Source organism: Periplaneta americana, chromosome 17 (genome assembly GCF_040183065.1).
Source record: "Periplaneta americana isolate PAMFEO1 chromosome 17, P.americana_PAMFEO1_priV1, whole genome shotgun sequence".
NCBI classification, from domain to species: Eukaryota; Metazoa; Arthropoda; class Insecta; order Blattodea; family Blattidae; genus Periplaneta; species Periplaneta americana.
In genome coordinates this window covers 8,159,610-8,392,421 of record NC_091133.1, presented here as the reverse complement: position 1 = coordinate 8,392,421, position 232,812 = coordinate 8,159,610, and the positions used below count along the sequence as shown (strand labels likewise).

Below are 232,812 nucleotides of genomic sequence, written 5' to 3'. Positions count from 1 at the left end.
TGAGAATAAGGTGCTTAGGAAAATATTTGGAGCTAAGAGGGATGAAATTACAGGAGAATGGAGAAAGCTACACAACACTGAACTGCACGCATTGTATTTTTCACCTGATATAATTAGGAACATTAAATCCAGACATTTGAGATGGGCAGGGCATGTAGCACGAATGGACGAATCCAGGAATGCATATTGAGTGTTAGTTGGGAGGCCGGAGAAAAAAAGATCTTTGGAGAGGACGAGATGTAGATGGGAATATAATATTAAAATGGATTTGAGGGAGGTGGGATATGGTGATAGAGACTGGATTAATCTTGCTCAAGATAGGGACCGATGGTGGGCTTATGTGAGGGCAGCAATGAACCTCCGGGTTCATGAAAATCCAGTAAGTAAGTATGTTGCATATTGCACAATGTATCTCTTAGGGATGGGATTGTATGTGAGAAAATTGATTAATGTTGTTCTGATGATTTCGAAAATGTTCCAGAAAATGGTAATTTGGAACTAGCAGGAGCTGTGCAATTAAGAAACACAATAATGAGTACAGTAGTATGATTTTTTACTAATGTCATATACTGTACAAATGTATTGGGTCTTCTAGTATAGGATTAAACAAAATAATGTGATTAAAAATGTTAAATTAAAAAAATGCCTACATTTATTTTCTACACATTTTTTTACGTAAGTTAATCCTTCCTTCCTGAAATTGATCTTGCCAATTCTAAAATAGCTTCTATTTCTCTCTCTTTCAATCGTAACTTCTGCCTCTCCATTTCTTCCTTCCTTTTCTCTCTTTCTTCATGTAACTGCAGTTTTTTTAAGGAGGTAATCGCTTTACGGTCATTTTCCTTCTATGGATGAGTCCTGATGATGATACTGATGAAGTTGTTGCTAATGATGATGTATCGGTATCATCTTCCATCATACTTCCCCCAAGCAATTCAGTCTGTGGCGAACTGAAAGCTTTGTGCCCTAAAACTTTATCCATTATTATGAAGTACTCCCAGTTAATTGACCCTTCACTAGTTTTTGTTTGTTTCCTTTTATTGGCCAACAAATTCCTGTATTTAATATCACAGGCCTCTCCAGAAATGCAAACAGTGGTACATTTGGAGATTTCTTTTGCAATATCGTTCCACAGTTTCTTCTTTTTGCACATGTGACGATTGAATGACGATTCATTTTCCAACCTTTTGTTAAGTAGTTGTTTGGTTAGGTTGGGCATCCACTTCAAAGCGGAGTCAGACGAATCCGAAACTCTTTCTACGTGAAGATGGCTTACATCGGATTCGAATTCTGTCAAAGACCCAGTTGCCAACGCAGCTTGTATATAACTCCTTGTAAAATCATCATCTGAAATAAGATGTGAATACATGATTATATAAAAATTATAGGTTAGAATGTGAGAGGCTCATTACATAAGCTCGTCTTCAATTAATGTGCCCACAATACGCAATTATCTGATATAAATCAGTTAAATTACCTGTACGAAGAAGGTTGATAATTTTATCTTTATCTTCAAATATTATTTTAACTCCATTTATTAACAATTTTGTTATTTTCCCTTTCACAAGTTTCAAGCGTCTCTATCGTAGATTCAAAACATACCGTTCTGAATTGCAACGATTCATGGTATCTATCGAACATACATCGATGACCCTGATGGAATTCAGCCACTGCCATTGTGATCTAGACCAGGCCGTAATGCAGGATGTGTGACGTCACTCGATGGGGCGGGCTTTTCTATTTGAGTATACGTAGCTGAGTGAAATATATTACTTTAATGCGTGTCGGTGCTCAATTTTATTTAGTGTAATGTGTGTATAAGATACGTTCACTTCTTACTGCATAATATGTTGCAGAAATAATTACAAAACTATGTTATTTTAATGTGAACGGAGTTTTACATGTTAACATAACCTGTTTGCATCAACATTTAAGTTTGGAATGGAAGCTATTTTGAGATTTAATAAAGAAGAATTATTTATATTGTGATTTTAATTTAGCACATCTATCTTCCTTACTTGTAGGTAGAAAATTTACCACAGTCCCCCCTATGAAATAAGTGTAGGTACGTACGGTTGTGTGTTACTTCATCTGGTAGGTTAGATAAATAGAATTCAATACGACCCGGTATAGTAGGGAACAAATAAATAATACAATTAAATTGTTATTCAATGCAATGTGACGAGACTCTACGGACAGCACCGGCTCTTGGCTGGCGCATGCGCACTAAAGTTTGCTTTATAACCGGGCGTTTAAATCATGCAATTTGTTGGTGGAAGAGAGTGAAGAAAGATGTTTCAGAAGTGCAATGCTGTGGGAAGTAGGTGTTTGGTATTAGGTTTGCATATAGCGAAATAAATTTAGTGATATTTAAAGTTAAATCTATTTTGCAATGGCAAATAAAATAATTCTTGGTACTAACAGTATCTAAGTGTGTATGTTTACTGTAATCGAACTTACGTCATATATACTGTAAATGTTAAGATAGGAATCATGGTCATTAAAGGCATAGGGGGAAGTCTTGCAGCGCCGGTCAGCATACAGTACCGGTCAGTGTGTGTATTTAAATACCGACAACAATTAGCAGGACGCGAAATGTAGTGTACGTTACTTCTAACAGTCAATAATCACTGGTAAATAATTCAAACTGAAATCTACATTCATTCGTTATCAAATCCGTTGAAAGACTTTTCTGTTTGCTGTGGCGCGAATCGACTAAATCTAAATTGATTGACACCAAGGAAATTCGGTAAGTATCGTTATAAATCTTGTTTCATTCGATTCAGTCATGATTTATGAATTACTTTTATGCATGATCCATGTTACATAACATAATGGTGCTGTAGAAAAAAATATTATATGTTTCGCTGTGTGTCAGCCAGCTCTTGATCTTGCAGTACCGGTCATATTCTTTCATGTAAGTTATGTTCGTTTAATATTTTTATAGGACGTTCATGATGCCTCCAGTGATAAGTAGACCTTCCAAAGGAAAATGGCATCCAGATTCTATGAAACAAGCTGTAGAGAATGTGTTAACAGGCCAACGTTATATCTGCAAAGCTGCTGAAATATACAATATCCCCAAAAATCCGTTGATTGATCGTGTTTCTGCCATAAAAAGAGGTAAAGAAATTACATCCACTCCTGCACTTGACCGTTTTAAACCCACGTTCAATGCCGAATTCGAAGGAGTTCTATTGAATCATGTGAAAGATCTATCTGATAGATTACTACCACTCACAAGGAAAGCGTTTTTGAATCTAGCTTTTCAACTTGCTGAGGCCTTAAAAATTCCTCATCAATTCAACATGACAAAAAGACTTCTGGTAAGCAATTTTATTATGATTTCATGAAACGGCACCCGAATTTGTCTCTCCGAACTCCTGAATCGACAAGCCTTAATAGATCAATTGGGTTTAACAAGCCACAAGTCAATCGATTCTTTGAGAGTCTTATAAATCTAATGGAAAAATATGAATTCACACCCTATAAAATTTATAACTGTGACGAAACTAGTGTCACTATTGTACAAAAACATTTCAAAGTTATTTCGCTGAAACAGAACTGTCAAGTGGGTAAACTGACTTCGGCTGAAAGGGGAAGAAGTGTTACTGTACTATTCTGTATGAATGCTGGGGGTCAGTACATTCCACCATTTTTCATATTTCCTCGACAACGCATGAATGAATGACTCCTCATTGGTGCTCCCAAAGAGAGCATAGGTGAAGCTCAATCGAACGTGGATCAAACTGAGAGCCCAACAGTTAGGCCTATGCTTCCATTCCCTGACATGACTTCTGCACCTAAGGCAAGTTTACATCATGAGACTAGTCCTAATATGCCCACTCCTACTGATAGGCCTAATGATACCACTGTTGTAAAGGAAACAATTCAGCAGCTCAGCCCAATTCCGGATGCCAGTACGAAGCGAGAAGTTAGTCGACGCCGAAAATCTGAAAGAAGTGAAGTTTGACATCCAGTCCTTACAAGACATATCTGGAAGAAAAAAAATGAAAAGCTGAAGAGAGAAGTCAAGAGCCTAGTGCGTGGGAAACGCCCCTTATCGGAAAAAATTCTTTCCAAAAAGCTCAAGAAAGACAACTAAGAAAAATGATGAAAAGGAGGAAACTACATGCATTTTTTGCGGGGAATCTCATGACGAAGATTGGATCCAATGTTCTTCATGCCAAATGTGGGCTCACGAAGCCTGTGCCAGCATTCCTGTGACATCTGACATGTATGAATGTGATTTTTGTCAAAAGTAATGTGTGACCGGTACTGCCTGCCAATTTTCTGATTGTATCGATTTTATGGACATTTAATTTGTTTATGTTTTGTATTTAACATTAATTTCTGATTTTTTTTTTTGTAATTACCATTGAGTTCAATAATATATGTACTTACATTATATCAAAAGAGTGTGTCAAAAAGTTGAATGTTTTCTTATTTATAACCCAAAAACCTTAAGCGGTCAGTACTGCAAGACTTCCCGCTATTAGAATATGCTTATTTTCTAAAATAACAAAATACAGCACGTACCTTGGAATGACGCCCTAGTTTTCAAAGCTGGATTTAAAATGTTCATGTAAAAGAACTAATCATTCACAACGCGATTTCTTAGTCTTTAGTTTTGTGGTGATATGGTACGGTGCGTGATAAAATACAATAGCCCTATTAAGCCTATACAACACGTGCCTCCATACAGAAGCTTATTTCTTTCCACACGCATATCTATATAATTTTTTAAATTGTAATTATGTTCAATGCAAGGGATAATAAAAATTCACTAGTCTAGAGCCTATTACCTATAGGCCCTAATACATAATATGTAATATAAACTCATAAAGTTAACTGCACAAACACCAAAATCAAATCACGATGTTACGAAACGAAACATAAAATATGTAGGCCTAATGTCAATAATTTATACTATATTATATAAACAAAAACTGCGTGGAACCATAACAATACGTGAAATAAAACAAATCTCAATTACGCAAAATTTTCACCACAAACGCAAGCATAGTAAGCAAACGTAGTAAACAAAAAACAGGTAATAAAACTTTCTATTATTTAAATTACTGTACCGCACCCAAAGTTTTCACCACAAACGCAAGCATATATAATAAAACTAACAAACATAAAAATACTAAAACTTTCTATTATAACAGAAACACAGCAAAACAAGCACAAAAATACCACTTAGAATCCGCGCGAAAACACATTTGACTCTTCCCTCCCACCCATCAACAAAGCAGAGCGCATGCGCAAAGAGGGGAGCCGGTGCTGTCTGTAGAGTCTCGTTGCAATGTGTGCATAAGTTCCGGCTAGTTCCATTTATTTGTTGCATAATGTGACAGGAATAATTATAAAACTGTTATTTTTATGTGAAGAGAATTCACCATGTTAACATAACCTATTTGCGCCAACATTTTAAGTTGAGAACGAAAGCTATTTTGAAATTTAATAAAGAAGAATATATTTAGGATAAACTTTAGAACACGGTTATCTTCCTTACTTATAGGTAGAAAATTCACCACAGTCCCTCCTATGAAATCTACATACGGTTATATTACTTAACTAGGGTTAAACGGGCGCTGAGGTATAATTGAATTGGTCATTGCAAAAAGGTCATCAGTCAACATTTTTACGAAAATGAGTTATGCATTGTACATTGTGATGTAGGGGTAGCCCGACCAGTCTATGTAAGAAGATCATGAATATACTTTCAAACAGTCCTGAAATCGAAGCTTGAAATTTCCACTTCTTGCAGAAAGGTCATGTCATGAGTCTTTGACTCGTGACCTTTTTGCAATGACTGATTTTAAATCTGTAGTCTATATTCAAAATGTTCATTCGCGGGAATTAATAGTGTTTCCTGTATCCTTTTCATTTCAACTTCAATACCCATATTTGAAGGTAAGACTTGGTTGTGGAAAGATATCAGTATCCGATTCTTCAAGTTTTACCAGCTAAAATACGCAGTTCCCATCTTGCAGTGTCAAGCGAGCTGCAATAGCAGAAGTAATGGCTCAATGTAGAAGGTCAAAAAATTGTATGCCAATATTAATAAAATTTCTGAACTTAGTCTAAAAAGGAATAATGTTTGTGGATTGACCTTTGATTTTATGCAAAATTTGCCGCTGCCAAATATTCCTGTATAGAACATTTTTTATTTGAGACAGTTATGTGTTTGGCATACATAATCAAAAACTAATCTCTCACATTTTTATGTATATCATGAAGAAGAAGCACACAAAGGTGAAAATGACGTATGTTTATTTCTGTTTCATTACATCAAGAAGCATATTCTACAGAATGTAACTGAGCTGCATCTACTGTCTGACAGGTGCGCTGGTCAAATTAAAAACAACACAATGATCCGCTTTTGTTTATCCATTGTAACAACAGAGTGATTCCAAATTATATAACGTTACTATTTCCAATAAAAGGTCACAGCTTCCTACCAAACAACAGGGATTCTGGGACTGTAAAGAAACTGATAAAAAGCTATGATAGGATCTATCTACCTAAAGAATATGTTATGATTAAAAAGGTGTCAGTTCTCAGTAGAAACCATTGATGCTGTGTCTGTACTGGACTTTAAGCTATGTTGGTCTATTTATTACAAGAAGACCTTTCTCTCTGAATCAAGTATGGGAAAAATTCCTAAGGTACATAAAATGTCTTTTTCTCCTTCTAAGTGGATGATGTTTGAATACAACTCAAGCTACCCTGGTCAAATAAAAACTTAACAGTTCATCGATAGTGCCGGCAAAGAGAAATTCAATCTCCTTCACAGTTACAACAAGAATCCTGTACTTCCTACAGAGTTGACTTATCCTTCAAAACAGATGCCTATCAATGAAAATAAAAGGGAACATTCTTAAGGTGAAGAAGTACATATATTCCAGCTGAGTATACTGAGTTTTACGATCAACTTCAGGAAAGGCCAAGACAAGGAGGAAAAGAAGTTGAAAATGATCAGGAGGACTAAAAACAAGCAAACAAACAAAAAACTACTTTCTCAATCTATCTTCTATCCAAAGTGTGTAGATTTTCATTAGAGTTCATTCTTGTTCTAAATAAAATATAGCTATACAGGTTGATTCACGAGGATTTACCGTCCTTTATGGAGCTTATTTCCGAAGACATTCTGAGCAAAAAATATCATATAAACATGGGTCCTATTCTCAACATTAACAGAGTTACGTTTCGTTATTGGAACGCATTTCTGTGAAGGCGTGATTTTGGTCAGCGTGCAGTCAGCAGCCAGCGCGAGTGCTGCGGAAATCAAAGATAGCTGTATGCAGTTACGTAGCATGACGAGTGCCGTTTACAAGCGTGCGGCGACATTTTTAAAAATATGTTGCAAACTCTCCAAGACTGTAAATTAGGATGCAAAATTGAACTGCAAATAATTAAGTCGGTGGATATGGTGTGATTTATAATGACTGTTGTGATAAGTGCGTTAGAATAATGTAAATTTTTAGTTAAAAATAGAAAAAGATGTCTGTACGAAGCAACTAAGGACTTCACAGAACATTTTAAGCGTCATAAAACTTTCTAATTAAAGAACTGCTACTTCTGAATGGTTCATTCTCTATTTGTATTATTCTTTTACCTTCAAACTAAAGAAAAACGTATTTTACAAACAACTTTAAATTAGCTGAAAATATTGAGAATAGGAACACTATGATTATATGACATATTTTTGTTCAAAATGTCTTCAGAAATAACCTCCGTAAAGGACGGTAAATCCTTGTGAATCACCCTGTATAATATGAAAATAGTACGCATAAGTGTTCTCATTCATTGTATATTGGTGCATTAAACAATTTATATAATTATAACATTATTTCCTAAAAATATATTTTATTAGTTGGTAAAATGTGGACGTTCATTGCTAAAAGGTCATGAGTCATTGATTTTGAAAATGTGTTTTATGCCAAACAAAAAATGTTAAATGAAAAATATATAATGTAATATTTTCCTCGATAACGCTTTAATCATTGACAGTCGTATGAGAATTAAAAATTAGGTAGTTTATGCTATAGGTAGTTTTTTCTTTCTCCTGTAAAATTTCAGTTTCTTGACTCATGACCTTTTTGAAATGACCGATTCAATTCTGGTAACTTCTGAACTGAAAACAGTTGAATTTATTTTTTGTGGAGATGCATTTCATCCTCTAAGCAAGGCATAATAAAAGCTTGAACTAACCGAATTAATTAGTATATGCAAGGTGTATGAATACGAAGGGAACTACCTCAGCGCTAGTTTAGCCCTGGTAACATATTAAACTAATTAAACTGAGGTACCGTATGAAACGAATAAATGCAATTGAAATGTAGACAAATTGCATTTACAAGTAGCGTTATGCTTAATTATGATGCATAATTGCGAATATAGGAATAAGGCGAGTACTGATAGAGTAAACATAACCTATAATGTCAACACATCAAAATATGCGTGCGATGCAACTAAAAATTGTTGAAACGTGCTTAAATGAATGTGCAAGAATTTCGTAATGAAGCGAGCGTGCTTCATTTCAATTAATTACAATACTAGATACTGTAACAGTAATGAAAACTATAAGGTAAGTATAATTTTTCATAATATACTATATGTATCTCGTTTTTAGTTCAAATTGTGTATATTATCAAACGTCGTATTATTTATAATGTAGATTATTCACACATAATAAGGGGTAAATAATTTAAATTTAATAAAACAAATACGGTAAACTAACAATAATGGATTAGACAAGAGTAACATCAGTAACGCTGATCTTAGGCCTAATCATAATTTACTTTACATCCCAGTCAGTGTTTGACTTTCACGTGTATATTACTACACATATTTACTGTTTATAACACCTAAAATTCACTTAACCACATAAGGGCGCAATATTTAATCGAAATAAAGGCAGGTATTACACATACGAACTTTGCCTGCAACAACGTAATTTTCACACCAAAAATAATATTATACCTTACGCTGCAAGTGAATTGTGTCTCAAGTGTCTCACAATCACTGTTTAAAATTTTACTGACGCGATTACACTGCATTTCAGAGAAATATATGTTATTTTTCATGTACTCCAATTAATTGATATGGTTGAAAGACCGCCCTTCGCGATCATCTGTTAAGCGAGTCACGTGGTCTGCCTTACGGCCTGTATTAGATCACGATGGCAGTGAATTCAGCGCACTATTTGCAATGCTTTTAAGAACACTTCTGTGCTCATTGCTTAAATCATTGTATATTTATAAATGGTATCTGAATCTCAACACGTTCTAGTTATTTCAGTCTCATATCCGATCCGCCTTTTTTATGAACACTGAAATGCGCACGTATGTGCATGGACAAAGTATCTCGTGTGATCTGTGGCTATCTTATTCTGCGACCGCGTACTGCGAGATAGATTTGGTTCTTCTTTTGCAGCTTTCGATATGATATCGTTCACATTTATTACCGCAGAGTTCGCATACGCACGAATCGTCTGGGTCGTGGAATTCTTTTTGTTCTGCACAAGGTATGGTGGAAGCCGTGTACCGCTAGTCTCGTTATTATGTGCCTTTCCTTCCTGTTTGGTCCTGTCCATTCTCGGTTTCTCATGGCTTCGCTGCAGTAAAAGTCTCTCCAGATTTCCGACTTCTTTCCATATAGCAAGTTCGTTAGTTTCTCAGTCTCAGCAGTGGATGGCAGAAGGAAGTTGGTCCTTAGTTCTTCAATGAGGAATGGTTCTCTTGTTAATTCATACGTGAGTCGGGATGGTGTTGTCGTTGCCACTCCTAGTGCCTTCTTTAGAAATCTTGCCTTCACTTTTTCCAGCGTGACCAGGTTTGCTACATTAAGGCTTGGCCATATGATTTCGATTCCGTAACACAGCATGGGCACTATTTTTGCGTGGAAGAGCTTTATTGTCGTTTCTAGTGAGAGCAGTCTGATGTGCAATATTTCGTTTATTCCTCTTGTTGCCAGCGCTGCTCTTTCTGTGACGTGTCTTGTGAAACTTTTCCCCTCGGTTGAAGTATGACTCCTAGGTACTTCACTTCCCGAGGTCTTATACTTTCGTTGTTAATCCTGATGTCCAGGTCGTTTGTAATTCTGCCGCCCTTTCTGAATACGATGAGCTCTGATTTGTTAGGGTTAATTTGAAATCCATGCCTTTCGCACCATGTTGCCATTTTGTCAAGGGTTTATTGCAGTGTCTTGATGTCATGTGCTGCAATTGCGATGTCATCTGCATACGCGAAGATTGATATGTCTTCGTTTTCTTTCGCTTCTTTAATGAGGTCTCCTGCTGCTAAGTTGAATAGCAGGGGTCCACACCTGTGGGGGCAAGTTACCTGGTTGAGGTTTTTTCCGGGGTTTTCCCTCAACCCAATACGAGCAAATGCTGGGTAATTTTCGGTGCTGGACCCCGGACTCATTTCACCGGCATTATCACCTTCATTTCATTCAGACGCTAAATAACCTAGATGTTGATACAGCGTCGTAAAATAACCCAATAAAATATAAAAAAATTGAATAGCAGGGGACTCATGGAGTCACCCTGGAGGACTCCGTTCATTTGTCTCACTGGGTGGGAGTGATTTAAATTGTCCGATATCGTGACGTTGTTGTATCTCAATATGTTGTTTAGGAACTGTACCAGACACTGTTGTTCCCGAGGGTGAGTCGAAGTTTTTCTTTTAGCCAACTTCTGTCGAGGATGTCGAAGGCTTTCGTGAAGTCCAGGAAAGCGACAAACAACTTTCCTTTTCTTTGCTTTAGTGCGTCATTTATTTCCCTCAACAGGAGGTCCAGCTCTGAAGCCGAACTGTTCGTCCGGTATATATTTTTTTCTATTTCGTCCCGTATCCTGTTGTAGACTAGCTTTGACAAGGCCTTGAAGGGGTTACATTCCAGTGCGATGCCTCTATAGTTATTGGTGTTGGTTGGCTCTCCTTTGCCTTTGTAAATTACTTTTATTGTGGATTCTTTCCATTTTTCTGGGATATCACCTATTTCTATTTGTTGAACAACTGTGTCCATGTAGCATTTAATAAATGACTAGCTTGTTTGAGGTGTTCGGTGAATAGGAGGTCGGGGCCAGCAGCTTTCTTGTTTTTGAGTGCGTTTAAGCACTCTGGTACTTCTTGGGTTGAGAAGGGGATCCATGGCTCGGGGGTTTCCGTTATCTCTGCGAACGCTTCTTCTTTTCCTTTTCTGTTTAATATGTTTTTGAAGTGGTTTTCCCATTCTTCCATAGGTATGTAATGTGTGGCGTGAGTTTTCTTCTTCCGGAGTGCTATGTAGGGGTTTTGAATTGCGTCCTGAACCATTTGTTTTCCTTCTTCCTCCCAGAATGGTGTTTTCTTTTTCCTTAGCAGTGCTTTGTAATTTCGCCTTGCTTCAGCGTATCTCTTCAGGTCTTCAGTGCTGTTGTTTTTGTTTGTTTTGATACGGTGTAGGGCAGTGATCACTTCTCTTCTCTCCCGGTAGCACTCGGTGTCGAACCATTTTTCTGCTATCTTGGTGTAAGATCTGTTTCCTGAATTGCGCCTTGGATTGTAGATTCTAGTTGTTTCAGTGCTTCGATTATTGCTTCTTTCTGTATTGCTTCCATTATTTTCTCGATGTTTGTTTGGTGTTCTAGGAGTTTCTCAGTGTCGATGTTTCGGGATATCTTCTCTGTTATTTCTTCTTTAGGTGTATAATTTGGTAACGTTATGTATGCTCGAATAGGGAGATGCTTCCTTATGGGAGTTATGCTCGATGTCCAGATTGGGGCTGTGTTGTTTCCGAGCGCTCCTCTTGCGATCCGCCTTTTTCACGGCCCTTTAGATCGTAGAGCTTGGCGGTTGTCTAGGGCCGAGTAGGGTAATAAAGGTTTGCTTCATGGCCTGGTAGAAGTTTCGTTTGGTGGAAATATTATTTTGTTGGACAGGCAAGGTTCCAATTTTTTACATATAAAATTATACATCATTAGATTATAGTAGTGAAAAAAATATATCGACATATTGAACGATTATCGATATATCGCTATTGCCTAAGCAAATTGCATTTTCAGGTGTAGATTTACTACATGATAACAGTATTACTTAAATTTTAATACCGGTATTCCTTTTTACCATTGAAATTAACATCATAATAGTCAAACGCATAAATGTAAAATTGTGAAAATAAACGACACATTTTCGATACCATATTATGTAATAGGTCCTAACCTAAGTCAAAATTACGGTGGAGGTAAGGTGAACTCAAATGATATAGTGTGAAAGAGTTAAGTGAACTCACATGGTTCAGTATTTAATATTGGAACACGATTCAAGTATTCTAATTTTATATAGGATTCAATCCAGGACACAGATATAATGTTCTTTTTTACTTAACAACGTTAATCGTTTTTAAATATAAGTAAAGAACTTGTGTAATACTATTTTTAAATGTAAGTAAAGCGTACTTAGAATGTTACAAGTTTTAACAAACTTCACGGTTGATTTGATACAATCCTTTTATAGTTCCCATTGCAAGTTATTGTTACACGCCAACATTCTAAAGAACAATGGTGATGAATAATTTCAAGAGAAAAATTGTTCCGGGGCCGGGTATCGATCCCTGGACCTCTGGTTGAACGTACCAGCGCTCTTTCCAACTGAGCTACCCGGGAACTCCACCCGACACCGTCTCAACTTTTCCCTTTATATCCACACAACTCGCGTGGGCTGACGAAACGCCAGAGACCCACATCGAGTACACACAAACTCTGTGTGACTTGGAATTGTGAATTTCTGTTAACGTACACAGTGACGTATATATTATGCAAATCTAGTCTTTCAGGTAAGGCTCCCTGTAAAGCAGATTTGAATCATTTCAAGGGACAAATTATTCCGGGGCCGGGTGTCGATCCCGGGACCTCTGGTTGAACGTACCAGCGCTGTTTCCAACTGAGCACAGCTGGTGTGATGTCAGCGCCAACTCTAGGGAGAAAGCAGAATCTCATAATGGTGATGATGATAGGGATTTATTTTTATGCACTAAAAATATATAACAAGAAAACAGAATGTCAGTACTAGGTTGTGCTTAGAAATCATAGTCGTAAACAAATGTCACATAAATCCTTGTTTCTCTTTCCATTTCAGAATATAGAAATAAAAGTTTTGATATCCGTTTTGAGGTCAGACAGTTCCCTTTCAGGGTTGGAGCTGCTCCTGTCTTGAAGAACATTAATAACAATATTAAAACAGAGTAGATAAATCCCCCGTGTGTATCACGTTCGCACACGGTGCATTTTGAATTTGGTGCTGTACATTAAGCAGTCTGAATTCGAATTCCAGTCCAGCCAATTAGAACAAGGTTCCACAATTATGTAACTATCCACCTTCATTGGCGCTATCTCTCGGGGAATTAACGGAGTTGTCTAGTGTGAATTTTGTTATTGTTGATAATGATAATAATTCCACAAAAAAATATAAATTTATGAAAAAATCGATATATTATACGATATATTGAATAAAAATTTAGATATCGCTATATCGAAACGATAATATCGGTATTTTATAAAAACCGATATATCGTTCCCATCTCTACATTATTTATAGCCATCGATCGTCGGAATCAAAGAAGCCTTATTCCTGACCACACCAGCGAATAGGGATTATAAAGAATGGACACTGAGCGAATTTTCCTGTGTTTTGTTTCTCTGTACGCCAGCGTTTAGATCCACTTTCAAGCGCTAGAGGTTTGTGTAATCGAGCATATGCTAAGATAATAATTGAGAATATAGTTGAGACACAGGATCCAAGCATCGCCTACCTTATTGCATAATCCAGTAACGCTTTGCTTCAAATAAATTCAAGTTAACAGCTTTTCCTTATTTCTCAGTGACAAACTAATTGTAATAATAATATTTTATATATCAGATATAATAAATTATATTATAAAATAATGTAATACTGTACATTATAAAATTAGGTATCGAATTCGTTTAATATTTGTATATAATATAATATAGGTTTTACTTCTCGTAAGAGTTTTGTTTTTCCATTTTCAGCGCTATCAAATCATTACATACTTTAATTGTTGTTATGGTCAACGTCTCAACTCTCATTATAAAGGAACTCTAGAGTCTAGATATTACAGTTAATGACCAATTTATTATTTTATGGATCCAATTTATTTTATTTGAGTACATAATGTACCTAGATGTATTAATTATTTATGTTATATTTCCACTGTGTCGACTGCTACTAGTGTGATGTCAGCGCCAACTCTAGGGAGAAAGCAGAATCTCACGCTTTAGCTGGCTTGAAGGTCTTTTTTTTTTATTTAATATTGATCGACAAGCAAACTTGCTATACAGACCACTGTTAAATTATGGAATATCATATGCAGAATATCATGTTGAGGTTGGCTCTAAGGGCACCTCTAATTAATTTAAATTAATTAATTAAACATTTTTGTGAATTATGTGAATAAAAATATGATGATTTTCTGTGTTAAATATATGAAGAGTCGTCAGTATCACTAAGAAGGATGTCTTGAGGTAGTTTCCTTTTAAGTCTAGATGGCTGACAAGATCTTGCTCCAATGTTGTATGTCACGGCTCCAGGAACACCAGGAAGTTTGTTGAAGAAAGATTTTGATATTGAATGGATGTACTGTTCTAGTGGAAGAATTCCCAATTCTTGATACAGTTGTTGATTTCTTACAAACCAGGGGGCATTTGTTGCTGTTCGCAGGAACTTGTTCTGGAGAACTTGTAGGCGATGTAAGTGAGTCTTATTTGCTGTCCCCCACACTGGCGCTGCATAAGTTAAAAGAGGTCGTACAAGCGAGGTGTAGAGTAGCATTGAACAGTCCAATCCAATTTGTGAACGTCTGTTAACCAAAGGGTATAATTTTCGAATTCTGGAAGAGGTTAGTGTAACAATGCGAGTTATATGGGCATTCCATGTAAATTTCGTGTCTAATAATATTCCCAAATAATTGTCAGCTTCTTGACTAGAGAGCCATATAACTTGTTCATTTAGAAGAACCAAAGGAGGTGGATTTTGAATAGGCCTTAAAGAGAAGATTTTAGCTTCTGTCTTGGTAATGTTGAGTAGTAATCTCCAGTCAGAGAACCATTTAGACAGCTGCTGTAAGGATGTCTGAAGAGTGCTGATTGCAGTATTTAGGTTACTATGAGAATAAAAGAGAATTGTATCGTCAGCATACATAGCTATGCATGACGGTTGTAAACATGGAATGTCATATGTGAAGATGTTAAAGAGAAGTGGTGACAGTATAGATCCTTGTGGTACTCCGGCTAAAACTGGACGAAGCGTTGATTTAATGCCATCTATACGTACTGAGAACTGACTCTCAGATAAAAAACTTTTCACGATGCGTGTGAGATAGTCAGGAAAACCAATTCTATATAATTTTAGCATTAAACCATCATGCCAAACAGTATCAAATGCTTGGGCAATATCCAGAAACACAGTGGCAGTGTACTGTTTTTCTTCAAAGCCTTTTATAATGGATTTAGTGACTCTTTGCAATTGGTGTGTTGTAGAATATTTTGGGCGAAAGCCAAACTGAAAATCTGGAATTATCTTGTTTTGGAACGTAAATTTACAAATGCGATGATGAATAACCTTCTCAAACAATTTTGATAGCGTGGGCAGTAAGCTGATAGGTCGATAACTTGATGGCAAGTGCTTAGGTTTGTTAGGCTTATGAAAAACAATGATTGAAGGTCATTGAAATCAGTCCGGCTACATCAAAGGTACCGACGCGTTGTCCATTCTTTATAATCCCTATTCGCTGACCACACTGTCCGTTTCGAGAGGAATGATCAACAAGCCAATAACGTTAACGACGAAAAGAACTCTATTTGTAATCCAAGTAAGCTATTCCTCACTTACCTGAGATATGTAAAATGAATATTATTACATGGGAAGTGAAAGGACTTCTTTTCGGTGCTAGAGGAACTTCATTTAAGTTAACCAAAATCATTCTCCTTTCTCTTAAATTTTCTAATGAAGACATTAACAAAATTTGTGTAATGGTGTTGAGAGATTCATTTTCCATTTTACACAATCACTTGCATAACACTGCATAATATTTACTTCATTTCAATTATTCTTCATTGTATACTTTTATTTCATACCTAACCTAACCTGTCACTAAAATCCTAAACTAACTTAACCTAATCTGTCATAAATCCTAAACAAACTAACCTGTCACAGATAATTACGTTGTACTTTATCTTTAATTTGATCATTGTTTTGTATTACCTCCGCAAATCAAATTGTATTTTATTTTTGTGCCATATTTGCTTTGTATTCTGGATTCTAGTGATCAGCCGTATATGTCAGCCAGATGTCCCAAATTGTAGAATTAGTAGTAAGGATAGAAGCAAAGTCCTCGTTAGATTATCATTTTAGATTGATTACAGTGTATGTAGGCTACGTAGGGATATTACAGTACATCAATATCGGTATTTTGCTATTATTGGTTTCTCGTAAGACCTTTCAGCTTGAGCAATTATGTAACAACGAGATTTGAAGTTATTTACTACGTTTATTTTATTCCGACAACTCATTCGCTATATTTGATCCCAATTCATTTGTGGGAGTTGCGTTTTCCAAAGAGTCATAAACTGGTACAGTATTTCAGTATTCTACTTACTGTATTGAATAATAACTTTAAGTAGTAACGAACAACGATTACAAAATGCTAGTTAAAATACTGTTTGCTATATAATAACATAATGGTAGGAGATGGAATACTGGTCAGATCAAAGATAACTATGTTGTAAAATAGAATATAAGATAAAGTATAAAATTGAACAAGAAAAAGGGAGATACATAAGATGGTAATAGGGAGACAAAGATAGATTGAAAAAATTAAGAAAACTTTATTTTCTACCGATAAAAATGATTTATGACAGTTCGAAATCCCCAATTTCGTATTATGTGTAGAAGAACGAAAGGTTAGGAATTTTCAATAAAATATGTAGTATCGATGCTAAAATCTTCTGTATACTTTTGTGGCAAATTATTGGTTTCAGACATGTGTAGAAATTTAAGCTAATGTGTTCAGTAGTCATCTCTTTAACCTGATACGGATAAGGTCACTAGACTTTCTTTTCCTCTGTACCAGGCATTATAACTACAATTTCACGAATACAATAATCAAAATTACAATTACAATAGAATCTAAGTACTAATAATTATCTCATTAATAAACACTAGATATTTTTTGTAGAAGTTAAAAACAAACGAGGAATAAGTTACTGAATTAGAAACTAAACCCAGAATAACTGCGGTATATAGGGATTAAAATACGGGAGATTGAATTATTATTATTATTATTATTATTATTATTATTATTATTATTATTATTATTATTATTATTATTATTGAATTATTTTGTGTTAGAATAAGAAAATTCTTTACGAGAAGCCATGTTTAAACGAGTATCAATTACTGGCCAAGTGTCTAGTGAATAAGTTTCCGTTTGAATTGAATATTATTTTGACATCCCAGATACTAGGAGGTAGCGAATCCCAGGGCCTTGGCAGGATATTGTCAAAGTAGATTGAGTATAAGGTAATGCGATGTGAATTAGATCGTAGCAACTTGTAATAACTGTTTCTCAACAACACAGTTTCCGTAATCATTGTCAGTTACATAACATTTTCTTTCAGTTGTGATGGATGCAATCAAAATGGAATCTGGACTAGATCTGTTGGGCTCACAACTACATGATAACCCATACGAAATGGAAGGAAATAAGGCTTTATCACAGGTAAACTGGAAAGTCTATTTAATTTGTATGTATGACTAACAGTGCCAGAAAACGGCACATTTCAATATTACACAGTTTATATTCAGTAGACTAGATTAGATTCCTTCGCTGTTGCTGTGTGCTACATAGTGTCATGAGAAACATTATTGCTAGAATTTTTACCACTATCACTGGTACTCTTTAATAATATTGCACAGTACAGATATGGATCTGTAAGTGTATTCGAGTTTGTTGTAGAAGATACTACTTTTCTATTGTAAATATTTGTATAACGGGAGATATTATTTCATTGATATTCTTCACTAAAATGACTTCGTAATGGCGAATTTTGAGGGAGAATGAGATTCCAATGTTAAATTTGAGATAAATCGCAAAATTGTAATGAGCTTTCTGAAATCCAAAACAATTGTACACTGTATCATGGACATCCATGGTATTGGATATTTTTAATGTTTTGTTCTATTAATGTGTTGTATAATCTTAATTTGGTATCGTCCTGAATAATAAAATATCGCATTGGAAAATAATAGATATCTAAAATATAAATCAGGTTTTTATTACCCACTAGATAAATTATTTTCGGAAGTACTACCTATCCAATTATTAGTCATTTCCAGTGTCGTTTAAGGTCTTGTTCCCATTCTGCCTTCAAGTTTCTTCTATCATTTGTCGTCTGTGTTGAAAGTTAGGCAATAACTGCAATGTAGAACAGATTAACATTACACATAACCTCAACTTTTAAATACTAAACAAAATGATTCATGATATCTTTATGTTCTGTAGAAATGGAATTCATCGCATCTGGAAGTCACGGGTATGAAGACAGAATGTGTGGACCACAGTTATGATATCAAATCAGAGATAAAGGTCGAAGACACCACACCTGTGCCTGTTAGCTTTCCTATGGTGAAATCTGAAGTTGAAGTAAGTGAGTCTCTGTCAGTATACACATACACCAGTAGTGCATTTTTAAGTATGTCAGACCTATCAACAGTCTCGAAATGCATTCACTTTTTTTTCTCTTTTTCTTTCATGACGTTCACAACTAGACGGTTTTCACTTTAGTTTTGAAATAAAGTAATATAATAATTCGCAAATATATATTTCTTGTAAGAAACAGAGATTTATCTCGAATACAAGGAGAAAGTTTTGAATAGGGCAGATTTCATTTTAAGTTTATGAACTTTGTTATTTTGTTATAAACTCACAAAAGATTTGGAAGTCCCCTAACTTTATTGAGACGTAAGTTTATAGAATAATAATAATAATAATAATAATAATAATAATAATAATAATAATAATAAATTTTTTTATTTATTTACTAATATTTATTGTGGTTGTCCAACAGCTGGGGCCAATAACAGTTCAGCACAAAATAAAAGTTAACACGAGATTTACAGTCAACAAGGAATTACAAAAATAGTGCATACAAAAAATTATTAAAATTAGAGACAACAAACAAACAATGACAAAATGAATAGATAACTGCAAAATACATTATACATAACAGCTCAAAAACAACACAAACAGATGAACTTGGAACGATTGTGATTATGATGAGTATGCTTAATATAAGAATAACCAAACAACAAACTATACATTAAACGGATCAGAATTAATACACTGTAAATGGGCAGCTTTCATGCATCTTACAACTGGAGAGAGATATTTCGGCTGGTGGGTATAAAAATTTTTTTGAAATCTTAAACCATTCGAAGGGGCCTGAAGGTAGATATTGCTTGTGAAAGTTTCACAGTCAATATTACCCTTGAAGGCTTACAAAAGAATAAGTAGTCAAGTTCAAGACGTCTAGCATAAAGGCTAGAAAAGTTAAAATACTTACAAGTACGTTCACAATTGAAAACAGATTAATTTGGTAAAAACGTAAAAGCACCTAGGGACATAAATTGTTTTTTAATTATTTCCAATTTAATCGAATCAGTATAATAATAATAATAATAATAATAATAATAATAATAATAATAATAATAATAATAATAATAGTAGTAGTAGTAGTAGTAGTAGTAGTAGTAGTAGTAGTAGTAGTAGTAGTAGTAGTAGTAGTAGTGGTAGTGGTAGTGGTGTAGGTGTTTTTTTTATTATGTTCTGGACTTACAGTTATAAAATCGGCATTAACACCGTGTCCTACAGATGTCGATCTGCCATTACTTTATGTACCTGTCACGAAAGCAATCTTTCAATTGTTTTACAAGCTTCCACAATAACGACAAATTCCAGGTTCCATACCTCAATTCATTTGGGGTTATGAATCTTCTGATTCAGCAGCAAATAAGCTGCATTATAAATAAATTAGCAAGTGTGATAGTAAAACCTTCATTTTCTGCTATATTATATTAGAGAGTCTGCATTTTGAGGTAATAAAACTTTCAACAGTGAAATATATTGTTTCAATATTTTAACTTTCTACTGTTTAGTTACTTCAAATATTCTTTCAAATTTTTGGTCCGTAATTTATAGGCCATTTATAGATGACATGCACATATTTTCAAGGTTGAAACTTGATTCCAATCCGTTACAATACGAAGGAAATAGCTTGAATTTAAGAAAGGATGTGTGAAGGACGTAAACCTATACAATTCGGAGGATTTTGTGTAAATCATCACAACCTTACCGAATAGTTAGATTGAATTTACTAGATTTGTATAGTGGTGTGTTTGACATTGAAAACGGATGACATATATGATCAGTTAAAGCACCCTTCATTATTTACTCTCTTTTCCAGGAAGATTTGTTTCAGCAAGAACAGAAAGTGGAATTATCTTCAGAAGAGGATGAAGTGTTGTCTGAGAGGTGAGTGTATTGTGCTGGTTTTGCTTCTATTCTTTGAGAACTTCATTCAGTGACGACGTATGGAATAAATGTTATAATGTATGATAGTATTTCTTATATATTTTATATGGATATTCTTATTAACGTCTCAATATATCATGGTACTAAAAAGACATAAGATTTGCTAAAATTAACATTAACATGACAAGTAAGAGACTACAACTCCTAGTATATCTGCTACTTTATTCTGCTGCTGCCCTTCGAGAACCATGATCTCTTTTGGGGTAGGATCACGTCACTACTTTGATTGGCAACATTTCTACTGCGGGTGCAATCCCTGTGTGTTGTGCAAGTTCGCTATTTTTTCTGTTGCACAATTCGTGTGCTGCGAAAGTTGCGACAAGTTTTGCTGGTTTGTACTTAAATACTTGAGGTCGCTTTACTTTTGCAGCATCAGGCAGCTGGAGCTTTCAGTCATTCTATTCTTACTTCACTCCAATATCATGTTGCGTCGGAATTTCAGGCATACATTACCAGTCAAATTTTTCTATCACCTATCACAACTATGGATATCTTGTTAAAACAGTCATTTTATAAATACTCCAGACAATTTATTTCTGATGGCATTTGTTTTATTGTTTTGTTGCTTCTTTTTAAATACTAGTTAGGGTCTGAGAACTTCTCACTTTTATGATTTTTATGCTTCACCTTGTTGAAACTGCATTTGTTTGCCTCGTTTTAACCGTGACAACGCTTTTTAGTTCTTTTAAGCATTCTGGTTATTGTATTGTGTTCGTGTTTAGTAAATGATCTTAGAGAAGGGCGCAAATGGCCGTAGTAGCTGACGCGCCATTTTTAAACCCCACTAACTAACTGTTAAAACAGGGATTTCGTTTTGAATATTCTATCATATCATAATGCTAGAGAGAGAAAATATTTATTTGGTGGTCTATTTAGTTTTTCCGATGTGTACATTGAAATAAAGTATATAGTTGTTTTCATACCTGATCGAAAAATTTTGATCGGTAGTGCGTGTTTCTTAAATAGCTGTTTTTTTTTTTTCATTATGAAAGACAACTATAAATAAAGGAAGGGCCTAGGTCAAGGACTGAATGAAAGAGAGAACAGCATAAAGTTCTAATCGCCTTTCTGGACTGTTTTGAAGTTAGTTACTTACTTAAAAATGGCTTTCAAGGAATCGGAGGTTCATTGCTGCCCTCGCATAAGCTGGCCATCGCTCCCTATCCTGAGCAACAATCCTGTACTTACCATCATATTCCGCCTCTCTCATATTTATTTTAATATTATCCTCCCATCTACGTCTTGGTCTCCCCAAAGGTCTCTTACCCTAGGTATTCCAACACTATGCATTTCAAGATTCACCCATACATGCTACATGCCCTGCCCATCTCAGATGTCTGAATTTAATGCTCATAGTTATGTTAGGTGAAAAAAACAATGCGTGAAGTTCTGCGTTGTGTAACTTTTTCCATTCTCCTGTACTTCATCCCTATTAACCCTTTCCTCTCTCAAATTGAGAGTCCAAGTTTCACAACCATACACAACAGCCGCTACTATAACTGCTTTATAAATTCTAACTTTCAGGTTTTTCAAGAGTAGATTTTTTGATAAAGCTTTCAACCGAGTAATAGCAGGCATTCCTCATATTTATTCTGCTTTTAATTTCCTCTCGTGTGTCATTTATATTTGCTACTGTTGCTGCAAGGTACGTGAATTTTTCCTCCATTTCAAAGGATAAATTTCCAATTTTCATATTTTCATTTCGTACTGTATTCTGGTCACGAGACATGATCATATACTTTGTTTTGAAGTAACAAGATCTATTTCATAGAAACTGATTTAGGTTGTCAGGAAGATTAGTTTTTTTTTTTATTTTTGTAGTCCTTCATTCTATTGAGTGTGTGTGAAATTTATGTTTAAAAATATAATTTGATATTTTCATTGCGTTACAGATTTCTATTGCTTTTTATTTTTACCGTGCTAGTCAGCTGTAATTTGTTTAATTTATTATATATTTCATTTTTTTAGTAAATTAAAATTTCGAATGTAGAGCATTTAGGTACTAGTAACTTTCACATAGGAAATATTGACACAAAGGTAATTCAAAAGCTAGTCAATTGACATGTAGGAAGATACACACAACGCATCTCACCCAAATACAATTCGCATAAGGAATATTTAGACAATAGGACTTTTTATTCGAGAGTGATGCATCATGTCATAGAAGTGAGTCTAAACAACTGCATTACACATGTTATTTGCACATGCCCGTAAATATTCTCCAAGGCTTCCGTCCTCTTTGAACTTGCTGTTTCTGGTTGCAATGTTTTGCAGTCTTAAATTTGAATTCTTATACTTCCTTTTCTGTACTTGTTTTACAGTTCGGCTGATATCCAGTTCTTGGATCATTGTTCCTATATCTGATTCTTCCTTCTACAGGCTCTGTATTAACCTACACAAGGAAGGTTGATTCCTTGATACAAGTGTCTGGAATCTGTTCTGTGATGCTTCCATGCCGTTGTCGGTATGAGATTCGTTACTTCTGGTGGCATGAAACTGGTTCCATAAATTTGAAGGGTATCGAACTTCACTGGCAGGACGTCTTCCTCTCGCACGAACCGTAATATAGGTTTTGTCTGAGAAATAGGAAATACATGCATTTCCCTTGGAATTGTGACTAACATATCACAAAAGGCGTTTGCAACGTCCTCAACAGGGACAAATGTAAGACTTAAAATCTTTTCAAATGCTTCTGTAATTGCACCATCGTTAGGATTATTATAATCGTCTTGGGAACCCTAATTCTTGCATTTTTCGCCAGGCATTTTGTTCGAGATGAAAAAAGCATAGCTTCGATGTAGCCTGTCGGAACATATTTTTAACAGCATTAATTATGCTCATCTCGAAGTCCAATACTGCCATGGCGCAGTTGTGTTCGAAGCATTTCTGTATGGTTGCTTGGAGTATTACTTCGTAGGGCGTTTTTTATTTGTTTGGCAGCAGCGCATAAACGAAAGACAATGTTAGCCAGCATACTTTGTATTAGAGATGGGATAAAGTGTTCTTTACAAGAAACAGTATTACTTAGTATCAACTTATCTGCTTTGAGAACATGTTTCAAAGCCCTTGAATCGTCTTAAAATCAGCTGTTGAGTGTATTATGACAACGAAAGTCATTTTTCGTAGGTTACTGTTAAGGGTACAGTAAATAACTACAATTCAAAATGAATCGATTTTAGTAAAAATAGTAAAATAGTTTAATAACGATGACATTAGCCGATGATATTTTTCGTGGTATATTAATAATTAACACTGTGTTAGGGCAGCATGAACATATTCTCCATCAATGGACAGCTAATAATTAATATCAGATTTATTAGGGAATTTGATTCGTACAATAAAATTGCGTGATCCTATATAGGCTACTGTTGCACGAAGGCCATGTGGAACATGGATAATATTATATCTACTTTCGATTGGAGGTCAATGATAGCGCGCTGATAGCGCTGCATGTTCCCTTTGCAAACAGCAAAAAAGAGGAAAACTGTTTAGAAATTGAACTGTTTATCTCTTGGAACCATGTGGAACGTTGGAGCAGTGTAACGCTTTGGAACAGTTGGAACAAGTTATTTCACGAAACTGTTTCGTATCGAAACAGTTTCAATTGTGAAACAGTTTGAAATAAACTGTTCCAGCTTTTTTTACCCATCTCTACTTTCTATACACTGTGACTATCTGTGTGAAGATGTCAGGAGCTGTCTTATAAGTTCCATCGATATACCACGTTGTGGATTGTGTTAATTTTCTCAAATGATTTTTCGAGGCAAAGACATCATAGTAATCTTCATCAAAGATGTCATAAAAGCATTCTCCTTTTTTCGTAATACGAAACTTTTTCAAAGATTCTCTTAGGGGAAGATGCGGCAGAACTTCTGCTGGAATCTTTCCAATTCGCACTGAACTATTTGCGTGGGTGCAACAGTAGGTTCATTGTTCGCGGTGCGTTTAAGCTGTACACATCTGCAAAGAGCTTCTACTTCTGCTTGGGATAGTGGGTGATCATGATTGTTTGACTTAAGAACCTGTACATTACTACCATGTGGGACTTGTTGTTTTGTTCACTTTCTGCAAGTAGATCTCTGTTGTTTTTGTCCACTTTCTGCAAGTAGGTCTCCTCCTACTTATCGAATATACTCTTGTCCGTGGAATATTTTCGATTGTATCTTTCAATAGAAATTATTTCCCCTCCTCTTCCATATCCTAATAAGTCATGAAGAAAAACACCATGAACTTTAAATTTAATATCAGTCCAAAATAACCATGCCTACATTACTTTTTTTTTTGTAAATATTGTACGAAATTGAACGTATTGGTTGAATTTTAAATTTCAAATTAGTCTCAAATAACCATGGTTACGCTACTTTTGTTATGTGAGTATTGTACGAGATTGAATGTATAGGTTGAATTTAAAATTTAAAATCGGTCACAAATAACCATTGTTAATCTACTTTTGTTGTGTGAGTATTCTATGAGATTGAATGTATTGGTTGAATTTTAAGTTTGAAATCAGTCTCAAATAACCATGGGTATTGTACTTTTGTTGTGTGAGTATTGTATGAGATTGAATGTATTGGTTGAATTTTAAATTTGAAATCGGTTTCAAATAACCATGGTTACTCTACTTTTGTTGTGTGAGTATTGTATGAGATTGAATGTATTGGTTGAATTTTAAATTTGAAATCAGTTTCAAATAACCATGGTTACTCTACTTTTGTTGTGTGAGTATTGCATGAGATTGAATGTATTGATTGATTTTCAAATTTGAAATCAGTTTCAAATAACCATGGTTATTCTACTTTTGTTGTGTGGGTATTGTATGAGATTGAATGTATTGGTAGCATTTTAAATTTCAAATCAGTCTCAAATAACCATGGTTACTCTACTTTTGTTGTTGTGTGTATTGTATGAGATTGATTGTATTGGTTGAATTTTAAATTTGAAATCAGTCTCAAATAGCCATGGTTACTCTACTTTTGTTGTGAGTATAGTATGAGATTGAATGTATTGGTTGAATTTTAAATTTGAAATCAGTTTCAAATAACCATGGTTACCCTACTTTTGTTGTGAGTATTGTATGAGATTGAATGCATTGATTGATTTTCAAATTTGAAATCAGTTTCAAATAACCATGGTTACTCTACTTTTGTTGTATGAGTATTGTATGAGATTGAATGTATTGGTTCATTTTTAAATTTGAAATCAGTTTCAAATAACCATGGTTACTCTACTTTTGTTGTGTGAGTATTGTAGGAGATTGAATGTACTGGTTGAATTTAAAATTTAAAATTAGTCTTACATAACCATGGTTACTCTACTTTTGTTGTGTGAGTATTGTACCAGATTGAATATTCTGGTAAAATTGTCTTTGTATGAACAATCCTGTCCCAAAGTCTTGTGTGAATTATACCAGTTTGCGAATATTTCCTATGTGATAGATTAATAATGTATCATAAAATGGGTATATTATGATCACTCACTGGTTCTGATCGAAGAATTCACTATGGGAAGTGTGAAAATCACTGTCGCTGTCCACACTTTCTTTACCTTGTGCTATTATCAGGAATAAAAAATTTCATTTACTGGGAAATGTTGTACTGCATGGAAGGATGGAATAGGTATGAGATGTGAGTGTGGCACATGTCTCATAGCTGAGGTTTGATCAAGATATAAGCACTTATCACGATTATTTCGATTGATGCCTATGATATTAAAAATACAAAATAAGCATTGTATATCTCTTTCCGTTTCTCTACTGGTGCAAATGTTCCCCACATATTTTGCATATAATATGAGAACCCCATAGCTGATCTAGAACTCTAAGCTTGAAATTAGAATAGTATATATGTGCTGTCCTCACAAACTCGGATATAGGTTAGTTAGGTTATTTTACGACGATTTATCAACATCTTAGATTTTTCAGCGTCTGAATGAGATGGTGATAATGCCGGTCAAATGAGTCTGGGATCCAGCACCGATAGTTACCTAGTATTTGCTCATATTGGGATGAGGGAAAACTCCGGAAAAACCTCTACCAGGTAACTTGCCCCAACGGGAATCGAACCTGGGCCACTTGGTTTTGCGTCCAGACGCACTAACCGTTACTCCACAGGTGTGGACTCGGATATAGGTTTCCTACATGCTTTCAGTAATGGTTTGGAGACCGCTGCTCTATCCAATATCATTATCTGAATCAGCTACCCAAATATAACATCAACAATTTCAACAATAGTCCAAAGACCGAGACACCAAGAAAAAAGTTATCCGCCTCTCTTATTATCTCGTATGTGTTTGTATATAATTTAATAAAGCCACCGGCGTGGCTCAGTCGGTTAAGGCGCTTGCCTACCGGTCTGAAGTTGCGTTCGGGCGCGGGTTCGATCCCCGCTTGGGCTGATTACCTGGTTGGGTTTTTCCGAGGTTTTCCCCAATCGTAATGTGAATACAAGGTAATCTCTGGCGAATCCTCGGCCTCATCTCGCCAAATATCATCTCGCTATCACCAATCCCATCGACGCTAAATAATCTAGTAGTTGATACAGCGTCGTTAAATAACCAACTAAAATAAAAAAATAAAATAATTTAATAATGATTAATATATTTTGATCTCACCAGATTGATTATAGTGTAAACTGATAAATGTTTATATTCATTTCAGCGTTGTGGATAATGTTGACAAGAATGTGCCACAAGAACGTGCCGGCATTGATCGTGAAGAAGACAAATTAATACCCTGTGCCAGCAACACACCAGACGGTTCAAACATCAGCCACGTAAGCGATAATTCTATCAGGTGTAATATATGCAACGAGGTTTTGCTAACACTGCAGTCTCTGAAACATCATTTTCATATACACAGAATGAAAAAGTCATTCAAATGTGATGTGTGTGGAAAGTGTTTCTTGAAATTGAGCGATTTAAAGAGACATACACTCCTCCACACAGGTGAGATGCCATTTCACTGCGATGTGTGTTGGAAGTCTTTCAGAAGATCAGGGGATTTGAAGAGACATTCAAACAAACACCCAAGGGAGAGGCCATTGAAATGTGAGGTGTGTGGAAAGTGTTTCTCACAAATGGGACACTTAAATCGACATTTACGCATTCACATTGGTGAAAGACCATTCAAGTGTGAGGTATGCGGAAAGTCCTTCTCACAATTGGGACATTTAAATTATCATGTACGCATTCACACAGACGAAAGGCCATTCAAATGCGAGGCCTGTGGAAAGTGTTTCTCAGATTCGGCAAATTTGAACAACCACACTCTCATTCACACTGGCCAAAGGAGGTTTAAATGCGACATTTGTGGAAAGTGTTTCTTACGACTGTCTGTTTTAAACACACATGCTCGGACTCACTCAGGCGAAAGGCCATTCCATTGCACCGTGTGTGGAAAGAGTTTCTCAGTATCGGCTACTTTAAGCAGACATGCACGCATACACACAGGCGAAAGGCCATTCAAATGCAATGTGTGTGGAAAGTGTTTCTCAGTATCGGAAAATTTAAGAGGACATGCACGCATACACACTGGTGAAAAACCATTCATATGCGAGGTGTGTGGAAAGTGTTACTCAGTGTTGGGAAATTTAAAGACACATGCACGCGTACACTCTGGTGAAAGGCCATTTAAATGCAAGGTTTGTGGTAAGTGTTTCTTTTCATCGGCAAATTTATGGGGGCATGCACACATTCACACGGCCGAAAAACCATTCAAATGCGACGTTTGTGGAAAATGCTTTTCTCTGTTAGGAAACTTAAAGAAACATGAGCGCATACACACAGGTGAAAGGCCATTCAAATGTGGGACGTGTGGAAAATGTTTCTCAGCATCGTCAGATTTAAGCAGACATAGACGCATACATACAGGCGAAAGGCCATTCAAGTGCGATATTTGTGGAAAGTGTTTCTCAGAATTGGGGCAGTTGAACAAACATATTATACGCATTCACACAAGCTGAAAGCGTTCAATTGCCTTGTCTGTGGAACCTGTTTTTCAGAACCAGTAGATCTGTACAATCTCGTGTGCTAAACGACTAGCGGGAGATCTTTCAAATATGTTCTCTGCGATGAGTGTTTCTCAGATTAACGTTAGCTCACGATTCACGCCTACTTACACCGAGGCATGAGGCCATTTAAATGTGATGTGTAGAGAAACGATTATCCGAGAAAGGAAAGTGCAAAGAAACATAAGCGCCTTCACACAAGCAAGATGCATTTCAAACCTGATATCTGTGGTTTATGTTTCACAAATAAAGTGAAAAGGCATCTGTGTTTACACGTAGACCAGCTTTAATATAGCATGTAAATAATAATAATAATAATAATAATTATTATTATTATTATTATTATTATTATTATTATTATTATTATTATTATTATTTCAGTGTACCGCAGTACATATGATATTTCCATGCAGGTATTCTGCGTCATCATACGATGAAAGAATAACGGAACGGAGAAAAATTCTCTCCGGCGCCGGGATTTGAACCCGGGTTTTCAGCTCTATGTGCTGATGCTTTATCCACTAAGCCACACCGGATACAACCCCGCCGTCGGACAGAATTGTCTCTGATTGAGTTCCAATTCTTGGGTTCCCTCTAGTGGCCGCCCTCTGCACTACGTCATAGATGTCTGTGAACATAGGACCGAAGTCCACACATGTGCTGAGGTGCACTCGTTATGAGTGACTAGTTGGCCGGGATCCGACGGAATAAGCGCCGTCTTAAATCACTTCGTGATTTACGCATATCATATATTATTATTTCAATGTACCGAAGTACATATGATATTTCCATGCAGATATTCTGCGTCAGGTCGACCTGGTTGGCAAGTTGGTATAGCGCTGGCCTTCTATGCCCAAGGTTGCGGGTTCGATCCCGTGCCAGGTCGATGGCATTTAAGTGTGCCTAAATGCGACAGGCTCATGTCAGTAGATTTACTGGCATGTAAAAGAACTCCTGCGGGACAAAATTCCGGCACATCCGGCGACGCTGATATAACCTCTGCACTTGCGAGCGTCGTTAAATAAAACATATCATTAAAAAAAAAACATTTCTGCGTCATCATATGATGAAAGAGTAATGGAACGGAGAAAAATTCTCTCCGCGCCGGGATTTGAACCCGGGTTGAAAGCTCTACGTGCTGATGCTTTATCCACTAAGCCATACCGGATACAACCCCGGTGTCGGACAGAATTGTCTCTGAGTTCCTATTCTTGGGTTGCCTCTAGTGGCCGCCCTCTGCACTACGTCATAATATATGATATGCGTAAATCACGAAGTGATTTAAGACGGCGCTTATTCCGTCGGATCCCGGCCAACTAGTCACTCGTAACGAGTGCACCTCTGCACATGTGTAGACTTCGGTCCTATGTTCATAGACATCTATGACGTAGTGCAGAGGGCAGCCACTAGAGGGAACCCAAGAATTGGAACTCAATCAGAGACAATTCTCTCCATCGCCGGGGTTGTATCCGGTGTGGCTTAGTGGATAAAGCATCAGCACATAGAGCTGAAAACCTGGGTTCAAATCCCGGCGCCGGAGAGAATTTTTCTCCGTTCCATTACTCTTTCGTCGTATGTAAATAATTGTCGAAATATTCGCACTTTCAGTACATAAATACTGAGAAGATATTTAGCTACGGCTGGACTGGTTGTGACTATTTATTGGGAAACTGCAGCATCTACAATTGGAATTAGGTTCTCTGCTCGCAATGTTAGCATTTTATGTATCTGTTAGCTAGCATGTTATTAGGTGGGGGTTAGTAATTTATTTGTGGTATTTTCTTTTAAAAAAGATCAGTAACTATTATCACACAGAAACGCACAGCCACTTGCTGACAAAGCCTCCCTCAAACTAACTACAAGCGGCTACCTCCACATGCAGTATATGACCTTCACGACTGCATTCTCCCTCTACACAGCCACGCTTGGGCGTCGTGTAACTCAAGCCCAATGTATGTGCCTTTATTCACGAGTGTAAAGTCTGTAAGTGTTTTCTCGCCATGATATATTGGAATGTTTATTACGTCAGAGTATATTGTCATAGAATCGAAAGATAATAAGTTTTCACACCATTGACAATTTTAGGCATTAGGACGGTAACAATCGAAATTCATTTTTTTTTACACCTACAGTCGAGCCGTTATTTCCGGCGGGGTAAGCAATAGCGGTGTTGCTAAATCTCTGTCAAGCCAATACTGAACGAACGCAGTTCTAATAGCAGGTTGTCGAACAATCAGTCGGTAGTGCAGTGTTATTGTTGTTAGTGCGATGTTATCGCTGAGTTTTCAGCATCATAATGCCGCGGAGGAGTCTGAAGACCATCAATTCGCAAAGCAGAGAAATGATTCGTAGCGTTAGAGATTATTTCGAAAATAAACGTGAAAATAAGGGTAGTTTATTGCCTTAAATGCAAGTGGTGCAAAGAACAGCTGATGCGTGTGATGTGAACAAGTGCACGGTTTCTCAAATAACGACAGAGAAGTGCGGACAATCCGGCAAAGAAGGAAATAAACTGAGAACTATGGCGGCGGCAGGTGCTAACGATTATTGTATCGAGTTAGGCATAGCACTTCTAAATTAAACAATACTGGTAGGCAAGGCTCTTGGTGTAATTTTTTTATGTAGCAATAACTTATCCTGACAACATTTCTAATACATATTTTACTTAATTTACAGGTTGTGTGGTTTTAGTTATTCATTCACATAAAAAATGTTTGTTTATTAAATTTTACAGCTTTCTCCCATTTTAGTAATTTCTAATATTGTTTCTGTATTTACGAAAATCGTTACTTCAAATGGTCGGAAAAACCAATTATAGCACAACATGGTAAATCTTCTGTGTCCTGGGATGCTAGGATCAACAATAACAATAATATATAATATTATGTATTCATATATTACTAATTATTTATCGTAGGAAATAATTTTTCGTTCGATGTTTAAGACTAGACATGTGCTAAAACTTCGTTAAGAGTACAAGGGTAGACTTGGCAACACAGTAACATCCACCTTGAGCAGGAAGCGGTATGTCGTCTGCATAACCTTGACGACAACTACTGCCAGTGAAGCAGTGTGTCATGACCAGAAGCTGTCGTGTGATTTGCTGGCGGAAATAAGAACGGCTCGACTGTAAAGTGTTTCTACGGATACCTGTTATTGAAGAAAAATTCTTTCTGACGCCGGAAATCGAACTCAGGATCTCTTAGCTTTGCGCACTGATCCATCTGAGCTATGCCGAGACCCGATTCCTCCTCTCTCTGTTCTCTTCTGTATCATCAATGGTCTGCAACCTGTCTTGTATGCAGGAGCGCATATTTAAATGACTTTATGGCCATTTTCGACAACAGTTTTTTTAATGACTTAACATTGATATACTGTATATTCATATTTGAATAATCAAGACTATATGTAGTAAACATGTAGATACCTATGAGAAGAGCGCTTGGCGCGCAAAGCTGAGAGGTTCTGGGTTCGGTTGTCGGTGCCAGATCGAATTTTTCTCCAATAATAGTTATCTACATATGGATTACATATAGTCTTCATTTTTCATATATATATATATATATATATATATATATATGAATATATAGTGTTTCTACGAAATTGTGTATTAGATTATATTTACATTGATCTTTCTCATAGAATTCTTATATAGGCTTACGAGAAATATTGTTACATACAATTTTGTGCATGATAAAAAAAATGCTGCTGAAGATTTTAGATTGATATGTAATATCTAATACCTACACATGATTCACACACAATATATCAGCCATTTATCCAAATTGCCCGCCTTATTTACACACACAGACACACATACTTGCTAAAATTTGCCAGTCAGCTGTTGTGGTACTGATGTTTTGAATTGGAAATTCTGTCATTTGTCCTTCCAAGAATCGCTTCCGTCTTTCACATTGAAGTGCCTTTAATTGCAGACAATACCCTCAAGCACTGAAGACAATTCAAGTGCAATGTTTTGAAGTCGGGGATGCTATCCTAGAAGGCCTATCGCCATATAGTATGAAATCAGGAACATAGAGTTGAAGCTACTTCTCAGAGCTTTAGTTTCGTTAGTTGGGCGGAAAATTGATGAGAGCTCACTGTTTATTTCCAAGTAAATTATAGTTCAAGTTTTACAAGAGAGGCTCCAACACAGATTCTTGATACACTTCGAATTTGTCTGTTTACACATTTTCAGAAATATACAGCTGAGTTGGGCCAGTGTGACTCACGCCTTGGAAACCATCACTGATGTGGGGTGGTGGCCTTTTTAATTTTTCGAGTTCTCCCACGAGCTTTCTCAGATCTCGACTCATAAAGCTTATCTTCGAAGCTAAAACTCTTCAGTGGTGGAATTTTTAGTCGTTGAAGATAGTTCTGTTATGTCAGTTGTTGCCATAATTCTGCAGAAGACGTCCTGACTTCCTGATGATGTAATTTTTAAGCTGCGGCATCAGAAAGTGCCTAATACTTCGACGATAAGCTCCAAGACCATCACTACGCATTCTGGATGTCGATATTTTTTAGGCATGGAGCTTTCGAGACATTGCAAGCTGGCTTGCGGCAAATACGGGCCGCAGTAACAGTGTGGTTAAATACCCTGAAAAAATGAATCCAGTAAAATTTTTCACCCATGCATATGATCCCTGATTGGAATATTTTGACGACCCAACAAGAGAACTTTTTCTGCGATTGAAAGTAGCTGCTGTCTACTAGTTTCTTTCAATGACTGTTGACTTGGACGGATATATTTTCTGATTTTCCTTTCATTATTTCCTTAAAATTGTTAATTTTAAGAAGAGTCATTTGTAATACTAGAGTGCAGAATGGTGACTGAACTCCTGTTTTGCATTTTTGTAACGATTGGATGGTCCTATTGAGAGTGCCAAGATTTTGGTCACCCCTACATTCATAACTTATACTGAATAATACACAGAATTGACATTATCTTCCATTCTCTTTAGCATTATAAGGCCAAGTAAAATCCTTTATCTATTTGTATTAAAAATTCTGTTATGCCCGTTATTCCGTTGTTTTGAATCTGGTGTGTAAGCGTTACACAATAAGCGATGTTTCGGACTATAAAAATTGGTTCCAGGCTAATTGGTCCGCAGACATGACGTCTACATTTTGTAAAGTCCGTTAGAAACTGTGTTCAATAATACACACATGTCCAGTGTAAATATGTCCACTACCAAAATGTATATCTTGCAGAATGTCTACGTGCTTAGAATGTTCATTTTGTTAAATATAATTTTATGTAATTAAATATAATGTATATCTGTATATATATCTGTGTGTGTGTGTGTGTGTGTGTGCGCGCGCGCGTGCGTGTGGTTTTTTTTTTTTTTTTTTACAGATTGTCTACGTCCTTAGAATGTTCATTTTGTTAAATACCGGTATAATTTTATGTAATTAAATATAATTTTATGTTATTTACCCCTATTAATTGTATGCTGTCATTTTGTATGAAAAAACTGTTATGGAAATGACAATAATATATTGATTATTGTAAATTTCTATGGAAATAACAAACTAGAAATAACTTCACGAAATTTAGCGCGAACATCTAATATGGCTGATACATACCTAATTACTTCCAACAAAGAAAAACAGATTCTAGTCCATGGTTATAAAAGTTACCATTATCATTCTAAACGTAAAAATGCAACCAAAATTTATTGGAGGTGCACGAAAAGAGAAATCTGCAACGCAAGATGCACGGCCAATGTTAATATCCACGAAGGAATTATTTTCATGAAGTTGGAAAACATGAACATGAAGTGTCACGTGCAGAAATGCAAGTACGAAGAGAAGTTCTGTTGCAGGACTCAAAAGAAGAGCACAGAAATATCCGAACGAGCCACCCACTTCGATAATTCGTGAAGATGTTCGTGGTGTTGCAAGTAAGGAAGAACAAGTCATACTTCCAGAAAGACATCTCTACTCCGAATTGTAAATATACATCAAAATACAAATGGACCAGTAATTTCTCGATTTTGCAGGAATGCATAGTTATGGGACCATATGATAAGACTTTATGTGTTGAGTAGTTCCTGCAGTATGATTCAGGCGTAAATGATGAAAACTGAATTTTGATATTCACAACAAATGTGGCACTTCTTCTGCTTGGTATTTCTTGCGGGTGGAACTTTCAAATCTGTTCCCCAGATATTTTTTCAACTCTATACAATTCATGGTACTGTCAATAACCTTTCATTTCCTCTGGTATACTGTTTATTAGTTCGCAAAGATGAAGGAACTTATGGAAGTATGTTTCAAGAAATCTAGAATCTATATGGTGCAGCGAACATCCAACTAATTCCACAATTAATAATAAAAAATTTCGAACTTAGCTGCATGATAGCAGCCAGATTTCATTTTTCACATTCTAACATTAAAGGCTATCTATTTCATTTCTACCAATCCATTTGACAGCATGTTGTAGAAATGGAACTTAAGGAGCCTACAATGATGATCAAGATCCAACCATATGGAATGAAATAAGGAAACTAACGGCTATACCTTTTGTATCAGTGGACAATGTAGTAGAAATATTAAATTTTATGTAATCGCCGAAAGTGTTGCAGAGCCTGTTCTAGACATAACGCTGTACATTGAAAAAACTTATGTCAGAGGAATTCCAGCGAGAGGTAGACGAAAAGCTGTTCCACCTCGCTTTCCTCCAGAGATAGGGAATGTATTTTGTGGACGAGAGGAGACTTTTTTTGCCCAATGCAATACCAACTATATTCAAGTTTCCAACTCATTTGAAAACAAAAGAGACTTCTAGGCCTCCACCAAAGAAGCGAAGTTTCAAAGAAGCTTTCTCTTCTGTCGAAGAGGAAAATTCAATAGAACACCACGAGAATCCAGGTTTGTATAACATACTGACATGAGTACGACTTCAAGCAGTCTATGTCTGTCCGACGAAACTGGAGCTTACGTGTCTCCCACTGAAAGCGTGTAAAAATCAACAGGTATGTGCCATGGGCTCCTTTTCCACCGGGCCCCTCAATTGTAGCTTGCTGTGTATTGCATTTATTTTTTAGTTTACCTCATGGATTTTTTTATGCTTGTAAACTGAATAATAATCTCCTTCATATGTATTATCTATTTTTCTATATCTTAGTTGATTGAATTGTTAATGATTTTAAATTTAATTAATCGGCTTGCTGTGTATTCTATGTTTTTATATAGCTTAACTGATTGAAGTGTTTATGCTTTCAGACTGAATTAATCTACTTGCTGTACATTGTATGTTTTTGTATAGTTGAACTGCTTGCTATGTATTGTATATTTTTGTAGAGCCATCAACATAGCTCAGTCGGCAGACTCACTTTTCTGGTGATCTGGAACTGTGCTTGGGCTGATTATCTGGTTGGGTCATTTCATAGGTTTTCCATAAGCGTATGCAAATATCAGGTAATCTATGGCGAATCCTCGGCCTCATCTCATCTCGCCAAAAAAATTGTGTAACTCTAGTTCCACATCTAAAAGATTTAATGTTAATCTAGCTAACCTAAGATGTATGGAATAAAATGTTTCTGCATGTGTTTACTAGCGAATATTAAAAATAAAGTGTTAGTAAAAATTAGATATACGAGTTATTGCGATATAAAATAAGATTCATAAGGTGCAAGTATCCTGGACTACCCTTTCCGATTCATCCTATAGAAACCAGGCCCACTTCTGTACGTGTTCCACATCTTAAAACTTCAATGTCAATGTGAAATGTGTAGAAGAAAATATTGCGTGGCTTTTCCTTCCCACTGGTAAAAATGGGACATGTGAGTTATTGCAATATAAAATAATATTAACAAGATGCAATATTCTAAACATTCTCTTTCAGCCTCGGTCTGTAGGAACCACGCCCACTTGTATCCACATCTTTAAGCTTCGATGTTAACGTAAGGTGAATGGAATAAACTGTTGCTGCATGAGTTTTCTGACAGCTGTTAAAATAAAGAAGTTTTAGTAAAATGGAATATATAGATTAATGCGATATAAAATAAGATTCGTGAGTTGCAACATGTTCTATACAGTCACTTTCTGTATTATGCTATACGAACCACGCCCACTTCTTGACTAGTTAATACATGGCGGACATAAGTTCAAAAGTTTCAAAGATGGCGGCGCGATCGCCACTCTATATTCTACTTCTAGATCGTTGGATACAACCTTGTATGCCATGGATTCCAGAGAACATCGAATTTTGTTGGGGTTGGCATAGCAATTTTCAAAACGCTCTTGTAACTCCTCACGCGCATTTGGAATTTTTTTTAGTATTTACAAAAAGACGAGCATGATGATAAATTAATTATTAATCAGTTTCTTGGAGGACATGTAGGTCTTCGTCACCCTATAAAAAACGTATACTTTAAACTTACGACACATTGAGCAAAGGGTATGAAACTATTTGCCTTTAGAGAAAGAGGTGAAATTGACAGATATCTGAGAGCCATCTCTGACTGGCTCAAGATTATGCTGAAGAAGTTGTCAATGACAATAATAACTTTGATAATTGTTTCCGTAAATGAAACTAACCTACTATTTTTACTTTGTCCATATTAAAATTAAATCTGCTTATTATTGAATCATTAATGAATATCACTTTCATATTTTCATAAATATACAAATAAATTTCATGGATTTCAATTATTTCAGGCCTCTAGACTTTACGTGATCAATGGCCTCTTCGCGCTCCCCTTCTCCATTAGAGAAAAACATAAGAAACCAAACTTAGGAAAAGACAATGCGACTGGTAGTCATATGACGAATACTGCAATGGACTTGGACCCTGAGAAAGTAATAGTTAAAGTGCAGCCGCAAAAAGTTTATTAGGATCAAATTGGGCGGAACCGACAAAACTATTCTATGACAGTTTACAATCTATTCATTTACAGAACCTTGATATTCCTTTGATCCAACATAGATCTTTATCAGACTAGATCAGATATACATTCCTTCAACACTAGAAATAAAGATAAATTAGATTACACAAGGTGCAGATTGAGTGTGAGCTCAAATACCTGCTCTTTTAATGGCATAAATATATTTAATAAGTTACCATTGGAGGCGAGAAAGTTACCAATAAATAGGTTTAAGTCCTATATACATAGATGGTTGATGAACAGACCTTTTTATTTACTGAATGAATTCATGGAGTGTGATGTAAATATTGTATTTTAGGAATGTAACCCTTTCTTTATATTTTTATTTGTCTCTTTGTATTTTAATTATACCTTTTGTCCTTATATAAATGTGTTAACCTACAGCATACTCTGTTTATCTCTCAGTGTTTGTTTTGTTTATTTCTCAGTGTTCGTTTATTTGACTATGTATGTTTATTTGCTTATAATTATTTGTTTACTTGTCTATATTTATTTGTGCTAAGTTTGTTTGTGCATTTGTGAGTGTATGTGTGCGTGTGTGTGCATTATCGAACCTGACGATGTCATATCCAGGCCTTGTACACTGTTTTCTGACAAATAAATAAATATTACAGAGAATCCTGTTCAAGATGGAAGTGACATGGTCCTAATTTTTTTTCCGTTGTGGACAGGTTTCCGTATTATTCAGGTGTGACATTAAAATGGAATATTTTGTCATTCATATACATGAAAAAATGGCATGTCCCAAACTGCAAGAAGTACAAAATATTCCATTTAACACTCATCACATTAAATCAGTTTTCTGTCGCTTATTACGTTGGTTAATCATTTTGATTAAAATCCCATTTTCTGTATAAATATTATCGTAACTCACTCATTCGTCAATAAACATGACTCATTATATTTAATATATAACACTATACTCTAATACTGTACTGCATATCACTGCACATTATTAATTAATTAGACTAGGAGCCTTCTATTAGAAGCCTTGAATTCTGGTTTATTTCATTTCTTTCCCAGTTCAATAGCTTGCTTTGCAGAACAGATCCAGAAATTGGCTTGTTCTTTGAAAGGTCATGAAGAACCCACTCCCACAACAGTTCATTTATTTTCACATAAACAGTTGCTTTCTGATTCCTTTTGTGTTACCAATATTGACCGCATGCCACTCCCTCATTATGATCTTTATTTTTTAAAGTGTCACACCTGAGTTTTCCACAACTGTACTCCAATATTATTTCACATAGACTTTGTTTCTAATTTTCCTCTATCTCGATAACTTTTACTTCATCACTTAATGTTAATGCCACATTTTATGCAACTTTTTTTTTTTTTACCGAAAATCACTACACTTGCGCTCTGTCTAGCTACGACAGTATACGGGTGTGAAGCATTGAAAATCTTTGAAGGACTCGTCTGCCTAGTCAACAGGGTAATAAAATTTATGACCGACAGGCCAACACACCCTCGTACCCTCTAGAATTTTGCAAAGAAAACTTTTTATCTTAGTGACCTACATATTTCGTATATTCCTTGAAATTACACGCTGTTTCAAAATATAATTACAAAATATAGTGTGTAGAAAATATTGTTTCCGTTTTGAACAGTAGCAGACAGTTTCCGTTTCCGCGTCGGACAGTTTTCGTTTTATTAAGGAAAAATTACACATAATACATACAAATTTCGCCGGGACCAATAAATTGTTCCGAAATAGACAGGATTCCGGATTATTCAGGTTCCGATTTGAACAGGTTTCACTGTATTATTAAATATTATTATGAAAAACATCAGTCCATTCTACGTGAGACGCGCGCTCGATGGACTCGTGGGCAAGATCGACTGCACAACGGCAGTCTCCTCGTGGAGACTGCATATGCAAAACAGAGTGAGAAGCTGTTGAGAGCTAAGTTGCTGGGGTCATATCCCATCAGGGTTGAGCGGCACTCCTCGCTGAACACCACGCGAGGAGTAGTGCATACGGATTTTCTAGATGGTATGTCCGATGAAGAGATCCAACTAGAGCTGGCGGAACAGTCCGTGTCCAAGGCTTACCGTTTACTGCGTAAGAGGGACGGACAGACTGAACCCCCGAGCAAAGTCTTTCTGACCTTTGCAACGTCTCTCTTGCCAGAATATATCTTTGTCGGATACGAGCATGTCCCAGTTCGTGCGTATGTGCCGAACCCAATGCGGTGCTTTAGGTGCCAACGGTTTAGACATACGCAAAAACTTTGGTGTAATTACATGTGAGATTATTTCCTAAAAGGTAATATGGCCATCTGTTCAATGTTAGCATCAGTTAACAAATATCAACAAAGCAGGTAAACTGACAATGCTACGTATTGAAGCAACAGCTATATACATTTTTCGGTGACACTGACAGCGCCTTCTTCAGGAATCTTGCTTTTAGGCTCTCGATGTGCTTCAACTATTTCTGTCCAAGGTACTCTAGGCCTACATAGAAAGCTTGAAGCTCTCATTGGTTACACGACTTTGACGTCACCTGGCATGAAGCTAGCAATGATGCGGTACGCGAGATATGGTTAGAAGTGTTGCTATTCCTAGATTTCTCGCGATTGTGAATTACGTGTACGCATTTTTTCTAGGAGTCAAGTCATTTCAGCTGATTCGATAAATACTTGACAGAGATTCAAAAGTTATGAGAGTATAAATTGCGTTGTATTTGGAAGTATATTTTACGACAAAATAAACTATTGAGTTGCATCCAATATTCGTGCTTTAGGACAAAAAGAATTGTCCTAGAGTATGTACGAGTAGCTATAACGTGCATTCAGTTTGTTTAGCGATGAAGGAAAACACTAATCAAGTAATAGAATATTAGTATTTACTCTAAGGGAAATATAAGAAGTGATGTTAAATTAACATGCTTATGGAGTTATATCAAGAGTACGGCATGAAAATGATGTATCTAGTGATTTGATTACGATGTCTTTGAAGATGAAGCAATCCAAAGCTTACTTCTCTTAGCTGCACATTTTTTAATTAGCCTGTTTGTTGCTTACTCCTTGCACTCAGATTTCTTATTGGTAATAAATGTCCTGGTTTGGGTCTTACATAGAAGGAAATTATTTTGTAATGAACTTCTAGGAACTTTGATTTAATTAATGAATAGACTTTTAATACATACATATATACTGTATATTTTTTTCTTTTTGAAAATGGTCGCTATATGAAACGCACCAACCACTACTGACCGCCTTTGGAAATAATTGAAACCCTGTCACTGATCTCTTCCCGGGGAGTTTCTGTTTCTAAGACATTCATAAGCCCCCTTAATGCAAGGGCATTTGCGATGTCTTCTGAGGACATTTGAATCTTTTATTTTCATTTAAATGAGAACGAATCTGCCCCGACATGAAATATTTCGAAAGGACTTTATCAACTTCTTTCCTAACATCATCTTGATTTATCTTAGGCAGCGACGGTCGTTCCTTTATATACACGACATACCGTGGACCCCTAATTTCTTTTTAAGAGCCGCATTTTTTCTTTCACTGGTGCTAAGGTAACTGCATTTTTCTTTTGTAATACTTTAATTTGATTTTTTCAATTTTATTATTATTTTTTGTTATCTACAATTGAATCCGTGCTAGTTGACTGTACCAGTTTTCTTTTGTTGGGTGGTAACCTAGTCAGAGTAGATATTGCTTATTTTCTCACGTTTCTGGCTTCATGTCTTAGGTACACCTAGTTAAGTAGAGATCTGTAGAACGAACCAGAACGTGAATAGTTTTCTGATATATTCAAATACCTTTAGGTCCTATTTGAATTCTAGAGAATATTAAGTACTTAAAGCGTAATTTATAATTTATCGGACAATTGATATGAAAGTAAGGAATGAATATCTGTGGAGTGCTTTCACTTGTGCTTTTACTAGGATCCTCAGTAAGCATGTATCCGTGTAAGTTCTTAATATCCTGCGAAGACACCGGATTTGGGTGCAGTGTTTTCTTGCTATTCAAACCTAGAAGTTAATTTTTCAAATCCCTTTCATAATCCCCAGAAAGGAAATGCTCGGAACATACACGAGAACTGTCTGGTTCAAACCTATCAGTACGCTTACAACGAGACATCCTTCTGGAAACCTGTGATATATAACATTGGCACTTTTAAACCCATAATTACGGCACTGTGCTACAGCACAATAAATACGCTTTTAACTCCTCATTCTCAACTAGTAAAACATGTTATCATTTGAGAAAATCACAGAAAATTAAAGCTGTATTTCGTCTGGGGCCAAAATCTAATAATGTTTATGCCGATGTCCATTGTTTATATTCTACAAGAATGGACAAAGGTGTGTCAACAGATGGGAGATAAGAAAACAGCGAGTTAGGAAGAGAGAGGAAAGCTAAGCTAGCAAGGGTAGCTTCATGCCACATGATCTCACGCAGCAATCACTCGGACAGAGAAACAAACTAGCGTGATGCGGGAAGAGACCCCTCTGCAAGGTACTCCCAAAATTTGCAGACCAGAGTAGGCTGGTTTAACCCTCCTGTTAATTATTTTTTGTCACGAATAGAGATGGGAACGATATATCGGTTTTTACGAAATACCGATATTTTCGTTTCGATATAACGATATATCGATATCGAAATTTTGATCCAATATATCGTATAATATATCGGTTTTCTCATAAATTTATTGCTTTTTTGTGAAATTTTTATCATTATCGACAACAACAAAATTCACACTAGACAATTCCGATAATTCCCGACAGATTGCGCTACTGAAGGTGGACAGTTACATATTTGTGCAACCTCATTCAATGCCTTGTTCTAATTAGCTGGAATTCAAACTGTTTAATATGCAGCACCAAATTCAAAATGCAGCGTCTGCGAACGTGAGACAGACAGGAGGTTTATCTACTACTGTTTTAATATTGTTATTAATGTTCTCTAAGGCAGGAGCAACTCCCACCCTGAAAGGGAACAGTCTGACCTCAAAACGGGTATCAGAACTTTTATTTTTATATTCTGAAATGGAAAGAGAAACAAGGATTTCATACCGATCTGAAATTTGTTTACATCTATGATTTCTATACACAACTTAGTGCTGACATTCTGTTTTTTTATTATATCTTTCAGTGCATAAAAATCCTATCCCTATAATCATCACCATCGTTGTTTGGAATGTTGCAGTGTAACAATAACTTTCAGTGGGAACTTACTATAGACGGATTGTATCAAAGGAACTGTGAAGTTTATTAAAACATTCTAAGTACGGTTTACTTACATTTAAAAATGATTATGTTATTAGGTAGAAAAGAGCTGTGTCCTGGACTGAATCCTATATCAATTTGGAATAATTGAATTATGTTCCAGTATCAAATACGTAACCATGTAGAATTCACTTCACTCTTTCCCACTATATCATTTAAGCTCCCTTGCCTCCACCATAATCTTCATTTAGGTTAGGACCTACATCATATGGTAGGCCTATTGAAAATGTATTGTTTATTGTTACAATTTTACATTTATGCTTTTGACTGTAATTCAAGTAATTTTATTGTAATACAGTAAACGTACGCCTAAAAATGCAATTTGCTTACGGAATAGCGATATATTGATAATCGTTCGATGTATCGATATATTTTCTGCGATATATATATATATATATATCGTTTATCGAAATTAGGTTTGGAATATATTGCAATATCAATGTATCGGTATTTAATTAGTTCCTCCATCACTAAACTATACGTGTTTTTTTTTTTGAAAGATGGGACATGACAGTTAAGCGGCCGAGCTTGGAACTACAGTGCTATGTTGCCAATATGGACTACCACACTGCCAGCTGATAGAAGTTAGCAATTGACGTTAAGATGGATGACGTTAAAACATTCATTGACAATTGACGCGAAGGTAAAAAAAAAAACAATACAAAAATCGACAGAGAATCAAAGACGAAACGTTCCAATATTAACATTGTGTGCACAATAAATGTTGCCAAGAGAGCTATTAAGCACTCGACACTTAGGAACGGAAGTTTGGCAATTCAACCGTCGTTACCATAGTAACAGACCAAAGAGTTTGTAATACTTATATTTATTACAAACTCTTTGTAACAGACCTACCACGCTATGTGACATTCAGTTGTTTTTCCGATCGCAACGCTCCTGTCATGTCCCATCCATAGACTTACAGGTCCCATCTTTCAAAAAAACAAGTATACTGCCGGCCAGTCTCCGGCTCTGACATTTTTCTTGAAAAGAGAAGAGAGAACGAGAGAGAAAGATAGTGACCAGCATTGCCAACCTGTGGCATTTTGAAGTTGTGAAAAGAATCTTGAAATTCCACTGTGAATGAAACTATTCTGCTAAATTTTAACCTTGAAACACTCTGGTTCGGTTTAAAGTAATGTTTTTAATTCTATTGTGATTTGCTGTTACGAGACTTGAGTTCTGATATGCGAAGATTAATTCAATCGCAGTTTGCAATGCTGGGAGAGAGGCGGGCACTAGAGGTTAAAGTTGTCTGCTAGAACCAACCAGCTATGAATTCTGTATAAAGCATTAATTAGGTCCATATTATTATGTGCTAGTCCTGCTTGGGGACATGCACCTATTACAGTCCTTAAAAAATTACAGATCTTCCAAAACAAACTTTTAAGATTCATTACAGGACTTCCTAAAGTAACTCCTGTTGCATTAATTCACAAAGAACTGGAAATTTGTACAATTCAAGAATATATCTCTAATCAAGCCTTCTGCACGTCAGAGGCGTATTTTGCGGACTACCGGGGCTACCGGCGGTAGCCCAAGGAAATTACAAAAGAAAAAGTTTATAATATAACATAATGTAATAATTTTGTATTACCGTATTACTTTTACCACAGTAATTAAAATTAAAGTAATTGTTAGATTTATATGCGCTCTCTGCTCTCGAAAGAAACAAGTTGTCAAGGCGGCATCACTGGAGAAACCGCTGCTACGAAGGGTAGCCTGTGACCGTTCCGCTCACGCCGCACAACTCCCCGTCCCCCCCACCCTCATGTTTCCATCGTGCACTGTAGGTGGGTGAGTTGCCGCTCTCGTGATCGGTTTCTTGGAAGGCGCGAAGCAACAATATGCTTAGTACGCTAGCTCATTAATGTGATTGTGTTCTTGCAGTGCAGTATTTTAAATTTGTGATTTGTTCGAGTGTCTAAGAGTTATATTAATTGTGAATTATTAAGTTTTTAATTTCCCAATTAAGAGATATTGTGAAAAATATGGCAGAACAAGTTTCTGGAGAGGTTTGTGTTGAAAATGACTGTGTAATAGAAGGTTTATTAAAAGTGCCTTTTAACCATCGTACATACAACGAGAAAGTTGAAATTGTGAAAATGGAAAGACCAACTCCTGAGTTAAATTTGTCCATGGACGTAAAAGAAAAACAGCGTGAGTACACACGCCATTTCACTTCAACATCATATGGTAAGTGGAATTGGTTGTGTGGTACTTCTAAACTGTCTAAACTATTTTGCTGGCCATGTTTGTTATTTAGCCGCGAAACTAATGTGTGGTCAAAAGAGGGGTTTTCTAATATGAACTCCCTTCGAACGGCAGTCCTAAAACACGACAAATCAAAAGCTCATATTTATAGTAGCATGAACTTTGCAAACTTTGGGAAGGCCAGAATTGATTTACAGCTAGATAAGCAAAAAGTTCTACACATCAACCAACACAATGCTCTTGTGAAAAAAAAATCGGGAGATTTTACTGCGTCTTATTAACGCAGTCTGCTTTCTAGGAAAACAAGAATTGGCTTTTCGGGGTCATAATGAGAGTGTGAATCAGACAATAGAGGAAATTATATTGAATATTTAAGTTCCTTAAGTGAATCTGACCATTTACTGGCCAATCATCTTGAGAGTTCAACAGTATTCCGTGGTACTTCTCCCGCAATTCAGAATGACTTAATATTTGCTATAAGTGGGGTTATGATAAAGCACATAAAATCTGAAATAGAAGAAGCACCTTTTGTGGCCATTGTTGTTGATGAAACAAGTGACTGCTCTAATCAGAGTCAATTGTCCACTGTTTTAAGATACGTCGACAGTACTGCCAATGTTCAAGAACGGTTTATAGGATTCACAAATGTCAGTTCGGGCAAAACTGGTGCTGCTTTGTTTCAGCATGTGGAAGGTGTTATAGCAAAATACAATGTCGGCAATAAGTTAATTGCACAGACATACGATGGTGCTTCAGTTATGGCGGGAAATATTAATGGCTTAAAAACAAAAGTTCAAGAAAAGTATCCTCAAGCACTATTTGTCCATTGTTACAGCCATGTTCTCAATTTAGTTTTGCAACAAACTACTTTATCCATTCCAGAATGCCGCATTTTTTTCAAAACACTGTCGGGTTTAGCTGCATTTTTCTCATCATCTCCTAAAAGATCAGAAAAACTCAAGGAATTTATGAAAAAGAAACTCCCAAAAGTAGCACCAACTAGATGCAATTTTACATCTCGGCTTGTAAATACAGTAAAGTAATACAGAGAACAACTGACTGCTTTCTTCGAAAATATCATTTGTAATGACTCTGAAGAAAACTGGGATGATGATGTAATTGTGCAGGCTCAAGGATATTTGTATTTTTTCATGCAGTTTCAGAATATATTTCTTCTTGAAGTCTATGCTAGAGTGTTCGCACATACAGATGTGCTCTACAATATACTTCAGACAAAAAGTCTAGACATAGCATACTGCTTGCAAGAGGTATCAAAGTTAAAACATACTATATCCGAGTTCAGACGTAGTGGGTTTTCGTCCATATGGAGTAATATGGAAAATGAAAATTCTTCAGACAATACAATGGAAGCACCATTAAAGCGAAGAAAAGGAGATGATGAACTGAAATACAGGCAGCTGTACTACAGCATACTAGATCGTATGCACATGGAAATTACTGACAGATTTTCTGATTATGGAAAGCTTCAGTTCACCTATCTTCTAGATTCTCAAAAATTTTCTGCTTATAGAGAAAACTTCCCGAATGAGGCAGTAAACAAATTATTTCAGTCCTATAACAGTCACTTTGATCAAGTACGTTTGAAAAATGAATTAAGTGTAATATATTCAGCAGAAGTCTTTGATTTTTCGAATAAACCTATCCATGAAATATTATCTGCCATATATGAAAACCAGCTGAACCAAGTTATTCCTGAAGTCCTTAAATTGGCAACATTAATTGTGACAATACCAGCTACGTCAGCATCGGTAGAAAGAACATTTTCTGCGTTGAAGAGAATAAAATCCTACTGTAGATCAACTCATACACAAGAACGTTTATCCGGCTTGGCACTGATGTCCATTGAAAAGTCATTTCTACAGAAACTTCGCAAGCGGCCCAATTGTAATTTCAATGACGAAGGCATCAAAGTATTTTCGTCCCAATCAAGACATCTGGAATTCACATATGAATAGGTAAGGAATTTTATTATAGGGTTTTTAAAATATATTTTGTGTAATAATAGGGTCAGTGGTAGCCCAGACCCTTAAATCAGTATACGCCACTGCTGCACGTACACTAAGTCGTACAGCAGCACAAACCCATTAATTTTTTCACTAGGTAACTACAACCCAGCTTTAGATAAACATAAACGCCCTAAAAGTGTACTCCACATTCTAGCTTGGAACGACAACGTACAAGACGTAAACCAAATTGAACATTAAACAACATGACTCGGAAGACTATCACGAGTATACCACTGCACTAATAATGATATTTCTCTGTTTCAGGGACATTACGTCATTGGATGCAAGGAAGATGTTATTGTAACTATTTATCTGGTTGATTACGTATGTGTATTTTAAATTATGATTAAAATTGAACCTTCCTCCTGATTATATGAATATCCCAGTGAGGCCAATTGGCTTGTCGTCAGTACGACACCTCATCCTGCTCAAGGTTTTCCGTGGTTTCCCTTGAGTAACAAGACAAATGTCGGGATGAGCCCTAAAAGAAATGGGCCACAGACCACTTCCCTTCCCCCCACTCTTTCTCTTCTACTATCACAAAGAACTTGCTAATTTCTTAGATAACAACCCTGTATTATGATAAATAGGGGAAAATAATTATAAGTTCACAGGGCTAACGGCTTCGAAGCTGGGTGCCTGGTTCTAATGAAGTGCACTGGTAGCAATTTAAAACGTGGGGCATGAGATAGTTACTCTGCCTGCCATTAAACAATCCACTGCAATTAAATCCCCAAGGTAAAAAAAAAAAAATCAGCTATGAGCGTCTGATGTATTTAACGCGATGTTGCCACTTCTTTTTTTATGCGAAGCACATGGCGAACGAGTCGTTAGTTCTTCGTGTTATAGTACAGGCGAAGTAGTTGTGTTGTTTTGTGCTTGAGCGATTTACCATACCTGTAAACCTTATTATTGATATAGTAATATGGCCAGTGGTTCGCCAGAATCTAAAAAGAAAAAAAATCGGCTCTTTTAAGAGCCAAAGTCATGAATTTATATAATATATGCAAATTGCGTGAATATTTTGAGAAGGAGCGAGACAATGGAGAACCTCTTCCCCCTGTTACGAAAGTGGTAGATAGAGTTTGTGAAGCCTTGATAGTTGGGAAAAGCAACCGTTAAATGTCTGACGTCTTTCCACTTGAGTATTAACAGATTCTAAGGAAAGTAGAGTCTATTTCATTTGATACACTTTCATTATAATGATAATGATATTCCCATAGTCATGTAGTGATATACTGTAGGCCTATGTATAATTTACATACGTGTTCGCATTAGTTTTTATTCTGTTATGATTATTTAGCTGTGTACATTAACGAAAGATGCGATCTATGTTTGTGTAAAATGATTTACATACGCGTTCGCATTAGCTTTTGTTTTGTGATCTACGCTGTGTACATTAATGAAGGATGTGTTCTAAGTTATATGTAAAATGATTTATAGGCAAGCCTACGCATTCGAATTAGTTTTTATTCCGCGTCACAAAATCGGCCGGCGTGCGCGTGACAGTTTTCATTCTGTCTATACGTATCGGCAACACTGTCCTTCTCGGTCACGAGAAACGTCAGGGCCGGAGAACGACCGGCTGTACTGTAGTCACGAAATTCATAAGGACTGCTATCATGGCTTCCTTGATCACTTCTTTCTGAACACGCAGATGAATAAAGTTGCAATATTTATTTATATATTGGACGTGGGTAATCCTTGAGACTGACACCTGAAGCAGATATATAAATCCATTAAATTTTTATTTCTTCCTGTAAGGTAAGTATCTACATTGCATTGTTTATAAGCGTAACTTACGTCACCTCATTTTCACAAACGGACTTTGTCGGAAAACAATATAGGCCTAGAACTTTTGGAATAAACAGTATCTGTAGGTTTTTCGCGCGCATGAACTCTCCTTTGTGATGTTGGTCGGTTCCAAGCCCCTACAGCCGAGGGTGCGCAGAAGTTTAGAGTAGGGACAAATTGAAGCTTGCTTCCGTCGCCATGTTTTGGGAAAGCGCCGGCTAGCAGAAGGCTGTGTTAAGCATTGCATAATGAATGTTGAATGTTTAAGTCATATTTGTGTATCTTATAAATCAATCAATGGATAAACGAAAAAAATCCTATTAACATTTAAAGCAACCACGTTATGGACATAATCAAGCTTACAGTAGTTCCGTTAGTTTCACATGAAACAAAAGAAGACTTGGACAATTTGAACCGTAATCAAAGACGTTATAATTATAGTTATTTGACAACATATAGAGCGAACAGAAATACAAATGTATGTTGTAATAATAGTTCAGATGAAAAGAAAATTATTAGTATTAACTATTATTAACAAAACACTGCCAGCTGTGTAAGGCATTACATTAGATCTATATTGTAAACACAGGTTTGATTTCATATGGGCGAGAAACGCACAGTTATTATTTATCTGTTTTCATTTCACATAATAGACACCTGTAAAATAAAAACAAGTAGGCCTATCTAATGTTTAGCTTGAAATATAAGTAGGCCTACCATGCATTAGCTTATTATCACACCTGTAGTAGGAAATAAACGTCACAGCGAAACCAGGTGGCCCGGGTTCGATTCCCGGTCGGGGCAAGTTACCTGGTTGAAGTTTTTACGGGTTTTTCCCTCAACCCAATATGAGCAAATGCTGGGTAACTTACGATGTTGGACCCCAGACTCATTTCACCGGCATTATCACCTTCATCTCATTCAGACGCTGAATAACCTAAGCTGTTGATAAATCGTCGTAAAATAATCTATTTAAAAAATAAAATAAACGTCACATGCATGAATTAGTCATATAGGCCTAATAGAACTCAGGTGTAGTTTACAGAACATCTTGTCTATTGATTAATAATAATAATAATAATAATAATAATAATTATTATTATTATTATTATTATTAGTAGTAGTAGTAGTAGTAGTAGTAGTAGTAGTATTGTTATTATTGATTTCGTTAAATGTTGTGTTTGAACTTTTTTTATGTAAAGTCGTGTTGTGCCGGTACCTTTAAGCTGTGTGGTGACATCTGCTCTTTATGTAGTACTTTCTTTTAGTTGGTTATTTAACGACGCTATATCAACTAGATTATTTAGAATTAATGGTAATGATGATAGCGAGATAATATTTCGCGAGATGAGGCCAAGGATTGGCCATAGATTACCTGACATTCGCCTTACGGGTGAGGATATCGAAAAAAAACAGTTAATCAGCCCAAGCGGGAATCGAACCCGTGCCCGAGCGCAACTCCGGATCGGCAGGCCTTAGTCGACTGAGCTACGCTGGTAACTCTTTATGTAAGTCTACTTCTATGGTCAGTTTAACAAGTTTTACTGCATAGCGACCTAAGAATAGGACTTGCGTAAAATACTGATTCCTATGAAACTTTTTCTTGTTTTATACTGTTGGATGCATTGTTTAGAAGGTAAATGATCATATCATATTATAATGTTGGCAGTGTTTGAATTCCGCGAGAACATTTGTCCATACCAGCTAATTTTTGACAAGATGTCAGGAAAACTGTATTTTGTGACGCACCGTAGGTAAGAACATTCTTATTTACTAAATAACCTAGTAGTTGATACAGCGTCGTTAAATAACGAACTAAAATAAAAAAAATAAATTCATATATTTATTATTATTATTATTATTATTATTATTATTATTATTATTATTATTATTTTTATTGGGTTATTTTACGAGCTCTATCAACATCGCAGGTTATTTAGCGTCTGAATGAAATAAAGGTGATAATTCCAGTGAGTTGAGGGAAAACCCCGGAAAAAACCTCAACCAGGTAACTTGCCCCGACCGGGATTCGAACCCGGGCCAACTGGCTTCGCGGCCAGAGGCACTGACGGTTACTCCACAGGTGTAGAATATTATTATTATTATTATTATTATTATTATTATTATTATTATTATTATTATTATATTGGTCAGGCCAAAGACTACGTTATGATACAAATCTATGAGTTTATGATTTCATGACAACTGCTTAGTTCCGACACGGAAAATAGGCGGCGCAAAGGGAGCCACACTGCACTACCGCACAAATTCACAACGTCGCTCCCTGCCCGCGTGTACGAGAGAGAACTGTCAATACCTTCCTAGTTTTGTATAGACTGTAAGTCAGTCGTTATCAATCCTCATAAAATGGTCGAACCAACTAAATCTTCTTTTTTCTCATCTTATCTGCCATGCCTAAACATTCTTCTTTCCTATGGCGGTCTATATTCTTCCTATGTCTTAACTCCGGGTTTTCTGTTCGCATTGATCACAATATTTTCGATCCTTGTTCTCTAACTCTTCTGTATCTCCTAATTTCATATAAAATAGACACGGAGTAGCGTAGAGACATTCAGTTTGATTACTGTGTTATAGTGCATAATGTTGTTTTCTGAAGTTTCTTATTCATTTCAATATTTCAGTCGTGATGGATGTCATCAAGATGGAGCCTGATATCGACCCTCTAGCAAAAGAAAGAAGTATTAAGACAGATATAGAAGAGGAGAATTCTTTATCACAGGTAGTCTATATTGAGAGGAATTATGAATTACTATTTAGTTTCTAAATGCATAATTTGTAACAATGAATCATGTGGCGGAAAAAAGAACCTAGAATAACCCTGGACCAGCCAACTGTTGACCTGACGTCCACATACGACAACAGAGCTGCACTGTAGTCCAACCAGTACAGTTTATCTTATGGTTATCATGATCTCCCCTGGCACTATAGCTGGTCAGCAGAACCAGATTTCGCGTTGTATTCTGTTGCTCAAATTCATCAGACTGCCATGTGGACTGAGGTACCATAAATAGTTAAAGTTTCGTGACCAAATTTCTTCCCCCATGTAGACTTCTCGGCTATGGTGCCTGAAAAATTAAATTCTCAATGTTGAAGAATATGTTGTTTGCGATGGCTTGCTATTATGATAGATTCATCAGCGAGGAGATGTTACCGTTTATAACATGGCACTAATTTTTTTCTTAAGTTGGTCATGACTTTGAATTACAGAATAAGTAGCGTCCTTTCTTTCTTGTCTCACTGTAGTAATGTAAGGAGAAATGTCAGAGGTCGTCGTAGGTAATTGCTTTTCGAATCAATATTAAAGAGAGCAACTCTGCAATATTATGCAACCGTTTACTCTCGGAAGAAACATCAATTACAGGGGTTCTCAACCTGGTGCTTGCGAGCACCAATGTGCTCTTTTAATGATATTTGGTGCTCTTGTCATGAGAATAAAAATGTGCTCGTCACCACGAACGCTCCTGAGGTCCTTTCTTCAATGCAAGCTTTGTTGCACGAGTTGGAACAATTAGCGTTGCTATCCATCCGTTATATTACTTCAGCAATCTAACAGACTCCTGTATTTCATATTGTATAATCCCTTTCAATTCTGTATGGACTTAATCAGAAAAATCAAGATTATTCAAGACAATAATATTGCTGAATAACTCTTCTCGGGTTCTCACCCAGGTGAGTTGGAGATTAGCTTCCAAGCTTTCGACGGCTAGCTCTGCCATCTCCTTCAGGGACGAAGTGATGTGGGACCACGTCTAGCCGGTATATATGCAAAATTAGGGCTTCCCACTGCGGGCCAATCAGGAGCTAGTTCCTAGTCCCGACCGCCAGGCGCATTCTGGTTGGTGGCAAACGTCAGCAGCTCCTTCAGGGGAGCAGCGTAACCCGGAGTGAGACTAGTGGCCAACAGGCTTGGAGCTCACATATTTAGTTTTGTACAGACCCCAACCCCTTGCAAGGACGCGTTTTGCGTACCTTTTAAATTTTCCTCCCAATTCTCCTTCGATTTTTCGATTCGCCGTCATCCCACATCACTTCGTCCCTGAAGAAGATGGCAGAGCTAGCCGTCGAAAGCTTGGAAGCTAATCTCCAACTCACCTGGCTGAGAACCCGAGAAGAGTTATTCTACATCAAACTCCGGGAAAGCCTCAAGTCATACAATAATATTGCTACATGTAAGGAACTTCAGTTGATAGAACTTCAGTTATTCTTAGCCCGGAAATATTTTGTTTTAAAAAGAAAAATAAAATTCATAATCTTTGGGAAGATATAAAAAGGTTCCAGTACTACGGATTGTTTCTTGCAAACGTATAGACATGTTCGGGACAACATACCTATGCCAAAGAAAATAAAGAGAAAACTTTCTCACTTATGAAATACCTTCATAACAACGCGAGATTATGATTAGTTTATTGATTATCCTAGGATATCACTGAAATTTTGAATGGCATTGAAGTTCAAAGATCTATTTACCACTGTTATTGTTTTAAAAATGCGTATTTTATTTGTTATTTAATTTAATTATGTCTTCATATATTAAACCTGTTCGACTTCATGGTACTCCCTCATTAGTATTACATGTGAGCAATGCTCACTCTCTTGAAAAAGTTGATAACCCCTTATCTAAAGCAATAACTCAATTTAAAACTTATTTCATACTTCCTGGCCTACATTTTCTGTATTAACTCAAGTCATTCAGAAATGAAATATATTTGTATGAAGAAACAGGAAAAGAACTAAATATGAACTTGTGCGTATCAGTATCATATTGTAGTCTACTATATACAGTAATGAAGCTTGAGTTTTGAGGGTGCTAGAAACAATAGACTGTGACGGTACTATTTTGCATTGCCTGTAATGAGGCGATATTAGCGATCCTAGTGGTGAGCAACTATCTAATGTTTGCATATTTACTACGTATTGAGCTTCGCGACTGTATATACTAGACTGTGATCATATTACGAAACTATCCTTTTACATGCTGCGTTACGACACAGTTCATGCAAATTATTTCACTGTTGTCTCTGGAATGTGTACATATGCGTTTGTTGACATCAAGTTTTAATAATAGTGTGGATAGATATTAAAAATGGCCACTGGTTCTCGTGAACAACTACATTTGTTATATTTCATAAATATCATATGTTGTGTGTTGAAGGAAAAAAATGTATTAGATCTCCATCTGACTGAAATAAAGACGGAATGTATGGACCACTGCTATGATGTGAAAACAGAGGTGACTTTTGATAAAACTCCATTGCAAATTATCTCTCCCATCATGAAGAGTGAACCAGAGGTGAGTCCAGTTTATAAATTGTGTTGGTCGGTAGTTCTTTCTCTGTTATTTACTGGCTGATGTGGCTGCTATATTCAGGTGGCCAGGGGATACGGTTTTTGGTTCCATTCTGTCCATTTCTTCATGCTATATGATATGGGAATATTTTCCACTACAATTTTTTCATGAAAACTGCAATGCAGATGTTCAATAAAACATATACAATTTGACGAATTCATCCCCACTGATAATTTAAACCATGTCTGCTTTTAATTTAATTGACTGTCCAGTATGGAATGGAGGTCATTTTCAGTTAATATCTCGCTAACTGGCTTAACATGTGGTCTGGACCTGATTTAGGAAATACACTTCATTGTGTTTCATTTAATTTTCCTTTTTAAATGTGATTTACTGACAAACTCCACATATTTGATGTCTTTTTCTTGGGGTCAGTTGTTTGTAACTATGCAATGAAATAATAAATCATAAAGACTACTCCAGTGTTTGTTTTCCATCTTCATCTGTTCCACAGCAGCATCATCACACTGACTGTTACCAAATACTCTCTAACATTAATACCAGAAAGCTTTCCTGTTTAGCATTGCAAGCGATGGCGAAAAGTAACAGTGATGCCATCTATAATCTTTTCGCTGTAAGAAAAATCCTAATATAAACAATAGCACGTGACTAAAGTGAGGCTTCATTAGCCGCTGTTTGGCGCCATAGATTGTCAGTACGTGTTCCCGTCTACTGTTGTACTTTCTGTTTCATGTTAAACATTTCCCGTTACTCGTCAAGTAGACCTAACCTCACTAGTATGCATTCATTTGCTTAGGTAACATTTACTTTATAATTACTATAATTAAAATTCACAAAACTTATTATATACATTTACGACTATTTCTTTTTCTCCGCTTTTGAGAGGGTTTCTACTCTTATGTTTAATAACCAAACACACCGAGAATGCAGAAGCCATACTTCAGTACCACGTGCTTACGTGAACAACTACGAGCTTAAGTGACGCCAGCTTGTTACAAGAACAGATTACCTCGGTATTACTGTTTGTATTCATCCGCGTTAATAGTACATAACAAAATATAAAATTAGCTTTTCTTTTACATATCGTTTTACATATGAGTGAAGTTATATGTTTCGTTGTATTTAACAACTAGAATTCAATTTTTTTATTTTCAAATAATACTAGATGATAGTTTGCAAATACGGACTATATTTTCCTACGTTGTGTGAGTGTTTCGACTGCGAGCCAATCACGGGAATGACAGCCAAGTGCTTGTGTTTACATTAGGATTATTCTTACAGCGAAAACAGTATAGTGGCTTGTAATGTTTGCACACACTGTGCGGCATGCTGGGTTACATGAGGTAAAGTGGAGAGGTGTGCTTTTGATCTCAATAAGAAAATGCAAAGCAATAGTTTACTTTACAATCACTTTGTTCACAACATTTTCAATTAATAACAAGTTACAAAGTTATTAGAATAGAAATTGATTGGTATAATTCCCGTATTTTCAAATTTTATAAAGTTTAGTTGTGTATGACTTTAGCAGCTTTCATTCATCGGTTGTTTTATTTTTTTAGCTATATGGGTATCCATTTTACTTTAATGTAACAATTTACTCGCACATTGAAATGTTTATTTATCAGTGAAGACATTGGCACAGTCACTGCAAGCGGACATGTTAACAGAGAGCACTACCATTTTAACTAGTTTTTTTTATACCAATTCCAGTTTTACAAATAACATGATAAATTTCTTTGAAAACATCAGAACAAAATTGGTTGAGCAGGAGAGAAACATTTTGAATATTTACAGTATTTTTTATTTGCGATGTGCGTTGTTACGTCATCGTTCGGGTTTTCTATAGAAGATAAATTCCTTCGACAAATTTCGTGATTGACTGTGCTACACACCTAATCTGCAACATAAGCTCTTACAATTTCTTGCAACACGATTTCTTCATTTGTATGCTGTCATGTGAAAGAATGAGCTATCGAAAGAAAGTTTGTTTCATGATGGTTAATATTATAGAATCTACTGACACGGAAGTTCATCTCAGACCAAAACTTATCTTCTCCCTCCGTATCTCTTGGTGATATAGCCACGACACATGATAAGGTCACAGGACAAGTCTATTTGCTGTCTCCTCTACTGGAATAACAACAATAATAATAACAATAACAATAATAACAATAATAACAACAATAACAATAACAACAATAATAATAATAATAATAATAATAATAATAATAATAATAATAATAATAATAATAATAGCAGAAAAGTAATAGGCTACTCGTGTTTACATGACTATTCACTCACCTATCTATACCTTTTGGAAATCTGAAGAACGATCTAGCATCTTTTTGTCAAGCGCAGTTTTTAGAGAAGAACACAGGACAAACAATTCCACATTTCCCTGACATTGTGTGCAGTAACCATGATAATAATCCTTACGACTTCTACCATGTGTTGAAGTACAAAACTCTTGTTAGCTGTAGTTTACCGCGCTATGTGTCACGTTATCCTGACTGTCTACATTCCCTGCCGCTAGATAGCACTGATGAGTTATTCGCCTCTGTTCTTGTGAACTTTTCAGTATTATTGTTAAAGAGTATTTGCTGCTACTTTGCAACAAAGAATTACTCCTGTTCTCTGGTCCAACTCCTTGAGTAAATCAGCAAAGTGAATTGGGAACAATAAAATCAAACTACATGAGACTTTGCATCCAGATTATTTCACTACTGATACTGGACTGGGTACACTTGAATTAATAATAAAATGGCAGACTTTAAAAAGAGTCGGTTTTTCGTAATATCATTATATTACATAATTATTATGTGGTGTGTTTTGCAGGAAGGAAATTCGTTAGATCTACACTTGACTGAAATAAAGACGGAATATGTGGACCACAGCTATGATCTGAAATCAGAGATGACATTTGATGAAACTCGTGTGCCAATTGACTTTCCCATCGTGAAAAGAGAAAATGAGGTGAGTCCAATTCACGAAGTGTGTTGGTCGGTAGTTATCTCTGTGTTATTTACTGGCTGATGTGGCGGCTACATTCAGGTGACCAGGGGGTACGATTGTTGACTCATGCTGTACATTTCTTCATCCTGTAATCCTTCGTGAATTTTCTCCACCCAATTTATCTGGTAGGGACTGCGATGCTGAACATTCACTAAGTCATATCCAATTTGAATTTTTTAATCACTGCTGATAATTTTTACCAGGTCCACTTCTAATTTAATGGACAGCCCTGTATAGAGGGGCCATCAATCTGAATTACAGAAGTAGTAGTTGAGTAAACTTTTGGTTGAGAAACTAGGTGTAGGAAATATAATTAAGTAGGTTTCTTGTAGTTTTTGTTTAGATATTCCTTTGATAGCCAAAGTTCACGTGATTGATGTCTATCTTTTGCTGGGATCAGTTGCTGGTAAGCTCATATGAATGTCACAATACACAGAAAATCTTCGGAGTTCTGTTTCCATCCTGCTCCACTCTGTAGAAGCAACCTCTCACTGACTGTTAGATAGGGAGGAATATTTAAAAATGTCAAATGTGTCCAAACTCCTTCCGTAAGCCAACAGACTGGATTGGGAAAAATTAAATCAAACTAGTCTCTGGAAACGTAAAAAGTTTAAAGGTCGTAAATGAAGCAACTGAACTTTATACTAGGTGGGAGAGTCGACCTGAATGTTTATATATGAGATAATTTCTTCCATTTTTGTGTGCACTAAGCAATTTATTTACCCTGAATTTTCAAATTCTTTTAGAGTTTGCTAACCTTAGTTTGTTTGGTTTAGTTATATGGTTGCTACAATTCCCGAAATTCTTAAATATTTCCAATATGCATTACCAACCATTTTCCATGACTAATTTTACCGTTCATGTTCGATAAATTTTCAACTTGCTCTCTCTGAATCCTATTCAGAATAAAATTCCAGTGTCATTCGTATTTATTCATCCAATTAATTTATTATTTATACAATTTTTACTTCAACGACTTCTTTCTTTCTTTCTTTCAAAATATGTTATTTTTTCCCCATTGTATGTTTTTAAAGCATATGCATTTTCTAGAGTCAATATTTGACATTTCACTTTCTTTACTAGGATTTGAAATGAAGGGTACATCATATATAAACTGCATTGATTCTTCACCTATTATTTTCGCATACCATCGTTTCACATAATGTTTGACAGGTGGAGGCACGTGAGTTAAATGAAATGAAGGAGGAGGTCAAGCTGGAAGTAACGGCAGAAGACGATGAAGTCTTAACTGAGAGGTGAGTGAAATGTGTGAGGCTTTACTACATTGTTTATTGATGAAGTGGAGAAATAGGTATAGGAGCTTTCAACTGTGTTGCTAAGATACACGAACTAAATACACGATGTCGCCAAAATATGAGCCTGACGTTTACCTGTGGTATAGTTGCCAGAAGAAGTTTGTTTGTAAAACGTTTCTACCTTGTCGCAGTATATAGGCGGAGCACTATGTATGGACCTATCATATTATATTTGTGGTAAATCAAATATTGAATAATTACACTAGGGAACAAATGGAAACTTTTCTTCTGCGGTATAAATATATATATATATATATATATTACTAATTTCGGTGTGCTGAATTCAAAAATGTATTTTGTTTTACCGTATCACGTCAGGTTTTTTGGCAATTTAGCAAAACGTTATTTTGCCACAAAGTAAAAATGATGTTACAGCGTGTTCATTGAAATCATATAATTATTTTGTGTATCTGATTCGTTAACTCGTCCATCTATTTTTTTTCTAAGTTGTATAACAATAAAAGATACAGTTAAGAATTCATAGAAACATTAGGCCTATATACAAGGAAAACATCTTACTAAACGAAATTATAAGAGTAGAAAGCTTAACTTTAGAATGTCTGGTAGACGTCCTCAGTTTCTCTTTTTCTCTTTCCATGGAATCTTAGTGTGTGTGAAGTCCTCGATTATTCTCTGGAAGAGTCATCACATGGAATACTCTAACAGTAATCGGCCATCATATTTATGTCCCAATGTCCCTGGTAGTGTCGCTTTAGATTCTGTGGAACCTTCCACCTTACTCTTCGCCGAGGGCTCCTAAGTTCGCAGGGAAGTAATTTATATGAGCCATTAGAAAGTGAAGCTTTAGGTTCACGTTATAACTGAGCACTTTGAACTTGTCCAACATGTTTCCTACAATTTCTTTGTACCGTCGATTCCTCACGTTACCAGGAAATTTCTTCACAACTTCTTTGAATATGTTCCATCATGCACTTTCTTCTTTTTCGTTCATTGTACTGGTGAAATTGTGGTCCGTCATCAGCTTTCGAATTTATGGGGCATCAAATATACCCTCCCTCATTTTAGCGTGTGACAAAGAAGTAAACTTCGTACATAAGTAATGAAGCAAGGAAGATATTTGTCTAGTGCCTTGACAAACTGCTTCGTAACTCCCAGTTTTTTATGTAACGGAGGAAGTATAATTTTCTTACGAGCAACGGGAGTTAACATTGTTAATATTTTTGTATCCTGGCATTAGTTGCTTTCTTTCAGGCCAATATACAGTATTCCAATGTTTGTCCCTGGTCCTGCTGTCCCACTTGCACAGGAAGCACGAAAATTGTATGCATCCTACCTTTTGTCCTAATAAACTTCAGGTCACTGCATATTTGCCACTCATGTCCATGATATTTAATTTTTTCAAAAACCAATGTTAATGTTTCATATGATTCCGAAAGGGCTGTAGAATGTGCAAGTGCTATGGACGCTAGTTTATTGCTGTTATGAAGCAATACTCCTTTAAAGCTTCCTTTCGAAGAATCAATAAAAAGTCTCTAACTTCTGGGCTCATATACCTCTTCTCCCAACTGTTTTAGTAGATTTCTCAAATCTGTCTTTACAATATACCAGTCTATCTCCCTGTGTATAGTATTTACGGAAAAGCTTTTCACGATTCCTGTACCACGAAAATGTAACTCCAGATGCCAACATGTTCTTCTCATGCAGTCTAGAGCCTAGTAATTCACTTTTCTTTTTGGTGAGTCCTAATTCCCTTACAAATCATTCAGCTCGGGTTGGGCAATTTTTTTTTTTTGGTCAATTGTCAAATTGGTCAGGATCAGAAGACATCTCAGTATCTGCATTCGGAGAAATGCTTTCAGATTCACTGTCACCCAAGTTTGCTGGTGGTGTAGGTACAGATAAGTCGGGTCCATGAGGAACAGACCTCAAAGCTGATTGAAAATTTGGATACTTAATTGATTTCTTGTTTTCCTTATTGTAACCAGTGACATTACACGTACAAAAATAACAGACATCATAGTGATTCCTCTGCTCACTCCATACCATTGGTATAGCAAATGGAATTGCTTTCTGTTTTCCTGCATACCAGTAACGTAGTCCTTCTATACAACTGTTACACGCACTATGAGGTGCAAATGATTTATCCATGTCAACAACTTTTACTTTGAAGTACGCAAAATATAGCTTCTTTACAAACGAATCTATTTTACGTACTTTTCGAACATATAACATCCACAAATATAGCAAAACTTCTGAAGATTTTGTACACACTGTCTCTTACGCAATCCTGATGTACTCGCCATATTCAGTTTTTAAAATCACGCTTTTGCACTACGATTCTAGGGACTCCACTGTAACAAAATTCATATGTGTTCACAGAAGTAAGCCACCTGCTCAACCGAAAGCTTTAAGAATTGTATAATTGTTGGAGTTTTCTGTAAACAACTTCCCGATAAAATGAGAAAGGGTATGGGGTGATAGGGCATGGGATGATGAAACATCATTCTGAGAAATATTAGAACAAGAGTATTTAGTTGTGGATATTTAGTGCCATCAGCCAGGGGGCACCTCGGCTTAATGTATAGTGAATACTGCACGGCGATATGTACCGAAAAAATGAAATTGCGACAAAACTAGACGTGATACATAAAAAACGAAATTATTTTCGAACTCAGGGCATCGGTTTCCATACCAATAACCAAAGTTCTTTTTTACCGCAGAACAGTTGTTCCCTAGTGTTATTAATTATCAGTAATAACTGTATAAGTTTTTTCGTAGTATATTATTTATAACTCCATCTTGCTGTTGATTTGGTACATTCCATTAGACGTTTTTTATAAACGCAGAAAATAAATCCTTATATTTTACGGTGTAAGGAAGACGTCTGTGTTTCTTATCTCTCGCCTTCCATACTAGATAAGACATTCGGTGAGATGACCTTGTACTGTGCTTCGTGTTTCTTGCGAGGTTGTTACGACAGACCGCATCTGACTAGAGGATTGTTCCTTATACAGTAATTATTACACTGTGAACTTCAATTCTAGTAGATTTAAATACGTCGAAATATTTTTCAGCGTTACTTACTAATCACTAACTAATATATTTGTGTTGCATGTATTTTTATTAGGGTAATTTAATCTCATTTAGTTTCCATTGCTCGAACTCAAATCACATTTTCTTCACAGCATTGGAGAGCCAGTCTACCGCAACAGTATTGCAGAAGACAAGTGCTTGCAGACAGAACAGCATAAATTAAAATGTGATGATCATGGAAAGAGGTTTTTCGATTTGGCAAAGCTCAAGTTCAAGAGACCGTTCATTTGCGATGTTTGTGGAAAGAGTTATTTAAACTCGGATCATTTAAAAAGACATATACGTGTACATACAGGTGAAAAGCCATTCGTTTGTGACATGTGTGGAATGAAATTTTCGGTATCTTGTAATCTAAAAAGGCATGCACTTTTACACACAGGGCAAAAGCCATTTAATTGTGACTTATGTGGGAAGAAGTTTTGTAAATCGAGCGATTTGAAGGATCATGCACGCGTACATACTGGTGAGAAGCCATTCAGTTGCGAAATATGTGGACAGAAATTTTCGAAACTTATTCATCGGAAGAGGCATGAAGCCGTACACACTGGCGAAAAGCCATACAGTTGTGATGTGTGTGGAAAAAAATTTTCGCAACCAGGTAATCGGAAAATACATCAACTTATACACACAGGCGAGAAAGCATTCAGTTGTATTGTATGTGGTAAGAAATTTTCGCATTCGAGTGGCTTGAGAAAACATGCACGCGTACACACTGGAGAAAAACCATTCAGTTGTCATATATGCGGAAAGAAATTGTCAAATTCATGTGCTTTGAAAGAGCATGTACGCGTACACACTGGCGAGAAGCCATTCAGTTGTGATACTTGTGGCAAGAAATTTTCGCACTCTCGTAATTTTAAAAGTCATGCTCTCTTACACACAGTCTAGAAGCGACTGGGTTGTGATATATTTATGTTTACATGGATTCCTATTGCAGGTCGTGCATTCAGTCATTTTGAGCATACAAATTGAACTTGAACTGCGCTAAATGTATTTCGCTAATAAGATAAAGGGTCCACAATTTCGGAATTTCCTGAAAGTGATTAGTGAAGATGTTCATAGTAAGTGTAATAAAACTATGGACGCGCCAACGGAGATATGTATGTGTGTATGTATATTTTTTCGCTGATATATACGTGTATTATCAGGCAGTATATTTCACTTGAAGATATGTATCAGAGGAAGAACAAATGTTAGTATACATCTGACGTCTGACTAGTATAATATATAGCAAATCGGTGCAGTGGAAGGGGAAATGAACTGGCCATCATACACCGCTATCTTCTCGCCTAGTTGCCTCATAAGTAGTGTCTTGTCGGTATCAATTGTGAGGTTTAGAAATGTTTTGTGACAGTTAACTAAACTCCTTGCGATCAAGCAGAAGTTTATTAGGATAATTTATATATTTTCGGCTTTGAACTTTCTAAACTCTGGTATTTGAAGATGAATATTGCAAATATCATTAGCCTTTGCCAAATGTTAAAAAAATCTAGTATTTTTTTGGTTCTCATTTTTTTTGCATAAAAACTAGAAGGATTTTAAGATGAGACAGTTTTAAAGATATACAGTTGTCAAACCTTTATTTGGTGGCAGTAGTAGTTGAAGTAGTAATACTTTTAACGCCATGATTGGTTAGATCTGTGTTAATGCAGAGAAAAACACTACTACTGACCGAAGACGTGTGATTATCACAGCTGCGAAAGATTAATTAACATTTTTTTCGTCTGTTTATTACAAGAATATCTTTTGTCCATATTAGCAGGGATATTCTAGTTATGTGAGAAATATGTACAAATGCCAGGGATCTGTCATCTCCTCAAGTTGGAGGCATTTTGTCAATAGAAAAGAAGAAGGGATATGATATGTTCGCTAAAGGTATCATCTGGCCCATCTGCGGTAAGTTTTTACATGCTTCATTACTGTTTGTCAATAAGCCTAATGACATAATTGAGACGAAAAGAATGTAGCAGGTTTTGGTACACAATGTTATGTACATGGAACCAAACTCATTAATAACTTGTTAGCAGGTTATGCTTTCTTACTGAATAGAGTTGGCAACTCTTCTGATTGGTCTTTGCTATGATATTGGTAGTGGATAATGATTAATAGTACTGGACATTAAAGTCAGATACCTGGGCTGGCATGACGTCTGTAAATAAACTGAAGTGAAGTGAATGCATAAAGGTGAGAGCTGACAAGAAATAGGCCTATGTAGATATATTATTGTATTTCACAAAAGCACTTTATTGGATAATTATATTCCTCATCATGACATAAGATATAAGTGTCATATTTTGTAAGGTAATTTTTTAGATCGTATATATTTATAGCTAAGAAGTGGCGTTCAAACAATAAAATATTTGTTCTGTGTATATGTAATTTTACCTCTTTCGTAGTAGATGATGGCTCTCCAGTGACCAGATGTCTGTATGCTACCAAGATTGTGAAGTCACTGGGGTAATATTTTTTTTTTTTTTTTTTTTTGTGATAGTGTATGGATTTCCGGGTAATTCGTGTTCGTAGATGGGAGATAATTGTGTCGTTTGGTTAACAATCATGGAGGCAGGACCCAGCGAAGTATGTGGTTCGTATGGCAGATGTTAGTAAAAGGCGCCATTGTTTAATGTTGTACATATATGGCCTTTTTTTTCTTAAGAGAGGCCATATTACCCGCTAGTTGTCTGTGTACCAATCGTAGAAGTGTTTAGTAAAGGAGTTTTCGTAATGTCGAGTATCAGTGATAGGTGAGGTTTCGTTTATTCAGCCTTTTCGTATTCCTCTCATGTACGTTTTTTGATAGAAAGGGAGTTTTACTAAGGTTGAGGATTGGTGACAGATTACGTTTCATTTGTTCAGGCGTTTGGTAACTTAGCTAATTTTTATAAGATATATGTTAGGTTAGGTTTGTTCGGGCTTTTGGCATAGGCTGCGTTGCATATTCGCTTTTTGGTGCGAAAATTGAAATGGCGTATTTTTTAGGTATATTTGGGAAAAGTCACATATTTCGTTTTCTTCGTACAAGTCATCTGTTGTTATAATTTGTGAAATTTCGAATTTGTAACATTTGAATTGTGTTTATAAATTTAAATTTTGTTGAATAATCTCTAGGGAAAAATTGTTCCGGGGCCGGGTATCGAACCCGAGACCTTTGGTTAAAAGTACCAACGCTCTCCCAACTGAGCTACCCGGGAACTCTACCAAAGGTCCCGGGTTCGATAACCCGGCCCCGGAACAATTTTTCCCTCGAAATTATTCAAATAAACTTTACAGGGAGTTATACCTGAAAGCTTGATTTGCACCCATTTATGCCCAGGTGGGTCGTTTTCGACCCACTGGTTAAAATTATTTTCCACGCGAATTAGTCTAGACAACACTACGTGTCTACTTTTCTTAGATGCACAAAGGTACAATGCACTTGTGGAACACGCGGGAAACCAACAGACCACGTCATTATTGCGCCGGAACTTGCCGAATAAATATGACGCAACTACCGTCTGCCTTGGAGAAGAAAAAGTGAGTAAAAACTCTGTTCAATCCGTGAATTTTATTAACAATCAGTGTTTCCTGCCAAGAAGATTCAGGAGAATATGTATCTTGTATGTTTTTGTCAATATTTACGCTATTTGCTGTACAGTAGGGCTTAGAATTTAGTGTGGGTCGATAACGACCCTCTAAGCACTTATTCGAGGATTACCTTTCACATAGCTTTTCATTATGAAATCATTTTGTTTTCTTATTATTTTCCTTTGAGTGATGTTTTTACGAACAACTATCTCAATAGAAGTTTGTGTAAGGATTAGGAGTGCTTTTGGGGATGATAATTTTGATAGCATTTCTCAGAATATCTCAGGCTTATTACCGCTTTCGTTTACAAAATTGTTTTATTTGTGTAATGATATATCTCACCGCTTGGAATGCACTCTTGATAGTCTTTGACGAACTAAGTAGTTCATAATTCTCGGCACTAGCGGCACCTATGAGAGTCGGGTGTGAATAACAATCAGAATGACCCCGTTTTGTCTTTTCATTATCTTTATGAGAATTCTCTACTGGCCCCATCTGAAAACTGAGATCCTTCATAACAGTTTCCATAAACATAAATATTCCCTCTTTTCAGACTCACTGGTCTGACAGTAATATAAATTCTAGAATAGTTGGAGAGATCTGATTCTCCCGAAACCCCAAAATACGGGGCAGATTTATTCATTGGTCTCCCTGAGGATAACAGATTCAGATTCTGGAGATGAAGATTGCAAGGACTCCGACCGAGCTCAACTACAAGCCGCAGCAGAGTTAGTGACAGAGCTACTAGACATTGTTCAGCCTTATAATGAGGAAGGGGGCACCGATATTAGAAAAGACTCAGATCTTATCAGCAATGAAATTGAGAATTCCTCACCACCGACACGTAAAATAAAGCGAGACAGAAATAAAGGTGAGCATCACGTCTAACGAACATGAAGTAGCCCCTTTACAAGAAGAGGAAATCAAAGTTCGTCTGCCTTATGTTTTCCGTAAATATAATTGCAATATGAGTGGCGTACATACTTCTGATATACGTGCAAAAATGGCACATACCATTACTTTCGTGGATATTAGATGTGTGCATGAACAATGCTTGGCTTCTCATTCAATCGATCATATGGAAAGTCTTTGGATGCACTCGCCTTCGGCCACGAAATAACGCAAGCCTAAAATTTGACACTTCTGTAAAGAGTGGAAGACGAATTCGTTCCTTCGATACCATCAAAGAACACCGGAGGAAGGATCACTGTGGGCACTATAGCCCAACAACAAAGATCGCGATACAAGATTTGTGGCAATGTAAAAGCATGTCAGAGGTGCACCATATCTTGAGTAGAACTAAGGACTTACGTCACGTATTTTTAGTAGGTTATTTTACGACGCTGTACCAACATCTGAGGTTATTTAGTGTCTGAATGAGATGAAAGTGGTAATGCCAGTGAAAAGTGTCTGGGGTCCAGCACCGATAGTTACCCAGCATTTGCTCATATTGGGTCGAGGGAAAAACCCGGGAAAAAACCTCAACCAGGTAATTTGCCCCGACCGGGATTCGAACCCGGCAACCTGGTTTCGTGGCCAGACGCGCTAACCACAGGTGTGGGCCTTATGTCATGTACCTAATTTTTTGTGTGTTTCACATTATTTATTTCTTCCAGTATAAGGTTTCCTTTCAGATGTGTGAATGTAAAATACATGTAAATGTGAATATAGCCCCCAGGAAAATTATTCAGTATTTTTAAAAATCGTATGCGTTTTTAATATGGTAATGATTTGTTTATACATTACTTTTAAATTTGACAAGTTGGATACTACGCAAAAGCATAAATAAAACAAGAAATCATCAAAACATCATAATGAACAAATTCTCGAGGAAGTGCCTAGTGGGTCGTTATCGACCCACCCCATAAATTTTTACCGAAGTAACAAAATCAGTATTTTCATAGTTCTTCATGCTTACAACGTCCCTCTGACTCATTTAACATATTGTGGGAAGCGAAAATAAAAAAAAATAATAATCTGGGCATAAATGGGTTAAATTTTGTTTTCCGCTATATTTTAGGAATTGCCGCCTTGAAAAACCATGTAATATGGTCATGTGTGAAATATTAAAATAAAAGACTACCGTCATGACAGGCTATAGCTAGTTACACTGTATACTATGTAAGTCTAGACTAGACGGCAGTTCAGAAGACGGTTGGCTGCTATATGCGCCGTAGCATTTCTGGCATGTGACGTCACAAGCTAGTACAGCAGAACCAATCGGAATCAGTCTGTTACAAGTACTTCCCAAGTTCGTTTGTTCACGTGTGAGTGTTTCAGTACATTGAATAAGTATAATTACTGTGTGTTTAAGATAAATAAATGGAAGAAGAGACTGTAAAAAAACAAGTATTGCACAGGCAGGTGCAGAAAATATTGATTAAGGTGTATAATTATTTTAAAAACGTTGACGAACACAACGCTGCCGGCCATCTTGATGCTGCAACGTTGCCAACGTGCAAGAAACGACTGCAGAAGCATGTGGTGTGGGATTGAGAACCGTGCAAAGAATATTGCTAGTGAAGGAAACGGGGTTTGTTTGGTGTCATGCTTACAGTAATCAACGGCTAAGGTCATTATTGTCTTTTGATAATTTGAATTCTGTCTTGTGCTGTTTGAATCGCACGTGCGCGTGAAGTATGATGTGGCAATGTTATACATTGCCTTGCCCTCTCTATCTGTCTTTCTCGACGCAAACACTAGCAGACTACCGCCTTCCAAATTGCCGTCGACTGTAACTTATATTCAGTGATGAATTCAAGAGATGGCGCTGGGAGTGGAATTTGTCCTCAGACCATTGGATCTCCTCCAACCCCCGGAATTTTCATAATTTTAATCTAAAGGAATGCAATTTGTAGAATTTTATAGGCTATTGATAATACTAATCAGTAACTAAACAAATTTTGTTATGTATATTTTCTGGTAGTTGTTTGCTTGAATGTTTTTTTGGCTTGCTGGCCGATTTTTGATTGGGTTGACGTAGCATTATTTCCTAAAACCTAATACGGCCATCTTTTGAATGTTGCATTAGTCACCAGATATCAACAAAGCAGGTCACGTGACAAAGCTGTGTACTGAAACAATGGATGAGAATATTGAGAAACCCCACATGTCCACATTTTTACGAAATTGAGTTACATGCCATTTTGTATTCTACATACCAAGACACATCATTCTGAAGAGAGACACTACATCTTCCATCATACTCTATGCCAGAATTCAGTTCAACTTATTTCCAATATGAAGAGAAACCACACAGATATATATTAGAATGTAGGCTTTCACGGGCAGCGTCATTAGGAGAAAAGTTTTCCGGGCTATGAGGCCGTGGTCCATTGGTTGTGTGACCAAACGTTTCGTTCACTGCTGCGTGAACATCTTCAGTGGTGTAGATTGCTGGTGCAGCTAGTTCTACACGTCCTAACCACTACATATTTTCAGTGGGAACACAAGTTTTATGAACAAACCGACGGAGTAGCCATGGGGAGTCCACTAAGTCCTGTGATAGCGAACTTCTACATGGAAGCTTTTGAGGAGGCAACCCTAGAAACGGCAACATTGAAGCCTAGCTGCTGGTACAGATACGTGGACGATACCTTCGTGATCTGGAAACATGGAAGACGGACACTCAAAGACTTCTTATTACACCTAAATAGTCAAAATGAACAAATACAGTTCACCATGGAAATAGAGAAGGATGGCCAGTTACCCTTCTTCGACGTACTGGTTTACAGACAAGAAAATGGCGCCCTCGGCCACAAGGTTTACAGGAAACCCACACACACGGATAGATATCTACACAAAGATTCCAATCATCATCCCCGGCAGAAGCGGGCAATGATTAAAACCCTCTTCAACCGAGCCATACGGGCTTCTCACCCCCAACATATAGACCAAGAAATCCACCACCTACAATCAGCTCTAACCGCTAATGACCACGCCATGGCAGAGATAAAAAGAGCCTTGAAACTGGGAAAGAAGACATCACCGGAGTCAGGCCAAGACCATACGAAGAGAGGCACAGTGTTCTTACCCTATTACAAGCAAGTCACGGACCGGATAAGGAAGATCCTCAACCTGCCCACCAAGCAGATGCGCAACAGCCTACGCTCAGCCAAGGACAAACGTGACAGATTGTCATCTACGGGGGTCTACAGGATCCCGTGTTCATGTGGGTCAGTTTACATAGGGACGACACAGCGGAGTTTCAAGACTCGGATCTCTGAACACAGAAGGAACTGCTGCCTTGGCCACGCAGATAAGTCGGCCGCAGCTGAACATGCTTATCTGGAAGGCGAACATAAAATTAGGTTCGAAGACACTGATACACTCAGCGACACAACACATTTCTACGCGAGACTACACCGAGAGGCGATTGAAATATATAAACACAAGAACAATTTCAATCGCAAAGAGGAAGGCCTCAAGGTTAACAAGGCCTGGTATCCGGCATTAAGAAAAACCAACATCAAACCCGCCCGTGTAGCACAATCAAACAACACAACCCCGGACGCGGATCGCGTAGGCAACAGCAAGCCCGCCCACGAAGCACATTCGAACTCAGACCAAGGCGACAACAGCAAGCCGCCCCTCCCACACTATATATACAACGATGCAGCCAGCGGAGACTGTAATTGGCACGCACAGTAGAACCAGCCGCACCAGCAATATACACCACTGAAGATGTTCACCGCAGCAGTGAACGAAACGTTTGGTCACACAACCAACAGACCACGGCCTCATAGCCCGGAAAACTTTTCTCCAAGAAACCACACATGTTCAGGACTTGTGGGGTTTCTCAATATTTTAGATTCTTAGATTGGAAGCCCATGCATAAGATTTACCATCAGTTAATTTAAAATAACTTTTATTTATAATTTGTAACATTGTATATTAAATACAATTTTCCCTAGCACAGGGGAGGTTTGAAATGACCACAAATTACTTCCCCATGAGGGGTCATTTATTCCTCCCCTGCGACCGTGATTTTGGCGGTATGAAAAGGAAATTGAAAAGGACAATCTAGTTCAAAAATAACTTTAAAGTTACAATTCTAGAAAGAACTGAAATATTGATTTTAAAGAATGTTGGGCTCACCATTATCGCAAGAACACATATTCTCTGGAAGAGAGGAACCCCATCTTCTCAGTAAGAACCATTTTCAATATCTGAATTCCATCAGTTTCATTACTCCAGTGAAAATCCCGGAGTTGTAAAGCAAAAATACACGTAGATGGAAGAATAATGGAACATACTTTTGTATTATCAGAACTTTCACTGATTCCTCGGAGCCCTAAAACCATACCAGAGTGTTTCATAATTCCTATTACAAACTTCTAGGGGTTGTAGAGGGGACTAAGTAGATAAAGTTTTGATTTGGAACCCATGTCCGGAAATGTGTCATTTCGATCCAAAATAAGTTTGAAGATCGATTCGATTTAAAATCTCCTGCTTCACGGACGGAACGCAAACAAAATGGGCTGAGGACGACTTCTGCAGCCCCCTGTTATCTTGTGTCTTCTGTTTACAATCAGTTCTACGGAGTCTGCTTTTACATCAGTTATGATTCAGTCATTGAGCAGTATAGGACGAGACAGACGATGTCAGGGTAGTGCTGTCTCGTCCTGTACTGCTCAATGACTGAATCACAACTGATGTCAAAGCCGACTCCGTAGAACTCATTTTAAACAGAAAAGACACGATAGCAGAGGACTATTGTCTCGTCCTGTAGTCCTCAATGACTGAATCACAACTGATGTGAAAACCGACTCTGTAGAACTGATTGTAAACAGAAAAGACACAATAGCAGAGGACTAGTGTCTCGTCCTGTACTCCTCAATGACTGAATCACAACTGATGTGAAAATCGACTCTGTAGAACTGATTGTAAACAGAGAAGGCACGATATCAGGGGACTGTAGAACTCGCCCTCAGCCCATATTGTTTGCGTACCGTGAAACGGGAGATTTTAAATCGAATCGATCTTCAAACTTATTTTGCATCGAAACGATACATTTCCGGACATGGATTGCTAACCAAAACTTTATCTACTTAGTCCCTTCTACAACCCCTAGAAGTTTGTAAGTTTTGACAGTGTCGTGTACAGTTTCTGGGGTAGCTCAGTTGGTAAAGCATTCGTGTGGTAATCGAAGGGTCCCAGAAGGGGATCGGAACAATTTTTCCTTAAAATTAGGCGTCAGTGTTTTCATAACGGGTACATTTCTTCAAGGACGGTTATACTGTACTAGGAATTAATCTATTTTATGCAGGTGTCACTTCTGTAGTAAAAAATATATTATAGGTCAATGTTTTCATTCAGGGGTATAGCACGTTGTGCATAAAGTTCGCTGGATATTTTCTTTCTGTGAATATCTTATGACTGAACCGAAACGGCAACTATGCATTGACCTCGAAGTGCATATGCAGTTGATGCAGACTATAAAAGCGAATTTGTATTGTTACTGTCTTAAACACTAAAATTCTGTATGTACAAACATTTATAATATATTTATTCGAATTTGTGACACAGCATGGCGACAAAACACTTTCACAAATCTTAAGTCATGAATGTGAGTATGTACAATGACATTGAGGTACGGGCCGACTGCATACTATGAGAATCTGCTCAATAAGGCAGTACACTGCATGTGCAATAGCTGCTTGTAGTTAGTTTGCGAGATCATTTGTTAGCAAGTGCCTTATATTTGTATGATACTAGTTGCGATCATTGTGACTAATTGTTCTTAGTTTAAAAGAAAATCAGATAAGAAATTGCTAGCAATCACACCTCAGAGTTAACAAGAAATTTCCTAAGCATATGATGGGGAAGTAACGACGTCAGAGAGGAATTATTTTTTAAGGTTCTTTCCTGTTATTTTCGCTTTTAGTAAATATGTAAATACTAAAATATAAATGCTGACGCGAACTCGTTTCCTATTTCTGTATTTCCCCAAATAACAGCCATGCTCAAACAGTCCATTAATCCAAAAATTCTCAGCGTACATGTGCAGAAATTTAGACAATAAATATACATTAACATCGGTGTAAGTGCTTTATCAGCTTATCTTTATGTGTGAAACATTTTCCAAATATCACATTTGAGGGGTCGGAAACACAGAGGTTTAAGTGCACTTAAGTTATTTGTGAGAAAAATGCGGTTGAAAGTACTTAAGATTTCGTAAATGCCGTGAATTTTTTAATTTAATTTTAGAATGTGATGTGGTTGAAAGATGTATCCGTTTGCCACAAAATTTTAAATGTTTTAGCGTGCCCTGTTCTTAGAAATATCACTTCTTCTCCTTTGTTTCTGAACCCCTCATGTGACAGTCCTTTCGGCAGTGTGTAGGAGTGTATTTCATTTTTAGACTTTCCGACTCAAACATTTTTACAACATTAATCTCAGTTACATAGTCCCTTACCCGTGTGTAGACGGGAGTGAATCTTTAGGTAACACGAGACTGAAAATATTTTCCAGAGACATCACATTTAAATGGATTTTTGTCTGTGTGTATGATCTTTATTTCTGCCCTCCTTCAGAAACAATTTCCAGTCATCACATTTCAGTGGTGTCTCGCCTGAATCTAGACAAATTGAGTCTTGAGATTTGCGGATACATAGAAACACTTTCCACAGACATCATATTTGAATAGCCCTTTGCCTATGTATGAGTGCATGCCTTCTTAAAATTGGCTTCAATGAGAAAGACTTTCCACATTCATTACATTTAAATGGTCTCTCGCCCGTGTGTAACCACGAATGATTCTTCAGTTTACTCGCTTCGAAGAAACACTTTCCACAAACATTGCATTTGAAGGGCCTCTCACCTGTGTGTATGCGTGCATGTCTCTTTAAAACTGGAGATTGTGAAAAACACATTCCACAGTAATCACACTTGAATGGCTTTTCTCCTGTATGTATGCGTGCATGTCTCTTCAAAACTGTAGCTTCTGAAAAACTAATCCCACAGACATTACATTTGAATGGCCTTTCGCCTGTGTGTATACGTGCATGTCTCTTTAAAACTGAGGATTGTGAGAAACACATTCCACAGTCATCACATTTGAATGGCCTTTCTCCAGTGTGTATGCGTGCATGTCTCTTTAAAACTGAAGATTCTGAGAAACACATTCCACAAACTTCACATTTGAAAGGCCTTTCGCCTGAATGTATTCGTGCATGTCTCTTTAAAATTGAAGATTGTGAGAAACACATTCCACAAACATCACATTTGAATGGCCTCTCTCCAGTGTGTATGCGAACATGAGTTTTTAAACCAGCTCTCCTTGAGAAAGAGTTACCACAAAGGTCACATTTAAATGGCCTTTCGCCAGTGTGTATGCGTGCATGTGTCTTTAAATGCGTAGATTCTGTGAAACACATTCCACAGACATCACATTTGAACGGTCTTTCGCCTGTGTGTATCAGGATATGTCTTTTTAAAACTGTTCTCTTTGAGAAACACTTTCCACATTCATCACATTTTAATTTTCTCTCGTCCGTGTGTAGCCGAGAATGAATTTTGAGATTACCCGATTCGAAGTAACACTTTCCAGAAACATTACATTTAAAGGACCTTTCGCCTCTGTGAATTAGTGAATGCTTTTCTAAACTTGACTTTTTTGAGAAACACTTTTTACACACTTCGCATTTGAATGCCCTTTCGCCTATGTGTATGCGTGTATGTATTTTCAGGTTCCCCAATTTTGAGAAAGATTTTCCAAATAATTCGCAATGAAATGGTACGTCTGCTGTATGTCGGAGTTCATGTTTCTTTTTATCGCTCAATTTCAAGAAACTCTTCCCACAGACTTCGCATTTGTAGGAATTTTTGGTTGTATGTGTATGGAAATGGTGTTCCAAAGATTCCGGTGTTACAAAAACCTTGTTGCATACAATACACTTAACAGACTTACACTGTGGCTCACTGATATCGGAAGCATGGAGTCTGTGGCTACCACACTGCATCAGTTCGTCTTCCTCACAGTCGATGCCAGAGCATTCATGGGACACAATCTTCTCAACACTATTCGCTATGCTGAAATGAATATAAAAATGTATTAGTCTCCACTATAATCAATGTGGTGAGAACAAAATATAAGCATTATATGTATAATTATACATTTATTATTTAATTAATTATGAGGACCAAGAGTTGTATCTTCGATTGTACTGAGACACAAGTGCCAGAGTCGGTTTCGACGCTCGTGTTGAAAACTACAGGAGTGTCTCATTTTATGAGAATTACATACAACTGTTTTTCTATGACCTGTAATAAGGTTAGAAAAATTAATTAATTGAAAATTAAAATAATAAATGTTTAGATACGTACCACTACATATTGTCAATATGGAAGTATGGATATGGTTTGAGACAGTAGCAAACAAAAGAATGCAAATGATACTTAATTGCACTTTCTAAAGGTAACAAAATAAATAAATGAAATTACTGTTCCTTTATGTAAGATTTAACGTCAAATGAAATATAAAAATTATTGAATAATGTCCGATTCAAACAATTTTGTTGTAAGATTTAACGTCAAATGAAATATAAAAATTATTGAATAATGTCCGATTCAAACAATTTTGTTGTAAGATTTAACGTTAAATGAAATATAAAAACTATTGAATAATGTCCGATTCAAACAAGTTTGTTGTAAGATTTAACGTTAAATGAAATATAAAAATTATTGAATAATGCCCGATTCAAACGATTTTGTTGTAAGATTTAACGTTAAATGAAATATAAAAATTATTGAATAATGTCCCATTCAAATAATTTTGAATAAATGGGAATAATGGAGAAAGCTATAAAAGTGAGGAGTATTTTATTACCTCCAAAATCACTTTACATAAAACATTTAACACCTCGAAAACAATAGTATTTAATTAAATAAGAAATCTGTATCGAAATGAATGTCACTTCAATACAGATGATCATTACATAATGACTTCAATTCAGTATGGACGTAAAAAAAATATTTATAAAATTATATTTATGTCTAATTTTACTTGGTTATTAAACGACTCTATCAAATACGTTATTTTGTGTCGATAGTATTAGTGACAGCGAGATGGTATTTGGCGAGATTAGGTCGACGAATCAGCACAGATTACCTGACATTTGCCTTACGGGTGGGAAAACCTCAGAGAAAAATCAACCAAGCAGAAATCGAATCCGTGTCCGAGCGCAACTCTGGGTCGGTAGGCAAGCCCCTCAAGCGACTGAGCCAAGTTTTTGTTGGACATCTACGTTCACCACTAGGATCCAGAATACAAAAGCACAATTCTATTTGAGGAGAGTAAACTAACAAATAAAATATATTTTCATTTGCTGAGAAAAGTGAAAGTGCATTGGAGAATAACTGAATTTAATTACATAATACTATGTGTGTGTTCGATATAGTCTAATAAAATAGGTAAAGAGTATGGGAGAGGAGGCTAGCTAGGATGGCGTAGTATAATATGTAGAAAATTAGTGAGATCGGAAAATGAAAGGTACACATGAAACAGACATAATAACGAACATATTGGACAATGGTGTAATAAGTGTTAGTATCAAGTATTATTAGAAACAGTGTGTGTTCGATATCTAATAAAATAGGTAAGGAGTATGAGGGAGGAGGCTAGCTAGGATGGCGTAATATAATATCTGAGATCGGAAAATGAAAGGTACACATGAAACAGACACAATAACGAGCATATTGGACAATGGTGTAATAAGTGTTAGTATCAAGTATTATTAGAAACAGTGTGTGTTCGATATAGTCTAAGTGATCTGAAAATCAAGAACAGAGTGATAAAAATGTCAATTCTGAATGAATTAGAGAAGTGTAATAGGAAGTTAAGTATAACGAGAGAGATAATGAAAATAGGTGAGGAGTCTGGCAGAGGAGGCTAGCTAGGATAGTAAGTGAGATCTGAAAAAGGAATTGCATACAACAAACAGACATAATAATGAACTTATTGGACAATGGGGTAGTATGTTTTAGTAACACGTATTATCAGAAACAGTATGTGTTCGATATAAGTGTACTGAAAATCAAGAACAAAGTCGTATAAGTGGCAATTTAGGATGATCTAAATCAAGTTGTAAAGTTTTTAAAGGTGAAAATTGGCGAATGATCTAAATCAAGTTCTTAGGTTTTTTAATGGAAATAATGGTCAATTTAAAGAGCGTCTATATAAGGTATATCTGTAATGAACGTAATTGTGGCAGTGGATACAAAAATTGTGAGGTCCACATTACATGGATGCAAATGTTGGCAATCAAATATAATACAATACAATACATAATACTATGTAGTGTTATACAAGTGATTGTGTAAAATGGGCAAAGAATCTCCCAATGCCATTAGGCAAATTTTGTTAATGTCCTCATCAGAAAATTTAAGAGATAGGGGGATGATTTTAGTTAATTAAAATAAAGTTCCCCTAAGGCCAAAAAAAAAAAAAAAAAATAACTTTTCATTGATTAATATTCATTTTGTATCTCGCTACAGTGAGGGATACATGGATTGTAAGTAGACTTCTTTTCGTCATTAACATTATTGCTCTGGTGATCATCATTCTGAAACCAGAGAGTGGGGTCAACAACAAGGCTTCTTTGATTCCGGCAATCGATGGCTATAATGTTACTTCTCCTGGTTGACCCTTTCTTAGCAAAGCAGTGCATTTCTTCGTAAACATCCCGCTTTGCCTTCCGAACAGTGATTGCTATGAAGTTCCACACTTTATAATGGCGATTGATCCTTTGTAATACTTCTTTATAGCAATAACACAAAACATGCTCAAGGGTTTCATATTGATCTTGGAAGAAACGATTTTGCTGCTGCAATGTTTGTGGACATCTTTATGGCAATGATCCACTCTGAGGACCAAGAGTTTTATTTTCGATTTTCACTGTAAGTTGCCAGAGTTTTACGTTTATGTGAAAGGCGAGACCAATTATCAAACGATATCCGCCATTACTCAGATCTTAAACTTCGTTCTGTCACTGAACGTGCTTCTGCGCTGTTGGAAATGTTTAATTGTGAAAGAGCTTCTTGCTTCCCAGTTTCAACATTCCTGGTGAAATGAAGATGTTCGCCATTACTTTTTAGAGGCCTTCTTTGTAGTGTTGGAGGTGTAATTCCCATACAGCATTAAAAAAACCAAGGCCACGAAGATTCGGACATTCATGCATTCCTTAGCTCCTGTCTGGACAATTTTATCAATATCATGTAAGAAAGATTTTGGAATCTTATAGATTGGTGTACATCGGTGCGAATAAATCATCTTAGGCCTTATATACCGATTTATAATATTCATTACAAATAGGTAGTATTCGTGAATATGCTTATCAATGTTACAATATACAATAGTTTGAATATTTACGTTGTTATTTCAGAGTGATAAACGTTTTTTGCAATACATGCCATCTTCAGATCACATAACATTAACAAATATGAATACATTATGTACAGGCTACAGCACTGAATTGTGGTACAAGGAATACAAATAAGTTACACATTGAAATATATACATTATGACAATTGCATAAGTGTACATGAACAAAATAAAGTACAAGTTATGTTCTTGGATAAAATTGTAGACTCAAAGTTGCATTATTTATACACTGTCTTATAGTAGTAGATCACATGGCCTAGGAGTCAGTCGAGCCATTGAGAAACAGTGAAAACGATTAATTTGTGTCAGATAACAGGCTGAAACATTTGGTAAATTAGATAATTAGCTATGGTAGATGTTGAAAACTTACGTGGCTGTGTGCATGGTTCGGCTACACTGACGCTCACTTCGTGTTCACAGAATATTACATTAATGCACGTCATATGACTTGAGGAGGGGTGGGGAAGTGTATATGTTGGTTGCAGTGAGGTGTTTTGTGTTGTAATTAATTTATATAGATTGAATACAGGATTAGAAATATTGCTGATATCTTCATTTAAAAGTTGAGTTCTTTGGTTATACACTTTCGTGAAGCAATATCCTTCAGCAGCCGGTCGACGTGGGTTCCTCCAAGTTGGGGACCGGGGGGTGCAATGTGCAATGGTGGGTCTCGTGCTCTTTTCGCCGAATTTTCGACTTATCACCACACAGCCCTTTTCATTCTCTCGTCTTTTCTCACCACTATATTTCACTTCGCCAGCCAGCGTTGCATGCAGGACGCCCACCACATCATCACAGCCATTTTCACCTTTTCATTCCCACTGTCAGGAATTTGACACGTCCGCCTACATGACGGGATTTGTTACGAATGCCTGGTGAGGCACATACTCCTTCCTCTTCTAGATATTTATATTCATTCTTAGGTTAAGGTTCTTAGGCTTATAACTCCCGTCTCACCAGTGGGGATCTTTCCTATCTCCGTGGTCCTGTCCCACCATTTCGAGTGCGACTTCCGAATTGTGTGGCCCGATAGGGCGCCCTGCAACGAAGCAATAGTGGACCTTTCATACTGCCCCTATATGCAAGTTTAAGTGCCGAGCCAGGACCAGAGCTGAAGTACACTCACGTAGAGCCCCAATGGGGGCCTGGGGCGATTTAGACGTCCCGGTGACCGACTCTGCTCTCCTGGGCGAATATATCGCTCCAACATGTTAAAGCTGAATTATAGGTATCGCAGTGTACTCAACCACAAGTCCCCTGAAGTTGCGCGGTCTCGTACTACTCCGGCTTTGGTGGGTGAAGTCAGAGTTAGCTGAGTAGTCCGGCAGTTGTGTTCAGTGTAGAGTGGGGAGCCACGGGCGTTTATTCCTGTAGTAGGGGCATAAAAATGCGAAACGCCTCCGGTAAGATTTGCCATCAAGAGCGTAATAATCACTTTGAAGGGTAACTTGCGTGAGGTAGGTTGTTTGGGATCGGGCTGTGGGTCCTCATAGCCGGCAGACACCATAAAGAACTTTTTAGCTGTCTTTTTCTTATGCCGTCCCGGTGGCAGGGTAGACGCCCACGGTTCCGTATAGGGGGCCCTTCATTAGAGAAACAACAACACAAGAAACGAAAGTTAGGAAAACACAATGCGACTCTGGTGGTCATATGACGAATACGGCAATCGACTTGAATCTTGAGAAAGTAACAGTTAAAGTGCCGCCTCCAAAGTTTATTAGTATCAACTTGGACGGAACATAAAAAACTATGAAAAACATCTGTAAATTCTACGTGAGACGCGCACTCGATGGACTCGTTGGCAAGGTCACAAATGCAACTCGACTCTGCAATGGCAGTCTCCTCGTTGAGACTGTATTTGCAAAACAGATTGAGACGCTGTTGAAAGCAAAGCTGCTGCGGTCATGAGGGACACTCCTTGATGAACACCACACGAGGAGTTGTGCATACGGATTCTCTAGATCGTATGTCCGATGAAAAGCTCCAACTAGAGCTGGTGGAACAGTCCCTGTCCAAGGCTTATAGTTTACTGTGTAAGAGGGATGGACAGACTGAACCCCTGAGCACAGTCTTTCTCACATTTGAGACGTCTCTCTTGTTGGTTATGAGCGTGTTGGTGTGCGAGCGTATGTGCCGAACCCAATGCGGTGCTCTAGGTGCCAATGGTTCGAACATAGGCAAAAACGTTGCACAAACAATATCATATGTTCAAAGTGCGGCGGTGCTGACCACAAGGATTCTCCATGTGACGGCGCCGAGCACTGTGTGAATTGTTCTGGGGACCACGCATCTAGTTCGAAAAATTACCCAAAGTATATGCTGGAGAAGACGATTCAAAAGCTTCGAGTCCGGGAAAATATTAGCTTCTTGGAGGCACGTAAGCGTATTTTAGATAAAGAAAAGAAGACAATGGAAAGATCCTATGTGTCTGTACTGCAGAAAGCAACAGAGGGAATCGATGCCACCACACAAACGCCACCTCTTACAAATATACTTGGGAAGCGAATTGAGATCGCAACCCAGACGTATGCAGACGCTGCCACTCAGACTACTGAGTAAGACGACTCGTGTAAGCTTGACATCAAGCCTTACGTTCCTAAGAAGATCGCTACTGTGACAGCAGAGGATGCTAGGCCTAGTAGAACACCAGAACGTCGCACTCCTAGTTCGGGCGGAGGATCGAGATCACGCTCTCGATCACATCCTCGATCAAGATAACGATCAGGAGTGCGACGAACTGCAAGTGAGATAGACTGTGTCTATATCATCATCATCATCATCATCCTTCACGAATTAGGCCTCTGTAGACCTGTTTCGGCCCCATCTAGCAGTCTTCTTAACGGTCTTCCTGGTCGACGATGTCCTCTAGGTTTATATTGCATCATAATTTTCGGGATTCTTGAATTTTCCATTCTTCTTACATGATCTAGCCAATTGAATTTGTATCTGGTGATTTTTTCTTCTACTGACTCTACTTCTAATTGTTCTAAAATTTCTTCATTCCTATTTCGGTCTAAAAGAGTATATCCTGCTGTTCTCCTGAAAAATTTCATTTCCGTTGCTTTGATTCTGTTCATGTCTTTTTTCTTTAATGTCCAAATCTCGCTTCCGTATAGAAGGGTGGGTAATGCTAGTGTATTATATATTTTTATTCTTGTAGATTTCTGTACTAATTTAGCTTTTAATGTATTGTTTATTATTCCTAGAATTTGTGTAAATTTGGTAATTTTCTTGTTCACATCTTTTTCATTTTGATAAGATATTTCACAACCCAGATAATTGAAATTTTGCACTTGTTCGAGGCATTGGTTATTGTGTATTATCTTACTTCTCACTGGGTCTTGTCCTAAAAATGCCATTACTTTTGATTTTTGTGCTGAAATTTCCATCCCAAAATCTTTTAATATTTCATTTAATGTATACAATCCTCTTTGTAAATTATCCTCTGAATTGGAAATTATGACTTGATCATCGGCATAGAGTAAGGTATTTAATGTTAGAGCACTGGTTATTTTGATTCCTGATGTGTAGATTTGATTCCATTTTAAAATAAATTCATTTATATAAATATTAAATAAAGTTGGTGATAGTGGACAACCTTGTCGAACTCCATTATTAACTAATTTTCTTTCGGATATACAGTTATTTATTTTGACACTTATTTTGCTGTCCATGTAGATTTCTATTATATTTTGGAATAGCAAATTTGGAATATATTTTTCTTGTAATATGTCGAATAAAAGGTCTCTTCGGACTTTACTGTGTCTATATGCCCCCAGAAACTCCTTTCACAGTGAATGAAATTGAACATTACTGTCACAGGTACCGCCTCCATATCTGTTAGTGGGTGATTTCAATGCATCCCATCAGTCTTGGGGATCAAATTCTGATGATGACAGAGAAAATAAAATAGTAGCGGTCTGTACCCGTCTAAATCTCATTACCCTGAATTCAGGGGAACCAACACACCTATCCTTTGCTTACGGAACATACTCCATTATAGATATCTCCATTTGTAGCGCAGTTTTGTCCACGCATTTCGAATGGCCTGTGATTCACGACCTACAAGGTAGTGACCACTACCCAATTCCAATGCATAAGTCCACCCTACGTCCTGCAGAATCTCGCTCTCCAAACTGGGATATTAAAAAGGCGGACTGGGTCGGATTCGATGATGATGGACATGAAAGTGTGGACACCATAGTAGAGCAGTTTTCAAATGTGATTATTAAGTCCGCGGAATTATCTATCATCCGGTCGTCCTTTCCCTTGGTGGACGGATGCCTGCAGAGATGCAATTCGAGACAACAAACGTGTCTTACGCCAATTTCAGTGCCATCCGACCCAACAAATTTTTGTCCAGTTTAAACGTCTTCATGCCAAAGCTCGTCGCACTGTGTGCGATGCTAACAAGACGTCCTGGACAAACTACGTCAAACCATTGAAAAAGAACGTCCCAGCTAACATCGTATGACACAAAGACCGTCGAATAATGGGGAACCGTAGTTCTGTAATTCTGGGCCTTATGAACAATGACGAAACGAACTCCAGTGCCATAAAATTTGCAGAAATATTCGCTAACTCATTTGCACAGATAAGCAGCTCAAATAATTATGACACGTAATTTCTAAAAATCAAGGATGCTGCGGAAAAACGAACTTTGAACTTTATATCCTCCCCCGGCCCTGATAACTTCCATAACCGCATGCTTCGCCATCTGCCGCCAGCTGGAAAATTCTTTCTTCTGGTAATGTACAACAAGATTGGACTGAGGGTGTATTTCCATGTGCTTGATGTTCCGCCATTGTAATTCCAGTCCAGAAAGCGGGAAGGGATCTTTCTTTACCTGGGAGCTATAGGCCAATTTGTCTCACCAGCTACGAATGCAAGGTTATGAAAAAAATGAGAAGCAAACGCCTGATGTGGTTCTCGATCGGAAAACCAATTATCTAATGTCCAATTTGGTTTTCGTAAACACAGATGAGCTGCAGACCATCCTGTTCGGTTCGAGACTGCCATTAGAGATGCTTTCATCAAGAAAGATAATCTTGTGGCGATCTTTGATCTAGAAAAGGCTTAAGATACCACATGGCTTTATGGAATTCCGGAAAACTCTGCATGATTGGGGACTTTGTGGCAGCTTCCCCACATTTATTGCGAAATTCACGGCATTTCCGATTATTTCCGAGTTCGTGTAAGCACCACACTTTCCAACAAACATCTTCAAGAAAACGGCGTTCCGCAGGGGTCTGTATTAAGCGTTCTTATTTCTTGCATTGACATCAGTGAAATTACCCACTGAGTCGGAGTATTTTCTCTGTTGTACATTGATGATTTCAAATTATATTACAGGTCGCGATATCTTCCATCCATCGGTAGACAGTTGCAACTGGTCATCAACGTGCTATCAAATACACCTAAAAAATTCTTCGCGGTCTGTTGAGGCTATAGGGACCCCACCACAGCCCAATCGCTTCAAAATGGACATTACACATCTAATGACAAATCTTACACCAGAGGCGTGTCGCAGTTTTATGCCCCTACAATGGGAATAACCGCCCGTGGCTCCCCACTCTACACTGAACAATCCCAGGACTATCCAGCAACAGGGGACTTGTGGTTGATTACACTGCGACACCCATAAGTCAGCGGTAACACGTCAGAGCGATATATCCATCCCAGCGAACACAGTCGGTCACCGGGACGTCTAAATCGCCCCGGGCCCCCATTGGGGCTCTACGTGAGTGTACTTGACCTTTGGTCCGGGTTCGACAACTGAACTTGCATAGAGGGGCAGTATGAAGGGTCCACTATTGCTTCGTTGCTGGGCGCCCTGACGGGCTACACAATTAGGAAGTCGTGGTCGAAACCGTGGGACAGGACCATGGCGATAGGAAAGATCCCGCTGGTGAGACGGGAGTTATAAGCCTAAGAACCTTAACCTAAGAATGGACATAATAACTACAAGGGGAAAGAGAATGAAGCCTCATCAGGCATCCTTAACAAATCCCGTCATGGTGGCGGGTGATGGAGAGGTTGAAATGGCTGTGATGATGTGGTGGGCGTTCCGCATGCAATGGTGGCCAGAGGAGACAAATAGATTGATGAAAAAGGCGAGAGATCGAAAAGGGGTGGTTGGTGATAAGACGAAAAATGGCCGAAAAGAAGAGCACCCTCCAGTCACCCTCCACCTCGACTGGTTCCTTGATAAAATGGTGTTCGTTTTGGGAATAAGTAAACACACCATTGAAAGTAGTGATATGTGATTCACAACTAAATGAGATCGTGGATTTCAAAGTAGTAATGTAATTGTCATGGTAAAGATAATTTTAGTGAATCTTATGTCATTTCAGTAGTAAAATATATTCAGGCGTCAATATAAATAACCATATAAATACCCCAGAAACAAAATGATACTATACATTACAAAATTGTTTCCTATTTAATCATTCAATAAAATTGTGAAAGACTGAAAGAAGGAACTCTAGCACACTATGCTCACCTCTCAGTCAACAGTTCATCATCCTCTGAAGATACTTCCACTTTCTGTTTCTGCAGAACTGTGTCCAAATGGAACAAGTTTTCCTAAAAAGTGACAAAATAATGAAGAGAGCTTTAGTTGACCATGTGAGGCATTGGTTTCCTGCATCAGAGACATGGCTTTCAAACCTATGACTCCAATCTAAGACTTTCATTAGAGCTGTAATCACTTTTATACAATATCGAATTGACTCCCACAGACTGCTTTCATTGACATCCTTCATAATATATCCTTCTTTAAATACATGGTATTTGCTTGTATTGAAATGCACAGGATTCAAGTTTCAACTTTGTAGATATGTAAGTCTATATACATGTAGAGATGGTCGATATTTCAAAAACCAATATTTTGTCACAGGTATTTGGTTGTCATTTATAAACCTGTGACTGATGATGCGCGAAATATCTGTGACAAAATATCGATATCGAAATCTGTTCCGTAATAGACAGAGTATTGAATATTCAGTACTCCATGACTGATATTTCTATCACCTGTGATCGAAGACTTATTCAGTACTCTTATCTCTTAGGACAGTGAGACTGTCACGTTCTTGCAACTTTCTCTTCCACTTCGTGAGTTTGCACATGCGCATGATACAATAACAGCAATCGGCGGTGATATTTGATTATTTTTCGTGATATTTTGTTGAATATTATCTTTTGCAAAGTGATGATTTATTGCACAGTTATTAACGGAATTATAATAATAAAATCATGAGTCTGATATTTTGTTTTCATAGTTGGTCTGTATATATTATGTTTTATAAAATGTATTCCCCATGATCTTTACATTTTCATATAACTGTGAATTTATATTAACTTATATATACTTTCCACTTAAATTTTACGTAGTAACAATGTTTTTTACTAAGGAAGAGACTAGTGAAGTGCTTTGTGTGAAGTGTAGCATTGAATAGGGCAGAAACATGGACATTACGACGAAGTTTAGAGAAACGAATAGAAGGATTTGTAATGTGGATATGGAGAAGGATGGAGCATGTGAGATGAACAGATAGAGTAAGAAACGAAGCTGTGTTGGAAAGAGTGCATGAAGAAATAATGATGCTGAAACCGATCAGAAAGAGCAAAAGGAATTGGCTGGGTAACTGGATGAGGAGGAACTGCCTTCTGAAGGATGATGCACCGGAGGAAATGGTGATTGGGAGAGGAGTTCGAGGCAGAAGAAGATATCAGATGATAGACGACATTAAGACATAAGGATCATATGCGGAGACAAAGAGGAATGCAGGAAATAGGAAAAAGACTGGAAAATGTTGGGTTTGCAGTCAAAGATCTGCCCTTGGGCAGAACACTGTCAATGAATGAATATTTTTTTCAGATATATTTTTAATACCAAACTGAAGAGTTAAAGGAGCTTACAACATTACTTGTAGTAACTCACCTGTACTTCTCTCATTTATGTATGATCCAGTTTCAGTGTATAGCGCTAAAGGTGCGTACACACTTAGCGAACGAACAACGAACGAATGATAAAGCAAAATTTTGTTGTTCATTCGCTGTTTGGAGCAACGTACAAATCATCAGCAAAGGTCAGAAAATATTCACGTTCACTGATTATCCGCAATAATGGCAGACAAAAATATATTTATAGCAAGTGCAGCCGTTGTTATTATAGGGAGTTTAATAAAAAAGAAAGTTAAAAAATAAAATGCCATGGTAGCAGACGCCACTCTACGCAAGTCGTAATCAATAAAGAGGCACTGACTTGTTTCCTGATTTACGTCGAATGGAATAGAGACAGTTTCACAACTTCCGTCGCATTTCAGAAACAGACTTCGAAATATTACTGTGCAAAATAGGGCCCAATATTTCCAAGAAAGACACAGGCTGGTGAGAAGCAATACCTATTCAGGAAAAGCTAGCATTAACACTTCGATATCTTGCTACAGAGGATTCGTATACAAGTTTAATGTATTTATTGAAAGTGTCGAAACAGCTGATTACCAGGATTGTTCCAGAAGTATGTACAGCTATAACTGGGGAACTAGAAGATTTTATTAAGGTACGACTGCAAGACAGGGGAAAGTTTCAATATACGGATACCTCACTGCCAATAATTATCTTAAAATACTAAAAAGAGAGATTTGTTTGTGGTTGTCGAATGCGCATCATGCTTACGAAAAGGCACTTTTCAGTGCCAATAATTTATTTTGTGTGTACGAGGTTGGAGCTTTGTTTTCTTGTGGGCATCAATTTGTCCAAAAGGATCGACATATGTTTATGTGCGAACCAAGTTGTATTGTATTGTATTTATTCATTCCCTGTACAATCTATTACAGATTATAGGTTCGTCATTAGATACAAACACAAAATACAAACTGAAAAAAAAAAACACACACGCACGCACGCACACACACACAAAATAAGATTTCTAGTATGAATTTCGTTGATTTCTAGTATGAATTTAATTTTAACACTCTTAAGTTTTCCAAAGAATAGTAAAACTGCCAAAAGATATAATAAATAACAAGATATATAATACATTTTCCGTTTGCAAGACATTAATTATATAAATTAACATAGATTAGGTAAGAACAAGATAGTCCTACATTATTATCAATATTGTTTGGAGAAAAAATTATGTGCAACTCGTACACTTCATCACTCCCAATTCCAGATCGCTTTGTGGACTTCTGTCTTTCTCTCCGGAATGATGTCAGTAGGGACTCAGTTTTCTTTTTGACTTCTGCTCCCTACAATAAACAAAAAATATGTATCCACTGAAAATAAATAAACAAAAATAATTTTCAAATTTTGCACGTGTTTGACTCGCCCACTTTACAGCTGAACATATTTCAAATAGCTTCCCAAAGATCATGTTTGCTTACTTTATTGTGGTAAGTAGGATGCTTGGGATTCCATAAAGTTTCCTGCTCCCTATATGCATTAATAAGATTTATAACAGCGTCTTCCATCCACTCCAGTTTCGACATCCTGTTGGTGAAATTGAACTAAGCGCTGCGTTCTGCTACAAACTACAAGCTAGTGGCAAATCCCGTCCACAAATAATACCAACTTCCTTTGACAAGTGACGGATCACTTCCAAAGGCAAACCAAACTATTGATTTGCCTTTGATGCGACGTACACACATTCTGATTTCAATCAGCGAATGCATTTGTTTGTTGTTCATTCGTTGTTCATTCGCTAAGTGTGTACGCACCTTAACACGAACATACCAATGCATTAATTTAAATAATTAAAATTAAAATGAAATTATTTGTAATAAGTTCATAATGTTTATGGTTATTAACTCTTAGGAAGTCTCACACAGTTCTTCGTAACATTAGTACTTGTGTGCGGTGTTACTACGGCCCAAGTAATAGGTCTAATCATTGTTCTGGACTTGCTATTTACTGATACCGTATTTGTCTAGATATTGTTAAAATCATAAACTTGCAAGTAATTTTCAACTTTTAAATACCATAATATGGGGTAGTTAGCAAAAACTGACAATTTTATAAATTCCAAAAACATCTGACATCTAGCAGACACTGCGCCATCAAATCGTTCTCATTGCCCTTGCGCACTTTTAAAACAGGCCTAAATTTACACATAAACAGGATAATTACATTTGAAAATAAAGGATACCAAACGTAAATCATGTTAATTCACTCTGTGTCACTGAACGTTATGCCTTTCCGAATTTTCGAAGCATTTCTCACAAGCCAGTAACAGTACCTACAGTATTAACACCGAACAAGACAAAACTGGCTATTTCTGTAAAGACAAAGCTTGACATTCCTGAAAGGTAATGAAGATCACAGCGTTTTAAACGAAACAATTTCCGACATATAATATATTCAAAATAGAGGTGGGATTTTTGTATATTCTAAAGAGTTCTTAAGGATTAGGCTACTTAATTACAGTATATGGTTTAATCAGGGCAACATTAATTAGATACCTTTATTTTTAATTGCGTATGCAAGTAAACCTATCTGAATGTGTAAATTTACACATGGGGTACGCATTATTATATCCATTGGTATTACTTTGCAGCTACAATAACTTGCAACATAAAAATGACTCTATACTTACCTCTATATTCTAGCGCACTGTTGTAACCCCGTCTTCCCCCACTTGTTACAAATATACACTCGAGAGATCCGGAGAAACTGATGATTTCTCTAGTAATTCGCCTTGAATCTATCTCATGTCATGTTTGTAATAAGTAACAAGTGGGGAGGGGCAACAATGGCGCATTACGGGTATCAAACGAATTTTTGCCAAAATAATTTGTGGCTGCAAACTGAGACCACATGTTTAGCACTATATATATCGCACAAAACCCAATGAAGGAAAAGAAAACTATAGCGTTTCTGGATAGTTACCGAATCACTTGATAATTTTAGATGTAGTTTGTTATGGAGAAAATGACGTTAAGTGATTATTTTTGTCTTTTTTATTGTATATAACACGGTGAGCAAATTATTTGACCAAACTAGTGTTGAGGTAGTTTCATACTTCGCTTATACACCTTGCATATACAAATCTGTGACAGGTCAGGTTTGGTTAATTTAGGCTTTGTTATTTCTTGCATATACAACTGTATCTACACAAAAAAAAATCCTTATAAATTCAACGTTTTTCACTTCCGAAATTACCGCAAATATCTCAGTGCTAGTTTGATCCAATCAACTGCATTTCCACAAAAAGAAATTCCTTATAAATGCAACGATTTTCACTTCCGAAATCGCCGAAACTACTTCAGCGCCAGTTTCACCATCTCATTATAAATGATGTAGTGATTCAGTGATTTAAATAATAACACCACTGCTTACAAGTACTTATCTTGTGTGTAATCCTGTCTGAACAACTGTTTTGTTTTGTAATTATTTTCCAATGTTTTTCCGAATAACTATGTTCGATTAATTTTTATTCTGTGACTCAATATTATAATGCTAATTCAAGACTACAAATAATGTATCCACTAGCTTATATTAGGCCTATATACAATAAAAAGGATCAATTTTTAAAACGATGAAGATAATCACATAACCTGATTTTTCTCCATACCCAACTACATTACTTAAAGATAAAATTATCAACAGATTCAATACCTACAATATACTCTCTTGGTACATGAGCTTAACTTTTGGTAAGTATTTTATTTGTTAATGGGTTATTGAGTTATTTTACGACGCTGTATCAACATCTAGGTTATTTAGCGTCTGAATGGAATGAAGGTGATAATGCCAGTGAAATGAGTCCAGGGTCCAGCACCGAAAGTTACCCAGCATTTCTTCATATTGGGTTGAGGGAAAACCCCGAAAAAACCTCAACCAGGTAACTTGCCCGCGCGTATGGCCGCGAAACCAGGTGGCCCGGGTTCGATTCCCAGTCGGAACAAGTTACCTGGTTGAGGTTTTTTCTGATGCTTTCCCTCAACCCAATATGAGCAAATGCCAGGCAACTCTCTGTGCTGGACCCCGTACTCATTTCACCAGCATTATCATCTTCATCTCAGTCAGATGCTAAATAACGTTAGATGTTGATATATAACGTCGTAAAATAACTACTAAACAAAAAAAATATCGGTGTGACAAAATATTGGTGTAATTCATGCATATTTAGCTTACTTGTCAATATTATAAAAATATCGGTGTGACAAAACCACCGATAAAAGTCACAGATATTTGTCACAGTCACAGTTGTCACAGATATCAGTACTTGAAAATAATGATTAAGCTCATTCTCTATATGCATGTGATGTATACAGATTCTGCAAAATACATAATCAGTATTGGCTAAAATATATTTGACGTATAAATAAAATAGTAAACAGCTATACGTATATTGATACTGAAATATTTCGTTCTGTATATCATTCGTAAAGGGCTTTATTTCTTCAAAACACAGAATGTCTAATACGAATTGTTTTCAGATAAGAAAGCAGAAAATAAAGGCTTTGCCTCCAAACATGCAAATTGTGTTTAATCATTTTATTATGAAATAATATATAACACAGATTATTCCAGGAAATTGATAAGATTCATATGGATTAAGGCATAATCTGAAATATGTGGAAACTTGTGAAATATTTGAGAAAATTAGTTTCATGGAAGATAAATAATGTTATGGCAGATCATAGTTCATAGTAAATAGTGTAAATGCTCATTTTATAACTGTAAGTCCAGGAAATGATAAGAAAGTTGCAATATGGAACATGTAATGGGAATCAAGATGTGAGGGGACAGTAGATGTGCTACTCAACAGTGTGCGTAGGCTACTTTCAGTGATTTCTGTTATAGTGAAATAAACTCATCTCTTTTAAAAACAAAACTGTATTGTTACTATTATTATTATAATTATTATAATTATTATTATTATTATTATTATTATTATTATTATTATAATTATTATTATTTTTTATAAATTTCCTTCTTAACACTGTTACAGGACTTGCAAATCTTCCATCAGTTCTGAATAAACCTAGATATCAGTTTGAACCATCGTTCAATCAGGAATCAAAATAACCAGTGCTCCAACATTAAATGCCGATGATCAAGTCATAATATCCAATTCAGAGAATAATTTACAAAGAGGATTATATACATTAAATGAAATATTAAAAGATTTTGGGATGGAAATTTCTGCACAAAAATCAAAAGTAATGGCATTTTTAGGACAAGACCCAGTCAGAAGTAAGATAATGCACAATAACCAATGCCTCTAACAAGTACAAAATTTCAATTATCTTGGTTGTGAAATATCTTATCAAAATGAAAAAGCTGTGAACAAGAAAATTACCAAATTTACACAAATTCTAGGAATAATAAACAATACATTAAAAGCTAAATTAGTACAAAAATCTACAAGAATAAAAATATATAATACACTAGCATTACCCTCCCTTTTATACAGAAGTGAGATTTGGACATTAAAGAAAAAAGACATGAACAGAATCAAAGCAACGGAAATGAAATTTTTCAGGAGGACAGCAGGATATACTCTTTTAGACCGAAAAAGGAATGAAGAAATTTTAAAACAATTGGAAGTAGAGTCAGTACAAGAAAAAATCAGCAGATACAAATTAAATTGGCTAGATCATGTAAGAAGAATGGAAAATTCAAGAATCCCAAAAAATATGATACAGTATAAACCTAGAGGACATCGTCGACCAGGAAGACCTTTTAGAAGACTGCTAGATGGGGCCAAAACAGGTCTACAGAGGCCTAATTCGTGAAGGATGATGATGATGATTATTATTATTTTATTTCAAATCAAAACACGAAGGATGTCAGTGTTTAGGTAATAAAATCAAGGAAAAACAGCTAATACTATTCTTGATTGTTAATGCCTCTAATATACGTAAAATGCTCTGCCAGTATATCTATATATTCATAATGAACCACTTACATCAATTCCCGACTTCACCACAGGAAAGCTGATACGCACTGGAGTGTCTTCAACCTTTATCTCTGTTTTTATATCATAGCTTTGGCCAAGGTATTCTGTCTTCATGCCTGTCATTTCCAAATGAGACATATTTCCTTCCTACAGAACAGAAAGACATTATGAACAGGTTTATTAAACTATTTTAAAGCTGACTTTATGTGCAATAGCCATCAATCTACTTCTGAATGGCAGTCACTGGCTAACTCTTAAAAACAGAGGGAAAAAAATTCAGAACAAAGTTTAAGGCGGAATAGCAACGAGATATTAAGGCCAGAGGAAATGAGTGATAATAGACCACATGTCACTTATGAATAAAATTTGGGTACTGTAGTATTTTCTTACTTGCTTAAGACTTTCAAAGAACCTGGAGGTTCATTACTGCCCTCAAAGAAGTCCATCATTGGTTCCCAGTGTGAGCAAGATTAATCCAGTCCATATACCACCTCCCTCATTGTAATATTATCCTCCCATCTACGTCTCGGACTCCCCAAAGTTCTTTCTCCCTTAGGACTTCTGAATAATACTCCACAGGCATATCTGGATTCACCCATATGTTCTACATGCTCTGCCCATCTCAAATGTTCCTAATTATGTTTGGTGAAAAATTCAGTGCACGCAACTCTACATTGTGTAACTTTCTCCATTTTCCTGTAACTTAAGTTGTCTTCTTCTTAATGGTGCAACAGCCCAGAAGAGGCTTAATCTCCTCGATGAACTCCTTCCATCCATCTCTATCCTCCGCACATTGTCTCCAATTCCTTATTCCAAACCTTGACAAGTCTCGGTTTACACCAGGAGTCGTCATCTCAGTGCACTATGGTGCAGGGACAGTTTGCTCGCTAGCTCAGTTCTATCCCTTAGACATCAACGGTGCAGCAAGAGGTGGGGGGAAAGAATCGGGTGAAGACAGTGGCGTCCATTCACTTGTTCAACTCTTTTAATCAGTCTCTTATAATTATAATAAACACGGAAGAAGCATGTGCTTAATTTATTTTAACAGGAACTGTGTAATAAGTAGGCCTACACTACTTTTCAGTTTAAGACAAGAAACAAGTTGTATTTTTCCGTTATGTATTGTGTTGGATTTGAAAGTAAATAATTTTTTTTATACTAAAGTAATTGAGAACTTACAGACCTATAGGCCTCATGCATTTTCCACTATTACGAAATATTAAAAAAATCGAATCCATTAGTAATATTTAAATCATGTCATCCTATTCCTTTGTTCAAGTGTCGTCAATAAAATAAAATTAATTATCCTTTTTTATCTGACACTATATATCACAAAACCAATTATTTCTTATTATGTATAACATATGAAACATATTATCGTTTCTGTTACAAGGCTAAAGTAGGCTTAAATTATTTTATTACAATGTAAGTAATAAATTATAAAATTTATTTTCGCTGTTCATTAACATTGGTTTTCCTGAATTTTTATATCACTTTTTAGTTTAAGACAACAAGCTAGTTGTACTTTTTCGTTACCGGTATGTATTGCAGCAGTTTTGACAGCAAACAGTTTTTTTTTCATATTAAAGTAATTGAGAACTTACAGACCTATTACGCATTTTCACTGTTACAAAATATTAAACAAATCGAATCGATTACTAATATTTAAACCGTGTCATCCTATTCATTTATTTAAGTGTCGTCAATAAAATAAAATTAATTAGCCATTTTTATCTGACACTATATATCACAAAACCGATTATTTGTTATTTTGTATAACATATGAAACATTTGTCGTTTGTGTTACAAGACTCAAGTAGGCCTAAATTATTTTATTACTACGTAAATAACAAATGATAAAAATTATTTTCGCTGATTATTAGCATTGGTTTTCCTGGATTTTTGAATTCGTTTTCCCCTCACTAACAGGTTTATGTTAGGTGTCAATGCTCGTATAGAATACAATCGAAAAAGTCATTGTAAATTACGGTCAGAAAGTTGGCTTCTGTGATGGGATGCGTTGGCTTGGCTCGACACACTGCACACTGCTACCTCCTCAGCCAGCATCTCAGTTCTCCGAACTAGTATGCAGGCCAGTTGACGATGGCTGGTTTACACAATCCACCATCTGGATCGTGGTCCACTTCATCCATCTTATACTCAAATATTTTCATAAACACCTTATCTTCGAACGTCCTTAACATATGTTCATCTCTCAAAGTGACAGTCTATCTTTCACAACCATACAGAACAACCGGTAATACAGTATAACTGTTTTATAAATTCAAAATTTCAGCTTATTTGAAAGCAGGCTGAATGACAAAAGCTTCACAAGCAGGCATTTCCAATATTTATTCTTCTTTTAATTTCCTTTGAAGTGTCATTTACACTTCTTATGTTGCTTCAAGGAATTTCAATTTTTCGACCTATTCAAAGGATAAATTTCTAATTTTTATATTTCCATTTTGTACTATGTTCTGGTCAAGAGATAATTATATACGTACTTTGTTTCTTTCGGGATTTACTTCCAAACGTACCTCTTTACTTCCTTCAAGTAAAATTGCCGAATTTTACTTAATAGTTTGTGAATTTTCTACTAAGACATTCACGTCATCTGCATAAACAAGCAGCTAATGTAACCCATTCTATTCCAAAACTTTTCTATTATCCAGGTCTTTCCTAATGGCATATTCTAAAGCAAAGTCACAAAGTAAAGGTGATAGTGCATGTCCTTGTTTAGCCCGCAGTGAATTGGAAAAGCATCAGACAGAAACTGGCCTCTATGGACTCATTGTACGTTTCACTGAGACACATTTTAATTAAATGAACTAGTTTCTTGGGAATACCAAATTCAATTAGGATATTACATAAAACTTCTCTCTTAAACGAGTCATATCACTTCTTAAAATTCACGAACTAGTGATGTACCAAGACCTCATATGCCCATTTTCTCCAGTATTTGTCGAATACAAAAAAATCTGATCAATAGTCCATCTATTACTCCTAAAACCACACTGATGATCCCTAATAATTTCATCTAAATATGGCGTTAATCTTCTCAAAAGAATATTGGACAAAATATTATATGACGTCAATAAAAGTGATATTCCTCGAACGTTACTACAATTAGTCTTTTTACCCTTCTTAAGATAGGTGCAAATAAGGACTCCTTCTATTGTTCTGTTAAATTTCCTTTTCCCATATAGGAAGTACACACATAAAATTTACTAGGTAATGAGTTTCTATCCGCTTGTATTGATTTTGCTGGAATTTGACCAATACGTGGAGACTTGTACTTTTTCAGCTTTGGCATTCCATTCAAGGGTACATTCTTGAACACAGACACAATAGATTTTCCCACCCAGACCATATCTGAACTTATGGAAATTAAATCCTTTTAATAGCAATTCCATACCTCTTCTCCCAGAAAATACTATCACTGGTTCTTCCATTAACCCTCAAATTGGCAAAACTTCATCTCTCACACTAGTTTATTAAACGATGTCGAACTTTACAGAAAACAACTATCGGAATGTCCATAATTTATACATTTTACAATTATAATATAGTATTGTGAAATTTTGGTTAAATTTAATTTTCCTACAATTTTTTTCTATTGTTCTACTAAAATTATAGCATATAGCCTATTAACCTGTTGTATCCTATAAGATACTTTGTGAATTTAAGGGTTAAGTAGGAGGATACAGAGAAAATTATGAATCTGTAAATAAATTAAATGGTTTACAAATAGAAGCAAGCAACAATTTAATTAATTAATTTTAGTACTACTGGAGAATTAATTCTTTCGAGTATTTACTATTTCGGAATTTTTTATTTTGTGGATGTTCGACTTCGGGATTTCGTCATTTCGTGATTTTGATTTTCGAGATTTTGACCCAGAATGGAGCTATTCACATGCCATATTTCCACAAATTGGTTTATACTAGAATAAACCGACTCTTCTATTAAAAAACAGTATTACTATTTTTCTACACACTTACATCTTGAGAAATTAATAGCTCAGTATACCAGGTCCAAATTCTCAACCTATGCACAGCATTCATGTTGCTCTAAGAGATATATATAAAATACAAAGTTACAATGAAACCCTCTTCCTAGGAAGAATAGGTTCGTCCAGTCTTTCGAGATTAATGCCTGTTCACACACACGCACGCACGCACACACACACACACACACACACACACAAACATTGATTATCTTGATTACCGGTACAAAACTTTTAACACTTTATCACTTCGGAATATGAATTATACAGCTTTCGCGTGTTAAATATTATAGTACCTGGTTGACGACTTTCAACGTGTTATGGGCCATTTCCAGAATTGGGTGGTGCTTGTCTTGGCATCTTTTGTTTGCATTTCCTGTGGCGGTGTGTTGTATAGTGTAATGTGGAGTCAAAGAATGTGTGTGTTCTGAAACTGAGTTGTGTGTTGAGAATTTTATTTGGATGTGTTTTTGTGTGTCTATATATTTCATAATGTTGTACTGTATTTAATTTCTGGCCTTTTGGTTGAATATGTATAATTTCCATGTCTGTCTTTATGTCGCTGTAGGTATTGTTAGTATTTGTGATGTGTTCTGCATATGTGGAAGTGTTTTGTATATTTTGTTATGGCTGTCATGTGTTTGCAATGATCTGCCTGTCTGCCCTATGTAGAAGTTGTTGCAGGTATAGCATGCTAACCACACCTACAGCGACATAAACACAGACATGGACATTCTACATATTCAACCAAAGAGCCAGAAACTAAACACACTAGAACAATACGAAATATACAGAAGCACAAAAACACATTCAAATAAATTCTCAACACACAACACAATTTCAGAACACATACACTCTTTGACTCCACATTACAATACACAAACACAACCCCACAGGAAACGCAAACAAAGGACGCCAAGACCAGCACCAAGCAGTTCTGAAGAAACAGGCTGAAACTAGTCAACCAGGTGATATCTGTAGACTGTTAGTGAACACTTACATCAACTTCAGACTTTAACACAGGAGAGTTGATAGGCATTGGAGAGTCTTCAACTTCAGTTTTCACCAAAGAAAAGCTAAAAGGAACATTTATGTCTGATGTGAGATCACAGCTGTGGTCCGTGCATTCTGTCTTCGTGCCACCCACTTGCAGATTCAGTAAATTTCTTTCCTACAGGACAAAAAGGCATCATAAGAAATAACTTCATTTTGATATTTTAAAGTTGATATTGTATAGTAGCCATCAATCTCGTTCTGCATGGCAGTCATTTGCTACCAATTTCTGAAGAAAATTTAAGGCAGATTGAGAATCGAAGGAAAAATCTAAATTATGGTTTATTTAACGATGCTCGCAACTGCAGAGGTTATATCAGCATTGCCGGTGTGCCAGAATTTTGTCCTGGAGAAGTTCTTTTAGATGCCAATAGATCTACTGACATGAGCCTGTCGCATTTAAACACATTTAAATGCCATCGACCTGGGCCGAGATCGAACACGCAACCTCGAGCATAGAAGGCCAGCGCTATACCAACTACGCTACCGAAGCGAAAGAACTAAACCTTAACGAACACAAGCAACGACTAATAATAAGAGGTCAAGTATTTCTTCTGAAAATAACCCAAATATTATAATAAGTGTAGAAAAGTTCCATTTATATCCTAGACCGAGTGCGATGGTTTTTTCGAGTAGGACATTTTATTATTTAGGACAATACAAAGTGCAATTACAAAACACCTATCAATAGTACCAAAATTTGGAAATAGCAATCCCAATAAAATGTTATTCAGAATACAGACTGCAATCAATAACTCTTACAAACGTCACTACAATATTTCGATTTTTCTCTTATTGAACACTGCACAATTCTACGTCCTTAAACAACCATCATCAGATTGTCGATACTGGTTAAAGAGAAGTGGAGCTACAAAGATTTAAAACACAATAATGACATAAAACAAATAAATCCTGTATCATAACGGGGAATCTTTGCATATATTTAACACTCCTTTTCCAATTACGCCAACAACATTACTGCCACCTATGAAGACTAATTTGATCAATGCCTGCTCAATCTTCAACTTGGTCCTTAATTCGCATCTACGTGGTTTTAATTTTTAAAGATTTGCAAATGGAATTAAGCAATCAACCACAACTCTGCAGTACAATTACATGTTAACGCGTGTGATTACCTGGACTTGAACATTGTCATATCTCTAGGGTTGCCAACCCGCCCATATTTCCCGGGATCTACGGTTTTTCCCCTAATTTTTAACATTCTCATGGCTCCCGTATTTTTGTTCTATTTGAGTACTTTTCTCCCTTATTTTTGCATAAAGTAAAAATGATTATTCTATTTTTGTAGGCTGTGATTTTGTTGTTTAAGAGATGCTTCAAAATGTGCAGCATTTGTACAAAGTAATGGTTGCCAAAAATTGGATTTTAGTGCTTGCCTGTTTAAAATCAAACAATATTAATATTATAAATTTGGAAAATTGTTACACAAAAAGTTTATTATAATCATATCAAGTGGTAATGTTCATACATAGAGGATGTTTCATCTCATGAACAATAATTGGACAGATGTTCGAAATAGGAGCAAAACACATATAATGATATCAGAGCTGCAAACTACAGTAGACTTCAACTGTTACACATGACAAAATCTGTCTCAAAATATACTTCATTTACGCCTAGTTACCGACATGTAGAATAAAGCCGTTTTTAGCAACTGAACGAAATAATTCGCCAATTTCCTATGTAAAATTTTGTCGATTCCTTAGTCTCCCGTATTTCCTCCAAAAAAAAAAGTGTATCTCTATTCAAAGCTTCTAATCTCATCCAGCTGTTTCATTATTGACACTGGTTTACCTGTCAGCAACTGGCACTATACAATGCATCAATATCGATCAACAGAGTAAAATGAGGTTATAATTGTAGGACATCACATAGCACATCGGATAACTACAATTATATCTCAGAAATTATAATTCAAAACAAAATGTTATGTGCTGCTTGAATGAGCAATGTACAGAGCACAATATGAAATCCGATATTTAACTAAATTAAGTACAGAACTGACAAACAGAGCTACAAGAATTTCACCATATTTTACCCATCATCTGTTTAGGTGAAGATTCATTCAATACAGTCCTCAGCTACTGAACTTATAAATTACCCTAGTAAAAGAGCATCATGATTCATAATTCAAAATATTTATGACAAGGTGTCGAATAAGAGGAGCAACTCTCGACTTTTATAGACTTGACAAGTATAATACGGTAATAATGTTAATAATGGTAATAATAATAATAATAATAATAATAATAATACTTACTTACTGGCTTTTAAGGAACCCGGAGGTTCATTGCCGCACTCACATAAGCCCATTGGTCCCTATCCTGAGCAAGATTAATCCAGTCTCAACCATCACATCCCACCTCCCTCAAATCCATATTAATATTATCTTCCCACCTACGTCTCGGCCTCCTCAAAGGTCTTTTTCCCTCCGGCCTCCCAACTAACACTATATGCATTTCTGGATTCGCCCATACGTGCTACATGTCCTGCCCATCTCAAACGTCTGGAATAATAATAATAATAATAATAATAATAATAATAATAATAATGATAATAATAATAATGATCCATAACTTTGTGTGTAGCGTGGCATTGTATGGTGCACGCACAGATATTGACATTACGACGAAGTGAAGAGAATCAATTAGAAGCATTTGAAATATGGATAAGTATGCAGAAGAATGGAACGTGTGAAATGGAGAGACAGAATATGAAATGAAGCTGCGTTGGAAAGAGTGAGTGAAGAAAGAATGATGCTGAAACTGGTCAGAAAGAGAAAATGGAATTGGTTGGGTCACTGGCTTAGAAGAAGCTGCGTACTGAATGAACCATTGAAAGGAACGGTGAATAGGAGAAAAGTTCGCAGCAGAAGAAGATATTAGATGATAGACGACATAAAGATATATGGATCATATGCGGAGACGAGGAGGAAGGCAGAAGGAAAGATACGTATGTATGTATGTATGTATGTATGTATGTATGTATGTATGTATGTATGGGCTATTCCATATGAAATCGATCAGTAAAAAACCTCGCATTTTTTTATATTCTAATTTTTTCCCTACTTAGCCTATACAAGGTGCTGAGGGGAGTGCATTTTCAAAAATATACTATCGAAAGTCAAATGGTTTTCGTATTATTGAGCGACAAATTTAGCGTATTTTATAAAAACAAGACTCTTTCAGCGCTGAGAACTCTGCAACCATTTACTGCAGAACATTTGAACGAGAGCTTATTTTGAAGCTGACATCTGGTAGGTTATGTTAAGAAGTAATCCTTATTTTTTATTGTACACAGAGAGACAGATAATCTGATTTTACTTGCTTTTAGGCTTTTTGGCCATTTGTAAAAATGTAAAAAAATATTGAGAAAAAAACTTTGCATTATTAAGAGGAATTCGGCATTGTATGCTTAGTGCCTTGGCAATAAGTTTCGAGGGTATTAAATAAATTATTTTCACATGCCTAGACTTGAACGGTGCAGTACCGCACCAAGACCGCACGGACTGGCCGAGAGCTGAAGATAAACGAGCATTGGGCGTCATTTTACTCCTGTGTTTATGAAAACTTGTGATAAAGCTAGCCCAGCCATGACTGCTAGACGACACATCACGCGTTTGTCTCCTGGCCTTGCTTGTCTCGACTACCTCCTGTCTCACAGTCAGCTGGTTAGTTCACGCGCGTACTATTTATTTTCTTTATTTCATATTTTCAATACTTTCCTATTAACATAACATCAGTAAAAATTATGTGTTTATTTGTACTTTCAATGCGGAATCTAACCATATCTTTTAAAAATATTTTTTCGTGGCCAAAGGCGTCTTAATGAAGAAAAATCTAAATTTCTCCATTTCCATAAAAAGTAAGAAAACCTGTTTATATGTCCATATAAACTTTAACTTCTCAGCATCAAAATAAATCATGATTTTGATCAATGGGTGAAAGGGTTTCGGAGCCACAACAGTTTAAAGTTGCTAATTTTATAAAAATACGATAAATGTAAATATTATTAATTTAAACACTATTAAGTTCTGATGCCTCAAACTTTGCACAAAGCATTATATCACAGTTGTCTACGGACAGAAAAAGTTTCATTGTATTTAAAAATTGCAAGGTCAATTTTCTCTATATTTCGGTCGATTTGAGATGGAATAGCCCGTATGTATGTAGTATGTATGTATATAGCTATGTATGCATGCATGCATATATTACATAATCTACTCATAACTAATGATGAAGTTGCGTTTACCTTTAGGGTAATGCTAATTGTATGGGTAGATAACTAGAACATTACAAAAAGGGATTTCTAATTGAATATGAAGAAAAAAAGAATACATAAGCGATGGTACTACTGATCAATTGCGGATTAATGACAATAAATGTGAACAGTACAAAGCTTTAGGTACATTAGATCAGTTATTTAAAGAAATAGACAAACTGATTTATATATGGACACAAGGATAATCTTAACAAAGCAAGCTGTCAGTTTACTCAATTCACTTTTATGGAGAGAAAACATTATAAACAGGACTAAAATTTTAACATATAACAGGATGGTAACAATTATTGTATTTCGTGTGCGCCAAAGCTTGGATGCTAACTAGGAAACGTAAAAATAAATTGTTCGTCACTGAGCTGGTATTTTATGATGCTCGACAACAGTATATAATTATATCAAGAGGAGATAAAGTGAGAAATATTACAATAGGAGATAAATTGCAAGTGAAGATCGGTAGTCAAAATTGTATGATCATGTAATACGAAGTGAAGAAAATGAATTAAATAAAGAAGTTTTGAAATGGAACCCATCTGAAAGGAGGCAAGGAAAGCCACAAACTACATGAAGAAACGTGAAGAAGAGAAACTTTGCAGGAGATTTTTGGACCCAGGCATCTGGGCAAAAAAAAAAATGTGTTTAAGGGCTGAGGAAACCTGTATACAGGTTGATTCACGAGGATTGACCGCCACTTATGGAGCTTATTTCCGAAGACATTCTGAACAAAAAATATCAAACATGTGTGCCAATCTCAATAATTTCAGAATTACACTAATTTGAAGTTGTTTGTAAAATACAATTATTTTTTTATTTTAAGGGTAAAAGAACATTACAAATAAAGAATTATCTATTCAGGAGTATCATTTCTTTACTTATTCCGAAGCTAAATGTGTGTTGTGAATTCCACAGTTGCTTCGTACAATTTTTTCTTTTCGATTTTTAACTACAAAATTTAATTTTCTTACGCATTTATCACAACATTTGTTATAAATCACGCCACTCTTGTAATTTCTTCAAGAGTATAGATTAGAATGATGTAATTTTTAGTTAAAAATTGGAAAACAAAATCTGTACAAATCAATTAAAAACACAGTTTTAGCTTCAAAACACTAGCCACTTAAAGAAAGGATACCTGTGAATAGTTCGATCTCTATTTGCATCATTCTTTTACTCTTTAAACAAAAAAGGCATTTTACTAACAACTTGAAATTAATGTAACTCTGAAAATAATGACATTAGGACATTTGTTCATATGACCTTTCTTTCTCAGGATGTCTTCGGAAATAAGCTCTGTAAGTTCCGGTAAATCCTCATGAATCACAGAAATATTCCTGTATATATAAAATAATCCATGGTGCAAAATTTAAAATACGACTAAGGCCAATCAGCTGACAGTTGGCCTAATACCAACCTACCCGCTAGAAGGTCCTCCAATCAGTACTGAGGATAACATGTGGTCTGCACATTGATCCCAAGACTGTTCGAGCTGAATTCTGAGGCCAGATCACATTAGACCTACTCACTGTGGCTTTGTATTCCTGGACCATGATGCAGGGTGAGCATCGGTCACAGAGACTAGCAGAACATTGTGTGAAAATTCCTTCCTATATCCAGACTCGAATCCACGCACAATTCATACCACCAGTCCAAATTATGGTGTGACAATCTAATTTATCTCTTCGATATAAAGTGGAAAATGTGTGCACCACTTCTTCCAGTGTTAGAAAAATAAATAAAAATAGAGAAATAAACAGTAATGTTTTCAGTGTACCTCTGATAAAGCCTTATTCTCTTCTGTTTCATGTGTGTTATCATGTGGTTGTAAGCCCAACGGGTCAACCTCAGGTTCCATCTTGATCATATCCATCAGAACTGAAAAAAGTGTTTTGTAATTGAAAGTCATTTAAACAGAGCAGTTGGGACACACTTATTACAAGCTGCTATGAACTACTACTTCACAGGTTTCTAAACTTGTCGCAAACTAAAGACACCATACACGAAAAATTAGGTACTGTATTTATTTCACTAAAGACAATATACAAATCTCACACGTATATTGAAGGTGGATGGCCATCTTACAGAGACACTCAAGATGAGTGTAAACAGTATTTTAAACAAAAAAGAATAACTCTAAGTAGTAAACAGGGAACCGATTTTCTTGTGCCTACTGCTATAAAATCGTGGCCGGGTAGCTCAGTTGGTAGAGCAGCTGACTACGGACTGGAAGGTCTGGGGTTCGATCCCAGGTGGTGACAGAATTTTTTCTCATTGCCAAACTTTCAGAACGGCCCCAAGGTTCACTCTGGCTGCTATAAAATTGAGTACCGGGTCTTTCCCGGTGGTTAAAGGCGGTCAGAGCGTGATGCCAACCACACCACCTCATCCTAGTGCCGAGGTCATGGAAAGCAAGAGGCTCTACCTCCATGCCCCCCCAAGTGCCTTCATGGCGTGTTACGGGGATACCTTTACCTTTTTACTCCTATAAACTAGGATATGCTTGCCATACTGCACACTGGTCATCCGTGAATTAACACTAACACAATGTTGAGCCAAGTAGGCCTAAGGAAATCTTGCTTTGGTTAGGGCCTAGTTAAAAAGTAAAAAAAAAATTGTTAAAAGTTTAAGACTTGCCTGAAGTTTCAGGACAACAAAGCTAAAATGGTGGTAAAAAATAAATATATACCCCACTTACCATAAATGGATGTTGGTTGTGACATATTAGACCATTATCAATATCATTATATAGTAACGATTGATGCTTTAAGCAATATCTACTTGTTTCTCCAAATCTGAGAAATGCCACAGTCATTAAAAAAATCAAATCTGTGTTTGCCAGGTGTGGCATACCACTTACACTCTACTGATGGACCTCTTTGCTTTGATTCTGAGTTATTAAAAGAATTCTATAAGGAGTGGGCTCTTGTGCATATTATGTCCAGCCCACAGTCTCGCAGATATGCGGTTAAATCAGTAAATAAAATTTTTAAAAGATTTATTGATGCAGGGGAAGAACCTTATTAGAAGACTTAATCAAATTTCGTAACAGACAAGGAGGTATTATTTATTCTTCTAACTCAAATCTTATGGTCAGGAATCTTCGTATTAATATTCCTAGTTAATTCAATTATTTCAAACCCGAACTTACTTATAAAAGGAACCGGGAATTACTTGTTTAAAAAACACAGACAATGAAACAATACTATGATAAACTGGCTCGCCTAAGATCCCCATTCAAAACTGGACAGTCAGTTATGTTTAAAATAAGGCCAAGCTCATCTTGGCTACCAGAGAAGGGGTTCGAGTTACTGAAAATTCCTGTTCTTATGTGGTTAAAGGGGATAACTGTTTGGAGCTTACTAGGAATGAAATACTTTTTTTATCCGAGATTGTTTGATGGACAGATTGTAACTGAAAGTGATCCCAGTGAAGGATTAATTAATAATAGGCCTATTCAAAAACATTCGGTAGAACTATTAGACAGCCAAAGAAAGAAAGAACATTTCCCATAGCTATTCCTTTCATTTGTTTGATATATCGCATTATTGAAAGCAAAATAATTTTGTTTCAATGTTGTACTGAGTAGAAGTTTGACTTTGAAAATTATATTATTATCTGTATTTAATATTGTCAGTCTCTCAATTGTGATACGTATGGTTTCATCTATGGGTACATTTGTGTATATCCATAAATGAAACCAAACATATCATAATTTTCAGACTGAAGTATTTCTACAAGAAAATTGAAAATAATAACATATCTAGAATAAAACACGTAACATTATTCCATACATATGAGACGTATACGATACTTCGATAATATATGAAAATATTAGCATGAGTGCTACAGTTTTGCTTAATACTTTCAACATTTTACATAACTACTTTAAAATTTACCATTGAAAATGCAATAAATAATTCTATAAATTTCTTAGATCTAAACATTACAAATAAAAGATCAAAGATCACATTCAATATATAGGCCTACCACAAACCTATTACTACTATGCACGTGATACATAAATGATATCTGCAAACTTTTTCACAAAAACACTGCAGATTTAATTTTTAATTGACAGATTGCTGAATACAACCCTTTCCAAAAACAATTACAAAAAATAATAGAATTACATCTTAAAACCAGCCACAGAGAATGGCTATTAATAATAAAAAAAACCGAGAAAATGATATATTTTGGCACAATAAATACGAAACTTAACAATTTCTTTTAAGAAAAGATTTACACAGCCTTCAAAACAAACACCAAGTAGGTTATTTTACGGCGCTTTATCAACATCTTAGGTTATTTAGCGTCTGAATGAGGTGAAGGTGATAATGCGGGTGAAGTGAGTCCGAGGTCTAGCACCGAAAGTTACCCAGCATTTTGCTCATATTGGGTTGAGGGAAAACCCCAGAAAAAACCTTGCTCCGACCTGGTTTCGCGGCCAGATTCGCTAACCATTACTCCACAGATGTGGACAACAACAACAACAAGTAATCTAAGGCCTAATAAATTACAAGACATTAACGGATTCTTAAAGGGAAGGATATAGAAGTTTCACTGCAAAAATTGTGAAAATATTTAGTCAAACTAAAAAAAAAAACTGCTGATTCGAGCAACAATCGTAAACAGTCGAAATTCGCTACCCATCTGACAGAAGACATTACATTAATAACAACCTCTGAGTGTTGAAAATAATGAGCGCCAAATAAATTATAAATACTGCAGGGGAATATTACATCGCTAAATATTACAATTAAAAGATCCCTTTACTTAATGAAATTATCCTAAATATAAATAATCCTTTATATCCATTAAATAAATATGATGATTAGCGAGCAGTCCCTCCTAGTAAAAGTCCGTTTCGCTATTGAAATCCATTCTATGTGAAGCATAAAGGATCATTGCGTGATCACCTATTCTACAGCTGCTATGTTCTTCCACTGTAACAAAAGTAAGTATCCTCAGATCTTTCTATCATAAAAGCGAATATCTTCTCAGATTAATTCTTACACACAAAATACTTATGCTTTTCACGTCAATGATTCGTTCATGTTATAGGTCGCGCCTGGGCTTTTGGCAGATAGATTTTCTTAATGCGATCTGGAGAGCGAGTTCTCACCGCTGCAAGATCGGTCGGTTGTTATCTCTGTCGCAGTGGAATGGGTAGGACATAAGAGTAAACATGCACGCCCGAGTATTTGTGCACTCTGGACAAACACCTCCAAAAACTAAACAAATATTAGAGTAGTCTATATGTGTCTTTGGTATTCCCAAGAAACTTGTTCGATTAATTAAAATGTGTCTCAATGAAACTTACAGCAGAGTCCGTATAGGCCAGTTTCTATCTGATGCTTTTCCAGTTCACTGCGGGCTAAAGCAAGGAGATGCACTATCACCTTTACTTTTTAACTTCGCTCTAGAATATGCCATTAGGAAAGTTCAGGATAACAGAGAGGGTTTGGAATTGAACGGGTTACATCAGCTTTTCGTCTATGCAGATGACGTGAATATGTTAGAATAAACTCCACAAACGATTAGGGAAAACACGGAAATTTTACTTGAAGCAAATAAAGCGATAGGTTTGGTGGTAAATCCCGAAAAGACAAAGTATATGATTATGTCTCGTGACCAGAATATTGTACGAAATGGAAATATAATCTGATATATATATATATATATATATATATGTATATACTCGTATATGTATATGGAAATATGTTAATCCTTAGTCAATAGATAAGACTGAGTTTTACGAAATACGAACATTAAGGGATGGAAAATGGGAGGCAGTAATGATCAAAATAATTATACCCATTTATTTTGTTTAACCAGCAGACGTGCAGCCTTTATATTTATTACAAAGATTCACTCATAAAATTGGGTTAGACTATTCATCTCATCTCTCAGAATTGTTTCTAAAATGTATAAGAAAAGTAAAAAAATTCAATTTCATGGAGGCTACTCCCTTGAAATAACTTCATTTTTTTTTTTTTTTTACTTCCGAGCAGAGAGGAGAGAGAAAGAAGTCGACGATTTTAAAAATTCACTAAACTATATTTAACTAGAGACGTAAAATTTAAAGTGAAGGTTACTCTCTACAATATTGGTTAAACATTCTTAGATTTTTTAAATGCCATATCCTAAGGTACTGATGAAAAGGCAGAAGGGAATGAGAAATCTCATGTCATCCGATCTCGATGAAAGTCGATATCTGGGGATCTTTGCGATCACAGAATACGAATAAGGTATTATTTAGTCCGACTTTGTCCCTAAAGTGGTGGAGTGGGACAAAAATGGGTGAAAAATTAAATTAGATATCTTAGGGGTTTTCGAGACGAAAATTACGAATAATACAGTTTGTGCGAATTCAATATGGCAGTTTCAGTACTATGAATTATATTTTTAAAAATTAAACATCGGATATCGCACAGGTAACACATGTACAGTATTTAAGGGGATATGTAACAGCTTTTGAATGTAGGCCTATGCATTTAGTAAAATCCAAAGTGTAATTTCTACATATTCTGAATGAATGTTGTGCTGGAATTTAATATAGTCATCAGCCAATACCTCCAGATTAATAAACTTTCTATAATCCATAAAATACAGTATTTATTGTGAATGGTAATTATATTTTTCAATTGGTGCAATTTGTGCAGGGAAAATTGGGTTTCTCCGATATTTTGTACGATTTCGAATATTTTAAAATGCTTTCTTCCCTGTTCTATTCACAATGTGCGTGTGAAGAAATTATTGCCCTTGTAATATCCATTACAATCCTATTTATTATACTCATATAAATCTAACTTCCGCAGCATGCAATTTTACCCAATTAACCAAATTATATTTTAATTATTAAGAAGAATCGTAATTTTATTAACTTGAATTGTCGCACCACCAGTAGACGATCCCTAGATTATTACTGGACAAATCTTGTATATTGGTCTGGTAAGGGTAGAATTTTCCTTTTAATTAAGAATTAATTTAATTTAGGAAATGTAGGAGACGTATTGTAAAATTATTGCGAACAGAAGTCATTTACATTTATTAAAGGCATTCTTTAAGTAGGACTGTACCGTGGTGTGTTTCATAATAAAGATAATTGATATGAGCTGCTGTTATGAAAATATGAACGACTCAGAATGTTATCGCATCTCATTCTCGCAGCTTAGAGAAACAATATTGGCTCGCCTACTGGAAATGTCGTCGAGGTCATCTGCCAAAATCGGTGCCTCCGACTATACAAGCTCCATTTAATCCATAAGCTGCTGGGTAACTTTCGGTGCTGGACCCCGGACTCATTTCACCGTCATTATCACCTTCATCTCATTCAGACGCTAAATAACCTGAGATGTTGATACAGCGTCGTAAAATAACCTACTAAAAATAATCCATAAGCATAGATGTAGACATATAACCATATAGCATATATTTGACATAAGACAACGGACTTACATTTTAATCTTAATTTCAGTTTTGTACTTTAACATTGTTCATCTACTCATACGGGCCATATAGCAGCTGTAAGCATCACTATAATTTTAATATTTTTTATACTTAACTTCAATTTTATTAATGCTTCAACATATACATGTCTATTAAGCTGCTTATGATACATGCTTTTCATATGCATAAAAAATAAATAACCAACATGCAAAATGTAAAATACTAGCTAGGATATAGCCTGCCTTAACACTGTGTTCTTAAATGATTTTACTCAACCTGAAGATGACTTCTTTATAAGTCTAAAACGTTCGTCCTTACATGACATGTGACAATAGGTCTATTTTGTATTTTAATAAATTAATGTCGGATAAGTAATAGACGGAACTCAAACAGTTTATGTATAGTATTTGTGAGGAAGATGTATAGATTATCGATTATATTTATCGACGTCTATTTTAAATGATTATTGCATTGTTGGAAGACTCTTATCAGTTAGATTATTGAATTCAATTAAAATTTAATGTTTGTGATATTTTCATGGTTCATACTTATTGCTTAAGAATGCAACAAATATATCACACGAATGTTAGGAACATATTTATTACAGGTGATATTACGACGAAAAGTTTAGCTAATAAGCCTACATTTAATTATTTTCACTAAACACAATATATCTGAAGGAAATAAACGGTGAATTTAATAATAGTGGTGGCTAAATATTTTTTTGAAAATAATTACATTATCATATTCATATTTTCTGCTCATTAAAAATTATGTATATAGTGATACAATTATCGTTAAATGGGTTTGGTGAAAGATGCAGGGTCAAGTGGGGTAGCCTATTTATGTGACAATTTTTAAAACTTTTAGTGTAATTTTTTACTTAGTGATCTTAATTTTCTGACACATAGATGAATACAATTCAGTACGCTATAGCTTTCTGATGTTAACACTATTTTCGATAAATACACAAGGAACAATGAATGAAAAATTAAAACAGCTGTCTCATAATTACCCTGGCTAAGGGTCAATAATGATACCTTCATGGGATAACTATAAGACACTTATATATCTCTGTTGATTGGAGAAAGAGAAGTATGGGAGGGCAATGAGACAGAGTGATTCTTATTTGACAAGTAAAAATCTTTCACAAAAGTCAGGTCTGAGTTGGAGCAATTATTTAATGCAACAAACAACATTGCCGTTACATAACTAAAATCAATTAAAATTTCTTCTTAGGAAAAATAAATAGAAAGTGTACTTTAATGCTGTTCAAACATAACAAAAATTTGTAACACACTTCTGAGTCTCCTAATATGTAAGAAAAAAAATTCTGAATATGAACACAACCTAGTTTTACATCTCATAAGTCCATACCTGTAATGGTTAGCGCGTCTGGCCGCAAAACCAGGTGGCCCGGGTTCGATTCCCGGTCGGGGCAAGTTACCTGGTTGAGGTTTTTTCCGGGGTTTTCACTCAACCCAATATGAGCAACTGCTGGGTAACTTTCGGTGCTGGACCCCAGAATCATTTCACCGGCATTATCATCTTCATCTCATTCAGACGCTAAATAACCTAAGCTGTTGATAAAGCGTCGTAAAATAACCTAGTAAAATAAAAAATAAAATACATCTCATAAACATCTACGGGGTTCTCAAATGTGAATTTTAGCCTATCACCACCCTCATAAATTCTTGGAACTGGCACTTTGCCTAAAATATCCTTCACATTAACCATTGACACATCATTTTCTTTAATTGTAAAAGTATCTTTTTGTCCATCAACACTTCTCATTCCCATCACTTCTAAGTCATTATCATCCAAAACATTCTGAATGACACACAAGTACCGATACTTTACAGATTATCTTTTTTCCACCCTTGAAACATACTAGAACATAATCTCCACAGCTATATGAATCTAGGTTTTCCACTTGTATGAAATGATCTTCTTGTCCCACCACAATGTCTACTCTCTATCCCTTCCACTTCCTCCTCCTCCTCATCTTCTTCAAGTTCCAAAGTTTTAGATTTCTTTGAATTTTTGCCTGGCATTTTCTTCTTAGATTTCTCCTTCAAGAGTGTAGCCTTTTCAATTTCGTTTCTATATTCCTCAGATGTTATTACTCTTGCATGCACATCAATATTCCTTCTTCTTGCATTGACCACATTGGTGTGTTTGATTTTCTCAAGAAGTATGGACTCAAAATTATTCCCTACATTTGCATTTGTTTTTTAAGTTGATGGCATTTCAAGGGTAGGGACTTCACCAATTACTTCCTCAGTTACTTCTGACAGTCAGGCCTGAATCATTTTCTGCAAAGTGGGTTGAGTAGGTCTAGCTTCCAAGTAGTTCTGTAATTTAGTTGGGTCCAAGTGATCTGTATGGTCGTAAGGAAATACACCAGTTGCTTTGAACCCAGAAATAATATTTGCTGGGTGCAATCCCTCAAACCAAACAGTAAAATAAAAAGATCTACAAATTCACTTTTTACTAACCGCCTTTGGTTCTCTTGCTGCCATGCTAAGAGAGTTTCATTCCATTTAGCTTTGAGAGGACCAAAGCAACACTTATGTAACGGCTGTAATAAGTCAGGGTGGAAGCTTCAGAATTGTGATCTGATTACTTCTAGCAAATGCAATTGTAACTGGTTCCATACGAGATATGTGTCCATCAAATACCATGAGGATGGGTCTTTCTTTCACTACTTCCGCAAATTCCTCATATACAAACCAAATACAATAGATGTCATATATTTCTCTGTGTTTGCCTAAAATGTACTAGGAATATCATTCTTTCCGTTCCACTATGAGCAGAGATTCCATGAGGAAAATATTATAAGTGGTGGAAACATTCTTCCTCCAGCTGAACAGCATGCTACAACAGTGCTATTTTCTTTACCAGTACCTGTATTGTATTGTGCACTTTTTAGCCAACTTCAGATTCACATCTTACATGCTGAGGATCAGAACTGAAAGAGGTTTCATCTAAATTCCACATATGGTGTGGTTTATCCGAAATACACAGATGATTGTTTCCTTAAGAACATCATAAAAATTGTAGGTATATAATATAGGGATCACTAGTAGTTTTCCATCTACTAGCATCTAGAGCTTCAAGTTTTTTTTTTTTTCAAATTTAATCTGTTTCACTTACAGAAACCTCTAAACCAATCATTTCCCGGAATTCCATTTTTGAAAAGTGTCTCAATATTATTTTCTGTAACAAAATCTGTAACTACAGAAATTACTTCATTTTTTGTTAAAGCAAATCCTCATTTTGCCAAAACCTGTAGGTGCGATGTCAGCTGCATTTCAAAGCAGTCTTCCTTCCTGTTTTCTCAAGTCCTTTGCCTAGTAGTCGTCTTAAAGGTAAGGATTTATCGATCCTATAAGCTTTGGCAGCTTCACGAATTGACTTCTTTCTCGAACGGATATCAGCCAGAGCATGATCTTCTGGTAGGTTTCTCCTTGTCTCAAAATTCCCCCACTTTATGTCTGAAAATTTCCCCACAAGTTTCAGCTGGAATAACTCTAACCCAAAAAGTCACAAAGGATTCTTTACCACGTAATTTCAATCAATCAACCTTCCTGTATTCATCCATAGAGTCACAATTTCTCTGACCACTATAATTCTGGGATAGCACAAAAAGTTTTAAGGAAAGAAAAAAAAGTTTTAGATTAAAAAATGACAGTTGTTTAGGAAATCGATTTTTACTACCCTGCCTTTATATTTATTTTATATAAGGATTTATTGTTATAGGAAGTAGACATATGTAGGCATAACTATTTCATAAAAAACTTATTCTTCTTAATATCTAACAATGAAATTTTATGCTGTCTCTTAATTACTCCATTTTTTTTCCTGTCTCATATTTACCCCACTTGGCCTCAGAAATTACATGGAGATCCATATCAACTAGACTTATTGAATAATGGTGAAACCAATGTTTATTTATTGGAAAACCTACAATTACTATAATCATAAATACAGGCATTGGGATAGTAGGCCACACGGACTTCATAATTTATAATACAACGTAATTAATATCATAATCTCGCTTGCCAACAAACAAATGTAAGAATCACACTGTAATTTGACAGTTATCAGAAATGCTGGGACTTACTCTTTTTGTAGTGGATTTTTGATTCAAGTAATATAATACAGTATATTTCCTTTTGTTTTCAAAATAGGTACACGCTAATCTAATTCTTCCATTGTTTAATTCCCGTGTCATGTTCTTTCTTATAAATGCAAAATCTACGGCATTGTAACACACATATTGTAGTTACTTTGAAGATTCAACCCTCATAAATGAACAGAGATGTGAAATAACGGATAAGTCAAGATTGGCTAGTATAACCACTGTGAAAAAATTCTAACTAGTATATCTGTTGAAACATCGTGTGACAATGTTGTTTGCTGTTGGGTCAACTGTCCGAGGACAGGTTGGAATAGGCTATAATAAATGACAAAAATAAAGCATCATTCCTGAGACAACTAAGCAAGGAGATAATGGGGTAGGGTTTAATACTGTAGTTCTTCAAACTAAACTGTGCCACGAAACAGCGGTAATAGTAAAGCAGATGTAATTAAAACAGAACCATGGTTATATTACAGTCTGAAGTTTATGTTGAGTTACGTTACAGGTAAAAATTGCTACTTACAACTTCCAAAATTGCAATCCTACGAAACAAACATGGAACTACGTACATATTACATCCACCGAAAATGAAAACTTTATTGCCTGTGCCTGGACAGTAAGAGATTCACGCTGCAGTGACGGGGTGACCAAATTGGGCGATAATTTGTCCTCAACATTTAATCCTACACTGTATGTATTTTTCACCAAAATGGAATTTAGTTAAAGATACACCCATGGAAATAATCCTAATAATGAGTAATTTCTATTACTTCTGCTGTTTTATGAAACATTTTACTGATATTATTACATTATTTCTGATATTACGAGAGTTTTGGCAATAATACTGATTTATTAATTTTATGAAGCAGCTCCTGAGGACGCAAAACTAGGGAAACTGATCATTTCCCAAGTAAATTCGTCCTGGACTTCTTGGATGTTACTGGTATGTTGGCAATTAGTAAGAAGTGGGAGTAGACTGCAGGTGTGCAATAGGTTATAATAGGAAAGTATCAAGCTACTTTTATGTTCAAAGCAGACCTTGAGGTGGGGCAAGGTGCGACAGGATGACATCCCGGTTCCTTTTGAAATGGCTTAAAACCATCCTGTTATATCTTAGCACTTCTTAGTATGTAATGCATGTGTGACTATATTTTAATGTATGTTACATAAACTACTGTAACATGTTTGTAGGTCTAGACTGTACATCACACAGTATATTTTCATAACCTATGTCTATGAATAAAAAGAGGGAAACCATCCCGATTCTTTTGTTCATTTCACCTCAAGCACTGGTTCAAAGTATTTGTGGCTACAAACTAAAACAACGTGTTTATCATTATATAAATCTCACAGAAACCAAGGAAGCAAAAGAAAATTGTGTCTGATTTGATGTAGCTTTAATGAGAAAATGCCTACGTAAAGATTAACTTTTGGTCTTACAGAATTTATCTGTTATGGTAACCATTGAAGAAATACCATTTAATTAATTATTGAAATAGGCATATACAATACAAATATAAAAGTAATACATATTTTGCAAATATGTTGAATACCGAAGATAATTCAATAAATAATAACAATAATAATACCAAAAAAGTTATTTCAGTAGAAGGAACTTGAAAAAAATACATACAAAAATAACATAGTGACATAAATTGCAATACAACTGCTAATCTATTATGTGGCTAACGAGAAAGATGGGCTCTGGCACAAATCAAGTCACGTGGTTATCATGGTCTAGTCATGGCTACCGTGACAATCCCCTAATAAAAATACAGGTTCGAAGTTCTAAAAAACAAAGGAATTGCTATATTAAACTCATGTTAAACGTACATTTATATATAAACTTGTTCAATGTTGGCCATGTTATGACTAAGAATGTGATGTCGCACTGTAGCCTGTCTTTCTCTTAGCCACAATTCTATTACTACTATAAACAAGATACACAGATAGTTTTGGTATGTTATATAATTCTCAATGTGAGGTTATTTTTCAAATTGAATGCACTGTATAGGGGAAATCAGGCATATATGGGCACTTTTAAGGGGTTAGGTACAGCTTACAGCAGTAAAATTTTGGAAGTATTCAACATTTTTTTCCTCCATTACTGTATCCTGTACAATAATGAAAATTAGTATGTGTAAAACGCCGAAATTTTTTGTTTATTTGTGCATGTCGTATCTACAATATGATGCAAGATCACTTCTCTATCGTTGATAGATTGTCTGATAAAAAAAATAATTTAAAAAATGGTCAAATATCAGTATTTTCTTCTAACGCAAAATAAAAAAATATATATATATTTATTAAGGATTGTAGTTGAAAGAGCATGATATTGTAAACATGAGTTTCAGCAATAAAATAAAAGAGCGAGAACATGAAAAAGTTAACAAGTTTATGAGTTATGAGGGAAACGCTTGATCACTGCACAGTGAACTACCACCATTACGAATTTTGAAAAAAAATATATATATATATATATATAATTTTTTTTAATCTTAAAAATATTTTTTTCATATAGCAGAAGGACAGTGTTTTACACATACCAATTTTCATTATTGTACAAGATACAATAATGGAGGAAAAATTTTTGAATATTTCCAAAAATTTTACTGCTATAAGCTGTACCTAACCCCTTCAGATAATGCCCATGTCACCCTAATTCTTCGTGAGTTACGAAGCATCAGATAGTATATTTGTATAACAAACGCTTTGACATTCTCTTACGAATACTTTTGCTGCCATGGCACTTCTCCCAATTCTGTCGTGAAATAAGGAGCACACTCATCTCTGATCGACTGACTACTTACTACCGACCTCCTTGGGACCCTCCTAAAGGCCAGGAATGATGTAAGTGCAATATCATTCCTCTGGTTTCTTTCAATGACATTTCCTGCCACTTCAGCATTAAATGCTCCATTGGGAGTGTACAGATTCCTAGAAGAATCACTTCTACGCATAAAATTGTGGAAATACAAGCAACACCGTACATGCTTTTTCTGGCTGAAGTAACATCGGCTTGCGAAGAACCCTAAATACAGCAGAACGGATTCCAAATGCATTTTCTACTACACGACATGCCCTTGATACCTGTAATTGAATATTCGTTCTTTGCTTCCATTTTCTGGTACACTTGGGAAAGGCTTCAACAAACTGTTCTGTAGAGGGAATGCATCATCTCCTATGAATACATATGGGACTTTGTCCATTCTGTCTGGGAGAAAGTCATCGGATGGAATTCCAAGTTCATTATTCTGCAGTTTCCTGTAGAATGAAGTATTCCTTAAGAGGCCACTATGTGAAATTCTTCCTTGGCATCCAGCATCAGCATATATAAAGGAATAGTTAGCATCCACAATTCCCAACAAAACTATAATAAATGTTCTTTTATAATTGAAAAACTCGGTGCCACTATTAATGGGTGAATGTAGAATGCAGTGTTTACCATCTAAGGCTCCCAAACATTGTGGAAAATTCCAGTCTTCATTGTAGCATTTTGATACTTCACGCCATTCCTCAGGACTAGACGGCATCTGAGGGAGAGAAAGGCATCCATAAAGACATGACGTTTTTTGAAATTCTAACTACTATTACTTTTATACATCTTACACAACTTTTAACACTTTATCACTTCGGAATGTATAGTTTATATTACTTTCACGTATTTAAATATTAAGTTACGTTAATCCACAGCCTGAAACTAGTCAACAAGGTAACCTAACCTAGTATTTAACACATAAAAGTAATATAAACTATATATTCCGAAATTATTTTTATGTTTAGGAGTTATTAAAGGCATTTCTAAGGGGGAAAAATTGTAGTTACCTTTTTAAATTTAGCAACTCGTAATTATATATCATTTTTTTTCTTGGGTTTTAGGTCACGAGAACGAGGATGAAGGCCAGAATCACAATGTGCCTGATGAAATATCATGAGATTTTTTTGATGACATGGATTCATCCCCAACTCAAGTGCCTTCCACTGCAATTCCTGTTGCATCTGGGGAATTGACATCATTCTCAACTCCAGGGTGTTCCATTGCAAGTCGTTTTACATCTGGGGAGTTGAGGAAAAAAAAGTCGAAAGAGGACACAAGAATATCAGAGGTCTATGGAATTTTGCAAGCAACAGTAACAAAGCAACAAGCTAAAGATATTTGGAGACTTTGTTGCCACAAAACATCGCTCATACAGTGAAAGAACGCGATGCATTGTGGAACACATGATTGGCAACATTCTGTTCCAAGCAGATATATGACATTTGGAGCTAACTACATAGAAACAAGTTAGTTCCAACGCCCATATTCTGCCGGAATACATTGACAACCAAGTAGAAACTGAATCTGGGAATGCAATATATGTAATAAAATCTCAGTAATGATTAAGGCTAAAATTAATAAAAGCAGACAAAATGAGATAGGTTTATGTTTCCCAGATAATTTACATTATGTACTTATTTAATATTTTTTTTACATTATTGTTAATGTATAGACTGGTATTACATAACTGGCCACACGATTATTTGAAAGATGACTTTATTTTATTGTACAATTTGTATCATAATGTCCTCAGAAATGTCAGTTCTGTGACTCCTGATTAACCTTCCCTATAGTGGAACACAGACTTCTGAAGTGTTCTTCGGCCGCTTACCCACCCTCCTCACGAACTTTTCCCTTTGCAAATTACACTGCAAAAAATAATCTTGTCTGTCTCCTTGTGCTCATCTCGTCAATTCATTCTTGATCGTCTCAGTTCCTTTTAGGCCTATAGGTCGTTTATAATTTACTAGCGAGCATCTCGTCATTCGTGAAAGAAGGCTTATGAAATAGTGCTGTAGTAACGCGAGATAATCAGGAGAATGTAACTGATAAGACGATCAGGAGTGATTAAATGACTGAAACGAAAGTGACAAGAGATGATAAAAAAAGATGTAAGGCAATGGGAAAGGAAAGTAAAATCCGGGACTATTAGGGTAGAAAGACAGACGAGACGGCATGAAATAACAGATTGCTGAGAACATTTTAATAAGGAAATAGCAGAAAGGACAATGAGAACTGAATTAATTTGATCAGAAAAAAATTAATGAAGAAACAACTATAGGTGAAATGAAGGGAAGAAAAGAAAAGATTGACGAGATTAATAATAGGCCTAGTAAAGTGATTGAAGAGACGATCAAGAGGAAAATTAGATGATGGACGAGACTATCCAAAAGTCTCAATAGCTTATCACATACAGGGATAAGACTTTACAACAAACTCCCTGTCGAAACTAAAGCCCTTAACTATGCTAGATTCAAAAAGTCAGTGAAACATATTTTACTTTTCCACATGCCTTTTACTGTCGATGAGTATCTTAGTTTAGCACTCCAAATTTAGCTTACAGTAGTTAGTATCCCCTTTTGTGTTTACTGCTCTTCTTTTCTATCTGATTCATGTCTGGGGTGAGACTGCCCAAGAAGATAAGGAAACCAAGAACCTTGTACAAGTAATGGTCTGAAGAAAACTGTGAAGAATTGACTTCATTACTGAATGTGTTGATTGTATATTATTGTAGACATCTTGTATGTCGGAATAACATGTATGTAACCGCATACTTATTATGTATTCAATCTGACGATGCCATGAAATCATTGTATTTCCTAATGCTAATAAATATCTATCTATCTATCTATGAAACGGAAAATGAATCATGAGACGGTTAGGAGAACGGAAAGGTGGGCGTGGATCATTTTGTAGGGACTCAATCGCGTCAATACAAATATGTCTTAAAATGTTTAAACTAACACCAAAAGCTGTTGCCATAACTCTTTGAGTTTTATGGCACATGGAAGAAACCAGTGACGTATACTGGTTAAAGGGTTTGGGCTACCACTGACCCTATTATTACACAAAATATATTTTAAAATCCCTATAATAAAATTCCTTACATATTTATGTGAATTCCAGACGTCTTGATTGGGACGAAAATACGTTGATGACTTCGTCCTTGAAATTACAGTTGGGCCACTTGCAAAGTTTCTGTAGAAATGACTTTTCAATGGATATTAGTGCCAAGCCGGATAAACGTTCTTGTGTATGAGTTGATCTACAGTAGGATTTTATTCTCTTCAACGCAGAAAATGTTCTTTCTACCGATGCTGACGTAGCTGGTATTGTCACAATTAATGTTGCCAATTTAAGGACTTCAGGAATAACTTGGTTCAGCTGGTTTTCATATATGGCAGATAATATTTCATGGATAGGTTTGTTCGAAAAATCAAAGACTTCTGCTGGATATATTACACTTAATTCATTTTTCAAACGTACTTGATCAAAGTGACTGTTATAGGACTGAAATAATTTGTTTAGTGCCTCATTCGGGAAGTTTTCTCTATAAGCAGAAAATTTTTGAGAATCTAGAAGATGTGTGAACTGAAGCTTTCCATAATCAGAAAATCTGTCAGTAATTTCCATGTGCATACGATCTAGTATGCTGTAGTACAGCTGCCTGTATTTCAATTCATCATCTCCTTTTCTTCGCTTTAATGGTGGTTCCATTGTATTGTCTGAAGAATTTTCATTTTCCATATTACTCCATATGGACGGAAACCCACTACGTCTGAACTCGGATATAGTATTTTTTTTTTAACTTTGATACCTCTTGCAAGTAGTATGCTATGTCTAGACTTTTTGTCTGAAGAATATTGTAGAGCACATCTATATGTGCGAACACTCTAGCATAGACTTCAAGAAGAAATATATTCTGAAACTGTGTGAAAAAATTCAAATATCCTTGAGCCTGCACATTTACAGCATCATCCCAGTTTTCTTCAGAGTCATTACAAATGATATTTTTAAAGAAAGCAGTCAGTTGTTCTCTGTATTCCTTTACTGTATTTACAAGCCGAGATGTAAAAATCAATCTAGTTGGTGCTCCTTTTGGGAGTTTCTTTTTCATAAATTCCTTGAGTTTTCTGATCTTTTAGGAGATGATGAGAAAAATGCAGCTAAACCCGACAGTGTTTGGAAAAAAATGCGGCATTCTGGAATGGATGAAGTAGTTTGTTGCAAAACTAAATTGAGAACATGGCTGTAACAATGGACAAATAGTGCTTGAGGATACTTTTCTTGAACTTTTGTTTTTAAGCCATATCTGAAGCACCATCGTATGTCTGTGCAATCAACTTATTGCCGACATTGTATTCTGCTATAACACCTTCCACATGCTGAAACAAAGCAGCACCAGTTTTGCCCGAACTGACATTTGTGAATCCTATAAACCGTTCTTGAACATTGGCAGTACTGTCGACGTATCTTAAAACAGTGGACAATTGACTCTGATTAGAGCAGTCACTTGTTTCATCAACAACAATGGCCACAAAAGGTTTTATGTTCTTTATCATAACCCCACTTATAGCAAATATTAAGTCATTCTGAATTGCGAGAGAAGTGCTACGAAATACTGTTGAACTCTCAAGATGATTGGCCAGTAAATGGTCAAATTCACTTAAGGAACTTAAATATTCAATATAATTTCCTATATTGTCTGATTCCACACTCTCATTATGACCCCGAAAAGCCAATTCTTGTTTTCCTAGAAAGCAGACTGCGTTAATAAGATGCAGTAAAATCTCCCGATTTTTTTTTTTTCACAAGAGCATTGTGTTGGTTGATGTGTAGAGCTTTTTGCTTATCTAGCTGTAAATCAATTCTTGTCTTCCCAAAGTTTGCAAAGTTCATGCTACTAGAAATATGAGCTTTTGATTTGTCGTATTCTAGGACTGCCGTTCGAAGGGAGTTCATATTAGAAAACCCCTCTTTTGACCACACATTAGTTTCGCGGCTAAATAACAAACATGGCCAGCAAAATAGTTTAGACAGTTTAGAACTACCACACAACCAATTCCACTTACCATATGATGTTGAAGTGAAATGGCGTGTGTACTCTCGCTGTTTTTCTTTTACGTCCATGGACAAATTTAACTCAGGAGTTGGTCTTTCCATTTTCACAATTTCAACTTTCTCGTTGTTATGTACGACGGTTAAAAGGCACTTTTAATAAACCTTCTATTACACAGTCATTTTCAACACAAACCTCTCCAGAAACTTGTTCTGCCATATTTTTCACAATATCACTTAATTGGGAAATTAAAAACTTAATAATTCACAATTAATATAACTCTTAGACACTCGAACAAATCACAGATTTAAAATAATGCCCTGCAAGAACACAATCACATTCAATTGCTAGTGTACTAAGCGTATTGCTGCTTCGCGCCTGTGAAGAAACGGATCACGAGAGCGGCAACTCGCCCGTCCTACATTGCACGATGGAAACAGAAGGGAGCGGGGGGGGGGGGGACGGGCAGTTGTGTTACAGAACAGCGTGCGCGGTACGGTCACAGGCTACCTCACGTAACAAGCGGTTTCTCCAGCGATGCCGCCTTGACAACTTGTTTCTTTTCGAGAGCAGAGAGCGCATATAAATCTAAAATTACTTTAATTTTAATTACTATGGTAAAACTAATAATACAAAATTATTACATTACCGGTATGTTATATTATAAACTTTTTCTTTTGTAATTTCCTTGGGCTACCGCCGGTAGCCCTGGTAGTCCGCAAAATACGCCCCTGGAAGAAAGAGTGGATTACTCACTGCTATAAAGATATTAAAACTATTTGTAAACATAAAAAATAACCTCTTTTGTCTGGCTACGCATATTTACACTGAGAGGCATACTCTAAACATAATAGCATTTATTAAACACAAATTGTACAACTTTCAGACTTTTTAAAATTTGTTCTGGACACCTGGCTTGGGATCTCGCAGAGTGACGGTGATTATGGAACATTGGTGGAATGACAAAGATGAGGGGAAATAGAAGAACTCCGATAAAAATAACCCTCGCGCCCACTTTGTTCACCATCCAGACGAGGATCGAACCCGGGTCGCCACGGTGCAAGGCCGAGAGACTAATCACTCCGGCACAGGTTATTGAATGCTTGAAAAAGTGTCTACATATACAAAACAGAATATCACAACTTAAGTTTAGACAACTCTCAACTATACACATAACACAGAAGAGCACAGCACAAGCTTAGACTCAGCTTTATTTTCGCAGCGTAGGAAGTTCAGATTTTTACAGTAGAACCGGTCCCCAGGCCATTAGGGTGGCAGGAGGGTGAGTAAGTTTGCAGTAAGAAGAAGGGAAAGTGTGTGACCTTGGCAACCATAAATGCTTGTGGACGACTAGAACAACATGAAATATCCTACATTCTTTTATTTCAGTCCTTTACTAGTTTATATGACATAACTCTTTCAATATTAAGTCAATTGGTTGTATCTGTTGATAAATAAATAACGAAATAAGAACTGCAATAAATGTATTAAAATCCCACAGAAAGGACCAGAGTCACAGAATCGACAAAAGACAAATTTGAAAATGGATAGGTCCCCCCTCCCCCGGCACAAGATCTAGTTAACTGCAACATTTGATCAATATTTTGATATCTGTAGTTAATTGATGAACTAGTGGACTTACTCGTGTTAAATATGAAATATTTGTCCGGCTTACAGCTGTTTCAGTGCTTCACGCACCATCATCAGAGCCTATTGATCGCGGCGTCATCTCGAACTTCTCTGCCTGTTAGGAGGGTGTGTTTTATTGTTGGAAGGTGTTGAATTGTGGTGTCAAATAGTGTGTGTGTACTGAAATTGATCTGTGTGTTGAGGATTTGATCGGGGTGTGTTTTAATGTGTTTGTATATTTCATATTGTTCCAGTGTGTTGAGTTTTTGGTTCTTGGGTTGTGTGTGTAGGATTTCCATGTCCGTGTTTATGTTATTGTATGTATGGTTAGTATTGGTTATGTGATCGGCGTATATAGATGTATTGTGTCCTCTGGTTATAGCTTTAATGTGTTCTTTGTGGCGTGTTTGGAATGATCTGCCTGTCTGTCCTATGTAGAAAGCTATAACCAGAGGACACAATATATCTACATACGCCGATCACATAACCAATACTAACCATACATACAATAACATAAATACGGACATGGAAATCCTACACACACAACCCAAGAACCAAAAACTCAACACACTGGAACAATATGAAATATACAAACACACTAAAACACACCCCAATCAAATACTCAACACACAGATCAATTTCAGTACACACACACTATTTGACACCACACTTCAACACCTTCCAACAAGAAAACACACCCTCCTGACAGGCAGAGAAGTTCGAGATGACGCCGCGATCTAGTAGGCTCTGATGATGTTGCGTGAAGCACTGAAACAGCTGTAAGCCGGACAAATATTTCATATTTAACACGAGTAAGTCCACTAGTTCATCAATTAATTATATTCAAGTGTTAAAAGTGGTGTACGCAAGATTCAAAATGGAATATCTGTAGTATAACCTTTCACTGTTCATTCCTCTGTATGAGTTGTCCATTGGAAGTATGTAGTGTCTCCTCGATTGTGTAGATTAATTTATATTACCTTGTCAACTACGAGTACCAGGTGGCCCGGGTTCGAATCCTGGTCGGGGCAAGTTACCTGGTTGAGGTTTTTTCCGGGGTTTTCCCTCAACCTATTACGAGCAAATGCTGGGTAACTTTCGGTGCTGGACCCCGGACTCATTTCACCGGCGTTATCACCTTCATATCATTCAGACGCTAAATAACCTAGATGTTGATACAGCGTCGTAAAATAACCCAAAAAATAAAAAACTACGAGTACTTCCGATTTTTGTCGTTTTATGAACATTTTTTTTTTCATCCTTGTTTTAGCCTGAAAAACCTCTTGTACTTTTATTTTCTACATTTCAGTTTTTTCCAATTCTTCTTGTGAATTTTTCAAATCTCTATAGGCTTTCAGTTCTCTCTGGTTTTCCTATCTGCAATTTTTATAATGTTACAGCCGGAGCCTTAGTATATCTCTTTCTTTTGATGTTTCTTGTTGTTTTGCATTGCAATTTTACTTGTACTTTCCACTATCCTTCATTAGATATTTGTAATGTATCTTGGGTATTTTCTTCACTTTACATCATTTCCTTTAACTTTCTTACATTCCTTTGTTCTTCCTTCTTTAATGAATATTTTACCATAGCTTCCTCCTTATGTTTTTTTTTTTTAACTTTAGCAATTAACCTTTCCTTTTTGACAGAATTCATTGTTTAGATACCTAGAAGTGTGGAAAGTGTCATTGTAATGTAGGCTTATTACAAACAGGTAATTTCTATGATAGAAATGTCTCTTGTGAGACACATGATCATTTCTGTGACACCATGTAATTATGTGGGACGTCTGAGAACTAACGAAAACCATTCTCAATTTATAATTCCTCTAATCTCATGTTGATTACTGGGTTTAAGATTATGCTAATTATGCACACCATCATATCTGACTGTTAACATAAATTTACAAGACACACTTTACATATTTTAGACATCCCAGAACTGACTGGCAATAAAGGTAGGCCTACTCTCAGGAAAACAGTTACATATGTTTTCCTTTCTCTAATGTAAAAACTACAAATCATCCTGTCACTGCAAACTGCCACAATGTGGTCCATACCAAACAACTGAAGAGCTGTTCAGGACTTGTACTACCATCCAGTGGATAGTTTTATCGCTTGTAGTAAGTGTCACAGAACTGACATTATCTATTACGGACTGATTTAAATAATATTTGGAGTATTAAAGATACAATTGAATGATTATTAAGGAGCGGATTTCTATATAATTAAATATTTTTCTTGCGTGTGATAAAACACAATTAACAAAGTTAAAAATTCCAAATGTCAAGTTTCAAGTTTAAAACCCGAATTTTATTTCACATAAAAACACATATTTTCACAAAAAATTTATGTAAATACATATTTTCAGGAAATCTATTATAAACACATAAATCTTGGAGTTTCTTACTTAAATAATTTTTTTACAGGAACTTTTAAATATTTTAAAACCAAATCAATTATATCACTCAGAAATACGTTATCTTTTTAAGAATACTTGGTTGCTTCATGTTTCTATGGGCTGTGTGGTGTATCCATGATCTATTTTTGTAATAATATCACCTCAATTTCTGAGAACTGCTAGGTAGCATATCAATGTTATTATATGAGAATAAATTAACATGGACAAGAAGGAGAGATTTTGCAACACATAATTAGGAATGTTTATTGTTGTCGAAGATGATTTCATTCCGCACTTTGTTTGTGAAACACAACAGATAAGAGCTCGGGTATAAATATTATTTAATTTAAACAAATCTCTCGCCTCTCGTTCATGCCTATGAAGTGAGGAAATACATCTTGTTGTGATTCCCCGTTATCTGACCATACGCATAAGCTGCGTAGTGTAGACATGTGGCGTCACTATAGGAAGCTTTTCTCCGACATTGTCAGTCAGTAGCCAGAAACAATTTTTTACGTTAAGACGTGTGTATATTAGCCTCTTAAGATGCGTAAAATCAAATCGAGTTTAAGATCGCGTCTACAGCAATATGTAGATGAATTTAAAACCATTTTTACTACTGATGGAAAAGTGTTATTTTGCCAAACATGTGGTAAATCAGTAAGTGCAGATCAGAGCTCTCAGGTAACCCAACATTTGTCTGGAAACAAGCACATTGCCGCTGCTTCACGTGTGCATTCACGGCAAAACAGTGGATATAAAAAATGTGTAAAGTTGCTCAAGTATTGGAGGGTGTGCCTGTAGGTGAAATTGACGGTGTAGGTGTTTGTGACATTTCTCTCTTTAAATATGCACGTCTGACGTCCTGTGATGTGGAAAGATCGTTTTCACAGTGTAAGTCATTCAGAGATAATGGGCATGCATTTTTGTGATGGATAATTTTGAAATTACCTTTGTTGTTCGCTGCAATTGTCGAACAACTACTAGCAACTGATACTCAAGTGTGGTTTGTGAGTACCTAGTAACATTTTTTTTCAAGCTAAGTAAGGTATTTTTGTCATATTTAAAAAAAAATATATTTTTTTTTAATTTTTAGCAAATATTTTTGTACTTTTTGGCACATAAAAACAAATATATTTAAATTTTGTAGCACATAAAAATCCGCTCCCTAATGATTATATTTTGCATTAAAATAATAAATGGCAGGGGCATGCTACAATTTTATCCGGTTAAAATATATTTCGTTTTACTTTTTTAATTGCTAAATAACAATAAAATGCTTTTGAAGATGTGGTCAGGAACACGTCACAGAAATGACATCTCTATACTCAGAGTTGCTACTCAGGCATAGTAATGGTTTGATTACAAAATTATTGTCCAAATAACAATTAATTTACAACATGGTTTTAATATTGTAATGTTTTGTAATGTATGTTTTTCTTTGAAAAATAACAGATGTGTTGATTTGTGTAATTAATATGGATCTTTCCTTTGTTCTTACTTTCATGTTTCCCTGTTTGGCTTATTCAATTGAAGAGTACAGGAGAAAAAACCTGATACGTCACGTTTTACTATTTTTACAGGAAAGCAAGTTAGAACTTTCAAGACTCATTAGGCCTACAGTCTGTTTTCTTTGGGTTATAATTCTTCTAATTTCTTTGGACTAATGAGGTTGTTATTCTGTGTAGTTAAACTATAAAAATCTACACTACCTGAGTCCACACCTGTGGAGTAAGGGTTAGCACGTCTAGCCGCGAAACCAGGTTCGATTCCTGGTCGGGGCAAGTTACCTGGTTGAGGTTTATTCCGGGGTTTTCCCTCAAACCAATATGAGCAAATGCTGGGTAACTTACGGTGTTGGACCCAGACTCATTTCACCGGCATTATCACCATCTCATTCAGACGCAAAATAACCTAAGACGTTGATAAAGCGTCGTAAAATAACCTAAAAAAATAAAAGAACATACACTACCTGAGCTATTGCATGACTTCTTGTGCCGTTTTGTTTCGGCACACTTGGTTCATTTCTTTCCTTATCGTTTCTTTCTTTTCTATTCTCATTATTTTCTTTTTAGTATTAGTTTATCTCACCTTTTCATAGATGGCTTTACTTCTTCTCCATTTTTTAGTCTTTCTTTCTTCTTTAGATAGCTTGTTTCTTTTCTTCCATTTTTACTCTATTATTTCCTCACGTATAAGGAGCGAACTTTGTGATCACGTGACTGGAGATTGGTTTCTCATTGGCCATTTTGCTTTTGGCGTCCGTTTTGGGGGAGCATTATTATACTGTTTTGGGGGAGTATTTCGATTTGAGTGGAGTTACGGGAAGACCTTCGTGGAATAAGGTTGGACGACAGTGGTGGAGAGCTGTGAGGGAGTTGTGTGTTGTGGACCCAACGACTAACTGTGATGTGATGGCATAGTAGCCGGGAGTCGAACGGGGATTGTGATTTATTACGGCTAAAAGCGTAGTCAGTCTACGGAGTGGTGTGCTATGTGAGGATGGAAGTTTGAGTGTGGCACAGAGAGGCCATTGTTGTGTTGGACGCGAGATCGGTCCGGCAAGGATCGTAACAGGTTTTTATTATACGATTGAGTTGGTTATGTTGTAATAATTAATAGTAGGAGTTTGATTCCCTATGAAATATGAGATAATAAGTTGGCATTCCTCAAGCAGTGCTACATTAGTTATATTGGGTTTTGTAATAGGGTTTTCTATTATGTCAGACAAGCGAGGACTTGTCGAATTAGCTACTCATGATTTCAACTAGGAAACACAGATGGCATTACTAGTACATGTATTGACGAATGCCAGTTCAGTGAACTGCAATAATAAACGAAGTTAGTTGGAGTGGTGTGGAATTATAAGTGGTTGTACTCTTATGGGAGACCTTGGTTCATATCCATTTTCTTTTCACAGTGTTGTTAACAAATGTAAACAGAGTGAGTTGATTATTTACTTGAAGTGTTTTTTTTTGTACCACCTTACCAAAGAGATAGTCGACCCTATCATAGCTTTCTACGGCAGGGCAATACTTTATTATCGGAGTATGGTTTACTTAATAGGCCTACCTTTTATCTGCTATACAAAGTAACTAGAGTAGAAGCCAACCGTTCCAATCTAAAACAGAAAATCTTTAATTTTGGACTTCTCTCGTTTTTCCTTGTGCTCTTCAATTGCTTTAAACAACTCTCTCAGTTTAAAGGAACCTCTACAATTTAGATGCATTAGTTCTCTCCCAACATCATTATCATACAATCAGCAGTTGTGTAAACACAAATTTGAAAAGTAATGTGAAATTATTAAATAAAATACACGATTGCATAAGCAACATTTTTATTATTATTACTTATACTGTCTTGGGTTAAATTTCAGACCACGGATACCTTCCTTTCCCTCTTACTACAAAGTTCCAACCTTGTGCACACAAACTAAATTATTGGCACTGAAAAGTGACTTTTTGTAAGCATGATGCGCATTCGACAAACACAGACAAATCTCTCTTTTTAGTATTTTAAGATAATAATTATTGTCAGTGAGGTATCCGTATATTGAAACTTTCCCCTGTCTTGCAGTAGTACCTTAATAAAATCTTCCAGTTCCTCAATTATAGCTGCACATACTTCTGGAACAATCCTGGTAATCAGCTGTTTCGACACTTTGAATAAATACATTAAACTTGTATACGAATCTCCAGTAGCGAGATATCGAAGTGTTAATGCTAGCCTTTCCTGAATAGGTATTGCTTCTCGCCAGCTTGTCTCTTTCTTGGACATTTTTGGCCCTATTTTGCACAATAATATTTCGAAGTCTGTTTCTGAAATGCGACAGGCGTTGTGAAACTGTCTCGATTACATTCGACATAAATCATGAAGCAAGTTAGTGCCTCTATATTGATTGCGACTTTCGTAGAGTGGCGTCTGCCACCATCGGCTTTTCTTTTTGTTAAACTGCCTATAACAACGGCTGCACTTGCTATAATTATATCTTCGTCTGCCATTATTGCGGACATGCAACGAACGCGAATATTTTCTGACCATTTGCTGATGATTTGTACATTGCTCCAAACAGCGAACGAAGTTTCGCGTCATCATTCGTTCGAGATAAGTGTGTACGCACCTTAAGGCTACAAACGCTTAGAGCCTTCGGGTGTAAACGTTCGTCGAACTTCGGAACGAGTGAGCGCGAGCAATTTTTCAACATCGGACAGCCTACTGTTCCTACTGGAAGGAAGGCAGAACAGATTCAGATAACAACGCTATGCTGTCTGCTACGACCAGCGGTGGTCAAGGCTCAAGAGAACAGTTTTGCGTAGAAACTTCATTGAGTTATGAACAAATACAGAAGAAAATAGTAAAATTAATAAGTTTTCAATTTTCGTAAAATATTTTGAGTAGGCTAAGCCTTAGAGAATTATAGCAAGCTACGCCCCTGGAAATCAACATAAAGAATGTCACTGCAGTTTCGACATCGATATGAGATTTAGAAAACAAGCGATACGTAGATACTACATGTTTCCACATTAGAGTCAAATCTACGGACCATTTTTTGACCCAAGAAAATAAACATTGACTTACTCGAGTTGCTTATGTACACTTCAATTCTCCAGTTGACTTTGGTATAGGTTAAGTTGGTGCAACATTATGTTAATCGTATCATTGTGGTAAAATAATTCTTTATGTATTCTTAAGTTGACTTTACAATGTATAATATACTCAAAGAGCACGCATCCTCTCAGTCGCTAAGGCGCTTACCTGCCGATCCGGAGTTGCGTTCGGGCGCGGGTTCGATTCCCGACTGGGTTTTTTCCGAGGTTTTCCCCAACCATAAGGCAAATGTCAAGTAATCTACGGTGAATCTTCGGCCTCATCTCCCCAAATATCATCTCGCTATCACCAATCGCATCGACGCTAGATAACCTCGTAGTTGATACAGCGTCGTTAAATAAGTAAAATAAAAAAAAAAACATGCGTCCATACACTATGGTTCGTCCTGTAATGATGTTGCCTGACTGTGCACGATATGAAGAAACACTTTCTCAACAATATGCCATCTTGGCCGTTTAGGTAATTCCGCTGTCAAAATCTCTTCCCACATACTATACGTATACATTCTCAATCTTTTCTCGTGGCACAGATGACAAACACATTTTGTTCATACACTGTGCATAAAATTAACAATTATTCATAACAAAAACTTTATACAAATGAAAATCTGTAGTCCGCAAAGGGTATAAGTTATGTACAAGTTCATACTAAACCTAACACAGTTACAAGGCTCAACAGGTTACTGATGCTTTTCAGAATACAGGATGAAGAAACCTACTGATGCAGTTAATGTCAACTGTCAAAATCACCTTCATTTCATATGTAAATCGATTCAATCTACTACACCCAGCAATGTTCCAATAATGTAGCCAATCAGCCCAGCAGTGGCTGAGTTGTCTCCTTAATGTCTTGCTGTCGATTTGACTCTTAATATCCTGATGTAGTAATATATATTTAAGCCCCTGAATTAGAATGATTTTATTTCATTTAAAATTTCTTCCCTTACCACATTAGCAATAGTATGTTTGAGCATATATATATAGTTCGAGAGCCTACATTCTCCTCAAAAATCAGAAAATGAGTTAGCAATGCGAGTGCATTCCATATTATAAAATCTAGCTATTTTAATGTCGTTTATGTCCCAAAAAAATCTGAACCTATTTAAAAATGTGATGAAAAATTTATTTCATTTCTTTTTCCACAAGCTGCCTTATCCTCAACAGGATTGTTCCAAAACTTACCTTCTCCAGGCCCATTTCAAAAGCTGTCTTATCCTCATAAATGGAGTCGATCACCTGTCTTGTTTATTCCAGAGCATGCCTTATCTACAGATTATATGCTCCTATTACAGCTATTTATTCTGCTTAAAAGAGGAGGGATTTAATTTTAGAAAGAAGTTATCAGGGGGAGCAATTTTTTCATGGTGATTCATGCGGTTACAGGAGCATTGTAAAAAAAACGAGTGTTCAGTACAGGAAATCAACCCTCCAGCATTTAGAAACCGTATTACAGAAGCAAAATTAGCTAGCTGATTTTGAAAATCTGCTGAAAAAATTTTTGGAGTTTTGGGAAGATCTACCAGACTTATTATTTTAGTCTCAGCTTACTAGTGTGAATTAACGAGCATATTGTTTCTTTCAGTAATGACGATGATTTGTGCGAATGTGGAAGTGAAGTCGAATATGGTGATCTTATAATGTGATTCAAATATTTCTACTAAAGGGTCATTAAATAAATAGTGCTGCCAATATTGTAAACTAAGGAGTGGATGAGGGTTGACAGTCTTTCATACTATAGAGAAAACGAAAACATCCCAATGAAATTCCGTCAGAAAGATATTGAGATTGGCCTTATGATATTGGGGATATCATGTACTGTATAAGAATGATCTTTTCAGACAGATTTCCTGTGGATGAAATTCTCGTACTGAGTTTTTCAGTAGCTTAATTCACAAAAGTCTGGCCTACACACAAAAGGCTCGGCCAACCCCAAATCATTGCATTTTTATTATACTCTTCTCCTTGTGAATACTAGTTCTAATCTCTAAGTTCTGACATCAGTTCCCAAACTTGTGTTATCCTGATCTGTTTTCTCCAAATGTTGCGTTATCCAGTAGTCCATTCCAAAAGTTGCCTTCTCCATATTTAATTTCTATCTCTTGTCTATATTATTGTTGAGGATTCGTGTAGACTAAAGAAGAAATGCCTGTTATTATTCGGTTGAGAAGCTTTTATCATCCAGTCTGCTGTCAAAAAATCTGAAAGTTAGAATTTATAAAACAATTATATTACCAGTTGTTCTTTATGGTTGTGAAACTTGGACTCTCACGTTGAGAGAGGAACATAGGTTAAGGGTGTTTGAGAATAAGGTTCTCAGGAAAATATTTGGGGCTAAGAGGGATGAAGTTATAGGAGAATGGAGAAAGTTACAAAACACAGAACTGCACGCATTGTATTCTTCACCTGACATAATTAGGAACATTAAATCCAGACGTTTGAGATGGGCTGGGCATGTAGCACGTATGGGTGAATCCAGAAATGCATATAGAGTGTTAGTTGGGAGGCCGGAGGGAAAAAGACCTTTAGGGAGGCCGAGACGTAGATGGGAAGATAATATTAAAATGGATTTGAGGGAGTTGGGATATGATAGAGACTGGATTAATCTTGCTCAGGATAGGGACCAATGGCGGGCTTATGTGAGGGCGGCAATGAACCTCCGGGTTCCTTAAAAGCCAGTAAGTAAGTCAGTCTATATTATTGATATTAGCCTCATTTTCACTTCGGAATATTTGTTTTTAATATTACATCTTTCAAAACATTACAATTATTTATCAAGATTCGACAGAAACTATGGTGAAACAGTTTATCTTAAATATCTGAAAAAAACTGAAAAAATGAGCAAGTCAGAGTTTGAAACTATAGGACTCATATCTTGAGCTTTTCAGAAAATTCCTTAAAATTGACACACCAATTTGAAAAGAGTAGTGTTGAAGTACCATAATTACAAGTTTATAATTATCAGAATGATAATGAATTCACAGACCAGATAATCTAAGAATAATTCATTAATTTTGAATTGCTAACAAATATGCCCAACCTTGCATCGCATCACGATGTCATAACAGTAGTACGTTACTACTAGTGCTGTTTTAGCTGACAATGCCTTTTTAGACTATGCGACTGCTTAAAACACTTTCCACAAACATCGCATGTGAATGGTTTCTCACCACTATGCACGCGCCCATGCGTTTTTAGACCACCCGACTGCGCAAAACACTTTCCACAAACATCGCATATATATGGTTTCAAACCAGTATGCAGACGTCCATGGCGTTTAAGGTCGCACGAGTCCTTAAAACACTTTCCACAAACATCGCATGTAAATGGTTTCACATCAGTATGCATGCGCCCATGCCGTTTAAGGTTTCGAGCCCACATAAAACATATTCCACATATTTCGCATTTGAATCGTTTTTCATTAGTATGCTGTAGTTTATGTAATTTTAGGTCATACGGCTGAGGGAAATACTTCGCACAAACATTACATTTGAATGATTTCTCATTTGTATGGAGGCGTTCATGCCTTCTAAGGGCACTCGACCGTGGAAAACAGTTTCCACAGAAACTACATTTGAATGGTTTCCCATCTATATGCTGGATTTTATGGGATTTTAGATTACAAGGCTCAGAGAAGCACTTTCCACAAATATCGCAACTGAATCGCTTCTCATCAGTGTCAGTACGTAAATTCGTTGCTGATGAAACTGAATGCTTGGTAGCCTGACAAATAGTCATGCTCTCTTCATGTGCAATACCTTCGTATTCAGATGATACGGTGATGTCATGGGTGTCTGCAAACCTGTCATATAAACATTCCATTAGTCAATAAACATCACAATAAGCATTCACAAAAACAATGAGCCACATTTAAACATAACTCAATACTGGGTTACGCGACAATACGAAAACATTGAAGGTTTTAGTTTTGCTTAGGCCTAACTACAGAGTGATTCATTATTACGTATAAATACTCTGTGTGTGTGTGTGTATTGTAGAGGTGAAACTAAGACTAAAACGTTCTATACAACTTTTTCTCAAAACCTTTAATTCCAGAGTTCCAGTAGATGGCACCTATATCGGAGTAACTGCATAGGCATTACTGTTCTCACACATATTTGGTGTGTTTTGTTTTTTTGTTTTAGTAGCTTATTTTACGACACTGTATCAACATCTAGGTTATTTAGCATCTGAATGATCTGAAGGTAATAATGCCGGTGAAATGAGTCCGGGGTCCAGCACCGAAAGTTACCCAGCATTTGCTCATCTTGGGTTGAGGGAAAACCCCGGAAAAAACCTCAACCAAGTAACTTGCCCCGACCGGGAATCGAACCCGGGCCACCTGGTTTCGCGGCCAGACGCGCTGACCGTTACTCCACAGGTGTGGACCATTTGGTGTGGTATTGTGGGGAATCAGTTACTTGGACCTCGAGTTCTACCTCCGCGGTTGAATGGGGAAATCTACCGCGCATTCTTGAAGCGCGAATTGCATGGTCTGCTACATGATATCCCTCTTGCAACGCGAATGAACGTATGGTTTATGCACGATGGTGCTCCTGCGCATTACTGCCGCAACGTATCTCAATGCTGCGTATCCAGAACAATGGATAGGCCGCGCAGGGCCAACTCCTTGGCCAGCCAGATCACCGGACATGAACCCTCTGGACTTCTACCTTCGGGGCCGCCTGAAGTCGTTAGTGTATACCTCTGCTGCACCTAACGTACAAGTACTACAACAGCGAATTGAACATGCGTGTGGAATTGTTCGTGATGAGTTGAACGGGCTGTGTAACGTTCAGAGATCACTAAGGCGGCGAGCACAGGTATGTCTTCAAGTTGAGGGATAGCACTTTTAACATGCATTACACTAAAAATTGTGCAAATGTATAAGTCTAGAAGAATTTGCTTTAAATTCTTTACTGTGTTTGGTTTTAGTTCACAAAACGTGCATAAGTAGGCTGCCGAGGATTTGGGTTTAGTGACTTTGGTTGTTTTTGTACTGAAGTACAAATGCATTGTACGAAAGTGATAATTAGCTTACCTTTGTTGTGTTACCCTTTCTTTGTTTGGGAGCGCAAGTTCCACGTAAAATGGCGTTAACTCTGGAATTAAAGGTTTTGAGAAAAAGTTGTATAGAACGTTTTAGTCTTAGTTTCATCTCTACATTACACACACAAAGTACTTACACGTAATAATGAATCACCCTGAATATTAAATGTAACATCAGTGACATACATGTAATTATATCAACTCACAAGCAGAACTCACCAGTTCGCCTGTGCGTTTGTGAACTGCAACATTGACCATCGAAAGTAGAGGTTGTTAGTAGTTGATAATGTAAACATAGGATGCTAACGGAACTCCTGGTCAAAGCAGTGACAGTGCAGGTGTGGACTGGTGAAGTGACAGGTGTCTATTCTGTGTTTGTGTAGGTTACGACGAATGAAGTATGAAATCAAAGGAAATGGTTTTAAATAAAGCAAACATTGCTAATTACATTGTAGAGAAGTTGAAGACAACACATTTTAGGCAAAAGGCAACTATCATCATGTCACAGAAGAAATCGATCGTGGATGACATTCTCGATAAGTAAATACACTACCATTATGATGTACTGAAGTACATATATTTCCTTCATCATATAGTAAAGCACAATTCCTGTATGGATACATAATATGTACTTCGGTACATCATAATAATATGATATGCGTAAGTAATCACTTAGTGATTCAGGATGGCACTCATCCCGTTGCATCTTGGCCCCTTTGTCATTCATAATGAGTGCACCTCTGTACACAGTATTGGACAATGTGCCACTGTGTCACATATTCTGTGACACAGTACATGAGGGTAGGCCACCAAAGAGAAAATTGAGAGACATAACTTAAACTGAGGGGATCCGATCCGGCATCGGAACTGGAATTCGATGTAGCTTAGTGGATAAAACGTTGAGTCCTGGTGCTGGAGAGAATTTTTCTCTTTTCTATCCATCCTTCAAAATACACTACTGTTGTGAAAAGTTTAACACCCAGAAAGAATGGCCCAAACGACTCCTAACTCGGGAGACGTGTAGAACAGTGTACTACCAATAATAGATTACATTTCCAGAGAGATGGCGTACATATAGGTCCAACAGTGACGTCGCTTGTGTCAGTGTTATGCCTTGCTCAGTCAGTGCAGAGCTTCCAAACGAAGTGGAAACGTGAAAGCTACTGCAGGTATGCCTCGCTGACGTGGAAGGGCGCAATATCAGCACGTGAGTGAATTCGAACAGGGCAGAATGGTTGGTCTCTGGGAGCAGGTTTGTCATACCGTCACATTTCGGCTCGTACAGGAAATGCTGCTACGACGGTGATGCGTGTGTGGAACCAGTGGATAGAAAAGGGTCGTACGCAGAGACGACCGGGTACTGGACACATAATGTGACCACAGCACGGGATGACCGCCATCTTGTCCTCATGGCCGTAACGGACCGTACAGCTTCATCCACAGCGTTAAGTCGATGTTGGAGTACTGCAATGGGTGTGGATCTGTCTGCATCAACGGTTCGTCGCCGTCTTTTGAGAGCTGGACTAGTGACTCGCATGTCGTTGCGTCGGTTTCCATTGTCCAGAAACCACCAACTCTGAGATGACTGCAATGGGCACATGAAAGCCATCACTGGCATGCTGAGTGCCAAATATAGTGTTTTTGGACGAGTCTCACTTCAACTTGTCCTACAAAGATGGCCGCATACGTGTTACACGCTACCGTGGTGAACGCAATCTGAGAGCCTGCATTGTTGATAAAGCGTCGTAAAATAACCTACTAAAATAAAAATAAATAATAAATAAAACGCATTGTTGAGCGGCATACCGGGCAAACACCTTGTGTGATGGTTTGGGGCGCCATTGGATACAATATGCGATCTCGCCTCCTACGTATTCAGGGCAATCTGAACAGCAACTGCTACATTATGAAGGTTTTAGAGCCCGAGGTACTGATCCTTCTTCGAGCAACTCCACATGTCATATTTCAGCAGGACAATGTTCGGCCAGATGTGGCGAGTATTGTGTAAGCCTCCCTCGAAGAATGACGGATATAGGTAAGCGTTCACTACATTGTATCGGACGAATCGCACAGATCGGAAAAAGACCATCTTTGCTGTGATTGTTATGTAACCGCGTTCACTACATCGTATCGGATGCATCGCATATCGGCAAATCCGTCCACGTTTCTCGGATTGGCAAACTTTCCGATGCGTGCGACCATGGCCTTCTTTAATAAATCAATTTTAATTGGTCAACTGTTACTATTATGTTGTGCCATGTTCAGTGTCGCGCCAAAATGGCAGACGGAAAACTTATTTCGCGTGTAGAAAATTGCGAAGAATTATATAATTTGAGGCGTTCCCATTACAGTAATCAAGTCATTTCTTGCAAATATATTATGTAACCAATATTTCTTTCGTTTCTTCCTCTTCAATTAAGGCGCATGAAGCAATTACAAATTCTTATTCGCTAACACACGTAATTAATAGACCTAACCTCAACTCCTCTGCTTTCAGTAATGTCAATATCGTACGACGTCATGTTTTAAACAGCTGATAGAGGGAGGCGATGAGGTGAAGCCGTTACAGTAAACGCACTGCACTTAAAATATCCGTTGCGTGCGATTCGTACGAGTGCGATACGATGTAGTGAAAGCTTACCTTATCACTGCTTCCCTGGCCTGCACGTTCGCCATACATGTCTGGGATATGGTTGGTCGGCAACTTGTTCGTCATGGTCCTCCAGCACTCACTCGTGACACTTTGTGGACTCGCATATAAAGTGCGTGGAGGGAGATACCCCAGGAACATATCCAGGCCCTCTTTTATTGCATGCCAAGACACTCGGAGGCTCTGATTGCAGCCCATGGTGGCTTCACACCATACTAAAATCTCACGGTCACAGATCAGGTACAGTTCTATAATTCTAATCATTTGTGTATTGTCATGTACCTAATCTGTGGTATAAATTTCATCAGTCACATGTATCTTTCTGGGTGTTGCAATTTCCACAAACATTAGTGTAATAATCGGACCTGGACGATAATTCAATTCAATTTATTAACCATTAAACATTCAGTGATAGGCTTCGTCACAAGAAAACATACATTTGAAAATACACTTATAATTGAAAACAATAAAGTTTAATTAGAATGAAAACACAAAACATTTTTAAACTCTAAAATTAATTAAAATACTTCACTCTTAATGTAATATTTGTAACTAAATGTAAATAAGTTTATTTATTAAAAAACAATTTCGTATGAATATATGTTAAGAAACTCATCTACAGAGTAGAACGGATTAATTAAAAGCCTATTATAAAATCTACCTTTGAAGCTATTGGTTGGTAACTTATAATATAGACTGGGAAGCTTATTATATAATTTCATCCCCATGACAGAAAAATTTGTACTAGTTTTATGTAATCTACAGTATGGAATATTAATTTTTTCATCATTTCTAATGTATATTGGCTATTAAGGAGTAATTGTCTATATTTTGTCGAATGTAAAGGACTAGGTCGTGTATATATATATATATATATATATATATATATATATATATATATATATATATATATAAATTTATGACAGTTAATATGTGTGATTGTTTGAAAAGAGGTCGACAATGTTCAAGATAGTTTGACTGACATAGAATTCTAATGGCTTTCTTTTGCAAAATCAAGACACTCTCAATTTTGCTACCATTTCCCCAAAAAATTAAGGCATACCTAATTATCGACTGAAAGAACGAAAAGTAGGCACATGGTACTTTTCAATATAGGAATTCACACAGTTGTAATACACTGAAAGTATTGCCTTATTGTTTACAGATTCCTATCTGATGAAGACCTATTATCCAAAACAAGACATACTCTGGATATTGTAGAGGGGATTTATCATGAAATAGGGGACCAAGAATTGTGTTTGGGAGTGGAAGGAAGACATATACGGAATTCTGATTGTGATGATGACATTATAAGATCGACACATGGAAATACATCAGACGCTTCATTTTCATCACCACCAAAACGCAAGAAAGACGAATCGTTTTCTCCAGAAAAGAGGAAAAAAAAATTCTTGACTATATGGCACAAAACCCATGGCAAGAGGACAATACGTACCCGATTTCGTATTATTAATGAGTGGGTATATGATTGTGTTGTCAAGAAAAGCAAGAAGGACGTTCATGGGAAGACCAGGCTTCATGTTACGAACCAGTGTATACAACAGGTTTACATATGCACATGAAGAACTGTTGCAGACATGTGAAGTGCCTGGTTATATAGGAAATGAAGATTTCAAAGCCTCTTAAACCTGGCTATTGAACTTCAAACAACATTACAATATAGGAATACGGAAAGTTCCAGTGTTTACAACAAGAGTTCAACACGAACACAGCCGCACATAATGCAAACTGCTGCAGACTATGTTAGCGGCAACAGCAGATGTTATCTACTTTTGACTACAAATATGTCTGCAATGCTGACCAAAGAACTCAGGTTGTAAAAGGCAGAAAGAAAATTGAAGCTGTTGCCATGAATATAAATGCTATGACAAATTCCTATACAGTAATGCCTTTAATTCGTTTACAAGGGGCCTTGATTGGTAAGCTCTTCATTGCCCTAAAAGAAAAGGATGGAATAGTATGCGTCACATTACTGATTGGATTTAATGGATTAGTACAGAGACCTGGCAATCTACATGTTATTGCATCAACATCTGGCAAAATGGGATTACAACAGCTGCGGGAATGGTACCTTAATTACTATTGGCCAAATCCAGAAGGCAGGAATTTACTTTTGGTGGATAGCTGGATATAATTTAACAATGAACAAGTGCGAACAACAACAACTCTGGCTGGGAAGTCAGTTGAAGTCCGACAAATTTCAAAATGAAATACTGTATGATTCAACCGTTGGATGTATTTTTTAGACAATACAAAACATATTGGAGGACTGTATCGGATTATGTTATAGGGTTGCCAATCGTCTGGAATAAAAGCAAAGGAATTCTTTTCAGGACGCTTAATGTCCGGAATTTTGTTCATAGCCATATTATATTCTGAAATTTCATTAATGATAATAATAATAATAATAATAATAATTATTATTATTATTATTATTATTATTATTATTTATTTATTTCATCTGCCAGAGCTAAGGCCAGTAGGCCTTCTCTTCCGCCTAGGCAGACTCTAATTCTAATTGAATACATAGTTATTCCATTAATATCTAGACCATAAAACAACATGAAAGTAAATAATGGAAGTTGGATAAGTAATGTTAGTGTGACAATAATAAACATTGGTAAGAAATAGTTATAATAATAATAATAATAATAATAATAATAATAATAATAATAATAATAATAATAATAATAATGAAATAATTTAGATATTTATCTGTGATATATATATAACCATTAAACATTGAGAAACCTGAAACAGCTATTATTGTTAACAAGAATTGTTAGAAAAATATTTCGTTTGCCTATTCTTAAATTGATTTGATGTCTTACAGTCCCTGACATTACTCGGTAGGGAATTCCAAAGCCGAGGAACAGCCACAGTGAAAGAAGATGAGTATGAGGATGTTCGGGGGAGGGAATGGATAATATTGAGGAGTGTTGTGATCATGTGTCTAGGTTATGATGGGTGGATAAATTTTGAAAACGAGACGCAAGATAGACAGGAGTGGAGAAATGCAATATGTCAAAGAGAAGGGAAAGACAGTGGATTTTCCTACGATCTTCTAGATGGAGCCAGGACAACATTTCGAGGGATGGTGTTACGTGATCAGCCCGGCGAATATTGCAGACAAAACGGACGCACATATTATGAACACGTTGTAGTCTCTGTGCCGAAGTAATGCTTAGGTCAGTAAGGAGAATATCACAGCAGAATATTAGAGATCCAACATAGTTTGCAATGGGTTGGTAGTAAATCAGCAATCAAACTTAAGTGACATCTCTTAAAGAACGAAACACTGAATGTATATCAGAGGGCCATTGACTATTTGTTACAAAAATGGTTTCATTACGATTCTGCACTTCTTAAGAAAATCACTTTTCTAAGCCTTAATGAGACTTTCACATTCAATATCCTTACAGAAATTGTGAATATACGTTCATGTTAACTGGACTTTGAAAATGGTGATTCATTTTACCACGAGTATTGCCTATTCAAAGAGATGATGCCAATACTGAAAGATCTACCAACTACTCAAGAATGCTGGGACACTGTTTTGAAAACATGTAGTGTGCCAAACTTAAAGAAAATTGCTGAACACGTGCATGCTCTTCCATTTAGCAATATTCATGTGGAACGAGTTTTTTAAAAATGAATCTCTAGACCGACGAGAGGAACTGGATGAGGCCAGAACTTGTAAGATCAGAACCCTTAGTAAAGACGAACTTTAATACCTATGTCATGTAGAGAATTTTTTTATTATGTTTCAACAAACAAATAAATATTCAAGAAAAGCAAAGGAAGCAACAAGTATTCTTTCAAACAATGTTAATGTAGTGAGTGTAGGGACATATATATCAATCACTGTGCTTTTCAATGTATACAGACTTACGGCATGTTCTTTAATATAGGGCTACACTGCTACAAGCAAGTAATAACACGACGGTAATTCTAATTGTTTAATTAAATATCAAAATACAACTGAATTTACATTGAAATTCATTAAAGTTCATATGCTCTTTTAATTTTTTAATGTGTCCTGAATTTCCGACCTCTAGAGTTGGCAACCCTATATGCAATCAAGGACGACCATTTTCATTCAAAACTTCATGACAGAGATACGTTTGTCACTCTGAATTCATTTGTCTACAAACAATTTCAGTCACTACGATTCAAACACATGATTCGATATGCATTTTATAAATCAGGATACATTGATGATCTCAGGTTTGAAGTGCCGAAGCAGTAGACCTATGCTTTTCACATACCAGCAGTTAACTTTTGCGACATTTGTGGAGGTCCTTTCTATATCAGGCGCTCATGGTGCACTGCAAAGTTCTGTTTCGATCACTTTATGAATGCCGGTGACTTGCACTTTGCCTATGGCCGCATTTTTGTCCATTATGACCGATAAAACAGCAAATACGTTCATATATATTGACGTCTTTGAAGTTCACACTTCGACTTTGTACCTCCATTTCCCATGACCATTACCAGCTAAAAGGTATATCAATAAACTCTAACAATGCCTACTATGTGTCGAATATGTTTCATTCTGAAAATGCACAGGCGAACTGGAGAGATCTACTTGTTAGAATGTGTGGGATAGATGGCAAGACACATGCCGCAGACTGGAAAAAAGCATTGAAATAATACATTATCGAAAATAATAAATGGAAAAAAACTAGTCATACATTAAGCTGGTGTCCACACCTGTGGAGTAACGGTTAGCGCGTCTGGCCGCGAAACCAGGTGGCCCGGGTTCGATTCCCGGTCGGGGCAAGTTACCCGGTTGAGGTTTTTTCCGGGGTTTTCCCTCAACCCAATATGAGGAAATGCTGTGTAGCTTTCGGTGCTGGACCCCAGGCTCATTTCATTGGCATTATCACCTTCATCTCATTCAGACGCTAAATAACCCAAGCTGTTCATAAAGCATCGTAAAATAACCTACTAAAGTAAAAAAAAAAATTAAGCTGGTTACGGAATCACGTTCTTCACAAAAGAATTTTGAAGTTAATGATTTTGAGCCACAATATCACAGATGTTAAAACTCACAACTAGGCAGAATAAAACGTACTTCAGAATCATGAATAAACATAGTGAGCAAATCAAGATTTTCAGGTATAACTCCCTGTAAAGTTGATTTGAATAATTTCGAGGGAAAAATTGTTCCGGAGCCGGGTACCGAACCCGGGATCTTTGGTTTAACGTACCAACGCTCTACCACTGAGCTACTCGGGAACTCTAACCGACACCGATCCAATTTTATACCTGAAAATCTTGATTTGCATAATTTACGTCACTGTTCGTTAACAGAAAACCACAATTTAAGTCACACGGACTTAGTGTGCACTCGAAGTTGGTTGCTTGACGGTTGTCAGCCCACTTTGAGGTCTGTGGATATAGAGGGAAAAATTGGATCGGTATCGGTTAGAGTTCCCGAGTAGCTCAGTGGTAGAGCGTTGGTACGTTAAACCAAAGGTCCCGGGTTCGATACCCGGCTCCGGAACAATTTTTCCCTCGAAATTATTCAAATTATTCAAACATAGTGAGGTTCACAATATGGTCATATGGATCAACCTCCATCTTCCATGCATAAATGCTAAGTGGGATGCTAATACAGGGTAATTCACGAGGAAAGGTAAAAAATTTAGTATGATATCTTAGGCCATTTTGAGCGAAAAAGTTCATATGAACAAAGGTCTGTTTTTGAACGATGGCGGAGCTAGATGCATTTTTTAGTAAAATGTCTCGCCCCAATGTGAATCAGACGTTACCATATACTACTGACGTGAGATGTGAAACAAGGTCACGGATCGCAATGAATGACGTAACATTGGAATCTGCATTGTGACCAATGTGGATAAGTTCATTTACCTCACAAACCGGGTGATGGGGCATTACAAATGTCCAATCACCTGTCCTTATCTGATGTAATGACACAGAACCGGCGCATAACACAAAATTAAATACACTATCACTTATCAGTTCACAGCAGTTCAGTCAGTTACCTTGAGTACAGTAGTTATACAGGTACAGTTATCGGAAGTGTCAAGTTGTGTTTTTTCAAGATGCCTTATAAATTTTCGACTGCAGAATACTTAAACCAATTATATGCTAATATAATGGAAGTTCTTCTAAGTAGTATCCTCACATTATTAACATAATAAAATGGTCTTCAAAAGCCTACTGGCAGGAAGTCCCTGAATGGAATCGAAGCCAGTACATAATGAGCGCGCTCCGCCTCACCCATCCCCACCTGTACTGTACTCGATGTTTATGCGCAAATGAAGAACAGTGGTGGACTGACATTATCATTGTGTATGTCAGTGTGTCCCACCGTTTCACAGTGTCTTCTAATCATGGACATAGTAATTCAAGGATGAATGGGAAGAGAAATATTTCTTTTGTGTTAGTAGGCAGAATGTGAAATGTTTAATTTGTTCGAAAATTCTTAAGGGGGTGTTAAAATTCAACATGGGACGACACTACTTGACTCTTCACAAAGAATATCATACAATAATTACAGGTCTGTTGGACATGTGAAAATAATTTATTTTGAGGACATCTGTATAACTGTTGGTTGTATATAATAATAATAATCAGTATACTACAATACATTTACACTCAGTTCCGCGTAACATATTTATAGTTTTCGTTTCATTTTAGGTTAAATGCGTACAAATATTTTGATAAATTTAAAGCAAGAAAATACAAACACAAATTACACACGTATCCTCAGTCTTAAACAAAGAAAGCTTCTTGCTAGCTATGTTCTAGCTTGGAATATAAGAAAATCAATGAAGCCCTTCTCAGAAGAAGCATTTGTACAATCGTGCATACAGGATATTACTAAAATACTATGTCCAGAACAATTTCACAGTTGAGAGGAGGATTTGCAAGATTGTAAATGTAATTGAATCTGAAGTCGAAACTACAATTAATTAGTTTATAGCTTACTCACTTGCATTAGACGAAAGCACAGAGAGAAATGACAAAGCTCACCTAGCCATTTTCCTCCGAGGAGTTAATGAACATTTTACTGTGTCTGATTGTTTTCTAGATATAATTATTCTGGAGAAGATCTTTTACAGACACTGAAAGGCAACAGAACAGAAGAGGTTGAATTTGCAACGATTTGTTGACAATAGCAACAGATGGAGTTCCAGCCATGATTAGTAAATGGACAAGATTGGTGGGCAGGCTAAACAAATGGTTCATTGATAAGAGAATGCCTGCAAATGTAAAATATTTCCATTGTTTAATTCAGCACCAACGAGCACAGAATGCATAGAGTAGACATGAACAGCTTGGAGGTGAAGCAGCTTTTGTAGACCGTCGCCATTATGATGCTACCAAAACATTGGGCTCCCGGTTAGCACATGGACAGTTGATTGTGATGTTGCATCGTTGTTTTAATTAATAAATGAAGTAATTTAAATATGCCTACATGTACTGCGTATGGCTGCACAAACAGATTTTCAAAAAAATTCCTGGAATAACTTATCACGGGTAAATATGCATGTGTGAAATGTACTTATTACCGGTAGATAATGAATGATTTAGCCTAGGTTAGTCGGTTAGATTTGTATTGTTCACGTATTTGTTTGATTAAGAGAAAGGATTAGTGTATTGATATTATTGTAATGAATTCTTATAATCACTAAATCAGACACGCTTTGTAAACTTAGCATTTATGAGCGAAGCTAACCTAACCACTCAAGTTGGAACTTTATGTCGCGTGCTATAGAAAATGGGTGTACCAAGGTTTCTCTTCAACCGAATGCACGTATTCGTTTGATGAAAAAGAAATAGTGTATTAATATTATTGTAATTAATTTTTATAATCACGAAATCAGACATGCTTTGCAGACTTAGCATTTACGAGCGAAGCTAACCTAACAACCCATGTTGGAAGTTTGTGTCGCGTGCTGTAGAAAATGGGGGTACCGAGGTTTCTCTTAAACCGAATGCACGTATTCGTTTGATGAAGAAAAAGAAATAGTGTATTAATATTATTGTAATTAATTTTTATAATCACGAAATCAGACTTATGCTTTGCAGACTTAGTAGCTTCATTAACTCGGTCATGAACTAACTTGACCCACTTGGTAATAAAACTTCACTTTTGTTCGCCGTTATAATCTAATTCTATACTATAAACGAAGAGCCTATCAAATATTATATGGTTAAGAGCATTCCACTTTTTCTCTAAACAAAATCGGGACATCTACACGAAATACTGGCAAAAGGAAGAGAATGATCATTTGCGTTAAGCAAGTTGCATTATTAAATCGAAGCAAATGGATCAACCTATAAAAGTAATTATTAAAGGGTAGCATTTTTATTGGACTAGTAGCAAAATAAGGTCAAACTGTTATCTTCCTTTTTTATCATTATTCTTTGTTTAACCTTCCAGATTACCTATTAAATACCATACTGCAATTTGAAGAGCAGTCAATTTAAATAACCTGTATATATGTGATTTATCGATGACAGTTTTGTAATTTTTGCTAAAAATACGTGCCTAGCGATTCTGTATTACGAAACAAACAAGAAAGTGTGAGTCGTCCAGGAAATTAGGGACATATGGAATTCTTATTATCATATGATCTTCTATAACGTAATAGCTATTTTGGAATGTTTTGGTAGCAACAAGATGGCATCAGGTCCATCAAACCGGCTTCACTCCGTCCAATTGTATTAAGATGATAGTGTCTACTCTATGTATTCTGTGCTCGTTGGAAAGCACTGTGGAGTAAAGTTGCAAATGTAAAATAGGCTATGAAAGTGGTCGTATGAACGGTCAACACAAATAAAGGTTCCTCCCTAAAACATCGCAAATTTCCTAAGGTGTTGGAGCAATTACGCCTAAGAGAGGATATTAGGTGGCTTAGTCGCGGAAAAATGTTTCGGCGTTTTTTCGACTTACGCCTTGTAATATCTCAGTTTATGAAAAGCCAGATAAGTTTTTTATGCATATACTTTGTGTTTTAGTATATCTACATTGTTCATTGCAACAAACTATTCCCTTTAATTTACAAGGAAGAACATTCAGAAATTGGAAGATGAACTGTGGGTTACTGATTTAGCATTTCTTGTTGATATTCCGGAACATTTCAACAATTTGTATTATCTGCAAGGACACAATCAGAATATAGTCCACATGTACAATCATGTTACATATTTTGTAGCAATGTTAGATGTTTGGAAATTGCAGCTTATGAAAAATGAATTATTCCATTTTCCATGTTTGCATTCGCTCACGAATATTCCCCAATCAAATATAGACACATTATTGCCAAATCGTGGAAAGTCTCAAAACATATTTCAAAGAAAGACGATTTGGAGACTTCAGAAAAATGGAAAAAGATTTTCCCTTGTTCACGAATCCGTTTACAATGAACATTGCAGACATAAGACCTGAATTACAATTTGAAGTTTATTTTATTTTAGTAGGTTATTTTACGACGCTTTATCAACAGCTTAGGTTATTTAGCGTCTGAATGAGATGAAGGTGATAATACCGGTGAAATGAGTCTGGGGTCCAACACCGAAAGTTACGCAGCAAATTTGAAGTTACAACAATTCAAAGTGACATATTGTTCAAAGCCAAGTGTAAAGATTTTGTTGGTGGTGATATGTTTAGGAATACTGATACATGTAAATATCTATGTCTAGGGTCCTTTGCTTTGAGAATCTCAGCTATGCTTCGTTCTGCATATATTTGTGAACAGTTTTTTACGAAAGTAACGAACAGAAAATCATGTAAAAGATCTCGTATGACAGATGAAAACTTTCGTGCGCAGTTAATATTGGCTGCTTATGAAATCACTCCTCATCTTGAGAGCTTGGTAACGTAAATTTTGTTCAAAGCAAATTAAGCTTTCAGGAATAACTCCCTGTAAAGTTAATTTGAATAATTTCGAGGGAAAAATTGTTCCGGGGCCGGGTATCGAACCCGGGACCTTTGGTTATACGTACCAACGCTCTCCCACTGAGCTACCCGGGAACTCTACCCGACACCGATCCAATTTTGTTTATTTACAAATGAAGCTTCATTGTATATCAAAATGACTTACAAACGTACGATATTTCGTATTCTTTTGATGTTATTATTTGTAAACATAAGCAGATCGGTGCAGCAATCCCCCACCAATCGCTCCCACCTGTTGAGACATGAGTCTCTTCCCTTCTCTAAGACTTGCAGCACACTGTGTTGACGGGCAGCATCAGGAATAGCAATGACGATACGCTTTTTGGAGACCTCTGACATAATATATTAATTTATAATTCGGGATGAACAACCGTAAGAACAGTAGAAGCTTGCTAATCCGAACATGCAAAAAAACAGAAAGAGAGAAAGGGATATGTATGCTCAGCAATATCCAGTTTGAACTTAGAAATAACAAGAACTAAAGAAAAGTAGATATCAAGGAAAATTTGCTGCAGAGTTCTCACAAAAGATATTCAGAACTGGAAGAAACAATTAGTAATGTTGTGGAGAAAAAAAAAATCCTACAAAAAATTTCTTAAAAGCTTTAAAAATGACGGATATGATGATGACAAATCACGTAAGTTATGTGAGAACAGGAAACTAAGTCTTCAATATGAAATTTAGAAGTAAGGTTACATGTGTGCGATACTTCAGAATGAAATGGTAGGCCTATGTTTCCTCCTCACACATATTTTTCTTTGTATAGAAAGCAACAGTACCGGCAGTAGTTCGCCATAATCGATATAACTTATTATCTTACTTTCAATACATTTCCTCAATGAATCAAAAGTAAGACCCCACGTAAAAAACACTACAAAATCGTCTCCAGTATACCAAAGTGACGTGACTTACGTTTCCAGTATTTATAACCTGCGCAGCAGACTAGGACCCTCTACCTCTCTATGGGACAGACAGGAAAAGAGACTTAAACAAATAAAGAGAGAGAGAGCGACAGAGACAGACATGCAGATAGACAAACAAATAGAGAGATATACAGGCAGATTTACACGTAGACATGGCAATTCAGAATATTGAGTCCTTCACTTGAACAACAATCATGTTGAAACTAATTACAGATTTCTGTTCTTCGCCATTATTATCTAAATAAAGTAGTGAAACCAACAACGAAGTGAAGGCTCTCACATTTCACTCACCTCTCAGTAAGGACTTCATCATCTCCTGCTGTTACTTCCACTTTCATCTCCACATTCACTTTATTTAACTCACGTGCCTCCTGCAAAATATTTTGTAAAATCGAACTATACGACAATAATGGTTAAAGAATCAATACACTGCAATTTATATCCTGTAGATTTGATTTCAAATCCTACTTAATTCAGTAAAAATTTCAAACATTGTAGGTGAAAAATGCAAAAGAATTAAAATAAATACAAATACAAAAAAATTGGCATTTTGTAACAAACATCCCATTTAAAATAATAATTGCTTAAAAAATTAGTCAATTGAGGCCATTATTAAGAATGACAATCGAATTTTATTTATGGTCATAGGTGTGTACTGCCCGTGCCTCACTTCCTGAGCTGTTTCTTTGCGGGGCGAGACGCAGACGGACAGGGTAGGAGGAGCTGCGTACCGCATGTGCCTACTACCCTACGTTCAACACATCGGCCTTTTCAGGATTCCTTTCGTCAGCTGTGGAGCAAGATCAGCCAATGACAAGCGAATGTATAGGCTGTCCCCTCACGAAACAGATTATGTCCCCATCAATTCCTGTAACTAAACACTAATACCAGTTGTAGACTACAGTCTCTACAAGACATTATAGACCTAATCGCGATTACGGTTATCATGTGTACACATCCGTAAACTCTTTCCTCAATGGCAGTGTTTCTCAAACTTTTTCCACCGCGAAACCCCTTTTAATCTAAAGTGTAACTGCGGAATCCCTGTAATATTTTATTAGTATTTAATAATTAACAGAAAAGTGAAAGCTAGTATCTCAATAATTCTGTTCAGTGGGACGAATGTGTTTGCTTTTTAAGCCTGCAATCTGGTTTTATGGCGGAAAGTTGTAGTCTCATTTCTATTGTACTTCTGCATTTTGTCTTTTCGAGATTTTGTTTTGGTGAACAGATGCGCAGAGAATCCAGTGATGAAAGTGATAAATATTATGGGTATTTTCCGTTTTAGATGTTCATTAAACATATTATTATTATTACGCATATTCTTGGATTATTATTATTATTATTATTATTATTATTATTATTATTATTATTATTATTATTATTATTATCGGTGGTTTCATGTTATTATTGATTCATATTTCCGTAACATTTATATATTTTTATGATATCCACTAAGTTTAAAATAGCCACCGGAGCAGTCCAGTCGGCTAAGGCGTTTGCCTATCGATCCAGAGTTGCACTTGGGCGCGGGTCCGATTCCCGCTTGGGCTGATTACCTGGTTGGGTTTTTTCCCCCAGAGGTTTTCCCCAACCGTAAGGCGAATGTCAGGTAATCTTTGGCGAATCCCCGACTTCATCTCGCCAAATACCATTTCGCTATCATCAATCCCATCGATGCAAAATAACCTAGTAGTTGATACAATATCATTAAATAACCAAGTAAAATCATATAAAGCTCACGGAACCCCAGAACATACTTTGAGAAATGCTGCTCTATGGTAATTCAGCAGTTGTCCAGACTGAACGAAGAGTGGCCTAGTGTGTACTTACATTTTAGGAAATCGCCATCAGAGATAATAGCGATAGTGGTAACCACGATTAGAGTATCCAGTATTATAACCAGTAAAGATCCCTGCGATGGCGTAGGATAATGTTTTCAGAACATGTAATACGCTGCCGTGTCGCCACGTTGCACCTCCAGTGACGTTCCAAGCAGACCTAAGAGGCGTGGTTATAAGCACTAGGGAACTCTGGGTTCAGGACGTGAGACACGAGTATTAGAAATCAGGACCTACATGACAATTGATCAAACTCTTACAGTAAAATTGGTACTGGAAAATTTTTCCTAAGAAATTTTGGAGCTAGTTCAGATATTTCTGGATTTATAGCAAGCATACAACTAACCCATACAAATGAAGGTTCGTAAAAGTGTAAAAGAATTTGAAAACCCATGGTTAGTATAAACAACAATGGAAGAAATTATCTCACGTGTGAATATTCAGGGGGACCTTCCCGTCCACTATTAAGTACAGTTACTTCACTTAAAGTCTCTTAAAATTTTTACTTTCCAAACTTAATATTATTGTTCACAATCCAGTTTGTTGGTTTATTGCAGGAGTTTGGACTCGATATTTTTAAATGGTCCTCCCCATGTAACAGTCATTGTGAGGTTGCTACTGTGGAGTGGAGGAGGATGGCAACAGAACTCTGATGATGTCTTCGTGAATTGTGACGTTCATGTGCATTTATCATGAACTGATCGCAAGAAATAGACAGCAATTATGTGGGCTTTAGCTATCAAATGTACTTAAAAAGAAATATTACAAGAAATCTAATTGACTGTATTTCCTACATCAGACATAAAACAAAAGTTTACTCACCTACAAACAGAGTATTTGATATTGTCCCCCCCCCCTCCCTCTATACGGGCTGACCATTATATTAGAAGTGGTAAAGGTAAAAGGTAAAGGTATCCCCGTAACATGCCATGAAGGGACTTGGGGGCATGGAGGTAGAGCCCCATGCTTTCCATGACCTCGGCACTAGAATGAGGTGGTGTGGTCGGCACCACGCTCTGACCACCTTTTACCCCCAGGAAAGACCCGGTACTCAATTTTATAGGAGGCGGCATGGTAAAAATTATCAGTGGTAGTTAAAAATTCAAAATGGGTATGATTTAGTGAACGTTCAGCATCACAGTCTCTACCAGCAAAATTGCGTGGAGAAAATTCACAGGACAGGATGAAGAAATGGACAGCATGAGTGCAAAAATCGTATCTCCGGGGCCTGTTTCATAAAAGTGCTACTTTTAGCAGCTACTTATTAGGAGTTTAAAATTAGTAGTTAGCACTGTGGAAAATTCTGTTTCATAAACTAAACTTTACACACCTAAAATTCCTACATTACCGGTACCTTTACCAGTTAACAGTGTGACCTCCTTCAAAGAGCATATGACATGCATTATATATGTGTGTCATATGCTCTTTGAATTATGAATTGAATTTATAATTATCATTACATTTTAATAACTCAAAATATCAAAAGCAAAGACAAAATAGAGTTCTGTAACACAATTTCTTTTAAAGAAAGATTCTGAGAATAAAGATTTAATACTGGCAGTCCACCAAGTACAGTAAACTTATAAACATATTCATCCACATCTTCCGGTCATTGTACAAGTTCCTTAAAGAGTGCTTCTTTATTTTATACTGTTCACCACACTTTTAATAATTATTCTGCATATACGTAATTGCTTTTGAAACTTCAACAAAATGCTGTTTTGGCGTTAGAGTTCTATTCCTTCTAGAATTAGACTTTAAATATTGTTCAATGACAATTAACAGTCAAGTCGATTTAGTAGAGGTTAAGCGAAACATTTGATCGTGTCCAGTACAAAATCATAATCTATTTTAGGTCTGATATTCTTAGATGTCTCATAAAAATACTTTGATCGTTACTAGATGAGGGATGCATTTATACAAAATTATTTTCAAAAGAAATATACTGCATTACTAATAAATATATTCTTCTACTCACTTTATCAGTCTCTATTAACTGATGAAATGGATTAATTAGGAGCATAAATTAGTAGCGTTCATATTTTATGAAACAGCAATGTTGCTGCACTGCTAAATAATACTCCTAAATATCAGTCCTACATTGCTGACTACTATTTTACACTGCTAGTTATATGAAGAAAGTTTCTAGTCTAGTAGTCTAAATTATGAGTCTTCATTACTTATAACTATGCTGGTAGTTTTATGAAAAAAGTTTCTAGTTCTAATAGTATAAATTATGAGTCTTCACTACTGCTAGTTTTATGAAACAAGTTTCTAGTTATAGTAGTCTAAATTATGAGCCTACACTATTTATAAGTAGACTGCTAGTTCTATGAAACAAGTTTCTAGTTATAGTAGTCTAAATTTTGAGCCTATACTATTTATAACTAGACTGCTAGTTTTATGAAACAAGTTTCTAGTTATAGTAGTCTAAATTATGAGCCTACACTAATTATAAGTAGACTGCTAGTTTTATGAAACAAGTTTCTAGTTATAGTAGTCTAAATTATGAGCCTACACTACTAATAAGTATACTGCTAGTTTTATGAAACAAGTTTCTAGTTATAGTAGTCTAATTTATGAGTCTGCACTACTTATAAGTAGACTGCTAATTTTATGAAACAAGTTTTCAGTTCTAGCAATCTAAATTATGAGACTATATTACTTATAGCTAGACTGGTAGTTTTATGAAACAGGCCCGTGGTCAGCTGAATATAGCAGCCAGTAAGTAACACAGTGAGATGTACCGACCAATATACTTTGTAAACTGCACTCACCTCAATTTCACTCTTCACGATGGGAAAGTCAACTAGCACAGGAGTTTCATCAAATGTTATCTCTGATTTTAGATCACAATTTTTGTCCATATATTCCCTCTTTATTTCAGTCATTTGCAGATCTAATACATTTTCTTCCTGAAACACACCAATCGTAATAATTATGTAATATATCATATGTAGTTGTTTACAAAACATCTGAGACAACTTTAGGGTAGATTGATGTGAAGATTTAATTTTCTAAACTATTCTAGGTAGATCTTTAAAATTTTGTACAGTTGTTCTCCTGCATATAAATAGTCTCTGTACAAAGTTCATCTCATTTGGTGCAGAAATGTATGAATTATTAACAATTTTGGAATTTTAAATTGTGTAAATTTAGGTTTTAAAAAATTGCTACTCCTCCCACAAATAAAAATATTTTGGCCTGAAATTTTGTCTACATACTTGTCAGACGTCAGAAACAAGACTTGCTACACAATTTTTCTTTTTATTTTACTAAAAAAATAGTTTAAAATATTTGATGCACTAAAATGTAATTACAGACAAAAAATTCAACTCGAGCATAAAGAAAAACTAATAAGCCTATTAAAAAAATAATGAGTGTTGGGTATAATCTTGATAGTAAGTTTTGTTAAGAACACATTTGAAAACGTCTACAAAAAATCATGCATATAGTACAAAATTTGTAGAAAGAGTTACGTTTTTAGCAATGCAAGATTTACAGAAAATCAAACAGGAAAAAATTGATTCAAAGTTTGGGATGATAATAATGAATAAGATCTCTGTCTTTTTGATTTTCTAGGCATTTTGAAATATACAGACCTAGTTTATTATGCAGAACTTACCCTTACATACACTATCACGCTGCGCACACCTAACATACACTAGTAAATAAAGATGACCAAGGAAAAAACTATGGAAACTTATAAAAATACTATAATAGATAACGACGCGATTTACAAATCATTATAGACTGTAGACACTATTACAACACTAACAATAAAACTGTTAGAAAATTGCAGATATTTCTTGTATCACAAACAAAAACCAAGTATGAAAAACACGCAACAAGTGGAATTTTCCTTTAGAGAAGACGAGAGCTCTATTTGTAAGTGAATATCTTTCAAAGGAAAGCAACCTTTGAAGTCACATCTGTTCGATTCTATGAAAAACTATTTCGAAAAGTCGAGGAGCTACACTGGATCTAATATAAGTAATAATGTATGAAATACAGCGTAATTTCTAAAATGATCGAAGAATATTCAGAGTGGAGGACATGCACAAAGCATACAAATGACCAGTCAGAGCACGCAGCCTTTTAAAAATGTGGCCCGGTCGTAAGACCATGAAAATTAGCAGAGGACATCTTTAGACCATAAACGATTTTTTATAGTTAAAAATAAAAAATAAATTTTTTTGACCAAAAAATGACGAAATCTCACATCAGTGTATCCTTAATATCTCTTCACACTCTTATCAAATCTTGATGTCAACAAATTCACGTAGCCACACTCCAGTATCAGTAGCGAAAAAATTTATAAGAACAGTGTCATACAGAATGATTTTATTGTTCATAAACCTGTACATTGATTTACTGAAGGTGTTGGACGGGAAGACACTATTAATACATTGTCCCCAAGTAACAGTCAGTGTGAGGAAGTTACTGCTGAATGAAGGAGGATGGAAAAGGAACTAGCAAGTAGTCCATAATGTACTGTCTTCGCGCTACGAGTTGGCGGGTGGAGTGGATAGGCGGGACGGGGGAACTTTACGCTACACTCTGACCTGAAAACGTCAGTCCACTTACCTGGCTACAGGGGAACGAAGTCAGACATAAAAGATTCTTCATCTTCATCTTCGGTGTTGCTGTCGTTATGGCTGTCATCATCACTCTCATCACTGCTGTCATCGTCACTGGTGTCCGCGTCGCCAACATTAATGATGAACTCGTCTATAACGTCCTCCATTATTGCGTCTTTCTCCCAGTAGTAGTTTTCAATATCACTCACATGTTTACAGTATCCAGTCCAGTCTTCTTTAGTTACAGATTTGAGGCCTTCTTGCACAAGTTCTTGCAGTCTTTTCAGTGACATATCACCCGTTGTGTTATGTGACCTTACATAGTTCTTAACACTACTCCAAGCTAATTCAATAGTGCTTAGGTCACACATATACGGTGGTAACCTGACGACAGTGTGATCATGATTTGCAAATATCGTATCTATTTGGTACACTTTTTGCTTAGGACGAATTTGTTCAATTAACGAAAAAAGAGTGAACTTCCTCATATTTTCTTCACATGGCACTCCATGCCTTCGCAGGTAGTCCAACATTTCTTTTTTTACCGCTGATTTGGTTGGTACCTTATCTAATTGTTTTCCATGATAGGGCGCATTGTCCATGACGATTACAGATGGAGTAGACAGATTGGGAATAACTTTTTCAATCACCCACTTTTCGAAATTGTTAGAGTTGATCTGTCCATGATAGTCGCCTGTTGCTGTCCCCGCCTTGTATACTAATTCGCATCCTTCAACAAAGCCATTAATCCCACCCAGATGGACAACAATGAGTCTGTTAGACGCATTAACGGTAGTCAAAACTCCCGTAATGTCTTTATGCCGCCAGCACTTGCGAAACGTTAAATTGGTGTCTACCCATGTCTCGTCCAGGTACAAGACTGGTTTACCCTCTTCCCTAAGCTTTCTAATTGTCTGTAGGTATCTACACCTCCAATTTACAATGTTTTCCCTTTCAATTAAAAATTTTCGTCTCGATGCACACTTCTTCCATCTGAAACCCATTTCCTTTCGTATTCGTCGTAATGTTGTCGCCTTCCATTTGAAATCAATTCTGTCTTTTAACACAGGCAAAAGTTTCTTGCAGCTTGGTACTACTTTCTTGTTCAGATAAAAATCCTCAATTATGTCCTTTATCACTCTCCGGTTAAAGTCATCTACATTTGCGTTCTGATAGTCTGGACGTTTCCGTTTTTTTCCAGGTGTCGACAAAACACTTTCTTCTTCTTTGCAGTCTTTCATTTCTTTCCTTATACGCTGTATCATTCTTATAGATACATTACAATACTTTTTTGCCCTTTCTGCAGATTTCGTAACAGGAATGCTAAGACATTGTTGTTCTTTTTCTTCATCACAGCATTTTATCACATTTGCAATAATATTTCTTTCTCCGCTATGGATTGTCAGTCCTTGTTTCCTCTTTGTCGACATATTTACAATTATTTGCAATTAATAAACCGCTATGTAAGCCTAAACTACCACTATACAATAATAAAAACTCCACTAACTGTATTATAATCAACTATATTAACACCAGAAAAAAACTATTATTAAAGACTTGTGATATATTGAAACTATTCTTGTTGAAACAAATAAAACACAACCAAACGCCACTATTATTTCACAGACCCGCAGACACTCTCAAATATACGTGCAGTAGATGTTTGTGAAACAGGAATATTGCAGTGAACAGCGGGTGCGCATGCGCGACTGTTTCCCCTCCGCCCTGTCTAAGTACTTCAGCCGCCTTCTCCTGGCGTGACAACAGTATGTATTTATTCACACTGCAATGGGTATATACCCAATGGCAGTGGTAACTAATTACACTCAATAATGACAATAATAAACTTATTAATTAAAAATACAATTAATAATAATACTAATAATTAATACTAATAATAATAATAATAATAATAATAATAATAATAATAATAACAACAAAAACAACAACAGGGAATATACTAAATTAAATGAAACGATCACTTAAAATAACATTTGAAATATTCTAATTTGCATCTTAAAACTAAGATCGAACTAAAACCCACGAGTATATGTTCATATCTGCACAAGTACCTTTCAACATTACACTCATTTCGCTGTCAACTCACTCACTGCACTGGAACTACAACACATTTCACTGATTCTATCCTGATTTCACTAACACTTCAAAAACATTTCACTGTTCAAATTCTTTGCACTGCCACTATAAACTATAAAGCTTCACTGACAGGAACACGTTTCACTTACACAGCACACTTCACTGACACGACATACTTCTTCACTGATACAACACACTTCACAGACACAACATAATTCTTCACTGATACAACACTTCAATAACAACATATCATTTACACCCTTTAACTACTGTGTATAATTACCGTCTATTAGTAAGGTCCTTAAGCCTATTTTTAAATGCATTTTTGGTTGTTGGTAAAGCCTTTAGTAAGTCTGCAGGTAAAGCATTCCAGTCCCTGATAGTACGATTGTGATTTCTAATATTAATGCGTTGTTACAAACAACTGGTCCCAAGAAATACCCGGAGTTTGGTTCATAAACTAATCTACTAAAAATAAAAATATATTCAATTAAGTGTATATCCTAAACCAGGAGCAAACTACCGGCTTGGCGACCTACAATGGGGTTACCCGACAGTAACCCCCATTCCACATTGGACGATCAATTTCATTAAAAGCAGACATGCTGAAAATTATCAGTGGGGATAAAATCATCAAAATGTTTATGATTCTGTGAACGTTCAGCATTGCAGTTTCTATGACAAAACTGGGGTGAAAAACATTCAAGACAGCTAAAGGGTGAAGAAATGTACAGCAGGAGAGCAAAAATCGTATCCCCTGGTCAACTGAATCTAGCGGCAACACTAGGCAGTAAGTACTAAACAGACACATCAATTTCACTCTTCATGACGGCAAAGTCAATTGGCACAGAAGTTTCATCACTAGTTATCTCGGTTTTTATATCATAGCTGTGGTCCATATTTTGTCTTTATTCCAGTCACTTGCATATCTAGTTAGTTAGTGGAGTTTAGAAAGAGCGCGTCAGCTACTATGGCTATTTGCGTCCCTGTCTAAAATTCTTCATAAAACAAAGACACAAATAATACAATAATCAGAGTCCTAAAGGAACTAAAAAGCGTTGCGACGGTAAAACGAGGTACACAAATGCAGTATACACAAGGTGATTTGTAAAGAATCATAAAAGTGAGCAGTTTTACGAACCTACATAGTATTCAAAACGAACCAATAAAATAATAAAACTAAGGCCACCAGAGATAAATTGTGTATCAGATTTCAAAAACAATTAACTTCATAAAATATTCGGATGTATAGGATCCGAAATGTCAACTATGTAAAATCAAATATAAAACATCAAATGTAACCTCCTGATGTAAAGGGTCCAGAGCATAAGTAAAACAGGTCAGTAAAATACTAAATCATCTTATCCACTCTCCTATTCGATAAAAATCACATAACTCCATTTGTACAATTAAAATCATTTCCATCAGCGTCACGTAGTGTCAGCCGAATTCCATATTGCCAACAGACACGGTCATATTTTCTGCAGTGCAATAAAAAATTATCCACTGTAAGTGGAACATGGCACATATCACATTCCGGCTGAGGCTCGCCACGTAGGAGATGGCCATGTGTCAGATGACAGTGGCCAATTCTCAACCAGGTGAGTAAAACCCCTCGTATTGTGACGCTCTTGTAGACGAATCCCAAACTCGGACAGTATTCTTTACACTTCGTAATTTGTTTCCCTCTTGTGCAGACCATTCTCCTTTCCATTGCCACCATATTTTATATTTCAAGTAGTTTTGAATATCCTGCACTCTCGCGCCAATATACCAGAGAGCCATTCAGTGCAACAGCCCTGGCTGCAGCATCCGCGGCCTCATTTCCTGGAATTCCTACATGACCAGGAATCCACACTACTCCAATCTCATAATCAGAGTTAAGGTGAGCATGGAACAGCACCTGAGTTCTTAACACAATCGGTTCATCACACTCAAAAGACTGCAAGGACTGAATGCCACTTAAAGAGTCGGAACAGATCAGGAATCTGCCTCGGGGTTGCCTAATTAAAAATAATAACTCTCTGTAAAAAGCATAGAGTTCAGCAGTAAAAATACTCAGTCTGTATTTAAATATATCTCCATTTGTAACGAAGGAACAACCAACATAATCATTTATCCAGGATCCGTCAGTAAAAACTAATGAATAATTTGGGTATCGTGATAAAAGTTCCCTAAATCGAAGTCTATGAACAAAAGCAGGTGTAAAATTCTCAAGGCTTCGGCTCAGACTTACATCAAACATGGGACATCGCATAATCCACTGTGGAGTGGTCGTATACTCCAGTGTGCGAACTGATGGTAGATGGATGTCGAGCTCAGAGAGCAATTCACGAAACTGCACACCTGCTGGACGAAGTCTCCATGGATTTTCACTGTATCGGCCGTAAAGAGACAGATGGTAAGAAGAGTCATTAGTATCCCATGATGGTGGATAGTGTCTAAGAGACGTAACTTCGATTTATTTGCTGAGCCTTAAATAAAATAGCCATAATCCAGCTTCGACTGGATAAGAGCATGATAAAGATGTAAAAGCACTATGCGGTCTGCACCCCAGCGAACCCCTGATAAAAGGCGTAAAATATTTAATGATTTTTTCCCCAACACCTTCTCGAATCACGTATATGCACCTCCCACGTTAATTTATAGTCAAATATAAGGCCCAAAAATCTCGCAGTGTCTGTATATTGCAACTCCACTCCATTAAGACGCAGTTCAGGATGTGGATGCAGTCCACGTTGGTTGTAAAATTGGACAAACTGCGTTTTTAGAGTGGAGAAATTTAAACTCATTGCGAACAGCCCATTCTGGTAGTACATTGGTGACCAGTTGCAACTGTCAACCAATGGATGGAAGATATCGGGAGTTGTAATATAAACAGAAGTCATCAACGTATAACAGAGAAGATACTCGGTCAACCACACAGTGGGCAATTCCATTGATAGCAATGCAGAAAAGAAGAACGCTTAATACAGACCCCTGAAGAACGTCGTTTTCTTAAACATGTTCGTTAGAAAGTATGGTGCCTACTAGAACTCGGAAATACCTTTATGCCGTATACTTCGCAATAAACATTGGTAGTCTACCATGAAGTCCCCAATCATGCAGTGTTTGCAGAATTCTGTAATGCCATGTGGTATTGTAAGCCTTTTCCAAAACAAGAAGACCACCACAAGACCCTCCTTCTTGAGGAAAGCATCCCTAATGACGGTCTGCAGCCGAAAAAGATGGTCTGCGGCAGATCTGTGCTTATGAAAACCACATTGGATAATAGATAATCGGATTCCCGATTCGAGTACACACATCAGGCATTTGCTTATCTTTTCCATAACCTTGCGTATGCAGCTGGTGAGACAAACTGGCCTATAACTGCCAGGTAAGGAACGATCCCTTCCCTGTTTCTGGACTGGGATTACAATGGCGGAATGCCAAGAAGATGGAAATATCCCTACAGTCCAGTCCAGTTCCTGTCAACAGGAAGGATTTACCACCTGGTGGGAGATGACGAATCATGCGGTTATGGATGTTGTCAGGGCCAGGGGAGGTGTCAGGGGATGTATCTAGTGCTGCCTGCAGGTCTTCCAATGTGAACGGTGTATTGTATTCTTCAGTATTATTAGATTTAAAATTTAGGTTTCGTTTTTCTGCAGCTTCTTTGAATTTCAGAAATTCCGGGCCATAATTCCTTGAGCTGCTTATTTGTGCAAAAGTGGTAGCAAATATTTCAGGAATATCTATGGGACTGGTGGTCGTTACTCACTGAAGGCCTGATATTACAGAACTACGTTTCCCATTATTCGACAGACTTTGTCCCATATGATTTTAGCTGGGACGTTATTTTTCACTGAATTAACTTAGTTTGTCTAGCACATCTTCTTAGCTTCGCACACAGTGGATGAGGTTTGACTCAAAGACGTTTAATCTGAACAAAATTTTTTTTACGTCAGATGCCACTCAAATTGGCGTAAGGCACGTCTGCAGTCTCGGATTGCATCTCTGCAGGCATCTGTCCACCAGGGGACAGAGAAGCATTTTGGCTTGCAGGAAGACCGGGGGATAGATAATTCTGCTGACTTTATAACCACTACGGAGTGCATAATTTCATGTCCGTTATCATCGAATGAAATGGACTCCGAAAATCCGACCCAGTCTGCCTTTTTAATAACCCAGTTTGGAGAGCGAGATTCCACAGGACGTAAAGCAGACAAGCGAATTCGAATGGGGTAGTAGTCACCACCATGAAGGTCGTGAATCACAGACCATTCGATATGCGTGGACAAAACTGGGCTACAAATGGAAATATCTATCATGGAGTAAGTACTGTAAGCAAAAGAAAGATGTGTTGCTTCCCCTGAATTCAGGGTAATGAGATTTAGATGGGTACAAACCTCTGCTATTTTGTTTCCTCTGTCGTCATCGGAATTTGAGCCCCATGAGTGGTGGGATGCATTGAAATCCCCCAGTACCACATTTGGAGCAGGTACCTGCGACAGAATATGTTCAATTTCATGCACTGTGAAAGGAGTATCTGGTGGCATATATATACTGACTATTGAAAACTGAATGCTAGGAAGAGTTATTGTTAAGTTTATGCATTGATGAGAAATGGTAATATTGATGACAGGGGAATAGATACTTTGACGGAGTAGGAGGGCACAACCTACGTTAGCACGAATACTAGCAATGTGATTGTACCGGTGAACGTAGTATCCCGAGATACTCAGGGAGCTTTCGGGCCACTGGTGTGTCTCCTGAAATCATAAAATAGCAGGGTTATTCCACTGTACAATATCAGTCATCCCAAGGAGCTGAATCATGTCGATGACTTCACAGTGGACATTTTCTATGATTTGATGCCTTTGACTGCGACTGCTTAGCCCTCGACCATGGGGACTCACTCGCAGATCGTCGCACACCTGAATGTGATCTTGATCGAGCACGGGATCGAGAGCGTGATATCGAGCCGTCACCTGAACAAGGACGACGCGGCGATCAACCAGGCTTTGAATCTTTGCCTGTCGTCACGATAATGATCTTTTTAGGAATGCAAGACCTGATATCAAAGCCACACCTGTCGTCTGACTCAGCAGTCTGAGTGGCAACGTCCACATACGTCTGGATAGAGATCTCATTTTGCTTCCCAGGTATATTTGCAAGAGGTGGCGTTTGTGTGAAAGCGTCAATTGCCTCTGTTGCTTTTTTCAATACTGAGGATAGGACTTTTCCGTCGTATTTTTCTGTTGATCCAAGATAGACTTACGCGCCTCCAAAAACGTAATACTTTCTCGGACTCGGAGCTCTTGAATATCCTTCTCTACAACATACTTCGGGCAATTTTTTTAATCAGCAGCACGGTCCCCAGAACAATTCACATAGTGTTCGGCGCCACCACCTGGGGAATCCCCACAGTCAGCACCACCGCACTTTGCACATATTATGTTGTTAGTGCAACGTTTTTGCGTATGTCCAACCCGTTGGCACCTAAAGCACCGCATTCGGTTTGGCCCATACCCGACAAGGACGTATTCTGGTAGGACAGGCTTTTCGAAGGTCAAAAAGACAGTCCTCAGGGGAACAGTCCGTCTGTCCATTCCGCTTACGTAATAAACGGTAAGCCTTGGACACAGTCTGCTCCGCCATTTCTAGTTGGGTCTCTTCATCAGACATATCGTCCAGAGAATCCGTATGCACTACTCCCAGCGTGATGTTCAGCGAGTGCCGTTCGACTTTAATTGGGTAAGACCGTAGCAACTTCGCTTTCAACAGTGTCTCACTCTGTTCTAGAGATATATAGTCTTGATGAGGAGACTACCGTTGCGTAGTCGAGTTACATTTTTGTCTGTCGAGTGTGCGTCTCACATAGAATGGACTGATGTTCATTTTAGTCTTTTCTGTTCCAATGTGATACTAATAAACTTTGGAGGCGGCACTTTAACTGTTACTTTCTCAGGGTCCAAGTCCATTGCAATGTTCGTCATACTACCACCAGTCGTGTCTCTTCCTATCTTTTGTTTTTGTGATTTTTTTCTGAGGGAGGCGGAGAAAAGCGCGAGGACATTTTGAACTGGCCCCCCTCTACGGAACCGTCGGCGTCAGCCTGCCACCGGGGGGGGGGGGGCGAAAGAAAAAACACCTAAAAAAATTCTTCACGTTCTGTGCCGGCTATGAGGACCCCTCCCTCCCCACAGCCCGATCCCAAGTAACCCTGTTCACGCAAGTTACCTTTCAAACTGGGCATTACACACCTAATGGCAAGTCTTACACCAGAGGCGTGTCGCAGTTTTATGCCCCTACCATAGGAATAGCCGCCCATAGCTCCCCACTCTACGCTGAACACAACCACCAGACTACCTGGCTAATTCTGACCTCACCCACCAAAGCCAGAGTAATCTGAGACCACACGCAGCTTCAGGGAACTTGTGGTTGTTTACACTGCGACATCCATAAGTCAGCAGTAACACGTCAGAGCGATATATCTGCCCCTGCGTGCTGAGTCGGTCGCTGGAGCATCTAAATCACCATGGGCCCCCATTGGGTCTCTACGTGAATGTACGTGACCTCTGGTCCGGGCTCGGCACCTGAACTTGCATATAGGGCAGTATGAAGGGTGCACTATAGCTTCGTTGCTGGGTGCCCTGTCGGGCCACAAAATTCGGAAGTCGCGCTCGAAACCGTGGGACAGGACCATGGAGATAGGAAAGATCTCCGCTGGTTTGACGGGCGTTATAAGCCTAAGAACCTTAACCTATTGTCTTCACGCTACGAGTTGGCGTGGGGAGTAGATAGGCAGGACGGGGGAACTTTACGCTACACTCTGACCTGAAAACTTCAGTCCACTTACTTGGTTACAAGGGAACGGAGTCAGACATAAAAGATTCCACATCTTCGGTGTTGTCACTATGACTATCATTATCACATTTTTCAAAACTGCTGGAGTATGATCTGTCCATAATAATCGTCTGTTTATGTTCTAGCCATGTATATTAATTCGAATCTCTCAACAAAGCCTTCAGCCCCACCGCCCCCATCCTCATGGACAACAATGACTGTTCTGGACACATTTATGGTAGTCAAAACTCCCGTAACATTTTTATCGTGCCAGCACTTGGGAAACGTTAAACTGGTAGGCCTATCTATCCGCATCTCGTCCAGATACAAAATCGGTTTTTCCACTTTCCTAAGCTTTCTTATTTGCTGTAGATATCTTCACGTATTCTAATTTACAGTGTTTTTTTTTTTGCACACTTCTTCCATCTGAAATCCTCTTTCTTCAGTATTCGTCTTAATGCTGTCTTTCATTTCAAATCAATTTTCTCTTGTGAAAGGGTAGAAGTTTGTTGGAGCTTGATACTATTTCTTTTTTTACTTGTTATTTAACGACACTGTGATAACTATTAGCTTCTTCAGTGTCGATTGAATTGATGATGGCGAGATGGTATTTGGCGAAATGCAACCAAGGATTCGCCATAGATTACCTTCCGCTTGGGAAAACCTCGGAAAAAACCCAACCAGGGAGTCAGCGCAAGCGGGAATCGAACTCACTCCCGAGCGCAACTGCAGATCAGCAGACAAACGCGCTATCTCTTGAAATACGCCGGTGGCCTTCTTTCTTTTTCAAATAAAAATTATCAATTATATCTTTTTTTTTCAATCTTCCGTCGAAGTCCTTTACATTTGCGTTTCGGTAGTCTGGACGTTTCCGTTTTCTTTTTTTCTCCCTCAGGTGTCGACAACTCACTTTCTTCTGTGCAGTCTTTCATTTCATTCCTTATACGCAGTATTGTTCTTGTGGATAGATTAGAGTACTTTTCCACCTTTGCTGTAGGTTTCGTAAGAGGAATGCAAAGGCACAGTTGTTCTTTTTCTTCACCACAGAATTATTTTGCACTTCTAATAATATTCCTTTCTTCGCTATAGATTGTCAATCCTTGTTTCCTCTTTGTCGACATATTTACAATAAACAAAAAAGTGCTATAAACCTAAATAACAGTATACAATAACATAAATTCTATTAACTATATTATTATCAACACTCTTAACACGAAAAGCAAAGGATAACTAAAGCAATATAAAGATTTGCGGTGTACTGAAAACAATCGTCCTGTTGAAACTAATAAAACACTACAATAAAAACCCCACTATTATTTTCACAAAGTCGCAAAGACTCATAGACACGTGCAGTAGATGTTTGTGAAACAGGAATATTGCAGTGAAGAGCGCGGTGCGCATGCGCAACTGTTTCCCCTCCGCCCCGTCTAAGTACTTCAGGGGTCTTCTCCTGGCATGACAACAGTAATATTGAATATAGCTAGAAGGGGAAGAAATATGAAACCTAATCAGGCATTCTCAGCAAATCCTGTCCTGTAGACAGACGTGGCAAGTCTATACAGTGGGGATGGAAAGGTGAAAAAGGCTGTGATGATGTGGTGGGCATTCCGCATGCAATTGTAGCTGGTGGTGAGAAATAGTGAAAAAAAAGACGAGGGAACGAAAGAGGCTGAATGGTGATATGATAAATGTGCAGAAAGCAATGCACGAGAGCTACCATTGCACCCCCGGTCACCAACTTGAAGGAACCCTCCTTGGCCGGTTGCAGATCTAATACAGTTCCTTACTGCAATACATAAATCATAATAATTATTAAATATATCATGCAGTTCTTGACGAAAAACCAGGGACTATTTTTAATATCTATCCACTCTATTATTAAATCCTGATGTCAATGAACGCGCGTGTACACTCTTCAGAGTCAGTAGTGACATAATTTGTACGAAAAACCTCGTAACGCAGCATATAAAGAAATAGCTCATTAATATGATATTGTTTTGTTCAAGTACATGCTTTCTATTTCCACATACAAATATATTTCATTTCTGAATGACTGTTATGTTACTACAGAAAATGTATGCTGGGAAATGTGAAACATGTTTTAAAATGAGCTATTACCTTACATGTTTCATTTAAAAGTAATAAGTAACAGAAAAGAGTAGAGTTGTTATCTTCAATATTGATACGACCAGCAATTATGTACGACCTCTGACATCGCTCACTACATTACTACAGCAAGATAAGTTCCAATGGAGGCTATTTAATCTGTAACTCAAAGCTGTGACCCAGGTAAGAAATAAATTAATGAATGCCATGTTTTAAACAGCAACACATCCTTGCTAATGAAACTAGTAGCAAGCCATCATAAATAACCTACTCTTCGAGTTTAAGAACGAAATTTGTCAGGTGCAAAAGCCGATAAGTCTTCATTGGGGTAGAAATTTTCTCATGAAACTTTAACCACAATCCACCAGCATTCTGATGAGTTTGAGCACCTACAACAGGTAGCAAAGTCTGGTTCTGCGGACTAGTTATAGTGGCAGGGGAGAACATCAAGATAACCTTAAGATACCCCTGTACAGGCTGGACGATAGTGTACCATCACTGAGGTATGCAGACGTGAGACCAGCAGTCGACTGATTGGCCTTCTCATTGTGTGGGCCAGACGTCTCAATAGGGCCTCCTCGGAGCACTTCCTCCTCAATTTTTTTATGTAAAAGTGGAACAAGATGCGGGAGCAGTTCATGTCTCTCCTGATGACGTCATTGACCACGAAGTTTGAATAGACATCTGCAACCGCTACGATGTTGTGTCCATCTCCGAGGAAAGAATGTCCTTATTGCCGCAAATGTATGAAGAAATAAAAGCTTTTATAGGAAAAGTGAAATTGTGGGAGTCGCAAGTTTCAGTGGGTAACTGTTACCACTTTATTAATCTAAAATTGTTATCTAATTTGAATCAAGACCAGTGTAACAAATATAATGAAGTACTAAAGGACTTGAGAAAAGAATTTGAGACCAGATTTAAGATTGTTTGTGAATTTCTAAGATGTTTTGGTTAGTTTTAATTATTGAAAACATCAGGAATTATATTATTTAACTATTATTGTAATTAATATATTAACATTGAACTATCATAAAAATACGTACTTTAACAACCAACAAGTTTAATTGTAATTTTATTATTATTTAATTGAATTTTATTTCATTAAATATAGTGTAAACTTAAAAAAAAGAGAGATATCAAAAACCATTTGGTGTAGTAGAAATGAAGTATTGTTGTTGTTTAGTCAACTGTCCGAACACAGGTCTGAACCTCACAAGTGATACCAACAAGGCACCACGTAAAGACAACAAGGCTCCACGTAAAGACAACAAGGCCAGGAGATAATGGGGTAAGATGGCCAGTTCCTTGTGCTTAAATAATTACGTAACATGTATGGTTCTTCATGCTTCAGACATCTTATCTTTACTCATTGTTATATCATTAGAAAATAAATGTATTATTATTATTATTATTATTATTATTATTATTGCAAACTACTCAAGAAATTTTATTTCTTCCGAAAATAACCGTTTATTGTGACAGTACAACTCTAAAAGTGCAGTTTTGTAGCATTTCTTCCGCAACAGTTACAACTTAGCTCGCTCATACTTGTAACATGAATCAACAGTCGGCTATCTTCGGGTATTGTGCTTATCTCTTCAGCTGACTACGCTATCTACATTTGCTCTCTGTAACAACTTTCATGCGTTGGCCTCGAGACGCCTAGTGTGGGCTGTTGCGCTCAGAGTCATACTAGGATGTTTTCTCCACCACATGCTAAACCATGTTGTTCTTAATGACGTATTTAGAAAATTAATAGTAATAAGTAATCAGATCACTCTCAATATAGCCTACCTCAGATAAAGGTTTCTGCTCTTCTATATCTGTGCTAGGGCTATTACTTCTTTCTAATGCCAGAGGGTCAACCTCACGTTCCAGCTTGATAACGTCCATCACAACCTAAAAAGAAATAAAAACAAACCATAATAAGAAACTCAAATTGACAAGCACTATTTAAGCTATTTTGATATACTGTGCCGTTTATATTTCGGCACTTCTTTCTTTTCTTTTCTTTTCTTTTCTATTTCTTTTAGTTTTTTTTCTATCCTCATATTTTCTCTGTTAGTTTTAATTATTCTAACTTTTCATAGATGGCTTGTAGTTTTTTCTTTCTGATCTAGTTCTTCTTACTTCTCGTAGATGGCCTTTCTCTCTATTTTCTTTTTTTTATGCTCTGTTTCTGTTCCTATAAACTATGTTAAGTTTATACCGAGGGAGCATAAATTTTTTGAGCCGGGGAGAATTAATCATTTTGTAATAACACTTGCTGATTGGTCAAGACAGTGGTGTGATTTAGATTTGGTCTGTGAAGCAAGTTTCACCTCGAAAAGGAGAGGAGTCTAATGGTTGGGCTCGTGGAGGTCGGACGCGTAGCAGAGTGCGAGCTGTTGCGAGGGCAGGGACCGGGTTCGATAGTTCTGCCTGGGGCAGAATAGTAATCGGTGTGCGGGAACCTACAAGTGAATTGTAGAAGATATTCTGGTGGAGTTTAGCGGCGAGTTTTGGGATGTACTTATTAGTTTGAGCTGCTACCATTTTCCAGATGGATTTGTGTTCAGTCTACTCTGGTGAAATTCTGGTCGGTATTTGTATTTTTGGTGGATCGTTACTCGAGTTGTGAAATACCTAAAAGCCTGCCTCTAGAATTCATCAGTTCAGTGAGTTGGTTTCGATTTATGTTTAATCAAGTTTTTGCAGTAGAACGGATTTAAACAGTATGGAATCCACGACGAAGGCGCACATTGTTGGGTGACGTTTGAGGGGTGAATAAACTGTATAGAATGGTTACGTGTTACGAATTTATGTTGCATGCTGTAATAAATAGTTGTGTTTTACAGTGAATGTGTGTTATCACTTGACTACCTCGACACCCAGATTACCATTCTGATCATAACGGTTCATGGCAGGGTTTTTCTGTACATTATTAAAAAGAAGAAGGCCAGAGGACGTGTCAGTTGTAGCGAGAGCGTGGTTATGATCAGTGCTTGGAATCTCAAAGCCGAGGTATACGGGTTTGTGTTGGTTTGTTGTGTTTTTTTTATGTTTGAAGATGGATGCTGGGATGTTGGACTGGCGCGCCCTCTGTAAAGATGAGTTGCTATATGAACTGAGAGCACGTGGCGCGGAGGTTGACTCGAACGCGGATGTCACTACTCTACTAGCCAAAGCTAAGGAACCGGGGTTAGTTTCCCAGCAGACTCCGCGGAAATACCCACAGTACTGTATCGCTAGTAAACTTTTCAAATGTGTAAAAATTGTGGAGTCATTTTCGGAAATTCTGGAGGATTTGAGGGTCGATTTTCAGAAGGATCTTTTTAGAAGAATATGGAACAGGGTGATTCATTGGGAATTACGTCTGAAAGATATACTCGAGGTTAAGTTGGAAGTTGTAGATAGGGAAAAGTTCGAGAAGGAAATACAGAGATTGGGGGCAGTGAAAATGGAACTTACGAATCTGGAAAAGAGTAGGAGCCAGGAGAGTACGGTCACGGGGCAGCACACTGCGAGAGAGCAGAAACAGGTTTCAGGGGTGGCCAATGAAGTTTCTGCCACTGAGAAAGGTTGCGATCTTAACAGGAAGAAGGACTACATTAACTTGATGTTCGCTAACATGCCTAATCTGTTTGAATCCGTTCTGAAGAAAGGGATGGTTTTATCAGTTAGTAGTATACAGGCAGTCATGCATTTTCTAAGGGTGTTAGTGCAGCTTAAAGGCATATGTAGAGCTTTTCATTTGGATGAGGCCTCGTTATTACATTTGATTTTTCCATTTGCCAACGGAATGTTGACTAATAGAATTTTAGCGGCCATTGAAGATGAAAAGACATTACTTGATTTTCATAAGGGTGTATTAAATGAGTTCATACCTGACAAAACTCGTCATCTTCTGTTCGGGGAGTATTTCTACTGTAAACAAAGTGACAGTGAGACCCTACTTGAATACGTGGAAGTGTTAAAAGTCATTGAAAAGGTTTTTGTAGCGGGGTTGACTGAAAGACAGATAGTGGACGCTGCGTTGTCAGGGGCGCGCGACCCCGAGGTTCGGGCACAGTACTTAAGCGCCGACCGCCCGCAGAATTTCTTTCTGCTAGACGCATTATGTGTGCGGAGTCAAGCCATACTGGATAGTGGTGTCTTGGCAGGAAGCAACCTGACTAGATCTGTCGTTTCGAAACAAGATAATAGGTGTTATAATTGCAACAAAGCGGGGCATTATGCCCGTGAATGTAGGCAGCAAGGGAGAGCTATGCAAGACAACAGAGAGAATGAAGTTTTGGGCTCTTCGCCACAAGGATTAAGATCGGGTCCCAAGTACCCTAAAGAAGTTAAGCAAAGTAATTATTCTCTTTCTATGTTATCCAGGGGTATACGTGCCTCTCCTCACGGTCAGTGTCCGGTTACCATTGTTCAGTTAGGCAAGGAGCTGGTTGAGGTATTATTGGATACGGGTAGCGTGATCTCCTTAGTTAGTGCGGAATTAGCGCGAGAGAAAGGATGGTACATCACTCCTGGTACTGTGAAGCTGTTTTCGGCCATTTCTCAATCGTTCTCTGTATCTGGGAGCATCAGTTTAAGAGTTCAGATTGGCGAGTTTGTATGGAAGTTTAATTTCGGTGTGGTTGAAGATTTAGTTTGTCCTGCCATTCTAGGCACTGACTTCATGGCGAAGATGGGTTTGATGGTTGATATGTCTCTTAACGAATTTTTCTTTAAGTTCCGTCCTCACCACAAGTTTACTTTTGGGAACCAGTTGGAGGTGACAGAACTGCTCCCCATTGCAGCATCTGCGGATCCGTTCTTTCAGATGAACGAAGAGGATAGTCAGGGGATCGATCTAAGTAATTTAAGTGCGAATCAGGCGAGCCGGGTATGTCGGTTGGTTGAGGAGTATCCGGAGGTACTCAATAAACATTGCCGGGTCGAACACGTTAGGGGCACGCAGAACGTCGTGGCTGATACTTCATCACGCATGTTTGATGAAACGGATAGTGCCCCCGTTCTGGTACAGGTTTCCACTCCGATTGCCCTTCCGGTGTTAAGTGAAGTACCCCTCTTGTTCACGGGAGTTAGAGAGGCTCAGTGCCGAGATCCTGAACTTCGCTGCATCCGCGATAGTATCCAGCAAGGCCTGGATAGGGCTTTGTATTGTTTGAGAGAAGATATTCTTTGTTACCTCACCAAATACGATCAGAAGGTAAAAGTTGTGGTACCTAGTGAACTCGTTCCCGCGGTGTTAAAGTATTACCATGACTCGCCACCAGGGGGGCATTTAGGTATTTATAAAACCCTGGGGAAAGTCAAGGAACGGTTTACCTGGAAGGGTATGACTCGTGAGGTTTCGTCGTATGTGAGAAAGTGCAACATTTGCGGTTCGAGTAAATCAGCCTTGAGGGCTAAATATGGTGTGTAGTGTTACACCCGTGTGGTCGCCAGGTTAAGAATAGCACCACTGCAGCCCATGCATGAAGTAGGAGTCTTCTAAAATGGGCACCTTTTCTCCCTAAGGGAACCATAGAGGGGGAAAAGGTTAGTTTGGGTTAGGTTAAGTTGTGTGGGTTTGGTCTGCTCAGTTTGGCCGTCCCAAGGTCTTTATTGTGAAGGACAGCCAAACGACACTGCAGACGGTATTTGGTGATCAGATCAGAACTGAGTCGGGTTCTGACAACTCTGTTATTACAGAGCTGTATGACTAAATGTCTCATTTGAGCATTTAGTGAGCTAAAGGTGGTTTTCATAGTAAGGTACATTGCACCAAACGGTGGTACTTACTAAAACTACCCAGTAAAAGTTTGTACTGGATTGTATTATGAGTGGGTGATGCGATGAGTACTGTGTGCTAAACTGTTGTATCACGAAGGAGTGTGCTAATTTTCATATTCATGTATGGACTATGAAAACGGATGTAGTTTGGCGTATCATCAAGAGGAAGTGACAATATGGCTGAAAAGACTATCATACCAGAAATGGTCATATGTGAAGCAAGTTACAGATATTATCTAAAAGTTTGTATTTTTTAAGGGATTTCTTTTTTTTTTCAGTTAATCTTATTCAATTCAACATTGTTGTATTATTATGTATTTATATGTTTTTGAGTTGTGTATTACCATGTGTGTGTTTTTAGTTCTAGGTTGGCTTTTACGTATCATCAAAGCTCAGACTAATTATTTTGGGGTCGTTTATTCGCGAAATTTATCTTTCCGGTTTCCTCTTCCCACTTCATTTGTCTTATCTTCCTCTCTTTCGTATACCTTTCTTTTCTGTAGCTTACTTCCTTTCTAATTTCCTTTCTCTACTCGGGGTTTCTCCTCTTCTTTTCTTTCACTTTAAGATGTTGCTGTTTAGTTTTGGCATTGTTGCATCGATCACGTTTGTAGTGGATTTTTTTTTACTGAGTGCGCGAAGGGTGAAAGCGTGCTGTGACTATACCCAGAGGTCAGTGGATCGAAGGAATTGGTTGATTGGGGTGACTGCGACGGACTGTGGTCATTCCGAAGGGCTAAGTGGGTCGCGGGGGAGCATGGTGAGGATACCGTCTCTACCCGTGGACACTTGGTTACAAGACGATTTACATGTTCGGCCGTCTGGATCATTGCAGCAGTGGCGTCAGTGCTGGCTGTGCACTTGGAAGATACTGTACCTAGCAGCTTGTTATGGGACATAGCTGAGGATGAGTTTCCTTTTTGCTAGCCAACTAATCCTCGCAGCGTCTTCGGACCTGGTGTTGGCGCTGTTCAGGAACTGCGCCAGTTTCAGGGGGGGAGTCTGTGCCGTTTATATTTCGGCACATCTTTCTTTTCTTTTCTATTTCTTTTAGTTTTTTCTATCCTCATATTTTCTCTGTTAGTTTTAATTATTCTAACTTTTCATAGATGGCTTGTAGTTTTTTCTTTCTGATCTAGTTCTTCTTACTTCTCGTAGATGGCCTTTCTCTCTATTTTCTTTTTTTTATGCTCTGTTTCTGTTCCTATAAACTATGTTAAGTTTATACCGAGGGAGCATAAATTTTTTGAGCCAGGGAGAATTAATCATTTTGTAATAACGCTTGCTGATTGGTCAAGACAGTGGTGTGATTTAGATTTGGTCTGTGAAGCGAGTTTCACCTCGAAAAGTAGAGGAGTCTAATGGTTGGGCTCGTGGAGGTCGGACGCGTAGCAGAGTGCGAGCTGTTGCGTGGGCAGGGACCGGGTTCGATAGTTCTGCCTGGGGCAGAATAGTAATCGGTGTGCGGGAACCTACAAGTGAATTGTAGAAGATATTCTGGTGGAGTTTAGTGGCGAGTTTTGGGATGTACTTTTTAGTTTGAGCTGCTACCATTTTCCAGACGGATTTGTATTCAGTCTACTCTGGTGAAATTCTGGTCGGTATTTGTATTTTTGGTGGATCGTTACTCGAGTTGTGAAATACCTAAAAGCCTGCCTCTAGAATTCATCAGTTCAGTGAGTTGGTTTCGATTTATGTTTAATCAAGTTTTTGCAGTAGAACGGATTTAAACAGTATGGAATCCACGACGAAGGCGCACATTGTTGGGTGACGTTTGAGGGGTGAATAAACTGTATAGAACGGTTACGTGTTACGAATTTATGTTGCATGCCGTAATAAATAGTTGTGTTTTACAGTGAATGTGTGTTATCACTTGACTACCTCGACACCCAGATTACCATCCTGATCATAACGGTTCATGGCAGGGTTTTTCTGTACATTATTAAAAAGAAGAAGGCCAGAGGACGTGTCAATACTTACTGGCATGTGAAAAAAAATCCGTATCTCTGTAGTACAAACACAAACGACTACAGAAAAGCATGCCCATTCTATGGATATTATAGAATTTAGCTTTAAAAAAAAAAGACATTCAATTGAAGACTGTAGCTGTCAGAAAGATATTAATTGCCGACATATTATGTTATACTTGCAAGTCGACGATAATGCAGAACAATAGCACAGTACAAAAGTATTATATATAAATGACTTTCTATTGTCTAAGTTTTATGTACGAATGCAAAGAATGAAATAAATTTCACCAATATGAGCACATGTAAACCAGAAAGAATAGATGGATTGAAATGCAGGCGTAAAGCATGTGAATAACAACAGTTCTATCTTGTTTGAGCAGGGTTGCCATACATCCCGGTTTTCCAGGATTGTCCCACGTTTGTGTCCACTGTCCCGGTGTCCCGACAAATTCGTTTGGAACGGTCAGACGTCCCCATTTTTTAGTTGGTTTACAGGTTATTTGTATTTTAAGGTTAGTACAATATATTGTGTGATTTAGCCGAACTTGATGAAAACTTTAAACAGTAATATAGAAGAGACATTGACTTACCTAAAAAAAAAAAGTGCAGCTTTCAGAATCTGAAGTGTTTGATCAGTTTGGTTGCTTCAAAAACTTTGTGAGTACAAACTTGGGTGTTCATGAATGGGAAAGCGGAAAAGTTCAAGACAAGAGACAAATTTTTTGATACTGTAAACCATACAGAACAGTATTCAGAATTATTGGAAATATCTCAATATATTTTCACTGTGCCTGCTCACAGTGTAAATCTTGAACGCAAATTTTCTCTGATGGCAGCACAATGGACTGATGATAGAAATCAGTTACGCACAGACATCATAGAAAGCATATTGCAATGCCACTACAATCTGAAAATGATATGTTCTGAATTTTACATGTACCGGTAGGAACAGAAATATCCATCCATCATGCAGGCTGTGAGCAGATCTGAAAAATATGAATGGTATGATTATGAAAAAAGAAGCAAGTAATATTGTGTTAATTTCTTTGCAAAATTATTTTAATTCCAATAAAAGAGCAATGTTTGCACAATCAGCGGGTGTTTTAATTATATGTCCCGGTTTTAGTTCCTAAGTTTATGGCAACCCGGTGTTTGGGCCGAAGTCCGTTTGTGAAGAATGGATCATGTAACTTACGCTTACTTGGAATACAATATAACAATATACTTACCTTTGTGACAGAATGTAATGGATTGATATACCTGTTTCAGCTATCAGTCTGCAGCAATAGCCGCGTCCAATATTAACACAAAGTACCCAGGCAATGGCATTAACAGTGATAATATTGCAATTTCATTTAACTAGGTTTTCAAGATGAGGTGATCTATGAAGCCGTGATACCAACCGCTGTTACAGAGACTTGAGTTTCGGGAAAGGAATAATCTTTACAGTAATTGGCTACTCTGTAGATGGTGTGTCTATACAACGAGCACAGAATGCATAGAGTAGATATAAACAGCTTGGAGGTGAAGCCGCTTTTGTGCACAGTCGCCATTATGATTCTACCAAAACATTGCGCTCCCGGTTAGCACATGGGCAGTTGATTGTGATGTTGCATCGTTGTTTTAATTAATAAATTAACTAATTTCAATATGCCTACATGTTCTGCGTATGGCTGCACAAACAGGTTTCCAAAAAAAAAATCTTGGAATAACTTTTCACAGGTAAATATGCATGTGTGAAATGTACTTATTACCGGTAGGCTAGATACGGTAATGAATGATTTAGCCTAAGTTAGTCGGTTAGATTCGTATTGTTCACGTATTTGTTTGATTAAGAGAAAGGATTAGTGTATTGATATTATTGTAATTAATTTTTATAATCACGAAATCAGACATGCTTTGCAGACTTAGCATTTACGAGCGAAGCTAACCTAACAACCCATGTTGGAAGTTTGTGTCGAGTGCTATAGAAAACTGTTGTACCGAGGTTTCTCTTAAACCGAATGCACGTATTCGTTTGATGAAGAAAAAGAAATAGTGTATTAATATTATTGTAATTAATTTTTATAATCACGAAATCAGACTTATGCTTTACAGACTTAGTAGCTTCATTAACTCGGTCGTGAACTAACTTGACCCACTTGGTAATAAAACTTCACTTTTGTTCGCCGTTATAATCTAATTATATACTATAAACGAAGAGCCTATCAAATATTATATGGTTAAGAGCATTCCATTTTTTCTCTAAACAAAATCGGGACATCTATACGAAATACTGGCAAAAGGAAGAGAATGATAATTTGCGTTAAGAAGCAAGTTTCATTATTAAATCGAAGCAAATGGATCAACCTATAAAAGTAATTATTATAGGGTAGCATTTTTATTGGACTAGTAGCAAAATAAGGTCAAACTGTTATTTTCCTTTTTTATCATTATTGTTTGTTTAACCTTCCAGATTATCTATTAAATACCATACTGCAATTTGAAGAGCTGCCAATTTAAATAACCTGTATATATGTGATTTATCGATGACAGTTTCGTAATTTTTGCTAAAAATACGTGCATAGCGATTCTGTATTACGAAACAAACAAGAAAGTGTGAGTCCTACAAGAAATTAGGGACATATGGAATTCTTATTATCATAAGATCTTCTATAACGTAATAGCTATTTTGCAATGTTTTGGTAGCAACAAGATGGCGTCAGGTCCATCAAACCGGCTTCACTCCGTCCAATGGTATTAAGATGCTAGTGTCTACTCTATTGTATTCTGTGCTCGTTGTGTCTATATACCCCAGATAGGTCGGCCTTATAGGCTTTGAAGTTAACAACTTTTGTCAGGTTTACTACGCTGCCATCTAGTTATTACATAAGGAGTCAAGTCATAATTCCCATTTGAATTGCTGAGGGGGAAAAAAACTGAGGGATTGCTTCAGAGAGGCAATCAAAAGTCAGAAAGAAACAAAAAAGTGGACAGGGAGCAGTGAAGATTAAAGAATGGAAATTGCAAAAACAAATGCAGTTCCTACTCCCTTACATGTCTACAAGACGGTTTGCTGACATACAGTGGCGGCTCGTGATAAGATATTATGTGTGTTCACAATTTTGTGGTTCAAAAATCGAAGAGAATTTGAAATTGTACGTTTAATCTAATATGAAATGTCATGATTCCAATGTTTCACTATCGAAAAAAAAAAAAAGGATATAAATTCAAAATGGCATATAATAATAATAATAATAATAATAATAATAATAATAATAATAATAATAATGAAACTCAGTCTTTCTATTTCCAATTTTTCCTGGTAAGCCAGTTTACCCAGTTCTTTACTGTTCCAAATTTCATTGAACAGAGTTCATTGTTTACGTTTGTTAATAATGAATACATACCACAGTCCCGTTATTTACAAACGCGTGTGTTCAATAATATATTTTGATTCACAACACAATGATACATTATAGCCTATACCAGTACTGTAATCCCATTCGCATAGATTGATTACTATAAATATATGCCAGTAAATATTATTCTTATATATTATACACTACCATACAGATACTTAAATTCATACCACCACCACAGATAGCCAACACGTGTTTGAAAGTCAAACTATGCTATTATGCCGACACTGAAATATAGTAATTCACAAACTACACTCTCGTAGCAGCACTGTACACACATCTACGTAAAGTAAACGTTCCTACAGTCAGATGCTGACATCTACAGGCTTTTAAATTTCCTCCTCGAGATATAGCACGTGAACGATAGGCACCAATGCATCTGACATCTGTAGGATAGATACTCATCATGTTCACTTAACGCTTTGTGCTCTTGACGAGTCATAAGCGGCCAGCTAAAGACAATTTTCTCCCGCGCATGCGTGAAATTCCTGTAACCATCTCGAAAAGAGCACTGCTTGTACGTGAACGGATGTTGCCAAGTTTACATAAGAAGTTTATGCAAGATGCTGGAAGTTTAAAATACTCGATTCTGATATCGATACGGTATCAAATAATAAAACTAGTCGTGCATTAATGGAAACAAGGTGTTCACGTGCTCTTATTGACGCACTGCCACTGCTGACATATGTAATATGAGAAAGCAATCTTTAACAGTAACAATAAAGGTAATAAATGTGGAAATAAAGAATTTGTCTTAACAGTGCGTGTTTTTACTTGTTTTACACACAGGAATGGTTGTAATATTAAAAAAAGTTTCAATTTTATTAATGGTGCTATTATTGTGTGTATATAGTTATTATCGAAAGTAAAAATAAAATAAATAACAGTACATACGGTAGTCCCTATAATATTTTTTAGTAATATCTATGTTGCATATCATTGAGTCCCCATAAGGGGCCTCCAGTTATCATCTGATACACATGTTTCCTTACAGCACCTATACAAACATTCAGATAACTCAAAGTCGCAGCATGACCCTGCTGAGACTGAAGATAGCGTTACTGAAAACACTGATCAACCAACTATATCTGGATGTTCTCCTGCTGCCACTACTGTAGTTGATAATTCTCCAGTAGCCATCCAACCGCCCAGCCATCCAGCAAAAAACCAGCCTTGCATCGAGCAGTGCTGAGAAAGTAATTGAATACCTGAAGACACGCACAGAGAATACAAATCCAATCGACATTTTTTTCACATCTATGTGTGAATCCCCCAAAAAAAATTGCCAGTGAATTTACAAATGCGAGTGAAGCATGAAATATTTCATATAGTAATGGCAGCAGAAGAAGAAAATTTTGGCAGAACAAGCCTAGGACAAAATTTCACTCTAATTTCACCCCCCATAAACACAAATTCATCCACCCAACCTATGTTGTAATTGTGAGCCACAATAATGATACCGTACTCAAAGATGTGGTATAAACATTGATAATAAACTTTGTTAAAACTTTTGTTGTGAGAGTAAAATATATAATATATTTAGGAATAGACTCATTAACCCATTATATCCCAGTGTCCTATTTAGAGGACAGTAGCTTATTTATTTTTTTTAGCAATCACAATATCCTAATTATGTTAATTGTGTGTGTCATGTTACAAACTGAACTGTTTTGATGTACAAAATAATATTTTGGACTTGGTTTTATAGTTTTATATTTTATTTTATACTTTTCCTTCACCCTACGCAATTGTACTTCATATTATAACCTATCACTGCCGATATCATCCGAGATTTTGGTAATGTAATTATTGTTTTGTAAATATATATAGCAGATAGTTTGGTGTTTCAATCTGATATATAATCGTTATCATCAACAATGCTAGTTGACTTTGACAACAATGCAAATATTGGTGTCCTCTAAATAGGACGCTGGAATGAAGTGTAATGCAATATAACACTCCTCTGTACATGACGGCATTCCGTTTGTTACGAACATATGACTAACCAGTACTTAGTGATATCAGATAATTTTTCTTAAATTGAGTTATTTTACGAGGCTATGTCAACATCTAGGTTCTTTAGCGTCTGAATGAAATGAGTCCGGGGTCCAGCACCGAAAGTTACACAGCATTTGCTCGTATTCGATTGAGGGAAAACCCCGGAAAAAATCTCAACCAGGTAACTTGCCCCGACCGGGATTCGAACCTGGGCCACCTAGTTTCGCGGCCAGACGTGCTGACCGTTACTCCACAGGTGTGGAGATATCAGATATTATTATTACTATTCCGCGCAGAATGGTATCAGAGAGAGTAAGCACTGCTTCCGACGGCCAGTGTACCTTGTGTGATGCTGATTCAGATTCAAAGTCAGACTTCTCATAAAGATGATAAATACTTCACTTCAGCAGTTCGGGATTTTTTTAGGAATTTCTGTCTGTGGATGAAATGATTGTGAAGTACTATTGGCATCACAGTCTGAAACAGTTCATTTGTGGGAAGCCAATCAGATTTGGGTACAATTATGGGCTCTCCGTGGAACCAGTGCGTACTGCTTCAATTTCGACCTATATTGTGGAAAGGATGCTGTGGAAAATGAAAAAGATGATTTGTTGTTGAATCAAGAGTGATTCTGAATATGCTCGACTGTGTTAAACACTCAAATAGTTATACTTTACTCTTTGATAACTATTTCACAAATCATGATATCCCTATTCATCTTCAAAGTTAGGATACAGAGCAACAGGAACTGTAAGAGAGAGCCTTACTGGAGAATGTCCACTACGGAACAGCAAGGAATTGGAGAAGCAAGATCGAGGTACATTTTACTATCAGTATGACGGAAATAGGTCCCGCGACGTAATCTATGGCATCCTGCCTAGGACTCGCTTTACGGAATGCGCGCTGGTTCGAGTCCTCATGGGGGAAGAAATTTTCTCATGAAATTTCGACCAGTGTATGAGACCGGTGTCCACCCAGCATCGTAATGCACTTTGGGAGCTACGATAGGTAGCGAAAATCCGGTTTCACAAACCAGCTACAACGGCTGGGGCGGGACCATCGTGCTAAACACACGATACCTCTATTCTGGTTGGATGATCGTCCACCTCTGCTTCGGCATGTGGACGTGAGGCCAGCAGGCAGCTGGTCGGTCTTGGCCCTTCATGGGCTGTAGCGCCATGGAGTTTTCTGGGTGACCGAAATAGAGAAGTACTTTTCGACCGGTGAAATGACAACAAGTATGTCACTATTTCCACAAATTATCACACCATAAATCTCGGCGTACTGAAGATTACAATTCCCACATGGAGGTGTTGATCATCATGATTGGCTAGTAGGAAAACACGTAATTGGTGTCCCAAAAAAAAAGTATTACTCGCCCATATTTACAACACAGATAGACATCGCATTGGTGAATGTGTCGCTCCTATATAGACGTGCACATGGGGCAAATGCACTGGATCTTCTAAATTTCAGATGTGCAGTGACTATGTCCTATATGAAATTTGACACAAGCAGGAAGCAACTAGGGCGACATCTGCATCACCATCTAAGAGTTGTCCTGATGTCAGGATGGATGGAGTTGGACACATCATTGTCCGAAGAAAGGAAGAGAGAAGATGCGCACGAAATGGCTGTGGAGGAAGGCCGAAGTCATACTGTGTGAAATGTAACGTCACACTGTGTATGCAATGTTTTGCATCATTTCATAAACTATGACTGTATCAGCCAAATTTAGTAATGGTTTGCTATTTTACGAGATATGACTGTATCAGGCAAATTTGGTTCTTATGATTACAGTAGATCCCAGCGTCCTATTTAGAGGACAGCTATTTTCTCTGAAACTAGGCATCTCAAAATATTTTCTATGATAGGTATGTGTTCTGCTGGGTTTTCTTATGTGTTTCCAATAAATAAAACAACAAAATGTAGAAAAAAATAATTTGGGACTTAATGGATTAATAATATAAAATTCAATAACGTAATATTGGAAATATAGCGAACATAGTAATGTTATGTTCTTACCTCAAACATATTGCTAATCTTTCTTTTGGTGTTTTAGATTCTCTCCAATTTGTACATTTCTTTTAATATCATCCTCAATAATAGAAATAAGTTCATGAAACTGCTCCTGATTCAGCCGAAAGTAACTTTCAAATTCTTCATTATTTCCATGCAATTCTTGAATCAAATGATGAAATTCACCATGTATTCCTCTACGTCTTCCAATATCATGTTTCCAAAATCGTCTCCTAGTTCTGTTTCCTTCTCTTTCTTCATCTTCCATCACAGCAACCAATAAAATTGCCTCTTCTTCAAATATTGTAGTTGGATATCCAGCCATTTGGAATCATCTGTTTTACTTAGCTTAGCTTAGCTATCGTTTCGTGTCATAACACATCATAGCTTAGGATTGGTTAGCATAGCCTAGCTTAGCTTGAAATAACTTTCTGTGTGTGGTAACCTTTAGTCAATCATCGAAATGCACCAACACACAAACTAGCCACATACATGGACAAAACCATAAGGAACAAGATAAAATTCGAAAAATAAACAACAATAAAAAAAACATAGACCTAGCGAATAAAATAAAAGACAAACATATCCCACACAGTACAACATTAGCAATTTTCGACATAACTAACCTACATACAAACATACCCATAAAAGATACACTACAGATACTAGAACAAATGCTCAAAAACAACAACACACCACAAGAACACATTAAAGAAATCATCCACACCACAGACATCATCACAAAACAAAACTACTTCACACACAATAACAAATATTACACTCAAACCGAAGGCCTACCCATGCGATCACCCATTTACAGCATATTAGCAGAAATATTCTTACACCACATAGAACAGACATACATACTAAACAAAGACAACAACAAACACGCAGACAACACCATATATTGGCACAGATACGTAGATGACATACTAATACTATACAAAGGAAACAAAAGACAGATCCAAAACCGGCATCAACACATAAACAAAATACACCCAAAGCTACACTACACATTAGAAATTGAAAACAACAAATCCATAAATTTTCTAGACAACACAATAACAAAAGTAGACAACAAACACATATTCAAAGTATACAGAAAACCCACAACAACAACACAAACAAGCTGCATTCCGAACATACCAATGAACCAACAGAATTACAACGAAGAGCTAAACACAATCAAATACATAGCCCATAAAGACGGATGCAATCCTAACATAATACGTAAGACAAAACATAATCACAAAAAGCATAAGAATACAACACAAACACAAGAACACAAAAAATACATCACACTAACATACGAAAACAAAAACACACACACAATTGCAACCTCACTCAAGAAATTAAATTACAACAACAAATGACACTCTACAAAAATATCCCAACACACAAAATACACAAACAAATACAACCACACAGGCGTATACAAACTCAAATGTAACACCTGCAACAACTTCTACAAAGGACAGACAGGCAGAACATTTCAAACACGTTACAAAGAACACAACACAGCCATAACAAAATTACAAAACATCTCCACATATGCAGAACACATCACAAATGCTAACCACACGCACAGAGACATCAACACAGACATGGAAATACCACACATCCAAGCAAAAATCCAGAAACTAAACACACTAGAACAATATGAAATATGCAGACACACGAAAACACACCCCAACAAAATCCTCAACACACAACTCAATTTCAGAACACACACTCTTAGACTCTACATTATACCACACGAACACATCCTCCCAAGAAACAAAACAAGAGGCGTCAAGACCAACAACGACCAGTTCTGGGGATGACCCATAAATAGGTCGAAACATGTAAACAAGGTACATTAGAATTTAACACAAGAAAATCTTATCATACATATTCTGAAGTTATATTTTAAAATCTTAACTAGAGTTACATTTGTAGTTCTGTGAGAAACAGGACAACAATTAAAATAACATTACAGAGTACAAGTTTAATGGTTTTAGGGCCAGTTCACATTCTGAATCAGAAGAGTTCACATGTATTTGATACCAGCATGCTGAAGACATCTGTAACTGCGATACAAAGGATTCGCGAGTTTCCTACAGATAATTTTGTGGCTGAAAAGGGGAAACTTTTGTGTACCTTATGTTCAGAGTCTATTAATTTCGAAAAAAAAAAAAATCCATTGTGCAGAAATATGTGGAAAGTTTTAAGCATAGATCTCGGAAAGAGAGTGATGGATAGGGTTCAATTTCAGGTGGTCCTAGAAGCATACATGTCAGTACAATACCTCAAGTATGGCAGCATATGGAAAAATCCAAGGATAATATGAAAAATCTTGTGGAAGCATTCACTTCTGCTGGTATTCCATTGCATGTCTTTCCTAACCAACGATTTCATCAGTGTATAGCAACAGCTACATATATGCAGCCGGCTCCCAGTGAAACTACTCTAAGAAGGTATCTTGCAAAGTGTGCTGAAGACGACTTTCAGGAAACTAAGTCAAAATGTGAGGGAAATTCTGTCTAAGGAATTGTAAGGTGGTGAATGTTCTTGTTGCTCCACTGGGTGTTGTGAATGAAAAACCTCGTCTTGTGAACACCAAAATTGTTGAACACTGCAATGCCGATGTTATAGTAAATTTAATACTTGCTACACTGGATCTTATTTATGTTCACAGAAGCAATTTTATTGTTTTAATATCAGACAGTGCACCACATATGCTTTTTGCTGGCAGACGACTGGCTGGAGTTGCACCTCAGCTTTTACATTCTACATGTTGGATTCACGTATTGCATCTTTGTGCTGAAGTGATTAGAGTTGTATGTTGCATGAGTAAAGTAACAGTATTTTCATACTCGATTTGATTCTAGTTGTAAAGGTGAGTGATGAAAAAATAATTCGTAATTTTTCACTCTAGAAGTAAAATTTTGGCTTGTGTTTAATGAAGGTTGTATTGGATATACAAATTAAATAGAAATATGAATGTTTTGTTACCTAATACTATGGCATTTGACGTTATGTTTTGCAAAGTTTAATCTTGTTTTTATTTTGAAGTGATGGTGCCATTTTTAAACGAACTATGCATAAAGGGAACAGTGAGACATGCCATTGAAGGGCACAATGAGACGTCTCACTGTTCCCATTTACCAATGATTTGCAAAAATAAACTGTATTTATATTAGATTTACCGGTAACTAACATTAAAAATGAACATACTAGTAACCAATTTAGGAGCTATAGCTTAAAATAATGGATACATTACATTTTAATGGTTTCTTAAATAAAAAATTATTCACAAAATTTAAATAATATTAAAAAATAATAAAGAATTAAATTAAATTCTTATAATTATAAGCTTTGTTGACACCAAAAAGTCATTTTATTTTTCAGCAAAAGTTTGGAAACTCATGGAAAATTCATTTTTCCTAATGTTCAAGATGTTTCAATGGTTTCGAAGTCAGACATCAAAATGATTCTAAATAAATCTACACGACGTGGCAAGATAAAGACACAGCAAGCTTTCTTGTCTTTTGAAATAAATGTAAATCATTTCAATGTCCGTTAATAGACACTGGTGTCTCATTGTACCCTCCGGAATGGGAACAGTGAGACATTTGCATTTTTTTTACAAACACGCATTGTATATTATGTCCTTTATCTATTAACATTTCTGTTTATGTATTATTGTACTCCATGTATTAATGTATATTTCCATTGCACTTGATTTTAAAAATACTTGAAATTTCACTTGCATACATATGTCTTAATATTTTGTGTCTCACTGTACCCACTGCTCCCCTACATGTCGCGTTAAATGTCCTAATTGTGAGAAACACTTCACACACCTCGCATTTGGTCTTTCGTCAATGTGTACGAGTGCATGTCTGTTAACATCTCCCAATGCTGAGAAACATTTTCCATACAACTAACATTTGAACGCCTTTTCACCAGTGGGAATATGTGCAGGATTGCATAGTTTTCCTGATTCAGATAAACACTTACCACGCACCTCGCATTTGATTGGTCTTTCGTCTGTGTGAATGCGTAGATGTCGCGTTAAATGTCCTACTTGTGAGAAACACTTTCCACATTCCTGGCATTTGAATGGCCTTTCGCCTGTGTGAATGCGTTCGTGTCGCGTTAAATGTCTGAATTGTGAGAAACACTTTTCACACACCTTACATTTGAATCGCGTTTCACCAGTATGAATGTGTGCATGATTGTTTAGTTTTCCTAATTCAGAAAAACACTTTCCACACACCTCGCATTTGAATGGTCTTTCGCCTGTGTGAATGCGTACATGTCGCGTTAAATGTCCTATTCGTAAGAAACACTTTCCACACTCCTCGCATTTGAATGGCCTATCGTCTGTGTGAATGCGAGCATGTCGCGTTACATGTCCTAATTGTGAGAAACACTTTCCACACACCTTACATATGAATGGCTTTTCACCTGTGTGAATGTGTGCATGATTGTTTAGTTTTCCTGCTTCAGAAAAACACTTGCCACACACCTCGCATTTGAATGGTCTTTCGCCCGTGTGAATGCGTACATGTCGCGTTAAATGTCCTATTTGTAAGAAACACTTTCCACACTCCTCGCATTTGAATGGCCTTTCGCCTGTGTGAATGCGTGCATGTCTGGTTAAATCTCCCGATCCTGAGAAACGCTTTCCACACACCTTACATTTGAAAGGCCTATCTAGTGTGTGAATGCGTACATGTCGCGTTAAATGCCCTAATTGTGAAAAACTCTTTCTACATACATTGCACTTCAATGACTTTTTCATTGTGTGTATTTGAAAATGAAATTTCAGAGATTGCGTTGTAACGAAAACTTCTTCGCATATATTACACTTGATAGAATTACGGCTTACGTCGCTAATTTTTGAACAGTCTGGTCTGTTGCTACCACACTGTATGAAATTGTCGTCTTCAAGATCCATGCTGGCGTGTTCTCGTGACACATTCTTCTCAACATTATCCACAATGCTGAAGTGAACATACAAATTTATCAGTCACCAGAAGAAATGGGAAAATAAAATACGTAATAGTTCTTGTGGAACAATTCCTTGTTTGGAACTGTTATAAAATGTAACAGCACCTTGGAATACTACGTTAAAAATGATAGTGTTGTTCTTTGCTAGTACACACTACTCGTTTCACTTTGGAACTATATTACAACACCTGTTTCACTGAACGGAACATCTTTAGCACTATTGAAAGCATAAGTGGGGATTCTTTCGTCACAATGAAAACCATGTTAGAAACAGGACTAGTATAAAGTACGAAAAATATGAAAAACTTCATTGCAAACAATCACAAATTATTTGAAACTGAATTTACTAACACAGAATTGTATCAAACAGTTATTAACACGATGCCTGCATTCTAGTATTTCATCTCTTTTGTGAATTTTATCAACAGTAATCTCATTAGAGATTTTCATTTATCTAGAGAAAATGAAAACTCGAGTGGGATTTAACAGACTATTACAAGATTGGAAGAAAGTGTATAAAGGTTATAAGAAATCAAGTAGTCTAATACAACAAAATATTAATTAACTTACTGAAGTTCTATTTCACAAATGTTAGCCTCACCAAAACGTTTGATTTTCAGTTGAGTGTCTATGCGGTAAACAAATAATAATCACAAGGCATGTCTTATAGTACCGTAAAAATTTTGCAGTTTGAAATGTTGGCAAACAAAGAAACAAATTGTAGGGAGGTGATAAAAACAAAAGAAAGTACAGAGGGTCATACTGAAAGTCATAAGCAACCATTTGAGACAATTCCAAATACACCAATGTAACAGAAATGACTGCATGATCGTAATCTACAGATTTTACACTACCTGCTGACATATTGTGACGTCATTAGCTTCTAACACGCGATTACAGGAAATTTTTGCAAAATGGTCGACGACGATGATTCGTTTCGACAGCGTGCTGTCATTGAATTGCTTATTAAAGAGAAAAAATCTTCTGCTGAAATTCACCTCAGGCTTGAGCATGCATGCGGAGATGTGTATATGGGCGCCAGCAGTGTTAGGAGATGGGTAAAACATTTCAAAGACGGGAACAAGAGCATCCAAGAAAAGCCTCATATTGGTCACCCTCGAACTGCCTTCGCGGAACTCAACAAGGAAAGAGTTGATGAGTTCTGGGATGCATTCTGGTTGAATTTCCTGAATCTGAAGAGACCATAAACGCTATCCGTTATATCCAGACACTTTTGAAGCTCCGTCGTGCAATGCGCGAAAAACAATCTAAAAAAAGATAATCCTGAAGCATGATAACACGCGGCCTCACATTGCTCGTGTCACCATGATGAAAAGCAGGACAGTTGGCTGAGAAACTCTTCCGCACCCTCCCTACAGTCCCGACGTGGCACCCTCCGACTACCATCTTTTCGTTTCACAGCTGCGAGGCCCAGAGCAGTGTATATTGGAGAGTACCGCATTCTTTTGATCCGACAAGTGCCGATGCGGCGGCAATATTTACACCTGCGGAGACTCCGTACAATTCAAGACTTGCGTAGGAACACAGCTTTCTAGTGTGATATTCCATTGTTATCTTGAAGAATGCCGTGTTGTTATGCAGTTAATCAATGTGCAGTCAATTGTCGTTGTACAAAATTAGCATGAAGTCACAAACAAGAAGAGAAACATACTTCAATTACTAATTTTCTGAACGACATATTTTCACTGCCGGCTAAAGCAAGGAGATGCACTATCACCTTTACTTCTTAACTTTGCTCTAGAATATGCCATTAGGAAAGTTAAGGATAACAGACAGGGTTTGGAATTGAACAGGTTATAGCTTCTTGTATATGCGGATAGCATGAATATGTTAGGAGAAAATCAACAAACTATTAGGGAAAACACGGGAATTTTACTTGAAACATGTAAAGCGATAGATTTGAAAGTAAATCCTGAAAAGACAAAGTTATGATTATGTCTCGTGACCAGAATATTATACGAAATGGAAATATAAAAATTACAAATTTACCCTTCGAGGAGGTAGAAAAATTCATATATCTTGGAGCAACAGTAACAAATATAAATGACACTCGGGAGGAAATTAAACGCAGAATAAATATGGGAAATGCTTATTATTATTCGGTTGAGAAGCTTTTGTCATCTAGTCTCCTATCAAAAAATCTGAAAATTAGAATTTATAAAACAGTTATATTAGGCCTACCGGTTGTTTTGTATGGTTGTGAAACTTGGATTCTCACTTTGAGAGAGGAACAGGGATTAAGAGTGTTTGAGAATAAGGTGCTTAGGAAAAGATTTGGGGCTAAGAGGAATGAAGTTACAGGAGAATGGAGAAAGTTACTCAATGCAGAACTGCAGGCATTGTATTCTTCACCTGACAGAATTAGGAACATTAAATCCAGACGTTTGAGATGGGCAGGGCATGTAGCACGTATGGGCGAATCCAGAAATGCATATAGAGTGTTAGTTGGGAAGCCGGAGGAAAAGAGACCTTTGGGACTGCCGAGACGTAGATGGGAGGATAATATTAAAATGGATTTGAGAGAGGTGGGATATGACGATAGAGACTGGATTAATCTTGCACAGATGGCGAGCTTCTGTGAGGGCAGTAATGAACCTCCGGGTTCCTTAAAAGCCATAAATAAGTAATGACAATGTTTATAATTGAAAATATCAAGGTGGGCAAAAGCGGACGTTGGAAATCATTTCAAACTGGTATAATACTGGTAACGAAAAAAATTCTTGATTTTCAAAAATGTTGTCTTTGCAAAGCGAACTTCAAATATCTTATGATAGACACATGCACCTAGGATGCGTTAGAAAATTTATTTTATACTGTCTGTTCCATATAAATCTTATCCCGAATGTGAAAGAATTCAAAAGTGTATTACGATTTCTCAGTTTTTCTCCAAAACGAAGGATGGAAATTACAGAGTTTGGGATTCTGAACAATTAGTTGAGTTTGTAGGTACAGATGTGAGTAAGCCCGAAACAGAAAGGTCTAGTGAAGAGAATGTGAGTAAAAGAAATTGATATAGTCTAAACTATAATTTAACTGAAAATAAAAATATTGACTTGAGCGAACAACAAGCTCTTCACTATTTGTTGGGGTCAGTTTCGTTCAAAATAAAACAACGTAAGTCATATATTATTTGTCAAAACTGTTTTTCATCTCTAATAACGGATAACAGGGATTAATCTATAAATTTTATTAGCACATTAGTGACTCTCAAGTCGTACAAGGAAATGTCACTTGTGTACCCTTGTAAATTCGTAAATGCAGTGTAAGTGTAAATTCAGAAAAATGTGGAACGTTAGTAGAAAATGAGTTGCCACTAAAGGATTTGAAGTCTTTATTCAATAACACTTCAACTCATACGTTCCCAACTTGTCATAATTTTCTTGAAAAATTCTTATCACTGTATTTTAGGCCTAGAATATATTTATTGTTAAGTGTCTGTTATAGCAAATGCATTATAACAATCTGCTGAAGTGTTTCTATGAGAACTGCAGTAGAAAATTGCTGATGTTCTCCCTAATGAAATGGACATAACATATATAATAAAGTGTTATCTCTAATGAGACATTCCACTATGACAATAATGTTTATTAATCCATGTCTCGTGTATTCAATAAACCACTACAACATGTATGATATCACCTTTAATGACCTTCTTTCTAGCATTACTGCTTACGCTTATGTGCCGAGCAAGGAGTAAATATGGCAGCCACCGCCGAGAATGCTGTACTCTCTAATATACACTGTGGCCAACACTACGTCAATGTCTTCAGTAAGCTGAACGGACTTCTACCACAAGGAAAGTTTCAGACTTACAGAACGGTGGAAAAAATGTGTTCAAAGAAATGAAGACTATGTGGAAAGATGATGTAGATTAAGATGATGTAGGTTACCTGATTTGTCTTAAAAAAAAAAAAAAAAAATTAAGATTCATAACAAAGGGTTGGTCATGGCTTTCAGTATGACCCTGGTATACAAAGATTAGAAGAAATAAAGTACTATAATACAGTAAAATAGAGATTAATTGAGTTACTAAAATTCTATTTCACTAATGTTAGCTACACCAAAATGTTTGAACGGTGTCGCCATTTTCAGTCGACTAGCCATGCGGGAAACAAATAACGATCGCAAACCACGTTTTATAGTACCGTAAAAAAATTGCAGTTTGAAATTTTGGGAAATAAAGAAACAAATGCTAGGATAGTGATAAAAACAAATACATGCTAAGGAAATGATAAAATTAAACAAATGCTAGAGAAGTGATAAAATTGTGCGATAAGCAGCCATGATTAGTTGAAAGACGTCCTTTCGTACCGTTTTATTGGTCAAAAGTAGTATGACGTAAAAGTGTAATAGTCAAGGGAAATGGAAATATATTGGTTAAGGTTTATGTACAAATATTTTCCATTTTTTAGTTTCATTATCAATTCTAGAAATGAAACTAAATTCTGTTAATACTTGACAGCATTGTAATATCACTGAGACGGCAGAGTATGCAGATTTTTTATTTGCAAAAATATAAAGGTTGTGAATGTGAATGACAATGAGGTTATTATTCTTCATGTCAACTTTATGAACTTTAGCATGGCAGAAATGATTATAGCTTTTTATTTAACTATTTTTTTTAGAAATTATACACCACTGTGAAATTGAGCTGGATGGAAGAGGAAGAACAGTTTAGGTTTTATTCATTATTGGAATCCGTTCTGATTTCATCACCCATTCACAAATAAATAAAAATTAATTTAAATTTCCTGTTTCGAACAAATCTGATCTACGAATTCTGTCATTACATATCAGTCTTACGTATATATTAAAAAATACCACTGTGCACTTTTGTAGTTATAATGGTACTGATATTACGGAACTATTATTAGGAATATAATATTTTCAAGGAACTGGAACAGCTGGCACTGTAACGATAAATAACTTCTCCCAACTCTAGCCTCAAAATGTATTAATCATTATATTATATGCATACAGATACACATAATACAGCCGCATAAACACTTATGTGGTGTCTTTATTTCTAGACCTGATTTTAGTGTTATTTGGGGCACTGTTTAAGGAAATGACATTGGATAGATCATGCCGAACTATTTCTTAGATACTGTTAAATCTATATAATTATATACATTATAATATTTTTCATTCTGATTTGGTACAATATCTGTAATAACAGCAAGTTGGTTATCACGGTTTTTTAACTATTAATTAATTAATTAATTTAATCCGACAGAATTAAGGCCATAAGGTCTTCCCTTCCATCCTACCAGATGGCACAAATAAATACAAAAATAGAAATACTGATGAAAATAACACAAATAAAATTAGAGCCCTATAGAGAGTCAACAGGGTGAAAACAACACTATAGAGCTCTCATCGAGCTAACACAAAAAAGAAAAAAAAAAGTAAACAAAGATAGCAATGATGATAGTGATAACTGATAACTGATAATGATGATGATAATAATAATAATAATAATAACAATAATAATAATAAATATAACAATAATAAATACATTATATATTAATTGTCAATTTTACAACAGCAGAGTTACAATATTTATTATATGTTATGGGTTAATCCGAAGTTTCGCAAACTGACAGGTGTTTATCAAGCAATTCCATGAACTAGAATGCGATTCATTAATTTAAATTTGAATTTTCATATTGTCCGACAGTCTCTGACATGGTCAGGGAAAGAATTCCAGAGCCGTGGAATCAATATGCGTAGAAAGATGTTCTGTGGAGAGGAATAGAGAGAAGGTACATGTTCCGGGTTCGAGGTAGTGAAAAGAAAAAAGAAAAAAAACGAGATGCTAGGTAAAAGCGTGTGGAGGTGTGGATGATTTTAAATGGTAATAAGAGGGAATTGAAGAGTTTTCTTTCTTTAAGTGGATTCCAAGACAACAATTCCAGTGACAATGTTACATGATCGAATATTGTAATGTTACAAACGAAACGTACGCAGATATTGTGAACACACTCTAATTTGTGCGCAAGATCAGTATTTAGATTCTTGAATAGAGAATCGCAATGGGGGCAACACTAAAGTTTGAATGAGATTCTTTTTCAGGCTGAGAGGTAGAACGTTGGTGAAGTGTTTGACGGAATGAATTATAGAAAAAGTTTTCTTACTTAATATGTAGGTCACTTGACGTTGAAAATTTAAATTTGAATTTAAATATTCTCCTGAATTTTTTACTGTTTTACTATATGTAATTGTGGTATTATTTATTTTTGTATTTGATACAGTGGCTAGATCTATTTTGTTTAATGCTCGTTGATGGTTCATTGTTATGGCTTGTGATTTGTCTTGTAGACCAAATAAATTTGGAAATCATCTTTATAGACACTTGAGCATCGGAATTTGTTTTTCTGTTTCCTAATTTGGGTTTTTGCTTGTCTACGAGTAATTAAGCTTTGTGAGATTGTTTACATGGTTTCAACTATAATTTTAATCCCAAATATTGAATTCTCAAATTTAACACCTTAATTCTATCATAGTTACAATCGTATAGGAGGTCTGTATAATATATTCTCACTCACATCACTTCATTTTTGGAGACCGAGCTTCGCAAACGAATGGCCACTTTGCAATGGCCGTGCTTGAATTATCCCCATATACAGGGTGTTTCAAAAATACGGGACATAATTTCAGGTGTGTATTTCCCACATGTAGACAATCAAAATAGTTCATTACAACATGTGTCCGGAAATGCTTCATTTCCGAGTTATGGCCTTCACAACATTGAAATTCACTGGAAAGTTTTTCTTTCCGCAGGTTGTTGTCATTACAGAAGATGTTCAAAATGTCCACCTCCTGCTTGAATACAGACCTCACGTCGATGTCTCATTGACCTGCGAACACGATCCCAAACTCCAGGAGTATTGCGTATATCCTCAGAACATGCCACAATTCGATTCCTAAGGGATTCCAAATCAGGCACCGGAGATGAATAAACCAATGATTTTAAATGGCCACACAAGTAGAAATCGAGAGGGTTCAGATCAGGTGAGCGTGGAGGCCAAGCAATTGGGCCACCTCTACCTATTCATCGATCAGGAAACCTTCGATCCAAGTACCGGCGAGCCGTACGACTGAAGTGTGCAGGAGTGCCATCATGCAAGAAGTGAATGTGTTGACGATTGATCAGTGGAGTGTCTTCTAAAACATGAGGTATGGTGTTTTCCAGGAAGTTTGTGTACGCCTGCCCCGTAAGTCTGTTTACAAGTACATGGGGTCCAACTAATCGATCACCAATGATACCGGCCCAAATGTTGAGGGAGAACTGCACCTGGTGATGAGATGGAACAGTTGCACGTGGGTTTCCATACGCCCATACATGCTGATTGTGGAAATTTGTTATGCCATCTCGTGTGAACTGTGCTTCATCTGTAAATAATACTAAGGCAGGAAAGTTCGGATTTACACCACACTGCTGCAAGAACCACTGACAGAACCTAACTCGTGCAGGGTAATCTGCTGGTGACAGGGCCTGTACACGTTGCAAATGATAAGGATACAATTAATACTCTTTCAACAGTCTCCAGACAGTCGTATGAGGAACATTGACTTGCAACGCTACCTTTCGTGTGCTGATAGAAGGAGTCATGTTCACAGCCTCCAGAATCTCCTTCTGTACTTCTGGAGTTGTGGATCTTGGTCGTCCCCTTCCCAAACCAGGAGAGTTAAATTTTCCATACTCGCACAGACGGTAATGGAGACGTACAAATGTCTTCCGATCTGGACATTGTCGCTGTGGATACCTCTCCTGGTACAAACGACAAGCCAGCGCAGCATTGCCGTCTGCCTTACCGTACATGAAGTGTATCTCTGCCAGCTCTTGATTTGAATACATGTCGCACAGTCTAACGCCTACACAACACTGAATGTAACCTTCGCCTCGGAATGAACTGTCAGAGTGCCCTCTTAATGTCTCCTTTGACGGCAACGACCTGCGGAAAGAAAAACGTTCCGGTGAATTTCAATGTTGTGAAGGCCATAACTCGGAAATAAAGCATTTGCGGACACATGTTGTAATGAACTATTTTGATTGTCTACATGTGGGAAATACCTGAAATCATGCCCCGTATTTTTTAAACACCCTGTATTTTTGGCGGTACACAAAGCATGTAGAAAACATACACTGTCGGCCAAAAGTTTCTGGACACTGTGGTTTTCATTAATTATGAATTATATTTATAATATATTATTAAATCTAATCTATATTGTAATAGAAAGAAAAGAAATTGGAAATAAATGCAAAATGCTCCTTGTGGCACACGACAAATCCCGTCCTAATCCAAAACCTTTGCCATTCCAAGGAACCATCCCTTCTCGACCTACTTCGCTCCAGGTACTGTTAGTCATTCTTACCATTTAATGGGGGTTTCGAATCCACTCCATAGCACGGGTTAGAAGCTAATCCTTCAAGAGCAAACTACATCCACTCTCAGGCTGTCTAAATAGCCACGAGTGGACAACCGAGGCCTAGCCAGCATCTATGGTATTTGTCCTTACTCAGAACCGGAGAAGTGAATTGAAACGGGAGGAGATATTTAAAAGGTACGCGAAAACTCGTCCTTGAAAAGGGGGTTCGGGGCCGAGAGAAACTGAATATGTGAGCTCCAAGCCTGTTGCCCACTTGTCTCCAGTTTACGCTGTTCCACTGAAGGAGTTCTAGAAAATTTTGAAGGGGAAAAGACGAAAATGGACGTAACTTCTTAATTTGTTTTGGTTCCCGCGGGGAACAGGAGGCGGGACCTCCATACCCGTGTGCGAGAGGGTGGTGGGGGAGATCAAATGTCTTTAAAGCGTCAAGGTATGGTTCCCGGTACTCAGATCTATCATAGACTGCATTCATACAGTAAAAATAGGCTATTCATAGCAACCTCGAGCATTAAAATTTACATAACTGTGCAAATTAGTCAATGCATGTAGATTATTTTTGTCCATAGAATAATCTAATTTTTATTTTTCTTGTTGTAAAGTTCACATAACTGCCTGTGTGTTCCTTCAGAAGACGAGAGCTGCTGCGATTCTCCCCTCGTATTACGGGCCGGATGTCCACTCACACCCCGCCCTTAGTAACTCTCTCCCAGTGCCGACAGGTCTCCTCACCACGTGGCCCGGCCCGGAGAGAGATGGTCTCGCTGGAAGACACAATCCTTCAGAATACGGGACTCGCTATTTTTTTTCTCCCCTCGTATTAGGAGCCTGATGCCCACCCACACCCCTGCTTCTAGCAACTTGCTCATGGCGCCAAGGGGTCCCCCGACCACGTGACCAAGCCAAGAGAGAGAAGAGTCCCACTAAAGGCCACAATGCTGTGGCGGGAATTTGTGACGTCAGTAGCATCATAACGCTCCAAGCCACGCCAAAGAGGGGAGAAATGGCGCGAAGCCCAAGTGTGTATATAAGGCGGCCCCAAATGGCATAGGGACATTCGTCGCCGGCTAGGGGAGGCAGCCACTATGCTCCCTCTGCCACCGACAACATTTCTCTGATCCAGCGTGCTGTACTTCGTCGGACAGGGTTTTCATGGCCGACACTTACCCCCGGAACAGAAACGCATTGCCGGCTCTGTCTCCGCCTCCCCACTCCAATATCCCTAACGAAGCTATCCCAGGATCGCTCTTCTCAACTACCTCCCCCCCCATTGATCACCTTGTCTGGATTCCACGTGCTCTAACCCTTTTAGAAAACATTGTCTTTTCTATCTTCGACTTTCCTAACCCTTTTAGAAAGCATTGTCTTTTTTATCTTCCACTTCCCTCTCTGTGGACGCCCATCACCGGCCATTTGTCAGCAGAGCTCGTTAGCAGAAAGGTCTTTACTTCACCGCGCTCGAACCCTTTTAAAAAACATTGTTTTTTCTATCCTTGAATTCCCTCTCTGTGGACGCCCATCGCCGGCCATTTGTCAGCGGAGCTCGTTAGCAGAGAGTAACCTCTCTATCTCTCGTCGGTCGTCGAATCGCGGACCCTTTTGGGGGCAGAGCTTCAATAGGCGAGAACCTCCACCACCCCTGCTTCCCGTCTCTCAGTTCTCCTACCCACCGTATTCGCACTTCGAGCAAACTCTCTCTTCAGTTTTCCCCAGGCACTCCCGTTTCTCCTCTCTACTCCTTTCTACGTTGCTAGCCCTTTCCCTTCATACCAGCCCCTCGCTACTCTCTCACCCTCGTCTTGTCGTCTCTCCCCAGGTACTCCCGTTACCCCTCTCCAATATTCTCAATCATGACAACAACACGCCTTCAAGTTAGCTTCAGCCAGAGTCACAGGGACAAACACGGCAATATTCTAGAGGTTCTCAAAGACACTCCCGTTTCCCCTGCCCACGAATAGGAGGACACTGCTTATTTCAAATAAACTACTATATCTGTATCAACGTATTTTCTTCCTACATCATCGTATAACACCCTCCACACAAAGTTCATCACCACCTGTCCTTCACTCCCGTTTGCCCTCTCATCACCTGGCACAACATCATCAGCGGAAGAACGTCAACACAGGCCGAAGCACAACTCCTATATCATAACATCACCCTCCCCGCACACTTCAGCTCCCCTTGTCACGTCACTCCCGTTTCCCCTCTCAACACCTGGGACAGCAGTCATCAGCAGAGGGATGTCAACGGAGGCCGGCACACGACATGCTCTTCGAAATGAGATTTTTAAAATGACTTAATCATTTAATCAAATGAGACTTGGTAGTAACCTGAATATGAACATCGTTGTAAAAAAATTCAGATATGTACTATATTTTTCTTGCATTTCCACTAACTTCATATTTTTTTTAATTAGGTATATTTAGACCAGACAATGAAGTTAAAAAAAATTACGTTCTGCACGATAGTTAAAATGTACTAGACGAGATACGAAGTTGTGAAGTAGGTGAACTTCCAGAGCAGAGAATCAGACCATAGTTAACACAAGTAAGAGAAATCGCAATCTAATGGAAGCATGAGCAGAACATGTCTTATTATCGCAAAGCAAAGCATAACAGCAATAAATTTATGGGCGAGAATTAAAAACCAAAGTGTCCAGAAACTTATGACCGACAGTGTACTTCCGAGTCTGTGAATACTGCATACCTATGTTGTTTTGGTATCAAAGTTGGAGATCAAGATAAGACATGGGCTCCTCACATTGTATACAAAACTTGTAGGCAGCATTTGCACCAGTCGACAGACGAAAAGAGAAGTATTAATGGTTATATTTCATTTTTTAACATCGTGGTCATCATACGATGAAAGAGTAATGGAATGGAGAAAAATTCTCTCCAGCGCCGGGGTTTGAATCCGGGTTTTCAGCTCTACGTGCTGATGCTTTATCATCATCGTATGATGACGCAGAATATCTGCATGGAAATATCATATGTACTTCGGGACATTAAAATAATATATATTGTGGTCATCATTTGAAATAACCATGACAAGAGGTCACATTGTAATCTACCTTCAGCTATGAGACGTGTGCCGCACTCGTATCTGGTACCTATTCCACCCTTTAATGAGCAACCAGAGCTGTCACTAGATGAAACATTTAGGAATGTTTGTGTGATTTTGCACACAGTAAAGAAATGGGGACAGCGACAGTGATTTTCAAACTTCACATTTTAAATGCTTTGACCACGATCAGTTGAGTGATCGTAATGTACCCGTTTCATGCTACTTTATTAATATATCATAAGACGACTTTTTTAAATTTACTAGACAATATTCGAAAGTTCAATTTACTAAAGAAGATGAAAAAGATATTAAATTACACAAATTACTCCTGACGGCCACAATAACAATGAAAAGCTATAGCAGAAATTGCTAATGCAATGAAAATATTACTTTTTTTTATTGGGTTATTTTACGACGCTGTATCAACATTCAGATTATTTAGCATATGAATGAAATGAAGGTGATAATGCCGGTGAAATGAGTCCGGGGTCCAGCACCGAAAGTTACCCAGCATTTGCTCGTATTGGGTTAAGGGAAAACCCCGGAAAAAACCTCAACCAGGTAACTTGCCCCAACTGGGATTCGAACCTGGACCACGGGTTTTGCAGCCAGATGCGCTGACCATTACTCCACAGGTGTGGACAAAAATATTAAATTATATCGTTAAAATAAATTTTACACTTTGGACTCAATAGTATAAAGGGCTGTAAAAATAAAATTATACATATCTTGCTGACAATCTAAAGCAGTTTATATGAAATAGATCTTGTAACTTCAAAACAATTCTCAGAGGTGATTAAAACTTCACACTGTTCTCTGTTTTCATTCAGTTTAAAGACGAAACCCCTTCTTTTCTTTATAATTCAAGACATTCTTCTGTGTTTCATAATAAGAAACAGCTATTTAAGATATTTTTGCCTGCATTTCATAATGAAAATGTGACAGGGAACGCAACCTAAAATTGGAGTGAAGCATGAGCACAGAGACGAAAAGCTCCAACTAGCTGCCACTGCAAAAGAAACACAACCTGTAAGTACGGACCCCCAAAACTTATCACAACTTTGGCAGCACTTGAATTTCGCAGCACGAAAAGCAGCCAACTAGCACAATGCACAGGGATTGTAACCGCGGTAGAAATGTTGCCAATCAAAGTAGTGACATGATCGTACACTACAAGAGATCATGGTTCTCAAAAGACAGCAGAATAATAAAGCAGCAGATATAGCAGGAGTTGTCGTGTGTCACTTGTCACAGTAATGATAATTTTAGTGGATCCTATGTCATTTCAATAGCAACATCTATTGTGACGTTAATAAGAATAATCACACAAGTACAGTAAAAAGAAAACAGTATCATACAAAATAAACTTTATTTCCTACGTCGCTATTAAAAGAAATTCTGAAAGAAGCAAAACCAGCACAGTACACTCACCTCTCAGTCAACACTTCATCCACTTCTGAAGATACTTCCACTTTCTGATCCTGCTGAACTCTGTGCACATCGGACAAATCTTCCTGAAAATATTAGTAAACAATGAAGATAATGAAGAGAGTATTAACTGCCCATATGGACCATTGGTTTCCTATGTCAGATGATCCGATCTAACTTTTCGATAAGGTTGTAAAGACTTCTGCACAATATCCAAAATTGGTTCCCCCGAACTGCATTGAGTTACGCCCTTCATACATCCTTCCCTAAATCCATGCTATTTGTCTGTATTGTAACGGATGGGAATCAAGTTCAACCTTAAAAATATGACCATGTCATATATGAATGACCTGAAAAATACGTAACCAGAATTTGCAAGATTATTTGAGGAAAATATGAGTAAAACATTATATATATTGAAACATTAATATAAATCTCTGTTGAAAGTTTTATTACTTCAAAATACAGACTCTATAGCACGACATTTTTTACATAAGATAGCGGAAAATAAAGGTTTTGCCACCAGACTTGCAAACTGCCCTTATTCAGTATTATTATGAAAAATTTGCACAACAGACTGTTAATGCGGATTGAGAAGATTCATACCTACAAATCAATTAAGGTATGGATCCTACATTTTGTCGTCAATGTGGAAGCTTGTAAATCAACATGTAGACATGATCATTTCGCGAGACTGATTAAAGGTAAAATAAAGATAAATAACTTGATCTTCAGTGTGAAGGAATGTCTGGATGCACCATTTAGGACCAAGAAATAGGAACAGAAGAAAAAGAGAGAAATATAAAAATCTTGAATGAAATACAAAGTATTGTATCGAAGGGAATGAGTGACACAAGCACGAGTGATTGTTGGAATGTGAAGAACTATGCGGGAGTTCAGGAAGGGCAACGTTTGGGTATAATGCAATGTCAGCATCAGGCATGCAGACAACAAGACAGCATGCACGGGGTCGAGTGTAAGAGGGAAGAAGCTAGTAACGTCAGGTAATGATAATCAGTGTGTGGCGTCGAAGAAGAACGAAATGTATGAGTCAGCTACCAAAATTCAAACAAAACAAAGTAGAAACGATCAGATGTTGAGTGCAATACCAAAACGAGTGAAGGAGCTGAAAAACAAAAAAGAGCCATGGAGGGGAATTGGTAAGAATAAGACGATAGGAATGTTAAAAGAGAAGAAAAATTACGATTTAAAAAATTTATGTGAAGGATTCAAGTGAAATAGGGAACGGTCAAGGTTAACGGACTATTAGGAGTGTATCAAGAAGGTTTGTTACGTGAACAAGTGTGGTGTGAGTGTGGTACATCTTGAAACGAGAGTAAAAATTGAATAGAACTGAACATGGACCAAGAACAAAATAGTGAGTCTTATTGTGGTGATCGTTATTATTATGTATATTATTACGTATGTATGTATATGTGTGTGTATTTGTGTGTGTGTATGTAATTTTGAAGGACTGGATAGTTTAGTGTTACATAGACAAATATGGTGTGAGTGTGGTACGATGTATTGAAACGTGAGTAAATAATTGAATAGAAGTGAAAATGGACCAAGAACAATAATAGCGAGTGAATCTTGTTCCGGTGATATTTATTGTATGTATAGAGGAGGATAGTAAGCTACTTTGGGGAATAGGAACTACGCAGTCTGATATTAGAAGAATTTGGTGGGTGGTCGTTAGAAAAGATAGGGTTGGAAATATTGTAAGTTAGAGGCAGGAATGTAATTTTGAGAACTGAATAGTTTAGTGTAGAAATCTGTAAACAGTGATGGTGAGTCCCTAACTACAGGAATGTGAAGGGCCATCAACAAATTGGGATGTTTTGCTTAATGACAATAAATCATATCGTATTGTATCGTATCGTATATCATATCATATCATCATATCATATCATGTCATACTATATCATATCGTATCATATCATAAAACATATATCGTGTCATATCTCATATCATATATCATACCATATCATATGATATCATATCATAACACATCACATGATAACGTATCATATAATATATCATATCATATCATAAAACATATCATATCGTATCATATACCTTTTTTTTGGTTAGTTATTTAACGACGCTATCATTTACGAGGTTATTTAGCGTCGATGAGATTGGTGATAGCGAGATGGTATTTGGCGACATGAGGCCGAGAATTCGCCATAGATTACCTGGCATTCACCTTACGGTTGGGGAAAATGTCGGAAAAAACCCAAACAGGTAATCAGCCCAAGCAGGGATCGAACCCGCGCCCGAACGCAACTTCAGATCGGCAAGCAAGCGCCTTAACCTATTGAGCCACGTGGGTGGCTGTATCATATATCATATCATTATCATAAATTATAATCAGTTGTTTTGTACTTCATAATGAAGCGACGTATCTACAGGATGCAGATTATTGCCATAACACACCTGATGAAGTGGAGAACGTCAAGTTAAATTCTGTGCTGTCTTCGTCCATGAAGGTAGTCATCTTAATGCCAGACAATTAATCTTTAAATTGGAATAAAGAACTTACTCAACAATGGAATTGAAATTACTTTTATTTCAGATCAGTCACACTACGCAACAATGGATTTGTATTAGAAACACGAGCTATTTTAACTGAGTTGGATTTAGTTACATCTCTAGCTATAAACATGCACATATTCGCGGAATCGCTGTTTTATCCACGTAAATTGCAAGGTGTATCTCAAAAACGACTTCATACTACGAGGACCGGAACTTTCGAACTATCTAGTACGACAAGCACCGGTCATTTTGACCCGTATGTTTTATCGCTAATTTTTCTGTTATTAGAAACTTTAGTTTGAAATATCATTTTACTACAGAATTGGTGACAAAGAGCTGAGAGTCCATTTCAAAACATAATTTATGACCAGTATATAGTCTTCTAGTCCACACCTGTGGAGTAACGGTCAGTGCGTCTGGCCGCGAAACCAGGTGGCCCGGGTTCGATTCCCGGTCGAGGCAAGTTACCTGGTTGAGGTTTTTTCCGGGGTTTTTCCTCAACCCAATATGAGCAAATGCCGGGTAACTTTCGGTGCTGGACCCCGGACTCATTTCACCAGCATTATTACCTTCATCTCATTCAGACGCTAAATAACCTAAGATGTTGATAAAGCGTCGTAAAATAACCTACTAGAATAAAAATAAAAAAAATATAGTCTTCTAAGAAAAAAATACGTTTGTGCTAAGATGATAAAAAAAATTAACTGTGTATAACTACTAGAATATTAATCCTACAATTTCTCAAATGCAAATCTGTTCTTAACATCATTATTGCAATGAATTATTTATGTTCATTCAATTTTATATTAAATATTTTGGAAACATATATTTTGTTATTCCTGAGTGTATCTACCGTGTATTGGTTATTATAATCACATCTTGCACACACATACAAGATTCTTTCAGAACATTCGCCACAGAAAAATTTGTTACACTTTGCGCAGAAATGTAGTGTCTTATTTCTGCTATGATAACCTCCAATCTGACAGGTCTTCTTCCCTGGTTTCCTGGATACTACTGGGATATACAATCTTGAGAAATATAATTAGGATCATGTTTCATTCTCATCTTTGTCACAAACACTAACTCGGTACCGTATTCTCCCTCCGAATCTAATTTTGACAGTGTTCCTATATAATGCAGAATTCTTAATAGCTCATAATCTTTCGTGCCAAAATTCTTCATTGTTGAAACCCTTTCGTGCCATGTTCACTATGTTTGCAAAAGAATTACAGCAAATGGCGGATAGGAATCTTGAGATATACTAATCAAATACTTCACACAGTTGTCAAAAGAATTGCCGCTGTCATCCAAAATATATTGACTGTATTGTAATATAACAGAAAAGAGGTTATAAACACCCCATTGTTATTTGTTGTCTTCGTAAAGGGAATATTTTCGGTAATATGAAAGATTTGCCGCATACATTCAATAAACTTGCCACATGGCGAAAATGTATTGAGTTCATTGTTAGATGCCAGAAGACGATCATGAAAGAGCAATATTTGTAAGTTGTTGCTGCATGAAAATCAGAGAGCGCGGACCAGTCAAAATGGCCTGAGTTGGTCCTTCTAGATAGCTGTACTTGTTACGCTCATAAATAATGTCTGGGACTTGAAATTTTCAGGGGACCTAAAGATAAGACTCGAAGAACGAACGTGATGAACCAATACACAGAAGAGATATAAATAAATTAAAATTTAATATCAAAATAGGTCAAAACGACTGGTTGATCCTTCCAGTGTTAAATCTCTGCTAGCTCAAACTTCAATCTCACTCAATGCATCCACTTTTATCTACATCGCCCAATGACTTCTTGCGAAAGTATACTGTATCTATTTTTATTTTTTATTTTAGTAGGCTATTTTACGACGCTTTATCAACAGCTTGGGTTATTTAGCGTCTGAATGAGATGAAGGTGATAATGCTGGTGAAATGAGTCCAGGGTCCAACACCGTAAGTTACCCAGCATTTGCTCATATTGGGTTGAGGGAAAACCCCGGAAAAAACCTCAACCAGGTAACTTGTCCCGACCGGGAATCGAACCCGGGCTATCTGGTTTCGCGGCTAGACGTGCTAACCGTTACTCCACAGGCTTGGACTACTGTATCTATATCCTGTACATAATTTAAAATAAATAATAATATAATTAATATGTTCTGAATTTGTGAGATAGATTTTCTAAAATCATATTTAAAAAACTCAGGTGATATAAGCAGGCATACTGCGGTAGAGGGGTAAAAAATCTTCCAATAAAAATAAAATTATATATGTATATATTGCTTCTTTGGCACGATTGATAGGCAGATAAATTTCGGCTCGATGAGACACAAATGAGTTCAAACTGGGAAGAAGGGAATTCCCTATTTACCATGAACTGTGTCTGAAATTCAAGTGACAGGACACATAGACAATAAATTATGTGAAATGTACGTCAGCACAGCTTAAGATCGATGTAGAGATCTTATAATAATTTTACTTCTGAATCTGTGCACTGTCGCATTTGAAGAGGACAGGAAAGGAAATGGCAGAAATATTATAATGCTATTTAGTATGCTGACGCCCACGACTAACATAACTCACTTCAAATTTAACTGTCACTGACGAGCAGAGATAAAATGTAAGAATTGTATAATATTGAGTCAATGTTAAGTGGGCGTATAGGAACCGAGGGTTGTTTTTGTTTTGCTGAACTTCAAGACAATGCTAATTCATTTGCAGTTTGTGTGACTGTATCCTGTATACTTGTATACTTTCATTTGGTTTTACTTTGTTCACAGTTTGATTTTTTTCTATAATTTTATTTCCATTGCTGGCAGCACAGAACAGAAGGCCTGACAGCCCTACCTACAGCAAATAAATAAACAAACCAAAAAATAAATTAAAAAAACAGTTGAACGTAAAGTACAGGATAAAATGTTTCCTTTTCTGTGCCTGATCCGCAGCTGTTTTAAATTCAGTTAACCCTGGCAGGCATTTCACTAAGAAGTTAATTCATGTAAGTGACGTTAAGTAAAGATTCATCTCTATGGACTAGGAAAACATTAGTAAAGAACATTCGATTTGTTATCAAAACTTAAGTTTTCGAGATTTCCGGAAAGTCTAACAACCAGTTTAATTAAAAAAAGAAGCAAAAAGGAAAACCCAGACAATGCCGAGTGCTTTGAGGTAGTAATATATAACACAGATTGCTCCAACAGATTGGTAAGATTAATAACTAGAAGTGGATTGAGATATGGGACCATTTTCGTGATAGATGAAAAAAAGTATGACAGATCCAAGTCAGTAATAAAAGATAAAAATACTCGTTTATTAATGCTTTATTAATGCAGTCCAGGAAATTATATATATATATATATATATATATATATATATATATATATATATATAAAGATCGGAATATCGGACAATCCAGCATAGAGTGTGAATTAATTTGCCAGGGGCAGCAGATCAGCTACTCAACAGTGTGGCATATTTTCACAGATTTGTTGTGAAGAATAAACCAAAATCCTTTATAAAAAAAGTTTGCTGCTACTGCTGCTGCCACTGCTACTATTATTATTATTGTTATTGTTATTATTATTATTATTATTATTATTATTATTATTATTATTATTATTATTATTATTATTATTACAGTATAATTTTAACATAGACTCGATTCTTAACAAAGTAGGAATTAAGAAGATATATTGCGATCTTTCAATAAACTTTTGTGCGAGATCGTGTGTATTTGCTTGTTTTCCGCACAGAACCAATACGCGGTAAGTGTGAAATACCACATTCAGTATTCCCAACGTAACACACATAACAATTTCACTCTTCATACCGCTTAAGCGCGACATTCATTTTACTGCTTTAGGCTTTTAACATATTATTTTTAGAGACGTTTAACATAGTAATAATTATAAATTGGAAACTTACCACTGCAATTTCACCTAAATTGCAATGTTAATTATTGTTTTTAAATATTTGCAAAAATTAAGTAAAGTCTACTACTCCACGAAACTTATTGCATTCCTGATACAAGTAACATTAAGGAAGCTGTGAAAAAATCAACAAGATTCCAGATGCGGATGTTATTACTGCAATATGTTATATAAATAATATTGTTAAAATATTAAAATGAAAAATAAATCATTACATAACCTTACCGTTTGTTTTAAGTTCGCATTTATAGACTGGGGAAAAAAAAGACGTATATCACGGCCTGCTTGAGTATAGTAAACACAGAAAACATTTTATAGCAAAAATGTTGAAGAAAGATATTTTGGTTTTCCGAAGTCGCCGTCATTAAACAGAAACCAACATGGAGATTTCATTGCAACTAATTAGAAATTCGTCTTTCAGGTATGTAATAAACGATCTTCGCACAAAATAATGTACGATACACGAAGGGTATGTTTGTTTTCATGTTCTCGGAAATTAAAAAAGTTCAACTACGTTTCGCTTTTTCAATCTTTTCCTCGACCATGAAAACGTCAACATACTGCTCTTGTAACGTATATTACTATTGTGTAAGTTCCAACTTTTCGCTCAATGACTAGCACAATCATTGCTAGACCAAAAAAACACAAAATGAAAATTATTGTAAGTCAAAATGACATCCTGTTCCTTGGAACAAGAATTTTCCAAATGCATCCGAGATAATATCCTGTTAATTACCAGAAATATATAGTTGTGAATTATTATTACGTTAACATCAAGCCTACACATCTACACAAGACTGTAGCTATTAAGTGTATGTAAATTAATGATGATATAAAATCCTAATGCACTATCTAAAACAAATTGTCTCTCTTCGGGACATAATAATAGTAATAACAACAATAACTATGTTTGTATTATGGATTTTACTATTGTTCAGTATCTGATGACAGGTATATAGTTTGTAACCGTACGTAATTTTGTTTTTATTTCTTTAATATCGCAAACCACCTACATCTTAGGTGTTTAATTTGTAACTAAGTCAATTTTGTGCATTATCTCTTTACTATTCCTTAAAATTATGTATAAAATCGCAAATTTATGTCATATTCTTGCAAGCTCTCTACACCTTCGACTATAATTTCTAATTTTATTTAATTTTGTTTTAACTGAATGTAATTATTGCATAACATATTTAGTATTGTTTACTGTATATTAATTAATGTATTTATATTGTAACTGTGACTCATGCCTACTACTACTTCTTCAAAATTGTGTATTATCTCTACATAATGTATTTTATATGTAACAAACTACAACCCTAATATACCAAAGGGTAAAATAGGGTTTCAATATTTGGATAACAATAATAATAATACGATGAAAGAGTAATGGAACGGAGAAAAATTCCCTCTGGTGCCGGAATTTGAACCCGGGTTTTCAGCTCTACATGCTGATGCTTTATCCACTAAGCCACACTGGATACCAGAATCGTCTCAGTTTTAAGTTCCAACTCTTGCAGAATATCTGCATGGAAATATCATATGTACTTCGGTACATTAAATAATATATAAATAATAATAATAACATCAAGCCTAAACGAGAGAGCTGTCTTAAATTTAGGAAATACTGGCAAAAGAGAAAACTGTTAGCACTATTCCTGATTGTTAATGGCTTTAATATATTATGTAAAATGATCTGCCAGTATATCTCTATACTGACAGTGAAAGACTTACATCAACTTCAGTTTTCAGCATAGGAAAGCTGACAGGAACTGGTGTGTCTTCAACTTTTATCTCTGTTTTAATATCATAGCTGTGGTCCAAGCATTCTGCCTTCATGCCTGTCGTTTTCAGATGCGATAAATTCCCTTCCTACAGAACAAAAAAAAAAAAAAAAAAAAAAAAAAAAGACATCATGAATGCCTAATTTTATTTAACTATAATAAACTTGACTACATGTGTACTAGCTGTCAATCTAGTTCTGCATGTAAGTCAGTGGTTAACTCCCTCAACTCAGATGAGAAAATTAGAGAAGAAAATTTGATGCAGAATAGGAAGGAACTTTAAGGCACACAGCAAATGCCTGATTATAAGCAAGGTGTTCTTTCTGGAAATAATTTTCAACCGTTAATACCTGTAATAGAAGCTGATTTTTTCTACAAAAAATGTGCAAATATTTTTTTGAATAAGATATTTTATCACACAAAAAAGTACCAAAGTGGATTAATGCAGCGAATTAAAAGAACCAAACACTGACCTCATGGTTGTTCAACACACAACGAGCAATCGTCTTCAGTTTTATAAACAACACGAGAATATTGTGATGTATCCAACATTTAATACCCTAAGATTCTTCCTCCTGTAAGTTACCATAACAAAGACGTTACTGGTTGAGTGGATCAATGGAATAATATTTTCTGTACTATAAATATTTACAATACAATAACAGCATGCAATAAATAAAGCTGTTATAGTGAAGGATATTTTTAGCAAACTAGAATATTCATAAATCCATATCTCCATTATGCTAAGTTATTAAACATTATCAATCATAGTGGTAACAGTCCTAACAATATTTACTACACAAGGTGTCCATAAAGTCTGGAATCATAGGAGAATTACTATTTTTTCTGTTGTTCATAGGTTCATAATGTCACAGCCGAAAGAGCACCAACTGGAGAACGTTCTTCTTTGTGGACGAGAGGGGTGGTTACAGAGGGACGTGCAGGCCAAGTTTAACAGGAGGCATCCAGAGAAGTCAGTAATGCAAAGTGCAGTTGCAAAATTACTTTATAATTTTCGACAAAACAGGATCGATAAACGATAAACGGCATTCAGGTAGACCATCGGTAGATGAGTTAGTGGAGTTTAAAAAGGGCGCGTCAGCTACTATGGCTATTTGCGCCCTTATCTAAAATCCTTCACAAAACAAATACAATATAATAACCAGAATGCTTAAAACAATTATAAAACGTTGTCACGGTTACTACAAACTAAACAAATGCAGTTTCAACAAAGTGATGCATAAAAGTCACAAAAAAGTGAGCAGTTCAAAGACCTTAGCTGTTGTTTAAAAAGAAACAATAAAATAATAAAACAAATGCCACCACGAATAAATTATCTGGTGCATTTCTAAAATGCTCGGATGTAAAAGGTCCGAATGTCAAGATTGTTAAATACATATATTAAACAACAAATGGAACCTCCGGATGTCAAGAGCCCTGAGTACAAGTAAAATAGGTCAGTAAAAAAATAAATCACCCTGTGAAGTCCTGTATTCGATAAAAATTTCAGAACTGCATTTGTACAATTAAAATCGTTTCCAAGAGCATCACATAGAGACGGCCAGATTCCATATTGTTGATGGACACGGTCATATTTTCTACAATGCAATAAAAAATGTTCCACCATAAGTGGGACATAGCATATATCACACTCCGCTGAGGATTGCCACGTAGGAGATGGCCATGTGTCAGATGACAGTGGCCAATCCTCAACCGCGAGAGTAAAACTTCTTCGTGTCATGACACTCTTGTTGACGAATCCCAAACTCGAACAGAATTCTTTATTCTACATAATTTATTTCCCTCTTGTGCAGACCATTCTCCTTCCTATTGCCACCGTATTGTATTTTTCAGGTAATGTTTAATATCTTGCCACCTCTGACGCCAATACACATCAGACTCATTCATAGCATCATCCCTTGCTGCAGCATCCGCTGCCTCATTACCAGGAATGCCAACATGACCTGGAGTCCATACTACTCCAATGTCATAATCAGAGGTTAGGAGAGTGTGGAAAAGTTCCTGGGTTCTCAACATAAGCGGATCATCAAAATTCAAATGTTGCAGGGACTGAATGGCGCTTAAGGAGTCGGAGCAGATAAGGAATCTGCCCCGGGGCTGTCTAATTAAAAACAATAAAACTCTATGAAAAGCTTGCAGTTTTGCGGTAAAAACACTAGTGTACTGCCTCAGTTTATATTTAAATATCTATCCATTTGCAACAAAGGACCTTCTATGCCCAAGGTTGCGGGTTCGATCCCGGGCCATGTCGATGGCATTTAAGTGTGCTTAAATGCGACAGGCTTATGTCAGTAGATTTACTGGCATGTAAAAGAACTCCTGCGGGACAAAATTCCGGCACATCCAGCGAAGCTGATATAACCTCTCCAGTTGCGAGCGTCGTTAAATAAAACATAACATTTTAACATTTAGCAACAAAAGAACAACCAACACAATCATTTACTCGGGATCCGTCAGTAAAAACTAATGAGTAATTTGGGAAATGCGATAAAAGTGCACTAAAACGAAGTCTATATGCAAAAGATGGAGTAAAATTCTTAAGATTTCGGCTCAGACTTATATCAAACACGGGACGTCGCATAATCCACGGTGGAGTGGTAGATATTCCAGTGTGCGAACTGATCGGAGGTGGTTGTTGAGCTCAGAAAGCAGTTCACGAAACCGCACACCTACTGGACGAAGTCTCCATGGATTTCACTTTATCGGCCATGAAGAGACGATTGGTGAAAGGAGTCGTAAGAATTACGCTCAGGCTGCGAACAAAGGTTAACAGCATATGAGCACAATAAGACAATACGTCGCCGATACAGTGATGGTTATCCTGCTTTGCAATACAGGCTTTCTATTCAACTCATTCAGAAGATCCTTGTAGCGAGTCGTATCCCATGATGTTGGATAATGTCTAAGAGACGTAACTTAGACTTATTTGCTGAGCCATAAATAAAACAGCCATAATCCAGATTTTCTCGGATAAGAGCACGATAAAGACGTAAAAGAACTATGCGGTCTGCACCACAGCGAACCTGTGCCAAAGGATTAATATATTTAACGATTTTACACAACGCCTTTTCAAATCACGCATATGCGCCTCTCACGTGAATTTATAATCAAAGATAAGGCCCAAAAATTTCGCAGTGTCTGTATATTGCAACTCCACTCCATTAAGACGCAGTTCAGGATGTGTATGGAGTCCACGATGGTTATAGAAGTGGACACACTGCGTTTTCAGAGTGGAGAATTTAAAGTCCATCTGTAGCTGTAGCACAAACTAAAGTCATCGACGTACAGCAGAGAAGATACTCTTCCACTCACATAGTGGACAATTCCACTGACCGCAATGCTGAAAAGAAGAACGCTTAATACAGACCCCTGCGGAACGCCGTTTTCTTAGAGATGTTCGTTAGATAGTGTGGTGCCTACTCGAACTCGGAAATACCGCTCTGCCATGAACTTCGCAATAAACGTTGGGAGACTGTCACGAAGTCCCCAATCATGTAGAGTTGGCACAGTTCCATATCGCCATGTGGTATCGTAAGCCTTTTTTAGATCAAAGAAGACCACCATAAGATGATCCTTCATGAGGAAAGAGAGAGCGCGTCTCTCGCTCTCTTTCTCTCTCCCTCTCTCCCACTCTCTCTCTCTCTCTGCCTCTCCCTCCCTCTCTCTCTCTCTCTGTGTGTGAGTGTGTGTGCATGCGTACGTGCGTGCATTTATGAATATGTTATGTAGTTTTGTATATAACAAGCATATTTATCTACGTTCTTTCGCACTTAAAGAAATCGAAGTTTGAAGATATCAGGTGTAGAGTTTTATGGAATAATGTTCTCTATATCGTAAATATTTACAATGTAACATTATTTCATAAAAACTGCGATGCAATAATGGCGAATATTCTTTAAAGTAAAAAAAAAAACCTCTTTATAGGCAATTTTTCAAACAGAATAAATGGTAACAATAGGTGTTGCTCCAGTTTTGCAACTTCGGCACTTATTTAAAATTCACATTTTTTCTTTTATATTTTTCCCTTCAAATATCCGTTCCAAAAATGTGGAATGATTACTCACCTAATATTGTTCACACGTCTCACCAACACACTGACATGGTAATGCGTATCATGAACTGCACTTCGATAATGAAGCAGAATGGTTCAACATAATATATACTGTCAAGCAGTGGAAGGCACTTCACTATTGCTACTGTTTTACTTGGAAATAATTAGTTACATTTGTATTAACATGGATTCGTATTACATGTAAATCACAAACCTGATAAGCAAAGTGATATAAGGTGACAGGTGTGAAAAATTAAACATCTCGTTTGCTAATCTTAATTAATTACTAGAAATTACAATTAAAGAATCCTGGGTACAGAATTTATTGTAAAAGGTTACCTGCATTAATAATGACACATTCACAACACAAGACCTCAACTATATTAGTCAAATGCCACACAGATTAGGTTATCATATTGAAAATTATATGTATGTATGTATGTATCTATGTATGTATTTTATTGGGTTATTTTACGACGCTGTATCAACATCTATGTTATTTAGCGTCTGAATGAAATGAAGGTGATAATGCCAGTGAAATGAGTCCGGGGTCCAGCACCGAAAGTTACCCAGCATTTGCTCGATTGGGTTGAGGGAAAACCCCGGAAAAAACCTCAACCAGGTAACTTGCCCCAACTGGGATTCGAACCCGGGCCACCTGGTTTCATCACCAGATGCGCTGACCGTTACTCCACAGGTGTGGATTGTATGTATGTATGTATGTATGTATGTATGTATGTATGTATGTATGTATATATATATATATATATATATATATATATTTATTCAACTGCAAATGGGTATACAACCCGGTGGCAGTGTTAATTACTTACACTCAATAATGACAATTCATAATAAATACAACTAATAAAAAACAATAATAATTAATAATAATGATAAATAATAACAGCAATAATAATAATAATAATAATAATCATAATAATAATAATGATGATGATGATAATAACAACAACAAGGAGCATCCTAAATTAAATGAAGCACGATCATTTAAAATACATTTAAAGTAAATCTAATTTGTATCTTAACCCTAAGTTCATACCTGCACAAGTATCTTTCGGCACTACACTTATTTCTCTATCAACTCCCTCACTGCACTGATTCTATCCTGATTTCACCGACACTTCAAAACCATTTCACTGTTCAAATACTTTGCACAGCTACTATGGACTATAGAACTTCACTGACACAACACACTTCATTTACACAATAGACTTCACTGACACTACACACTTCACTGACACAACACACTTCCTCACTGATACAACACTTCAAATAATAAAATATCAATTACACCCTTTAAATAGTGTGTATAATATACTACCGTCTATTAGTAAAGTCCTTAAGCCTATTTTTAAATACAATTTTGGTTATTGGTAAAGCCTTTAGTAAGTCTCCAGGTAAAGCATTCCAGTCCCTGATAGTACGATTGAGAAAAGAAAACTTTCCAGTGTCCGTCCTCTGTCTTCTTTCCCTCCATTTATATGAGTGGTCGTTTCTTGAAGAGTAATTTGGCGGCTGCAACCTATTTTTTATTTCTCTCCAGGTAGGCTCACCTCTGTATGTTTTGAACATTGCGCATAATCGAATTCGCGTTCTCCTGTCCGTGAGTGTGTCCCATTTTAATGGTGAATTATTACGACAACACTTGAGAGCCCGTTTTTGAATCTTTTCCAGTATCTTAATATGTTCTAATCTGTAAGGATCCCAACATGCAGCACCATATTCCATTACTGGACGAACTAGTGATTAATATGCAATCTCTTTGGATTTATTAGAGCCCTTTCTTAGTACCCTCATCACAAGGTGTAACTGAGGATGCCACAATAGTGGCGAAAACGTTCATACAAATATATAAGATATGTAATATAAAGATTTTTACTCTATGATATTATATGATAGGTAACGGAACTATAACAAAACATTTATTTGAATAATAAGTAGAGACTTATCTGAACACTCTCAAAATGAACTGTAAAGTTCAACCGTGTTTGTTATGATGATGCTCCAGTGTGGAGTTATACTTCCAATATCAAATATATTTGAGAGCTATGAATGTAAATATGAATAATTAAACTTTTTGACCTTACACACTATAGTCAACAAAATACAGAAGGCATTAACAAATTAAGAGGATTTATGAAAAACATTTTATTGAAGAATATCTTAAAACTCAGTTCAAACCAGCGGTCTTTATCAGCTCTTAAAATAGTATGAAAGAGTAAAATGGAAGCATGTAACACATGACATGAAGGCAAACACGACAATTAACTTCAGATTAGAAATTTCTTAGTGTATATGGGTGAATATTCTCAAATGGGTAAATGTATGTCCCGGCTGATTTAAGGAGTTTCTTGAAAATGTTAACTGATTACTTTTTCGTTTAATTAACTACCTTTCACATGTTTTAGTTGGAAACAAAGCATAAAAGAAATAATTTTAAAATTGATAATTAAAAAATAACGTCCAAACGTCAAACTGTAACTACGGTCCCTATGTCCCCAACTACATTTTACCACAGTCTACTATATACAGTCGCGAAGCTCAATATGTAGTAAAAATGCAAAGAGGGGTAGTTGCCCACCACTAGGATCGCTACTATCGCCTCATCATCGCAGATCTCTCTCCTAGCAGCCGACAAAATATGTTACACTTTCGTTGTCGTGTTCTTTTGGAAAAATTAACACCTTCCTTCCATTATTGAAATATTAAATGCATAAAGTTAATTTATTATTTTAATGAAGTATATTAAATTCCACCATAAACTCGAAGATACCTGCAAGAAATAAGTTAATATAATTTTTGTTTGTGCAAAACGAACTGAAATTTACTATAATAGCTTCACTCATTCAAGATTATAGCGATAATTAACTGTGAATTGAAACCAATAAACATTAATTTGCATTTCTCTTTACAACAATAATAATGGAAATATGAATTAATGGAGTAACTTACGTGTACCGGTACTTGTAGTGTAGGCTTACGTAGTTAACAAAATGGGATGAGGTTAAGCAATAATAATCACACCAGAATTGGAAATAAAACGTGATCAATACATTTTATTGTAACACACTTTTTCTACGTCTCTAGTTAAAGCAACAAATAAAAATAACAACAAAATTAACAGCTATAATTAAAAACATATCCTTTGAAGAAAAAAGTAGGCCTAAGCAATAATAATCCCACCAGAATTGAAAATAAAACGTGATCAGTAAAGTTCATTAAAACAAACTTAATTTTTCTACATCTTTAGTAAAGTAACACATAAAAATAATAACAAAATTAATAGCTACAATTAAAAATATATCCTCTGAAAAAAAAAGTAGACCTAACCTTTATTTCTCTGAAAATTTAGCAGCCTAAGTGACAGAACTTTGACCGGTATCTAATGTCCTTTCGGTTAGACAGAAACATTTCATTGTGAAATTTAAGGATATAATGTATTCTAACAGTCACAAAGAACTTCAAATTAACAGTTTTGTTTCTGCACAGCATTCTTGTGGAAACCCAGGAACCTTTCTGAATCTTTCGGAAATCGGAAAAAGGATAACTCTGGCCTCTTTCTCTTAATGTTGCTACAATTTATAGCACTACAAACGTCTCCTCCTTGTCCCATATTATTATTCCAATTATTATATTTAGCCATTAACATTTTCATTATAACCAATAACGAACATTTCACAAGCATCAATGTGAAATACGCAAGGAGCTAGCACTCGATAGAAATACGACACAGTCCAAAGTCGACCATGGACAGTCTATTGTTTTTAGTTGCTAACCGCTTGGAGCGCTTTATCACGAGATTTGCAAAAAAACACCTCAAGCTTCGCGACTGTATATAGTAGACTGTGATTTTACTCTGTTTTACTAAGTTTTTTTCGGAATGTTTCGATTTTATTTTATTTCCTCGGCCAAGATTATAAAAATAAATAGTTAAAATACTTATGAAAGACAGGAATTGTTGTTTGTTTAATTCTGAAAGGACACAACTTTAAAGTAAAGTTTGTCCCCAAAAATTTCGTAACTCCAGTCCCTCGAAATAAAAGAGCTACACAAAAGATAATTTTGGTTCATGTGGTAAATTTTAACGGTTGGTAGTGATGAGAGGTCAACATGGTGCCAGTTGAAAAACTTTTCGTCCATTATCGTAATTTATTTTATTGGAAAATACAAAAATCATCACTGATGACTGAATGTTATGTTTTCTATTGGTAACACCGGTCCCAGGTGGCATTAAATATAGTTTGTATATACAAAACTTTTCTTAGTATATGCAAAACATTACAATGTTTGTCGACTAAAAAATCTAACCTCCATGATATTTTTAACGATTTATTTTGTCAGAACTATTGCGGAAATTATACTAATTTGTAACAACGGTCCCTTGTAACGTCGGTCCCTTTACTGTGGGATGAGATTTCATTTAACATAAAATTATTAAATACTGGTGTATAAAGTAACTTCGAATATTATTTCATGTGATTGTTTATAGGAAAGAAAAAAAAGTCTGATGATGAAAGTAGGAAATATGAAAGGGAGAAGATACGTAGGCAGGAGTTGCAGAAAAAAAGGGACTACAGCAAAGAATATAAAAAAGAAAGAAAATAGCAGATATGACTGATCGTGAAAAAACAAATGTTCGAAGACAAGTGAAATCTGAAGTACACAAGTTTCGAAGATACCTTAAACAATGGGCTGTAAGGGAAAGATAACAACAATCCCTTGGCTTTTTTTTTAAATTAGGAAATCTCACATAATTTTTTTTTTAAGCTCAACTGATACCAGAATCTTCAATAATAGGAGCAAATGTAACCAAAATGAGAAAAAAGTACATAATTTAATATAATATATTTTTTGCCAGTTTTGTTATTCATATTTGCCAATTTCAGAATATTCACCCATATAATGAAAGTCTGCTAACTATAAACTGGCAGATATACTCATAAAAGCTTACGTTATATTCTACAATGTCATACAAGTTTCATACCGGTATAGAAATATTAGAACCAATGACTTTCAATTTACCTCTGACAAGGGCTTCTTCTCATCTGTATCAGTGTTATCACTGGACTGTATACTCAATGGGTCGACCTCAGGTTCCTTCTTGATCACATCCATCTCGACTGTAACAGGCATTTAAGAGTTGACACACCTGCAGAATTGGACCACATTTTGCAGAAAGAAACCAAGCCAAATGATACTTAAACAGAGAAAAATGCAGTTTGAAGTTAAACGTGATTAATAAATTCAGAAATAAATGCAACTACAAACTTATTCTTTTAAGCAAAAGCATATTGTAACACGTATCTTTATTCAAAATATGGATTCTAGAAATTATTTCATTATTGGCACATTAAATTTGTTTGTGAGTTGGTTCTGTTCTCCAGAATGTGGTCCAATTTAAGCTCTTGAAAGAGACTTCTTCGCAGTGATTACTATATATATATATATATATATATATATATATATATATATAAAACATTGCTTGAACTTCCAAATTCTGAATTAATTATATATCATAGAAAAATACAGAATACCGATACCTTCAGTATTAATGAGTATGTCGGTATAAATTCGATTATCCACATTTCTCAAATACAGAACAACCCAATTCTGTATAAACTCTTTAGGCAATGTTTGCATGTGTATGGTGGGCGAGTTTATATAGCCACGTGCCTGAGTGCATACCTATGCACTGCTCAAGGTTACTATTACTAGGAATACGTCATTTACTTTATTTAATCAACCAGCAGCAGCGAATTAAAAGTACTGGCACAACAATATATTAAAAGTAAATTTTTAGACTATGTAAACGATTACATTCCATTTGCTAACTAAACTCTTCAGCTACCTTTTATGAGGTTGATGCATGTACGCTCAATGTACCCAAGGGTTGTCTGTGTATGTTTGACAGTGTTCTGTGAGAGAAAGGAAAAGAAGAAAGAAAAACATAATATTATGAAATGTGGCCCCACTTAAGCTGATGGCTATGTTGAGATGTAGGCTACTTGTAAGGAACAATAACTGTACTCAAAATATAACTGCAAAATTGAATTCAATACGATATAACTGTGAACGTCTTCCTTATTAGACATTTGTTACAGTACATCAATAATTTGTGGAGAGACTTGACGTAAAAGGATTTCAGGGTAAGTAAAACAAGAGCAACAGTATGACAACTTGTCCTGCTTTATGATGAATATTCCGCACATGTTAATCTATCTTCAGGCGGTAATTTTCTTGAGCGTCATGTGTCTCAACTAATTAAGGGGGATTATGATTTCTGTGATACAAGTTGTACACCCTCTGCATATATTGAGCAGAACATTTCTAATAAATATCTATTCGAAAAGTTATTCTATTTCAATTAGTATTATTTTCTGTTGTCTACTTTTACCTTCTTTGACACCATATAATAATTTACTCATTCTAAGAATCTAACTCATATGATTTAATTTTAATGGTGTTTCAGTCCCTTAATCTCCAGCCACATTTAAACGTTCCATTTTACAACATTCCTTTCCACCTACAGCAGTCCACACCTGTGGAGTAACGGTCAGCGCGTCTGGCCCGAAACCAGGTGGCCCGGGTTCGAATCCCGGTCGGGGCAAGTTACCTGGTTGAGGTTTCTTCCGGGGTTTTTCCTCAACCCAATACGAGCAAATGCTGGGTAACTTTCGGTGTTGGACCCCGGACTCATTTCACCTTGATTTCATCCAGACGCTAAGTAACCTAGATGTTGATAAAGCGTCGTAAAATAACCCAATAAAATAAAATAAAAAAATCCACCTAGGCAAACTTGGAGACTTCGAAAATAAGGGGAAAATAGGTTGGATTATGAATGAAAAGTAGGTACCCAGTATTTCTCGTAGTAAAAGTCTTTATAATAAATAGGAAAGCGTGTGTATTATTTATTTACCTTAAGAATGAAAATGTGCCTCTAGACACACCACTTTCGCCCTTACATAATTACCGACTGACAAAAATTCCCTTGGTAGAAATGAATGTGTGTGTCTATATATACAAGGGTTGTAAATAAAGTAGTGGCAACATTGCCAGAAATGGGTAATGTGCATTCGCATGCGATACGAGACTACTGGTGATCGTAGTTGGAGATATTGTATATTAGATTAGATTAGATTTATTTATTTAACCTGGTAGAGATAAGGCCGTCAGGCCTTCTCTGCCCCTCTACCAGGGGATTACAACTATAACATGAACAATAAGATTACAATTAATATTAAATTTACAATTACAATTACAATAAAAATTAAAGTACGACAAGAATACCTGATTAATGAAAGCTAGACATTTTATCATAGAAGTTAAGAACAAAGAATATTTTTGTATTTACTAAATTACAAATTAAACCTATAATAACAAAATTCTATAGTGATGAAATTACCGGATATTGAGATATTTTGTGGTAGATTAAAAGAACTATTTACAAGAAACCATGTCTGAACGAGTCTCAATTACTGACCAAGTGCCTAGTAAGTTTGCGTTTGAATTGAATTTTATTTCGACAGTCCCTGATGCTAGCAGGTAGCGAGTTCCAGAGTCTTGGCAGGGCTATTGTATTGAATAATAAAACCGAGTGCGTGGTTAAGTGTAAAGCACTATTTTTAACTGCTCTAAAGCAGGTTCAATAAATTTAAGCTACGACCGTGGATAAAAATCGAGGTAGCCCGTGGTAGAAATGAACGCCAATGTCATGAAGGGTTACTTGAAGCTCGTGGGAACGATGCAGTACCGTAACGGACAATTGCAAGATGGGTCTCTGCATTTCATATGATTTGGAATGAGACGGCACATGTGGCTCGCACAGGTCGCCCGTTCATTTGTGAGGAACAAGTGGAGTTAATGCAAGGTCATGTCAGGGAAATATAGAGAATGATCCAATACTTCCCAATCCCACTGCGACTTGTTTCCAAGGTTGAAGGAGATATTACCCAGAATTTCGAGGTTTCCAGATATTGCATCAGTGCTTCATGCAGTAGGGCAGTTCATCAGAGAGATCAGCAGGAACAACCTCGCTAACGAAATTCAACAGCTACCACGGATTTGGCAAAACATACAGGAACACGCTGGTGATTATATTGAAGGGATTTAAATGTATTTTCTATGTTAGTTCAATACCATTATGTTCGTACCGTTTATGTTGCCACTACTTTATTTACAACCTTCGTATAATTAGTCGTTTTTAGTTACAAATATGAACATAGAAAACTTTTAACGCCAAACAAAAATGAAAAAGTTAACCTCATTCTTATTTTACGTTAAAAACAAATGGAAAGGACGGGTTATAAAGCAACCGGACACAGACTAAGTAAAGCCATAAAGAATGCAGTAACAGTAATATAAATTGCACAGGTTTTTTAGTAAAATACCAAAGCAATAACACAATTTATCTTATATCTGTATGAAAGCAAATTTTCCAGAATGCATTTTCTCCGTTAAAAATTAAACTTGACCAACACCTGCTTCTAAATAAGCATTAAGACTAAATAACTATTCGTCAGTTTCACTTTATAACCGCACACGTTTGGGACAAAGACATGCTATTCAGTTGTCAGAATTACATACCTCGTAAAATCCTCACGTATCTATATAAACACAATCGAAAGTACGTGAATGAAGGCATGTTCAAGCGTAAGGACCAGGAGAGGGACGGAGGGGGAGAGAGAGACAGACAGACACAGACACACACAGATAATATATATATATAATAATTTATATTGACCACCAAAAATAAATTTTTACCGGTATGCAAGCACCAAATGAAAAACTGTTTCATATAAAAGGTGTACAACTGAAAGAAGGAAATAATACTTTAAATGACACTACGGATTTATTATTCAGTATTTCAATTAAGCTCGTCCAGATCTGTCCAAAAATGTATCACAGTGGGTCATTCTAATAAATAGAACATTATTTGATGCCTTCACGGCATGGTTCCTGCGTAGCCTGTAGTACGTTCAAAGGAAGTGGTTTCATTTTAAGATGGTGTAAACAATACGTAGTAAGCATTAGGCCTACTCTGCTGATATCCAGGATCGCGTAAGGGTACATACATGTTGGAGCAACGATAAACGATAAAAGAAATGAGCTAGCGACGCTTTGGTATTATCAAAGAATCAAGTGTTCATATCGGAGCAACGAGGAAGCGGGAAGCGAACATTTTGATTTATCAGCAGAAGATATTCTATGCATCCACTTAAAGAAATAAGATATATAGGAAATATCAGCTGCTGAGTTCAAGGTTAATATAAGTTAAATACTGTGACAGCGACGTGAGATTCGAACTCACGACCAGCGTCCCGCAAGAGAGAAAATCGCGCGGAGCACTTTGGAATGGCGCGCGGCTGAGAGGGGAAAGGGCCAACGCGGCGAGAGAGTGGAGAGAGTTTGCGCGCGCATCTTCTGCTTGCCTAGAGAGGCCGAGAAATCCGTCGAAATGGAAGACTCGCGAATTCGAACTTTCGAGGCTACGTCGCTGTGGTTATAAATTACGGTCGCGAAGGAACGACAGCAGTTCCAGTTTTCCAGTTTTCAGTTGATTAGTCAGCCAGTCAGTGAGAAAGCCAGAGCAAGCAAGCCAGTCTTGTGTACCGGAGTTCGACTCGAGTGTGCGTCCGCATCTGCGTCAGCATCAGAAGGCCTGAGTTCGAGTGCAGTGGACCGCAGTTGGAGGGACCTGAGTTCGAGTGCAGTGGACCGCAGTTCGAGGGACCCGAGTTCGAGTACAGTGAACTGTCTCTGAAGGTCTGTGGTTCGAGATACTGTGAACTCGAGTGACTGAGATAGAAGAACTGTGAACGGAGAACTGGTAGTTCTGATTTGTAAATAGTGCTTTGTAAATATTAGTTAAGATTAACAGTTCATTGTTGTGCGTAATAGTCCAAGTAAATTGTCATTGTCGTCGGTGGAGTGCTATATCAAATACTGTGTTGAGTGAAGATCCAATTGTTGACGAGAGCGTTTAAGGTGAATTGTAGAAAGGAATTATTGTTGTGGCGAATAAATTACATTGTTGTTACTAATAAAATTCACAATACGTACAAAATTAAACCAGTTTCTCATCCCAAAGATAGTATAAATTCGTTGTTTTGTGATTGGTTCTTGTGATCACATAACATATGACCAATAAATACACAACTGATCAATTTGCCAATATCTACAATAATTAATTTAATATGCCGAAATAATACTGTAATAATAAATCGATTAATATTCGGATATATTGACAACCTCCGGTAATTATACAGATTAATATTATCTTAATCAGAGATCATATAAACGACAAGAGCGAAGAAAATGGTACTTTTCTTTTTCGTCGCTTTTATCGTGTATCTTCGCCTTTATCGTTACTCCAATATGCACACCTCAATGACAATGCATGCTTCAATTCTCCCTGATATAGCATCGCTGCTTCTTTTATCGTTTATCGTCGCTCCAACGTGTACGTACCCTAACCTATTCCACGCAGCTTTGGTTTACAGTAAACACATGAAACCAAAAGATACACTGATCACTCACTCAGTCATCAGTGCAATACATAATATCGGTACATTAATACTGTATCCGCTTGTCATATCATAAATAATGAGGATCAGACTAACCAACAATAGATAAGTGTAAGAATCACACTGCACTTTCTCTGTCATCAGGGATGCTGATATTTATCCATGTGTGTCGTATTTAGCTCCAGGAGAAAACTGTGTTTTCAAAATACATGCTACCATTGTTCAGTTCTCGTTACATGTTGTTTTAATGTGGAGGAAGGATAAATATTACGTACTACCAGTATATGATTATTTGGAAGACCTAACACCCATATATAAACAGAGATCCAAAATAGCGAATGAGACAGTGCCCTCTAGGATACAAACTATCGGAATAAAGGTAGGACTAAGTTTAAAACTCGCTGAGACATTATTACTCATGCTGAAACCTAATGCGAGATACGAGATATCGTAAAATATCGGTACCAATAGTGACACAACTTCGTGGGTTAATCAATCCAGAATTATAATATATTCAACACTAAAGTCTATGTTTAAGCCTACTTAGAATATATCTTACATGTAAAAATTGCAATCTACCTTTCCAACGCTATAACACTTTCACAAAACGAAACACTTAGGCTGACAACTCGTTGCTGACAAGTGACAACCAGTGCCCAGTCTACAGTGGACATCAAAAGGGCCGTGAAAGAGGAGGCTATGATGCAACGAGTTACACGGAGAATACTAACTCGTTGCTATGATGCTATAGATGTGGTTCTCATTACGCGCCTCGCGGGCCGTATGCGGCTCTTAAAGGCATTCATTATGGCTATTGAAATAGTATTACTATTGGAACTCTTTTTTGAGAATTATTTTTTTTAATTTCCGTAATGATGCGCAACTGGAGAAACTTGGGATACCCGGCATCAGTAGTGTTCAACGACGTTTTCTTAAAAAAGAAAAAAGTTAAGCAACCTGCGTAGCTCAATCCCCCGAGGCGTTTTTCCCTGCCGATCCCTACTTGGGCTGATTACCAGGTTGGGGTTTTTCCGAGATTTTCTCCAACCGTCAGGCGGATGCCGGGTAATTTATAGCGAATACTCGGCCTCATCCCGCCAAAATCTCGCTATCACCACTCCCATCGACGCTAAATAACCTAGCAGTTGATACAGCGTCTTTAAATAACCAAGTCAAAGAAAAAGGTAGTACCATGTCTCATGTGCTTTTTATATATATTTTTTATTTTAGTAGGTTATTTTACGATGCTTTATCAACATCTTTGGTTATTTAGCGTCTGAATGAGATGAAGGTGAAATGAGTCTGGTGCAGCACCGAAAGTTACCCAGCATTTGCTCATATTGGGTTGAGGGAAAACCCTGAAAAAAACCTCAACCAGGTAACTTGCCCCGACCGGGAATCGAACCCGGGCCAACTGGTTTCGCGGCCAGACGCGCTAGCCGTTACTCCATAGGTGTGGATGCTTTCTATATCTTGATGTAATATTGGTTTATAAACGTTTTTATTTTTAATAGACATTACAATAGCGTGTATTCAATTTTTGATAACGAACATTCAAAACATTCTGAATCAAGAATACAAAGCCTGGAAAAGTAAAAAATGCCCGTAATATCTGAACACGAAGTACAGTAATGTATTCCACTGTACGGTATATAAAAACTGACTGACGACAAAAGCATCATCACACGTAGCAGAAATAAAGTCATTTACAGATGCTGAGATTGTTAAGAAGTTCTTTCTAGGTGTATGTGACACTCAATTTTTTAATATTCCAAATTCAAGAGTGGGCCTACAGATGAAATAAAACAACAAATCAACCTGCTTTTATTGATATGATTTTGCAGAAAACTGGACGAATCTGTCCTTTAACTTCAAAATACAAGTAATATGTGTTACTTCTTTTCCGTTAAATTAAAATAATAATAATAATAATAATAATAATAATAATAATAATAATAATAATAATAATAGGAAAAAAATTTAATACATTAAAATCCCGCGCATTTTGTTTTTTTATTTTATTGGGTTATTTAACGATGCTGTATCAACGTCTAGGTTATTTAGCGTCTGAATGGAATGAAGGTGATAATGCCGGTGAAATGAGTCCGGGGTCCAGCACCAAAAGTTGCCCAGCATTTGCTCGTATTGGGTTGAGGGAAAACCCCGGAAAAAACCTCAACCAGGTAACTTGCTCCGACCGGGATTCGAACCCGAGCCACCTGGTTTCGCAGCCAGACAATCTGACCATTACTCGACAGGTGTGGACACGCGCATTTTGTTAACGTTTAGCACTGTGAAATTCATTACGGATCTCGGCAAATTCCTATTTCTCATTTTTAGCTCTTCTCCAATTTCTAGTGAGTACCACTGCTATAGATAAACCAAAGTTTAGATACAAGTTATTTAACTCACACTTCAGCTACTAAATCTTTCGTTTGGCTACTGGCTATTTTCTCGTGCTACTAAGGAGGAATGGTTCATTTCGTAAGAGTTAAAATCAATATTGTTCATAAAACTACACATCAACAGAATTCAACAATATACGTTGATGGTATTTTTTTTTTATAATGTAGAAAACTTTATTGTACATAAATAAATACATTATAGTTGAGAATAACAAGAACAGAGAAAGGAAAAACAAAAATAAAATAACTTGACACTTGTTTATGGGTATTGCCCACTGGCAATCCCAAAAGTACTCTATAGCCTCATATCACTATGACGTTTTCTTTTTAGTCTTCTATGTGCTGGGTCTTGCGGTGGATTAGTGATAATGACTTGAAGTAGCGGGTTCATGTGGTTTAGAAGGGAGTTATACAGTTTGATGTAGCTCTATTTTAGGACCTCCATCACCTCCATACAGAGGTGAGCCTGCCTGGAGAGAAATAAAAAATAGGTTGCAGCCGCCAAATTACTCTTCAAGGAACGACCACTCATATAAATTGAGGGAAAGAAGGCAGAGGACGGACACTGGAAAGTTTTCTTTTCTCAATCGTACTATCAGGGACTGGAATGCTTTACCTGCAGACTTACTAAAGGCTTTACCAACAACCAAAAATGTATTTAAAAATAGGCTTAAGGACCTTACTAATAGACGGTAATTATACACAGTATTTAAAGGGTGTAAATGATATGTTGTTATTGAAGTGTTGTATCAGTGAAGAATTATGTTGTGCCAGTGAAGTGTGCTGTGTAAGTGAAACGTGTTCCTGTCAGTGAAGCTTTATAGTTTATAGTGGCAGTGCATAGTATTTGAACAGTGAAATATTTTTGAAGGGTTAGTGAAATCAGGATAGAATCAGTGAAATGTGTCGTAGTTTCATTGCAGTGAGTGAGTTGACAGCGAAATGAGTGTAATTTGAAAGGTACTTGTGCAGATTTTTTTTTTAGTAGGTTATTTTACGACGCTTTATCAACATCTTTGGTTATTTAGCGTCTGGATGAGATAAAGGTGATAATGCCGATGAAATGAGTCAGGGGTGCAGCACCGAAAGTTACCCAGCATTTGCTCATATTGGGTTGAGGGAAAAACCCCGGAAAAAACCTCGACCAGGTAACTTGCCCCGACCGGGAATCGAACCCGGGCCACCTGGTTTAGCGGCCAGACCGCTGACCGTTACTCCACAGGTGTGGACTCTTGTGCAGATATGAACATATCATATTGCTGGGTTTTAGTTCGATCTTAGTTTTAAGATACAAATTAGATTTATTTCAAATGTTATTTTAAGTGATCATTTCATATAATTAAGTATATTCCCTGTTGTTATTATTATTATTATTATTATTATTATTATTATTATTATTATTATTATTATTATTATTATTATTATTATTATTGTTAGTATTAATTATTAGTATTATTATTAATTGTATTTTTAATTAAGTTTATTATTGTCATTATTGAGTGTAATTAGTTACCACTGCCACCGGGTATATACCCACTGCAGTGTGAATAAATACATACATACCTCAGGAATATAGAGATCATCGTGCAGGTTCTTGTTGCTGATATACCAAGGTGCACCAGACATCAGCCTCAAATAGCGATTTTGCATGACCTGTATTCTTCTTATTTGTGATGCAGAAGCAGATCCCCAAATTGAACATCCATATTGCCACACAGGGCGCACAATTGAAATAGGTATAGATAAGTCTCTTGTAGTGTAGAGGCAATGGAGACCTGTCTTGAAAAATGTGTTTTAGCAGGTAGATTCTGTGTCTAATTCTTTTAACAATATCCGATATGTGCTTATGCCAAGTAAGTTTGCTATCTAAGATTAATCCAAGATATCTGACAGATTGAGCCATTAGTACTTCTGAACCACATAATGTTACTGGATAATTTATGGTATTTCTCTTATAAGTAAATTTGACTAAATTTTATTTTTGAGGATTCATAATTACTCGCCATTGCTTACACCATGTGGAAATTTTTTCACAAAAAATGTTCAGTTGTTCTGCTGCTGATTCACAAGTACCTTTACTAAGGATGGGAACGTCATCACTCATCAGCAAAATGGGCTATTGTTAAGTGATCTTGAGTTGGAAAAGTCCGATGTATATAGAATATAAAGCAGCGGTCTCAAAATACTACCCTGAGGCACTCCAGATTGAACAATATTTGATTTTGACTGAGCAGATTCGTATTTAACAGAGAATGTACGTTGTGAAAGATATGACTTGATTATTAAATAATAGCTATCTGATACATGATTTTTAAGCTTTGAGAGCAAGCCTTCATGCCATACTTTATCAAATGCCTTTTCTGTGTCTAGAAACAGACCCAAGCACACCACCTTTTCCTCATACGTGTCTAAAATAGTATCTGATCCGATGAAGTTGTTGTGGACGAGTGTTTTGCTTTAAATCTAAACTGCGTTGAAGGAATAGTCCCTTGAAGTTGTTCTAAGAGATGAGGTATAAGTAGTTTTTCAAATATTTTTGATAGTAATGGCAGGAGACTTATTGGGCGGTAATTTGAAGGGTTGCTTTTGTCTTTATCAGGCTTGGGGATCATAACCACTATGGCATGCTTCCATTGTCGAGGGAAATATGTTAAACGTAGAACTGCATTGTAGATTTGTGTTAAAAGAATGAGTGGTATTCTAGAAAAAATTTTAAGGAGAGAGGTTGAACAATAAGATCATGGCCAGGAGCTTTCTTCTTTGGAGATCTTTCAATTTGATTTCTGACTTGTCCCGGTGTAAAAAATGTTCCAAAGTATGATAATTGAAGAGGTTGTGTTAAACTTTCATGAATTTGATGAGCGAAATCTGGGGCAAGACTGGGATTGGGTTGGAACTGATGATATAACTGTTCGGAGAAAACATTTACTTTCTCTTCAAGTGTTGAAAACCATTGGTTGCGGACTTTAAGTGGAGGAATCCTACTGTCAGTATGTTTAATGGCAAACTTTGTTCTTTGCCGTAATGTTCCATCTTCAGCAATTTAAGATTTTAATTTACTCCCCATTGCAGCCTGAAGTTGGTTTCTTAAAGCTTTGCTGAGTTCTCTGGAGGCTGTGTTTAATTTGGTTTTGTATGGAGGGTATTTTGTCTATTCCCAGAGTAATTTATATTGCTTTTTAATGAGATAAAGTTTTATATGTGGTGTAAATGGAGCTCTATTTTTGTTTTTATACTTCTGGGAATGGCTACTGGCGACATTTGCTGCAAATTGAATGTTCCTTGTTAACCTAGACACAGCAATGTCTACATCATTGGGAGTCTTGAGAGGTATTTGTGTTTCAGTAATTGCTTCTAGTGTTGAACTGTATAGTTGCCAGTTAAATGGAAATTTCATCTGTGTAGGATGTAGAGGAGCATCTAAATTATTTATAGACAAATGAATCATTACTGGAAGATGATCTGAACTTAATTCATGTGGTACAGAAGCTTCTGAACACAAATCAGCAAGATTTTTTACCAGGAAAAAAATCTAACAAGTCTGGCGTGCCTCCATCTTGAGGATAATGTGTAGATTCATTCGGGTAAATAGCTTGCAGAGTAAATTGGTAAATTACATCGTGGAGTAATTTACCTCTAGGATTAGTCGTGTTACTTCCCCATCTAGGATGTTTACTGTTAATGTCACCTCCAATGAGAAAATGTGTCTTCATGATATTAATGCCGGTAATGTCCCAGATTTGCGCCATAGTTACTCTATTTGCAGGAGCAGAATAAAATGATGCAATTTGTAATTCATTGCCTTCAAATGTGATTTGTATGCGAGCAACTTGAATTTCAGGTTCAATTATAGGTAAAAGTTCACCGTGTTTTAAGTCTGATTTGATAAATATCGCAGAACCCCCTTTCCTCACACCACTGGAATGATCCGCTCTATATGCAATATTGCCAGGAATTCTAAAGTGAATGTGATGTGCTAACTTGGTTTCCGTTGCGAACAGTATGTCAATATCTTGTAAATTAAGGAAAAACAGTAGTTCACGATATTTATTGTTAATTCCTTGACAATTCCATGTGAAATGCGTATTGTTTTATTAGAGATAGTCTTCATTTTTGTTAACAAGGACAGGTAGTATTTGAGATAACGCAGTTAGGCCTATAAGAGGATGAAGCAGAGCTAAGAGAGAATCTAGCTTAGTAAGAATTTGCTCCAGCTGATTTACCTTTGATACATCTGAAGCTGTTTCAGCATAGGATTTTTTATTAGTTGATATTTTTTGGGCCGGAAGCAATGGAAAATTCACATTGGATAAGTTATAGTCCCGACGCTGTTATTTCCGGCGTGACTCCGCCCCTTTTCTTACGTCTTAGAAAGTAAAGGCTCTATAAAGTCTACTAGTAGTAGTAGGTAGGTAGTATCATTCGCCATTTTTGTTCTTACATTGCCGAGCTACCATACGAGGAATTAATTGCCACACCGTTAAACATTTTCATGTCATAGCTCCTATGATAATAAATCAAACGCAATGTAATTCAGCAAATAATTGAGCGGCAAATAACGTCTTCGTGTGCTTTCTGCGAACGCTAAAAAAAGAGCTAAAATGGCTGGCGATTATATTAAGTATTTGTCGAGCCTTAGGAAATGAATCAGCGAATCACAAAGCGCACACGTTTAAATGTAGTGGACCTGTAACGCGATTGGCTGCCGGAAATTTGAGCGACGGGACTATAGTACCCACTGGAAAAGAATTTACATCAACTTTTCGCTTATATACAAATGAAGATGTTGCTTTCTGGAGCTTTAAATGTTCAGGGCATCCTCTGTAACTAGCTGTGTGCTGTCCTTTGCAGTTTACGCACGCTGGAGGTACGTTATGGGGTTTGTTACAGTTTGAAGTTGGATGAATTCCATCGCATTTAACACACCGGGCCCTTTTATTACAGTAGTTTTTACTATGACCATATTCCTGGCATTTCATACATTGTATAATGTGTCTCTTGGGTTTAGGAGGGTCTACTTTTATCACAGCATAGTACAACCTATTTAAATCATATATATTATCATTGTGAACGTTGGGTTTAAGGTCTAGAAAAAATAACGGTAATCGTACTACTTTAGTAATATGATGGTATATTGGAAGCATCTGCAGAGGTTCAAATCCTTGTTCACACAACTCGTTCTTAACTGCATTGGTGTCACATGAAGGATGTAAGCCTCTAATCACAACTCGAAAACTGCGTTCATTCTTCAATTGAAATGTATGATTTTCAGCTTTGTTTGTTTCAAAATATTTGATAGCATTTCTGTAGCCTTCAACAGATTCAAAAGAAAATTTTACTCTCTGATTATCCAGAGTAACTTGTTTAAAATTACCAACATTTTGTGTGCTTAAGTTGGAAAGAATTACATTTATGTTTGATACATTGTTTACATATATAGGGGGAGGTTTTATTGATTTTTCATTAGAACTATTGTTCTGATCCATAGTTTCTGTGTCATTATCTTCTGATAAATTTGATAATGGTTGAAAAGGATTTGGAGAAATATATGAAGACTTACTCTCAGATCCTGATGTTGATCGTTTTCGTTCTTGTCGATTGTTGTCATCTTCACTGACATCCATCTTGATGAGATTCTGCTAGCAATGCAGAAGCAATTTATATAGCGTGTATTCTTAGTCAAACACCTAGATAACACTAACAATAATGAAATATTAAAATAGAAACAAAATAACACTTAAAACACATAACTTGATGTAAAGATTTGAACAAACTAAACTAATTATAATATGGAGCCACAATATCTAGCTTCACAAACTTTCCAAGGCCCACTCTCTTCAGTTAAACTGCTGTCAACTGAAACCCCTTCAACTTCCATGCGTACCATTACACCGATTGTTTTACACAGGTCCTCCCCATCATTTACTACAGACTAAATTGATTGCAGTGGCAAGGAATCAGACCTGCGATCTTAAGCACGATATGCTAGTCAGACATACCTTATGCGCCTTAAAGCCTTAAACCGCTCAGCTAACGAACTCAACACGAATTTACCCGATTATGCAGGTATACGAACCCCAAGTTAAGACTAAGAGATTTGCGTGCATTAGTGGTATGTCTTCCGGCTTATAAAGGTTAAGTGTCCCAATTTTGAGAAACTTTATCCATCGAAATAGCATTTCAATGGCACTTCGGCTGTGTGAATGTGAACATGTAAGTATAATCTTTCGATGCTGAGAAACAATTTCCAAACACCTCGAATTACAATGAAATTTCGCCTAAGTGTATCCGTGCACGTCTGCTTAAAGCTGACTAATGAGAGAAAGATTTTCCACACACCTCGTATTTCAATGGCCTTTCGCCTGTATGAATGCGTGCATGTCTGCTTAATATCCTACTTTACTTGATTTAACGCAAACTTGGACGTCTGTAAAACACGATAAATGCAATTTAACACTATGATTATATAAAATAATGGAGCAAGAGATTGTATTTAAATATCTTCTGCATTCACTTACAGTGTGGTATATTGTCATAGAACAGTTTTAATTCTTCTTTCGTCAGAAGGTTTGACAATTCCTGGAAGTAAAAATTAAATAACTAAAATATTGAGTAGTACTACAGATGTAAACAAGTGACTAAATATTAATTATAAACAAAATACCTTCCAAATCTTTCCACTTTAACAAAGGTATTGGTAGGCTCTTGGTGTAAGCAGGACGTGGTAGAGTAAATTCCTCCTCTTGCGGTGTTTTCTTCCTTGTATCTGTGATAACTACTGTGTCCCATGATGTGTTATAGCTCCCAGATCTTAATGACATAATATGTGGCTATTCAATTTTCACTTTTACTTGTTCTGAGGTCTTGTAGGCATAGATAACTTCCTTTTATATTCTCCATTAGAGGAGAAGAACATTGTCCATTCTTTAAAAAAGTCCACACCTGTGGAGTAACAGTTAGCACTTCTAGCCACAAAACCAGGTGGCCCGGATTTGATTCCCGGTCGGGGCATGTTACCTGGTTGAGGTTTTTTCTGGGGTTTTCCCTCAACCCAATATGAGCAAATGCTGGGTGACTTTCGATGCTGGACCCCGGACTCATTTCACCGGCATTATCACCTTCATCTCATTCAGACGCTAAATAACCTTAGATGTTGACAAAGCGTCGTAAAATAACCTACTAAAATAAAAATAATAATAAAATAAATAATCTTTAAAAAATGTATGATTGCACTCAATAACTTGGAATGGTCTTGGCTTAAGTCTGCTGTGCCATATAACTTCATATCAGTCTTTGGTTACTTTTGTTACTCCAGTTGGTGATATTAGTCCCGTTTTTTCCTCTTTTTGGAAAGTCCCTGTGATTTTTTCCAGCCACTCGCAGACACTTACAACATAATGAATGTATCTAAATACAGTAAAATTCTTGTTTTGGCCTGCACAAAAATCGCAGAAAATGTAAAGATGTTTTACATCGGGGAAAAGAACATTAAATTTGAAGTGATGAAGCGTTGACACTACATTATTGGCTCTTTTTTTGCCACAGTCTCATCACAGCCATAAAATACAATACAGACTCTCCTGTAGGTAAAACATGGCTATTAAACAAATTAACAGTCACTTGACATTTGTAATATACTATATTATTCGATATATTAGGCACTGGTATATTCTTATGAAAATCCATAGCAATGGCTTCTTCTTTTCTTACAGCACAATGCTTCTTGCATGCACGTTTTCTTTCATAAAAAGCTCGAGCTTTTCTCAAATGAATTTTTTTTTTTTAAGTCAGTTGCTCTATAAGACCTTAGTCGCTTAATTTATGTTGCAGACATGCCAACTCATTTTGTATTTGCATCTCTTGGGCCTTCATGGTATCACATTCACCACATGTATCAGATCGAGATTACTCAAATGAAATATTTTATTCGGAACTAAAAATTCGCAAGTGAGCGTCATAAGACATTGGGTTGTTGGTTTATTTCTCCATAAACATATGATGAAGTTTCTTGGCATTGAGTTCCTATGGAAGATAAATTTTTTATTTTCTTTTCAAAGAATAGTGAGATTTTTCGACATCGTAGAGATTGAATATGGTCATGAATTGCATTCTTAGTTTCATAACATAGCATGTGGTCGATTTTTATGCTTCCGTCATTGATCCTGTACAACTCCTGAATGATCTTTAATGTTCTTGCAGATATCTCGTGGAAAGCCAAGAAACCTTTGTAACAAATAGGTACATCCATCACTACACCATCTTTCTTTGTCCTAACTTTGTACGAATATGTGTGATCATGAAGAAGGGCTTTATTTTGATCTTTTTCGGGCGTCTCCTTTTTACGAGTTTTAATTCAATTAAACCACTCAAACAGTCTCTGAGTATTTCTATACGGCAGACTATTAAAATGTTTGATGATATCACTCCTATCTAGTTCACTTAAGTTTTGTAAACACTTTAATCTAGTGTACTTACAGTCCTCTCCCGTTTCATGTGTTTGGGTTTTAATGTTCCTTGTAGCATCTGATACATGGCCAAACTTTCGATTCTTCTTCGTACTTTGATTTGAGCTGAGCTCGACGTCTCTACGGGCATTCTTCTCCGTTATACCACCAGATAGCGTGCACTCTCCTCAAATGGTACTGACAGCGCCCTCTTTTCCTTTCATTTGTGCGCTTATAAATCCTTATTGGCCGGTTAGTTTCTGACTTTACTGATTATTCGAGACAGCGAGAGAGAGAAGGCGAGTTTTCCTGTTTACGGTTAAAAGTACGGAACGACACCCGGGGAATTAGTCGTCACTTGGAGAGGTTGGACTCGGGAATTTGTTATCGTCTAGTCAAGTTGACTTTGGGAACTTGGGTCGCGTGGAGAGATTACAATTTGGAACTCGTCGCCATCAGGAGAGGTTGTATTGAGAATGTAATATCGTCGAGTCAAGTTAATTTAGGAACGTATCATTGCACAGTTAAGAAATTTTGGCAACTTGTCGGCTGGAGAGGTTAATTTGGGAACTTGTCGTTATGTACATGGTTTACTTACGATATTGCTTTTACAAAGTCCTCGACTCAGATATGTTGTATCACGTAGTTAGGTTGGCTTAGGCATCTGGTTGATTTGTATCTGTGTCTTTCATACGTGTTATGTACTAATTTACCTTTGTTATCGTAATAATAATTTGGTACATTTTGGTATGATAGTTTTCTCCAGTTTACGCGAAGTGGATTCGCGGGTGTTTATACATTGGGTAGTGTGTGCACAGATTACGCAGAAAACTGCGTGTAGAATTGTTATGTTATAATGAGATTTTTATTGTAATCTTTTGGGTAAATATCATGAGTGCGGGGCTGGTCGATATCGTGATAAAGTATCTAATTCGCCGGAGGTCAAATTGGTTGATTCTTAACTAGTAGTGATATTGAGTTTCAGATTTACCATTTACGCGGGGTTTGACTTATTGTCGTCTTCCCTTTATACATGTCTCTCTCTCTCTCTGCGATAATTTATTCTTGTTTAATAGTACAGAGATTTTTATAGTAAATGAAAATTATATTCAAATGTCAAGTATATATGGTGTCATGTAGATTAAATGTGTATGACGGC

At 36.7% G+C, this 232,812-nt stretch overlaps 4 protein-coding genes, 1 long non-coding RNA gene and 1 other non-coding gene across 20 annotated transcripts; 3 read left to right on the top strand and 3 right to left on the bottom strand.

The window, feature by feature from the left end:
• The first annotated feature begins 17,434 nt into the window (after nucleotides 1–17,434).
• On the top strand, nucleotides 17,435–28,962 carry LOC138692611 (zinc finger protein 235-like). Its single transcript, XM_069815631.1, has 4 exons — nucleotides 17,435–17,787; nucleotides 18,571–18,711; nucleotides 20,531–20,598; nucleotides 27,314–28,962. Exons 1-4 carry the CDS (start codon nucleotides 17,692–17,694, stop codon nucleotides 28,614–28,616), a joined length of 1,608 nt encoding a protein of 535 aa, XP_069671732.1. The 5' UTR covers nucleotides 17,435–17,691; the 3' UTR covers nucleotides 28,617–28,962.
• Nucleotides 28,963–29,125: 163 nt separating this feature from the next.
• TRNAY-AUA (transfer RNA tyrosine (anticodon AUA)) lies at nucleotides 29,126–29,197 on the bottom strand. The gene has a single exon. It is a non-coding gene; the product is annotated as a tRNA-Tyr (tRNA).
• Nucleotides 29,198–48,691: 19,494 nt separating this feature from the next.
• On the top strand, nucleotides 48,692–63,988 carry LOC138693403 (zinc finger protein 235-like). The gene is made up of 6 exons (XM_069817348.1): nucleotides 48,692–48,805; nucleotides 51,478–51,575; nucleotides 54,009–54,146; nucleotides 57,000–57,137; nucleotides 58,350–58,432; nucleotides 61,639–63,988. Exons 2-6 carry the CDS (start codon nucleotides 51,483–51,485, stop codon nucleotides 62,432–62,434), a joined length of 1,248 nt encoding a protein of 415 aa, XP_069673449.1. The 5' UTR covers nucleotides 48,692–48,805; nucleotides 51,478–51,482; the 3' UTR covers nucleotides 62,435–63,988.
• Nucleotides 63,989–71,727: 7,739 nt separating this feature from the next.
• On the bottom strand, nucleotides 71,728–112,963 carry LOC138692638 (zinc finger protein 83-like). 3 transcript variants are annotated; one of them, XM_069815706.1, is made up of 6 exons: nucleotides 112,873–112,963; nucleotides 102,531–102,631; nucleotides 96,408–96,578; nucleotides 91,411–91,548; nucleotides 83,995–84,077; nucleotides 71,728–74,143 (listed from the first exon to the last, which is right to left on the bottom strand). In XM_069815706.1, exons 2-6 carry the CDS (start codon nucleotides 102,624–102,626, stop codon nucleotides 72,745–72,747), a joined length of 1,887 nt encoding a protein of 628 aa, XP_069671807.1. In that variant the 5' UTR covers nucleotides 102,627–102,631; nucleotides 112,873–112,963; the 3' UTR covers nucleotides 71,728–72,744. The 3 variants fall into 3 exon arrangements, with proteins under 3 accessions (XP_069671807.1, XP_069671810.1, XP_069671809.1); XM_069815709.1 differs by lacking the exon at nucleotides 83,995–84,077 and having other exon boundaries at nucleotides 74,025–74,143; nucleotides 112,873–112,960; XM_069815708.1 differs by lacking the exons at nucleotides 71,728–74,143; nucleotides 83,995–84,077 and adding an exon at nucleotides 86,044–86,746 and having other exon boundaries at nucleotides 112,873–112,957.
• A 1,971-nt stretch (nucleotides 112,964–114,934) lies between these two features.
• On the bottom strand, nucleotides 114,935–226,167 carry LOC138692641 (oocyte zinc finger protein XlCOF6.1-like). 13 transcript variants are annotated; one of them, XR_011330093.1, is made up of 9 exons: nucleotides 221,384–221,507; nucleotides 215,304–215,401; nucleotides 206,139–206,276; nucleotides 166,683–166,787; nucleotides 160,343–160,438; nucleotides 152,055–152,192; nucleotides 147,728–147,807; nucleotides 134,125–134,274; nucleotides 132,533–132,658 (listed from the first exon to the last, which is right to left on the bottom strand). XR_011330093.1 is itself a non-coding variant. In XM_069815724.1 (8 exons), the coding sequence occupies exons 2-8, from the start codon at nucleotides 215,394–215,396 to the stop codon at nucleotides 115,798–115,800; spliced, it is 735 nt and encodes a 244-aa protein (XP_069671825.1). In that variant the 5' UTR covers nucleotides 215,397–215,401; nucleotides 221,384–221,507; the 3' UTR covers nucleotides 114,935–115,797. The 13 variants fall into 13 exon arrangements, 12 of the variants coding, with proteins under 12 accessions (XP_069671825.1, XP_069671826.1, XP_069671817.1 ...); XM_069815724.1 differs by lacking the exons at nucleotides 132,533–132,658; nucleotides 134,125–134,274 and adding an exon at nucleotides 114,935–115,882; XM_069815725.1 differs by lacking the exons at nucleotides 132,533–132,658; nucleotides 134,125–134,274 and adding an exon at nucleotides 129,343–131,057.
• Nucleotides 174,349–177,565, top strand: LOC138692679 (uncharacterized). The gene is made up of 2 exons (XR_011330098.1): nucleotides 174,349–175,668; nucleotides 177,014–177,565. It is a non-coding gene; the product is annotated as an uncharacterized lncRNA (long non-coding RNA).
• Nucleotides 226,168–232,812: the final 6,645 nt, after the last annotated feature.

Bases quoted from the DNA above. Each gene is read 5' to 3' on its own strand.
- LOC138692638 (XM_069815706.1), bottom strand. From the start codon at position 102,626: ATGGATATGATCAAGATGGAACCTGAGGTTGACCCGTTGGGCTTACAA. The intron at 84,078-91,410 runs GTAAGTGGTTCA...GTCACTTTTTAG, and splicing joins TGGTGAAGTCGGGAATTGAT to GAAAACTTGTTCCATTTGGA. The intron at 74,144-83,994 runs GTGAGCATAGTG...TATTCATTTCAG, and splicing joins GATGAACTGTTGACTGAGAG to CATAGCGAATAGTGTTGAGA.
- LOC138692641 (XM_069815715.1), bottom strand. From the start codon at position 215,396: ATGGATGTGATCAAGAAGGAACCTGAGGTCGACCCATTGAGTATACAG. The intron at 198,024-206,138 runs GTAAGTCTTTCA...TAATATTTTCAG, and splicing joins TGCTGAAAACTGAAGTTGAT to GAAGATTTGTCCGATGTGCA. The intron at 185,028-197,940 runs GTGAGTGTACTG...TGTTCACTTCAG, and splicing joins GATGAAGTGTTGACTGAGAG to CATTGTGGATAATGTTGAGA.
- LOC138692611 (XM_069815631.1), top strand. From the start codon at position 17,692: ATGGATGCAATCAAAATGGAATCTGGACTAGATCTGTTGGGCTCACAA. The intron at 18,712-20,530 runs GTAAGTGAGTCT...TCTCTTTTCCAG, and splicing joins TGGTGAAATCTGAAGTTGAA to GAAGATTTGTTTCAGCAAGA. The intron at 20,599-27,313 runs GTGAGTGTATTG...TATTCATTTCAG, and splicing joins GATGAAGTGTTGTCTGAGAG to CGTTGTGGATAATGTTGACA.
- LOC138693403 (XM_069817348.1), top strand. From the start codon at position 51,483: ATGGATGTCATCAAGATGGAGCCTGATATCGACCCTCTAGCAAAAGAA. The intron at 51,576-54,008 runs GTAGTCTATATT...TGTGTGTTGAAG, and splicing joins AGGAGAATTCTTTATCACAG to GAAAAAAATGTATTAGATCT. The intron at 57,138-58,349 runs GTGAGTCCAATT...AATGTTTGACAG, and splicing joins TCGTGAAAAGAGAAAATGAG to GTGGAGGCACGTGAGTTAAA.